At 43.4% G+C, this 288,358-nt stretch overlaps 2 protein-coding genes across 4 annotated transcripts; one reads left to right on the forward strand and one right to left on the reverse strand.

The window, feature by feature from the left end:
• Positions 1-1,317: 1,317 nt before the first annotated feature.
• On the reverse strand, positions 1,318-31,278 carry PAIP1 (poly(A) binding protein interacting protein 1). 2 transcript variants are annotated; one of them, XM_075839662.1, is made up of 11 exons: positions 30,888-31,278; positions 23,091-23,242; positions 19,151-19,348; positions 9,564-9,676; positions 7,851-7,962; positions 6,226-6,351; positions 3,754-3,860; positions 3,517-3,634; positions 2,684-2,738; positions 2,512-2,599; positions 1,318-1,981 (listed from the first exon to the last, which is right to left on the reverse strand). In XM_075839662.1, exons 1-11 carry the CDS (start codon positions 31,126-31,128, stop codon positions 1,885-1,887), a joined length of 1,407 nt encoding a protein of 468 aa, XP_075695777.1. In that variant the 5' UTR covers positions 31,129-31,278; the 3' UTR covers positions 1,318-1,884. The 2 variants fall into 2 exon arrangements, with proteins under 2 accessions (XP_075695777.1, XP_075695768.1); XM_075839653.1 differs by having other exon boundaries at positions 3,733-3,860; positions 30,888-31,277.
• A 70,121-nt stretch (positions 31,279-101,399) lies between these two features.
• NNT (nicotinamide nucleotide transhydrogenase) lies at positions 101,400-224,156 on the forward strand. 2 transcript variants are annotated; one of them, XM_075839676.1, is made up of 22 exons: positions 101,400-101,517; positions 124,552-124,749; positions 129,907-130,136; positions 134,413-134,630; positions 136,085-136,172; positions 138,566-138,654; positions 138,958-139,145; positions 140,017-140,150; positions 140,809-141,000; positions 142,432-142,585; positions 142,684-142,845; positions 153,573-153,683; positions 158,692-158,837; positions 171,790-171,985; positions 176,278-176,511; positions 188,682-188,842; positions 190,835-191,014; positions 197,560-197,719; positions 198,438-198,519; positions 218,239-218,357; positions 218,462-218,577; positions 220,565-224,156. In XM_075839676.1, the coding sequence occupies exons 2-22, from the start codon at positions 124,599-124,601 to the stop codon at positions 220,712-220,714; spliced, it is 3,261 nt and encodes a 1,086-aa protein (XP_075695791.1). In that variant the 5' UTR covers positions 101,400-101,517; positions 124,552-124,598; the 3' UTR covers positions 220,715-224,156. The 2 variants fall into 2 exon arrangements, with proteins under 2 accessions (XP_075695791.1, XP_075695801.1); XM_075839686.1 differs by lacking the exon at positions 101,400-101,517 and adding an exon at positions 102,802-102,821.
• Positions 224,157-288,358: the final 64,202 nt, after the last annotated feature.

A 288,358-nucleotide genomic window follows, 5' to 3' on the forward strand; every position in this document is an offset into this window, starting at 1 on the left:
TGCAGCAGCATCAGCGTTTGCAGGTAAGTAGCTACATCGACTTACCTGCTAACGCCGATGCTGCTGCAGAATCAACTGAAGCCTCTGATGCCGATGTGTCCTCGCTCATCTGACACGATGCAGGACCTGTGAGTGACGTCACAGCGTGATCTGGCAGAAGCTGGGCGTTCTGACGAGAAGTATCATCCACTTCTCTTCAGAACGCCCAGCTAGTAAAAGTAGTAAACACGCCCCGATGTACGCACCTAATACACGCCCACTTGGACTTTTACTTTTAAACACACCCACTTGGACTTTTGCGAGCCTCATTTGCATAACTACAAAAATGGTCATAACTTGGCCAAAAATGCTCGTTTTTTAAAAATAAAAACGTTACTGTAATCTACATTGCAGCGCCTATCTGCTGCAATAGCAGATAGGGGTTGCAAAATCTGGTGACAGAGCCTCTTTAAGAAACGAATTAGCATAAATCTAAAATTGTTCATAACTTGCTCAAAAATGATAGTTTTTCAAATAAAAACCACTGTTATCTACATTACAGCGCCGATCAGATTAGGTAGGAGATAGGGCACTTATAATCTGGTGACAGAGCCTCTTTAAGTCATTTAAGCCACTTTTTAGAATGATAGGTGAAACTAGGCATTGAACTGCAGAGAATAAATAGCACTGACTATAAGGGTAGATTTAGACGTCGGGTTGAGGTCAAAACCGCATGCGTTTTTACTGCGATTTGGTGCGTTTTCAGCCGCACCTCAACGTCTGAATGGACCCTTATTGGCATGTTATTCAATGCCTAAAAAAGCAGTCCTCTATTTTTCTGCATTATGGGAGCTGCAGCAGGCAGATGTACATTGAAGTGAAGAGGATAAAACAAATCCTGCTCACACCATGCAGAACTTATATCAACTACATGGAACTAAATATATGACGTATAGAACTACAGCATGCCCCATCCTCCGTGTTTTGCTGTTAGCCCCGCCCCCTTCCCTATTTGTTTCAATGGAGAACAAACTGCCAGGTAGAAGCCGTGATCGCATGCAGTACTAACATGTGGGTCTGAAAAGAAGCACTCCAGCGCAAAAACTGCGTGTTAGCGGACATTTTGCCTGCTTGTAATTGTAGGTTTCAGTATTGATGGCTCTATATGACGTGGGGAAAAAAATATTTAGATGACATTTTTTTTTCTCTAATAGATTAGATTATTCTGACAATCCTAACGCTTTCTACCATCTCTTTGCTATAAGATCCCCCCTCCCCCAGGTTAACGGTGCACAATACAGAGCACAAGTGGATGAACATCCTGAACATACAGAGTAATTATGGTAAAATAAATTGCTTTTTATTTGTAACGTTTCTATGTCAAGTCCAGAAAAACATAGCTGAAAACCTTCCGGAAATAAGTTATTCAGGCTGAGTTGGGGGTTCTTTGAGAAATACTGGGATTTTTTTTTCCATAGGCTCTTAACCCACAAAAAGCCATGCACATTACCCGGCCAGATTAACTACCAAATCCTTCAGGTTAACAGCAATAAACGCAATTGTAGAATGGGACGATCACGTTAGGAAAGGTTTTCTCAACACAATGTGCCATTGGATTTAAGGTTTTTCTTTTTTTTAATGCAGCCAAAAAAACAAACAAAAAAAACACACACAGTTCCTTTAACTGAACAGAAATGAAACTATAGTATTTACACAAATGTCGATATAACTTACAGGGTATCAGCGTACACTTTTTGGCATTCACTTAAACAAAAAGAGTTTGCATAAATTTCTAGGTCTGAGATAATCTTGAACGTAATATTTTCGGTGCAAGAATGATACGTCTGCCCCGTGTGCTAAACAGCGTACTGAACTTGCCATAGTGGGATTGCTATGTCCTGGTTTTCACTGCTTTCTCTTGTGTTCGGACTCCAGACAGAACTTTTCAAAAGCTTCTTGCATTTCCGGGTCCATCTCATCATCACCTAAATCATCAAGGAACCTAAAAACGGAGAGAGACAAGAATTGTAGTATTGAAATGAAGCATTATTGTAGACACGGCTATTATCTACTGGACAAACTGTCACTGCCTGAAGTCTTCTCAATAGTGTCCCATGTAGGTCTGACGGGTTGCTATGGGCACACATCATAGTGAGGAGTCACTCACAGGTTGTATTGTGAAATATATAAAGCAGCTCTATGATGACAGGTAGTGACAGTCTAAGTCACTTTCCTCACCCCCATCAACAACATGGTGGGACAAATCCTGACTAAATATTAGCTTGTCATTCTTCTGCCTTAAGGTCTCAGTCACACAGTGCAGTTCCTTAGGTGCTCAGCAAATTAGGTAGAATGAGCATCTGAAGTTTTGTACACACGGCTGAAAATCATTCGTGGGTCATAGATAAAAGTAAATGTGGCAGTCAATGAAAAAAAGGAATATCCATTAATATTAACAAACAAGACATAGTAAAAAGGATGGGGCTGGGGGTTCCGAAATAAAAGAATTAAAAAAAAATTAAAATCACATACGCATCTCCAGAAGCAGACAAGTCTGTGCCAGTTTCTTCACAGAAAAAGTCTTCTCTGTCCAGCATTTCCTGGTACTTTTCTTGATACTCTGAAGAGAACAGTAAATGCCTCATGTAAGACTCAGTATTTCTAAGAAAGAATAAATGACTTCATGAATGTCTCCTACAGATACCTGGGTCTGCGGCAGTGAAGGGAATGCCTTCAGACGTGTAAAAGGTGGGCTCATTCTGAAACATAAAGAAAAAAATTACATAAAGTGGCAACAGTGGTCACATCCAAAATAGTATTTGAAGAAGCACAAATCCCGATATCAGGAGCGGCGCCATGCTGTAAGATCAGACAATCCCAGTCTGATATAGTGTAATCCTCAGACAAAGCGCGGTGAACAGCAGCACACGTCTCCCAAATTTCAATCAATATATTATTTTATTGGTCAACCATCCAGTAAAATGGCAACGTTTCGACCCGGGACAAGTGGAGTGTCTTTCTCAATGTCAGCAGAACATCTCCCTTTGTAAACAGGCGATCTGCTGCCGACAAGATACAAATGTATGGAGACGAGCGATCATAGTAACAATTGTTCGTGCCCATACATTCTGATCATTGCTCCAATTGAATGAAGCAAACGGGGCGCTGGTCAACATGCTGTATTGTCAATCGTCACTCATTTAAAAAAAATCTGCCTATGTAAAAAGGACTTAACAGTCAAAGCAAGAGTGGCGTCAAGGGGACAAAGGAGGAGAGAAGCTGCAGGCTAAAAGCATAGATAGAAAGAAGCCATAATGAAACAGATCTCTCATTTATGTACACGACTTCTAGGACTACTCCTTTAAATATCAAGCAAGAATACATATTTGCAATCGTATTTAAGGACTAATCCATACATCTAGATCATTTGGCAGATATGACTGATTCAGAGAATTTATACAATAACAAACAAGTTTTGCCATCGGTCAGTCAATACAAAATGCAGAGAACAGTCATAACTTGCAGGCGTAAACTAACCATGAAGTAATTTGGGTCATTATCAGGAGTAGCTTCCTTGAAAGTCCAAGTAGATTGAACCCTCCCCCAATTACTTGATCGCAGTTCTACTAACTTCAGAAGCATCTGTCTTACATCTCTGAAACAAAAAGACACATACAATTTAGTTTACAAAACTATACACCTTCAAAATTGGTTTTCTTATGTCATAATAGGTAAAGCTGGAGACAAACTGACGAAGTAATTGCCATTTTCAACCTGCTACGGTCCGCATCCAAAACCACATTCTTCATTTTCTGGATCACTTCGTCCATATTAGGGACCCCCTTTTCTTTCCAGGCATCTTCTAGAACCGATCCAGTTAACTACAAAACAAGACATTTATAATGATCACCTGCCTCCTCACCCCTCACCCACACAACTACAGGGGTACTTCCACCCACTGTCTCGACTGGCACAATAACGTATAGGCTTATTCATAAAAGGTCGCTGCAAGTCAACGTAAGATACATTTTGTTAACCCTTTGTAAATAAAGATGAAGTGTAATTGAATAACGTGTGGTTGTGTGGCGGATAGGAGGATCGGGCTATTGGATTTCAACGTGCCCGATCCTTTTGCTTGTAAGAGGAGTGACCGCTGCCAGACACCTCGGCCCTGCGTACATGTGTACAGGAGAGTCGGGAGACATGCTCGTACGGCCAACAGCTACCTAACACGTATGGTCCCATACACGTAGCGGCAGTGTGCCAGTAGTGTGCTGACAAGCCAAGAACGCCACCCAGCTTTACCACGAATTGCTGTGGTTTTGTGATGCAAGGTTTTAAAACATTGAAACCAAGTGCTTTACCTGTACAAGTTGTGTGGCCAAACCCAAATAAAAAAATGCAACAATTCACGTTGAAAATGTGTCAATTAGCGGTGGAAACGCGTGCAGTTTTGTCGCGCAGCATGCCGGCGCTGTTTGTATGGGCAGTTTTGAATTAGACAAAAATAAGTAATCTCTAGACAGGAGCATAACTGGCTTAAAAGAACAAAGCCACGGCCGTGCGGAGTGCTCTCTGTGTGCCAGGTTTTGTTTTGTGGACTACTGATCCTCTTTAAATCTTTAGAGAAGTTCTTGAACAATTAATTTTATATTTTTTGTGAGGGTGGGACTTTATATATATATATATATATATATATATATTAAATTGGATGGGCTGAAGTTATTGTGTATGTTAAAAAGGGAGGAGGATATCCAGTGTCAGCTTTCTTTAGAGAAACTGACAAGTTGTTGTAATTTTCTCCATAAAGGGAGTTGGCAAGTTACTCTAGCGGAAACCTCAGTGAACGTTCTACATAGAACCTACTTAGTACCTGAACGTCTTCATGCCATCTGCCCTGCAACTTCCCCACTCTGTTTTAGGGATTGTGGGTTCCATGTACCATACGTGGTGGGGATGTCCCATTGCTAGTGCATTTTGGGACTCCATTTGTGGGCTCATTTCTGATGTTCTTGGCCATACTTTTCATAAGGTGCCCTCTATTTGTTTGCTAGGTGATAAGCCCGTAGGACTGCGCTATGCTCCTGTTAAGCTAGTCCCATACACATTGCCTCTAAATGGAAAAAAATGATCTCTCTCTTTCCGAGATAAGAAACAGAGTAGATAAAATAGCTAGATATGGAAAAATCTAAGCAGTTCGTACTGATATGATGGAACAATATGATAAGGTGTGGCGGCCCTGGCTGCTCTCCTCCCATTCTTCTAATTTATCATATTACTAGACTTTTTGAGAAACCTCATGAATGTTCTTGTCAATGTTTTGCCATATAATTTTTATTTTTGGTCATGTATTGTATATTTCAGCTTTCTCGAGATGTAAGCTCGTAACTTATTTTGCTTGTTGAGCTTTTACCATGCTTGTATATTTCATATATGGACATGAGAATTTTCCCATTGTATATAGTTCCTTTCCCCACATTATGATTTATCTTATCTTGTATTATTTCTTGCTTTATATACTTCATTTATTTTTGTTTATGTACAAATATGATGTCCTGCCCTCTGCATAGGGTCTTTATAGATTTGTTTTTTAATGCCCTATTTTTCTTGCTCGTTTTCAAACCAATAAAACCTTTTTGAAACTAAATCTTTAGAGAAAACATATACAAGATTTTTTACTAATTGACTGCCTATTGTGTACACCAATATTACACAATAAAAGTTGATTCAGAAGACAAAAAAAAAACAACAAACTAATGGACAACAGAAGTCTTATACATTCAGGATCAAAAACAATATAAAAAAATTATTATAAAGAAAAGAAAACAAAAAAACATAATAATAACGCTGCTGCTGAGCTGCACAAATGGTCGTGCCCCATGAAGTTTACTCTTGCGTACCCAGTTTAGGACAGTAGCTATGAAAAACTTACCACTTTTAGGGTCCAGCCTAATGTGCACTTGCCCTTTAAATTAACACTATAGTGGTACTACAAAAAACTACCAGCAGGACATACATGAGTAAACCTAATAGGAACTAGATTATTGTTCTGCACGGGTTTCTAAACTCACTGCTCTATAAGTTTTGAGTTTTTGACTGAAGGAAGCGAAACAAGAATGAAAATCTAAAACAGTGGTGCCAGTACAGAAAAGAGCGGTCATGTTCGTTCTTGTGTATCGAGGACCCCCAACTTCTCCAATCAGCGCCATTAAATCTAGATGTAAATATACATGAGCTGCTGCATACCTTAAGTAGTTTTACAGCACAGATGAGATTGTCATCTATAGGGTTGGAGAATAAAGCATCCAGCAACTCCTTGAGGCCACTCTGCAGGATCTCTGCTCTGGTCATCTGGCCCTTTGCACCTTTTAACTATTAGACGAACAAGAGGAAAAAACATACACCTCAATACATGGAAGATCTTAAAATTGTTACGATCACCAAGCCAAAGTAACATTGTGCCACATACAAAAGAATGATTCCGGGTGGCAAGTATTGTAACCATGAGAGGAGTATGTCATCTTACCATAAAATTGTCACTATATAGCTTTTATAGTAAAATATTTTAACAAAAGCAAGAAGTACAATAAGTTACTAAAATAAATGAACCCATGACATATCGAACAACTCAACCTCTTGGCGCATAGTGTCATAATAGTACTACATTGGTGGGAATAAGTTCTTGCACCAGGCCATAAAAGAAACTGTGCCCATACAATCAGGAGTGGCAGCCAATTACAGCCGTGCTCCAGCTCTGACAGCAGAGAGCAGAGAAGTCTTACCTTACACGGCTACAACTTCTTTTATTGTTCAGCCACCCAAAAAAATTTTTTTGCCCTTTTTTCCCATAAAGCATGGAGATTTACCTTTGCACAATTTTGTTTTTGTAATACTAGGTGAAAATCTATTAAATAAAAAAAAAAGGCGAAAAAGGGACACTTTTTTCTATTTCATACAGTTGCACAAACGTAAAAGTTTTGAAGTGGCTTCCCCTTTCTATTACGATCATTTTAACATAGGAGATGTATAGTTTAGGGCTAACGTTGTGGTTTGAGCTTGGCCTTCTGTGTTTTATAATTTCTATATTTCTCACAATGACCCCATGAGATCATAAGAAACTTTTGGAAGCATTATACATGACAGTTTTTCTCTGCAACTGTGGCTGACTGACCTCACCTAGTGATTATATCATTTGTCACGTGATCATCAGGACTAATAAAGCATTGAGCGGCATGAACCTAGCGATCAGACAAGTAAAGATGGGAATAAGCCATCTGTGCCTTCCCTATGAGGAGCCGCCTCTTCAGCAGCTGTTATAGATGCAGAGCAGACCAACATTTAATGGGAACCAGTCCCCAGCATTTCACCTATTGAGCTTTACTTATCCCTCACTGGCCGCTGCTATCAAATGTTTATTTCCGTTATCCCCTCTCCTAAACTCCTCCTGCAAACATTTCCTGCCTTTTATCGTAATAATCCGGTGTCCCGTTCTACGCACACACCAGAAGAAGACATCAATGCACAGGCGCGGGATTGTGTGTCCTGGGGGAAGGCGAAAAACTCTCAATTAAAGTAAGGAGGCGGGTAAACTCGGAAAGACTTGAGGAACGAAGATTTGACTTGTGCTCATTAGCATACGGCACGGGAACACTAAAAAACTGAATACTAAAGCTACAGAGCCAACTAAGAAATTATTTTTCACCCACTACCACCAGGTATTGCTGGTTAAATAGGTGAAATGCTGGTGACAGGTTCCCTTTAAAAGTCGTGGGCAGTCCGCAAGCAGTTAGAATATGCAGACTAGGATAGTAGGATATGATTTTCATACCCAGGTTCTCGTTAAGAATCTACATTGGGATTTCTAGTCTTACCTCCAGGTTGAGATAAAGTTCACCCAAGAACAATACAAAGGCATGAAAGCGCTTTCTTGTGGCTTCGTTTCCTTTTGCTGCCTGATGTCTCTTCTCAAATTCCGTCTGACATCTGTAGGACGTGAGAATTGCAAAAACAACAACTTAGGTAGAGAAATGCTAAGTAGAGGTCTGAACATTATGTGGCCACCTTAGGAATAAACCCTTGTTCTGAACTCTTCAGGATATAGGGTATGAGCACATGAAATGCTGAAGCTAGGTCATATATACAGTATATTGTGTCCACAAATGTGTGCTAAGAGACTGTAGACTGAATGGGGAGCAGCAAGCCCGCTACCTAGTACCCAATTATGTGTCAATACAATGTAATATGGTCTCGCTGCTACATTATGTTGCCTACCCATCTAATACAGAACATACATCGATCAGTAGCGTAGCTAGCGGGGAGGGGTACGGGGGGGGGGGGGTTTGTCCTCGCGCCCATTGAGTCCCAGAGCCGATCCACCAGCAGTGGTGTCTGTCCCGGTTTCAACTGTATCTGCGTCCTCAGTATGCAGATACAGTTGAATCCAATGCTGGAGCAAGGAGCCGACGGCTCCTTGCTCCAGCATTCAGTGTGTAATGCAGCTCTAGCTGTGACCGTCTCGACACAGACAAGCGCGCTGTAGTGACATCGTCGCACCTGTCTACGCAAAGCCACACACTGCACAGAGCGGATCTCCTCCACTCGTCGTGAGAACGTGGATGGGTAAATATTTATATTATTTTTTTTATTAGGCATTATGGGGCATTATACTGTGTGGTGGCAGCTTAGGGGGCATTATACTGGGTATAGGGGGGACGCAATAGGGAAGTATACTGTATGGGGTCAGCCTTATACAATATCAGGGCAGCTATGGGAGGCATTATACTGTATGAGGTGCAGCTATGTGTGCATTATACTGTATGGGTCAGCTATGGGGGCAATTAACAATATAAGGGCAGCTATGGGGGCATTATACTGTATGGGCAATATACTGTATGGGGCAGCTATGGGGGCATTATACTGGGTATGGGGGGCCCCAATAGGGAAGTAAACTGTATGGGGGCAGCTTTGGGGGCAATTACTGTATGGGGCAGCTATGGGGGCAAAATACTGTATGGGGCAATTTACTGTATGTGGGCAGCTAGCTATAGCGGCATTATACTGTATGTAAGCATCTATAGCGGCATTATACTGTATGTAAGCATCTATAGCGGCATTATATTGTATGTAGGCATCTATAGGGGCATTATACTGTGTGACGACAGCTATAAGGCCATTATATAGTGTGTAGGGGGCAGCTATAAGTCAATTATACTGTGTGGGGGGCACTAAGGGGTCATTATACTATGTGGGGAGAGCTATGGGAGCATTATCCTTTGTGGTGGCAGCTATAGGGGCATTATACGATGTGCAGCCCACTAAGGAGTCATTATACTGTGGACCCCACTGGGTTGGGACCACTCAGATGTGTTTCGCTCCCCCTGTGCTAAACCACTAGCTACGCCTCTGACGTGGATACAATATATTGCACCCCAAATTCTGGCTTAGAGGCAATATAATGGGTGGCCTTAGCATCTGCCATGTTTATACATTATAAGCATATTGCAGACACTCATGTTTATAGATATATTGAGACTAAAGTTTGCTTACAATGCTCAGAGAGCTAACAAACATGATCATATAATTACCTCTTAAGGAGAAAATGCCTGAAGTTCCAGTTCTGCAGATTTATCTGAAGATTACTTGACAAGTGATTACACAAACGTGCGCCCGTATATGAGAAATTTGAAACTGAAGTTGCCTTAAAAAAAAAAAAAAAAAAAGTAATGCATCAAAATACTTAAAGGGTAACTAAACTTTCAAAGACGTTCGACATGTCACAATGACATGTCAGAAGTTTTCATTGGTGGGGTCCGAGCACTGACCCCCACCGATCACTAAAACAAAGCGGCAGAAGCGCTCGAGAGAGTCCATAGAGCAGTGCATAGTCTCAGACTTTTATTAAGCTCGTATAGCGCACACCCGAGCGTTTCTGCTGCTTTGTTTAGCGATCGGTGGGGGTCTCAGTGCTCAGACCTCCACCGATCAAAACTTCTGACATGTCTAAAGTTTAGTTACCCTTTAATTGTAGTGCAATTACTTTGCCACATGCCATTATACTGTGCCGGGAAAAGCAATAACGTTAACCTTAACACTTTTACGGTCATGACAATTTTTTCTCTCATGACACACATATAAAACCTCAATTACAAAATTCTAAAAAAAATGTATCATACCATACATTGCATGAATGTAGACACCAAACACCTAGTAAAAATGACACCCAGTCTTTATACTCATGGGTGGTGTGTAAAATAAATAACCCCCCTCCCCCCAGGGTCACTAGAAGGCTGTACTGGGAAGAGATGACTGGAACTTGCTTCCTACTGTCACTTGCATTTTCCCCTCCCCCCCCCCCCCCCCCCACACACACACAGAACTAGTAGGTAAAACCTTCCTTCCTGCTCCCAAAATATTGCACTTGATCCTGATATCAATTGAAAGCTATGATTCTCTAATAGGATACCAAGATCTAAGCCTGCCCAGGTCGCTTTGATTGACAGGTCTCTCCCCATACACAAATAAGGAGAAATTAGTCAATCGTGCTGAGCTGGGCAGATAGAAGCCCCCCAGCAGACACTTCTACCCGAGCAGTTATGATTTCTCTAAAATACCGGAATATTTAGGTCTCTTTCATACAGATGCCTCAGAAGCGGTAAGGGCGAAACTTGAGTCATGTTGATACATGTGGACTGACATTATCCTGCTTGATTTTACTATATGCTTTTAAAGGCTGAGGAAACCTTTGAAGACTTTTTTTTTTATTGCACTAAAACAGTGTATATTATAGGGTTTAATGCAACTGTGTTTTTTAAAAAAAAAATATATGTTTACCTTTTGGAGATACAGCTTCTATGTATCCTGGATACATAGAAGCTGTATCTTCGGGTATGTGCACACGGTAGCAGGCTTTTACGTCTAAAAAGACAGACTGTTTTCAGGAGAAAACAGCTGCCTCGTTTCAGACGTAAAAGCTCCTTCTCGCATTTTGCGAGGCTTCTCTGACAGCCGTAAATTTTGAGCTGTGCTTCATTGAGTTCAATGAAGAACGGCTCAAATTACGTCTGAAAGAAGTGCCCTGCACTTCTTTTGACGAGGCTGTATTTTTACGCATCGTCGTTTGACAGCTGTCAAACGACGACGCGTAAATGACAGGTCGTCTGCACAGTACGTCGGCAAACCCATTCAAATGAATAGGCAGATGTTTGCCGACGTATTGGAGCCCTATTTTCAGACGTAAAACGAGGAATAATACGCCTCGTTTACGTCTGAAAATAGGTCGTGTGAACCCAGCCTTACACTGAAACACAAATCCATCAAATCAGAGACATGCAGAACCCACTATCACCAATGCAGTCAGTCCCACTGACCTGACGGATTTGGGCTTCAGTGCAAGACACAGCTTCTATGTATCCAGGATACATAGAAGTTGTATTTCAAAAAGTTAATTATTTTTTTTTAAATAAAAAAACAAAACTAAAAAGTTCCATTAAAAAAAAAATATATATATTTTTTACTATAACAAAATCTTCAAAGGTTAACATAGCCTTTAACATTTAATATCTTGTAAGTATAAAAGTCTTGCGCCAAACTGGAACGCTGTTGTCGCAGTAGTTCACCAAAGCAGTCCCGCATCTCAGGTTTTTCTATTATAGGAAGTCTTGGAGGTAATGCGGATATCCTGGGTGACATTTCCATTAGCAACCTGCGCAGAAGAAGAATAACTTTCTTCCCCAGCACCTGTGAATGGTTATTCTCGTCTCCTGCATTTATGGCTTCTGCGCTAGTGCTTTGTTACGATTTTCCATCGGAGCTTTCTGTGGGAACGGGAGCCCTGACAGACACAAATGGAAAACCATAGGTTTCCGTTTCCATCACCATAGATTTCAATGGTGACTGATTCGGTGCCAATGGTTTCTGTTTGTCTCCGTCGTGCAAGGGTTCCGACGTTTTGACAGAAACAATATACGCTATTCATCCCGTCAAAGCGACGGAACCCTTGCACAACGGAGACAAACGGAAACCATTGGCACCGGATCCGTCACCATTGAAATAAATGGTGATGGAAACCTATGGTTTCTGTTTGTATCTGTCAGGGCTCTGTTCTAACGGAAAGCTCCGACGGAATGTAGGAACAGAGCCCTAGCGTAGATGTCAATGAAGCCTAACACTGTATCGCAAGAAAAGTCATCTCAGACTGCGCCAACCAATTTTTTTTATTGTCGGTTTTAAAAACTTGACCGGTTTCTACGTTTGTGCTGCGTTTGAGATTTTCTAGACAAGGCTGTTCATAGCAGGCGTAAAAAGATTTTAAGACAGTCAAAGATTTCAAAATGTGACCCGTGCACCACTTTATAACTTTGGCAAAACATCTCACCGTCTACACTCTCCAATATGATTAGCATACGTATACCCCATTGTGGATAAATGTGGGCCAATGTATCGCTAATGATTTAATGAAAGGGGCTTTTTTTTTTTGACAATCAATAGCCATAGTTTATTAGGGCATACGGATGGGAGTCCCATGCTCTGGTTCCCCCTCCAATTAGTCAGAGAAAAGTTGCTGCAAAGAGAAGCAATCCCTCTGAAAGATCCAGTTTATTCACCCATTTTAGAAATTTGATATTACACAAGGCCCATTGAAACGAGGACTTGTCTCCCCCCTCCTTGCGATCATCTCCTCGTCCAGGGATCTATTAGAACAAATCGCTCACTTGGCGATATTCGCTTAAAAGGAGTAGAACATTTTAAAACAGCCGATAAGACAAGATAATATAACTTATGTATGTAAAAGTTCTCAGAAATTAAGAGATGTGAGATACAGTAATGAGACGGTAGATTTCCAATCAGTAATCTCATTGAAGGCCACTAGACCCAGTTTCTCTGCACCCTAAAACGGCTGATAACTGGGAACTGTATAGTAAATAAAAATTAAAAAAAAAGATAAGACTTTCGATACAATGATTTAGGGCATCCACTGCACAGGGAAAAACCAGTGCAGGGGACGCAGCGCTAAATCCGTGCTGCAGCCCCTTCATTCTCAAGCGGGGTGGTGGGTCCCAGAAGTCAGACCTCCACCATTTATAATGTGAAGGCATATCCTAACGATCAATTTATAAGATGGGAATGTCCCTTTAAAGCGTAACTAAACGTTCGATCAACTTTTTATTCTCTAGCAGCATGTGTAATATAAATAGATTTTGTAATATACTTTATTAATGAATTTGGGCTCCTTTTTGTCTTATATGTGTTTTAAATGGCCACTCTGACACTTTTCTACCACATTTTATTTCTTGTATTTCTCCTGTTGCTAGCAGAAATCCGTACACCGTTTGAATGTATCAGTGGATTCTGCTGCCTATGAGTACCGGTGGGTGGTGACCCCATCCTGACGTCAGATGTACACACCCCCATCGCGACGTCAGGAAGGTCTCTCTGCCTCTATACACTACCTGCAGCAGCAGAGCACATGGAAGAGACTGTGATGAGCTCTGCTACTGTCCGGAGTAGTGTGTGTGAGAGGCGCTCCAGTAGCAGAAGCACAGGTCAGGCACACACGGATGTGTGCATTAGGGCTAAGGCTACCTCCACAGGTATACACACTGAAATCGGTGCATAAAATCTGCACGGACTATTGCATATTTGGATTTCAGAGCGTGGATATGCGCTTTTTGTGTTAATGTTTGATAGAATTTCACCCTTCGCATTGAAAGAGGTGAAATACACAGGGAACATCTGCACCAAAAATAGGCGTCCTGCAGATTGTAAAATCTGCTCCTTGTCCATTTACACGCGGACAAAACAGCAACGTGTACATGAGATTTTGAATATCTCATTATTTAAAATGCTACTGTATTACGCAGACGATTTTTATAGTGTATATATACTGTATACAGTGCTGTACACTGCTGTCCTTATAGTATATACTGTATAGTGTATACAGAGCTGTCTTTATAGTATATATATATATATATATATATATATATATACATACACACACTGTATACAGTGCTGTACACTGCTGTCATAGTATATACCAGGGGTCTCAAACTCGGCCGGGTAAGTGGGCCGCATATAGAAAAAAATGGGAAGTTGAGGGGCCGCATTACTTTCAAATTTGATACAATACTAAATTATTGTTAATCAATTAGTTATTTGAACTACTATAACACTATATTACTAGAATAATAATACTACATTACTATAATAATAGCGCTAGGTTTAAAATTTGAGATATTTCTCCATGTGCTTATTTCAACAATCCAGTTTTCCAGTTTAAGTGTCGCTAAATGCAGTCCGGCGGCTCAGTTAGCACACATGTCAAGATTGGGCAGCCTCTTTTTAGATGCTGCCGAAGTGCCCTCTGTGGATGCTGCCGCAGTGCCCTCTGTGGATGCTGCCGCAGTGCCCTCTGTGGATGCTGCCGCAGTGCCCTCTGTGGATGCTGCCGCAGTGCCCTCTGTGGATGCTGCCGCAGTGCCCTCTGTGGATAATGCAACACACCCCTAGATAAGGCCACAGTGCCCTCTGTAGATAAGGCCACAGTGCCCTCTGTAGATAAGGCCACAGTGCCCTCTGTAGATAAGGCCACAGTGCCCTCTGTAGATAAGGCCACAGTGCCCTCTGTAGATAAGGCCACAGTGCCCTCTGTAGATAAGGCCACAGTGCCCTCTGTAGATAAGGCCACAGTGCCCTCTGTAGATAAGGCCACAGTGCCCTCTGTAGATAAGGCCACAGTGCCCTCTGTAGATAAGGCCACAGTGCCCTCTGTAGATAATGCAACACACCCCTAGATAATGCCAGTGTCCTCTTTAGATACTGTCACACACCCACTTGTAGATGCTGCCACACGCCCTCTGTAGAGGCTGCCACAGTGCCCTCTGTAGAGGCTGCCACAGTGCCCTCTGTAGAGGCTGCCACAGTGCCCTCTGTAGAGGCTGCCACAGTGCCCTCTGTAGAGGCTGCCACAGTGCCCTCTGTAGAGGCTGCCACAGTGCCCTCTGTAGAGGCTGCCACAGTGCCCTCTGTAGAGGCTGCCACAGAGCCCTCTGTAGAGGCTGCCCCAGAGCCCTCTGTAGAGGCTGCCCCAGAGCCCTCTGTAGAGGCTGCCCCAGAGCCCTCTGTAGAGGCTGCCCCAGAGCCCTCTGTAGAGGCTGCCCCAGAGCCCTCTGTAGAGGCTGCCCCAGAGCCCTCTGTAGAGGCTGCCCCAGAGCCCTCTGTAGAGGCTGCCCCAGAGCCCTCTGTAGAGGCTGCCCCAGAGCCCTCTGTAGAGGCTGCCCCAGAGCCCTCTGTAGAGGCTGCCCCAGAGCCCTCTGTAGAGGCTGCCCCAGAGCCCTCTGTAGAGGCTGCCCCAGAGCCCTCTGTAGAGGCTGCCCCAGAGCCCTCTGTAGAGGCTGCCCCAGTGATGTCAGGGGCTTGCCCAGAGCTGGAGTCCCAGGCAGAGCGCTAGTAGGCTCTTCCTGGGACTCCAGCTGTGCTCCTGACATCACTGGGACTCCTGCTCTGGGGAAGCCCTTGACATCATTGTCGATGTATGGACAGCGATGTCAGAGGCTTCCCCAGAGTCCCGGAGCAGAGCCGATAATAGCGCTCTGCCCGGGACTCCGCTCTGGTGAAGACCCTGACACACTGTACATATATGGACAGCGATGTCAGGGAATTCCACAGAGTCCCGCAGCAGAGCCGACACCAGCGCTCTGCTCGGGACTCCGGCTCTGGGGAAGCCCCAGACATCGCTGTTCATATGTGGACAGCGATGTCAGGGAATTCCACAGAGTCCCGCAGCAGAGCCGACACCAGCGCTCTGCTCGGGACTCCGGCTCTGGGGAAGCCCCAGACATCGCTGTTCATATGTGGACAGCGATGTCAGGGAATTCCACAGAGTCCCGGAGCAGAGCCGACACCAGCGCTCTGCTCGGGACTCCGGCTCTGGGGAAGCCCCAGTTCATATGTGGACTGCGATGTCAGGGAATTCCAGAGTCCCGCAGCAGAGCCGACACCAGCGCTCTGCTCGGGACTCCGGCTCTGGGGAAGCCCCAGACATCGCTGTTCATATCTGGACAGCGATGTCAGGGAATTCCACAGAGTCCAGGAGCAGAGCCGACACCAGCGCTCTGCTCCGCTCTGGGCAAGACCCTGACACACTGTCCATATATGGGCAGCGATGTCAGGGAATTCCACAGAGTCCCGGAGCAGAGCCGACACCAGCGCTCTGCTCGAGACTCTGGCTCTGGGGAAACCCCAGACATCGCTGTTCATATGTGAACAGCGATGTCAGGGAATTCCAGAGTCTCGGAGCAGAGCCGATACTAGCGGCTCTGTGTCACGCGGGCCGCATGCGGCCCGCGTGCTTGAGACCCCTGGTATATACTGTATAGTGTATACAGAGCTGTCTTTATAATATATATATATATATATATATATATATATACACTGTATACAGTGCCGTACACTGCTGTCCTTATAGTATATACTGTACAGTGTATACAGAGCTGTCTTTATAGTATTATATACTGTGTACAGACCATATTGTACCTCATAGTGTATGGCTGAAGTGAGAGCAGGCAGGAAAAAAAATAATGCAGGACTATGGAGGCAGAGGGGGATGCTGGAAGATGTGAGAGCTGGGAGAGGATCTATTTATCCGAGTGCTATCAGATACTTTATAAAACCAACCTTAGATACTTAGTATTGGTAGAGTAGAGAAGATGTGTCGGATATGGTAAATCCAACATGTCAGATGCAAAAGACAACTGTGCTGCAAAAGGACCTTTGGTTTTCCCGATTGGCTGGCTGTTTAGGTGCATGATGGGAACTATGGGCAGACTGAATATTGCATACAGTACTGGCAAACATCACACACAGTAAGACACGCCCCCTAGCAACTGCCAGAATCTGGAAGTGGGAGAAAATAGATGTGGACGGTTTCACAAGAAAAAAAGCTGCAAAAAAGGTACTTTGAAGGGAAAAAAATTGCTAGGAGTAATGTATTCAGGGACATAATAGCAGTTGAAAAATTTTTGGGGGGGGGAAAGTTTAGCCACGCTTTAAGGCTGCATGCACACTTGCGCTTGAGAGTTTTTATAAAAAAAAATAAAAAAAAAATCAGTTCAAGTTTACTCAGTAACAACAGCATTACAGGTCATCATAAAATGCAAGAAAGTTATTACATCAGAAATCCAGCATGTATTTCCAATGCAACAAATACACCCATACCCAACCCCCCCCCCCCCCTCATAGCCATCCATATGTCAAATGCTTTCAGTAGGTTATAACCTGTTACTGGCCATTCCGGGCCATCCCCTCTCCTATTTCTATCATAGGCATTCCGTATTCACACATTTAAAAAAAAAAAATAACCTTGCAAGATTTCCCACTCCATACCCTCTGTTGCCAGTCCCCCACTAGTCCCTGTATACCATCTCCGCCCATGCAGAGAAACTGCATTGCCTAGTACCTGCGTATTACCCTCCTAGTCTTTAGTGCCTACACCGGTCCTTCCCTCCAGTTTACTCTGGAAGAAACCAGCAAGTTGTCAGGAGTTCCGCTGATGCCAATCCAGAGTGGTTAATCCACCTAGCCCATTGTTTCTCATATTTCTTAATAGCCCCCCTCTGAGTATATTTTATACTCCATCAAATCCTTGTCATTTATTGTACCAATAATTTCCTGCATCGAAGGCGGTTCTGCATCTAGCCAATGTTTGGCTATTCCCTTCCTGACTTGGTACAACATTTTAGCAATGACCAAACATTCCAGCCGATCCCCCTCCAAATCTCCAACATATCCCAGAAGCATCACTATTGGGTCTATTGGAATCCGCATCTCATACACACACCCCACTAAATCTGACATCTCCCCCATAGGTTCCCCAGAACCCCGCAAGACCAGAACATGTGAAAAATGGCCGCATTCTCCTCCGGACACCGAGGACACTTGGCATCTGTTCTAACCCCCATGCATTTCAGAACCCAGGGGGTCCTATATACCCTGTGTATCAAAAAGAGTTGAGATCTTCTTTGCGCCACATTAATAGACAAAACACTTGGTGACGCTATTATATCCCCCCAGTGATCTTTGGGAATAGACCCTTGTGTTTCAGAGTTGTGTTCTCAAGTCCATCCTTAAAGAGGCTCTGTCACCAGATTTTGCAGCCCCTATCTGCTATTGCAGCAGATAGGCGCTGCAATGTAGATTACAGTAACGTTTTTATTTTTAAAAAACAAGCATTTTTGGCCAAGTTATGACCATTTTTGTATTTATGCAAATGAGGCTCGCAAAAGTCCAAGTGGGTGTGTTTAAAGTAAAAGTCCAAGTGGGCGTGTATTATGTGCGTACATCGGGGCGTTTTTACTAGCTGGGCGCTCTGATGAGAAGTAACATCCACTTCTCTTCAGAACGCCCAGCTTCTGGCAGTGCAGACACAGCGTGTTCTCGAGAGATCACGCTGTGTCGTCACTCACAGGTCCTGCATCGTGTCGGACGAGCGAGGACACATCGGCACCAGAGGCTACAGTTGATTCTGCAGCAGCATCAGCAGGTAAGTAGCTACATCGACTTACCTGCAAACGCTGATGCTGCTGCAGAATCAACTGTAGCCTCTGGTGCCGGTGTCCTCGCTCGTCTGACACGATGCAGGACCTGTGAGTGACGTCACCGCGTGATCTCTCGAGAACATGGCTGTGTCTGCACTGCCAGAAGCTGGGCGTTCTGAAGAGAAGTGGATGATACTTCTCGTCAGAACGCCCAGCTAGTAAAAGTAGTAAAAACGCCCCGATGTACGCACATAATACACGCCCACTTGGACTTTTACTTTTCAACACACCCAGTTGTACTTTTGCAAGCCTCATTTGCATAAATACAAAAATGGTCATAACTTGGCCAAAAATGCTCGTTTTTTAAAAATAAAAACGTTACTGTAATCTACATTGCAGCGCCGATCTGCTGCAATAGGAGATAGGGGTTGCAAAATCTGGTGACAGAGCCTCTTTAATTACCAAAAATTGGAGTGAAAGACCGCTCAGGGGAGCTGGGAAACATTCCATTCCCTCATTTCACACAGTTGGTTCTTGGACCTACCATCAAATGCCCTTAAAAATGAGGGGATAATGTAACCCTTTATAACTTAGGAGATGCCAAAATACAGTCCGCCTCATTCTTACCACCTGTCACATACCTGTTTGTAGATAAGTTCCACAAGTTCCTGTAGGGATTCTTCAGTAGTGACCCAGCTGTTCACTACATCTATAAATTGCCCAATTTCAGCCTCAAAGCTACCCGGCTCTTCAGTTAAATGGTTCAGTATGTCCTGGACGTACCCTGCCAGCGTTATATCCGGGACAGCCGAAAAGCCTGCATTATCCTCCTCAAAGGACTAGGAGAATCACATACTACAATTTAGAATCATACACATATTTATCACATACAAACACAATAAAACAGACTTAACCCCGTAATGACCAGCCTATTTTAGGCCCTAACCCGTTAGTGACCGCTAATACGCCTTTTCACGGCAGCCACTAACGGGCTTTATTCTGATGCATAAGCCTTTTTACGGCACTGCATCAGGAATAAAGTAAACAGAGCAGGGAGCGTCAAATCTCCCTGCTCTCAGCTACCAGACGTAGCTGAGGGCTGGGGGCGTCCCTGCTCTGCCGGGTGAGATCGATATTAGTATCGATCTCACCCGTTTAACCCCTCAGATGCGGTGCACAATAGCGAGCACCGCATCTGAGTGGTTTTGGAGAGAGGGAGGGAGCTCCCTCTCTCCCCCACCGACACCCGGCCTAATAAAGGCCCCCAGGTCTGCCTGGAGCGAATGCCTGATAGATCATGCCGGAGGCATGACCTAGCAGATGCCTGTCCGTTTTAGACGGACAGGCAGTAATACACTGCAGTACAAAAGTATTGCAGTGTATTATAATAGCGATCGCAGAATCGCATATTATAGTCTCTAGTGGGACTAGTAAAAAAGTAAAAAATAAAGTAAATTTTAAAAAAAAGTTACAAAAAAATGAAAAACCCAGCTTTTCCCCTTACAAAATGCTTTACTATTAAAAAAACCAAAATAAAGTAAAAAAGTTACACATATTTGGTATCGCCGCATCCGTAACGACCCCGACTATAAATCTATTACATTATTTAACCTGCACGGTGAACGCCGTAAAAAAATTAATACAAAACTATGGAAAAATTGCTGTTTTCTGTGAATCCTGACAAACAAAATGTGATAAAAAGTGATCAAAAAGTCGCATCTACTCCAAAATGGTACCAATAAAAACTACAAGTCTTCCCGCAAAAAAAAAAGCCCTCATACAACCGCATCGGCGGAACAATAAAAAAAAAAAAAAAACTTTACGGCTCTTCAAATATGGAGACACAAAAACAAATAATTTTGAAAAAAAAGCGTTTTTACTGTGTAAAAGTAGTAAAACATACAAAAACGATACAAATCTGGTATCGTTGCAATCGTAACAACCCGCTGAATAAAGTTATTGTGTTATTTATATCACACGGTAAACGGCGTAGATTTAAGACGCAAAAAAGAGTGGCGAAATTTCTGTTTTTTTTCTATTCCCCCCCCCCCCCAAAAAGTTAATCAATAAATTATATGTACCTCAAAATGGTGCTATTAAAAAATAAAACTTGTCCCGCAAAAAACAAGACCTTATACAGCTATGTCGACGCAATAAATAAAGTTATAGCTCTTAGAATGCGACGATGGAAAAACTTAAAAAATGGCTTGGTCATTAAGGTCTAAAATAGGCCGGTCATTAAGGGGTTAATGTACAAGATATTTCCATTTTTCCATCGTCTCATTCAAAGAGCTATAACTTTTTCATTTTTGCGTAGACAAAGCTGTATAAGGTCTTGGTTTTTGCGGGACAAGTTGTAATTTTTATTAGCACCATTTTGGGCTACATAGAATTTATTGATGAACTTATGAACTTTTTTTTTGGGGGGGGGGGGGGAATAGAAAAAAAACCAGCAATTTCACCACACTTTTTGGCGTCCTAAATTTTCGCCGTTTACCGTGTGGTATAAATAACACAATAACTTTATTCAGCGGGTTGCTGCGATTGCAACGATACCACATTTACATAAATTTTGTATGTTTTACTTCTTTTAATCAGTAAAAACCCTTTTATTTTTTTTCAAAATGATTTGTTTTTGCGTCTCCATATTGATGAATGAATGAAGAGCCATAACTTTTTTGTTTGTTTGACGATGCGGTTGTATGAGGGTGTTTTTTTTTTGTGGGACGACTTGTAGTTTTATTGGTACCATTTTGGAGTAGATGCGACTTTTTGATCACTTTATCAAATTTTTTTTTAAGGCAGGATTAAAAGAAAACAGCAATTTTTGCATTGTTTTTTATTTTATTTTCTATGGCGTTCACCGTGCGGGTTAAATTATGTAATACGTTTATAGTCGGGGTTGTTACGGACGCAGCAATACTAAATATCTGTAATAATATAATATCTGTTTATTTTTTAATAATAATCAGTTTGTAAGGGGAAAAAGTGGGTTTTTCTCTTTCTTTTACTTTTTATTAAACTTTTTTTTTTTTACTTTTTTACTAGTCCCACTAGGGGACTTCACTATGCGATCCTACAATCACATTTATAATACACTGCAATACTTCTGTATTGCAGTGTATTAGTGCCTGTTCGTGTAAAACGGACAGGCATCTGCTAGGCCGTGCCTCTGGCATGACCAAGCAGGCATACTCTACAGGCAGACCTGGGGGCCTTTATTAGGCCCCTGGCTGCCATTGGAGACACAGACACTCGGCGATCTTATCCCCGGGTGCCGAGGTGATGAGATTTTTTAAATTAACTTTATTAAACTTTTTTTTCACTTTTTTACTAGTCCCACTAGGGGTCTTTAATATGCGATCCACCGATGGCTATTATAATACACTGCAATACTTTTGTATTGCAGTCTATTACTGCCTGTCCGTTTAAAACAAACCGGCATCTGCTAGGTCATGCCTCTGGCATGACCTAGCAGGCATTCTCTACAAGCAGACCTGGGGGCCTTTATTAGGCCCCCGGCTGCCATCGGAGCCACAGACACTTGACGATCTTATCGCCGGGTGTCAGTGGGATAAGAGGGAGCTCCCTCCCTCTCTCCAAAACCACTCAGATGCGGCGCTCGCTATTGAGCACCCCATCTGAGGGGTTAAACGGGTGAGATCGATACTTATATCGATCTCACCCGTTAGAGAAGGGATGCACCCAGCCCTCAGCTACCTCTGGTAGCGGAGAGCAGGGAGATTTAACGGCTACCTGCTCTGTTTATTTATTTTGATGCAGCACCGTAAAAATGCTATTGCATCGGAATAAAGCCCGTTAGTGGCCGCCGTAAAAACACTATGGGGCGGTCACTAAAACAGGCATCGATCGACAATACAGCTTGTCGATCGCCGCTCTATGCCCCCAATAAAACAAAGCAATGATCGTATGGGGATGAACGATCATTACTATGATCTCATCCCCATGCATTTGCATCATGTCGGCAGCACATCGACCTGTTTACACAGGAAAATGTGATGCCAACTAGCGATTATTTTTTTAGCCACATAGACGATGCAATCAGACGATGATCGAGTGTTTTCCCATTCATCTGCTGATCGTTGCCCTGTTTACACAGGGCAATGATCGGGAACAAACGTTCGTATCATTGACCCATGTAAAAGAGCCCCAATACCAAGACTGCTTTACCACAGACTTTAGTAGATCAGCAGATATTTATAGATACAATCCTACCTTAAAATATTGCACCTATCAAACACCCTAATGCAACGACTCCAATTGATGCTGCTGCAATGGTTAAACAGGAGAACATCGCATTAGGGAGGGTCACTATATCTTGGAAATAAGTAAAATTTAGGAGCCAAAAAGGCACAGAAATGTCAGATGACAGCAGATCAGGGAAAAGTCAGATGTTCCACGAGGGATCTGCAACAATTACAATACATTTTTAATGCGGGGCATTCCTCATGGAAGCCATTACTTGTTTTTTTTATAAACCAGATATCCCCCATATAAAAGTAACATATGAAGAATAAATAAATACAAGCAGAAACCACAGACATGTAATATCACACTTACATTGCCATCTGCAAAATATCCGGAAGGATAAAACTCTGCTGCGTTTGCAGACAGTTTGGAGATCACGGTCCTGGAATCTGGAGGTTGACCCTTAGACACCGCCATTGAGCTCGTCTCGATAGATATCTGAGCCTTTTTCTGATTTATTTTGGCTACGAAGAAAACGAGAAGCTCAATTTAAACATTTTATGTAACAGGTACAGAGAAACCTCTTAATAATGGGTTTTATATATTTGTAACAAGACATGAGACATTCTCCTGCCCACTGATCATTAAGGCCATGGCGACTTTTGCCGCGACACCGGTCACACGGGCAGAGACTGTTGTGTCTCACGGTCTGCATCGCAGGTAATAAAAGTGAATTTGATCACTTAGCAACCCACAAGCTGCCACGATACCACAGTCCAGCGAGTATCAATTCCTTGCGACTGTGGAGTTGCGGCAACTTGGGGTTCGCAAAGCAACCACATTCACTATTACCTGCCTTAGGCTGGAGTTAGTCCTAGCCTTTTTCTTTTGTAGTGAGCGATAAATCACTGTGCATAGGAATGCATTAGACGAGGGCTACACACCGAGTATTTACCTCACTACAAACCAAAGAAAACTAGAAACACTGTTGTAAATCACTGTCCATAGGAATGCATTGAGTAGCTTGAAAATCTCTGCACAATCGCTCCAATCAAGAGATTTCAAGCGATTTCTTTTTTTGGCATCGCTACATGCTGGGATTTCAGAGCTACAGACTTGTCTGGAGCGGTTTTAGAGATTTTCAAGTTTATGCATTCCTATAGACCGCTATTTATCGCTCACTACAAAAATCTAGCCCCAATCTTATACAAAAGCACACTGCACAAATTCTATGAAGCAGACAGCCAATGCCCTCTAGCAGTGCCCTGCCATCCAAACAAATTCCTTGCCATAGCACGTTGCCCACCTGCATACCTTGCCGTTCCTTTCTCCATTGCTAACCCGATGCTCTGGCACCTCTCACCTGCTCACCCTGGCATCGCTTTCTTCACTGTCTGGCAACATGCCTGCCATACCTTCCTTCACTGACCATTCACAGCAGATTTATTTGGCTTCAAAGCCCTATAATTGTGTGCCAATTCTGTGAAAATCACAAGTTAGACCTCAAATGCGCATGGCACGCTTTCACTTCAGAGCCCTGCCGTATGTCCAGGCAAATGATAAATGCCTTGAGGGGTGTAGCTTCCAAAATGTGGTCACTTGTCAGAGTTTTCCACTGTTTTGGTCCCTCAGGGGCTTTGCAAATACGACATGGTGCCCGAACACCAATCCAGCAAAATATGCTCTCCAAAAGCCAAATGGCGCACCTTCCCTTCTGAGCCCTGCCTTGTGCCCAAACAGCTGTTTACAGCCACACATGGGGTATTGTCGTACTCGGGCGAGATGGAGTAACAAATTGTGTTGTTTTTTTTCTCTCCTATTACTACCCCTTCTAAAAGTGAAAAATTGGAAGCCAATGCAACATAGTTTCATTGCCTAATAAAATCTATGAAAAACCTGTGGGGTCAAAATGTTCACTAACCCCTAAATGAATGCACTGAGGGGAGTAGTTTCCAAAATGAAGTCACTTTTAAGGGGTTTCCCCTGTACTGGTACCTCAGGCTCTCTGAAAATGCGACATGGCACCCAAAAACTAATCCATAAAAATCTAAAAATGCCTAACAGCGCTCCTGCCATTCTGAGCCCTGCCGTGTGTCCAAAAAGCAGTTTCTGAACACATATGGGGAATTGCCGTACTCGGGAGAAGTTGCTTTACAAATGTTAGGGTTCTTTTTCTCTTTTAACTCCTGTGAAAATGAAACAATTCTACAATAAGTGGAAAAACGTGTAATTTTTTTTTTTTACAGGCAAATTCCAATACATTTTGCAAAAAACCTGTGGTGTTTAAATACTCGCTATGCTCCGAATTAGATTCCTTGAGGGGTGTAGTTTCCCTAGTGGAATCACTTTGGGGGGGGGGGAGGGTCTCCACTGTTTTTGTCCCTCAGGGGCTTTGCAAATGGGACACAGCACCCAAAAACCATTCTAGCAAAATTTGAGCTCTAAAAGCCAAACAACGCTCCTTCCTTCTGAGCCATACTGTGTACCCAAACAGCAGTTTATGGTATTTCCGTACTCAGGAATAATTGCTTTACAAATTTTTCTGTGCTTTTTCTTCTTTATGAAAATGCAAAGATCTAAGCTAAAACGACTTTTTGTGTGAAAAAAACTTAGACTTATTGTTACGGCCTAATTCCAAGAAATTTAAGCAAATAAACTGTGGGGCTAAAATGCTCACTATACCCTAAGAGAATTCCCTTGTGGGTGTAGTCTCTCAAATGGTGTCTTTTTTGGGGGTGTTTTGGCATCACAAGACCTCTTCAAACCTGACATCGTGCCTAAAATATAGTCTAATAAAAAGAAGGCCCCAAAATCCACTAGATGCTCGTTTGCTTCTGAGGCCGGTGCTTCAGTCCATTAGGACACTAGGGCCACATGTGGGATATTTCTATAAACTGCAGAGTTGCGTTTCTCTTGTAAAATCTTCTGTGTTACAGGAAAAATAATGGATCAAAAATGAATTAAAATAATAAATTAAATTTGTAAACTTCAGCTCAACTTTTCTTTAAAGGGAATGTGTCGCTAGAATTTTTTTTTTTTTTCACAAACAGTTAGTATATATGATTACACATTATTTTAATTTTTTCACAAGTCAGGAAATATAAATTAGATTCTAATTTATAACATTTCCATGTGCTGGTCACTAGAGGGAGCAATTCCCAAAATTGCAGCATTGGCAATGTGGTAAAGCAACCTCATTGCTTTATGCTGCAAATTTGGGGTAGACACACTCGCTCTAGTGTGCTCACACAATCCCCCCTCCCTTATTCTGGCTAGTGCCAGGAGGAGGGGTTCGAATCGTCAAACCTCCTACACTGTGTGCCGCCATTTTCTGAGCGAATGCACAGTGTAGGAGGATTAGATACAGTGGTAATCACACAGTATAACACGACCATAATACACACATCACATACACAAACATAACTTACCTGCTCCTGCCGCCTCCGCTCCTATTCCTTGCGCCTTCGCATATGGCCGGAAGCCGCGACCGGAAGTAGTCATCTTACTGTCTGGCCGCGGCTTCCGGTCCACATGAAAATGGCGCCGGATGTCGCTCGACTGAAGACCTTCGTTTTGGTCTGTGTGGGAGCGGCGCATGCTCCGTTCCCACACAGACTGCGTATGCTATAGTGAATGGAACGGCTCACGTTCGCATTCTCTATGGGGATGTATGTGCCGTATTCCATCTCTGTATGTGTCGTTAATGGACAGTTACAGAGATGAAAAAAGAAAATTGCAGCCCCCATAGAGAAGTAAAAGTAAGAAAAAAAAGTACAACACAACAACACAAATAAAATAAATTTATTTTGATAACATACTAAAAGCAATATTATATATAAAAAAAATTTCGTGACACCTTCCCTTTAATTCCTGTGAAATGCCTAAAGGGTTAAGAAACTTTCTAAATGCGGTTTTGAATACTTTGAGGGGCGCAGTTTTTAAAATGGGGTGATTTATGGGGGTTTCTAGTAAAAAGTTCACAAAAAGCCACTTCAGAACTGAACTGGTCCCTAAAAAAAAGGCTTTTTTTAAAAATGGTCTCAAAAATGTCAGAAATTGCTGCTAAAGTTCTAAACCTTGAAACGTCCTAGAAGTAAAATAATTTTTTTTAAAAACCTATGCAAACAAAGTAGACATATGGGATATGTGAACTAGTAACTCTTTTGTGTGGCATTACTATCTATCTTACAAGCAAATACATTTCAATTTAGAAAAATGCTAATTCTTTAAAAATTTCTCTAAATGTAGGTGTTTTTCCACAAATAAACACTGAATATATGTCACAAGAAAACAATCTCAGAATCGTTTTTTTTTTAAAATAAAAGCATTCCAAAGTGATTACCACATAAAGTTAGGGTATGTGCACACACACTAATTACGTCCGTAATTTACGGACGTATTTCGGCCGCAAGTTCCGGACCGAACTCAGTGCAGGGAGCCGGGCTCCTAGCATCATACTTATGTACGATGCTAGGAGTCTCTGCCTCGCTGCAGGACAACTGTCCCTTACTGTAATCATGTTTTCAGTACGGGACAGTTGTCCTGCAGCGAGGCAGGGACTCCTAGCGTCGTACATAAGTATGATGCTTGGAGCCCGGCTCCCTGCACTGTGTTCGGTCCGGTACTTGCGGCCGAAATACGTCCGTAAATTACGGACGTAATTAGTGTGTGTGCACATACCCTGACACGTCAGATTTGAAGAAATTGGCCTGGTCCTGAAGGGGTTAAACCTACTTCCTCCGTCAAAACAGCTTTTTAGCGGACAAGGCGAATCGTATCACTTAATAGATGCAGGTATTAGACAGATACAGCTATACTGTCGCAAGTGTGGTAAAAGTCACATTTTCCTCCAAATATTTTGCACGTTTGCTTTGATAAATCTCAATCTTTGTGTTTCAATTTCCCCCCTCGTTTACGAATAGAAACATTTTTTACATCCGGGGGCTGAAAACTGTATCATACGCGACTGGTGACTTTATGTACAGGCGCTCCGATGCATTTAGAGGGGTCATCTCATTAAGACAGCCCCTTTCAAAGTAAAGCCGGCCTGGTGAGCAGCTAATCGCCGTCATCTGGCTTCACAAACCCCGGGGATTCAGTGGTTATTACGGTGGAAGCTGCTGCGGCTGGACATACACTTTAAAGACTGCGACACGGTGTTGTTGTACCACAGACAGACCTATACGTCATACAGGTGGAGGCGTTTTTGTCATTACAGCAGCAATAGAAGTTATCAAGTCAGTGTTACTGTGTATAGGGTACTAGACCGAGATATTGTCACCGATACTATGTACATCTGATAATGAGAGGAGTGATAGTATAGTGGTACAAGATAGGGGGAGGGATGACGGAGACAGTGGCACTGTGTACAGGATAGGGATGACGGAGGCAGTGGCACTGTGTACGGGATAGGGGGAGGGATGACGGAGGCAGTGGCACTGTGTACGGGATAGGGGGAGGGATGACGGAGACAGTGGCACTGTGTACGGGATAGGGGGAGGGATGACTGAGGCAGTGGCACTGTGTGCGGGATAGGGGGAGGGGTGACGGAGGCAGTGGCACTGTGTGCGGGATAGGGGGAGGGGTGACGGAGGCAGTGGCACTGTGTACCGGATAGGGATGACGGAGGCAGTGGCACTGTGTACGGGATAGGGATGACGGAGGCAGTGGCACTGTGTACGGGATAGGGATGACGGAGGCAGTGGCACTGTGTACGGGATAGGGATGACGGAGGCAGTGGCACTGTGTACGGGATAGGGATGACGGAGGCAGTGGCACTGTGTACGGGATAGGGATGACGGAGGCAGTGGCACTGTGTACGGGATAGGGATGACGGAGGCAGTGGCACTGTGTACGGGATAGGGATGACGGAGGCAGTGGCACGGTGTACGGGATAGGGATGACGGAGGCAGTGGCACTGTGTACGGGATAGGGATGACGGAGGCAGTGGCACTGTGTACGGGATAGGGATGACGGAGGCAGTGGCACGGTGTACGGGATAGGGATGACGGAGGCAGTGGCACGGTGTACGGGATAGGGAAGACGGAGGCAGTGGCACTGTGTACGGGATAGGGAAGACGGAGGCAGTGGCACTGTGTACGGGATAGGGAAGACGGAGGCAGTGGCACTGTGTACGGGATAGGGAAGACGGAGGCAGTGGCACTGTGTACGGGATAGGGAAGACGGAGGCAGTGGCACTGTGTACGGGATAGGGAAGACGGAGGCAGTGGCACTGTGTACGGGATAGGGATGACGAAGGCAGTGGCACTGTGTACGGGATAGGGATGACGAAGGCAGTGGCACTGTGTGCGGGATAGGGAAGACGGAGGCAGTGGCACTGTGTACGGGATAGGGAAGACGGAGGCAGTGGCACTGTATACGGGATAGGGATGACGAAGGCAGTGGCACTGTGTGCGGGATAGGGATGAAGGAGGCAGTGGCACTGTGTACGGGATAGGGATGACGGAGGCAGTGGCACTGTGTACGGGATAGGGGGAGGGATGACGGAGGCACTGGCACTGTGTACGGGATAGGGGAGGGATGACTGAGGCAGTGGTACTGTGTACGGGATAGGGGAGGGATGACGGAGGCAGTGGCACTGTGTACAGGATAGGGGGAGGGATGATGGAGGCAGTGGCACTGTGTACAGGATAGGGGGAGGGATGACGGAGGCAGTGGCACTGTGTACGGGATAGGGGAGGGATGACGGAGACCAGTTGTACGGTGTACGGGATAGGGGAGGGATGACTTAGGCAGTGGTACTGTGTACCGGATAGGGGGAGAGATGACGGAGGCAGTGGCACTGTGTACGGGATAGGGATGACGGAGGCAGTGGCACTGTGTACAGGATAGGGGGAGGGATGACATAGGCAGTGGCACTGTGTACAGGATAGGGGGAGGGATGACGGAGGCAGTGGCACTGTGTACAGGATAGGGGGAGGGATGACAGAGGCAGTGGCACTGTGTACAGGATAGGGGGAGGGATGATGGAGGCAGTGGCACTGTGTACGGGATAGGGGGAGGGATGACGGAGGCAGTGGCACTGTGTACGGGATAGGGGGAGGGATGACGGAGGCAGCAATACTATGTATGCGATAGCAAGAGGGATGACGGAGGCAGCAGTACTGTGTATTGCATAGCAAGAGAGATGACGGAGGCAGCAGTACTGTGTATGGAGTAGGGGGAGGGATGACGGAGGCAGCGGTACTACGTATGGGATAGGGGGAGGGATGACGGAGGCAGCGGTACTACGTATGGGATAGGGGGAGGGATGACGGAGGCAGCGGTACTACGTATGGGATAGGGGGAGGGATGACGGAGGCAGCGGTACTACGTATGGGATAGGGGGAGGGATGACGGAGGCAGCGGTACTACGTATGGGATAGGGGGAGGGATGACGGAGGCAGCGGTACTACGTATGGGATAGGGGGAGGGATGACGGAGGCAGCGGTACTACGTATGGGATAGGGGGAGGGATGACGGAGGCAGCGGTACTACGTATGGGATAGGGGGAGGGATGACGGAGGCAGCGGTACTACGTATGGGATAGGGGGAGGGATGACGGAGGCAGCGGTACTATGTATGGGATAGGGGGAGGGATGACGGAGGCAGCGGTACTATGTATGGGATAGGGATGACGGAGGCAGCGTTACTATGTATGGGATAGCGGCAGGGATGATGGAGGCAGCGGTACTATGTATACGAGTGTGGGATGATCGAGACAGTAGTACTAAAACATATATATATATATATATATATATATATATATATATATATATATACATACATACATACATACACACACACAAACCATAGGAAGACGTAACGGCACCAGGACTTCAAGATTGATGAAAAAGGGTGGATTTATTCACCTCAAGTGAGCAGCGACGTTTCGGTCCGTCAAAGAGCCTTTCTCAAGCTGTCTACAATTGGAGTACATATATATATATATATATATATATATATACACACACACACACACACACACACACGAGTATGGGATGATGGAGGCAGTGGTGCTATGTATAGGAGTGTGGGATGATGGTGGCAGTAGTACTATATATGAGTGTGGGATGATGGAGGCAGTGGTACTACGTATAGGAGCGTGGGATGATGGGGGCAATAGTACTATGTATGTGGGTGGGGGGGGGTATTGTTATGCTCAAGTACCTGCTGATGTGATGTTACTTCCCAGGGGTGGACTGCTGAGAGGCGGCCGTAGAGGTTCTTGTTGCTGGAGTCCTCCCGGCCTCTGCGCTGAGGTGATTTTCCCGGATTCCTCTCCGTTGTTCTGCCCCCGGAAGCTTGATGCGGTGTCAGCTTCTCGTCCGCGTCCTCTACCGGTCCCTGTCCCCAAACCGCGACCTCTGCCTCTACCGCCTCCAGGGGCCCTATCAAAGCCGTCCCACATAGTGTTGTAAACACTGTTCCGCTACGGAGCTCGGTAGTCGAGCAGCCCTCTCCGGGCCCGATCGCAAACCCCTGCTCCGCCCCCTTGTCAACAACCAAAACAGGACGCTAACCAGACAGCACCATCTGCAGGACGGAGGTCCACTGCCAGAATCATTGAACACAGGGGAAGACCGTTTGCATTTACAGCGCCACTTGGTGGTCGGAGGACTGTACAGCATGCTGCATACATATATATGTGACAGAACGTAACGAAGTCCGGGACATCTCTGAAGATATATCAAAACGAATGCAAACGAAATGTGGAGAGTAGTTGCCCATGGCGCCCAATCAGATTCCAACTCTGATTTTTCATATGCCTTTTGGAAAATGAAAACAGCAATCTGATTGGTTGCCATGGGCAACTACGCCACTTTTTCCTTGCACCAGTTTTTGTTATGTCTCCCATGCTGTCTGTTTACAGTGCGGGAGCGTATGAGCCGCAATCACTGTTTATTTATTTAGCGTGTCGTCCCCCCCCCCCCCCCCGATTGAATTCTATGCGGGAGAACGGCACCTCTCCTTAGCATTCCGAGGGTGTATTAACCCATTGCGGTCATATCGCACTAGGATCTGAACGTGTGAACACACACCTATGGACTTTTTTGGGGCGTTTGTTTTAGGTGGTTTCGTGACATGACTGTTTACTGGTATTTATGCATGAATTTTCCCTGCAGTGAAGCAATACCTTACATCTGTGGTGAAATAACGTTTGTTATAAGCAGTGCCAACCGGTGCAGACCCCCTCCCCCAAAACTGTTAAACAGCATCCAAATAATTTTGCCACCCAGTGCTCAAATAACAGATATATAGTGCCAAAATAATCAGAAATGCTCCCATAACACTACCATGCTGTGCCCAAATTATATGGTCACATCTTACACCAAATAATGTAATAAAGTATCTGAAAATAGCCACATAATACCTCAAAAAACATTCCATATAAAACCTCAAACATTACCATACAGTACCCAAAAGTGCTTTACACTTCCTTCAATAGTTTATAAAAAGGGTCTAGAAAAATGGGTGTGGCTAAGAGGCATCATAAAATGCGCCAGATTTATTAATGCCGCAAACGTGCAAAATATTGGTGTAAAGGGCATCAGTAATGAGGTGGCGTAAGGAAGGGAGAAGTGTCTAAGGCCCCATGCACACGAACAATTCCTCTGAAAATCCACGGGAGAATTGCGGCCCCATTCATTCCTATGGGGCCATGCACACGACCGTGGTTTCCACCGTGCATGGCCCAGGAGCCTGGACCGCAGAAAGAACGGACATGTCTTATTACGGCCGTGTTCTGCGGTCCAGGCTCATAGGAAATAATGCACCATGTGCACGGGCGGCTCGCGGGAGTCACTCCGCGGCCGGCCGGCCGACCCGAAAATCACGGCCGTGCACAGGGCTACGGTCGTGTGCATGAGGCCTAAGGGTATGTTCCCACAAATCAAGATACGTCGCAGAAGTTCCGCAACAGAAAATCATAAGCGGAATCTCAAAAAACACAGAAAATTCAGTCACAGAAATCCACAGCAAATAGTGCGTTTTCGCTGTGCAAAAACGTGTTTTTTTTCCGCAGCGGTTTTACGTTCAAGTGAATGGGACAGTGGTGCAATACCTGGCTGCTACAAATGTAACGGCGCATGCAGATACAAACAGAAAGAAGAACCATGTAAACAATGAAAAGGATGCAGCGCTCATGAGAGCTGGACCCTCATTGAGGCTAGGCCATCAATTTCTATAACCAGGATAACCCTTCAAAGTGTCTCCTGTAGTAGATCCAATCCTATTTTTGGCTTAAAAAATGCATGCATACTCTAACACAAATCTGCACTGTGCGAACAGGGCATTAGCGCTGATTTTTATTTGCAGCTCTGGCTGATAACAGAGAGAGTCACAAGTGGAAGCCCCCTCTCTTTGATGTCCATGTGCCCTAAAACAAAACAAAAAAAGAAGACTTTTCAATTATGACTCGGATACACTGCCTGCCTTTGTCTGCTCAGCTGATATTGTGCATTGTGAGCAGGCGGTATACAGCAGGCTAGATTTTTATATTACACTGCACTTTGTAGTCAATAGGGGAATTCTACACAAAGAATGAGGGAAACCTAAGCAGGGAGTTGCTTGCACTTTGCAGCCCGCAGTAGTGCACATACATCCTGAGCTCCGCCATTGTCCTGCAGTACTGACCTTCTCTTTATGCTGCTCATGAACAGCACTACTGCTATGCCAAGTTTCACTTTCTATTTTCCTGCACAACACCCTGGCCTTGGTAATTACAAAAACCTGGAGATTATTTAACCCTTCAAATCGTTTTTAGCATGCATGTTTTTGTTTTGGTTGATGAACTCCCATTGAGAACATGGGAGTTTATAATACCAAAACAAAAAAACATGCTAAAAATGCAACTAAAACGCACAGTGGTGTGTACCCAGCCTAATCCCTAATATGGCACCCAGAGGCCGCAACGTTGCCATTGATGCCTGCAAAGACATCTGATCGATTTAAATCAAGCTCTTGTGTACGCATGAGACAAAATTTTATATATCTATATATATATATATATACATATATATATATATATATATATATATATAAACGAGAAATAGTTTGAGAAGCAGCATTCAAGTAAAAAATGGTCACCAAAGCATCAGACAGCATAGCAACGTTTCACTCTCTTAGGCTAGATTCACACGGGCGTTGCGAATCTTGGACGTGAAAAACTGCAGTCCACTCCCGGGCCGGCATCAACACCAGTCAGAACGCCGCTGCAAGACCTCCTGCCTTTTCCTAACGGTGACTGATGTGAAGGCAGAGCACAGAGTGGCAGCAGTAGGCTACCTCTACCACTCTCCGCTCTGGCGGCATTGTGGCACAAGGTATAAGGGGGAGGGGGGTTGTGTGGCTCTATGGACAAGGGGGAGGGGGGTTGTGTAGAACTATGTACAAGGGGGGACGGGGGTTGTGTGGCACTATGTACAAGGGGGGACGGGGGTTGTGTGGCACTATGTACAAGGGGGGAGGGGGTTGTGTGGCACTATGTACAAGGGGGGAGGGGGTTGTGTGGCACTATGTACAAGGGGGGAGGGGCGTGGTGTGGCACTAAGTACAAGGGGGGAGGGGGTTGTGTGGCGCTATGTACAAAAGGGGGGCTGTGTGTGGCGCTATGTACAAGAGGGGGCTGTGTGTAGCGATATCTACAGGGTGGTGTGTGTGGAGCTATCTACAGCGGGGATGTGTGGCGCTATTTACAGGGGGGTGTGCGTGGCGCTACCTACAGGGGGGTTGTGTGTGGTGATATCTACTGGGGGACTGTGTGTGGTGATATCTACAGGGGGCTGTGTGTGGTGATATCTACAGGGTGACTGTGTGTGGACCTATCTACAGGGGGCGGTGTGTGGCGCTATCTACAGGGGGCTGTGTGTGGCACTATCTTCAGGGGCTGTGTGTGGAGCTATCTACAGGGGGCTGTGTGTGTGTAGCGATCTACAGGGTGTGTGTGCAGCGCTATCTACAGGGGGCTGTGTGGCGTTATCTACAGGGGGCTGTGTGTGGCGCTATCTACAAGGGGGCTGTGTGTGGAGCTAGCTACAGGGGGCTGTCTGTGGCGCTATCTACAGGGGGCTGTGTGTGGCGCTATCTACAGGGGCTGTGTGTGGAGCTATCTACAGGGCGCTGTGTGTGTGGCGCTATCTACAGGGGGGCTGTGTGTGGAGCTATCTACATGGGGGCTGTGTGTGGAGCTATCTACAGGGTGTGTGTGTGCGTCGCTATCTACAGGGGGCTGTGTGTGGCGTTATCTACAGGGGGCTGCGTGTGGCGCTATCTACAGGGGGGCTGTGTGTGGAGCTTTCTACAGGGGGGCTGTGTGTGGAGCTATCTACAGGGGGCTGTGTGTGGAGCTAGCTACAGGGGGCTGTCTGTGGCGCTATCTACAGGTGGCTGTGTGGGGCACTATCTACAGGGGCTGTGTGTGGAGCTACAGTGGAGAAAATAAGTATTTGATCCCTTGCTGATTTTGTACGTTTGCCCACTGTCAAAGACATGAACAGTCTAGAATTTTTAGGCTAGGTTAATTTTACCAGTGAGAGATAGATTATATAAGAAAAAAAAACGAAAATAACATTGTCAAAATTATATATATTTATTTGCATTTTGCACAGAGAAATAAGTATTTGATCCCTTTGGCAAACAAGACTTAACACTCCGTGGCAAAACCCTTGTTGGCAAGTAGAGCAGTCAGACGTTTTTTGTAGTTGATGATGAGGTTTGCACACATGTTAGATGGAATTTTGGCCCACTCCTCTTTGCAGATCATCTGTAAATCATTAAGATTTCGAGGCTGTCGCTTGGCAACTCGGATCTTCAGCTCCCTCCATAAGTTTTCGATGGGATTAAGGTCTGGAGACTGGCTAGGCCACTCCATGACCTTAATGTGCTTCTTTTTGAGCCACTCCTTTGTTGCCTTGGCTGTATGTTTCGGGTCATTGTCGTGCTGGAAGACCCAGCCACGAGCCATTTTTAATGTCCTGGTGGAGGGAAGGAGGTTGTCACTCAGGATTTGACAGTACATGGCTCCATCCATTCTCCCATTGATGCGGTGAAGTAGTCCTGTGCCCTTAGCAGAGAAACACCCCCAAAACATAATGTTTCCACCTCCATGCTTGACAGTGGGGACGGTGTTCTTTGGGTCATAGGCAGCATTTCTCTTCCTCCAAACACGGCAAGTTGAGCTAATGCCAAAAAGCTCAATTTTAGTCTCATCTGACCACAGCACCTTCTCCCAATCACTCTCAGAATCATCCAGATGTTCATTTACAAACTTCAGACGGGCCTGTACATGTGCCTTCTTGAGCAGGGGGACCTTGCGGGCACTGCAGGATTTGAATCCATTACGGCGTAATGTGTTACCAATGGTTTTCTTGGTGACTGTGGTCCCAGCTGCCTTGAGATCATTAACAAGTTCCCCCGTGTAGTTTTCGGCTGAGCTCTCACCTTCCTCAGGATAAAGGATACCCCACGAGGTGAGATTTTGCATGGAGCCCCAGATCGATGTCGATTGACAGTCATTTTGTATGTCTTCCATTTTCTTACTATTGCACCAACAGTTGTCTCCTTCTCACCCAGCGTCTTACTTATGGTTTTGTAGCCCATTCCAGCCTTGTGCAGTTCTATGATCTTGTCCCTGACATCCTTAGAAAGCTCTTTGGTCTTGCCCATGTTGTAGAGGTTAGAGTCGGACTGATTAATTGAGTCTGTGGACAGGAGTCTTTTATACAGGTGACCATGTAAGAGCTGTCTTTAATGCAGGCACCAAGTTGATTTGGAGCGTGTAACTGGTCTGGAGGAGGCTGAACTCTTAATGGTTGGTAGGGGATCAAATACTTATTTCTCTGTGCACAATGCAAATAAATATATATCATTTTGACTATGCGATTTTCTGTTTTTTTTTAAAATATAATCTATCTCTCACTGGTAAAATTAACCTATCCTTAAAATTCTAGACTGTTCATGTCTTTGACAGTGGGCAAACTTACAAAATCAGCAAGGGATCAAATACTTATTTCCTTCACTGTATCTACAAGGCACTGTGTGTGTGGCGCTATCTACAGGGGGGCTGTGTGTGGAGCTATCTACAAAGGGCTGTGTGTGGAGCTATCTACGGGTGGGGGGGGGGGCTGTGTGTGGAGCGATCTACAAGGGGGCTCTGGTGGATGATTTTTCCATTGACCAGTAGCAGAGTTACACAACTGAAAAAAAAAATCCCCATCATGTAACTCTGCTACCTGTCAATTGAAAAGTCATCCACCACAGGGTCTCCCTCTTGACTTTCATTGTTCTCAGCCTTTTGGTTTGTCCTGCCGCTGCTGCTGCCATGATGAGCAAATATTATACCCAAGTTAGGAAAAGTAACATATAGATGATATAACCTGACCCATAATATTGGTGATATCCATAGTTTTTTTTTTTTGTAAGTCTAGAGATCCGCAGTGAGAATATGATCTTGTTATTTGAAGAAGGATCTGGCCGTGATTTGATGTGATTATGCGAGATATTGGGTGTGGCTAGGGGGCGTGGCTTAAAATTTTCCCTCTTTTCCAAATTCAAAAGTTGGGAGGTAGGTATATATACATATATATATATATATATATATACACACATACTGTGTGTATATGTATATATATATATATATATATATATAATTGCCAACAGTCCAAAATATGCCGGGATTGTGCAATACTTGCAGAGACAATCCCGGCAAATTACTGTCCCGGCAAACCCCGCCCCCTCAGATATATCTGAATACTAAGGCGGAGCAGGAAACTATCCGCTTTCTGCTCTGCCATACACTGGGCTACAGGCCACCTTAGGCCTGCAGCCTATAAGACAGGAGCCTTGCGCCTGCCGGCGCGATTATGTCACTGAATCACTCCGGCCTATGCAAGGATCCCATCTCAGCGCCTCATAAGCTGCAGGACTGAGGAGGCTGTGCAGCTCCATTCTTTGTGGGAACGGGGCTAGGTGAGTATACTTTTTTTTATTTGTTTAGAGAGCTCCTGGGCACTTTCTACAGGGGGGTGTGGCACTATCTACAAGTTGGCTGTGTGTCACTATCTACATGGGGGCTGTGTGTGACTATCTAAAAAGGGGAGAGTGTGGCACTATCCAAAGGGGGGGGGGTGTGGCACGATCTACAGACATACCTCCCAACTTTCAAGTATCACGAAGAGGGATAACCGAAGCCACGCCTCTAGTCCCACCGAATACCTGCCCATAAACACCCGATTCAGCCCACACAGTATCAGGATCCCATAGTGCCTCCCACACAGTATAATACCAAATAGCTGCCCCCAAACAGTATAATGCCCTCTAACTGCCACCATACAGTATAATGTCCCCATAGCTGCCACCATACAGTATACTGCCCCGTACATGCACCCATACAGTATAAAGCCAAAACAGATGCCCCCATACAGTATAATGCCCGCACAGATTCTCCCATACAGTATAATGCCCATACAGATGCCCCATGCAGTATAATGCCCAAACAAATTCCCCCATACAGCATAATGCCCCCATAGCTGCCCCCTACCGTATAATGCCCCCTTAGCTGCCCCTAGTGCTAGTGCCCTTGTAGATAGTGACACAGTGCCCATGTAGATAGTGCCCATGAACATAGCACCACAGTGTCCCCTGTAGATAGTGCCCCTATATAGTGCCACGGTGGCCATGTAGAAAGTGCCACACCCCATTTCACGATAGCGCCACCCCCCCATAGATAGCGCCATTGGGAATCCGGGAAGGGGGAGTGTGGCACTATCTACATGGGGCTGTGTGAGGCACTATCTACAGGGGGCTATGTGTGGCACTATCTACAGGGGACTGTGTGTGGCACTTTGGCTGTGTGCATGGGCATAGCTAGGGGGGGGCAGGCGGGGCATGTGCCCCGGGCGCAACTAAGAGAGAAGGTAGGGGGGGGCACCAGGACGGGTGCACAGGGCCGCACCTACCATGAGGCAGGATGAGCTGCTCGTCTCTGGCGACAGCCTTCAGCATTGTGTGGGGGCGGCAAAAGAGAGGCCACCCACAAGCTGTAAGCATTGGACCAGTGTGCTGGTTAAAACCTCAATTGCTGCATCACGCAGGACTTGTTTCTCAGCCCGGCACGTCCTTGTTATGGAATAAATATATGTATAATGTATCTGGGACCTCAATGAGTGCAATGCTGAAGAGAAGAACATGTATTAGAATATATGTTGGGTATGTGATGGTATAGAACAACCTATAATCAATGATATAAGTGTAATGTATGTACTACTTCAAGGTAGAAGGATAAACGAGTCTATATTTTGGGTATTATTGAAAGGTTATGGAATGTAATAATCTGCAGATGTTCTGCAGAAACTGGAAATTGCGAATTCATTATGTTATGAGGGTACTACCAGGAACTAGGGGGTTTGTTTGCAGGATGGTTTGTTTCTGGGCGTACAGCCAAGATAGATATGGGTAGAACACCGGATTAAAAACTAGATGTAAGGAATAAGAATAATGTACGTAGAGATAAGAATAATGAGGAAAGAAACCACAAGAATGTATATGTGTCTGCACGTAATTATATGATATTTTTACTATATAAACTCTGTGTCTCTGCAAATAAAGTCAGAAGTATTTTTGCCTTGAGAAACGTCTCAGTGTGTCTTTGCTTCTCCGAGCTCGCACCCCCCCCACCTGATTTGAACCTGCATGGAGATCAAGGCGTAACGTGACCTCATTGCGATCACAGAAATTGGCGCCCGAAACAGGGACTTGACCAGAAGGACGGCACCCCACCTAGGGGATCTCCCGGGACTAGAGTGGCGACTCTCCAGACTAAGGAACGGGCAGACCACAGCTGCAGCAAGGTAAGAAGACTTAATTCTTACAAACTCTGCTCTGCACCTTCCTGTCTGGTAGGTCACCTTCCCGGTAGTACTCCTGAGGAATAGAGGGGCCACATGAGGGTATTTTTAGTGTAAAAATCTGGTCAAGTCTATATGTAATCCGACCCTCAGGATAAAGTGCCTGATCTCCATGGCAGTATTTGTATGAATGTTGTAGAAACCCAGTTTTGTGTCACAAATGCATTTTAGAATAAGGAAATTGTTTTTGGAAAAAACTTCCGATAATCCGGCAAATTACCAGAAACATGTGTACATGCTTCAGGTGACTACGGGGATTATGATAGGCTAAATTTAAGCCCGGAAATCGAAAATTTTGTGCAATCTGATAATCCGGAAAAATGCCGAAAATGTGTGTACAGCATTGAGGTACTTGCGGGGATTATCATGCACTGATTTTCAGCTCAAAATTCCAGAATTTTCTGCAATCCGATAATCCGGCATGTCAAATGAACAGCTTGATTTTACGTTTGCCTTATTATTTGGATCAGGAATATTTGTCATATTACTGTTATGGTGTGGAGGATATCTCCTTGAGTGGTGTTTAAAGTGAATAAGAAGAAAGTAAGCTAGTTATAAAAGGAATTTAATTCTCTGGCCAGAGTAGAAGAAGGTTTAAAAGGGTTTTGAGGGGATAAGTAACTGTATAAAATAGGTGAGAAAGGTAGTGTGGGACTTTCCCTAACAGCCAATAGCCATAGTGTTTGTTAGTGAAGATAAAAACTGAGAGAGAAGGGTAAGAGTCCCCTCCATCATAGCAGGGCTATGGGAAACAGTCACGGCAAACGAGAGTTTGAGGTATGGCATATGGGTGAGCAAGCACCTGTTAAAAGGGTGTAAGCTTACTAGGGGATCGTAAATCCAGAAATTCACCTATCAGGAAAACTACCCCCTACATAACTTAGGGTCTGCCTATAGGCGACCACTTATAACTAGACAATGGGGAACTGGTGTCCCTATTAAGTACGGAAATTAGAAACTGTCTAAAACAGATGAGAATGGAATTCGTCTGTCAGCTAAAATCTGTAACAAGAGTAAGTACGGAAGCTAGAAACTGTATAAAACAGATGAGAATGGAATTCATCTGTCAGTAGCTAGAATCTGTAACAAGAGTAAGTACGGAGACTAGAAACTGTCTAAAATAGATGAGAATGGAATTCATCTGTCAGTAGCTAGAATCTGTAACAAGAATATGAGATGAGCACCCCAAAGGACAAACCGCCAAACAGGTAGTAGCAGAAAGAGAAGGTAAAAAGGCAACGCAGGGAACGAAGAAAAAATAAATAAAAAAAAATAAATAATGAAAGCATGTGGTCTAGAATCCCATGGACGGTTAGACGCAGAAAAATGGAATGAATGTTGTGACACAAAACGTGGATGGTTGAAAGATAAAAAGTTACAGGGGAAAGCAGAAGCATGGAGAAAAGTGTCAGAAGAAGTAGTAGTTGTTTTAATGTTGCAAGTGACCTTATAGTAAATTCCCATATGGTATAATTTAGAATCAACTAGTGTGACAAGAGAAGGGGGAGGTGAAGAACAGCTGCTGGTGAGATAAGAAATGTAATCTTGTTCTTGAAATAAATGGACACAACATTAAATGCTGATATAGATATTTTGTATGACTTTGTGTCATTTTGTAGATTGAATCAGGAAAAGTGATAAATGTAATAATGTATAAGCAGTCCTTCACAGCCAAACCACCAGACACCTCTGTCTTATATTATGAGACCCTTGATCCTGTCATACATTCTGCACAGAGTGCAGAGTTGCTTGCCCTGATCAAGGCATGAAAACTGGCAGAGGGAAAAAGAGGAGGGCGGCTCCAAGCCGCAGATTGGGCAAAAGGTATTCTGGAGAACAAAGGGAAGTTGGAAGGTAGAAAGTTGATGAAAAGTGCTTTAGAGGGATTTGCAGAAGAGGAAGTTAGGAATAAGAAATGTATTGTATGTATTAGAGAACAGGACCAGCAGACGCCCGGTAATGGCGTCCGTACCTCATGTTGAGTGTGTCCTCATTGTTGGTGGGAAACCCCCTGCGCACTGTTTCCAAGGGGAGAGGCTGCCCCCCCCTGCCCCTGATGTGGCCACGCCCGGCCCAACCAAATCAGTATGAAATAATCACCTTGTTAATTTTGTCATTTGTAGTGTCTTTTCTATTTACAGAAGTTCCAGTTTTAGTTCACTGATGAAACAACACGTCATCATAATATAGAGATGGTGGCCGTCAGATTGTACTGTTAAACATTAACGTAGATAATTCTTATACAATGGTGTGATAAATGATTGCAGATACGTATGTTGTTTTGCCGGCATTGAAAGTGTTAAGATTGTGAGAAGTTGTGAGAAATGAGTTTGTGACCCCCCTCCCTCCCCCCTAAAGTGTGTTGTGTTTGGGAGGAGGAGGAGGGGGGCTGACTGGGTGCAGTCTGCAGGGCTGATGAGACAAAGGGATCTCAATATGCACTGCTGAGATATATATATATATATATCAGTAATGTGTACAAACCGAAATACATTTCTTCTCTTTTGCGCAAGCGCTGTTGGTTATAAAAGTTACGATATTTATGTGTTATGATGTGATCAGATTTCATGTGTTTTGATGTTAATTCAGATGTATTAAACTACAGATACGGTGAGACACGGGGGTTTGAAAATGTATGTGCCCCCACCGTTATACTGTTTATTGGTTTGCAGTAATTAATGTTATCAGAGATAATATTTTCTGTTTTATTGAATAACTAACTACAATTGTTCTATTTTTGATTTCACATAGAAATTATGTCATTGTAAAGATCAAATGTTTGTCAGGAAAAAGTTATTTTTGTTTCAGGCTGTTGTACATTACAAGGGGTTAAATTAGTGTTATGTTGAGATGTAGTTTTGAACTCTGCTACATCACTCTCGCAGAGTCCACAAAGGGGGGAAGGGTGAAGGAACTGATCAGGTACAATTTTGGTTTATGTGTAAGAGACCATCCCCCTCCAGCAAAGTTACACAGGAGGCGATGTGACGTCACTCACACGAGTTTTTATGGATTTAGATGAGGGAGAAGGCAAAACAAAATTTGTCTGGACATTGTTAATTTGATGTAAAGTTTTTGGGAATGTTTTATTTTTATTTGTTTTTGTATTAATCAAGTATTTGCAGAACCTGATAAAAGTGAGATTCTCAAAGTATTCTGCATTATCAGCTGAATGAGGAGGAGTTGTGTTTGGTAGCGGCTTGTGACACCAATCCATGGAGTACCTCTACGCAAGCATATACTTTGTACTGTACTGAACAAAATGGACATGACACTGCGGTTCTCACACAAAGTCATGGACCACAGCAGCGCCCGGTAGCATATTATTCAGCTAGACTAGACCCTGGGGCCCGAGGTTCCCCATCATGTGTGAGAGCTATCATTGCTGTAAATTCAATGTTAAACAAGGCCTCAGATTTGGTCCTGGCATTTCCACCACATGATATTACTGCTATTCTAACTCAAGTACAACCGAAGCATTTGTCCACTGCAAGACATTTGAGATTAACCTGTGCTCTTCTTCTTCCTGAGCAGGTTACTTTACACCGCTGTACTACATTGAACCCAGCTACCTTACTGCCTTTGGAGCAAGGGGGAGAAGACGTAGGTAAAGTATGGTCACAATTTTTGCCTGAAACTGATGAACATGATTGTATGGCCCTTATGGCCCAGGAAACAGTGGGCTTTGCACATATGAAAGATACCCCACTCCAAAACCCAGACCTAAGACTCTTTGTGGATGGTTCAAGGTATTGTGTAGAAGGATCTTTTCTTACAGGATATGCAGTAACCACCGAAGATGTAGTCCTAGAAGCAGCCTCCTTACCAGCGTCCCGCTCAGCACAAGAAGCGGAGCTTAAGGCCCTGGCAGCAGCATGCCAACATGCAGAAGGAAAGACAGCAAATATATACACTGACTCTCGATATGCTTTTGGGATTGCACACGATTATGGCCCCATATGGAAGGCTAGACAGTTTTTGACCTCTGCAGGTACACCTGTAAAGAATGCAGACTTTGTAAAATACTTGATGGCGACCCTGATGTTACCTACAGAAGTAGCAGTAGTAAAAATTAAAGCTCACACTAAGGTGAGTTCACCAGAGACAAAAGGGGAAATGCCCTGGCAGACGAAGCAGCAAAGCAAGCAGCACAGAAGCTACCCGTGTTAGCAGCCGTATGTCAGATAAAAGATCCAGAGGAAACAAGACCAGCTGTAAGCCCGGAACTACTGCAAAAACTTCAAGGACAAGCAACAGAAGAAGAAAAAGACAAGTGGACGGCCCAAGGAGCAACGCTACGAAAAGATGGCCTCTGGCAATGCAAGAATAAACTGTGCCTGCCTAAGACAATGTTCCCAATGATGGCCCAGATAACACATGGAGAGACACACCAGTCAAAAACGGCAATGATGGGCTTGGTAAACAAGGTGTGGTATGCCCCAGGGTTTAGTGTGATGGCCAGCAGTTTTACACAAGGATGCATGATCTGTGCAACACATAATATTGGAAGAACTGTAAAAGTACCACAGAAGCACACACCCAGACCTATATATCCGTTCCAGAGACTGCAGATAGACTATATTCAATTACCAAAAGTCGGTACCTATGAGTATGTGCTTGTTTGTATTGATCTCTTTTCAGGATGGCCAGAAGCTTTTCCAATAACCAAAGCTACAGCCGTAGCCACAGCAAAGAAACTGATCAACGAGGTGGTGTGCAGATATGGAGTTCCAGAGATGATCGAGAGCGACAGAGGAACTCATTTTACGGGTGAAATCATGAACTATGTGTTGTCAGCTCTAGGCATAAGTCAAGCCCTACATACACCATACCATCCACAAAGTAGTGGGAAGGTTGAGAGACTAAATGGGACTCTCAAATTGAAAATCCAAAAAGCAATGGTAGAAACCGGGAAACCATGGACCGAGTGTCTACCATTAGCCTTGTTCTCAGTAAGATATACGCCCACAAAAAGAACAGGTCTCAGCCCATATGAGATCTTATTTGGGTCGGCTCCCAGATTAGGATGTTATTTTCCACAGGTGCTCCAAATGCAGTATGGTAGACTAACAGATTATGTATCAACCCTGAACAAATAATTGACCAAGGTGCATGCACAAGTCTTTGCTTCCATTCCAGGTCCTGATTCAGTTGAAGGGACGTATAAGCTAGAACCAGGAGATTGGGTCGTTGTCAAAAGACACGTGAGGAAGAGCCTTGAGCCACGATTTGATGGTCCTTTTCAAGTCCTACTCGTTACAAGCACCTCAGTGAAGCTCGAAGGAAAGGCAAGCTGGATTCACGCCAGTCATTGTAAAAAGGTTCTTCAGCCAGAAGAATGAAGATCTTTGCGGTTGTTGCGGCGGTTGTTGCGTGTGCTCTTATACAAAAAGGCAGAACTGCTACTCCTGTACACGTAATCAGTACAGAATCACTGGAACAGTTCAGGACAGGGTGGGCGAATGCCACAGTGGATAGAAAGCAGGGTAACTACACCTGTAAGGCCAATGCCCCGTGTTATACTACAAATGTGACTACAACCGAAGGGACTTGGAAAAAAGGACCACATGGAGGGACTGTGTACCTTCACATAGACAAAACAGCCAACATTAGCATACAAGAAGAGACGGCTGTTGTTTTGTTGTTATGAACCAGATTTACAGTATCTACAGAAATATACAACCAGTAAAAATAGAAACAAAATGATAAATAAGATTTATGAAAGATGCAACAAGGAGAGGCTCAACTCTACGATTGTAATAAAAGAAACTGATGGGATGATATTATGTATGAATAATAGCCAAATAAGAAATAGAATATATTTTGTATTCTTGATAACAATTTTAAGAGATAGTTTTAAGCCACATATAAGAGTCATGTTAGGTAATGGACAGACATTCTGCCCATAGGAAAGAGAAATGATACGTGGTTATTGTTCCAGCCTGAGTATACTGAGTGTCCACCTAGATGGTGCGCAGGAAGACTAATAGCATTTCATGTGAAAAATCCTACTCTATTATGCAAATTTATTGTTATGCCAATGGTAATGATTGATCCGGTGACATTATTAGGACAATATTGTATCCTGGAAATGAAAGGAACACACATAGATTCTCAAAATAAGACGAGGAATATAGATTTGTGCCAATTAACAGAGCATGGATATGTATGTAATCGACAGTCAGGGATATATGAACCTTGTCTAATGCAGCACCAGGATAATGTATGCGCACTCACTATAATCCCAGAAGCTAACCTACAGGTTTATATTGAAGTAGGTCCACAGCATGTATGTCTAATAACTAACGACAAGCAGAACCTTAGCCAGTTTAATCTCACAGGACCATTTTCAGGATGTCTATACAATGTGACGCATTTGACTTGGGGGAACCAAACTATAGTGTTCCTGCCTATTTTAGAAGAAATAATGTCCACTGTATGGGTACCTGAACCTTTGCCCTATGGAAATTTTAGTTTGCCACTGGAAGAGTTAAAACAAGTGTTACAAAAGTCTAAAGACGTAAAGAAATTGATAGCAGCCCATAATGTAACTCTAAGTAAAGTGAAAATATTGGCTACAATAGCAGCTAAGGAAGTAATAAATTTATCGTCAGCAATAAAAGATGCCAGTGCCCATCACTGGTATGACATATTTACAGGATTTTCCCCCACTGCCACTAAGATACTGCATGTGTTATTCCAACCCTTGATATGTTTCATAATATTGTTTATATTGCTTACATGTTTCAATTGTTATACATTTTGCAAAATAAGGGAAGCATTCAATCAGAGGCCTATACATTATGATGAAAGAGTGTTGTGAGATTACCCCACCTACATACCTGTGTGAATCAAGTGAAGAAATGGATCGAAGCCTTGCTATCAGGAGATAGAAGTAGCATTGGAATTTAGGTGTTGGTAAAATCACAAAAGGAGGGATTGTTATGGAATAAATATATGTATAATGTATCTGGGACCTCAATGAGTGCAATGCTGAAGAGAAGAACATGTATTAGAATATATGTTGGGTATGTGATGGTATAGAACAACCTATAATCAATGATATAAGTGTAATGTATGTACTACTTCAAGGTAGAAGGATAAACGAGTCTATATTTTGGGTATTATTGAAAGGTTATGGAATGTAATAATCTGCAGATGTTCTGCAGAAACTGGAAATTGCGAATTCATTATGTTATGAGGGTACTACCAGGAACTAGGGGGTTTGTTTGCAGGATGGTTTGTTTCTGGGCGTACAGCCAAGATAGATATGGGTAGAACACCGGATTAAAAACTAGATGTAAGGAATAAGAATAATGTACGTAGAGATAAGAATAATGAGGAAAGAAACCACAAGAATGTATATGTGTCTGCACGTAATTATATGATATTTTTACTATATAAACTCTGTGTCTCTGCAAATAAAGTCAGAAGTATTTTTGCCTTGAGAAACGTCTCAGTGTGTCTTTGCTTCTCCGAGCTCGCACCCCCCCCACCTGATTTGAACCTGCATGGAGATCAAGGCGTAACGTGACCTCATTGCGATCACATCCTCTTCTCTGCACCAGCTGTTCTATCATTAGCTGTCAGCAGTCGGGACGAGCGGAGGGAGGGGGAGGAAGTCTGCAGAGACAGGACAGGCAGAAAGCAGGTATGGGGAGTTCACATCAGGCTCTCCTCCTGTCACATGGGCTGAAGCAGTGATAACAGAGCCTGGTGTGCACTCTGCCCGACCTCCTCTTGGGGCAGCACTGTATCTGCAGGCTCCCTACCCCTCCTCCTCCTCCTCCTGACTGCTGAACTCCAGGCAACAATCACTGCTGACCTATGAAGAGGCTCCAACTACTGGACCAGACTGTCTGCAGGTGAAAAGTCCAGCAAATGGTAAGTGTTTATGTGTGTGTATTCTGTTTGTCTATCTGTGTCTGTCTGTATTCTATCTATCTATCTATCTATCTATCTATCTATCTATCTATCTATCTATCTATCTATCTATCTATCTATCTATCTATCTATCTATCTATCTATCTATCAGCGTGTGGGTGCAAGCTCGAAGGAACAGACCAAGTTCCAAGTACATACAAAACGAAAAAATGAGCAGCAACTCCATGGTTCAAGTGAAAAAATGGGTACTTTATTGCCCGTGCCACGTTTCAGCTCCGTCCACTGGAGCCTTTCTCAAGCAAATGACTAGTGTGAATTCACACAATATAACAGAGTTTCAATCAAAAAGTGCTGTTAACAGTAAGGGTATGTGCACACGATAAGTGTCTTTTACATCTGAAAAGACAGACTGTTTTCAGGAGAAAACAGCTGCTTCGTTTCAGACGTAAAAGCTCCTCCTCGCATTATGCGAGGCGTCTTTGACGCTCGTAAATCTTGAGCTGCTCTTCATTGACTTCAATGAAGAACGGCTCAAATTACGTCTGAAAGAAGTGTCCTGCACTTCTTTGCCGAGGCAGTCATTTTACGCGTCGTCGTTTGACAGCGGTCAAACGACGACGCGTAAATGACAGGTCGTCGGCACAGTACATCGGCAAACCCATTCAAATGAATGGGCAGATGTTTGCCGACGTATTGTAGCCCTATTTTCAGACGTAAAACGAGGCATAATACGCCTCGTTTACGCCTGAAAATAGGTTGTGTGAACCCAGCCTAATCAGTGAAAATGCAGAGGTTTGTACATAGTAAACAGTATACAGTGCAATGCATGTATGTGATTGTTAATACAGAGGCTACATACATACACAGAAAGTTGTATTTATACATACAGACTAGTAAAATATAAAAATTATCACAACAAGGTGATTAGTACAAAGGTGCAGTGAATTAAAATCAATCTCTCACCTCTTGGAATACCGTGGGTGTTAGCCGAAAACGGTGTCCGGGCAGTGCAACTGCGCATGTCCGGAAGTAAAATCTGACTGTGGGTAACAGGACACAAACGGCGCATGTGCCGTGAAGAAATGAGGGCACAGACGCCATTTTGGACTATGGAAAACATGCCTGAGATGCTCGTAAGCGCATGCGTGAAATTGTAGCGCTCGGTCATCCTGATACTAATGTCTAAGTCGACTTAGAGTTATAGTATAATATGGAATATTAATTATTAAAATAAAGGAGACGACATGCAAGGATGTATCCATATTTATGTGCACTAGTGGTACGAGTATATCCATGTGACCTCATACACTTAACCCCTTAACGACCAAGGACGAAAATGTACGTCATGGTCGGCTGCTAGTTCCCGCACCATGACGTACATTTTCGTCCGCATTTCAAACTGTCACTCTGTGTAAACACAGAGTGACAGACCCGCGCTGACAGCTGTCCCCGACAGCTGAGACATCAGTCTTGCCGGACAGCGGACCATCGCCGCTGATTTCGGCAGTTAACCCCTTAAGTGCGGCGACGGATTGCCGTCGCCGCATTTAAGTGGTTTGAAGCACATCAGCAGCCCCCACGAAGTGATCGTGGGGGCTACCGATGCTTGTCACGGCAATCGGAGGTCAGATAATGACCTCCGGGTTGCCATGCACGGAAGCCTCGGAGGAACAGCCTCCAGCCGTTCCTCCTCTGCTTCCTGTCAATGTGACAGTCACGTCACAATGACAGTTAGAGTACATCACACTACGTGTGTAGTGTAATGTACTCTAGCAGCGATCAAAGCTGCAAGACTAAGTGTCCCCTAGTGGGACAAGTTAAAAAAGTAAAAAAAAGTAATAAAAATGTTTTAAAAAAAGTGTAAAAATAAAAGTTATAAGTGATATAAACACTAAATGCTTTTTTTCCTATAATAAGACTTTTATTATAGAAAAAAAATGAACACGTTAAAAAAGTACACATATCTGGTATCACCGCGTTCGTAACGACCCCAACTATAAAACTGTAATGTTATTTTTCCCGCACGATGAACACCCCAAAAAAAATCAATAAAAAACTACGACAGAATCGCAATTTTTTGGGTCACCACCGCTCCCTAAATAAAGAATAAAAAGTGATCAAAAAGTCGCATGTACCCGAAAATAGTACCAATAAAAACTTCTATCCATCCCGCAAAAAACAAGCCCTTACACCGCTTTTTTGACTAAAAAATTAAAAAATTATGGCTCTCAGAATGGTGGTGACACAGAATTTTTTTTTTTTATAAATAAGTCATTTTATTGCGCAAACGCTAAAAAAAAGGACCAAACCTATATACATATGGTATCGCCGTAATCGTACCAACCCGAAGAATAAATTAAAAATGTAATTTATTGCGTACGGTGAGCGCCGCAAAAAAAAAAACCTAAAAAAACGGTGTCAGAATTCCTGTTTTTTGCTCAGGATTGCAAAAAAATTGAATAAAAAGTGATCAAAAAAAATCGCATGTACCCCAAAATGGTACCAATGAAAACTACAGATTGTCCCGCAACAAATAAGCCTTCACACCACTCTATTGATGGAAAAATAAAAAAGTTATGGCTCTTGGAAAGCGGGGAGTGAAAATCTAAAATATGAAAGCAAAAAATGGATCAGTCCTGAAAGGGTTAATTCATTTCTAATGAAAAAAACGTATGACCACATGTGGGGTATTTCCGTACTCGGGAGAAATTGCTTTATAAAAAAATGGTTGTTTTTTTCCTCCTTTATCCCTTGTGAAAATGAGAAAATGCAACATTTTAGTGGAAAAAATTTTTATATTAATTTTCGCGCCCTAATTCTAATAAACTCTGCAAAAGACCCGTGGGGTCTAAATGCTCACTATACCCCTAGAAAAATTCCTTGAAGGTTTTTCCAAAATGGGGTCACTTTTGGTGGGTTTCCACTGTTTTGGTCCCTCCAGTGCATTGCAAATGCGACATGGCACCGAAAACCATTCCAGCAAAATCATGAATCCAAATGGCGCTCCTTCCATTCTGAGCCCTGCTGTGGGTCCAAACAGCAGTTTATTACCACATATGGGGTATTGTCGTAATCGGGAGACATTGCTTTACAAATGTTGGGGTGCATTTTCTTCGTTATTCCTTGTAAATAATAAAAATTTCTATGTTGTTTCAGAAAAAAAGTACATTTTAATTCTTACAGACTAATTTCAATATATTTAGCGAAAAACCTGTGTGGTCAAAATGCTAACTATACCCCTAGATAAATACCTTAAGGGGTCTAGTTTTCTAAATGGGGTCATTTGTGGGGGTTTCCATCACTCTGAGACCTATGAGCCTCTGAAAACCTGGCTTGGTGCCGGAAAACAAAATGTACTTCAAAATGTATAAAATTATTATTCAATTTGTAAGTCCTCTAAATTGCTGAAAATTTATTTTATTTTTTCAAAAGTGCTGCCAAAATGGAGTAAAGAGATAGAAATATATATTTAATTAAAAAAATTGTACAGTATGTGTGTACATATGTGACATATTGCAGTTAAAAATAGGGGAAAATGGTAATTTTTACAAAATTTCTTCAATTTTTCTATTTTTTAATTAATTTCCGCAAATCGTATCAGTCTACTTTTACCACTAAAATAAAGTACAACATGTGACGAAAAAACAATGTCAGAATTACTTGGATATTCAAAACTTTCACAGAGTTGTCAGACATACCAGATTTGACAAATCTGGCTTGGTCATTAAGGTACAAACATGCCCGGTCATTAAGGGGTTAAAGAGGCTCTGTCACCATATCATATTTTGCAACCCCTATCTGCTATTGCAGCAGATAGGCGCTGCAATGTAGATTACAGTAACGTTTTTATTTTTAAAAAACTAGCATTTTTGGCCAAGTTATGGCCATTTTTGTATTTATGCAAATGAGGCTTGCAAAAGTACAACTGGGCGTGTTGAAAAGTAAAAGTACAACTGGGCGTGTATTATGTGCGTACATCGGGGCGTGTTTACTACTTTTACTAGCTGGGCGTTCTGATGAGAAGTATCATCCACTTCTCTTCAGAACGGCCAGCTTCTGGCAGTGCAGACACAGCCGTGTTCTCGAGAGATCACGCTGTGATGTCACTTCCCCAGGTCCTGCATCGTGTCAGACGAGCGAGGACACATCGGCACCAGAGGCTACAGATGATTCTGCAGCAGCATCGGCATTTGCAGGTAAATCGATGTAGCTACTTACCTGCAAACGCTGATGCTGCTGCAGAATCAACTGTAGCCTCTGGTGCCGATGTGGCCGACACGATGCAGGACCTGTGAGTGACGTCACAGATCTGCACTGCCAGAAGCTGGGCGTTCTGAAGAGAAGTGGATGATACTTCTCATCAGAACGCCCAGCTAGTAAAAGTAGTAAACACGCCCCGATGTACGCACATAATACACGCCCAGTTGTACTTTTACTTTTCAACACGCCCAGTTGTACTTTTGCAAGCCTCATTTGCATAAATACAAAAATGGCCATAACTTGGCCAAAAATGCTCGTTTTTTAAAAATAAAAACGTTACTGTAATCTACATTGCAGCGCCTATCTGCTGCAATAGCAGATAGGGGTTGCAAAATCTGGTGACAGAGCCTCTTTAAGAGGACTAGGGAGAGGAGAAAGCCTACAATGGCCATCAAAGATGGTCACGATCCAGACCCCAAAATACGGAGTACCGGCAACCAGAGCGTGCGTTGGCTTGCTCATCAGCTAATGGGACATCCATATAGCTCCCTATGAGAAGTGTGGTGGGGACCACACAAATGTGTATAACAAGGAGACAAGGATGGCATATGACGTTTCAAAGTTGTGACATGTGATGGACATCAAATGCAGGTTCCTATCAGGAGACCAATTATAGGAGCGGTATACATAAGTCAAATATATCAAATTACCCAGAAGTAGATATAAGAGAAATAACATATAGAACACCGATAGGGTATCATAGAGGTGATGGATACGAAGTGTGGATCATCTGCAAAATTAAAGAGAATAGTGTTAGCATATCATAAGTAAAAAATGAAAAAAGTCATAAAAATCATAAAAATGAAGGCGATCTCAAGTATGGAGCACATGGGGACCCCAGGGGAAGTGGAGAGCCTAGACCAATCCACTTAAGGCGAAATCTACATTTAGACCATTTGGTTTAAGGGAGTTGAGTCTTTCTATCCATTGGAGCTCACAAATTTTAAGCAATTTAGACCTGTTACCCTCTCTTCCAAGGGGAGGGATATGGTCAAGTACCCAGAACCTAAGTTGATTCTCATTATGTCCCATGTCAGAAAAGTGCTTGGACACGGGTAAATCTAGCTTCTTTTTCCTAATAGTGTACCTGTGTTTGTTGAGTCTGGTCTTAAGGTCAAGTGTAGTTTCACCGACATAGAGTAGATTACAGGGACACTGCAGAACATAAATAACAAAGTCGCTGTCACAGGTAAGAAAATGTTGAATGTCATAACTCTTATTGGTGGTAGGATGAGTCTACAATTGACACATTTCAGGCAGGGAAAACATCCTAGTTTGGGCTGTTTGAGGAATGTTTGTCTACTCACTCTCTATGGGCCCAGATCAGCCTTTACAAGTTTATCCCTCAGATTTGCAGGCCTGCAATATGAGAATAGTGGAGGATTAGTGAATTCAGGTATATGTTGGAGACAGTTACCTAACATCGGCCAGTGGCGGCGAATGACATCAGCTATTTGTCCACTCTCATCTGAGTATGTGGAGATGAACGGTATACGTTCCTGAAAATATATAACCCCAGCACTCACAGAGGTACGCAAAAGATCCAGATGCAAACAAATTTAAGTTTTATTGCAACAAAAGATGGTAAAGTTGAGGTGGAAAGCGACTTGGTAAAGACGTTTCGGCCGAACCTCGGCCTTTGTCACGGTCGCTGTAAGACGATATCACTGGTATGGGTTGTCCGCCGGATATTCCAGGGAATATCCGGCGGACAACCCATACCAGTGATATCGTCTTACAGCGACCGTGACAAAGGCCGAGGTTCGGCCGAAACGTCTTTACCAAGTCGCTTTCCACCTCAACTTTACCATCTTTTGTTGCAATAAAACTTAAATTTGTTTGCATCTGGATCTTTTGCGTACCTCTGTGAGTGCTGGGGTTATATATTTTCAATATTGTGGGATTCTCGTCCCTACCTTACTAGCACCACGCCAATTGATTGAGGAGTGCATCCCAATATCTATTTTCGGTATACGTTCCTGTCTGCTCTTGGGTGTCTGTTGTGTAAGAATTGTGTCCCTCTCTATATGTTGGATTTTGTGGCAGTGTTCTTTAAGTAAACGTTGGGGATAACCACGTGTTTTAAATTTGTTGACCATGGTGTCAATAGATCGTTGAGATGTCTCGGTGTCATTCACTATTCTTTTAACTCGCATGAGTTGGCTAATAGGTAAACTCCTTACCATTCTTCTAGCGTTGTTGCTGTGAAATTCAAGTAGATTATTGCAATCTGTGGGCTTGGTGTAAAGTTCGGTAGTGAAGTTCTGCCCTTCCAATGTGACCAGTACATCTAGAAATTGTATTTTAGTGTCGGAATGTACCATGGTGAATTTGACTGTCTCATCAATCTCGTTAATGTATGTATGGAATTCCTGCAGTTCTGTTAAGTTACCTGTCCAAAGTAAAAAGACTTTGTCAATATAGTGCCAACATCTAAGGACATGTGAGAAATGTGAAGATGTATAAATCAATGTTTCCTCGATGAAACGCATGTACATGTTGGCGTAAGTTGGTGCCATATTAGACCCCCATTGCGGTCCCCTGTATTTGGTAGAAAGAATTGTCACAAAATAAAAAGTAATTACGTCTTAAAATGACATTTAGTAATTGTAGTAAAAATTTACGACATTCAAAGGTGTAATCAGAGATTTCAAGAAAATTCTCAACTACTGAGCTGCCCTTGGTGTGGTCAATGACTGTGTATAGACTAGTCACATCAAATGATACTAGTGTGACACGAATGTCTGATGGTAGGGTAACATTACGTAATTTGCAAAGGAAGTCGGACGTATCTCTAATGAATGACTCTGCTTCAAGTGTATATATTCTTAGTACTTTATCAAGAAAGATCGAAATATGACAAAAGATGGAATCCGAGCCAGAAACAATAGGTTTGCCCGGTGGATCAGTGAGTGATTTATGGATCTTGGAGAGTACATAAATGACGGGGGTTCTTGGCTGGTCAATCACTAAATATTGAGCTAGATCCTCATCAATAATACCTCCTGAGAGTGCCTCCTCAATGATATTTTTGATTTCACGGGAGATTTCAAATTTGGGGTCATAATTTATCTGTTTGTAGGTGGTGTGGTCACTGAGTTGTCTATTAATTTCTTTGAGATACATGGAGGTATCCATGACTATCACTGCCCCACCCTTGTCAGCGGGCTTAATGGTAATATTTTTGTCACGGGACAGTTCGTCTAGAGCTATCATTTCACTTTTTGTAAGATTAGGATGTGAAAATCCAAAATCACCTGGTGTAGAGTTAAGTACTCCCAGGTCAAGTTTAACAACTGAAATAAAGGCGTCAATAACTGGTATATTGGTAGGGGGCATAAAAGAGCTACCTTTAGAAATTCCATATTTTTTTAGGTTTAGTTCAGTTATGGATTGTGCCTTACTTGTGGATTGTCCAGAAAACCACCACTTCAATTTGATGGACCTGAAAAAACGAAATTCGTGAGCTCCAATGGATAGACAGACTCAACTCCCTTAAACCAAATGGTCTAAATGTAGATTTAGCCTTAGGTGGATTGGTCTAGGCTCCGCACTTCCCCTGGGGTCCCCATGTGCTCCATACTTGAGATCGTCTTCAGTTTTATGTGAAGAATGAAGAGACTCGCCAGACGAGGAGGAGAAGGTAGGCCGGTCAGCGGGATAAAATGTGCCATCTTAGAGAACCGGTCCACCACCACCCAAACAGTGTTGCATCCTGCTGAGGGGGGAAGGTCTGTGACAAAGTCCATCGCAATGTGCTGCCAGGGGGCATTGGGTACAGGCAGAGGTTGAAGAAGGCCGGTAGGCTTGGAGTGAGTAACTTTGTTAGTGGCACACACCGTGCAAAAAGAGACAAAGTCCAGAGCATCTTTAGTTAGCGTGGGCCACCAGAAGTGACGAGCATTCAGGTCTCGGGTTTTACGGACACCAGCATGCCCAGCCAGTTTAGAACTGTGTCCCCAGCGGAGAATTCTTCTCCTGTCTGCCAACCGAACAAACGTCCCCCCCAGAGGGATGTCTCTAACCGGCAGAGGATTAGCAGTGACAATGCAGGACGGATCTATGATAGTCTGAAGGGACTCCACCGTGTCTTCCGTCTCAAACGATCTGGACAGGGCATCGGCCCTCACATTCTTGTCCGCGGGACGATAGTGGAGCACAAACTGGAAACGGGTGAAGAACAGCGATTCAGGCGTTGTGCAGACTGAAGGTAGGTAAGGTTTTTGTGGTCGGTGAAGATCAGGATGAGGTGAGCAGCACTCTCTAGAAGATGTCTCCACTCCTCCAGAGCCAATTTGATGGCCAGTAGCTCCCGATCTTCAATAGAGTAATTGCGCTCAGCAGAAGAAAAAAGTCTTGAGTAGTAGCCACATACTACCGCCTTTCCTTTGGAGCCCCTCTGGAACAGAAGTGCAACTGCACCAACAGAGGAAGCGTCCACTTCCAGTGAGAACTGCCGAGATACGTCAGGATGATGGATGATCGAAGCTGAAGTGAAGGCTTTCTTGAGGCTAGTGAATGCGGACTCTGCCTCTGGAGTCCACACCTTGGCGTTCACACCCTTCTTGGTAAGGGTAGAGATGGGAGCCGTCAGAGAAGAGAAGTTAGGAATAAACTGCTGGTAGAAATTGGCGAATCCCAGGAACCGCTGTATGGCCCTTAAGCCTTGACGATGTGGCCACTCCAGGACAGCTCTCACTTTCTCAGGATCCATATTGAGACCCTGATCCGAGATGATGTAGCCCAGGAAGGGCAGAGAACTCTTCTCAAAGACGCACTTCTCCAGCTTGGCGTATAAATAATTCGCCCTTAATCGCAGTAGAACCTGACGGACATGCCTCCGATGAGTCATCGGAGCTGGGGAGAAAATCAAAATATCATCGAGATAAACAACAATACAGACATAAAAGAGATCTCGGAAGATATCATTAACGAACTCCTGAAACACTGCGGGAGCGTTACACAGTCCGAAGGGCATCACTAGGTATTCGTAGTGCCTGTCCCGGGTGTTAAGTGCCGTCTTCCATTCATCACCCCGGCGAATCCGGACTAGATTATAAGCCCCACGCAGGTCTAGCTTAGAAAATTTTTTGGCTCTTCGTATGCGATCAAACAGCTCAGATATAAGTGGCAACGGGTATTTGTTCTTGACCGTGATCTGGTTGAGAACACGGTAGTCAATGCAGGGTCGAAGGGATCCATCCTTCTTTTTAACTAAGAAGAATCCAGCCCCGGCCAGGGAGGAAGACTTTCGTATGAAACCCCTCTCCAGATTTTCCTTGATATAGGCCGACATGGATAGAGACTCAGGCAAGGAGAGAGGATATACTCGGCCACGGGCGAGAGAGGCATTAGGAACCAGTTCAATGGGGCAGTCATAAGTCCAATGAGGAGGCAGAGTCTCAGCCTCCCTTTTGCTGAAAACATCTGCATGTTGAGCAAACTGTGGAGGCAGTCCCGCCAATGACTGAGGCAGAGGAGGCTTGACAGGATGGATCTGCAACAGACAATGACCATGGCATTTGGAGCCCCATTGGGGAACCTCTCCAAAATTCCAGTCCAGGACTGGGGCATGTAGTCGAAGCCAAGGCAGGCAGAGTAGAACAGGATTGATGGCCTTGGGCAAAACAAGGAAAGAAATTAATTCAAAATATACAAGTGGTTTTATGCTCGAAAAAAAGTGGAAAAACAGAATGCATCTCATTGATTGGTAGAGAAAGCAAATATGGCGAGGGAGAAGAAGAGGCCGGGAAAGTGGTTGGGGGGGGCCCCAAACGGAATCTTTGCCCCAGGTGCTGGAGAACCCAGCTACGCCTCTGCCTGTGTATGCCACTATCTAAGGGGGCTGTGTGAGGTACTATCTATAGAGGGTGTGTTTGGCACTATCTACTTTGGGTATGTATGATACTTTCTACAGGGAGCAGTGCATGGCACTATCTACTGGGGGCACTGTGGCACTATCTCTATGGGCTGTGTCTAGCACTATCTACAGGGGGCAGTGTGGGGCACCATCTACAAGGGTCACTGAGTGTGGCACTATATACGCTGGTTTTTACGCTATAAGTATTGGTCAGCACATATCGTGTAGCCCTTTTATTTTAGAGCTTGCAATATAAAGGGCTCGGCTGGTGGATACGTGCAGACCAATACTCGCAGCATACACCGTGTTCCAAATTATTATGCACATTGGATTTAAGTGTCATAAACATTTAATTATTCGTTTTTCAATTAAACTCATGGATGGTATTGTGTCTAAGGCTGGGTTCACCCGACCTATTTTCAGGCGTAAACGAGGCATATTATGCCTCGTTTTACGTCTGAAAATAAGGCTACAATACGTCGGCAAACATCTGCCCATTCATTTGAATGGGTTTGCCGACAACCTGTCATTTACGCATCGTCGTTTGACAGCTGTCAATTGACGATGCGTAAAAATACAGCCTCGTCAAAAGAAGTGCAGGACACTTCTTTCAGACGTAATTTGAGCCGTTCTTCATTGAACTCAATGAAGCACAGCTCAAAATTTACGGCTGCCAGAGAAGCCTCGCAAAATGCGAGGAGGAGCATTTACGTCTGAAACAAGGCAGCTGTTTTCTCCTGAAAACAGTCTGTCTATTCAGACGTAAATGCCTGCTATCGTGTGCACATACCCTTAGGGCTCTTTGGATCATTGTAATTAATCTCAGACACCTGTGATAATTAGTTTGCCAGGTGTGCCCAATCAAAGGAAAACTACTTAAGAAGGACGTTCCACATTATTAAGCAGGCCACAGGTTTCAAGGAATATGGGAAAGAAAAAGGATCTCTTTGCTGCCGAAAAATACCTTGGACAAGGTATGAAAACATTGGATATTTCAAGAAAACTTAAGCGTGATCATCGTAATGTGATAAGATTTGTGGCTGATTCAGAGCACAGACGGGTTCGTTCAGATAAAGGCATAATGAGGAAGGTTTCTGCCAGACAAATTAATAGAATTAGGAGAGCAGCTACTAAAATACCATTGCAAAGCAGCAAACAGGTATTTGAAGCCGCTGGTGCCTCTGGAGTCCCGCGAACCTCAAGGTGTAGGATCCTCCAGAGGTTTGCAAGTGTGCATAAAGCTATTAGTCGGCCACTACTAAACAATGCTCACAAGCAGAAACGGTTGCAGTGGGCTCAGAAATACATGAAGACTAATTTTCAAACCGTGTTGTTTACTGATGAGTGCCGTGCAACCCTGGATGGTCCAGATGGATGGAGTAGTGGATGGTTGGTGACTGGAGTCATGTTTTGGGCTGGAATCATGGGGAGAGAGCTGGTAGGCCCATTTAGGGTCCCTGACGGTGTGAAAATGACCTCTGCAAAGTACGTAGAGTTTATGACTGACCACTTTCTTCCGTGGTACAAAAAGAAGAACCGTGCCTTCCGTAGCAAAATTATCTTCATGCATGACAATGCACCATCTCATGTTGCAAAGAATACCTCTGTGTCATTGGCTGCTATGGGCATAAAAGGAGAGAAACTCATGGTGTGGCCCCCATGTTCCCCTGACCTCAACCCTATTGAGAACCTTTGGAGCATCCTCAAGAAAAATATCTATGAGGGTGGGAGGCAGATCACATCAAAACAGAAGCTCTGGGAGGCTATTCTGACATCCTGCAAAGATATTCAAGCAGAAACTGTCCAAATACTCACAAATTCAATGGATGCAAGAATTGTGAAGGTGATATCAAAGAAGGGGTCCTATGTTAACATGTAACTTGGCCTGTTAAGTTTTTTTTGATTGAAAGAGCTTTTGATTTCTGTAAATATGACCTCCTGATGCTGCAAATTCAACAAATTACCATTTTAGTTCTCTTTACAACCTTTAAAATGTTTTGATCTCTGTTGTGCATAATAATTTGAAACAGTGTATTTTGAGTTTTTTTACTTCTAAAAAAAAATCTGTTATCATTAGGAGATTTGTTCAATAAAATTTGCATTATACTCCAACGGTTGATGGCTTGAAGATTATACTGACTGTCATTTGCATCGACTATTTAGAAAAATCAGCGAAAAATAACATTTGCATAATAATTTGGAATGTGGTGTAAAACCAGAGAGTAGCGGTAGCATTGCAAAAATAACTTGTTTTTTTTAAATATGCGTTTGTAAAACCCCCCTTTAAAAATCCTGTGTTTGCTCCTGGTTGGAGAACAGTTACTAGGGAAGACTAGAGTGTGAGTCTTTCTGTCTAAGGGTATGTTCACACAGAGTGTTTTCGGCCGTTTTTCGGGCCGTAAACACCCAAAAAACGGCCAAAAAATCGGAAGCAGAACACTTCCAAACATCTAGAACCTAAAGATAAAGGTGCCAATAGACTAGAAATATGAGAAAATAGAAAAATACTTTATTGAATATGACATATAAGTATACAATGATTAAAAAGAATCCACAACCGACAGGTTAAAAAAAGACATACAAGCCATGCAGCTCACAAGATGAACAAGTATTGGAGACAAATGAATGAATAATAAGTGCCGGGTGGCATGAACTATCACTGTATGCGTCTGCAAGCTATGTCCTGCCCGCAAAGTTTTAAACAAAGTTAAGTAGGCATGTGCCATATGAAATAAGAAAGTGAATAACAGATGCATGTAAAGATAGCAGCAGGAAATAGACAATGCTGACAAATAAAGCGATGTTAAGGCAAATTGCAACAGTTAAACATACCCATGATAGGTCCAGAGCTGGGTGCACAGCAAGATGTCTGCCCCAACGCGCGTTTCAGCCTTCGTCTGCCCATTGATTTCAATGGGAAAACCGTCATTCTGTTCCGATGGGCCGTTTTTTTACGCGGCTGTGCAGGACCCTTCTTGGGACATTTTTGGAGCTGTTTTTCATTGACTCTATAGAAAACAGCTCCAAAAACGGCCGTAAAAAAACGCAGCGAAAAACGCCGCAAAAATCGCGAGTGGCTTAAATAACATCTAAAAATCAGGAGCTGTTTTCCCTTGAAAACAGCTCCGTATTTTCAGACGTTTTTTTGCTAAGCGTGTGAACATACCCTAACAGCCGCTCACGGGCAAAACCAAAGTAAAATAGATTGCTGCAGTCACCGACGTACAGTTTGCCGTCTGAAAGGAGATAGCAGCGGATGATATGGAGGTGAGGAAGTCCCTGCCAGTGCCGCATCTACAATGAGGCAATGTGAGCCGACAGCCTCAGGCGGCGCAGCCCAGCTGAAAGTGGGGGGCGGCATTTTGAGCCAGAGACGGACTGGACCAGGGAGGGGGATTATTTTGCTTAGCAGACGTGCACGTCTGTGAGAACACTCCTGCTCCTCTCTGACGCTGTATGAAGCACGCGCCACCAGAGAGGGGCAGGTCTGCAGGAGGAGCGGTCGTCTCCTCAAGCAAGTGACCAGACGAATGAGGTGAGCGGTGGACTGCTGTGCATACAAGCTACGTCCTCTTCCTCTCTCTCCCTTTCCTCTGAAGCAGTCGGTGCAGAGAAGAGGAGGAGGGGAGAGTTCACAGCCTCAGCGTCTGCAGAGAGGAAGCTCTGTGTCTAGTCCTCCCCTGTGTCCCCTGTATCCCCTTCCTCTCCTGTGTCTCCTGTATCCCCCTCCTCTCGTGTGCTGTGTCCCCCTATTTGTCTAACAGACCAGCTACTTCTGCAGCTGGTTATATCTGCTGTCCTGGGATGCCCCTGCTGCTTCAAGAGACTGCATGAGAGATCCTACATAGAAGGTAAGTGTGTGTATGAGTGTGTAAATGTTTGTTTGTGTGTGTGTGTGTGCATATATATATATATATATATATATATATATATGATTCTCGTCTATATATGAGACTGTCTGAATTAGAGATCCTACATAGAAGGGAAGTGTGTGTGTGTATGAGTGTGTAAATGCGTGTGTTTTATATACAGTATATATATATATACAGTGAAGGAAATAAGTATTTGATCCCTTGCTGATTTTGTAAGTTTGCCCACTGTCAAAGACATGAACAGTCTAGAATTTTTAGGCTAGGTTAATTTTACCAGTGAGAGATAGATTATATAAAATAAAAAAAAGAAAATCACATTGTCAAAATTATATATATTTATTTGCATTGTGCACAGAGAAATAAGTATTTGATCCCTTTGGCAAACAAGACTTAATACTTGGTGGCAAAACCCTTGTTGGCAAGCACAGCAGTCAGACATTTTTAGTAGTTGATGATGAGGTTTGCACACATGTTAGATGGAATTTTGGCCCACTCCTCTTTGCAGATCATCTGTAAATCATTAAGATTTCGAGGCTGTCGCTTGGCAACTCGGATCTTCAGCTCCCTCCATAAGTTTTCGATTGGATTAAGGTCTGGAGACTGGCTATGCCACTCCATGACCTTAATGTGCTTCTTTTTGAGCCACTCCTTTGTTGCCTTGGCTGTATGTTTCGGGTAATTGTCGTGCTGGAAGACCCAGCCACGAGCCATTTTTAATGTCCTGGTGGAGGGAAGGAGGTTGTCACTCAGGATTTGACGGTACATGGCTCCATCCATTCTCCCATTGATGCAGTGAAGTAGTCCTGTGCCCTTAGCAGAGAAACACCCCCAAAACATAATGTTTCCACCTCCATGCTTGACAGTGGGGACGGTGTTCTTTGGGTCATAGGCAGCATTTCTCTTCCTCCAAACACGTCGAGTTGAGTTAATGCCAAAGAGCTCAATTTTAGTCTCATCTGACCACAGCACCTTCTCCCAATCACTCTCAGAATCATCCAGATGTTAATTTGCAAACTTCAGACGGGCCTGTACATGTGCCTTCTTGAGCAGGGGGACCTTGCGGGCACTGCAGGATTTTAATCCATTACGGCGTAATGTGTTACCAATGGTTTTCTTGGTGACTGTGGTCCCAGCTGCCTTGAGATCATTAACAAGTTCCCCCCGTGTAGTTTTCGGCTGAGCTCTCACCTTCCTCAGGATCAAGGATACCCCACGAGGTGAGATTTTGCATGGAGCCCCAGATCGATGTCGATTGACAGTCATTTTGTATGTCTTCCATTTTCTTACTACTGCACCAACAGTTGTCTCCTTCTCACCCAGCGTCTTACTTATGGTTTTGTAGCCCATTCCAGCCTTGTGCAGGTCTATGATCTTGTCCCTGACATCCTTAGAAAGCTCTTTGGTCTTGCCCATGTTGTAGAGGTTAGAGTCAGACTGATTAATTGAGTCTGTGGACAGGAGTCTTTTATACAGGTGACCATTTAAGACAGCTGTCTTTAATGCAGGCACCAAGTTGATTTGGAGCGTGTAACTGATCTGGAGGAGGCTGAACTTTTAATGGTTGGTAGGGGATCAAATACTTATTTCTCTGTGCACAATGCAAATAAATATATATAATTTTGACTATGTGATTTTCTTTTTTTTTTTTTATATAATCTATCTCTCACTGGTAAAATTAACCTAGCCTAAAAATTCTAGACTGTTCATGACTTTGACAGTGGGCAAACTTACAAAATCAGCAAGGGATCAAATACTTATTTCCTCCACTGTATATATATATATATATATATATATATATGTGTGTGTGTATATATAATCTGTGTATGTGGATATATATGATTCTCGTGTACATATGATACTGTAAGGACATTCACACATTGTAGTTTTGCAGCAATAATTTAGAAACTGTTTTTGCTGTGCTTTTGTGTAAATAGTGGGAAAATGTGTAGAGTATATAGTGTATATACTGGTATTGTGTGTGTAGACTGTGTAGCAGTATTGTGCGTAGTGTATGTTGCAATATAATAGGCAGTGGCGTAGCTGTAGGGGTCGCAGCGGTCGCAATTGCGACCGGGCCCCGAAGCCAGGGGGGCCCGCAGCCCCCCGCACCACATCAATAAAAAGTTACTATAGTAACTCGGGCCGCGGGCCCCTGTAACTATAGTAACTGACAGTACTTACCCTGCTGGTTCCGGAGCGCAGTGGAGGTCCTGACGTCACAGCGCTGTGCGCAGCGCATGACGTCACACCGCTATGCGCCGCGCACAACATCGTGATCCTGGATAGAGTTAGGACAGAGCTTCCACCGTGGCTGAAGAGGAGGGTAAGATTAATATCCGTCTGCTGAAGCTGATTGGCGGGGTCCGACTCCCGGGACCCGCCAATCAGCTGTTTTGAAGGGGCCGCAGTGTTCGTACGAGAGTTGCTTCCCCTTCATTCCGGTCACACTGTGAATCGGTGTCGGCGATTCACAGTGTGAGCGAGTAAGGGAAATGAAGGGGAAGCAGCACTCGTACGAGCGCTGCGGACCCTTCAAAACAGCTGCTTGGCGGGTCCCGGGAGACGGACCCCGACACATCAGCTATTGATGGCCTATCCTGAGGATAGGCCATCAATGTTTAGTGACTGGACAAGTCCATTAAGCCTACGATGTAGCAGATTTAGAGGGCCCATGAGACAGGATCACAGATTGTGTGATGCTGTCTGCTGGGCCCTGTATCTAAGACAATCACATGGTAGGCTTAGATACATGGCCCATGTGTGATCCTGTCTGATGGGCCCTGTATTACTGTATAAGATTACTGTCTGCCTGACCCTGTATCTAAGCCTACCTTGTGGTACAGGGTCCCACAGACAGTATCACACATGGGCCCTGTATCTAAGCCTAACACGTGTTACTAATCATTTTTTGTGTGTTTTCTTACACAAGATTTTAGATTCCAGGACTACTTCGATGACGACTTTTTTTTATTATCAATAAAATGGTTAATGAGGGTTGTGTGGTTTATTTTTATTTCAATAAAATATTTTTTCTATGTCTTTGAGGTTTTTTTAAACTTTATTACTACCGCCTTAGTAATGGCCGCCGGCTGATTGACAGCGTCCATTGCTAAGGCGGGGCTTAGTGTTAGCCGGTGTAGAGGCAAACACTAACCCCCATTATTACCCCGTTACCCACCGCCACCAGGGGTGCTGGGAAGAGCCGGGTACCATCCAGTACTTGACCATCTGTAGTGATGGTCGGGCAATGGGGCGGCCGCAGACTGTGGAAGGCTTTATACAGTGGCCCTTCCCACCCTGGTAATGCTAGGCTGCTGCTGCTTTATTGTATCTGGCTGGTTATGAAAAATGGGGGGGACCCCACGTCATTTAAAAAAAATAAAATACAAAATAATTGGAAAGAACGATGTGGGGTCCCCCCCAATTTTCATAACCAGCCAGCTACAACACAGCAGCAGCAGGCAGCATTACCAGGGTGGTAGGGGCCACTGTTTTTGGCCTTCCCCAGCCTAATACTACCAGCCTGCGGCCACCCCGGTGTCTGGCCGTCACTGCAGATGGTCGGGTACTGGTTCGTACCCGGCTCTTCCCAGTACCCCTGGTGGCGGTGGGTACCGGGGTAATAATGGGGGTTAGTGTTAGCCTCTGCACCTGCTAACATTAAAGAGGCTCTGTCACCAGATTCTCAAACCCCTATCTCCTATTGCATGTGATCGGCGCTGCAATGTAGATAACAGCAACGTTTTTTTTAAAAAAACGTTCATTTTTGGCCAAGATATGAGCAATTTTATTTTTATGCAAATGAGCTTTGAAATGGACAACTGGGCGTTTTTTTTTCGTTATGTCCAACTGGGCGTGTATTGTGTTTTTAACTGGGCGTGTTTATGTGTATGACGCTGACCAATCAGTGACCAGTCAGCGTCATACACTCCTCAACATCTGCACGCTCATCTCCTGAAATACTCTGTGCTACCTTAAACTCTGTGGACAGGTCAGGATCCTGTTTTTTTTAAATGCTGCTGGGGAACCCGCTCGATCCACTATATAAGGCTGCGCCTCCATCCTCTTCTGCCCCAGTCACTTATTCCCAAGCACTGTAAACTTTTAGATTGGTTGCGCTGTGAATATTCGGAGAACGTGATTGGTTTATGTACAGGGTAATGAGCATAAATATAAAATTGCTCATAACTCGGCCAAAAATGAACGTTTTAAAAAAACAAAACGTTGCTGTTATCTACATTGCAGCGCCGATCACATGCAATAGGAGATAGGGGTTTGAGAATCTAGTGACAGAGCCTCTTTAAGCCCCGCCTTAGTAATGGAGGTTGTCAATCAGCCAGCGGCCATTACTAAGGCGGTAATAATAAAGTTTAAAAAAGTACAAGCACATAGAAAAAATATTTTATTGAAATAAAAAAACACAACCCCCATTAACCATTTTATTGAGAATAAAAAAACGCGGTCATTGAAATTGTCCTCGAATCCGAAGTCCAACAACCGTACCTGTAAAAAAACACAAACACACAAAAATAATTAGAAACACATAAAAAAGCAAAACAATGATTATTCTTACCTTTCCTGGGTCCAGCGCTGGAGCCGCAATGCCAGCGAGCGGAGTCCTTTATCTAATCCTATCATGTGTGATATTGTCTGCTGAGCTGTGTATCTAATCCTATAATGTGTGATACTGTCTGCTGAGCTGTGTATCTAATTCAATCATGTGTGATACTGTCTGCTGAGCTGTGTATCTAATCCTATCATGTGTGATACTGTCTGCTGAGCCACTGTATCTAATCCTATCGTGTGATACTGTCTGCTGATCCACTGTATCTAATCCTATCGTGTGATACTGTCTGCTGAGCCACTGTATCTAATCCTATCATGTGTGATACTGTCTGCTGAGCTGTGTATCTAATCCTATCATGTGTGACACTGTCTGCTGAGCCCTATCTCTAATCCTATCATGTGTAATACTGTCTGCTGAGCTGTGTATCTAATCCCATCATGTGTGAAACTCTGCTGGGCCTTATATCTAATCCTATCATGTGTGATACTGTCTGCTGAGCCATTGTATCTAATCCTATCATGTGTGATACTGTCTGCTGAGCTGTGTATCTAATCCTATCATTTGTGATACTGTCAGCTCAGCCACTGTATCTAATCCTATCTTGTGTGATACTGTCTGCTGAGCTGTATATCTAATCCCATCATGTGTGAAACTCTGCTGGGCCTTATATCTAATCCCATCATGTGTGATACTGTCTGCTGAGCTGTGTATCTAATCCTATCATGTGTGAAACTCTGCTGGGCCTTATATCTAATCCCATCATGTGTGATACTGTCTGCTGAGCTGTGTATCTAATCCTATCATGTGTGATACTGTCTGCTGAACCACTCTATCTAATCCTATCATGTGTGATACTGTCTGCTGGGCCTCTGTATCTAATCCTATCATGTGTGATACTTTCTGCTGAGCCAATGTATCCTATCCATAGTTTATAGGGTCGTAGTGCTATACACACACACACATTTTTTTGGGCAGACACATATGTATTTGGGCTATTTCCCCTGACATTTTAAGTCCTTAGTGACGCCCCTGGCTGCTAGTGCTGGATTGTTGGGTCACTTAGGAGACCCAGCGATGCAACTGAAAGCTGCAGACTGTCGGCCACGAGAAGTTTGTGGGTGGGGGGACCCAATAAGAACTTTTGCATCGGGGCCCATGAGCCTTTACCTATGCCCCTGATTATAGGTGTATGCAGTATATAGCGGTATTATATGTGAGTGTAGTATATAGCAGTATAATAGGTGTGCAGTGAATATAATGGTACTATATGTCTACAGTTATAGCAGTATTTTTTATACAAACAATATGTAGTGGTATTATATGTGTACACACCAATAACACCGCTATATAATGTACAGAGTATAAAATGATTTGATTAATTATACTTACAGCATATGTTGGACCCTATATGTACAATATATGGCAGCATTATATATATATATATATATATATATATATATATATACATATACAGTACATGGGGGTATTATTCAGTCACTATGTGGTTATGGTGTGGGGGTATTATCAGTAACAGTATGAGGCTATTATTCAGTCACTATGTGGTTATGGTGTGGGGGTATTATTCAGTAACAGTATGGGGGTATTATTCAGTAACAGTATGGGGGTATTATTCAGTAACAGTATGGAGGTATTATTCAGTAACAGTATGGGGGTATTATTCAGTAACAGTATGGGGGTATTATTCAGTAACAGTATGGAGGTATTATTCAGTAACAGTATGGAGGTATTATTCAGTAACAGTATGGGGGTATTATTCAGTAACAGTATGGGGGTATTATTCAGTAACAGTATGGGGGTATTATTCAGTAACAGTATGGAGGTATTATTCAGTAACAGTATGGGGGTATTATTCAGTAACAGTATGGGGGTATTATTCAGTAAGAGTATGGAGGTATTATTCAGTAAGAGTACGGGGGTATTATTCAGTAACATTATGGAGGTATTATTCAGTAACAGTATGGGGGTATTATTCAGTAACAGTATGGGGTATTATTCAGTAACAGTATGGAGGTATTATTCAGTAACAGTATGGGGGTATTATTCAGTAACAGTATGGGGGTATTATTCAGTAACGGTATGGAGGTATTATTCAGTAACAGTATGGGGGTATTATTCAGTAACAGTATGGAGGTATTATTCAGTAACAGTATGGCGGTATTATTCAGTAACATTATGGAGGTATTATTCAGTAACAGTATGGCGGTATTATTCAGTAACATTATGGAGGTATTATTCAGTAACAGTATGGGGGTATTATTCAGTAACAGTATGGAGGTATTATTCAGTAACAGTATGGGGGTATTATTCAGTAACAGTATGGAGGTATTATTCAGTAACAGTATGGGGGTATTATTCAGTAACAGTATGGGGTATTATTCAGTAACAGTATGGAGGTATTATTCAGTAACAGTATGGGGGTATTATTCAGTCACTATGTGGTTATGGTGTGGCGGTATTATTCAGTCACTGTGGTTATGGTGTGGCGGTATTATTCAGTAACAGTATGGGGTATTATTCAGTAACAGTATGGGGGTATTATTCAGTCACTATGTGGTTATGGTGTGGCGGTATTATTCAGTAACAGTATGGGGTATTATTCAGTAACAGTATGGGGGTATTATTCAGTAACAGTATGGGGGTATTATTCAGTAACAGTATGGGGGTATTATTCAGTAACAGTATGGGGGTATTATTCAGTAACAGTATGGGGTATTATTGGTAATGTTGGTGTTACAATCTATGTACATTACTGTGGTGGGGGCTGTGAGGAAGTGTGAGTGTGGCAGCAGATGATCAGGGTAAGAGACAGTCTGCAGAGTGGCATGTGATGTACTTTGACATGTAGGTGATACTTACGTGTGGGATGTGGGTCCATAACTTGTGCACAGCCCAGGGCCTAAGATCATATTAATCCACCACTGGCATCGAGCCAGCACAGGCAGACCACAACAATACAGCAGGTAGAGCAAAGAAACCAGCCCAGGACGTGCCGCTTTAAAACAACGCTAAGCGCGATCCGTCTTGGACTGGCCGGAATGTAATTGCAGAGAGTGACGCCGCAAATGAGACTGGCTGCCGAGGAGAGATATGGGGCAGTGCAGACTGTACTATTTGCACTGCACTGATTGGCAGTAAGAATAATTCTTTAAATATTTTCCATACTTCAAACAGCACTTTAAGGCTATGTTCACACTGAGTTTTTTGCAGGAGGAAAATTCTGCCTCAAAATTCAGTTTGAGATTTTGAGGCAGATTTTGTCCCTTCCTGCACGTCGTTTGCCGCGTTTTTCGCTGCGTTTTTCGCTTGCGCCCATTGAGTGCTACGGGCAAATAAACTCAACGAAATACGCTTTCTCTGCCTCCCATTGATGTCAATGGGAAGTCAGAGGCGTAAACGCGTGAAGATAGGGCATGTCCCTTCTTTCTCGGGAGGCATTTTCGGCTGGTTTTTGACGAGTTTTGCGGAGCGGTTTCCGCACCAAAAAACTCGTCAAAATACTCCATGTGAACAGGGCCTAACAAATAAACATCAAATGTTTTCCTATTTAAAATTTTTATATATTGCGTGTTTGTGTAAAGCTAGTAATTGGAAAACTCTGATAGATTTGGGGGGGGGGGGGGGGGCGCCTTTTTATAGTTCGCCTCAGGCAGCAGAGGGGCTAGGTTCACCCCTGGTCCCTGCGATATATAGACTAGTAAATATAACAATATTGACTTATTTACCGCCTCTAAAGCAGTGTTCTTCTTGGTGTGTGGTAATTCTGAGAAATGCTGTGAATTATGTGTCTCCTCACGAATGACAAACAAGGAGAGGTCCTGTTAGACTGAAACATTGCACCTGTAGGTGAATAAATTTCCATTTATTTTGGATGTGCTGCCTTGTTGCTCTCTGTTTTTGGATTCCTCACGAATGAGACCTGTCGTTCTTTGCATATGTGTCATAACTAGTAATTTATATTTCTTCCTTTTTATTACTCCTTTTTATCCTTGGCCGCAGTTTCTCAAACCTGTATCTTCGGCCTACAGTATAGGGCAATTGTAGCAGCCGAGTTGCACGTAAAGATGGGTTATATTACTTCAATTATAAGACCTTGAGATGTCGCCTTCTTTTAAGTTCTTTCCAGCCTTTGCCCAGTTATATTCGTTTCTGGGAAAGCTGATTGACAGCTGATATGACCGCCACTAAGCTTCCATAGATGTTGTCACAAAGTTTTCCCACACCCTAGTGATAATGTGAGACATAACCTGCCTGTGAACAACCAGATAACCAGAGAGAGATACTCGCCACCATAGAAGTTCTAGTGCAGAAATCTTTGTTAATTTTTTTTGTGTGTAGAAATTCTGGCTAGATAGCCACACCCTGATTGGCCACACCCACCTGGTAAGCCAGGCCTCATAAGACATATTCTCCAGATAAGACACACCCACTAATCCACCCCAATCCATCTCCATAACTAAAGTGTATATGCAAGGCTGGCCTTAGAATAGATGGCGCCCTGTGCGAAATTTTCTTTCGGCGCCCCACCCCATCATAAAAATAAAATGCCCCATATAAGAGTATAATGCCCCCACACAGTATAATGCCCCACACACCGTATAATGCCCGTTTAATGCCCCCAACACAGTATAATGTCCTCCAAGTGTCCCAACAAATTATAAATAATGCCTTGGAGGCCCGGGGAGTGAGTGTTGGTTGGTTTTCACTCAACACTGGGCGCTCCTTCTCTGCTTCGACCCCAGCACTGCACTGAGCCTGACAACCTAACGTCACGTGTCAGTTTCAGTGCAGCGCCAGCACCGGAGCAGAGAAGAACCCCCCGTCCCGGAAGGCAGCTGCAGAGTCGCCGGGGCAGTTTTAGACAAAGTGTGGCCCTGGGCAAAGATAAAAGTGGGGCCCCAAATGTTGAATTATTGTATCAATAATGCAATCAATTCAGAAGGCGGTGTGCAGAGAACTGCATCGCTGATTCCTACCACATCTAGGAGTGTTGCAAGCCCCAAAGCATATGTCCCCCCTTTCTCAGAAAATAAATAAATAAATATATATATACTGTTACTGAATAATACCACCACATCATAACCACACAGTGACTGAATATTACCCCCAGACTGTTACTGAATAATACCCCCACACTATAATCACATAGTGACTGAATAATACCCCCATACTGTTACTGAATAATACCACCACACCATGACCACATAGTGACTTAATACCCCCACACTGTTACTGAATAATACTGCCACACAATAACCACATAGTAACCGAATAATACCCCCATACTGTTACTGAATAATACCTCCACACCATAACCACATAGTGACTGATAATACCCTATACTGTTACTGAATAATACTGCCACACCATAACCACATAGTGACTGAATAATACCCCCATACTGTTACTGAATAATACCACCACACCATAACCACATTGTTACGGAATAATACCCCTATACTGTTACTGAATAATACCCCCACACCATAATCACATAGTGACTAAATAATACTGTCATACTGTTACTGAATAATACCCCCATGCTGTTACTGAATACCTCCACGCCATAGCCACATAGTAACTGAATAATATCCCCATACTGCAACTGAATAATACCATCACACCATAACCACGTAGTGACTGAATAATAACCCCATATTGTTACTAATTAATACCCCCACACCATAACCACATAGTGACTGAATAATACCCCCATACTGTTACTTAATAATACCCCCATAGGAGTGTTGCAAGCCCCAAAGCATATGACCCCCCTCTCTCTCAAAAATATATAAATATATATACTGTTAGTAAATAATACCACATCATAACCACACAGTGACTGAATAATACCCCCATAACATTACTGAATAATACCCCCACACCATAACAACATAGTAACTGAATAATACCCCCATACTGTTACTGAATAATACCCCCATACTGTTACTGAATAATACCGCCACACCATAACCACATAGTGACTGAATAATACACCCATACTGTTACTGAATAATACCACCACACCATGACCACATAGTGACTGAATAATACCTCCATACTGTTACTAAATAATACCTCCACACCATAACCCCATAGTGACTGAATAATACCCCCTGTACTGTTACTGAATAATACCTCCACACCATAACCACATAGTGACTGAATAATACCCCATACTGTTACTGAATAATACCTCCACACGATAACCACATACTGACTGAATAATACCCCCATATTGTTACTGAATAATACCGCCACACCATAACCACATTGTGACTGCATAATACCCGTATAGTTGTAACGTCTATGGCTGAGGCCCGTCGTTCTGACTTACCATCTGACAGCTGCGGCCATGGACATGTGAGTTCTCGGCGGCATCTCCCTCCTGGTTCAGTGACTGTCTCCTGCAGGGCGCGCCCGCCCGCACATGCACGGCCTTAAAGGACTAGTGCACGCACTATTGCAGGAGATCTGCAATCAGTCCAGAATGCTGCTGGACTATACAAAGGGTTCTGCCCACTTGATTATTGCCTGAGCGTTGTTGTGTACCTAAAGTTTGTCTTGCAAATAGTTTCCTAGTGTTTTCCAGTTCCCAGTGTTACAGGTTCCTGCTTCCTGTACCCTGTATCCTGTGCTATCATGTGCCTCTGTGCCATCTAGAGTTGAAGTCGAGCTGTATCTTCCACTGCATTTACTGTGTTACACCCACTGGGTGTCTACCTGCTGCCAGAGCCTTATCTTAAGACTGAATCACCGCTACTGTCCACATTGCCACAGGTACCCTTTCTGGACTATAGACATTGTATTGTACCTGGTTGGCCAGCTGCCTTTCCACTACGCTGTATGGCCCAGTGGGTCCACATCCCGCACCGTGACTGTACGCTCAGGCCATGGATCCCGTTGGTCAATTCAAAGGTCTGTCATCCTCCCAAGCCATGCAGGCGGACCTGCACGATCTGCGAGCATGACAAGATCAACTCTTGTGGCAGTAGATTCCATGGCACAGCAGCTTGGGGCGCTAGCTGCTTCCTTCACTGTTCCTGTTCAAGTTCCTGCGATTGAACCTCCTGCTGCACCTCCTGGCACCTTCGGTTCTGATCCTTGGTTCTCACTGCCACCTCATTTCCATAGAGACGCAAGCGCGTGCAGGGGATTTCTTAACCAGTGTCATTCCCACTTCACCCTGCACGCCAGAGCATTTCTTTCAGATGGAGCCAGGATTGCCTTCATTATCTCCTTACTTGCCGGCAAGGCCCTGGCGTGGGAGAACCCAATCTGGGAACGACAGGGGCCCGAGACCCAAGACTTCCAGGTGCTTGTGCAGTTATTTCGTAAGGTGTTCGAGGAGCCTGCACGAGTCTCGTTGGCAGCCACTGCTATGCTGAACCTTCGCCAGGGGGACGCCTCCGTGGGCGAATACACCATCCAGTTCCGGACACTGGCAGGAGAACTGTCATGGAACAATGATGCGTTGGTAGCTTCCTTCTGGCATGGCCTATCACTCGAGATCAAGGACGAACTTGCTGCCCATGATCTACCATCTACCTTGGACAACCTGATTCTACTTGCCACTCGAGTGGACATAAAACTCAAGGAAAGATCTCAAGAGGTTCGACAAGAGAGACGGCTTCCTAGACTGGCGCCCAACTTCCAGCAACCCCTCTTGCCTGCTTCTACTGCTCCACCCGAGGTTCCTATGCAGGTGGACCGGATTAAACTGTCAGTCCAGAAGAAGAAGCGCAGGCGCACCTCTGGACTCTGCCTATATTGCGGCCTCTCTGGCCATGTCATGTGTCTGTGTCCCCAGAAGCCAAAAAACCCAGACGCCTAGGATTGGTTGGAGAGACAACCCTGGGCGATACAGCATTTAATAGAGAACTCTCCTCCAAACTGTTCATTCCTGTAACAATCGTCGTTGGCGAAAGTCTCCAACCGGTCTCTGCCTACCTGGACTCTGGCTCTGCAGCCAATTTCACCTGACAAGACCTTGTGGATCTTCTTCAGTTGCCCACTGTTCTGCTGGAAAGGCCGTTGATCGTTGCCTCGGTAGATGGACTGCCGCTGCCTGACCCAATTTTGTCTGTGACCAAGCCGTTGAGGCTTCAAGTGGGAGCCCTTCACTCTGAGCTTATCTCCCTGTTTGTCCTGCCCAAGGCCGTCAACCCCATGCTGCTGGGTTTGCCTTGGCTCCGTTTACACGCCCCTGTCCTGGATTGGAACTCCGGTGAAGTTCTCCAGTGGGATCCCAAGTGTCTCAACCGCTGTCTGGGGCATATCCATCCGCCTCAGTCTCCTCCGCATCAGTCATTGGCAGGGTTGCCTCCTTGTTACTCTCTGTTCTCAGACGTCTTCGACAAGAAAAAAGCAGAGACATTGCCACCACATTGAGCGTATGATTGTCCTATCGACTTGGTTCCTGATTTGTCCCCTCCTCGCAGTAGAGTATATCCTCTCTCCTTACCTGAAACCCAGTCTATGTCGGCCTACATTAAGGAGAATCTGGAGAGGGGCTTTATACGTAAATCCTCATCCCCGGCCGGAGCCGGGTTTTTCTTTGTCAAGAAAAAAATTGATCCCTCCGACCGTGCATTGACTACCAGGGCCTCAACCAGATCACAGTGAAGAACAGGTACCCATTGCCTTTGATTTCGGAACTGTTTGATCGCATAAGGAGGGCAATTTTTTTTTCTAAACTAGACCTGCGGGGGGCCTACAATCTAATCCAGATTCGTCAGGGTGACGAGTGGAAGACTGCATTTAATACACGTGATGGACACTACGAATACCTGGTCATGCCCTTCGGCCTGTGTAACGCCCCCGCAGTGTTTCAAGAATTTGTCAATGCCATTTTTTGTGATCTCCTCTATGTCTGTGTTGTGGTATATCTCGATAACATTTAGATTTTTTCCCCAGATCCTGTAACTTATCAGAGTCATGTCCTAGATAATGTCCTTTGGGGTTTGGTTCCAAAATTATGTCTTTTTGGGGGTGTTTCCTAAGTTGTAGCACGACTAGACCTCTACGTCCTCTCGACCTCTTGTAGGCCACAGACAGGGCCGGACTGGGACTTAAAATCAGCCATGGAATTTTTAAGCACACAGGCCCGCCGCAGGCCATACGTAGCCACCAGTGTTGGGCTGGAGTACATGCGATGACCTTTCAGCTATACAAGACATGGGGAGATTTATTAAAACAGGTGTAAATGAAAAGAGGAATAGTTCTTGATAGCCCCAACTCCGACGAATCCAATGCTTTTCCACGAGAATAATGTACATGCTCGTTATTCTAGAGGATTTTTTTGTATATAGCTCCCCCCATAGATAATGCCACTCACACTTTTAAGTGGAAAAAAACGACCAAAAAAAACAACTTTACATACTCACCCCAATCCAGTTACCACGTCATCCGATTTCAATGCAGGCCTGCTCTCTTCTGAGCAGGTCTGCTGGGGCTGAACGACGGCGCTGATTGGCATGGCAGAATGACTTGCTCCATCAATCAGCACCTTTCAACAACAGGAGCGGTGCGATGACATCATTGTTGAAAAGCGCTGATTGGCGGGGCAAGTCTTTCTGCCCTGCCAATCAGCGTCAATGTAAGGCAGATACAATTAGTGCATGAGGGGGTGGCGGCAACAGGTTTCAGTGGCGCCGCCGCCTAGGGCCAATTCTAGCTTTTCTGCTGCCTGAGGCGAAAATTGAAATGGCGCTCCCCAGATCTTGATTGGCATCCCCCTGACTGTTCTACATTACTACCACCCTTCTCCTTTGCCTTGTACTCCCCTGGCATGCGCGGTGCTGTGATGAAGCCGGCAGAGTACAACTCGCTGAACGGTGCATGTTCATGGAGTACAAGGCAACGGTGCATCCAAGAAAGTTGGAGGAGACTGGTAGTGATGTATAACAGCCAGGGGGATGTCAACCAAGCATGCAAAGGTGGACTTGCAGTTAGGACTGTGTGACTCTACAGGATAGCGGCACCGACCTATGACCCTTTATAGAGTAATTAGCATATAGCGTGCACTATTTTAAAAGTTGATTTTAAAGATTTTGCTGCATCTGAAACAAACATACAGGGGAATGTTTTGAAATATTGTCAGGTCATGTATTACTGCATGGTGGCGGTTCAAGGGGTTAAAACTACCAGACAGGTTCTGATTAAACATACAATGAATTGCAACAATGCCATCTGCTCTACACCAGAACCAAGCTCAGTACATATATGCAGCTCCAGAACAAAGCTCAATACATATATACAACACCAGAACAAAGCTCAGTACATCTATACAGCACCAAAACCAAGCTCAGTACATCTATACAGCACCAAGACCAACCTCAGAACATATATAAAGCACAAAACCCAAGCTCAGTACATAAATACAGCACCAAAATCAAGCTCAGTACAAATATATTTCAGTACAGAGATAATTTGCAAAGTCAGGTTAGCAGATTCCAGTATGACCTGAATAATGGTAATGATATACTGGGAGTTGCTTATACCCCATATAATAGTACCCTCCATCATCTGTACAGATCATACAGTAATAATTAGGCTTTATTGCCACCTGCGTCGGGGCTCTGTTCATGGGTTCCGTCAGACCTTTCCATCAGGGAAACCACGAACGCAAACCAAACAGAAACCATAGCTTTCCGTTACCATTACCATTGATTTCAATGGTAACGCTTCCGTTTCCGTTTTTTTGCGGAATCAATAGAGTAGTCGACTGTATCCACCTGTAATCTATCACATTTAAGTAACTTAGATGTGATCTATTATAGGTTGAACCTGCGTGTCAGAGACACACCGGAAACGCTAACACTGAACCCGTCAGTCCCACGCACCTGACGTGCTCAAGATTCAGCGCAAGATTTTTTATATATTTTTTATAGAATGTCAGTCAGTGTGTTTTGTGCAACTTTATAATTTGTTTTAATTAAAAAATCTTGTTACTTTTTGAGATACAGCTGCTCTGTATCCTGTATGCAGAGCAGCTGTATCTTGCGCTGAATCTTGAACACGTCAGGTGCGTGGGACTGACGGGTTCAGTGTTAGCGTGTCCGGTGTGTCTCTGACACGCAGGTTCCACTTATAATAGATCACATCTAAGTTACTTAAATGTGATAGATTACAGGTGGATACAGTCGACTACTCTATTGATTCCGCCATAAAACGGAAACCGTGTGAAACGGAGACAAACGGAAACCATTAGCAATGGAAGCGTTACCATTGAAATCAAGGGTAATGGTAACGGAAAGCTATGGTTTCTGTTTGGTTTGCGTTCGTGGTTTCCCTGACGGAAAGGTCTGACGGAACCCATGAACGGAGCCCCGACGCAGGTGGGAATAAAGTCTAATTATTACTGTATGATTTGTACAGATGATGGAGGGTACCATTATATGGGGTATAAGCAACTCCCAGTATATCATTACCATTGTTCAGGTCATACTGGAATCTGCTAACCGGACTTTGCAAATTATCTCTGTACTGAAATATATTTGTACTGAGCTTGGTTTTGGTGCTGTATTTATGTACTGAGCTTGGATTTTGTGCTGTATATATGTACTGGGGTTTGTTCTGGTGCTGTATATATGTACTGAGCTTGGTTTTGGTGCTGTATGGATGTACTGAGCTTTGTTCTGGTGTTGTATATATGTATTGAGCTTTGTTCTGGAGCTGTATATATATACTGAGCTTTGTTCTGGTTCTGTATATATGTACTGAGCTTGGTTCTGGTGCTGTATATATGTACTGAGCTTGGTTCTGCTGTTGTATATACACTACCGTTCAAAAGTTTAGGGTCACTAAGAAATTTCCTTATTTTTGCAAGAAAAGCACAGTTTTTTTCAATGAAGATAACATTAAATTAATCAGAAATACACTCTATACATTGTTAATGTGCTAAATGACTATTCTAGCTGCAAACGTCTGTTTTTTAATGCAATATCTACATAGGTGTATAGAGGCCCATTTCCAGCAACCATCACTCCAGTGTTCTAATGGTACATTGTGTTTGCTAACTGTGTTAGAAGGCTAATGGATGATTAGAAAACACTTGAAAACCCTTGTGCAATTATGTTAGCACCGCTGTAAACAGTTTTGCTGTTTAGAGGAGCTATAAAACTGACCTTCCTTTGAGCTAGTTGAGAATTTGGAGCATTACATCTGTGGGTTTCAAAACTCTCAAAATGGCTAGAAAAAGAAAGCTTTCATGTGAAACTCGACAGTCTATTCTTGTTCTTAGAAATTAAGGCTATTCCATGCGAGAAATTGCCAAGAAACTGAAGATTTCCTACAACGGTGTGTACTACTCCCTTCAGAGGACAGCACAAACAGGCTCTAACCAGAGTAGAAAGAGAAATGGGAGGCCCCGCTGCACAACTGAGCAACAAGACAAGTACATTAGAGTCTCTAGTTTGAGAAATAGACGCCTCACAGGTCCTCAAGTGGCAGCTTCATTAAATAGTACCCGCAAAATGCCAGTGTCAACGTCTACAGTGAAGAGGCGACTCCGGGATGCTGGCCTTCAGGGCAGAGTGGCAAAGAAAAAGCCATATCTGGGACTGGCTAATAAAAGGAAAAGATTAATATGGGCAAAAGCACACAGACATTGGACAGAGGAAGATTGGAAAAAAGTGTTATGGACAGACGAATCGAAGTTTGAGGTGTTTGGATCACACAGAAGAACATTTGTGAGACGCAGAACAACTGAAAAGATGCTGGAAGAATGCCTGACACCATCTGTCAAGCATGGGGGAGGTAATGTGATGGTCTGGGGTTGCTTTGTTGCTGGTAAAGTGGGAGATTTGTACAAGGTAAAAGGGATTTTGAATAAGGAAAGCTATCACTCCATTTTGCAACGCCATGCCATACCCTGTGGACAGCGCTTGATTGGAGCCAATTTCATCCTACAACAGGACAATGACCCAAAGCACACCTCCAAATTATGCAAGAACTATTTAGGGAAGAAGCAGGCAGCTGGTATTCTATCTGTAATGGAGTGGCCAGCGCAGTCACCAGATCTCAACGCCATAGAGCTGTTGTGGGAGCAGCTTGACCGTATGGTACGCAAGAAGTGCCCATCAAGCCAATCCAACTTGTGGGAGGGCCTTCTGGAGGCATGGGGTGAAATTTCTCCCGATTACCTCAGCAAATTAACAGCTAGAATGCCAAAGGTCTGCAATGCTGTAATTGCTGCAAATGGAGCATTCTTTGACGAAAGCAAAGTTTGAAGGAGAAAATTATTATTTGAAATAAAAATCATTATTTCTAACCTTGTCAATGTCTTGACTATATTTTCTAGTCATTTTGCAACTCATTCGATAAATATAAGTGTGAGTTTTCATGGAAAACACAAAATTTTCTGGGTGACCCCAAACTTTTGAATGGTAGTGTATATACTGAGCTTGGTTCTGGTGTAGAGCAGATGGCATTGTTGCAATTCATTGTATGTTTAAAGAGGCTCTGTCACCAGATTCTCAAATCCCTATCTCCTATTGCATGTGATCGGCGCTGCAATGTAGATAACAGTAACGTTTTTTGTTTTTTTTAAAACGTTCATTTTTGGCCAAGTTATGAGCTATTTTATATATATGCAAATGAGGTTTGAAATGGACAACTGGACGTTTTTTTTTCGTTATGTCCAACTGGGCGTGTATTGTGTTTTTAACTGGGCGTGTTTATGTGTATGACGCTGACCAATCAGTGACCAGTCAGCGTCATACACTCCTCAACATCTGCACGCTCCTCTCCTGAAATATTCTGTGCTGCTGTGAACTCTCCTCTTAGGCTGGATTCACTCGACCACATTAACGTCTGTAATGGACGGACGTATTTCGACCGGAAGTCCCGGACCGAACTCCGTGCAGGGAGCGGGCTCGTAGCATCATAGTTATGTACGACGCTAGGAGTCCCTGCCTCTCCGTGGAACTACTGTCCCGTACTGAAAACATGATTACAGTACGGGACAGTTGTCCTGCAGAGAGGCAGGGACTCCTAGCGTCGTACATAACTATGATGCTAGGAGCCCGGCTCCCTGCACTGAGTTTGGTCCGGGACTTCCGGCCGAAATACGTCCGTCCATTACGGACGTTAATGTGGTCGTGTGAACCCAGCCTTACCATTGCGTAGCTCTCAGTCTGTTACCTCTCCTCCACTCCTGTCCTCAATAACACCTTCACATGATTGGCAAGTCACCACCCCGCACAAGATCCTACTGCACGGCTGACAGCCGTCAGCTGTATAGCTAACAGCACGGTTGTGTTGGAAGCGCGCCCTGCTGTGTCTCACTTAGCAGCTGGGTGTGTTCCCCTCATCTAGCTGCTACGTTCTATCCTGACCGCCGGTGAATTCTCTGTGCGGTCTTCGCAGTGCTGCTACCCCGTTTACCTACGGGAGCAGAACGCGGCTCCTGAAATACTCTGTGCTGCCTTAAACTCTGTGGACAGGTCAGGATCCTGTTTTTTTTAAATGCTGCTGGGGAACCCGCTCGATCCACTATATAAGGCTGCGCCTCCATCCTCTTCTGCCCCAGTCACTTATTCCCAAGCACTGTAAACTTTCAGATTGGCTGCGCTGTGAATAGTTGGAGAACATGATTGGTTTATGTGCAGGGTAATGAACATACAGACAAGCAGTAGAAGACTGACTAAGGGCTGAGCATTTCATTGAATTCAAATCATGTAAATTTATGCTGCGTTTTTGTTGATTTTCTGCTGAGGGTTTTCCCCTTTGAATTCAATGGGGATGTAAAACCCGCAACAGAAAGCCAAGTGGTGTGACGTTGGTAGCATAATTGCAGCAGTTACGCCGCAAAAATTGCAACTTTGGAAAAAAAAATTATACTTACCCAGAACTACCCAGAAGGCCGTCCTTCTTCCTGCAGTCCGGCCTCCTGGAATGACGTTGCATCCCATGTGCCCGCTGCAGCGTCACAGGGCCTGCAACGTCATCCAGGGAGGCTGGAGCGGACGTCAGAGGAGGGAGTAAGTATGAGCGCTTTTTTGCGCAGAGGAATTTCCGTCCGAAAAACCGCACCACAATGTGGTCCGATTTTTAGGACAGAATGTCCTGCGGGTTCCAGTTTGGACACGCTGCATGATTTTTATGCAGTGTATTCGACTCGTGGGAACCTGGCCTAACAGCTCAGAGACACGCCGGACCCGCTGACACTGAACCTGTCAGTCCTGCTGACCTGAAGGATTCAGGTTTCAGCGCACTATACAGCTGCTCTGTATACAGGATGTAAAGCAGTTGTATCTCAAAAAGTAAATATTATTTTGAATAAAATGTAATTGCAAAGTTGCTCAAAACACACTGATACACATTTTTATTTAAAAAAAAAAAGAGGGAGGGGTGATTTGACTGTAAATGCCATGTGTGTTGGAACTTATTTAGCATATATTCACAAGTTATGGTCATATTGCGTTTTGTTTTTTTTGCAGAGATATTCGCAAAACCATGGGAAATGACATGGCTATAAAACTATTTTACAAAAACTGTTGCAAAAAACGTGATTTGACCTCGGCGTGTGAAGAGACCCTTGTAGTTCATTTGTGTAGGGTAGGGGGGCTTTGCTGTAGATGTTATGCGAGGGAAAAGTTTAGTTATAGTTTTTGTGCGGGGGAGGGTATATTCACATGTAGCGTTCGAGATTCTGTTAAAAAAAATGCATCAAAACTGCGCAGTCAACTGCGCTATTGATTCCGTCAAAACAACGGAAACCTTATAGAACGGAGACAAACGGAAACCATTTGCAACTGATGAGTTACCATTGAAATCAATCGTAATGCAAATGGAAAGCTATTGTTTCTGTTTGTTTCAGTTTGGTTTCCATTCATGGGTTCCCCTGACGGAAAAGTCAGACGAAACCCATGAACGGAGTCCCGACGCAGATGTGAACGAAGCCTAACATATATGGACATAAGGAACAGCCCCAAAGTCCCTGGGCAGAGCGCTAGTAGAAGATCTGTCCGGGGACTCCAGCCCTGGGAAATCTGCGCTCTCCGGGTGACGTATCCCACTGTATGACATACAGTCGGATTCGTTTTGGCTAAATTGAACAAAATCCAGGGCATTAACTGGTCACTCCATGGTTTTCTTCACTGTAATATACATCATCACCAAAATCGGTTAACGTGTATAATGTACAAACATGAGCGCCACACTTTCCATTGTCGACCCCTGGTAATGGAGGGGGCCCAGACCTCTTGGTTGTATTGGGCCCAGAAATTCCTGATGGCGGCCCTGCCTGGGCATATAGCAGGGCTCAGGAGTGAAATAGCACAATTCGCATTTAAGACATATTTTGGTGATTTTCACAGCATTGGCCCACAATTGCAGGGCTCTGAGGTCAAATTGTGAAAACAAAACCAAGAAGTGACCCCATATTGGAAACTACATCCCTCGAAGCATTTATCAAGGGGTGTAGTGAGCATTTTAATCCCACAGTTGTTTTTTTTATTAGAAATCAATGCGCAGCGGATGGTGCAAAGTAAAAATTTTCATTTTCCACTAAGTAATTTTAGTTTGCAATATGTTGTGCCCAGTTTGTGCCACTGAAGACAAATATCTCATTAACTGTTAAGCAAGTTCTCCCGGATACGGTAATGCCATATATGCAGACAATAACTGCTGTTTGGGCACACTGTAGGGCACAGAAGGGAGGAAGCGCCACTTGGTTTAGGGGGCACATTTAGCTTGGTAGTAGTTCTGTCTGGGGTTTTACTGGTATTTCAGTTGATAATGTGGGGGGCATATGTAAGCTGTGCGGAGAACATCAGGGTATAATAAGAGGGTATAATAATGGGGTAAATAAATAATAATCCACAGATGTGTGGCCAGTGTCGCACTGATAAATGGTGCCCAATCTTATATCCCTTTTGAAACACAATCTTAACCTTTTGTGTCGCCATATTCTGAGAGACAGAACTTTTTTAAGTTTTTGAAGATGGAGCTGAGTGGGGGCTTATTTTCTGCAGGACAGACTGTAGTTTTCATTGGTACCATTTTGGGGTACTTTTTGATCACTTTTTATTAGAATTTTTTTGGTAAGCACGGTAACCAAAAAACAGCAATTCTGATTTTCACCGTGTGCTATAAATGACAAATTAGCTTTATTCAATACAATTACAACGATATCATATGTATATCATTTTTTTAATGTTTTACAGTGTTTGCTCAATATAATCACTTTTTTTTTAAAATCCTTTCTTTTGTGTCGCCATATTCTAAGAGCCATAACTTTGTTATTTTCTCCATATAAAGCTGTGTTAGGCCCCATGCACACGACCATATTTTTTATCCGTAATTACCAACTGTAATTACGGACTGTAAATATGAACTCATTCATTTCTATGGGCTACAGACACCTTTCCGTATTTTTACGGATGGGTGTCCATGCTGTAGAAATTATAGAACATGTAATTTTTATGTCCGTAATTACGGGAGCATTGGTATGCGGTGCCAGGGGATTACCCAAGATTACTCCGCGTTTTGTTGTGGAACTGTAAATACGGATGCATTATGGACCATATTTACGGACACCGTTCCGTATATGCGGATGATTTACAGATGACAAAAAATGACTATGGATTCGTATTTACGGACAGTATTTATGGATGGATGAAATCTATGGATTTGTGCATGAGGCCTTAGGGCTTGATTTTTGTGGTACGGGCAGTAGTTTTTATTGTGACCATTTTTGGGCACATGTGACTTTTTGATCACTTTTTATTTTTATTTTTTAGAGGCGAGGTGACCAAAAAAGAGCAATTCTGGTACTGTTTTTTAGAATATTTTTTTTATGCCGTTCACCGTGCAGGATTAATTACATGATAGTTGTATGGTTTGGTCCGTTATGGACACGTAAAACCAAATATGTAAACTTCTTAAATGTTTTAATTTTTTTACTATAATAAAAGATTTTATATGGGAAAAAAGGCGATTCTTGTTTTTTTAACATGAAACTTTTATTTTGTATTTTTGTACAACATTTTTATTAACTTCTTATAACTTTTTTTTGTCCCACTAGGAGAGTAGAAGGCCTGCACTATTGATCGCTATTCTAATATATTGCACTACCTACGTAGTGCAATGTATTAGAGCTGTCAGTTACACACTGAAAGCAAGACTATTAGGTTCTGCCTCTGGCGGGGACTATAAGGGTTCCATACTTGGCAGACCAAGAGGCCATTGTTGGGCCTCCGGTTGCCATAGCAATCGTCAGCACCACCGCAATCGCATCGCGGGGTGTCGATCGGCTACTAACCACTTAGATGCCAAAGTCGCTTTTGACCGTGGCATCTAAGGAGTTAATCGGTGGCGATTGAAGCTAGCTCCAGTCCCTGCTGTTACAGCAGTGTCAGCTGTAATACATCGCTGACACCCACTGGTGATGGCGCGGGCTCAGCTTCTGAGCCTGCAACATCACTGCAACGTACACTTACGTGCTGCTGCGCTAAGTCTTTAGCTGCAACAAATAACTGTATGTTGTTTTGCACCAAAGGGTTAAAGGTTCACAATATAAAATTACATTTCCATATATAACCAATACCATTTCTTAACTTATTAACCACAGGCTTAGCCATAAACTCAAGCCCACAAAAGGCAACATGTCCACTCAGAAAACTGAGCAACTTACCTCAACCGGCCAGTCAGCCCTGCGGCAGGACTGGTCCCACCCCACCAAGAGCGACCTCTATCATTGCTTGCAAGTTTAAATTAAAGATGTCCATTCCGATGTCGGACAGGTGGACTGCATCACCCTATAAAGACCTGGCCAAATATCTATTAACTAGTCGTATTGGGCAAACTGGGGAATCCTTAACCCTCCCTAAACGTAGCCAAGTACCATTACCCACTTGATCCATCTTAGACCTTGCAATGAAAAGAAACTTATAATTCTTAAAAAATGTAGACATTTTTACATGACAAAAAAAATCACACCGGATACCTGTTTGCTATGCGGCAACAGTTTACCGATACGCAAAGCACCAAAAAACAAGACAGCGAAAGTTGCAGACTATAAGGCTGTGTCAAACTGAGAACAACAACATTAACTCCTTCCCGCTCTTTGACGTACTATTAGGTCATGGTAAGACTATCGTTCGCGCTCCATGACCTAATAGTACGCGACGGGAAGATCGGCCATTTCGGCCATCCTCCCGACACATACAGGAGCTGTGACAGCTGCTGTCTCGTACAGCAGTTGCCGCAGCTCCTTCAGTCGGGACCGATCGCTGTGTCCCCGCTGATTAATCCCTTAGAAGCCACGTTCAATAGCAGTAGCGGCTTCTTAAGGGTTAAACCACCATCGACATCCCGCTACATGATAGCGGGCGGCAATGGTTGCTATGGCAACTGGAGGCCTAACAATGGCCTCCAGTTATGCCACCTACGTAAGCATAGTAGGTCCTGAGAAAGTCAGGACCCACTATGCTTGCTGTCAGCGAGTACCTGACAGCTCTAATACACTGCACTACGCATGTAGTGCAGTGTATTAGAATTGCGATCACGGCCTCCTACATTCAAGTCCCATAGTGGGACAAAATAAAAAAGTAAATTAAAAGTTGTGTAAATATAAAACTTTTAGAGAAATAAAAGTAAAAATCCCCCTAATACCCATAATTGGTATAGCCGTGTCCGTAACGGCCTGAATTTCATAAGTATTTTGTTATTTATCCCGTGCGGGGAGCGCCGTAAAAGAAAATAATAATAAACCATACCAGAATCACAATTTTTTGGTCACTTCACCTTGCAAAAAATTTAATAAAAAGTGATAAAAAATTTGCATGTACCCAAAAATGGTACTGAACGAAACTACAGTTCATTATGCAAAAAACAAGCCCTCACATGGCTTTATTGATGGAGAAATAAAGATGTTTTGGCTCTTAGAATAAGGTAACACAAAAAGTAAATGATTTTTTATAAAAAGTATTTTCTTGTGGGAACGCCACAAGACATAAAAAACCTATAAACATATGGTATCGCCGTAATCGTATCGCCCCGCAGAATAAAGTGAATTTGTCATTTATAGCGCACGGTGAACGCTGTAAAAAAAGGAATAAAAACAATAGTAGAATTGCTGTTTTTTAGTCACCACACCTCTTAAAAATTTGAATAAAAACTGATCAAAAAGTCGCATGCACTCCATAAAAACTAGGCATGAGGGCAATGAAATCCTCACGGGGTCTAGTTTCCAAAATGGGGTCACTTTTAAGGGGTTTCCCCTGTACTGGTACCCCAGAAGCTCTGCAAATGCGACAGAAACCAATCCAGCAAAATCTACATGCCAAATAATGCTCCTACCATTCTGAGCCCTGCCGTTTGTCCAACCAGCAGTTTATGACCACATATGGGGTATTGCCGTTATCTGGAGAAATTGCTTTACATATGTTGCGGTGCTTTTTCTCCTTTATTCCTTGTAAAAAATATTTTATTTTACCTTTTATCATAAAAATTTGATTTTCAATTGCACAGCCTAAATTCACACAAATGCAACAAAAGACTTGTGGGGTTTAAATGCTCACTATACCCCTCGATAAGTTCCTTGAGGGTGTGTAGTTTTTCAAATAGGGTCACTTTTGGGGGGTTTCCACTGTTTTGGCACCACAAGACCTCTTCAAACCAGACATGATGCCTAAAAAAAAAGGAGGCCTCAAAATCCACTAGATGCTCCTTTGCTTCTTAAAGAGGCTCTGTCACCAGATTTTGCAACCCCTATCTGCTATTGCAGCAGATCGGCGCTACAATGTAGATTACAGTAACGTTTTTATTTAAAAAAAACGAGCATTTTTGGCCAAGTTATGACCATTTTTGTAGTTATGCAAATGAGGCTTGCAAAAGTCCAAGTGGGTGTGTTTAAAAGTAAAAGTCCAAGTGGGCGTGTATTATGTGCGTACATCGGGGCGTTTTTAATACTTTTACTAGCTGGGCGCTCTGATGAGAAGTAACATCCTCTTCTCTTCAGAACGCCCAGCTTGTGACAGTGCAGATCTGTGACGTCACTCACAGGTCCTGCATCGTGACGGCCACATCGGCACCAGAGGCTACAGTTGATTCTGCAGCAGCATCAGCGTTTGCAGGTAAGTCGATCTTACCTGCAAACGCTGATGCTGCTGCAGAATCAACTGTAGCCTCTGCTGCCGATGTGGCCGTCACGATGCAGGACCTGTGAGTGACGTCGCAGATCTGCACTGTCAGAAGCTGGGCGTTCTGAAGAGAAGAGGATGTTACTTCTCTTCAGAGCGCCCAGCTAGTAAAAGTATTAAAAACGCCCCGATGTACGCACCTAATACACGCCCACTTGGACTTTTACTTTTAAACACACCCACTTGGACTTTTGCAAGCCTCGTTTGCATAATTACAAAAATGGTCATAACTTGGCCAAAAATGCTCGTTTTTTAAAAATAAAAACGTTACTGTAATCTACATTGCAGCGCCTATCTGCTGCAATAGCAGATAGGGGTTGCAAAATCTGGTGACAGAGCCTCTTTAAGCCTGTGTTTCAGTCCGTTACCACACTAGGGCCACATGTGGGATATTTCTAAAAACGGCACAATCTGGGCAATAAATATTGAGTTGCGTTTTTCTGGTAAAACTTTCTGTTTTACAGAAAAAAATTTAATAAAAAGGATTTTCTGACAAAAAAAAAAGAAATTTGTACATTTGACTTCTACTTTGCTTTAAAGAGGCTATGTCACCACATTATAAGTGCCCTATCTCTTAGGCCCCATGCACACGAATGTGCTTTTGCGGCCGCAATTCCCCCAAAAATCCACGGGAGAATTGCGGCCCTATTCATTGCTATGGGGTCATGCACACGACTGTGCTTTTCACGGTCCGTGCATGGCCCAGGAGCCTGGACCGCAGAGAGAACGGACATGTCTTATTACGGCCGTGTTCTGCGGTCCAGGCTCATAGCAAATAATGGCCATGTGCACAGCCTGCAATTTGCGGGCGGCTTGTGGGTGACACTCCGCCCCTGGCCGACCCGAAAATCACAGTCGTGCACATGGCTACGGTCGTGTGCATGAGGCCTTACATAATGAGATTGGCGCTGTAATGTAGGTAACAGCAGTGTTTTTTATTTAGAAAAACTATCTATTTTCACCAAGTTATGAGCGATTTTAGCTTTATGCTAATGACTTTCTTAATACCCAACTGGGCGTGTTTTTACTTTTGACCAAGTGGGCGTTGGGGAGAGAAGTGTATGACACTGACCAATCAGCGTCATACACTTCTCTCCATTCATTTACTCTGCACATAGTGATCCTGCGTTGTTCACTATGTGCAGTCACATACATACACATTAACATTACTGAAGTGTCTTGACAGTAAATAGACATCGCGTCCAACCAGGATGGGATGTCTATTCACAATCCCGACACTTTGGTAACGTTTGTGTGTGACTTACAGCACAGCACATCGAGATCACGTTGTGCTGTCATTTACAGCGTGATCTCGCGAGATTACGCTTTCTGTGCTGTAAGTTCCACACAAACGTTACCGAAGTGTCAGGATTGTGAATAGACATCCCATCCTGGTTGGACGCGATGTCTATTTACTGTCAAGACGCTTCAGTAATGTTAATGTGGGTGTATGTGCTGCACATAGTGAACAATGCAGGATCACTATGTGCAGAGTAAATTAATGGGGAGAAATGTATGATGCTGATTGGTCACTGATTGGTCAGCGTCATACACTCCTCTGTACAACGCCCACTTGGTCAAAAGTAAAAACACGCCCAGTTGGGCATTAAGAAAGTCATTAGCATAAAGCTAAAATCGCTCATAACTTGGTGAAAATAGATTGTTTTTCAAAATAAAAAACACTGCGGTTACCTACATTACAGTGCCGATCACATTATGTACAAGATAGGGCACTTATAATGTGGTGACAGAGCCTCTTTAAATTCCTGTGAAACGCCTAAAGGGTTAAGAAACGTTCTAAATGCTGTTTTGAATACTTTGAAAGGTCTAGTTTTTAAAATGGGGTGTTTTATGGGGAATTCTAATATAGAAGGCGCTCAAAGCCATGTCAGAACTGAACTGGTACCTAAAAAAAAGAGGCTTTTGACATTTTCTTCAAAACATGAGAAATTGTTGCTTATGTTCTAAGCTTTGTAACATCCTAGAAAAATAAAAGAATGTTCAAAAAATTATGCCAACATAAAGTAGACATATAGGAAATGTGAACTAGTCTTTATTTTGTGTGGTATTGCCAATTGTCTTACAAGCAGATACATTTAAATTCAGAAAAATGCTATTTTTTCAAAAATGTTCTCTAAATTTTGCTATCTTTCACAAATAAACACTGAATATTCTGATCAAATGTTACCCCTAACATAAAGCCCAATGTGTCACGAGAAAACAATCTCAGAATCGCTTGGATAGGTAAAAGCATTCCAGAGTTATTACCACATAAAGTGACACATGTCAGATTTTAAAAATGGGCTCTGAGCCTTGAGGCTAAAACTAGGCTGCGTCGTTAAGAGGTTAAAAACAAACCATACAAAATACCAAAGCGGCTTGCTCAGAACTAGAAATTGCCGGTAAGATGTTGGTGTACATGACATCGCACCATTTCTTCCATGCTGTCACATTCCAAAAAGTCCCAAAACTAGCTGAACCAGAAGCGTCAGTAAATAGTTGTAGCTGTTTAGTGCTAACAAAATCCGCCAGTCAAAATGAATGACCATTAAAATCAGACATAAAATCTAACCGAACAGCAAAATCCTCTCGCATGTCCTTCGATATATTAATATGACATTTTTTTTTTTTTTATACCTGCAATTGACATAGCTGTATGTCTACAAAAAATTCTTCCCATGGGCATAACTCTGGATGCGAAAGCCAACAGGCCCAATACCGACTGAATCTCTCGTCACATTCTTAACACTAAACAATCTAAATAATAACGCTCTAATTTTCCTAATTTTTGCCATAGGTGACCTTAATTCACAAACTGTGGAGTCAATCCCAATAACTAGATATTTAATACAACTAGTGGGGTACATGGTTTTATCATTTGCCAGGGGCACCCCAAAATCCGACTTTAACAAATGTATTTAACAACTGTAGACAAACGGGAGACTCGTAGGGACCAATAAACAAGAAATCATCTAAATCATGGCACGTGTGCCACAGCTGGCACGCTAAGTCCTAAGACCCACAAGTGCTCTCAAACCTAAACCTAGCCCAAACCGCTCCCTTGGCTTGATTAATTGCTCTACTGTGCGTCGTCACTAGTTTCTTTAGGGCCACGGAACACACAGTGCTTGCATGAGATAGGGCCAGGGAACACACAGTGCTTGCATGAGATAGGACCAGGGAACACACAGTGCTTGCATGAGATAGGGCCAGGGAACACACAGTGCTTGCATGAAATAGGGCCAGGGAACACACAGTGCTTGCATGACATAGGGCCAGGGAACACACAGTGCTTGCATGAGATAGGGCCAGGGAACACACAGTGCTTGCATGAGATAGGGCCAGGGAACACACAGTGCTTGCATGAGATAGGACCAGGGAACACACAGTGCTTGCATGAGATAGGGCCAGGGAACACACAGTGCTTGCATGAGATAGGGTCAGGGAACACACAGTGCTTGCATGAGATAGGGCCAGGGAACACACCGTGCTTGCATGAGATAGGGCCAGGGAACACACAGTGCTTGCATGAGATAGGGCCAGGGAACACACAGTGCTTGCATGAGATAGGGCCAGGGAACACACAGTGCTTGCATGAGATAGGGCCAGGGAACACACAGTGCTTGCATGAGATAGGGCCAGGGAACACACAGTGCTTGCATGAGATTTCACTAAAGAAATAAGTTTGTGTTATATGACTTTCATGTACTGCATGGCAAACTGAGTACTTCATCTTTGATTTTTTATTTTTTTTTAATTGGCCCGCTGTACAAAAAAGGTTGCTTACCCCTGGTCTAAATAATAAATAATAGCACCTCTCATAACTTTAACAGCAACAACCCATTCTAAAAAACTAGAGTACATTAAAATAAATACAAGATAGAGAACAGCCCATATGTAAAGACATATCTACATAAAACTGCTTGTTAAAATGAAAACCTAACTAATTAAAATCAGCAAGATGGATGGGTAATAAACAAAAAGCCAACTGTATGTCCTCCTTGGCCTTTAACCCCTTCCCAACATTTGTCGTATGGATGCAAAAAAAGTTGTAAAATAAAGTTTCAAGTCACCCAATCACCCTTTTTTCTTTATCAAGTCCTTTATTATTAAAAAAATAAAATAAACCATGCATAATTGGTATTGCCGTGTCCGTAACGGCCTGAACTATAAAAATATTATGTTATTTATTCCACGTGGTGAACGGTGTAAAAAAAAAAACACTTAAAAAACAATGCCAGAATTTCTGTTTTTTGGTCACTTTGCCCTACAAAAACTGGAATAAAAAGTGATCAAAAAGTCGCTTGTATCAAAAAACAGTACCTATAAAAACTATAGCTCGTCTCGCAAAAAACAAGCCCTCATACAGCTTCGTAAAATGTAATAGTTATTTGTTCTCACAACATGGTGACAGAAAAAATACATTCTTTTTACAAAAGTAATTTTATTGTGCAAAAAGTTGTAAAACATAAAAAAGTGCTAGAAATTTGGTATCACCAGAATCGGACTGACCCGCAGAATAAAGTTAACATGTCTTTTTTAACACATGGTGAACGCTGTATAAAAAAACCTAGAAAACTATGCCAGAATTGCTGTTTTTTGGTCACCTTGTCTCCCAAAGATATAGGATAAAAAGTCACATGTACCCCAAAATGGTAGCAATAATGACATCTCGTTCCACACAAAAACTGCTCTCATACCGCTACATCTATAAAAAAAAATAAAGTTAGTTAAGGCTCCACTAAGTCAGATGCCGAAACGCGCGTCGGGTGCAGACGTCTTATCCACGCATCACAATGTCCATTGGTATGTTGAACAAACATTGTTATTCTCAGAAGCTTGTAAAAAACATTGCTTGTCATTTCTGATCTTATTTAAATTGGTCTTCAGCATTGTCTCACATTTGTAATTGGTGGCGTTGTTCATATGATTCTCCATACTTACATAAAATCGCCACCATCTTATTAAGTACATTTACATTTATATATTTGTGACAGTCTGTTTTGACCCTACTTACCTTCGTGCTGCTTCAATATCATGTTTACCTTTAATACGCTGGCAAAACAACCATATCTGCCTTACGATTGATTCGACGTCTTTTTATTGTGTGACTTATCCTTCATTCCATCTTTTAACTTGTCCAATGTCTTTATTCAATAAAATTTGTGTATTTTTTGTATCTCCATGTGCTTAGTCGATCATTTTTTCTTGGTAGTTTTTTATATACAGGGGGGTCTATATGTGGGGATGTGGGGCACTAGCTACAGGGGTGGTCTGTATGTCAGGATGTGGGGCACAATATACAGGGGGTTCTATATGTGGGCCACTATATACAGGGGGGGTCTATATGTGGGGATGTGGGACACTATATACAGGGGTGTCTATATTTGGGCCACTATATACAGGAGTGGTCTATATGTGGGCCACTATAAAACAGGGGGGGGTCTATATGTGGGGATGTGGGCCACTATATACAGGGGGTCTATATGTGGGCCACTATCTACAGAGGGGTCTATATGTGGGGATGTGGGCCACTATCCACAGGGGGTCTATATGTGGGGATGTGGGCCACTATATACAGGGGGGTTTATATGTGGGCCACTATCTACAGAGGGGTCTATATATGGGTATGTGGGGCACTATCTACAGAGGGGTCTATATGTGAGGCACTATATACAGGGGGATCTATATGTGAGACACTATACAGTGGTGGGCTATATATAGAGCACTATCTATAGGGGAGATTTTTTTTAGGGCACTTTCTATAGGGGTGAGCTATATGTGGGACACTATATACAGGGGTGGGTTACCTGTGGGGCACTAGCTACAGGGTGGCTATATGTAGGGCACTGTCTACAAGGGTGTGCTATATGTGGGACACTATATACAGGGGGAGCTATATGTGAGACTATATACAGAGGTGGGCTATTCGTGGAGCACTAGCTATGAGGGAAGCTATATGTAAGGCAGCACGGTGGCTCAGTGGTTAGCACTATTGCCTTGCAGCTCTGGAGTCCATATGTGGGCACTATCTACAGAGGGCTGTATGTGAGACACTATCTACAGGGGCTTCTATGTAGGTCACTATCTACAGAGGCTCTATGGGGGTCACTATCTATAGGGGGCTATGGGGACACTATCTACAGGGGGCACGGTGTGTGTGTGACAGTGTATGGTACTTGTAATGACGGGGGGTAGGGAAACGGACAAGTGAGCCCTAGTCTACCCGCCACTCTGTCCCTGCCTACTTGCAACGACCCGCCCTAGGCGACGGGGTACAACTGGGCGGCGGTCCCTGCACTCAGTAAGTGCACGACAAACATACAAGGGAATACAAGCAAGGGAAAGGGGCAGTTGCCCACGGAAACACCGTGAGCAACCAGAGTGGTGAACGAGCCGAGTCAAGCCAGGAGTGTGCGAGGTACCAAACGAAGAGCAGAAGAGTAGTCAGTAAGCCAGGGTCTGTATGGAGCAGGATCAAAATAGAAGGAGCTGTAGCTGGGCCAGGAAACCACACGAAAAGAATCGCAAGCACCGAGGGACAGGAAGGGCAGGCTTAAATAGACCGAGGGCGGGAGCTAGCTGAGTCTGGCCAGGTTGCGATAGGCTCTCCCACTCCTAAGCCTGCCAGCCTGAGTAGTGGAAGCTGGAGTCAGTCTCAGGGATGTAGATTCAGGTGCTGACTGATTAATTATGGGAGTTAACCCCGAAGCTGTGCCTGGCAGATCCTTTACAGTACTATTATAATCAGGGACACAGTGTATGGCGCTATTATAGTTAGAGGTGCAGTGTATAACGCTTTATTATATTTAGAGGTGTTGAGAATTTTACTTCGTCTATAGGTGCAGAAATGTTTTAAAAGTGAGAAGCTGAAGACATCTGAGCGGAAAACTGCAGAAATGGGTCATGGCCAGTAGAAATCCATCATAGATGTCTGGACCGGAGGGAGAAGAAAAGAACTAGAATCTGAGACGTCACCGGTGAGTCACTTAATGTAAATGCTTATTCTGCCTCTAATCAGCACTGTAGTCACTGTATGATCTGCAGCGAGATGATGGTGGTATGATTGCTCGGGCCATGCTGGGAGCTGTAGTTTTACGCTGTACAAACCTATACGGCAAGGGTTGCACTAAATTGAACTGTATTTGTTCTGGTGTTGTATGTAAGTACTGAGCTTAGTTCTGGTGCTGTATATACGTATGAGATTGGTTTTGGTGCTGTAGATATGTAATGAGTTTGGTTCTGGGGAAGTATATATGTACTGAGGTTGGTTCTGGTGCTGTATTTATATACGGAGGTTGGTCTTGGTGCTGTATATATGCATGGGCTTGGTTCTAGTGCTGTACATATATGTCTCGGCTTGGTTCTAGTGCTGCATTTATGTATTGATTTAGGTTGTGGTACTGTATGTATGTACTGAGCTTGGTTCTAGTGCTGTATATATGTCAGAGCTTGGTTCTGGATCTGTAATTATATAGGATATATTTATAATAACAAAATTGCAAGGCAGATGAAATTGTTCTCAATTCATTGTATATTTCATGGGAACCTGTCTGGTAGTTTTAACCCCTTGAACCGCCACCATGTGGTAATTCATGACCTGTCAATATTTCCAAACATTCCCTTGTATGTTTTTTTAAGATGCTGCAAAATCCTTAAAATCCACTTTTAAAACGACGCACACTATATGCTAATTACTCATTAGAGGGTCATGGGGCAGTGCCGCTATCCTGAAGAGTCACATAGTCCTGCCTCCAAACACACCTTTCCATGTTTGAGTGACATCTCCCTGACTGATACAACTTTCTTAGATGCACCATTGCCTTGTGGCACTATACACAAGGGGGGGCTGTGTGGCACTATACACAAAGGGGGCTGTGTGGCACTATACGCAAGGGGGAGCTGTGTGGCACTATACACAAGAGGAGCTGTGTGACACTATACACATGGGGAACTGTATGCCAATATTTACAAGGGGAGGGCTTTGACTCTATCTACACGGGGCTGAGTGTGGCGCAATCTACAAGGGACTGTGTGTGGCACTATCTGCTAAGGGGGGGGGGGGCTGTGCTGCACTTTCTACTAAGGTGGGCTGTGTGGCACTATATACAAGGGAGGGGGGCTGTGTGGCACTATACAGTGGGAGCTGTATAGCGCTATATACAGTGGGGGCTTTATTGCGATAACTACATAACTACAGGGGGGCTGTATGGCACTATCTACAAGGGAGAGGTGGGCGTGCTATCTACAAATGGGGAGTGACACTGTCTATAGGCGGGGCTATATAGCACTGTCTACAGGGGGGCTGTATGGCACACTCTACAGGGGGCACTATTTATAAAGGGGGTTGCTTGTGGCATCTGGGGGGGCCCGGTCAAGAGTTTGCTATGGGGCCCAGTCTTTCCTAGTTACGCCCCTAGACTGGACAACCCCTTTAATGCTACAATGTAGCAGGCTTAGAGGGCCCATGAGACAGGATCACAGATTGTGTGATGCTGTCTGCTTGGCCTTTTATCTAAGCCAATCACATGGTAGGCTTAGATACAGGGCCCCAGCAGACAGTAATCTTATACTGTATAAGGTTACTGTCTGCTGGGGCCCTGTATCTAAGCATCTTACATAACCACATGGTAAGATTAGATACAGGGCCCATATGTGATACTGTCTATTGGACCCTGTATCTAGGCCTACCACATGGTAGGCTTAGATACAAGGCTCCATCAGACAGTAATCTTATACTGTATAAGATTACTGTCTGCTGGACCCTGTATATAAGCCTACCTTGTGGTAGGCTTAGATACAGGGTCCAACAGACAGTATCACACATGGGCCCTGTATCTAAGCCTACCACATGTGTTACTAATCGTTTTTTTGTGTTTTTTTACAGGTTTGGTCGGTGGACTACATCGGATTCGAGGACTACTTTGATGACAGCTTTTTTTATTATCAATAAAATGGTTAATGAGGGTTGTGTGTGGGTTTTTTATTTCAATAAAATATTTTTTTATGTTTTTTTTAAACTTTATTACTACCGCCTTAGTAATGGCCGCCGGCTGATTGACAGCATCCATTACTAGGGGCTTAGTGTTAGCTGGTGCAGAGGCTAACACTAACCCCCATTATTACCCTGGTACACACAGCCACCAAGGGTGCCAGGAAGAGCTGGGTACGATCCAGTACTTGACCATCTGTAGTTATGCTCGAATACCGGGGTGGCTGCGGACTGGTTTTATCAGGCTGGGAAAGGCCAGAAACAGAGGCACCCCCCCCCCCCCCCAGTAATGCTAGCCTGCTGCTGCGTTATTGTATCTGGTTGGTTAAGAAAAACCCACGTCATTTTTAAAAAAATATAATAATTTGAAAGAACGATGTGGGGTCCCCCCTCAATTTTCATAACCAGCCAGATACAATATAGCGGCAGCAGACAGCATTACCAGGGTGGGAAGGGGCACTGTTTTTGGCCTTCCCCAGCCTAATACTACCAGCCTGCGGCCGCCCCAGTACCCGACGATCACTACAGATGATCGGGTACTGGTTCTTACCCGGTTCTTCCCAGTACCCTCGGTGGCGGTGGGTACCGGGGTAATAATGGTGGTTAGTGTTTGCCTCTGCATCGGCATAACATTAAGCCCCGCCTTAGTAATGGACGTTGTCAATCAGCCGGCGGCTATTACTAAGGTGGTAATAATAAAGTTTAAAAAAATACAAGGACATCGAAAAATATTTTATTGAAATATAAAAACCCACACAACCCTCATTAACCATTTTATTGAGAATAAAACAAACGCTGTCATTGAAGTAGCCCTCGAATCCGACATAGTCCTACGACCGAACCTGTAAAATAACACAAACACACAAAAATAATTAGTAACACATAAAGAAGCAAAACAATTAGTATTCTTACCTTTCCTGGGTCCAGCGCTGGAGCTGGGCCCTGTATCTAATCCAATCATGTGAGATACTCAGAACATAAGAAATTTGATCCAGCGCTGGTTGATTTTTAAAGGAAACGATTTTCCAAATTTATTCGTACAAATGGTAAAATCCGATGGAAGTAAGAGTGGTTGCATCAGCATTTTACCATTTGTACGAATAAAGTTGGAACATCGTTTCCTTTTAAATCAACCAGCGCTGGATTTAATTTATTCTGTTCTGTTTATCCACATCGTGTGCCTCCACGTAGGATCCGAGCGCAGTCCATACCTGGACCCACATACCGGTGAGCTGGAGGAGTCCTCTTATTTTTTCCCATGTGTGATACTGTCTGCTGAGCTACTATATCTAATCTCATCATGTGTGATACTCTTCTGCTGAGCCACTGTATCTAATTTCATCATGTGTGATACTGTCTGCTGAACCACTGTATCTAATCCTATCCATAGTTTATAGGGTCGTGGTTCTATAGATATGCTGTCTCCTATACACACACATATAGACACACACACACACACACACACATACACACACACACACATTTTCTTGGGGGGACATATGTATTGGGGCTATTTCCCTTGACATTTTAAGACCTTAGTGACACCCCTGGCTGCTAATGCTGCATTGTTGGGTCTCTTAGGAGACCCAGCGATGCAATTGAAAGCTGCGGGCCGTCAGCCATGAGAAGTTTGTGGGTGGGGGAAATGAACTTTTGCATCAGGGCCCATGAGCCTTTAGCTATGCCCCCGGCCAAGACCCTCAATGAGCAGCTGCGCCATCTTGTGGTTTGGGTATTGCTCTAATTAAGGGAACATTTTCCTCAGTTTTAACAGTCAATGCTTTTTCGCCCTAAAAAAGCTTTTGCAGAGGGTTCATCAGACAAATTAGCTTTTTTAAAGCATCGTGACATGGCATGGTTCTCTCCACAAAAGGAACACTCATTTTTATATTTGCAAGTCTGAGGCCACATCGGGACTCGTTAAAGAGGCTCTGTCACCAGATTTTGCAACCCCTATCTCCTATTGCAGCAGATCGGCGCTGCAATGTAGATTACAGTAACGTTTTTATTTTTCAAAAACGAGCATTTTTGGCCAAGTTATGACCATTTTTATATTTATGCAAATGAGCCTTTCTTAAGTACAACTGGGCGTGTTTAAAGTTATGTCCAACTGGGCGTGTTTAAAGTTATGTACAAGTGGGCGTGTATTGTGTATGTACATCTGGGCGTTTTTACTTCTTTTACTAGCTGGGCGTTGTGAATAGAAGTGTATGATGCTGACGAATCAGCATCATCCACTTCTCTTCGTTACCACCCAGGTTCTGGCAGTGCACAGACACACAGCGTGTTCTCGAGAGATCACGCTGTGACATCACTTCCTGCCCCAGGTCCTGCATCGTGTCGGACGAGCGAGGACACATCGGCACCAGAGGCTACATCGACTTACCTGCAAACGCCGATGCTGCTGCAGAATCAACTGTAGCCTCTGTCGCCTGGTGCCGATGTGTCCTCGCTCGTCCGACACGATGCAGGACCTGGGGCAGGAAGTGATGTCACAGCGTGATCTATCGAGAACACGCTGTGTGTCTGTGCACTGCCAGAAGCTGGGTGTTAACAAAGAGAAGTGGATGATGCTGATTCGTCAGCATCATACACTTCTATTCACAACGCCCAGCTAGTAAAACAAGTAAAAACGCCCAGATGTACACACACAATACACGCCCACTTGGACATAACTTTAAACACGCCCAGTTGGACATAACTTTAAACACGCCCAGTTGTACTTAAGAAAGGCTCATTTTCATAAATATAAAAATGGTCATAACTTGGCCAAAAATGCTCGTTTAAAAAAAAAAAACAAAACGTTACTCTTATCTCCATTGCAGCGCCGATCTGCTGCAATAGGAGATAGGGGTTGCAAAATCTGGTGACAGAGCCTCTTTAAATGCAAAACAATTTCCTTTTCGAAAGGTGCCAACTAGTTGGGGTTACGTTAAACCACAGGCTTTTGCGGCAATAGTAAATTGAGCCACAGCCCTACGTCTTTAACCCCCCATTTTCAAGTAGGGCCTCATGCCCACTTCAGTTATTTTCTTCAGGGTGCTATCCGTTTTTTTTAACAGATAGCACCCTGACCCATTAATTTCAATGGTGCCGTGCACACTTCCGTTGTTTTGACAGTTCCGTTGTCCTGTTCTGTCAAAAGTAGAGCATGTCCTACTTTTGTCCGTTGTTCAGTGACCTCGGGGTCCATTGAAGTCTATGGGTCCGCCAAAATAACAGACGGCACACGGAAGGCATGCGTGTGTCGTCCGTTTTTGACGGATCCGTTGCCAAGCAACGGCTGGGCGTGCCCTGTTATGCTCTGAAAGCTAAAGAAAACAGTGCCAAAACGATCATGTGACGTTCCTATGGGTGTTCCCTGTGTCATGTGACAAGTTAATTTTAATACCTTCCGTTTTTAAAAAGGAAGACAAACGGAAGCACAACGTCCGTTTAAAACAGAACAACGGAACGGACACGGAGTAAAAACGGAAAGCACACGGAAGTCAAAACGGACACACGGATTAATTTCAAAAGGAAGTCAAAACTGTGAAGGATGTGTGCACGAGGCCTAAGAGATTCTGACGAAAATTCCTGTCATATAAAAACCAACCAAAACCTACAACATTTTTAAAAGCCTCCAGAGTAATATCTATATGCTGGGAAAGGCCTATACACTGCTCACTTTTCGTCCAGTATGCGAGCAGAAATGCAAAAGCCTTGAAAGAAATACCTGTAAATATAAACATACCCCAATAATACGCGCATCGGTCGCTGCTGAACTTTTTTGAAAAAAGTGAAAAAGGACTTTTATGTCAATCGCTATTCAGCCATATGGTAGAATGACTTAGGCTGGATTTACAGATGGCGTATTATGGCTGCAATACCCAGACCCTGGCGTTTTCACTGAACTCCTTGTACTGAACACTGTAGGGTTCATTACAATAAAACAAGGGCCAATGATCGGGCAAACGAGGGTTCATATGACGGCTCGTTTCCTCATTTCACTCTGGTCAACGACCGGCCGATGAACCAGGAAACGCTTGTTGATCGGCTGATCGTTGTCGGCAGCACATCTGCCTGTAACCGGGAGATGCGCTGCCGACATGATGTAAATGCATGGGGACGAGCAATCAGAGTGACGAGCGCTCGTCCCTATACATATCCAATCATTGCTCCGGGCTGTCTCGTTGACAGGTGCTCGTTTACACGGCCCACATCGTACCCTTGTATACGTTCGTGTGAAGGGCGTTAAAACAACGTCCGTCACACGGACACATGTATTTCAATGGGGCCGTTTACACGGCCGTTGTTTCAATGGACCTTGTGAAGGGTCCGTTGAAAAATTTAACATGTCCTATTTTGTGCCGTTTTCACGGATTCCTCGATAGGCCCAAGTCTAAGGGGAGCCGCACTAGGGCAACTCGGACGTGAAAAACTAGTTTTTCACGTCCAAGTTTTCCCCCATTCGTCTGAAATTAGCCTTAGGGCCTGTTCACATCAGCGTTGGCTTTCCGTTCTGTCGGAGGTGTCCGTCGGGTGAACCCCGCAACGGAAAGTCAAACTGAAACCACAGCTTCCGTTACCATTGATATCAATGGTGAAGGAAACATTGATAATGGTTTCCGTTTTTCCCACGGAATCAATAGCTCAGTCGACTGCGCTATTGATTCCGTCATTAAAATGGAAACCTGCCGGAATGGTGACGAATGGAAACCATTAGCAATGTTTCCGTCACCATTGATATCAATGGTGACGGAAACGGAAGCTGTGGTTTCAGTTTGACTTTCTGTTGCGGGGTTCACCCGACGGAAACCTCCGACGGAACTCCGGAACAGAAAGCCAACGCTGATGTGAACAGGCCTTTAGGTTGCTGCAGCCATAATACAGACTGCCAAACGGATATGAGAAAAAAAGACAGGTAGACAATAGATACAGATATGACAGAAAGATAGATAGTAGACAGACAGATTCTATGAAAAATAGTAAATAAATGACAGAGAGAGAGATATGACATAAAAAGTAGATAGATAGTAGAGAAGGTAGATGAAGAGATAGAATGTAGTCATATAATTGGACAATACAGCGCTGGCCTTCCCCTCCAAGGACACAGCACGACTTCACTGCTAGTCCTGGCAGTCAGTGTTATTGTAGAGGGGGCGGGACCGGGGACGGGTGACGTCAGGCTGCCGCTCTCTGCTCTGTCTCTTCCGGGGGCGCTAGTGATCCAGCCGGCAGCCTGTGCTCGCACTCTCCTGCCTGCAGCAGCGGCCGGAGCGGGAGGTGCAGGCACTGCAGCGCCTTATTACAGGTCAGTGTGTCGGTGTATACGGCGGGCCGGGGAGGAGGGTGCACGGTTAGCGGCTGCTGGAGGCCATGCAGAGTCTCCGTGTGTGCAGCAGCTGCTGCTGGCCGCGGGGCTGTGTGAGGGCACTGGAGGTTCCTATGTGTAATGTATATCTATGTAGTCACATGGTACAGGACAAGCCTTTCCCTGCAGCTTCTGCAAGTGCTGTTCATAGACTGCAGGGTCTGGAGATCGCGGGTGGAAGTGACATATTCTCCCCTTCATTCAGGGTGACCTCCCGAGGACTTCATGCTGTCCATTACTATATGTGGCTCAGGATCTTCCCTATATACAGTATAATTACACACTATATATTATACTACAGTCCATACAGTGTGACCTCCCCCAGGACTGAGTACGAGGGTGCACTATCTGTGTTAGTGGTTGATCTCCAACCTGTAGCTCTCTGGCTGTTGTGAACTACATTTCCACCATTCTAGGGGCTGCACACCATTTATCTCCTGCTCCTGGAGACTGGATACTATATAGCGTGTGGATACTGTACTTGGTGCAGGACTGTCACCCCCTTCATTCAGGCTGACCTCTTCAGCACTGGTCCTCCTCCACAGGCCACATCGGTGCACACAACTTATGAGAGTTGTGTTACTATGGGACTAGTGCGACAAAAGTCTGCGTAGCTGCAACTTTGTTGCATGCATTGCGCTATTGAGTGTCGACGTTCTATGACGCTTTAGTAACATACTCCAGAAGTAGCCAGTCTTTAGCGGTGATCTCCAAACGGTGGTTCTACAGCTGTTATAAAACTACAACTCCCAGCAGGCTATCGGGGCCTACCAGAAGTTGTAGCTTTGCAGCAGCTGGAGAGTTGCAGGTTGGTGACCAATGCTGGTGCAGTAGAGCAGGCACATGTAGTGGGTGCAGTAGAGCAGGCACATGTAGTGGGTGCAGGGCCGCGGTCTCCCCATGTCTCTATTTGGAAGTCACAGCAGCTGCTCACATGTATTGGGATGAATGGACGCTCCGTATTATGATTGACATGTACAACCGTCCAATCAGATACGTGCCGCGTAGACGAGTTTAAAAATAGATTTTTTTTTTGCTTGTAGTCCAGCCAATAGGAAGCATTTCAGCTCGTTATGGGCGGGTCTTACGTAGTGACGTAGCCAAAGGACGCGACGTAACTGGAGAGGCTCCGTCTAGGTGACTCTCGGTTTGCCCTTGAGGGTGTGACGTCACGGCTCGTTGCCTGGCAACCGAGTAGCGGCCTAGGAAGTACTCCACTTCGCTGTCAACCTCTATTTCCTAGCGTAGGTCATCATTCACACACGTTACCTATGCACTTTATTTTGTGCACTGCGATAGGATAGGAATGTTTGGTAATTGCGATCCATACAATTTGGTCGTGCATCATTGTGGGTTTCTTTTTTGTGCCCGTTGTTATTGCATTGTTTGTGGCACAGACCATACACAGTGTAAGGGTGTCCTTGTATGTTGCTAACATGGTTGAATAAATCAGCGATTTTGTGAGTCAATACATGTGCAGCACTGCGCCAAAATAATATACCATGGCAGATATCTTCTAGAATATTTTGTGATATTGCTGTGATCTCCTGTGATAAAAAAAATAAAGTGGTGGCAGCGCTAGTAAAATAATTTTTTTTCCTGCACTGTGCTATTCCTGACAATGCAGCACTGCTACATAGCCACATTAACTTATATTGGAAAGCAGTTTATGTAATTCCTAGCGGCTGCCTCGCCACATCGTGGGACCCCTGTTCAGGAGATAGATGCAGGTCCCCACATCTGCAACCCCCACCTATCAGACATATGTCATACAAGTCTAGGGTATGTTCACGCATAGTTTTTTTTTTTCAGGCGTATTTCTGAGCGTAAACGCATTGATATATGCCTGGAAGAAACACTAGCAAAACGCCTACCAACCGCTCCCCATTGAATTCAAAGTGAAATACACTGTGCTGTTCACATGAGGCGTATTTTTACGCTGCTGAATTAAAAAAACAAAAACAATAAAAAAGCCTCGTAAAAAGAAGTAGCATGTCCGTCACTTCTTGGGGCATTTTTAGAGCTAACTTTTCATTGACAACATTAAAAACGCCTCAAAAGAAGCTACAAATAAAAAACTTCATTTTAAGCTTCAAAAAATGCCTTGAAATCAGATGCAGTGTTCCCTTGAAACGTAGATTTAAATTGTGAAATATTGTTTAACCCCTTCATGCACCTTGACGCACCTGTATGTCATGGTTTGCCCTGCATTATTAAGGCACCATGAAGTACAGTTACGTCATGGTGCTTCTCTGTCACCATGTCAAAACACATGGTGACAGAACAGTGACAGGCTGTCACAGACAGCCGATAGTCACTGTGACTTGTCGGGGGAACAATCGCTCCGAGTAGTGACTGACCAATCACAGTATTTCAGCATGGTTACCGGGCTGAAAGAGCCGGCTAGCCACGCTAGCCGATCGGCTGTTGGCAACAGGAGGCATAACCATGGCCCCCTGTCTGCCAAGTACGACGGCCTGTTAGGCCCCGTCCGGAGGCGGGGCTTAAAAGGCTTCCGGCCGCAGATGAAAGATTGCGGCGGGCTCAGAAGCTGACCCTGCGCCATCAGCCGAAGGATGTCAGCTGTATTTTACAGCTGACATCCTGCTGCAACGACAGGGAGCGGCGCTAGCTCCGCTCAAAAGCGATCGCGGCGTCTTAGTTGTTTCCTGGAGATCGCTGCCATGTGATCGCACGGATGCCGATCGTTACTATGGCAACCGGAGGCCAACAGGTGGCTTCCTGGTCTCCCACGTACGGAAGCCTATTAGGCACCGCCCGGAGGCGGAGCCTAATAGGCTTGCTGTCTGTGAATAGCTGACAGCTCTAATGCATTGCATTACGTGGGTAGTGCAATGTATTAGAATAAAGATGGGAGGTGCTGGTCTTCAAGTCCCCTAGTGGGTCAAAAAAAAGTTATAAAAAAGCTCAAGGTTAAAAAATTAAAAACAGCCTTTTTTCCTATAAGTCTTTATTATAGGGGAAAACATGATACCGTTAAAGTACACATATTTGGTATCACCGCGTTCGTAACAACCCAAACGATAAAACTATAATGTTATTTTTCCCGCACGGTGAACACCGCAAAAAAAACCCCAAAAAACTATGCCGGAATCACTATTTTTTTTTGGTCACCATCCCTTCTAAAGTATGGAATAAAAAGTGGCCAAAAAGTCGTACGTACCCCCAAAATAGTACCAATAAAAACTACATCCCATCCCGCAAAAACAAGTCCTTACACAGCCTTGTCAACGCAAAAATAAAAAAGTGATGGCTCTCAGAATATGGGGACACACAAATTTAGTATTTTTCAAAAAACAGTTTTTTTGTGCAAACGTAAAACTTAAAAAAAACGATATACATATGGTATTGCCATAATCGTACCGACCCGCAGAATAAAGTAAAACTGTAGTTTATTTAGCGCATAGTGAACACTGTAAAAAAACAAAACAAAAAAAACATCAGAATTGCAGATTTTTGGTCACCTTGCTTGCCAAACAAATGGAACAAAAAGTGATAAAAAAAATCGCATTTACCCCAAAATGGTCCTAATGAACTACAGATTGTCCCGCAACAAATAAGCCCTCACACGGCTCCGGTGGAGAAAAAATACAGAATATGGCGATGCAAAATGTGCAGAGTGATCCAAAAGCCGATAAGATTGGGCGCCATTTATCAGTGCGACACTGGCCACATATCTGCGGATTATTATTTATTTACCCCATTATTATACCCTCTTATTATGCCCTGATGTACCCCGCACAGATTACATATGCCCCCACATTATAAACTGAAATACCAGAAAAACCCCAAACAACTACCAAGCAAAATCTGTGCTTCAAAAGCCAAATGTCGCTCCCTCCCTCCCTTCTCAATCCTGCAGCGTGCCCAAACATCAGTTTATGTCCACTTATATGGCATCGCCATACCCGGGAGAACTGGCTTAACAATTTGAGATATTTGTCTTCAGTGGCACGAACTGGGCACAACATATTGTGCACTAAAATGGCATATCAGTGGAAATTTGAAATGTTCACTTTGCACCATCTGCTGGTCACTGATTTCTAATGTAGAATCACCTGTGTGGTCAAAATGCTCACTACACCCCTTAAAGGATATATCAGTTTGATGTTAGTGTTTTATTAAAAACGTTTGTATTAATTTGTGTGTTTTGTGTGTTACTTTTTTTTATTTTTACACTTTTTCTTCCCTATGGGGGCTGCCATTTTTTTTTCCATTTCTGTATGTGTCGATTAACGACACATACAGACATGGAATACGGCAGCTACAGTCCCATAGGAGTCAATGAACGGGACCCGTCCCATTGACTTTGCACTATGGCTCTGTCCTGCGCAGACGCAGGTCAGAGTCAGGCAGAGCAGCTGTTTGCAGGGAGAGAGCAGGCGCCATCTTGAAGACCAGTTGCACTGCAGGTAAGATGTGTGTCTCTGCATGTCAAACTCTCTACCTCACAGACCCCCGCTCTCGTGACCCCCCCTCCCTCCCTTGTGTGAAGGACACACGATGAAACTGTACTGGGAAAGCCCTGAACAGTAAATCTCTCTAGTTGTGCTGAGACTGTTTGGGGATGTGACTAATGAACCTCTCAGTCTCAGCACAATTAGAGAGATTTACCGTTCAGGGGTCTGGGAAAGCTGGGTGACCACCATTACCCCTCCTACTGGAGTGTGATATTCATTAGTCACATCCCCAAACACACTCCACATAGTTGTGTGGTTCTGTCTGCGGTGATGGCGGTGGGTGGCTCTGACACCCGCCTCCCCCGTCGGGTCATCTCAGGACAGAAGGGGTGTCCGGATTGGAGACACAGCGCCGCACCTGTCCTCAGGTTGTGTCTGGTATTGCAGTTCACCTCCATTGAAGTGAATAGGACAGAGCTGTAATACCACACACGACTTGAGGACAGGTGCGGCGCCATGTTTTCCTGGACGACCCCTTTAAGGGCATGCCCCCACGTGGCGGATTTTCTCCGCAAGTGTCCGCATCAATGCCGCACATAATCCGCATTGCGGATTACGCTGCGGATCTGCCCAAAATGTGCAGTAAATTGATGCGGACTAGCTGCTGCGGACTGCGGAAAAAGTGCTTCCCTTCTCTATCAGTGCAGGATAGAGAGAAGGGACAGCACTTTCCCTAGTGAAAGTAAACGTATTTCATACTTACCGGCCGTTGTCTTAGTGACGCGTCCCTCTTTCGGCATCCAGCCCGACCTCCCTGGGTGACGCGGCAGTCCATGTGACCGCTGCAGCCTGTGATTGGCTGCAGCCGTCACTTAGACTGAAGCGTCATCCTGGGAAGCCGGACTGGAGACAGAAGCAGGGAGTTCTCGGTAAGTATGAACTTCTATTTTTTTACAGGTTGCTGTATATTGTGATCGGTAGTCACTGTCCAGGGTGCAGAAACAGTTACTGCCGATCGCTTAACTCTTTCAGCACCCTGGACAGTGACTATTTACTGACGTCTCCTAGCAACGCTCCCGTAATTACAGGTGCACACACCTAGTCACCCGTAATTACGGGAGCCCCATTGACTTCCTCAGTCTGGCTGTAGACCTAGAAATACATGGGTCCAGCCAGAATGAAGAAATGTCATGTCCAAAAAGCAAGACGCATCCGCAGCACACATAACATGTGCATGTCAGCTGCGGACTTCATTGCGGAATTTAGAATCTCCATTGAAGTCAATGGAGAAATTCCGCAACCAGTCCGCCACTGGTCCGCAACAGACAGAGCATGCTGCGGACACCAAATTCCGCTCCGCAGCGGAATTTTACTCAACGTCTAAACGAACACTTCTAAATTAAAGTGGAAGTCAATGGAGAAACTGCTCCGCTGCGGATTAACGCGGACGAGTGTCCGCAGCGGAATTCAAGTGAAATTCCGCCACGTGTGAACCCAGCCTAAGACTTTTCCCGTGTGTGTGTGTGTGTGGCAGAGTGGAGTGTGCACGGGCGCCGCTGATACTTCATAGCCGCTTATCAGCTGTTTTGAAGAATCAGTGGCGAGAACACACACACACATCCACCAAACACACAAAATCAAGTGTAATCAAGCGTTTTTTGTGTTTTTTTTTTTGCACGTAAAATGTGCAAAAAAAAAAACATGTCAAATACACGGCGTGTGAACCGGTCAACTGGAAAGTCATTCACTTCACTTTCATCATTCTAAGGTTGGGTTCACATGACCTATTTTCAGGCGTAAACGATGCGTTTTACGCCTCGATTTACGCCTGAAAAGACGGCTCCAATACGTCGGCAAACATCTGCCCATTCATTTGAATGGGTTTGCCGACGTACTGTGCCGACGACCTGTAATTTTACGCGTCGCTGTCAAAAGACGGCACGTAAAATAACAGCCTCGGCAAAGAAGTGCAGGACACTTATATACATTATATGCAGGACACTTCTTGGGACGTAATTTGAGCCGTTTTTCATTGAATTCAATGAAGAACAGCTCCAAATTACGGCCGTAATTGACGCCTCGCAAAACGCGAGTACGAGCAATTACGTCTGAAATGACGGAGCGGTTTTCTCCTGAAAACAGCTCCGTCATTTCAGACGTAAATGCAGTTAGCGTGTGCACATACCCTAGGGGTATGTTCACACACTATGTTTTCAGCTGAAAAATCGGAAGCAGAACGCCTACAAGCATCTGCCCATTGGTTTCAATGGGAAATACGGCGTTCTGTTCCGACAGGGCGTTTTTTACGTGGTAGTTTTCCAAAAACGGCACGTAAAAAGACGCCCGACCAAAATGAAGTGCACATCCCTTCTTGGGACGTTTTTGGAGCCGTTTTTCATTGACTTTATAGAAAAACAGCTCCAAAAACGGTCGTTAAAAAACGTGAGTTTGATTAAAAAATTGCTGAAAATCAGGATCGGTTTTCCCTTTTGTTTAGTAAGCGTGTGAACATACACTTAGCCTTTTGGTGTGTCCTATAACTTCTTCCAGCTGCAGAATCACACCCAATATGGCTGCCAGACACTGCTTAGCAATTTGAAGACACCTTTACCTGGCTTGTGAGAGGGGGGGGGGGGGGGGGATGAGGTTCCCTCCCACATTTACAGCAGCTGTGAGTCAGGTTGCTTTGCCTTATTCACCTTGCTGTAATTCTGGGAAGTGCTCCCCCTGGTGGCCAACATTGGAAAACATGTCAAATTATTATTCAATTTTTAATACTTTCCACCATACGGAAAAAATAAATAAATACAGCAAAAAACGTAAAAAATATAATAGAAATAAGTAACGACACTTAAAAAAAAAAAAAAAAGGTTTAATTTGCGACACATTCCCTTTTAAAATGCCCTAAGGGTTGTAGTTTCCAATATGAGGGGTCACTACTTGGGGGTTTGTTTTGCTATTTGACCTCGGAGCCCTGCAATTGTAGGCCAATGCTGTGAAAATCCCCAAAATAGACTCAAATGTGCATGGTGCTCTTCACTTCTTGTCCAGGCAAATGATAAATGCCTTGGGGTGCAGTTTCCAAAATGTGGTCACTTCTTTGGGCTTCCACTGTACTCTGGTACCTCAGGGGTTTTGCATATGCGACATGGTGGCCAAAAACCAATACAGCAAAATCTGCATGCCAAATAGCGCTCCTTCCCTTTAGGCCCCATACACACGAACGGATTTTTTCCCTCCCATAAAGACTGGTGTAAATACGGGTCCTTGGTCACACGTATTCGACCCGTATTTATGGACATGTTTTCGCTGCAAAATTGCAGTGCACTAATCGGCAGCCCCTTCTCTCTATCAGTGCAGGATAAAGAGAAGGGGCAGCCCTTTCCGTAGTAAAAATAAAAGAAATTCATACTTACCCGGCCGTTGTCTTGGTGACGCGTCCCTCTTTCGACATCCAGCCCGACCTCCCTGGATGACGCGGCAGTCCATGTGACCGATGCAGCCTGTGATTGGCTGCAGCGGTCACATGGGCTGAAACGTCATCCTGGGAGGCCGGACTGGAGGAAGAAGCATCCAGTTCTGTGTAAGTATGAACTTATATTTTTTTTACACGTTGATCTATAATGTGATCGGAAGTCACTGTCCAGGGTGCTGAAAGAGTTACTGCCGATCGTTTAACTCTTTCAGCACCCTGGACAGTGACTATCCCTTGACGTCGCCTAGCAACGCTCCCGTTATTACGGGTGCAGACACGTAGTCACCCGTAATTACGGGAGCCCCATAGACTTCTATGGGCCTGCCCGTGCCGTAATTACGGCCTGAAATAGGACATGTTCTATATTTTTCAACGGCACGGTCACCTTCCCGTAAGCATACGGGGAGGTACCCGTGGCCAATAGAAGTCTATGGGCCCGTGATTACGGGCGTTTTTACGTTCGTGTGCATGGGGCCTTCGAGCTTTGCTGGGTGTCCAACCAGCAGTTTATGACCACATATGGGGTATTGCCGTAATCGGGAGAAATTGCTTTACAAATGTTTTTGTGCTTTTTTTTTTCTCCAGTATCCCTTGTGAAAATGAAGACGTTCTACAATTTAGTGGAACAAAATGTAGATTTTCATTTTCACGCCCTAATTCCAATAAATTCTGCAAAAAACCTGTGCAGTCTAAATGCTTATTATACCTATAGATAGATTCCTAGAAAGGTGCAGTTTCCCAAATGGGGTCATTTTTAGGGTGTTTCCACTGTTTTGGCCTCTCATGGGCTTTGCACATGAAACATGGCACCCAAAAAACAATCAAGCAAAATTTGAGTTCCAAAAGCCAAATGGCGCTCCTTCCCTTCTGAGCCCTGCCGTGGGTCCAAACAGCAGGTTATTACCACATGTGGGGTACTGCCGTACTCAGAAGAGTTTGCTTTACAAATGTTGGGGTTCTTTTTTTCCTTTATCCATTGTGAAAATGGAAAAATCTGAGCTAAAACTACATTATATTAGAAAAAAATTTAGATTTTCAGAGCATAATTACACTAAATTCAGCAAAATATCTGTGGGGTCAAAATGCCCACTATACCCATTGATAAATTCCTTGAGGGGTATAGTTTGCCAAATGGTGTACTTTTTTGGGGTGTTTTCTTTGTTTTGGCTCCACAAGACCTTCAAACCGGACATGGTGCCTAAAAGATATTCCAATAAAAAGGTCCCAAAATCCTCTAGCTGCTCCTTTACTTCTGAGGCCGGTGCTTCAGTCCATTACCACACTAGGGCAGCGTGTGGGATATTTCTAAAAACTGCAGAATCTGGGCGATAAATATTGAGTTGCGTTTCTCTGGTAAAACCTTCTGTTACAGAACAAAATTGATCAAAACTGATTTTTGTGAAACGCCTAAAGGGTTAAGAAACTTTCTAAATGCTGTTTTGAATACTTTGAGGGGTTCCGTTTTTAAAATGGGTTGATTTTATAGGGGGTTTATAGTATATAAGGACCTCAAAACCAGTTCAGAACGGAACCGGTCCCTAAAATAAGGCTTTTTAACCCCTTCGCGCTCAGGTCAGTACTATTACGTCCTGCTGAGCGCATCATTCTCGCTCAGCTCAGTAATAGTACTGACCTGAGTTAACACGGCGCCATCTTTCCCCGGCGCGTGTTTGAGCTGTGATACCTGCTGTTTCCGACAGCAGGCTATCACAGCTTAGTGTGCAGGGACCGATCGCGGTGGCCCCCGCCGATTAACCCCTTAGAAGCCGCGTTCAATAGCGATCGCGGCTTCTTAGGGGTTAAGATGTAATCGCCAGCCTGCTACACGATAGCGGGCCGCGATGGCTACTATGGCAACCAGAATCCTAACAATGGACTCTGGTTACGCCATCGACGGAAGCCTAGTGGGTCCTGACAAAGTCAGAACCCACTATGCTTGCTGTCAGCGAACAGCTGACAGTTCTAATACACTGCACTACGTATGTAGTGCAGTGTATTAGAATAGCGATCAGAGCCTCCTGCCCTCATGTCCCCTAGTGGGACAAAGTAAAAAAAGTGTAAAAAAGTAAAAAAAAGTTGTGTAAAAATAAGAAAATAAAAGTTTTAAAAGTGCTAAAAGTTAAAACCCCCCTTTTCCCTTATCAGTCCTTTATTATTAATAAAAATATATAAATAAACTATACATAATTGGTATCGCCGCGTCCGTAACGGCCTGAACTACAAAACAATGTCGTTATTTATCCCGCGCGGTGAACGCCGTAACAGAAAATAATAATAAACCGTACCACAATCACAATTGTTTGGTCACTTCACCTCCCAAAAAATGGAATAAAAAGAGATCAAAAAGTCGCATGTACCTAAAAATGGTACTGATCAAAACTACAGTTCGTTACGCAAAAAATAAGTCCTCGCACGACTTTCCTGATGGAAAAATAAAACCGTTCTGGCTCTTAGAATAAGGTAACACAAAAAATAAATTATACTTTTACAAAATGTATTTTATTGTGCAAACGCCATAAGACATAAAATAAAACTATAAACATAGGGTATCGCCATAATCGTATCGCCCCGCAGAATAAAGTGAATGTCATTTATAGCGCACGGTGCATGCTGTAAAAGAAATATAATAGAAAACAATAGTAAAATTCCTGTTTTTTAGTCACCACGCCTCTTAAAAATAGAATAAAAACTGATCAAAAAGTCGCATGCACCCCAAGAAAACTACAATGAATTCCTCAAGGTCTCTAGTTTCCAAAAAGGGGGTCACTTTTGGGGGGTTTCCACTGTTTTAGCACCACAAGACGTCTTCAAACCGGACATGGTGCCTAATACATTAAATTAATTAAATGTCACCTCTACTTTGCTCTAAATTCCCGTGAAACACCTAAAGGGTTAATAAACTTTCTAAATGCTGTGAATACTTTGAGGGGTCTAGTTTCTGAAATGGGGTGTTTGATAAGGGTGTCTAATATATGGGCCCCTCAAAGCAACTTCAGATCGGAGCTGGAAACGAAAAAATAAAATAAAAATGAGGCAATACTTCGCTTCTTACATTATACTCCTAATGAGCCGTGCCCACCCCGAAATGACCCCAGTTTTGACCGTTTGTATAAATGGAGACCCCTATTAGACCGTTTCAGTGCCCGGTTTTCCCAAGCATACAGCCCCGAGAAGTGTATTTCTATTGATGAGTCCTTGGTACATTTTAAAGGGAGGGTTCAATTCCGCCAGTACCTGCCGGGTAGGAGGGCAAGGTATGGCGTGAAGATGTATAAGCTGTGCGAGAGAGCATCAGGGTATACCTACAAATTTAGGATATATGAAGGGAAGGACACCAGTATTCAGCCCCCAGAATGCCCCCCCTTACTGGGAGTTAATACAAAAATTGTGTGGGATTTGGTGCACCCACTGCTGGACCAGGGTTACCACCTCTACCTGGATAATTTTTATACCAGCGTCCCACTCTTCAACTGCCTCGCTTCCAGAAGTCCTGCGGCATGCGGCACTGCTAGAAGAAATCTGTGAGGCCTCCCTAAGACTCTGCTTGGGCAAACAAGAAGGGGTGAGAGCAGGGCACATTCTAGCAGCAACATATTGTGTGTCAAGTACAAGACAAGGGAGATGCCACACCAGTACCCATGTACCAGTACGAGGTACCAGTACAGAGACCCCCAATCCAGACTCCATCCTGGACTACAATAGGTACATGGGAGGGGTGGACTTGTCAGATCAAGTCCTGAAGCCTTACAGTACTTCTGGAAGCGAGGCCACACGCATCGCACCAGGGCAACACTTTCCAGGAGAAGTTCCCCAAACTGGGAAAAAGTCAAGAGGTGCAAAGTCTGCTATAAGAGGGGGATAAGGAGGGACACAATATATCAATGTGACGCGTGCCCCGAAAAACCAGAGCTCTGTATGAAAGAGTGTTTTCAAATTTATCATACATCCCTTTATTTTTAATTTACCCCAGTTTTACTCGCTCTGATCCACTTCGCACAGCTTACCCCTCCTCATCTTTCCCCTCTGAGCCCTGCTGCGTGCCCAGGCAGCTGATAACAGCCACATGTAGGGTATTGCCGTACCCGGGAGAACCCACATTACAGTTTATGAGGTGTATATCTCCGGTGGCGCATGCTGGGCACACTATATCGGACACTGAATTGGCATATATGTATAGAAAATTGCAAATTTCACTCTGCACCATCTGTTGCGCATTATCTTTTACACAATACTTGTGGGGTCAAAATGCTCACTACACCTCTAGATGAATGCCTTAAGGGGTGTAGATTTTAAAACAGGGTCACTTCTCGGGGGTTTCAACTGTACCGGTACCTTAGGGGCTTCTGCGTACAAGACTTAGCACCAGAAAAGCTCCAGTAGGCCAAATGGTGGTCCTTTCCTTCTGAGCCCTGCCGTGTGCCTAGGCAGCTAATAACAGCCACATGTAGGGTATTGCCGTACCCGGGAGAACCCACATTACAGTTTGTTGTGTATGTCTCCGGTGGCACATGCTGGGCACAATATATCGGACACTGACATGGCATATATATAGAAAATTGCAAATCTCACTCTGCACTATCGATTGCGCATTATCTTTTACACAATACCTGTGGGGTCAAAATGCTCACTACACCTCTAGATGAATTCCTTAAGGGGTGTCGTTTTTAAAACGGGGTCACTTCTCGGGGGTTTCAACTGTACTGGTACCTCAGGGGCTTCTGCACACATGACTTCGCACCAGAAAATTCCCAGTAGGCCACATGGTGGTCCTTTCCTTCTGAGCCCTCCCATGGGCCCAAACGGCAGTTTATCACCACAAATAGGGTATTGCCACACTCAGGACAAATTGGGCAACAAAATGGGGTATTTTATTCCTTGTGAAAATAAGAAATTTTGAGTCAAAACTACCTCTTATTGGAAAAAATTAAATTTTTTTTTTTATTCACAGCGCAATTCAAATAAATTCTGTGAAAAAACTGTGTGGTCTAAATGGTCACAACACCCATAAATGAATTCCTTGACGGGTGTAGTTTCCAAAATGGGGTTACTTTTGGTGGGTTTCCATTGCTTTGATACCTCTGAGGCTCTGCAAATGCGACATGGCACCCGAAAACCAATCCAGCAAAATCTGGACTCCAACAAACACATAGCGCTCCTTTCCTTCTGAGTCCTCCCATGCGCCCAAACGGCAGTTTATCACCACAAATGGGGTATTGCTGCACGTAGGACAAATTGGGCAACAAAATGGGGCATTCTGTTCCCTGTGAAAATAAGAAATTCTGATCAAAAATGACATCTTATTGGAAAAATTGTCATTCTTTTAATTTCACAGCCCAATTCAAATACGCGCTGTGAAAAAACTACGGAGTTAAAATGGTAACAACAACCATAAATGAATTCCTTGAGGGGTGCAGTTTCCAAAATGGGGTCAGTTTTGGGGGATTCCTACTATTTTGGCACCTCAACACCTCTCCAAACCTGGCATGATGCCTAAAATATATGCTAATAAAAAAGAAGCACCAAAATGCACTAGGTGCTTCTTTGCTTCTAGGGCTTGTGTTTTAGTCCACGAGCACACTAGAGCCACATGTGGGACATTTCTAAAAACTGCAGAATCTGGACAATACATATTTAGTAGTGTTTCTCTGGTAAAACCTTCTTTGTTACAGAAAAAAAATAGAATAAAATTGAAATCCAGCAAGAAAAAGGAAATTTGCAAATTTCACCTCCACTTTGCTTTAATTCCTGTGAAATGCCTGAAGGGTTAAAAAAACTTTCTAAATGCTATTTTGAAAACTTTGAGGGGTCTAGTTTTTAAAATGGGGTGTTTTATGGGGGTTTCTAATATATAGGCACCTCAAAGCCCCTTCAGAACGGAACAGGTACCTTAAAAAAAAGGCTTTTGAAATTTTCTTAAAAATATGAGAAATTGCAGTTTATGTTCTAAGCCTTGTAACGTCAAAGAAAAATAAAATAATGCTCTAAAAACTATGCAGATCTAAAGTAGACTTATGGGAAATGTGAACTAGTAACTATTTTGGGTGGTATAACCATCTGTTTTACAAGCACATGCATTTAAATTCGGAAAAATGCAATTTTTTCAAATTTTTCTCTAAATTTTGCAATTTTTCACAAATAAACACTGAATATATCGACCAAATTTTACCACTAACATAAAGCCCAATGTCTCACGAGAAAACAGTCTCAGAATCGCTTGGATAGGTTTAAGCATTCCGACGTTATTACCACATAAAGTGAAATATGTCAGATTTAAAAAATGGGCTCTGAGCCTTATGGCCCAAACTAGGCTTGTAACGTCCTAGAAAAAAAAAGGACGTTCAAAAATCAATGCAAACGTAAAGATACATTTAAATTTAAAAAAATGCTAATTTTTGCAATTTTTCAAAAAATTTGGGTGTTTTTCATAAATAAACACAATGTGTCGACTAAATTTTACCACCAACTTAAAGTCCAATGTGTCACGAGAAAACAATCTCAGAATCGCTTGAAAAAATAAAAGCATTTCAAAGTTATTACCACTTCAAGTGATACATGTCCGATTTAAAAAAAAAAAAATAAAAAATGGCCTGGTCCTTTAGGCCAAAACAGGCTTAGTCACTAAGGGGTTAATGGAATTTTAAACAGAAAATTCTGAAAAAAAATAATATAGCAATTCCTCCCTTAAAGGGGGGTGTTCTCAACTTAGTAATTTATGGCATACACACGGTGTATACCATTAATGTTGGGATGGATGTGGGTCCCTGCCTTGGTACCCGCACCGATAACCAGTACAAGGGTCACCCCCACACAACCATCCCAACTGGTGAGGCATCTGCTGCTTCCATGCAGGGAATAAAGGTGGAGAAGTGGTTGTGCATGCGGAAACGTCAGCGCAAGCAATGTAGACCGTTTCACTCTTCTTTGATAATTTCTCTCTAGGTTTAGTTTTCCTAACCATTTTCGAGACCAGAAAACATAGGATGTCTTGTCAGGGAACAGAGCAATGTTATACCTGAGAGAGGTTAGTGGCCTAACCCTGATAATGAAAGGTAAAACCAGAGATGGCATAAACTCAACGAGCAGGGTAATTCATCACTATACTGTAATCGGAAAGTAAAAGAGCGCAAGACCACGAGGTAACGGACTGTTCATAGTCTTTCTGCCCCTGATTATAGTGAGCTGCAATATGCTACAGAGCAATCAAGTCTAATAACTTTTAATTTTGTATCTTTTTATTTTTCATTGACGTGACTGTATGAGGCCTTGTTTAATGCAGCAGAACTTGTATTTTTTCATGTAGTTTGTGGGCATAAAGATTACTGTGTAATTTTTTTTGCAGTGTGAATTTAGAAAAAAATTTCATTGTTTTATTTTTTACTATGTTTTATATCATTCACGTTTAGCGCTAAACGGCCTGTTGAAAAGATTCTTCAGTTTATTACAGTTGTGTGGAGGCCTAATATGTGTAGGTTTTTTGTTTTGAAAAAGGTGGGAGTCTCCTTTGATTATGTCGCGGTCACGTACTGCGCTGATCAAAGGGTTAAACGGACGGGATTGGTGTTTCCTCCGATCCCGGCAGTATTCTGGAGGCGGCGCTGTTGGTAACAGATCCTTCTTAGAACATGTAGCGCTCGTTAGCCTCTTCTACAGTGACGCTGAAAGACGTCGCTGTAGACTAAGCACTGTCAAAAGAGGTGTTATTCCCTAGAAGCGGTTGTGTGTGTGGGGTGCCTATGGTTTCACAATACAGACCTGTGGGTCCCATACAGGGTTCATGCACACGTCATGGCCCTGTACTTGAGGTTTGAGGGACATGATACTAAACTGGCCCAGGGAACGTTATTACTTTGCTTTTATTGCAGGGCTATTTTGGTGACTGCCGGTTTCAGTCAGCCGTATTGGGCCTTTATTTTAGTGTCTATACTGGCCCGCAATACCCAGACCTTCTCTTTTCCCACCGAACTGAATTTAGATCACTATAGACCCATATGATGATCTGAGTTTGGTTCAGTAGAAATGTGGTGTCCTGGTACTGCAGCCGCAATTCGGGCGCTAAAGTTCATTTGCTTTATGACAGACTATACCATTTCAAGGAATACCATGGTCCATGGGGCCGGGTTCTTGGTTTGTTTCTGCAGTATGAGAGCAGTAGTACATGTACTTCAGTGTTTGACTTGTAACGTTCCAACGTACAACCATTGATTGACCTCTCTTAAGGCCTCATGCGCACGACCGTAGCCATGTGCACGGCCGTGATTTTCATCCGCGAGCTGCCCGCAAATCGTGGGCTGTGCACATGGCTGTGTGCATTATTTTCTATGAGCCTGGTCCGCAAAACACGGCCGTAATAAGCCATGTCCGTTCTTTTTGCGGTCCAGGCTCCTGGGCCATGCACGGACCGTGGAAACCGCGGCCGTGTTCAATGGCCCATTGAAATGAATGGGGCCGCAATGCTCCTGTGGATTTTCGGGGGAATTGCGGCCGCGAAAGCACGTTCGTGTGCAGGGGGCCTTAGCTTCGTTCACTTCTACACCACGGTCCCATTCCGACGTTCCGTCAGAGCTCTCCATCTATCCTGTTTACAGAGCAGCTGTATCTAGCACCAAAACCTGTATCTGTCAGGTTAGCGGCAATGACTGGTTCAGTGACAGTGGGGACTGTGTATCTCTGACACCCAGAATCGGGCGTCGTACATAACTATCATGCTAGGAGCCCGGCTCCCTGCAGTGTGTTCGGTCCGGGACTTGCGGCCAAAATACGTTCCGTCCTTTACGGACCGAACATGCTCGTGTGAATCCAGCCTAAGAGGTATTATAAATTATTTATGGTAGGTGGGGTAGTGATAAATTTTGTATTGGGGCCCAGGAGCTTCAAGTTACGCCTCTTCACTCCATAGATGCCTAAGCTGGGGGAGTCGGTCCTTGAGCTGACAACTATTGGATGTCTATAAGGCCCGTTTTTGACAAGTAAGGCCCAGCATCCATAGTGACTCGAGCTGCCTCATGTTATCTATCCATGGATCGGTCTATAATACCACTTGTGCACAGTGCAGGAAAGCCAGCTGTGATATAGGGCCTGTTCACATCACCGTTGCCCTTGCGTTGAGGGGTTCCGTCTGAGGTTTCCATCCGGTTAAAGAGGACCTTTCTCCTGCCCATACGTGTGCAGCATGTAATAGCCGGGCTTCACAAACACTGTCTCACTTGAAATTTTTTTCCTATCTTCCTCCATTATTTACATATCGGTGCCGTTATATTTGGCGTCCGATATGTAAATAAGCCCCTGAACTGTCAATGGCGTATTTCTATCTAAATGGCAAGGGGGCGTGATATCTTCGCTCTGACACTGTCCAATCAGCTACAGTCCATGTCATGGCGGCTTGTGCTGTGTTCCCTCCCGCGAGCACACACAGACTGGTGGTTCTGCAGAGAGCGCTCTCAGTCTGTGTGTGTTCTCACGGGAGGGAACACAGCGCAAGCCGCCCTGACACTGTCTGTAGCTGATTAAACAGTGGAGCGAAGAGATCACGCCCCCTTGCCATTTAGATAGAAATACCCCATTGACCGTTCAGGGGCTTATTTACATATCGGGCGCCAAATATAACGGCACTGATATGTTAATAACGGAGGAAGTTAGAAAAATTAATTTCAAGTGAGACAGTGTTTGTGAAGCCCTGCCTATTACATGCTGAAAGGTTCTCTTTAACCCCTCAACGGAAACCTAAGCTTCCGTTTCCCTCACCATTGATCTCAATGGTGACTGAAACCTAGCTAATGGTTTCCGTCTGTCACCGTTGTGACAGGATTCCGTTGTTCTTGACGGAACCAATAGCGCGGTCGACTGCGCTATTCCGTCCAAACGACGGAACCCTGTCACAACGGTGACAAACGGAAACCATTAGCTAGGTTTCAGTCACCATTGAGTTTAACGGTGAGGGAAACAGAAGCTGAGGTTTCCGTTTGCCTTTCCGCTGAGGGGTTAACCTGATGGAAACCTCTGACGGAACCCCTCAGCAGAAAGCGACCGTGAAGTGAAAACAGCCATAGATATTCAGTTCTACGTTATCATCTTCTCTTTATCTTATCTCATAAATATGCTACTACTCAAGAAGCTGTGGATAGCCGCTTACTAGTTGTATTATCTTGGTAGATAATGGGTCATGTGTGATTATTTTTTACATAGGTAAGATTGAAGGGTAGGGGAGATTTGAACTGAAATACAATGGGGCAGATTTACGAAGCTGTAAAAGATTTACATAGACCAAGCAGTCTGAAGATGCACCACATTTATCATAGTGGTGCACGCTGCATGATTACATTTGGTGCATCTTGCTTGACATGCTAGATACTTTTCTCTCTTCCTTATACTTGATTAACTTAAGATCTGACACGACCTGACCAGGGCAGTGTAAACGAGCGCGGATCCACTAGTTGGCTCGATCGGCGCTCGTTTGCTCCTTTCACAAGGCGCTAGTATGGGGACGAGCGCTCGTTACTCCGATTGCTTGTCCCCATAAATTTGTGTCATGTCGTCAGCTCTTCTCCCTGTTTACATAGAGCGATGTGCTGCCGACAACGATAATAATTTCAGTGTTTAAAGCTATACGGATCAGCTGATGAATGAGCGATTACCCTATAATTGGCCCGTGTAAAAGGACCTTTAGTTTGTTTGGTAGATTTTAAATTACGCCCTTCTCTGCTATGCCACGCCCTCTTTCTAGTCACTTTTTAAACTGTCTTGTGAGGTGCAAACATCTGTTCCTAAAGTAGCCTAAAATGAAATGGGCCAAAGTTTGGTGCATTTTTTGACACCGCAGTAAATCTGCCCCAGTATGTTTGGGGTACCGCTGTAACCTCCCTAAGGCGGAAGCAAAGAACTTTTGTGTTGGGCCGTGTCAGGACAGCCAAATGTCCAAGTACGAATATCGTAGTCCACTTCGAAGGTAAGCAAGCGGCTGTGGCAAGTTCTCTTAACCAGGTTTTAAGTCCAGCAGAGTGGGCTTTGTTACCGCATATTTTTCAATAGTTTACAAATGTTGGAGGTAATTCAGGTAGCATCAAATTTACAGGCATGTGAATGGCCCTTAGGCCCCGTTCACATAACTTTTTTTGCACTACGTTTGGCGTATGTGCCGGGAGTAGCTACTGATGTATATGTTAAACGCAAACTGTGGCGGGTGCCTGAGCAGTGGCAATGGTCACCATAGACTATATTGGCATCCATTAAATGGACACGTCATGAACTAGGGTCATAAGCGTTCATGATCTATTCGTTAAACAGGTGCAAATATAGTCTATGGGTAAAGGATGGCACTATTTGGCATCTATTTAACGTATCCATCACCCTTAAACTATAACTGTAATCATTTAACGTATACGTGCCGAAAATCTATTCTACTTTAAACAGGTACGGTACATTATGCCGTGTTAAAAAAATAAAAATAAAAAATCAACAAAACGTACAGTATATTTTTGTATGCAACAACGTAGTCTTTTATGCTGGGAGCTTTTCTGACGTACACTCTAAAGTTAGTGAATGTACATAATGTAAGGGGGGGGGGGCCTTACCTGTGTTGTAAAATTGGGGTCCCTGACACCTATAAAACTGGAGACCCGTGCTTTTGTTACCGGCAGGATGTGCCCATAGTTCAAGCCAGAGCCATCGTGTGCCTCTTCATGGAGATCATTTAAATCTCTAATGCAGGCAGAGACTTGTATTCTTTATCTAGAAGTATATACAGTTAGGTCCAGAATTATTTGGACAGGGACAAGTTTTGGCATTTTAGCGGTTTATAAAAACATATTGAATATACAGTTATATAATCAATATGGGCTTAAAGTGCAGACTCTCAGCTTTAATATGAGGGTTTTCACATCCTAATTTCAGGAAGGGTTTAGGAATTACAGCTCTTTAATATGTAGCTGTCTCCTTTTCAAGGGACCAAAAGTAATTGGACAATTATCTCAAAAGCTATTTAATGGGCTGCATGAGCTATTTACTCGTTAATCCATCATCAATTAAGCAGGTAAAAGGTCTGGAGTTGATTCCTGGTGTGACATTGCATTTGGAAGCTGTTGCTGTGAACCCACAACATGAGGTCAAAGGAGCTCTCAAGGCAAGTGAAACAGACCATCAATAGGCTGAAAAAAAATGAAGAAATCCATCAGAGAGATAGCACAAATGTTAGGACTGGCCGAATCATCAACTTGGTACAGTCTTGAAAAAAAAAAAAAAGCGCACTGGTGATCTCAGGAACTCCAAAAGGCCTTAACGTCCATGGAAGACAACAGTGGTGGATGATCACAGAATCCTTTCCATGGTGAAGAAAAACCCCTTCACAACATCTACCCAAGTGAAGAGCACTCTCCTGGAAGTAGGTGTATCAGTATCTAAGTCTACCATAAAGAGTAGACTTCATGAGAGCAAATACAGAGGGTTCACCACAAGGTGCAAACCATTAATCAGCCTCAAAAATAGATTATACTTTGTCAAACAACATGTAAAGAAGCCAGCCCAGTTCTGGAACAGCATGAAACTAAAATCAACCTGTACCAGAATGATGGGAGGAAGAAAGTATGGAGAAGGCTTGGAACGGCTCATGATCCAAAGCACACCACATCCTCTGTAAAACATGGTGGAGGCAGTGTGATGACATGGGCATGCATGGCTGCCAAAGGCACTGGGTCACAGGGGTTTATTGATGATGTGACTGGAGACAGAAGCAGCCGGGTGAATTCTGAAGTGTTCAGGGATTTACTTTCTGCTCAGATTCAGACAAATGCAGCAAAGTTGATTGGACGTCGCTTCACAGTACAGATGGACAATACATACTGTGAAAGCAAGCCAGGAGTTTTTTAAAGGAAAAAGAAGTGGAATATTCTGCAATGGCCAAGTCAATCACCAGATAACAACCCGATCGAGCTGCATTTCACTTGCTTAAAGAGGCTCTGTCACCAGATTTTGCAGCCCCTATCTGCTATTGCAGCAGATCGGCGCTGCAATGTAGATTACAGTAACGTTTTTATTTTTAAAAAACGAGCATTTTTGGCCAAGTTATGACCATTTTTGTATTTATGCAAATGAGGCTTGCAAAAGTACAACTGGGCGTGTATTATGTGCGTACATCGGGGCGTTTTTACTTCTTTTACTAGCTGGGCGTTCTGATGAGAAGTATCATCCACTTCTCTTCAGAACGCCCAGCTTCTGTCAGTGCACAGACGCACAGCGTGTTCTCGAGAGATCACGCTGTGACGTCACTTCCCCAGGTCCTGCATCGTGTCAGACGAGCGAGGACACATCGGCACCAGAGGCTACAGATGATTCTGCAGCAGCATCGGCGTTTGCAGGTAAATCGATGTAGCTACTTACCTGCAAACGCTGATGCTGCTGCAGAATCAACTGTAGCCTCTGGTGCCGATGTGGCCGACACGATGCAGGACCTGTGAGTGACGTCACAGATCTGCACTGCCAGAAGCTGGGCGTTCTGAAGAGAAGTGGATGATACTTCTCGTCAGAGCGCCCAGCTAGTAAAAGTAGTAAACACGCCCCGATGTACGCACATAATACACGCCCAGTTGTACTTTTACTTTTCAACACGCCCAGTTGTACTTTTGCAAGCCTCATTTGCATAAATACGAAAATGGTCATAACTTGGCCAAAAATGCTCGTTTTTAAAAAATAAAAACGTTACTGTAATCTACATTGCAGCGCCTATCTGCTGCAATAGCAGATAGGGGTTGCAAAATCTGGTGACAGAGCCTCTTTAAGACAAAACTTAGGGCAGAAAGACCCACAAACAAGCAACAACTGAAGACACTGCAGTAAAGGCCTGGCAAAGCATCACAAAGGAGGAAACCCAGTGTTTGGTGATGTCCATGGGTTCCAGACTTCAGGCAGTCATTGCCTGCAAAGGATTCTCTACAAAGTATTAAAAAAATACTTTTTATTTATGGTAATGTTAATTTGTCCAATTACTTTTGAGCCCCTGAAATGAGGTGTAGAAAAATGGCTGCAATTCCTAAACATTTCACAGGATATTTTTGTTCAACCCCTTGAATTAAACCTGAAAGTCTACACTTCAATTACATCTCAGTTGTTTAATTTCAAATCCAATGTGGTGACCAAATGATGAAGATTGTGTCACTGTCCGAATAATTTTGGACTTAACTGTGTTTTCACTACTTTTTCTCTGTGATTCCAAAGTCATGGGAGCTTATCACAACGGTCACTTCACACTTTATACCACAGCGCCACAAGGTGTTTGTGTTCTTAGATTTTTGGCTCCAATTTTCGGAAGTGTTTTGTATGGCGCGTTTTCTGAGGTTTAAATGCTTCCTTCTATTCGTTCTTAATCTACTTTTTTTCCTCAGTATTTCCAATATTAGGGTGGACTGACCAAAATGACTTAAACACCATCAGATCTTGTTAAAGGCAATGACCTGTCAAGTGCTGTGTTTATATTCGTGAGGGACAGGCTGCATGTGACATAGAATTATATTGGGTTACGTGACAGCTCGAACTCCAGTGGTCAAGTGACGTGGGACGCTCATGTTTGTCATGGAAAACAGGGCAGGATGCAAAAATGTTTACACACTAGGCCTCTGCGGTCATCTGAAATATTTCTGGGACATTTATTCAATCTTCCCAAAATCAATATTGCCTAATTATAAGCAAAGCCTATTACCAAGTAGGGATCGCTAAACATTTTCAGCCATTCGTGTTGCTTAAGATTCTCCTACCCTTCATTTTATCATGTCTTCCACCCCTGCTTTGTGTTATAATATACCTCACTGGGGTATATTGTGATAATATAAAGGGGTCCCTCCATCTGGACCCTCCTCTAGTACCCTGAGTAGAGAACAGCTGCAAGTAACTTCTAGGACTGCAATACCCGCCGAGGATCTGCTCTTTAAAAAGGACAACCACTTTAATACGTTTGTCGGTCAGATATTACTATTGGTAGATGCTGAAACGCCAATATTCAATTACATTTGGAACATATGAATGCTATACTCCGAACTGGAGGAGAAGTAAACTGTAAATGTCATTTTAAATTTTTTTTTTTTCCCCCCTCTCAAGGAGGACGTGTGAGGAACATAGAAAGTGTCGCATAAGATCCAGCCAGCATGGCGAGCATCCTGAGATCAGTAGCTACCAGCTGCACAAGTCCCCTGTTCAATGGCGTAATATCTCTGAAGGTGCCCACTGTGAAGACGCCATGTCTGCGGATGTTTCGCACCCACCAGGTTCTCTGGTGCCAGCAGCCAGTCAAACCAGGTAAGCGCTGTCCTCTTCTGACTGCTCTAAGGCCGGTTTCAGACACGTCAGCCGAAATAGGGGACAGACGCGGCCTATTCATGTTCTAATAGTAGCAAATCGAGTAATTCACAGCACATCATGTTCATACGTTTTTAGTTGTTGACTGGTCAGCAGCAATTACTATAAACTGCAAATGCCTCCTACAGGCTGATTGTTGTACTTGGGCACAACCGTTATTTCTGCCTGGGGTAAAGTTGGTTGGCTATATATTACATGTCATTTGGTGGGGTGACTAGGAAGCAAGATGGTCAATGGATAATGGGAAAGGTCTAAATGAATACTATGTCAGACAACTAATGTGTAAAGATATTTAACACTAAAAGCTATAGTATTATAACGTTGCCTGGAATATTGTGTTGCTGCCCTCTACTGGACAATGAAAGAATAAGTGTAATGGGAATTTAGACCAGACCTGTCCACATTTTCCCTATAAAGTAATCCTAGTAATAAGGACCTGTGTCTCCCCCCCCCCCCCCACGAGTGAATAAAGGTTACAAAACAACTTTGCTTTTAAGTGTCACTTAAAATAAATCTGAATTCCAAGAAATACCACCTAGTGATTTTACGCTGAGCCTCTACTGATGCCCATGGGAAATGCATCAGCATGCCCTTTCAGACCCTGAAGTGTTCATCTGACAGCTAACATGCTAAAATCTGATAGGATGTATCATTCCGTACATCGCATTGTACATGTGCATTTCTCAATACGGAGACGGCCATACACATAAGATAATGATCGTCCACGGTCCTGCCAGCAGCAGAAGTGACAGAACTGCCCCATCAGGGAGGCCGTTTTTGAAAGCAGCTAACTCCCTGGGACTTGCGCAAAGTGGCAAATATTCAACCGAGCATGCCGTACACATGTCGTTTCGACCGACCATCGCAAACAATCATTTGCGTTAATTCTTCAAACAATTTGGCCAAAATCAACTCTTTCGGACGACATCAATCTCCTGTTTTGACCGCTTTATTACCAGTACAGCTCCCTTAAAGCTGATCTGTCCTATGCTGCTCTATGCCTCTTCTAATAGTCTAATAAAGAATACAGCAGAGTCCTAGTTTATGAGTGTTCTGTATTTATGCAGATACAAGGCAGCTGTCAGTCACTGGTGAGTAGGGCAGGGGGAGCGATCCCCTACTGTGGATATGCTATTAGTGTCCGAGATGGAAATACCCCTCTAATTATACCTGATACACGTGTAGGGCGATCATCCTGATCAAGGCCGCTCCGCTCTGATGGTCGATCACTGCGCCCGATTCTATACTCTATGCGTTTTCCTTCATCAGGGAAATATTCCCGCTCTCCAAAAACATACGAATAGGTTAATTGGTTTGCTATGTAATTGGCCAAAATAAATTTAGACAAGGCTGTCACGTCTTTAATTGCATTTGTGTATGATGTTCGGCAATTGGCGTATTTTTTTTTATTTTGGAAGTGAAACTCCATAAATATACGCAAGCTTATTTTTATTTTATTGATTTTTCTTTTTAATGGACCGTATTCTCCCATGCCATCTCCTTTTGACAACTGCAGATAGCAGTGGCCAAAAACAGCTCCCCTCAGTCTGTCCTGTGCAGCTATTGGGGCACGGTCTGTTCTCTCCCATGGCCGTCTGTGTTGTATGTCTTCTGAGAGCTTTGCATACAGGAAATCTTACAGATCACAATATTTTCTTTACCTATAAACCATCATAAGGGAAACATATCCTAGCTGAAACTGAAAAATTTCCAGCCAGAGCCAGATACCCTTGTAGCTTGTGAAGATCACGTGCAAGAAAGTTTATACCAGTCGTGAAGAAAACTTGATAAGCCGGAACGTTAATGATTAATTGTGGATGAACCGACCGGTGTGACCTTCACTGCTGCCACCAAGGTCAAATGGACGGGAGATTTATTCATAGTTATTGTAATCCTTTAAAAAAACAACAAAACTGAATGTAAGTTATTGGGGGGGGGGGGGGGATATATATCCGAACGAGGGCAAAGGACATGTGGAGTAGTTGCCCATGGTAACCGGTTAGGTCCTAAGGGGCTCTGAAAATCGAGAGGTGGAATCTGATTGGTGCCAATTGCAAGGGAAAAGTGAAGTAGTTGCCCAAATTCTGATACAGTACCCCCATGGAGAATACCAGAGATGTTGAAGGGGTTGTCAGGTGACTGTTCTGCCAATAGGATAAAGTGTTTCGGGCAGTGCTTGCTTAGCGCTGCTAACGCTTTGTTCTAGCGGACAGCGGTGGTCACGTTGTTTGGATACCTACTAATTGTATCGTCGTGATATCCCATCAATGTAAATGTATGGGGCTTGCACGTGGGACTTAATGTCCATCGCCTTTGGTCTCCCCACGATTTTACCCTCGGCATTACTCGGAAAAGGGGAAACCTTATGGACGACTGGAAGAGCCAGCAAATCTCCAGAGCCTTCTTTAAATCCTCCTCTCTCCGTTCCTGCAATCCTCCTGGCACCCAGAAGTGGTGGACTGCAGGAACTATGGGAGGTGGGTGTGTGCAGGCATCTGTACTAAAGGGGTGTTTAGCCTGAGGTCTGTATTATTGGGAGTCTGATAAGGGGGTCTGTATTTACTTTTCAATTAAAATACCGTAGGTTGGGGGGGGGGGGTGTCCTATAGAAATAAACAGGGCATAAGGCTTGAGTGCTGATTTCTACGCCAATTTTCAGAATCTCCCCGATAGATTCTGATTTACTCCGAGTAACCTGCAGTGGAATTTTGAATGCTGCTTTGGTTGTGAATAGAGCAGAAGACCTAATTTGAGATCTATGTAGAGTGAGGAAAAAATCCTTGTTGAGTTGCTCAATATGTTATGTCGATTTTAATACGTATATTATAGCTACACTTTAAGGCCATAGGCCCTGTCATTTGACATGTTCTTAAATGTTTCTAAACCGAATATTTACCGACTTGAAGTATCCTCTCCCGCGCCCTTTAGTAAACCAGTGACCACACCTTGCCGCTAGTCCGCTTCCAGCACTTACTGAATAATTGGGCATCTGTTCTGATTTATGTGAGTAGAACGCACAGATAGATGAAAGGACTAAACAAAATTCCATATCCAGTGTTTCTGTAAATAGCGAGAAGGGGAAATCTGTCACTGGCGTAAAACAAGAACATCATTCTTCTAGATTAATAGTATTAGGCAATAGTAGGGTTGTTTTCTGAGTGACTTCAGTCCCGCTGCTGAATGAAATGTGGCAATGATCAGAGCAAATCACGTAATATTCAACTTACTTGGAATTGTGGTATGAGCTGCGGATAGATGGGAGAACCCACTACTCGGTGTCACTGCTTTTCTATACACTCATTTATGGCACATCCAAAGGATCTGCATAAAGTCTCATTCACACATGGCACGTTTTGGATGGGGCGAGTCCTCGTGCGGAATGCCTACTGTCTTGCAGAATTGTTAACGTTTTTTTGCAATGCAAATCCCCAGCAAAATACGCCTCCAATGCATGATTCGCTGCAAAGTCTGCACTTGTTTTTCATGTATTGGATGCGTATTTTGCTGTGGATTTGCATCAGATTTAACCCTTTAATCTTTAACAATTCTGCAAGATAATAGGCATTCTGCACGAGAATTAGCCCCATTCATAATCTGCAACGTGTGAACGAGACCTTATGCATATCCAGAATTGTTCCAAGATAACTTCACCTAGCTATCACCAATCATGATATCCTCAATTTTTCTAAATTCTGTTCTGTCCATGTTTCCATTAACCCAAAAAAAAAAAAAAAAAAATCTAGCAGGAGGAATCATTTGCTGCCTGCAGGATCAGACCACGTAAGATTTTTTGTAATTTGTAAAAATGGGGGCATATAGGTCTTCATAGACTTGTGTATACATGAAATGTTAGGATATTTTTAGTTGGTCTTAAAGTGTAACTAAACGTTTAACAAACTTCTGACATGTCATAGTGACATGTCAGAAGTTTTGATTGGTGGGGGTCCGAGCACTGAGACCCCCCACCGATTGCTAAAACAAAGCAGCTGAAGCGTCACGTGAGTGAATATACGGAAATAAATGTATCGTGTACGGGCTCATAAACTTTCTATTGAGGCCGACTCCGATACATTAATTTCTGGAAAAAGCCGAACAAACTTGAAGCGGCTGAGCGCTCACACAAGCGCTTCAGCTGCTTAGTTTTAGCGAATTGGTGGGGGTCTCCGTGCTCGGACCCCCACCAATCAAAACTTCTGGCATGTCACTATGACATGTCAGAAGTTTGTTAAACGTTTAGTTACACTTTTAAAGTTGATTCCTGTTTTACTTATGCATTGGAGCAACGTAATAGAATTGGTTACAAAAATTTCCTTACCAACTAAGGCTGGCCATATGCTTTAGGACCTGTTCACATCAGTGTTCGCTTTCCGTTGATTTCTGTCTGAGCTTTCCGTCAGAAGAACCCATCAATGAAAAGGCAAACGGAAACCATAGCTTCCGTTTGCATTACTATTCAATGGTTTCTGGTCGTCTCCGTTCCATAAGATTTCCGTTTTTTATTTTTATTTTTTTATTGATTCCGACCAAAGAAACTGAATCCTCACGGAACGGAGACAAACTGAAACCATTTGCAACGGAAGCATTACCATTGAAGACAATGATAATGCAAACGGAAGCTATGGTTTGCATTAGCCTTTTCGTTGATGGGTTCCTCTGACGGAAAGCTCAGGCGGAAACTATCAATGGAAAGTGAACGCTGATGTGAACTCGCCCTAAGCTAGCAGTCGGCCAAAGACCGCTATTCCTAACGACTCCTCCATACGCATGCTTGACCGAGTGTGCATGTCTTTTCAATAGGAAGACGGGAGAGAGCCGCTACCAGACTCCTGCAGAGACTTCTCTCTTTACAAACAAAAGGATCAGGCATGTTGAAGTTCAACTGCCCGATCCTGCTCTACTCCGACTGCCAGCGGGGGGAGTCGGAACGCCGCCATACACGTTAGATGTTCGGTGGGTTCTACTGACATACGTCTAATGTGTATGGCCACCGTAGGCCTGACCCTCTGTGGTGCCTTTATAGTTTTCTCAACATAAAAATAATTGGAGTCTTTCTCATTTCTTTTCTACGCTCCACCATATAATGTGTTTGTCTTTCAGGTATCCCATACAAACAGCTGACTGTGGGAGTCCCAAAAGAGATTTTCCAGAATGAGAAGAGAGTGGCATTGTCCCCTGCCGGGGTGCAGGCTCTGGTTAAGCAAGGGTTCAATGTCATCGTGGAATCTGGAGCCGGCGATGCTTCCAAGTTCTCTGATGACCAGTACAAGGAGGTTGGGGCTGAAATCCAGGGGACCAAGGAAGTTTTGGCTTCAGATCTGGTCTTGAAAGTAAGACATGCTTTCTAAGTGTTATGTTTTCCTTCTCTCACAGAGTGCGTTCATGTTGGAGGAACACCGACTAATATATTGGGGAGTTGCTTTACCTGCTGGCATGGGTAACTGTTGTCAAATCCAAATCCCAGCAAACTATTGAGCATCATTAACCCCTTAGTGACCACTAATACGCCTTTTCACGTGATTCACTAATGGGCTTTAGGCTAGGCTGACGCCTTTTCACGTCAGCCTAGTCTAAGTCCTGCACGGGTCTCCCGTGCAGGCAGGAGCCGGGGCTCTGCTGTCTGATGACAGCTGAGCTCCTGCTCCAACGCCCGCGATCGAAGTTTACTTCGATCGCGGCCGTTTAACCCGTTAAATGCCGCCGTCAATAGCGACCGAGGCATTTAACTTTGTTTACAGAGGGAGTGCGCTCCCTCTGTCACCCATCGGCGGCCCGCGAATGCAATCGCGGGTCTCCGATGGGGTGTCATGGCAGCCGGGGGACTGATAAAAGCCCCCAGGTCTGCCCTGGACATATGCCTGTTAGGAGGCGCCGGAGGCACGTCCTAACAGATTGCCTGTCAGATTTACACTGACAGGCAATAATGCTCTGGTATACGAAGTATACCAGAGCATTATAGCAGCGATCGGAGCATCGCACAGTAAAGTCCCCTAGCGGGACTAATAAAATCAGTCATCAAAGTGAAATAAAGATTATTAATAAAAAGTACAGTAAAAAAATAAATCCATTTTTTTCCATAAAAAGTGGTTTTATTTAGTAAAAGTGTAAAAAAATAAAAAAAAAAGTACACATATGTGGTATCGCCGCGACCGTAATGACTCCATTAATAAAGTTAATATGTCATTTAAACCGCAAGGTGAACGCCGTAAAAAAAAAACGCAAAAAACTATGGCGAAATTGCAATTTTTTTCCATTGCCCCCCAAAAAAGTCATAATAAAAATGAATCAATAAGTCCCATGTACCCCAAAACAGTACCATTCAAAACTACGTCTTGTCCCGCAGAAAACAACCCAAAAATTCACTACATTGATGGAAAAATAAAAAAATGACGGCTCTTGGAAAGCGACGATGCAAAAACAAATAATTTTAGTTCAAAAGTGTTTTTATTGTGCAAAAGTCGTAAAACTTAAAAAAACCTCTACATATGTGGTATCGCCGTAATCGTACCGACCCATAGAATAAAGGTAACATGTTATTTACGTCGCATAGTGAACGGCGTCAATTTAAAAACGCATAGAACAATGGCGGAATTTCAGTTTTTTTTTATAATCCCCCCCCAAAAAGGTTAATAAAAGTTAATATAAAAATTATATGTACCCAAAAATGGTGCTATTAAAAAGCACAACTAATCCCGCAAAAAACAAGTCCTCATACAGCTATGTAGACGAAAAAATAAAAACGTTATAGCTCTTTGAATGCGACTATAGAAAAACGAATAAAATAGCTTGGTCATTAGGGCCTAAAATGGGCTGGTCACTAAGGGGTTAATACTATGCAGTGCGGACTACAGACTGTCTGTTGCTTGTTGATGACTGCCGAGAAAAAAATCAATCCCATTTCCTGCATCTGCTCTGTTGATGAATATGTATTACAAATCTGCAGATGATGTAGTTCTCAAATATATTAGTGAGTTTACCTTTAACTCAATATTTGAGAGAAATGTTTAAATCTCGGACTATCCCATTAACCCCTTCCCGCCGCAGCCCTTTTTCAGATTTTAATTTTCGTTTTTTCCTCCCCACCTTCCAAAAGCCAGAACGTCTTTATTTTTCCGTCGATATAGTCCTATGAGGGCTTGATTTTTGCAGGACGAGTTGTAGTTTTTCGTAGCCCCATTTATTTTGCCATATAATGTACTAGGAAACGGGGAAAAAATATTTGTGGGGTAGAAAATGAAAAAAACAGCCATTCCTCCATGTTTTTTTGCGTGCCGTTTTTACGGAATTCACTGTGCAATTAAAACAACATGTTAACTTTATTCTGTGGGTCAATATGATTACGGCGATACCAAATATGTGTAGGTTTTTCTATATTTTACTACTTTAAGAAGTAAAAACCTAAGTGTAAAAAAGAAAATTCATTTTGTTTCGCCAAATTCCGAGAGCCGTAACTTTTTTATTTTTCCGTCGATAAAGTGGTATCAGGGCTTATTTTTTGCGGGATAAGCTGTAGTTTTTAATAATACCATTTTTTGATGCACATGCGATGTTTTGATCACTTTTTATTTCATTTTTTGTGGGAGATTAGGTGACCAAAAATAGAGATTCTGGTGTTTACTATATATATTTTTTTTTACGACATTCACCGCGCGGGTTAAATAATGATATATTGTAATAGTTCAGACGTTTACGGCTGCGGCGATACCAATTATGTTTATTTTATTTTTTTTACTATGATCTAGGGGGAAAATAGAAAAAGGTGTTGTTTTTTTTTTTTTTTTTAACTATTAATATATTTTTTTTTTCCTCGCGAGATCACGCTGTGACGTCACTCACTTCCTCCCACAGGAACTTCATCACATCGGATGAGCGAGGACACGCTGTGTGTCTCTGCACTGCCAGAAGCTGGGTGGTAACGAACAGAAGTGGATGATGCTGATTCGTCAGCATCATACACTTCCATTCACAACGCCCAGCTAGTAAAACAAGTAAAAACGCCCAGATGTACACACACAATACACGCCCAGTTGGACATAAATTTAAACACGCCCAGTTGTACTTAAGAAAGGCTCATTTGCATAAATATAAAAATGGACATAACTTGGCCAAAAATGCTCGTTTTTGAAAAAAAACAAAACGTCACTGTAATCTACATTGCAGCACCGATCTGCTGCAATAGGAGATAGGGGTTGCAAAATCTGGTGACAGAGCCTCTTTCAACCAGCGATCGTTAGATCGCTTGCACGACATACTGCAATACTAATGTATTGCAGTATATCGTGATTCTGACAGGCAACTATTAAGCCCTGCCGGAGGGTCACAGGGCTAAACCATGATCTGCCCGACTCCACGGCAGAAAGATATTTCCTTCTACATTTTTTTTAACCCATTAGAAAAACCACGACAGGAATGACTGAAATCTCACGTGGATCTCTTCTAATTGTCCGGGTTCTCTCATTACTATGTTAGGCTATGTTCACACAGATACTGATACTTCGCAACGCATGAATTGGTCTATAGACCCGACGGATGGCAAGAGTGCCCTTTTTTTGTTGTTTACCTTACAGGAAAGCATAGTCAGATAAAATCTTTAATGGTATGACTTCCTTTAGCCCGTGCTCTCCTACAGTCAATGTTTCTTAAGGGTGCCTCTGTCCGACAACAAACAAAGGTATATATGTGTTCAGATAGCACTACCTCCCTTGGGTGCTTGAGGTAGGGTCCCAACCCAGTTGATATGCGTGGTAGAAGTATTCGGCACACTCTTAGAAAAGCGAAAAATAGTTTTGATTTTCTCTGTGATGTCAGGAGGTAGTCACGTTTGAAAGAAATGCATGTTACAAGCCGCTATTATACCTCAAGCGCCAGTAAAACTTCTAATCCGTGCCCGGAATGGCTCAAGTAAGAGACAATCTTCTAACTCCTTTTCATTGTATGAAATGCGATGTAATTTTTCCTATTACCTATCATATATGTCCTGGCTTCTTTGGTCATCCATGTTTCCTCTAGACTTATTTCTAGACTATTGTTGCAATCTCGATTTGTTTTACCTCTGGGCGCCTATTTAAAGTACACCAGCACTGCTGGCCTGACTCATCCAATTTTGTATAATTGACCTGGACATTGCAATTACATATACTAGCAATGTCTGTATTCTGTCCTCTAACAAGGATACGCCACTCGCTGCTCCGTCGCTTGTATCATGCGTTTGTTTCAAACGTGACCACCTCCTGGGTGCTGGATGCTCGGTCCTGTTCCTGTTTAAACTGTATATATTTCCATCTATTTTGTGGATACTTCTTGTATATACGTGTATGCAATTGGAATTCTGAACACACTATATCCTGATTATGTATATGGAATTTGTTTATATGTATCTAGATCACCTATATATAATCTCCTCAGTGCCTGATGAAGGTCTCGCGACCGAAACGTTGCACTAAGCTACTGGCATCACAGAGAAAATCAAAAGTATTTTTCACTTTTCCACGAGTGTGCCGAATACTTCTTACAAACAAACCTAGTTCAGTACAAAAAGGGCTTCCTTTATTTTGTGTTTTCTTTGCACATCCTCCAAGTTATGTGTACATTTATCTCTTCCTCCAGGTCCGGGCACCAATGCTCAATCCTGCTCTGGGAGTTCATGAAGTGGACCTCTTGAAGCCGTCCTCCACCCTCATCAGTTTTGTTTACCCGGCACAAAACGCTGAGCTGCTGAACAAACTTTCGGAGAAGAAAGCGACGGTCTTGGCCATGGACCAGGTGCCACGTGTCACCATTGCACAGGGATATGATGCTCTGAGCTCCATGGCAAACATTGCTGGGTGAGGATCCACTGGGTCAGGGTCCACTCTGTACCCTGACATGGTCATTGAGCAATTCACATTATTTTACAAGCACAAAACGTGCTGACTTGATTTACTACATACAATTTCTGGATAATCTTGTATGACCTCTACATAGAATATTATTTTTTTTTTTTCTGTCTGATCATCCAGCACCGCACTAGTCTGGGATATAGCTATAGATTATACTGTGTTTATGTACCTGCAGCCAAGTGGGCTCCTATCTTTTATCCGGTTCCCAGCAGCTGCAGGATTGAAGTTGATGTGCTGACCTGCTGGCACTAAACATAAAATCACTGCCCCCGATTTTGTGTGCCAGTCAGCCTCCGCACTATGAAAACTTACTTTATGGGTGCATGTATTACAGGGGGTTCCCAAACACAATATTTATCAGCAATCCTCAGGATAGATGATAAATGTAAGTTAGGGGTCCGATCACTAGCCCCTCAATTCTGTGGGATGGAACATTTATGACCAGTCCTGTGAATAGGTGATAAATGTTATTGGTGGGAAAAAATCCTTTAACTTTCTACATGCACATCCCGTAACTCCACTCGGCATGCATGCGACTCGCCAATACCCTTTCTCCAAGCTACTTTTTAGAGCAGCTGTATTTAGCGCTGAAACCTGTATCCCTCAGGGCAGCGGCACTGACTGGTTTCCGTGGCAGCGGGTCTTGTATGTCTCTGACACGCAGGATCGAGCGGTTATCAATCACGTCTAACTTCATAACCTAGATGTGATCGATAACAGGTGACACGAAGGACCCGCTTTCACTAAATTTGTCAGTCCCATGGGACTGATGGATTCGGGTCTTAGCGCAAGATACAGCTGCTTAGAATGTTGCACCAAACACACTGATATATATATATATATAGATAGATAGATAGATAGATAGATAGATATTAGGTATGCCTAACTGTATTATAGCCCAGAGCTGCGTTAATAATTCTGATGGTTTAGTTGGAAGCAGTCAATAAACTTGTTGTCCGATACACCACTAATAGCTTAGTTGAGTATATTGGTGTGCGACAGGTTCTTTGTTTTTCCCTACGTCGGATTACTATACAGTGCCTGGTGTAAAGACTTTACATCATAGAATGCAAATCAAGAGGGCAAGGTCTGTTAAGACAATTGAGCCAGCAAGGAATGCTGTGAGATTTCAGCTCTGAAGCCAGCAGAACTGTAAATGGATTATACTAGACTATAACTCCGAATTGGTACAAGATCATAAATGCAATGTATATACAATATCATTTAACTTTTTATATTGATATCTATATTGACTTCCATTTTAATATAAACCTATACTTGCGTTTATTAAAACCGTCTTGCAAACTAATGTCGTCTTATTCAGAAATTATTTTAGATACTTGCAGAAACCGTTATTATTCATGAATAAAGAGTCTGATCTTTTTTTTTTTTTTTTGCAGTTACAAAGCGGTCGTCTTGGCCGCTAACAACTTTGGACGTTTCTTTACTGGTCAGATCACCGCAGCAGGCAAGGTCCCACCAGCCAAGGTATTTGCATTCTGAGCTTGTATCCCCAGTCTCTCCATTTTCTCTTATTTCATGAATAGCCAGCAGATGGCGATATTGTGCCGGTTAACCACACTTCAAGCCTTGGCATTGCAAATAAGTTTATTGTACTTCTTTTATGGTGCGCAGGAGGTTGTGCTGATCCAGATGTAGCACGCAACGCTGCACCTGCTCCTGCGTGTAATGTGAACCGCTTTTATGTGCCAGCTGGGCTTTTATTTTTTTTCCTCCATTTGCTTCTATTTTGAGCTGCTGTGGAAACGCTGTAAGGTCCCTGAAGCAGCCGTAATTCCTGATAAATCTATAGGTCTGATGCTGCCATCCACAGTTCAGCATTTGGAAGGAACATTATTTATTTTCAGGATGTTATTTTAAGAAACAACTTGCCAATAATAGTATAACGTTTTTAAGGTTGTTCAGAAGATGTTATTGGATAGATGGTTGGTCATTGATCTCGGCACAGGGCAGAAAGGGCACATTCACAAACGTCCCCATTCCCTCCTCGTAATCCACTACAGGGATATGTAGTTGCTCGGGGCACAGGACTTTTTAGAACTAAAGCTAGTCATAGACAGATGGATGACGGACCCTTTATGAATTTTTTGCCACTACTATAGCCCACCCTCCGCTTGTAAAGGCAGTAGTTTAGATAATGGACGTAAATTTGGGAACTGCTAGTTATGCATTGTGTCAGATCGACAAGTTTTTCTTCTTAACTTCTTTCTTCTAATGTACATATTTAGTGCATTGCACATATCTAGTTGTTTGTAATGAACACCAAGGATACGTTTAGATTCATATTCACAATACCTATACCAAATCTATGAACCGTGCACCCTCTAGTGGATTATCTGTGCATGACGGGTTTGGGCTAAATTGACATTTTTGCCCAGTATTCCTTGAGACCATTACTGTATGTAAATTCTGCCCAGATATGAGTCACCTGTCCCTGCAATTCTCGGAGGTCGATGCTACACATGTTTTTACCATCTCGTTGTTCTTGCAGCACAGTGAGCGGTCCTATTTATTCAGGAGACATGTCTGCATAGCAATGAAAACCCGTCCCTTTTTTTATTTTTTTTCCTGCCATCTGATCAATGAATTAGAAAAGGAAACTTATTTTAAATAATTTTGTTCTGTGCCTTAAAATAAACCTCCTATTTGACAGTCTGGAAAACCTCAAGAACAGCACCTCGTGTGGCAGCTGTAGTCCTTGAATGACTTCTGTATGTTCCAATTGTACCTGGAGAAAGAGTGAAGAGCTAGCCCTGGTGGGACCCCTAATAAGGAGCCATTGTTCTACTCCGTCTGTTCTATGGAAATGTATACCGTGTGGAAAGTTTATTTTATGAGTGCTTCTGGTAGATATCTAAACAAAATCATCCAGAGATCATTATTTAGTGTATCTGAAAAAATAAAGTTCTATCTCTCTGTTCAATTAGAGTTAGCTCATGTCTGGCTACCTCTCCATTTGTTCTTTGCCTGGTTGTGGTGGCCGGTGCCTGCCTCATCCGTTGAGTCCCTAAAGTTCTGGAGATGTGGATATGCCATAAATGTCTAAGATGGGAATAATCCTTTAAATGTGTAGTATTTCTTCATATGGCACTCGTGCAGCACAGACAAAGTACCCACACAGTACCACGGCCATGGGGGAGGCGCTATCAAAATAATGACACTTCACCTACCTCTCCTCAGTAAATCAATGAGGACCACGTAACCTAAAGCCGTGGCAGATCCTGCTGCTTGGCCCTTTTTTTTTTTTTTTTTTTTTATCACTATATACCATAACCTTACTGGTGATACTGCCTGGTTGCTACTCAAGTCTTCAGCTGACCATACATGTGAGATGGTTAAGTCTGAATCGTTTAGCTATTGACTGAGTGTGCATATTTTTTTTCATTGGGGATAGGGGAATAAGCTGCTGTCAGACTTCTCGGGCAGCGTTTTATCTCTCGTGGAAACAAAGGATTAGGCATGTTGAAATCCAGCCCCCCTCCCCCCCCCCGTACTTATTAGCTAGTCAAACGAACCCACTGAGATTGGAGATTTCGGACGGCTTTTATGTAGTGTATATGGCCAGCTTTACTCCATAAAGCCATGATCTTTTACTGATGAGAGGTAACAAACCTGAAACAGTTGTAGATCTGATAGACTATATGGCTCTCTAGCGATGCTATTACCAGCTGTTCGGGGTCCATACAGCCCCAGAGACATAGGGATATATATGCATGGCGCCACCCTTTTATTTTTTTCCCCAAAGAATTGGGGATAAACTCCCAACTTTGATGTGATGACCTAATACAAATCCAGTTTGAATACAGCAATGTTATAATAAAATCAATGAAGAGGAACTTGTCTCTTTTGTACTTGTATAGGTTCTTATTATTGGCGGTGGTGTAGCTGGTCTGGCTTCTGCAGGAGCTGCTAAATCTATGGGTGCCATCGTTCGTGGATTCGATACCAGGTAGACCATGGAAAAGTGTATTTGAGATCACAGTAAAAGCCTAATATTCCTAAGCCTGATCTAATTTGTAGTAACAATGGACCACTATCCTGGGTGTGTATTACACACTGTCGTTTCAGCAGCTTTCTCATGCCTTCCTCCATTTCTCTATTTTTTTCTTCTGCTTTTTATACTACACAGTAAATCAATAGTTCCCTAAAAATGGATCCTCCCTTCAAAGAATAAGTTCCTGATTTCCCAGATCTCCCCGTGTGCATGTGTTTTCTCTGATACTATGTAACGTATTCCCTCTGTTTGATGCAGGGCTGCCGCTTTAGAGCAGTTTAAGTCTCTCGGGGCTGAACCTTTGGAAGTCGACTTGCAGGAATCGGGAGAGGGACAGGGCGGGTATGCTAAAGAAATGTCCAAGGAGTTTATCGACGCGGAGATGAAGCTTTTCACCAAGCAGTGTCAAGACGTGGACATTATTATTACAACCGCCCTCATTCCAGGTATAAATGTGGACGTTTTTGCTAGCTGACCCAGGCTGCACGGCTTCACACGTCCCGGTGGTTTTATACTGTGGAGCCGCCGGGATTCTGTGTTCCGCTGTATGGTTCATAATCCTAATTGGAAGGAACATGCCACTTTTTCTGTTTGCTTCATATAGAGTCCAACAGGAAAAGCCTCTATATGATCCTGGAAGCATATGAGGACACATTAGAGCCCTATAGGGTCTATCTGAAGTAAATACACTAGGTGTATAGGGATCAGGCTACACCGTAACCTAGTCGCGCACGCAACATAATTTGGGATTTGCACATCGCTTCATTTTGCAATGTAGCCTGAGCCTTACAGGCATTGACCGACGATAGCCCCTTTTTACTTTTAGAACCCGCTAATCGTGCGGGTTATAAAAGTAGCGAGGAGCTTCAAATTCCCGGTCTCGGCTGGCAATCGGGACAAGCGTGTGCTGCATTTCTCTATAGAGATGAATGGGGTTGTTAGAAATGAACAAATGTTTACATTGGTGTGGGTGGGATCAATAGAAATAGGCAAGATGGAGGGCGCTTGCTGTTTTTCCAGTACTCCCATTCATCTCTATGGATAGCACATGCTTGCCCGAACATCCAGCAGACAACAGGATTTTGGGTTCTTGGCTACAGTGGTCGCAGAGGACGAAACCCTCTTAACTTTTATTACTTGTCTGCTTGACTGGGGCAACTTCAAATGGCCTTATGTAGGGTTATAGTTTTGGAGTAGATTCGAGCCATGAACATTATGATATGGGTATGTTGCTTTGTACTGGGCATGTGTTATTTCTTGTGGACACCTCTATGTATTTGTTGCTCTATCTACAAATAACATATTTTATGTGTGCAGGTAAAAGAGCTCCTACCTTGTTCCGGAAAGACATGATTGAATTAATGAAGGAGGGTTCGGTTGTGGTTGACCTTGCGTCAGAGGCAGGGGGAAACATTGAGACTACCAAACCTGGGGAACTGTATGTTCATAAGGTATCTATTATTACTATTATATTATTATCATTATCAGATTATTATTCCTTGTTGCGTTTTTTTTCACGTGCAAAAACATCCTAAAAGCCATGGTACAAAACATCCCTTTAAATGTAATGTCACCTTGACCTTCAGCTTTTTATTTTACTTTATTTGTGGTCTCAAAACGAATGACAAATAGGGCATACAGCCAGAACTTTATAACTCTATGGTGGGAAGCAGGGGATTCAAAGCTACGCATTAGGACCATATATCTTCAAAGGGGTATACGTTTTCTGAGCGAAGTTTCTGGATGGCGACCGCTCTAATGCGCTGAGCTGTCTGTACGGCAAGAGCACATTAGTCAGTGCGTCCCTGATTTGGTCCCCTCTACATAAGTGTTTTTTTTGGGGGTTTTTTTTCTAGAAATTCCACTTGGGGTATATTCACATAGTCCCTTCATATCTCGGTTTTACAGCTATATATATAACGGACTTGTGAGTACACCCTTGAACTATGGTAGACACCTGTAGGGAGGCTTTTTGTTGTATGGTCACCCTGGAGGCCACGTAAGGCCTTTACCTATAGTGATAGGGTTTGAACAAATGACGTCATGGTCTGTTAGGTTCGATGGCAGAGATGTGTATACCAAGCTTTCCCTCTCCTCCTTTCTCTCTAGGGAGTGACTCACATTGGCTATACCGATTTTCCAAGCCGGATGGCCACACAGGCTAGCACACTGTACTCAAACAATATTACAAAGCTGTTGAAGGCGATCAGTCCAGACAAGGACAACTTCCACTATGAGATCAAGGATCAGTTTGATTATGGAACCATGGATCATGTGATCAGAGGGACCGTGGTCATGAAGGTAAGTGCCTGGTGTCTTCTGCCTTATCTTTCTGCTGACACAAAAATTGCTGTTTGTAAAATCTTTGCAGTTCATCAGTAAATGTTTTGTTTCTTGTGTAATAAGGGAACTGCACTACTACTAGAAAGCCTACCACCGTTAATGCGAGATAAAAACAATCTACTTTTGCAACGAATTTTATTTTACGGAGCCGAAATAAAAAGTTTGCAAATGGGCTTGACTTAAAAATGTCCTATAGGTTTAGGTCTTCTGTTCCTATACAGACATATGTGTCTTCGTGGTAATAAATGACAAACTGTATAATCTGATTCTGCAGTCATACTCCCTTCCATCTGTCCTTATATCTCACTAACCTATACCGTAGAATAGCACGAACTTGGGAAATATGGAATGTAACATGACTGCATGATCACACGACACAGGTCTTGTTTGTAGTCTGTTACCATGGAGACAAATAGACCTACTTATGAAGTGATGTTTTTATTTTTTTATGTAGACCATTTGCAAAGCTGCTTTGGGTCTTATTTCAGATGGATCAGGTCATCACGGCAAGGCTGTGTGATATTAATGGGTGAAACTATAGGGCCTGACGGGAGGCTTTAAGTAGGGTGACCCTCCCCTTCTGTAATGTTTATAAGTCTAATCGAGTACCTTAGGTTATTGCACGTATTCTTGCATTGTTCGACTTTGCAGTGACCTATATTATAGGTTTTTGTTCTGATCCTTGGCAGCAGGGTATTTTTTCTGTAATGTGGTCTTCTGCAGTTGATTTTCACCTCTCCTTTGTGCAGCTTAGACCTCATAATCTTCCAACAGTGAATACATTTTAATACAGAGTTGAAAGTACATAACATCTTATTAAATGTCTCATTGTAAACCCATGCACACACTACTTACTGGCTGCCATTATGGCTGCCAATGCCAAGTCTCAGAATAGGCAGCCTTCTGTTCAGTCTAAGCCCAAGTAGCGCAGGCCTTCGTTTGCTATCTGCTTTGTGTTTGCGCACAGCTTAATTATATATATATCCCATGCCAATTCTGTTTTAATAAACTATTTTTGGTTGAAGAGAGAACCGTTCCAAAACAATTGTTTGCTCTTTTGTTTGAAAAGCAGCGGCACATAACAATAACACCGCAACAAGCAAGTGTGAGGCCGTAAATTATAAGAGGCAAATATTTCACTGTTATTTTAATGTGGCGCTGGAAACGCAGATTGTGCTCTGGTATTCAAAATTATTATTAAAAACAGGGGAGCGGACAGCGCTCTGAATATCTATTACATTTTACTGGGAATTATACTTTATGGACTTTTTTTTTTTTTTTGGAGTTCAATAATCGGGTAAAAATCATCAATGTGTGTGTATATAGTAACCTTACCATAAATTTGGAAATGCTAAAATTTCTGGGACATATTTTTCCCTTTTGTTGTAGAACGGGAAAACGGTCTTCCCAGCGCCGCAGCCAAATAACATCCCAACAGCTGCACCTATAAAATTGAAGTCTGTGGCTGAATTGGAAGCTCAGAGGACAGCCGCCATTTCCCCTTTTAGGAAGACCATGACCAATGCCACCGCATACACTGCTGGTATGGAGATGCTGTGCCTGACATTTATCATCTAAAAACGGAGGGAGTTTTTCATGTATTGAAACGTAACTTTATTTTTTTTTCTCCGTTCCTCCTAGGCCTTAGCACCCTCTTAGGTCTAGGTATCGCCTCTCCTCATTCTGCGTTTACTCAGATGGTGACAACATTTGGCCTGGCTGGAATTGTGGGTTACCACACTGTCTGGGGTGTCCGCCCTGCCCTGCACTCCCCTCTTATGTCCGTAACTAATGCTATCTCAGGTAAGTGTCTGTCTGTGTTAATTACGACCCGCAGTAACGGGTTTTTTTACGGTCGTGTGCATGAGGCCTAAGAGACTCCCTTTGTTCACTGATTGGAACTGCTAACCTGAGCAGCTCTGGCCAAACCGAGAACAGTGAGTGTCTCAGATTCGTAGTCTAAGAAAAGATTGGGAAAAAAAAGAAACCTCATTACTACTTATTTTGGGGTGGGGGTACTGAATAGCCTAGCAGGCCCATCTTTCCAGAACAAAACGTGTGTGCGTGCGTGTTTGCGTGTGTGTGTGTGTGTGTGTGTGTGTGTGTGGCCTTGCTAAACATTTTCCTACTGTTTTTTGTGTTTACAGCCCTTATGCAGATCTATGCATCTCCATGGTAAGACTACTTACTAACAGACCCTGTATAGTCTAATCTTGCAGTCATATACTTTTATCTATCCCTTACTTCTTGCTAACCTACCAAATGTGCAATAGCTATAAGTAGAAGACGATGGGAGTAGGACTGCAAGATCAGACTCTACAGGTTTTGATTGTATTCTGGTACCATGGAGAGACACAGATCTTCAGAAGAGCTGATACAAAACGATGACTTTTTTTAATCGAGACCATTTACAGATTTGCTTTAATTTAGATACATTTGAGCAATAAAAATAACGTGACTCCAAGGGGTGATATACCCATATACTAATAGAGACCTCCTGATTTAAACCACACAACCCCTTTTAAAAAGTTTTTTTTTTCTTTAGTCCATAATGTAGATGGATTGTTCAGTCTATTACGACCTAGTCCCAATATTGTACCTCTTCCTGTTCTTAATACTCCATCTATTCAGACTGCTGTTCATGGCAGCAGACAATCCGTATGTCTCAGTTCAGCCCCCCCCCCCCCCATCATTTTTGTAGATTCCCATTGTATGCGGGCCAGTTACACTGCAGGGTCCATGCTGTGAAGTTTCAATACTCCTAGTTTCAATGCATGTTCATTAAAAATGATTTTATTAGCCAGTGCTACACGGTGTAGTAATATACATCCTGCTGGGGTGATCATTCCTCCTGCAGTATATGAAACAGAGCTGCTTATAAACTGCACTTACAGACTCTATTATTTCTGTTTCCCAATAAAAATCCATTCAGAGAGAGAGGAAAAAAAACAAACATACAATGAGTTATGGCAATTTTTGTTGAACATCTAACAGACGTTAAAATTTACACTGCCTCACGGGCAGACTGGCAGCTTATCGACTGCGGATGGTTTTCCGTCCCTGTAGTCTAGGTCAAGGACTGATTTACTGACATTCATGAAGTTATTAGATCGAACAAAAAACACACACAAGGCTATGTATATGGCAAAATAGGTCTATAGACGATGAATATATCACAAAACGTATACATTTATTGAAAACAAATACACCACATGGACATAATAAAATCACTTAAAAAAGCAAATACACGCTAAAGCTGGTCTTTCTGGGGAATGCCAACCAGATAAGCGGCCCAACACATGCGACCCCAGCAATAGACCTACCTAAAGACTCCTCAAATAACAAGTTTAATGGTATGGACACAGATAGATAGAATATTGCATCAAACCATGTGAGTATACAATCCTGAAGAATCCAATAAGAGGAGAAAAAAGGTCAGAGTGACCCATGTGTATTGCCACAACGTGGCTTCCTCAGGGGCAATTACACTCCATGATTCTACAGTGTGTAATACAGCCATTGCCCCGCTCCTGACAATAAGTGCGAGCGCGGTCAGCAAGAGCTGATGCGGCAGGCGCGGCACTAATGAGCGGTGGCGCAGACACTGAAGACAGAACATGGGGTTGTTTTGCGGTGCGCCCACCATGTTCTCGGTCTTCAGTGCCAGTGCTCATTAGTGCAGCGCTGATCGCATCACCTCATGCTGACCGCGTGCGCTTTTCTCAGGACTCAGGAGCGGGGTAATGGCTGTATGACCCAGCCGCAGCCCCGCTCTAACAACATTTATGTATTACTATAATAAGATGTGCGGCCGGACAGCTAAGGGCCTGTTCATATTAGCGTTGGCTTTCCGTTCCGGGGTTCCGTCTGAGGTTTCGGTCGGATGAACCCCGCAATGGAATGTCAAACTGAAACCACAGCTTCCGTTTCAGTCACCATTGATATCCATGGTGACGGAAACATGCTAATGGATTCCGTCGGGAAAAACGGAAATTTGACGGAATGGTGACGAACGGAAACCATTAGCAATGTTTCCGTCACCATTGATATCAATGGAGACTGAAACGTAAGCTGTGGTTTCAGTTTGACTTACCGTTGCGGGGTTCACCCGACTGAAACCTCTGACGGAACCCCGGAACGGAAAGCCAACGCTGATGTGAACAGGCCCTTAGTATTGAAATACATGAAATAACGGTATTGAACCGTTTCAGGGTGCACAGTATCGAAGTTTTGATGCATTGTGCATCCCTAGTTTACATGACTAATAAAATATTTTATAATTTTTTTCTCATTTGCTGTAGTGTTGGGTGTATGCCTTGTTATAAGCTGGGAAAATGAAAAGTGGTAATTATGTTAATAGAGGAAAGTCTTCTATTCAGGACCCTCCTCTATTAACCAGAGTACAGAGCAGCTACAAAAAGTCTCTCGCTCTGGAGGACCTGATACTGTAATACATGGGTAGACCATTGACTTAAAGGGACTCTGTCACCAGTTTATCCTATCTCTTAACTAATCTAATAGGTGCTATGATGCTGATAACTACAGTGCGATTTGTTTTAAAAAAACTTGTATTATTTGTAAAGTTATGCAAAGTCAATTCTGACAGACCAATCACATCACTTTACAAGAAACATTTTAATAAACGGTCACTTGAAGTGACAGAAAAGGTACTAAACCGTGATGGCAACAGTCAGACAGCTGACCATCGCTGTGATTGTTCTGTCAGTTCTGACAGACTAATTACAATATTATTTAGTAAAAAGAAACTTGCTAGACATGGTCACAAACACTGATCTCCTTAGTGTGAGACAGAAATCTGAGCGGATCAGAGCTGTATTGCCTGCGAAGAGAAGAAAAACATAGTTTTGCCTACTCTATCCCATCCATCACCCTTTGTACCCTCCCCCCACTGTGATCCTTCCTTTTTTATTTATTTTTTATCTCTTTTTTTTATTTTTATTTTTTTATTTATTAGCTTTGTTTTAGGGTGAGGTTTTTTGTTTTTAATTGTCTCGGCGCCTATGTTCCGCAGTGGAGGCGTATTCTATTGTCTGTCCACACACAGACCGTGACTCACTCTCACTCTTTAGATTTGAAGATCAATCTTCTGCCGAACTGGCAAGGGGGTGTGTCACTGCTACGGACAGTGTAAAGAGCTGTGGAGAGGAGAGAGCGCATGTGCGCTCTCTTCTCTTCAGCACTTCTGAGCGATCAGTCTTGTACTTAATCTGCCGAACTGACAAGGGGGCGTGTCACTGCTACGGACAGTGTTAAAAAATCTGGGGAGCGCTTACACTATCCGTAGCAGAGACACGCCCCCTTGCCAATTCGGCAGAAGACTGATCTTCAAAGCTGAATAGTGAGAGAGCGTGCGCGCGGGCGGTCACACTCTCTCTTCGCTTTTGACGTAACACTGTCCATATCTGATCAGTGTCACAGCCATAGTAACACGCCCCGTTGACCGTACACGCCCCGTTGTCTGTTCAGGGGGTTATTTAAATATCAGGCGCCAAATGTAATGGCACCGATATCTAAATAATGGAGGGAGGTAGAATTTTTTTTTTTTAAAGTGCCCCAGAGTTTGTGCAGCCCTCCCCATTACATGCTGCACATGTATGGGCAGGTGGAAGGTTCTCTTTAAGAGCCGATGACTGCATTGTGCAGTGTCCAGATCCTGCTCATAAAGTCTAGTGACAAAAAAGATGTCCTGATGCTGAACTCTATTCATGGCGATGACACCAGCCCTGTCCCAATTGGTGGGGAAGGCGCCACAACCTCTGTACATACAGGATTATAATGCAAAAAAATTGGTGGAGTTGACCTCACCCATCACTAGATGTAGCCATATACTGCCATGACAAACAAGATCATGGTGCAAAAAAATGAACTGTCCATCTAGAACAAATAAAAAGTACAAAAGCATTGTACATGGTCAAGCATGCCGGCAATCCGGACACTTATCTTGGTTACCAAGTAGAAGTCCTTATTTTATATTATAAGAACCTTCTTTTTGGAGATCAGGAGGAAGCGGGGGCAAGTAGGGCTACTAGTGAGGCCATCAGGATCGTACCGGGGCAGCATTTCCCCAGTGAAGTGCCTATATGGACAGTGACGTTGGCAGAAGTGCTGGAGTCACCAGACAGCGCATCAGCTGATGTACTGCAGTTCCTGAGCAGAGCTGCTGCTGACGTCCTAGTCCATATATTGACAGTGACGTTGGCAGAAGTGCTGGAGAAGTCAGGCAGCGCATCCGCTGATGCTCTGCTCGAGATCTCCAGCGACCGGAAGCTTCTGAATATCAAATCAAATATGGACGTCGGGAGCAGTGCTGGAGTCCCGGGCAAATCGCTAGCTGATGCTCTGCTCGGGACTCAAGCAATAGGCAATGTGACAGCCCCTTGCGTTCATGTTCACCAACAGCACATGAAGCAAGTTTTCAATCACGTGGGGCCGTGTCGGAGCGTCGTCATTATTAGAAGGCCTGCCGGAACAATTCACGAGGTTTGTACTGCACCATTTAGTACAGAATTTTAAATTAAAGTATATTAGTATGTTACTTCGTTTCACATAAATATACTATTGCAATGCAATTTTTGTTCCCCAGATAACCCCTTTTAATATGTGTAGGTTTTTTGCTTTTATTTAATGTAGAGGCAATAAAATATCTTTTATGCAAAATAATGACACATTTTGAGGACTTTTTTATTTTATTTTTTAAATCCCATTAAGGGATAACTTTTATTTACAACTCTATCTTTTACTTATAATGTATTAGCACTATGACGTTAAGTCAGTACTGGGGTCCTTTCTAGGTCCCCAGTGCTGACTGCATAGGGATTCCCTGGTCTTTGATCACATCACCGGGTTTCTGGTGACTCAATCAAAGGGGGAGTTCCCTTTGATCTTGATGCGGTCACGCACCGCCGGCGATCAAAGGGTCAAACAGCTGGGGTCTGAATGTTAATCGACCCCAGCTGTATTCAGCAGGCTGCTCTAAGATCAGGAGCTGTAAGTTACAGCGACTGCTTAGAGGATGAGCACTCACAGGAGCGCTCATCAGCCTCTTCTACACCGATGCCAAAAGATGTCACTGTAGAACAAGTACCTGTACTGCCTGCCGTCAAGATGGTGGTCGTTAAGGAGTTAAGAAATGTAAAAACTTTATTTTTAATCTTATTTCTATTATTAAAATGGCCACAGATAAATTGACGTTCCACCAAAATATCAAACAAAACAAAAAATTCTCACTATACCCCTAAACTAATACTTCGAGCATCTAGTTCTCTAATCGGCATAGTTTCTTTTGAATGCTTCTATGTTCTGGCACTTAAGTACCCCTTTAAAAAAAAAAAAAAAATCAAAATTTTCTTGCTCCTTGCTACAAAAAAACGGTGGGGTCAGATTGATCGTTACACCCCTTGATAAATTCTTTGTGGAGTGTAGTTTACAAAAAGGGACTACTCAGGGTTGTTTTTTTTTAAAATCTTGCAACAATGCCTCTGCAATTGTGTGACAATGCTGTACAAATTACAATATTACACCGAACAATGCTCATGGTGCTCTTTCACTCCTGAGTCCTGTCATATATTCAAGCAAAAGAAGATAAGTTGTATGTCCAGGCACCTCAAAGACACTACACATACGACATGGTGCCCAGAAACCATTTCGTTTAAATCTGTGCTTCAAAAGCCAAATGGTGGTCCTTCCCTTCTGAGCCCTGCCATGTGCCCAAATAGCCGTTTATGACCACATATAGGGTATTGCCATACTCTGGAGAAATCTTGTAACAAATTGTGGGGTGCTATTTCTCATATTACCCCCGTGAAAAATAAAAATATTCAACTAAAGCTACATATCTTAAGAAAAAAATGGAATTTGTCATTTTCACAGTCCAATTCTATTCTATGGAACACCTGTGGGGGTCATTTGTCACCTAGTGAATTCTTTGAGGGGTATAGTTTCCCAAATGGGGTCACTTTTGGGGTGTGTTCACGGTTTTGGTTCCTCAGGGACTGCAAATTTGACACTGCGTCCGAAACCACTCCAGCAAAATTTGAGCTCCATAAGTAAAATGCCGCTCCTTCCCTTCGAATACCACTAAGAGAAAAATAAGAGCCTTTAATGCCAATGTATATAATATAAAAAGTTAAATCTTTATTATACAGACAATGTACATACTAAAATAGCACAAAGAGAACTCTAGTATAAAAGCGGAGACCGCACCGAGTGTTATAGCCACCAATTAACCAAGGGTAGCTGCATACATGTTAGACTGAGTACCAGATTCACAATTAAGTATACAATCAATACACCATTTAGCTCAAGAGTAAGGAAAGGAGAACAATGTCTCCATAAATAACTAGTTTGAGTGGAAGAGGGGTGCAGTGTATATCGTACTGGATGGTAGTTGAATCAAACAAAAAATGACTAAGATGCAGACTTACCCATAGATGGGATGAAGTGGTATGAAGTGAGAGGTGTCCGCTCCGTAACATAGACCCCGACGCGCGTTTCGCCACGTAGTGCTTCCTCAGGGGGATGTGAGTTAATGTGTGCTGTATTGTTTAATCCCATTTATACTAACCATGCCATGGGATCGTGATGCCATTCAGCGGCGCATCCCAGCTGGGACCGCCGGAAGCGAGGCAATCCCCACATCCGGCTTCCGGCACTGCAGCACATGTCCGGGCTCCCGACGCGTAACGAGAGTTCCGGACATGCGCAATGAGCCATGGGAAGCGAAGGGGGAGAGCGTCGCCGTCAGCCGCCACAGCGGGCATGCGCACAACGGCGCCACAGTCCGGGCATAGAAGTATCCAATGTAGCCGTGACCCTGATGTATCACACCAGCGGATCATCTCGTCCCCATATTATCTATACTAAGCCCCGTAGAATAAAGCCGAATGCACCTGTCATACCCATGTCATTGGTAAGGAGCCACCTATTTGTCTGTACACATGTATCTATGCATATAAAAAGATCTGTATGTATTTACAGTAGAGAGGTCATATAGTGTATATGGAGCAATGTGTGCGTGTGGTGATATAAAAACGGGGTATATAAAATTACGGCCACCAAACATTTGTGTGTGTGGAGGCGACTAGATGACATATGTTATAAATTATACAAAAAGTGAAGAAAAAGGGGAACAAAAAAGAAGAGTTTCAAGTAATAATGTCATCTAGTCGCCTCCACACACACAAATGTTTGGTGGCCGTAATTTTATATACCCCGTTTTTACATCACCACACGCACACATTGCTCCATATACACTATATGACCTCTCTACTGTAAATACATACAGATCTTTTTATATGCATAGATACATGTGTACAGACAAATAGGTGGCTCCTTACCAATGACATGGGTATGACAGGTGCATTCGGCTTTATTCTACGGGGCTTAGTATAGATAATATGGGGACGAGATGATCCGCTGGTGTGATACATCAGGGTCACGGCTACATTGGATACTTCTATGCCCGGACTGTGGCGCCGTTGTGCGCATGCCCGCTGTGGCGGCTGACGGCGACGCTCTCCCCCTTCGCTTCCCATGGCTCATTGCGCATGTCCGGAACTCTCGTTACGCGTCGGGAGCCCGGACATGTGCTGCAGTGCCGGAAGCCGGATGTGGGGATTGCCTCGCTTCCGGCGGTCCCAGCTGGGATGCGCCGCTGAATGGCATCACGATCCCATGGCATGGTTAGTATAAATGGGATTAAACAATACAGCACACATTAACTCACATCCCCCTGAGGAAGCACTACGTGGCGAAACGCGCGTCGGGGTCTATGTTACGGAGCGGACACCTCTCACTTCATACCACTTCATCCCATCTATGGGTAAGTCTGCATCTTAGTCATTTTTTGTTTGATTCAACTACCATCCAGTACGATATACACTGCACCCCTCTTCCACTCAAACTAGTTATTTATGGAGACATTGTTCTCCTTTCCTTACTCTTGAGCTAAATGGTGTATTGATTGTATACTTAATTGTGAATCTGGTACTCAGTCTAACATGTATGCAGCTACCCTTGGTTAATTGGTGGCTATAACACTCGGTGCGGTCTCCGCTTTTATACTAGAGTTCTCTTTGTGCTATTTTAGTATGTACATTGTCTGTATAATAAAGATTTAACTTTTTATATTATATACATTGGCATTAAAGGCTCTTATTTTTCTCTTAGTGGTATATGTATTATCATGGAGCTGCCTAGATGATATGGGGGGACAGTTGTGGCTTAAACAGTTCTCAGCCCTTGTTACAAATTTGTTTGGAGTCTATATATTGATTCCTTCCCTTCGAAGCCTAGCCGTGTGTCCAAACAGCAGCTTATGACCAGATATGGGGTATTCTCGTGCTCAGGAGAATTTGATTTACAAATGTTGGGGTGCTTTTTCTCTTTTGTCCATTGTGAGAATGAGAGAATCTGAGCTAAAACGACATTTTATTGGAAAAATTTAGATTCCAATAAATTCAGCAAAAAACCTGAGCGATAAAAATGTTCACTATGCCCCTATATAAAGTCTTTGAAGGGTATAGATTACCAAATAGGGTTTCCAGTGTTTTGGCACCACAAGACCTCTTCAAACCGGATATGGTGCCTAAAATGTATTCTAATAAAAAAGAGGGACCCAAAGATCAGTAAGTGCGCCTTCAATTTTGAGGCCTGTGTATCTGTCCATTAACAGTCCAGCTGGGCAATAAATATTAAGGGTTAAGAAACTTTCTTAATGCAGTTTTGAATACATTGAGGGGTCTAGATTTTTAAAAAAGGTGATTTATGGGGAGTTTTTAATACAGAAGGCCCTTAAAGCCACTTCAGAATTGAACTGCTCCCTAAAAAAAATAGGCTTTTGAAATTTTCTTGAATGTGAGAAATTGCTTCTAAAGTTCTAAACCTTGTAATGTCCTAGAAAAATAAAAGGACGTTCAAAAAATGCTATAAACATAAGGTAGAGATAAATGGAGAAAAAAAGGAGGATAAAATTCTCCAGCGCTGTCCAAATGTTGTGGAATTGAAGAATTCAATCCAAGGCAAGAAGTTTAAATGAGATATGTTTATATGATATCCATTAAACACATATCTCGTTTAAACTTCTTGCCTTGGATTGAATCCTTCAATTCCACAACATTTGGACAGCGCTGGAGAATTTTATCCTCCTGTTTTTCTCCATTTATCTCGATCTACTGAGGGAGCCCTGATAGTCCCTGCACGGATTTACCATCTGCAGTCCTTTGAGACCATACAGGCACTTCTGGGTGTTGTGCTCCTAGCACAACACCACAAGTTAAGCACAACCGCGTACCCCCCAACCCTTTGTCACTTTAAGCAAGAGATGATGCACGATGTGCGCCGGGTGTTTTTCGTTTTTCTCTCGTCTATAGATAAATATAAGGTAGACATATGGGAAATGTTTATTAGTAGCTATTTTGTGTGGTATTACGATCTGTCTTACAAGCAGATACATTTCAATTTAGAAAAACAAAGTATCGACAAAATTTTACCACTAACGTAAAGTACAATGTGACACGAAAAAACAAGTATCTCCGAATCGCTTGGAAAAATAAACGTATTCCAAAGATATTACTACAAAAAGTAACACGTCAGACTTGAAAAAATCGGCTGCATCCACACAGGCTGTGTCCTTAAAGAGGCTCTGTCACCAGATTAATTTTTGGCCAAGTTATGAGCTATTTTATATATATGCAAATGAGGTTTGAAATGGACAACTGGGCGTTTTTTTTCCGTTATGTCCAACTGGGCGTGTATTGTGTTTTTAACTGGGCGTGTTTACGTGTATGACGCTGACCAATCAGTGACCAGTCAGCGTCATACACTCCTCTCCATTCATTTACACAGCAGCGATGTGCAGCCACATAAACAGAGATTAACGTTAATCGAGTGTCCTGATAATGAATACACCTGAAATCCAGCCTGGACGTCATGTGTATTCAGAATCCTGACAGTAAAGAAGGGAGGAAACCTTCAGCTCACCAGTTTGATGCGTCTCCAGACTCTCCTCTCGGATCCCCGCTACGGCTTGCGGTATGTAAATAGAAGAAAAGAAGAAATGATCCAGCGCTGAGTCGTACTTTGGATTTAAAAAGGAAGCAGTATTCCCACCTTTATTGGGGTATTGAAATAAAATTGAAGGGAGACGCAGTCCCAAGACGTGTGTGAATAGTAGGCGGTTTGCCCTGGGCTACGCGTTTCAAGCACGAGCTGTGCTCTTACTCATGGCAAAAAGAATATGAAAGCACTTCCTACCTTGCCTGCTAGATATACAAAGATAATGAATATGATATATATATATATATATTTTTTTTAAATGCCACTTTTAAATGATCAGATGTATAAATTCAGTCTGAATTAGCACTGTACAGTGGAGGATTGCCGGTACCAGTACGTCAAATATTAACATATCTGAGGGGAATGTTGAATGGGAGTTCTCAAATACATTCTTTATTATTTTTGCGTGGTGTGTGGAGCTATTAACAACGTTGACTCTTATAATTTTTGTGCAGGTCTGACAGCTGTCGGTGGGCTTGCACTGATGGGTGGTAGTTACCTCCCCTCCAACACGCCACAACTCCTTGCTGTACTCGCAGCGTTCGTGTCTTCCATCAACATTGCAGGTAACGTGATGCAAGAAATATTCCAAGGTTTTACATTGTCATAGAAGAATGGGTTTCCCGGTCTCAAAAAACCTGACCATCAGCTTTTCGCGTACCTAAACGTTCCACAAGGCTGTACTATTTTGGCGCTGCGATCATTTAGGCATAGTGGTTTAGTGGTTGTGATCACCTGCAAGGCTGGATTTCAGAAAACACTGATCTTGACATTTTAACTCTTGAGGTGTTGCAATCAGTAGTGATGGTACCATTGAATGGAGGGGGCTTCCTTTGTTACCCCCACATCAACCCTGATGATATTGATCACCGTAGCTGACTGTTTTATGGTGACAGCCTTGGCCTAACAGAGGCCATCTGGTCAGTCCTGAGATAATGGATGTTAGGACATTCCTTTTATGTTCAAAAACTAAAATGCTTTGGAATACATTTGCATTATAATAGTTTGTTAAACTTTTTTCTTTTCAAAGTAAACGTTAAAACAAACCGCAAAAAACCAAAACCCTAAAATTAATTTCCTTACTTTATGCAACTATGGACCGCACTCTCTATATATACGGTGGTGGCTTAAGCTTCCTAACCGAGCGATTGGGCAGCTTAATGTTGGACATCTGGCAGACAGACTGCCGAGGACCGTGGAGAGAAGATAAAAAGGGTGAAAACCACTTCTGTCTTCTCTGTACTGCCATACGCAGTGCTCAATGAACACTGTATATAGAATAGAGGCAGCGGTAGCGCAACTTATTCTGTTGGTTCCGGTGGTCATGTGACTGGTCACATGATCGCCGGTAATAGGAGTCTGCTGCTGGTTCTAACCCATCACATCCCCAATGCCGGGTTCCCAAGGGATGGATACGCTGCGTAAAAACTACCCAGTGTATCCGACCTGGAACCCGCAGTACATTCTGTCCGAATATCGCACCACATGTGCGTTTTTTCGGACAGAATTTACGCTGTGGAAAGCAGCGGTAAAACCGCTCATTGCGTAAGCCGTTGTTATGGTGACGTGTCCGGTCCATCCTCTCTGGACGACGCTGCAGCAGTCACGTGGGATGCAACGTCCTCCAAGGAGGCCGGACTGCAGAAAGGAGGGCGTTCTGGGTAAGTGTAATTTGATGATTTATTTTTTCCGTAGTTGCGATTTTTGCAGCATAGTCGCTGCAAATACGCTGCAAAGTTGCAACACTTGGCTTTATGCTGCAGGTTTTCCATCCCCTTTGAATTAAAGGGGTTTTCCCAAGAAGGACGTTTATGACGTATCCAGGCTATGTCCTAAATGTCAGATGCGGGTCCCACATATCTCTAGAACGGGGCCCCCTAAACCCAGATCTAGCTTTTGGTGCTAATGCGGTCTCCCGGCCACTTCCTGATTTATTTTTTTTGTTCGGGAGTAGCTCGCTGAGCTACGCTGTTTCCGTAAGTCCCATAGAACTGAATAGTAATTACAGAAACAGCGTAGCTCGCATGCGAAGCTGCTTCCGGAACTGCCTGCAACTAGTATAGGAGTTACAAAAACGGCGTAGTTCAGCGAGCTACACTGTTTCCGTAACTCCCGACCATAAAGTCAGTAAGTGGCCGGGAGACCGCCTTAGCACCCAAAGCTAGAACAGGGTTTAGGGGGCCCTGTTCTAGAGATAGGTGCAAGTCCTAGAGGTGGGACCCGCTTCTATCTGACATTTGACATCCTGTGGAGATGTCAAATGGCCTTCATGGGGAAAACCCCTTTAAATGGTGAAAACCCGCATTGGAAAATCAACGTAAAAGCAGCATAAATTGACATTCTGTGGAATTCAATTATTTTCCGCAGGTCAATTTATTAACTTTTACGCTGCATTTTTTTTGGGGGTTTTTGTTTTCGCAGCATTGGTATGAGATTTTCTGATTCTCATCCACTTTGCTGCTACTTTAAATGCTGCGACATTTCCACACGGAATTCCTTTGCAAAAATTCTGCAGCGTTTACACTACGTAGAAACCTGGCCTAACCGTGACAATAGTCACTATAACGTGGCTGATTTCCTGTATAAAACAGAAAAAAGAATAGTGGAAAAACAAAGTCCACAAATCACAAATAAAGTTTAAGGCCTCATGCACATGACCATAATTTGTATCCGTAATTGAAAATAAAATACTGAGCGTTCATTTCTGTCGTCCATGGACACGTTTCCCTTTATATTTATGGCCGTAGAAATGACCCGTAAAAATAGGGCATGTGCCATTTTTTTGCATGTACGTGCTGTGCTCCTATACTTATTACTGTGAACATGGTCCTTAAGTTAGGGTGACCCTCGGTGGCACATCCATGGAGTATTTACTGACAGGTTTTTTTTTTACCAGCTTTTTTTCAAACTATAGGCCTAAAAATGCCATTAAAGCAAAAAATTTGTAGAAAAATTAAAAAAGAAACCTGCATCAATGACAAAAAAACATTGCAAAGATCTTGGCGCCAGCCCAACGAAAAAAATTTTATAACCGTTTAACGCATGCTAAAAATAGCTGGACGTTGCCTGGTCTTGAACCAGTTAAATATACATTTTAAAGCTAAGCTATATGTACTACAAAATGATATCATTTGAAAATGCAATGAAAACCACAAGAAAAACCTCACGCAGCAACAATTCTTGAAAATACATTTGGGCCATGTAACTAGGAGTGCGCAAGACCAGCGCTGCATTAGTTCTTGACCAGTGTCAAAAATATACGATGGGTGCTGCCATGTTATATACACTAAGGCTGGATTCACACGAGCATGTTTGGTCCGTAAAGGACGGAACGTATTTCGGCTGCAAGTCCCGGATCGAACACACTGCAGGGAGTTGGGCTACTAGCATCATACTTATGTACGATGCTTAGGAGTCCCTGCCTCTCCGTGGAACTACTGTCCCAACCTGAAAACATGATTACAGTACGGGACAGTTGTCCTGCAGCGAGGCAGGGACTCCTAGTGTCGTACATAACTATAATGCTAGGAGCCCGGCTCCCTGCAGTGTGTTCGATCTGGGACTTGCGGCCGAAATACGTTCCGTCCTTTACGGACCGAACATGCTCGTGTGAATCCAGCCTAACGGGCACCAAGAATACTCAAAGTGAATATTATTAAGTAAATGTAATAGCTTTAGAAACTTGATTTGAATGAAATATGGTACTTTTGGGTAGAAGCAATACGTTATACGTGGGGATCATTTTGAGTTGACATGCTCATCTGGACCGTTTGTTTCGCAGAACTTTCCCTGTGGACGCTGGTTGGGGAGGTCCCAGTTTAACAGGGAAAGTGATTTTATTGGCATCTGCATCGACATTCTTCAATAATCAATTCAATACGGAAAAATTATATGCAGCTAATTGAGCCAAATTGTCTCCCTGCCAGGCTATTGCTTTTCCCTTACTCACTGTCTTTGTGTAAGTAATTCTTTAAATGGTTGTCACAAATAGAGCCAAGACGATCTATTCCCAAAATCTAAAGCAGCAGTGTGTAATATGCTAAAGCTTGGCTGGATTATTCCTCCTAGCATTACTGTGCTGTAGGTAAAAATACAGAGAGCCAAAAACCTGGAAAGTTATCGGCATCAAAGGGACTGCAATAACAAGGTGTTTACAGAGCTCGAGATGATCGTGCGACCCCTCACGCAGACCGCGGGGACATAGTAGGCCCAGAGCAGCGAATACCATTTGTCCCTATGCTGATATTACAGCATTGTTTATTGGGCTATGTGTAGCCAGATTAATTAGGAGACACCTATGAACACCCTGCCCCTGATGTGCGGGTTGTGGGTCACCGCCAGAGTTACTAGGCTTAATCTTCCCAAAAGTGTCTGTTTATGTAGATCAATAAACATGCACTATAAATTAATGTCTAATAAAAATATATAAATCTTTGTAATGCACAATTCTAGTTAGATAGGACATTTTAGTACATATGCTTGTGAGACTCTTGGACACATGTAGTGAATAAAGCGTCACCGTCATGAGTTTGTCTGTAAATAGGGCATGTATTGTGAAAAGGTGTGGGTACTCTAAGACAAGGGCAGCATAATAAACCTAGCCGAGAACTTGGAATAATGCATTCGAAAATGGAATATTTATTTTTCCTCTTTCATAGTCTACCAAATAATGTTTTATATTTTTGCTGGACATATTTAAAGGGGTTATCCTTTATCGGACACCGGTGTATACGATCCGACCCCACACAGATCAGCAGCTCCGGCACCGGATGTCATTGCACAGTGTACGGAGCCGGAAGCAGGCGGCTCCGTACATATCATAGTGGCTGTGCTGCAGAACTGCATGTCTGCTCCTGTTCACTTGATTAGGAGCAGAGCTGCAGTACTGCAGCTTGGCCGCTATTCTGTGACCGGAGCAGTCTGCTTCCGGCATGGATGTCCGGTGCCCATAGGCAGTTGATCGGTGCGGGGTCCGGGTGTCGGACTCCCACCGATCGTATATTGATCACCTATCCGGTGGATCGGTCATCAGTTGGGCTGTAGTGGACAACCCATTTAAGAGCAGATAGGGACAGGGAAGCAAGTGGAAAAATGGAGGGCAAGCATTTTTTTTTTGTTGGTTTGGGACAACTTTTTTCTGCATGATGTTGGGCATGCAACTGCATGATACAATGGCACTTTGTATAGGGCATCTATTTTATGAAGGATTCATAAGTGTCCCTGCATAAGAAGGTAGCTTTGTTCTGTCTTTGGTGACATAGCTCTTACAGTCGCAATATTTGTATTGTTTTAGTGACAAGGACATCATTATTTCCATTCTGTCACATTGGTAAGATCAAGTTGTCACAATGACCACCTCGTCTGTGGAATCGCAGTGTGAGATTTAAAGCAATCAGCCATTAAATTGCTGACTTAAACCTACGGATGTAGACTCCATGGGGTTAAAACGATCCAAACTAGCTGAGTGGGTTGCAAAAAAAAATCAGCCCAATTCCTCAGAAAACCGGATTGTATATTCAGTGACAGAACCGTTCTGTTAGTTACACTTCTGATTCTTCAACCTTCTCTCTGCAGGAGGTTTCTTGGTGACACAGAGAATGCTGGACATGTTCAAACGTCCGACTGACCCTCCTGAGTACAACTACCTGTACCTGCTCCCTGCCGGTACATTTGTTGGGGGCTACGCCGCTGCACTCAACAGTGGATACACCATTGAGCAGGTGAGAAGATTTCACTATGAATAGTTTCACTTTGTTGTAACTGAAAAGGCGACCATGGTCTCTGCCCATAAACCATGATGGCTTCTCTGTGAGGTGGCTTCTCTGTGTTCTTACTGAGAACAAACCCAGTTACATTACTTTAAGGTTTGTTTACAGAAACTGCGGCACTCCATGGGCCGTGTCTGGTATTGCATCTTCGCCCCATTCAATTGACTATTGCAATGCCAGACACAGCCTGTGTGCAAGAGTGGTGTTGTATCTAAAAAAAAAAAAGCTGACCGCCTAAACTTATACAACCCCTTTTTAAAGTTCCCTTTCGAGCAAATTGTTTTGTTTTTTTAATATAGGGAACACAAAGTGGATACCCCATTTCTCAGATTTTCATGCTGTATAATATTTCAACATGTTTAAAAGGAAGTTTCCTTTTCAAAATGACACTTGAAGGCAAAATGCTAGATTCAGACCACTCCTAGCCTGGACACTCCATCTACCTTTTTTGGAACTTTTCTTTCCCAAAGACGCCTATGTGGGGCGAAATTGGAAGACCACTTCCTTTTGTGGTGGCCATCAGCCAAAATGTTATCTTAATTGAATTGCTCTTTACTAAATTTCCTTTACCCTTAAAACAGACATTTGGCATTTATGTGTTCGGTAATTCCGCTATACGGTTCATTAATGTAGTATGCGGTGTTCATGAGGTATAGCCCTTGTCCGCCTGCCTGCTCACCCTGTCAAATATTCATTAGACTTTTTCCCGGTTTTCTGAATTGAGATCCTTGTGACAAGCAACCTATTGACTGCAATCTATATACAGAATTATAGGATACAGGCGTGTGTCTACAAAGAGTGCAGACAAGGAATATTCCTTACAAGGGTGATATCTCCTAATTCGTGAATGTGGCAGATGGCAGGAAATAACAATTTGACTTTCTGCAATATCGAAGTCCTGCCTGTTTTAAAGGGGGTTTTTCCCACAAATGACGTATCCCCCTATGTACAGGATATGTATTAAATGTATGATCACTGGGGGCCCTACTGCTGGGACCTCCAACAATTATTATAATGGGGGTGCCGAGTACCATATTCCTCCCCACCGCATGTCTGCAATGAGGAGTAGCTTGAATGGAGCATACCGCTCCATTTAAAGTCGGAGGCTGACTGAAACAGCCGATTGCTGTGTCCCGGAGGCTGTACCCCCACCATAACATATATAACATATATGCCATAACCTTAAATGGTGGCAATACGCCTTTAAAGGATGTTGTCAGATATGAAAAAATGGTCTGCTTCGTCACTAGAAAAGGCACCACTGTAATCCATTGGCTTTGTCTGGTATTGCAGCTCAGTCGGATTCAAATAAATGAGGTGGCTCTTTTTTATTTATTTTTTCTTCTATCCTTTCACAACCCCTTTCCAGATTTTAACATTGGGGCCATCATTGAGGTAATGTTACCCGTGGGGCTCAACTCCTGATATTCCTATCATCAGGACGGAGAGATATAGGCCCTTTTACACCGGCCAATTATCGGACAAACAAGCATTCACAGAACGCTCGTTCCAGATAATTGCCCTGTGTAAACGGCAACGATATGCCAACGAAAGAGCAAACGCTCAATCATGAGCCAAAATGGCAAAACTATTATTGATGTCAAATAAATAGACTCCTAACATATATTTATCGCAGGCTAGGTAAAGTTTAGCGAACCAACTTCCCCCCATAATTAATCAGATTGACTGTTCCACAGTAATAATACCATACCGAAGAAAAGATAGAGCTGGTAGTCATATTATATAAGAATAAATCAATTTTATTATACAAAATAACATACAATTAAAAACACATAGTTATGAAGACTCTAGTACTAACACTGTGGTACAAAATGAAGCACGAAAAAAAAAAAAAAAAAAAGACAAAATGAACAGGTATAGTGGTATTAAGTGCAAAATGTATACATTACCCACATAGATACTAAAATGTAACATACCAAAATGGATTGTATAATAGTGACCCGCGGTGTCCTCTTAATCGCATAAATTCAAGGGCTAATGCCAAGTCAACAGAGAATCACAGAGGGAAACAGGTGGTATCTTAATGGTGAGCGGTATAACAATGCAGTCTTACCCATTAAGAAAGAATGAAGGATGTCTAAATGCGTCCGTGCTTGATCGGCCACAGGGAACCCCAACGCGCGTTTCGCAGTAATGGTTGCTTCCTCAGGACGTACCCCCTGAGGAAGCAACCATTACTGCGAAACGCGCGTTGGGGTTCCCTGTGGCCGATCAAGCACGGACGCATTTAGACATCCTTCATCCTTTCTTAATGGGTCAGGATACACTCAAATATCTGTGAGATGCTTGATGCTACCAACCTGTATTAGACTCCTGGGTGTATTTGTGGCATATGCTTCCCTATTATCCATCTATCTCTCTATGTAGTCAAGCAAACTTATAACCAAAATGTATTGTACTCAATATTGTATTTTGTAAGGTGGCAGGAGGCTCTGTTAGCATACGTACACCGTTCAGCTATAGCATTAAAACCACTGACCGGTAAAGTGAATAACATTGATCATCTGGTTACAATGCTGCCTGGTGGAATATATGAGGCAGCAAGTGAACAGTCCGTTCTTGAAGTTGATGTGTTGGAAGAAGGAAAAATGGGCAAGTGTAAGGATCTAAGCGACTTTGACAAGGGCCAAATTGTGATGGCTAGAAGACGGGGTCGGAGCATCTCCAAAATGGCTGGTCTTGTAGGAGGTTTTTCAAAAAGTGGTCCAAGGAAGGACAACCGGTGAACCTACGACAGGGTCGTGGGTGCCGAAGGCTCATTGATGCGTGTTGGGTGCAAAGGCTAGCTCGACTGATCTGATGCCAAGGAAGAGGTACTATAGCACAAATTGCTGAAAAAGTTACTGCTGGCTATAATAGAAAAGTGTCAGAACACACAGGGCAAAAAAGTGACCGCATCTAGTTAGGTGTAGAATAATTCAAGGACTTTATTCCTCCAGCACCAATATCTTTCAAAATGTTAAAGGCTGTGCACACCTTTTGAGGGCATTTTTTTTTTTTTTTTAAGTCCTTGAATTATTCTACACCTAACTAGATGCTGTCACTCATTTTTACACTTTGTGTTCTGACACTTTTCTATCATAGTCCGAAATAACTAACATTTTGAACAGTATTTGTGCAGGAGAAATAAAGTTGCTGCTGAATGATAGAAAAGTGTCACAACACCGTGATTCACAGCTTTCTGTGTAGGTCTGAGTGCCCATGCTGGCCTCTGTCCACGGATGAAAGCCCCTACACATGGCATGTGAACATCAGAACTGGAGCATGAAGTAATGGAATAAGGTGGCCTGGTCTGATGGGTCATGTTTTCTTTTACATCATGTAGATGGCCGGTGCGTGTGCGTCGCTTACCTGTGGACGCGATGGCACCAGGATGCATTAGAAGAAGACAACCATGGGGAGGCAGTGTGATGCTCTAGGCAATGTTGTGCTGGGATACATTTGGGTCCTGGCATTCATGTGGATGTTGTTGACCTGTACCTCCTACATAAACATTGTAGCAGACCAAGCACACCCCTTCATGGCAATTGTATTCCCTAATGGTCATGGCCTCTTTCACCACTATGTGTCCTGTCACGCTGCAAAAAAGGTTTCAGGAATTGTTTGAGGAACATTCTCCAGATCTCAATTTGATCGAGCATCTGTAGGACGTGCTGGAAAAATAATTCTGGCCCATAGAGGCCCTTCATTACAACTTACAGGACGTAACGGATCTGCGGTTATCGCCTCTGTGCCAGATTCCACAGACCTTTTCAGAGATAGTGAGGAGTTTATTATGCTGTTTTGACAGCGACCTACACATACAGTATTCAGTGCCGATGTGTAAAAAACACAGAGTGCTTCCTTTTTCTACCCCCCCCCCCCCAACCAAAAAGTGGAATGCTTGTCAGTATTCTCATTTCCAATATGGACACTGGCCCAAGTTAACTAGGGTTGAAATATGTTCTAGAACGCTAAATTCCAAAAGCAGCGTAAAGTCAGCTTTAAGTAAATTGATATTCCCAACCCCCCTTTCAATCAGTATGGATGTATTATGTTAACTTAAAATAATTACCCCCCCCTTAGAAAAACAATCCCCAAATTTTCGTAAGCAGGGCGCATTTCAACAGGGTCCTGTAGACATGTGAAACAAGATATTGAGTGATGTTTATTACGTACAGTATTACTTAGTCTGCTGAGGATTTGATAAAAACTGTTCCAAGGGAAGAAGCCAGCGGCTCTTGTAGTAGTTTTTTGTTTTTTCCATTCTAGATCTATACGAGGCAGTTTACATATTTAGTAATGTAATAGTCAAGTTAAATGTCTAATACATGACCTATGCGGCATCTGCTCAATATTGTGTACAAACAACAATTCCTTAGACAGTGTTTTTACAGATGTTGCAATCCATCACTTTTAATACTATTACTGTGTTTATGTAACAAGCTGATATTTAATAGCTGGTTGTGCTAGAGTGTGTGGGTATATGTATGAAAATGTATATGTGTGTGTATAATTGTTATATATTTTTTTATATATTGTTAAATAAAATATGGCTTTAACCCCTTAACGCTCAGCGACGTACTATTCCGTCGTGCTGACCGCCCCGTTCGCGCTCAGTGACGGAATAGTGCGTTGCGGGAGTAACGACCATTTCGGCCGTCTTCCCGACACATACAGGAGCTGTGACAGCTGCTGTCTTGTACAGCGGTTGCCGCAGCTCCTATAGCGGGGACCGATCGCTGTGTACCCGCTAATTAACCCCTTAAAAGCCGCGTTCAATACCGATCACGGCTTTTTAGGGGTTAAGCTACCATCGCCGGCCTGCTACATGATAGCGGCCATCGATGGTGACTATGGCAACCGGACACCTAACAATGGCGTCCAACTATGCCATCTACGGAATCCTAGTGGGTCCTGACAAAGTCAGGACCCACTATGCTTGCTGTCAGTGAGTAGCGGACCGCTCTAATACACTGCACTACGCATGTAGTGCAGTGTATTAGAATTGTGATCAGGGCCTCCTAGTGGGACAAAGTAATAAAGTGAAAAAAAAGATGTGTAAAAATAAGAAAATAAAAGTAAAAATCCCCCTTTTTACCTTATGGCTATGTTCACACGGAGTATTTTGGGGGAGGAATATCTGGCTCAAAATTCCGTTTGGAACTTTGAGGCAGATTTTCCTCTCCCTGATTTTCGCGCCGTTTTTCGCCCACGGCCATTGAGCGCCGCGGGCATAAAACAGCGCGAAATACGCTTTCTCTGCCTCCCATTGAAGTCAATGGGAGGTCAGAGGCGGAAGCGCCCGAAGATAGGGCATGTCGCTTCTTTTTCCCGCGAGGCAGTTTTACTGCTCGCGGGAAAAAGACGCCAACGCCTCCCATTGAAATCAATGGGAGGCGTTCTCGGGCCGTTTTTGACGAGTTTTGCGACGCGGTTTCCGCGTCAAAAAACTCGGCAAAATACCCCGTGTGAACATAGCCTATCAGTCCTTTATTATTAATAAAAATATATAAACAAATAAACTATACATAATTGGTATCGCCGCATCCGTAACGGCCTGAACTACAAAATTATTTTGTTATTAATCCCACGCGGTGAACGCCATAAAAGAAAATAATAATAAACCGTACCAGAATCACAATTGTTTGGTCACTTCACCACCCAAAAAATGGAATAAAAAGAGATCAAAAAGTCGCATGTACCGAAAAATGGTGCTGATCGAAACCTACACTTCGTTACGCAAAAAATAAGTCCTCGCACGGCTTTCTTCATGGAAAAATAAAAAAAGTTCTGGCTCTTAGAATAAGGTAACACAAAAAGTAAATGATTTTTTACAAAAAGTATTTTATTGTGCAAACGCCATAAGACATAAAAAAACTATAAACATCTGGTATCGCCGTAATCGTATCGCCCCGCAGAATAAAGTGAATGTCATTTATAGCGCACGGTGAACGCTGTGAAAAAAAAAGAATAAAAAAACAATAGTAGAATTGCTGTTTATTAGTCACCACGCCACCTAAAAATAGAATAAAAACAGATCAAAAAGTCGCAGGCACCCCATGAAAACTGCAATGAATTCCTCAAGGGGTCTAGTTTCCAAATTGGGGTCACTTTTGGGGGGTTTCCACTGTTTTGGCACCACAAGACCTCTTCAAACCGGACATGGTGCCTAATAAAAAGGAGGCCTCAAAATCCACTAGGTGCTCCTTTGCTTCGGAGGCCGGTGCTTCAGTCCATTACCGCACTAGGGCCACATGTGGGATATTTCTCAAAACTGCAGAATCTGGGCAATAAGTATTAAGTTGCGTTTCTCTGATAAATCCTTTTGTGTTATAAAAAAAATGGTATAAAGAGGATTTTCTGACAAAAAAATAAAAATATGTAAATGTCACCTCTACTTTGCTCTATATTCCCGTGAAACACCTAAAGCGTTCATAAACTTTCTAAATGCTGTTGTGAATACTTTGAGGGGTCTAGTTTCTAAAATGGGGTGTTTGATAGGGGTTTCTAATATATAGGTCCCTCAAAGCAACTTCAGAACTGAACTGGAACCTAAAAAAATAAATAAATGAGGCAATACTTCGCTTCTTACATTATACTGATAATGAGCCGTGCCCACCCCGAGATGACCCCAGTTTTGACCGTTTGTATAAACGGAGACCCCTATTAGACCGTTCCAGTGCCCGGTTTTCCCCAGTATACACCCCCGAGAATTGTATTTCTATTGAGTCCTTGGTAGGTTTTAAAGGGAGGGTTCAATTCCGCCAGCACCTGCCGGGTAAGGTATGGCGTGAAGATGTATAAGCTGTGCGAGGGTGCGTTTGGGTATACCTACAAATTTAGGATATATGAAGGGAAGGACGCAAGTATTCAGCCCCCAGAAAGCCCCCCCCCCCTTACTGGGAGTTAATGCAAAAATTGTGTAGGATTTGGTGCACCCACTGCTGGACCAGGGTATTTTTATACCAGCTTCCCACTCTTCAAGTGCCTGGCTTCCAGAAGTGCATTTGACGCTGCTAGAAGAAATCTGAGAGGCCTCCCTAAGACTCTGCTTGGGCAAACAAAAAGGGGTGAGAGTAGGGCACATTCTAGCAGCAATATATTGTGTGTCAAGTACAAGGACAAGAGAGATGTCCTTGTATTGACAACAATACATGGCCACACCAGTACCCATGTACCTGTACGAGGTACCAGTACAGAGAACCCCAAACCAGACTGCATCCTGGACTACAATAGGTACATGGGAGGAGTGGACTTGTCAGATCAAGTCTTGAAGCCCTACAGTGCCATGCGGTGTGGTATAAGAAGCTGGGCGGGCACCTCATACCGATGGCATTGTACAATGCATACGTGCTACGTCGATGTACAGGCCAGAGGGGAACTTTCCTGGAATTTCATGAGGTGGTTATCAAGAAACGTAATTTTTAGGGACCAAGAAGGGGGGCACCTAGTACTAATGGAAGCGAGGCCACACGCATCGTACCAGGGCAACACTTTCCAGGAGAAGTTCCCCAAACTGGCAAGAAGGGAAAAAGTCAAAAGAAGTCCAAAGTCTGCTATAAGAGGGGGATAAGGAAGGACACAATATATCAATGTGACACGTGTCCCGAAAAACCAGAGCTCTGTATGAAAGTGTTTTAAAATTGATCATACATCCCTTGATTTTTAATCTACCCCAGTTTTACTTACCCTGATGTACTCCGCACAGCTTATCCCCCTCGTCTTTCCCTTCTGAGCCCTGCTGCGTGCCCAGGCAGCTGTTAACAGCCACGTGTAGGGTATTTCCATACCTGTGAGAACCCACATTATGGTTTATGGAGTGTATGTCTCCGGTCAAAATGCTCACTACACCTCTAGATGAATGCCTTCAGGGGTGTAGTTTTAAAACGGGGTCACTTCTCGGGGGTTTCAACTTTACTGGTACCTCAGGGGCTTCTGCATACATGACTTCGCACCAGAAAATCACCAGTAGGCCAAATGGTGGTCCTTTCCTTCTGAGCCCATGGGCCCAAACGGCAGTTTATCACCACAAATGGGGTATTGCGGCACTCAGAACAAATTGAGCAACAAAATGGGGTATTGCGGCACTCAGAACAAAATGGGCAACAAAATGGGGTATTTTGTTCCCTGTGAAAATAAGACATTTTAATGAAAAATTACATTTTATTGGAAAAAATGACTTTTTTAAAATTTCACAGCCCAATTCAAATACGTGCCATGTAAAAACTGTGGGGTCAAAATGGTACCAAAAACCATAAATTAATTCCTTGAGGGGTGTAGTTTCTGAAATGGGGTCATTATTGGGGGATTCCTACTGTTTTGGCACCTGAACACCTCTTCAAACCTGGCATGCTGCCTAAAATATTTTCTAATTAAAAAGAGGCCTCAAAATGCACTAGGTGGTGCTTTGCTTCTGGGGCTTGTGTTTTAGTCCACGAGCGCACTAGAGACACATGTGGTACATTTCTAAAAACTGCAGAATCTGGACAATACATATTTGGTAGTGTTTCTCTGGTAAAACCTTCTTTGTTACAGAAAAAAATTTAATACAATTGAAATTCAGCAAGAAAAATGAAATGTGCAAATTTCACCTCCACTTTGCTTTAATTTCTGTGAAATGCCTAAAGGGTTAAATAAACTTTCTAAATGCTGTTTTGAATACTTTGAGGGGTTTAGTTTTCAAATGGGGTGTTTTATGAGGGTTTCTAATACATAGGCCCCTCAAAGCCACTTCGGAACTGAACAGGTACCTTAAAAAAAAGGCTTTTGAAATTTTCTTAAAAATGAGAAATTGCTGTTTATGTTCTAAGCCGTGTAACGTCCAAGAAAAATAAAAGAATGTTCAAAAAACGATGCCAATCTAAAGTAGACTTATGGGAAATGTGAACTAGTAACTATTTTGGGTGGTATAACCGTCTGTTTTACAAGCAGATGCATTTAAATTCTGAAAAATTCTATTTTTTTCAAAATTTTCTCTACATTTTGTAATTTTTCACCAATAAACACTGAATATATCGACCAAATTTTACCACGAACATGAAGCCCAATGTGTCACGAGAAAACAATCTCAGAATCGCTTGGATAGGTTTAAGCATTCCGACGTTATTACCACATAAAGTGAAATATGTCAGATTTGAAAAATGGGCTCTGAGCCTTAAGGCCAAACAGGGCTGCGTCCCTAAGGGGTTAAAGTAGCAACTTTTAGGGTGGAGCTTGGTGGTGACTTTGGCTGCATGGCTCTAGCAACAACGTGACCCATAGGATTAAATGATACTGCCGAATTAAAGGGTTATTCCAGCCATTTCACGTATGCCATATTTCTAGGATATAACTTGCTGATCAATGGGAGTCTGACCACTAGGACCCCCACCGCTTTGCTAGAATAAAGGGACTCTGGTTCTGTGCTGGTATTACAAGTCATATTCTCTTGAATGAGCCTGGATTCCAGTTCTCTGCACAATGCCTGGAAGGGAGCAGCATAGAAAATGGTAAAAGGTGCCTTGAGTATGGAATACATATTTTTTTTTTAAAGGGATTGTCTGGTTTAGGCAAATTTAATGTTTTATTTTTTTTGTATAATTAAGGGTGCGATCACATTTATCAGTTGTATCAGCATTTTTTGTCTCAAGTGGTTACAACTGATGCAAAAATGTATCAGTTGCCATCAGGCTTTTTCCCGATTTTTACAAAACCATCAGTTGTCATCACTTGTCGTTCGTTGTCATCGGTTTTTACCATCCCTTTTTAACATCAGTTTTTACCACAATGGTCCACAAAATGGTAGTCTAGGCTCTGGTAATGTGCCCCTGTAAATAGTGTCACATGCCCCATGTAGATAATACCGCAGTGCCCTCTGTAGATGGTGCCACACCTCCCCCGTATATAGTGCCACACATGCCCTCTGTATATAATGCTGCAGTGCCCTCTGTATATAATGCCGCAGTGCCCTCTGTGTATAATGCCGCAGTGCCCTCTGTGTATAATGCCGCAGTGCCCTCTGTGTATAATGCCGCAGTGCCCTCTGTGTATAATGCCGCAGTACCCCCTGTGTATAATGCCGCAGTACCCCCTGTGTATAATGCCGCAGTACCCCCTGTGTATAATGCCGCAGTACCCCCTGTGCAGTTCGGTTTTTACCATCCATTTTTAACATCAGTTTTTACCACAATGGTCCACAAAATGGTAGTCTAGGCTCTGGTAATGTGTCCCTGTAAATAGTGTCACATGCCCCATTTAGATAATGCCGCAGTACCCCCCCCCCCCGCACAGCGCCCCCCCTGTAGCTGGCGCCACACACACTGTATATAGTGCTACCCCCTTCCCCTGTAGATAGCACCACTGAAGGTCCCCCTAGCAGAGGAATCCCCGGCCAAAGCATTGCGGACGCTGTGGCCGGGGATTCCCTCTCAGAGAACCCCCTGACGCCACTGTCCATATATGGACAGTGATGTCAAGGGCTTCTCCGAGCACAGCGCGTAAAGTAGCGCTGTGCCTAGGGAATTATCGGCGAGTGGAGGAGCTCCCTCTTGCTCCTCCGCTCAGAACTCATTATGAAGCAGGGACCTGATCGTTCCCTGCTTCAGTATTAAGTTCAACTGTGTCGGCGTCCTGAGGACGCAAACACAGTTGATAGCGGGGCATACCCCCGGTCGCACGGAGCAGCGGGACACTGCCTGGATTCCGGGACTATGCCGCTGAATCCGGGACGGGTGCGAGGGTAGTTGTCATTGTCTCTGCCTGGAGCGGAATTCCCGGCGATGCTATGACCGGGTGCTGCCGGAAGGTGGATGCGGCAGCACCCGGCGTTCATACGGCCACAATTAAAATAGATAGGATAAGGCGCCGGACCTCCCTGGGAGCCGGAACCAAAAACGCTGCAGGTAAAGTTTTTGGATCCGGCACCTAGGGAGGTACGGCGCCACAACTGATGTCCCCTGTGCCAGAACAGATCCCATAGAAAGCTATGGGATCCGTTCTAGCATCAGTTTGCTGATGTAAACTAAAGCAGACGCTGGACATATGTGAACGGCCCCTAAAAGATGCACATTTTTTTTAAATATACTTTCTGTACACATTTCTCACGATTTTCAAGATCTGTGCTTGTGGTTATTTAGTAGTTTACTATTCATTGTTAACTTCAGTGGATACCATTCTGTCCATGGTCATGTGATCGACACATTGGGCGTTGACCAATCAGCGTTATACACTTCTCTCCATTCATGTACTCAGCACATAGTGATCTTGTGCGCATAAATCTAAAATAGGTCATAACTTGGTCAAAATGTATCGTTTTTCTAAATAAAAAACACTGCTGTTATCTACATTACAGCGCCGATCACATTATGTAAGAGATCGGGCACTTATAATGTGGTGACAGAGCCTCTTTAAGATTGTAATTATATATTTTTATGGCTCTGCTAAAAACCAAAACTATTGTTATACAGTGCCCACCAAAAGTCCCGGAACACCCTCAACTTTTGAACGGCTTGAGGTAGAGGGTTGAAATTTGGTGGGATTTAATGGGTTCTTAAAATCCACCAATTAACGGCAAAAAACAAACACACCTCCACCCCTTTGGAGGTGGAGGGGTGGGTGGGGACAGCAAAATCATAAATGGCATGGAGGGGTTGAGTGGGGGCCCATTTGAAAGCTCTTTCCAATACAAAAACAAAGCTGCAAACGATTTTGAGATAGGATTTTTTTTTTACTGAGATATTTAAAGTTAAAGTTATCATCTTCATTATCGGCTACCGCCGGTGTTAGCATTACCCAAAATGTACCGCACGGAGGCCGCACGGTCAGATTTACCTCTCATCGGGGTGCTAGAGTAATGTGAGTCCCCTTGCCTCTCACTTTTGTGTGTGTGTACACAGCCCGAAGTAAGGACCCCGGGGTTCGTCATTCCCCCGGTATTTAACGACTCCAAACGTGTGTGTGTGTGTGTGTGTGTGTGTGTGTGTGTGTTTGTTGGTTGTCCGGCCAACAATAAAAACAGTCCTGTTACAATTATACACACACACACACACACACACACACACACACACACACACACACACACACACACACACACACCCACCAAAATTTTACCCGCGCAGTACATTTTGGGTAATGCCAACACCGGCGGTAGCCGATAATGAAGATAACTTTAAAGTTAAATATCTCCTATCTCAAAATCAATTGCGGCATTGTTTTCGTATTTAAAAAAGCTTTCAAATGAGCCCGTACCATTTAAGATTTTTATTGTCCCCGCCCACTCCACCGTCCCCAAGGGTGGGGTTTTTTTTTTTTTTTTTTTGACAACTGGTAGATTTTATGACCCCATTAAATCCCACCAAATTTCAACCCTCTACCTCCAGCCGTTCACAAGTTGAGGCTGTTCCGGAACTTTTGGTGGGCACTGTATACAGTAATGCATCGAAAACACACAACCAACGCACAGTGATTTCAAGCTACTACGGTTCTGCTTTGTCCCTGTAAAACAGTTAAAGCACATAAATTACAAAAATAGGATTTACCCGGAGCTCCTATTCGTATCAAATAAGAGCTCCTGGACAATTTTACTTTTGTCCATTGTTATCTACAAACTAACGTTTCTTTGCCCACTACATCAAGATGTATTCTATACAGTATATATTTCTTCAAACAATTGACTGAAGTGTTTATATAATTGTCAACATTTTTTTTTTTTCTTCAAGCAATTATTTGTCTAGAGAGCACCTGAGATTAAACAGGGACGTCTACAAGACCCAATATAGGAGGGCCCTTCTCTGGGCATAACATAGTGTTCCTTTTATCAGAAGATGGCAACATTAGAGATAATGACCAAGATAAAAGACTTATGTTAATGAGAGATGGTAGTTCAAAGTCAATAATAATTCATTTGCTCGTTGCTTTGTTTCAGATGATGTACCTGGGTTCTGGTTTGTGCTGCGTTGGTGCCCTAGCTGGCCTTTCCACCCAAGGCACTGCCCGGCTTGGTAACACACTGGGTATGATAGGAGTTGCTGGAGGAATTGCTGCAACTTTTGGGGCGCTAAAGCCAAACCCTGAATTGTTAGCTCAGATGTCAGGAGCAATGGCACTTGGTGGCACTATTGGTGAGTACAGTAATTAAGATTTAATTTTTTTGCTTTTAACCTGCTTTTACAATTTAAATAATATTTAAGGAGCCAACCCTGCTCAAAAATGCTGCATGTTGGGAATGTGACTTACAAATTCCAAGTGCACCATCTCCTCTATCCCTTCAGACTTTACACAAGGGACCAATGTTAAAGTGACATCCTTAGTCATAACCTTCTTATGGGCACCCAAAGGGGGTTGTTTTTTACCTTCCTCCACACAGGACTGAAAGAGAAACCGTTCTCCTATTGTCCTTTTGTGACCCATTGCTCTACAATGAATTTTTTTTAAATTGTCTCTAAAGTCACATTTATACTTTAAATGCTTATTGCATGTGTGTAGTTAGAACATTAGAAGGGCGGCATGGGGGCTCAGTGCTTAGCACTATTGCCTTGCATCACTGGGGTCATGAGTCCCAATCCGATCACGGACAATATCTGCATGGAGTTTGTATTTCCTCCCTGGGCTTCCTTTTGGGTACTCTGGTTTACTCCACCTCCCAACAAAATTTACTGATCAACTAGCTTCCTATGGAATTGGCCATAGTGCATGTGTGTTGTAGGCTCACTACAAAAAAATATACATACATGAAAAAAAAAAAAGAGCGGTGGGATTTCGGTTTCTCCCACCCATAAATAAATAAAAAATAGAGATAAAAGCAAATGAATGAGTTATAGGTATCTCAAAATCCTATTTGAAAAATCTAACTAGTCCCACAAAAAAAAAAGCCCTCATTTGGCTGTCAACGAAAAAAAATTAGTTATGGCTCTTGGAATGTGACGTTTTGAGGGCCAATAGTTTGGGTCTTCAATTTTTATACTTAGGAGCCAAAGGCACCCAAGTCTTCAGCCGGAGCCCTTATTTGTATAGATTTTAGTTCTGGTGGCCAGTTTTGCAAGTTTGTAATCAGGAAGTTCACCATATTGGTTGCCTTTTTTAATCAACTTCTCAAAAATGGTCAATCTATTTGCAGTATGTTCAATCAAGAAGAAAGTGAGTGTTTTTGCCATCTGTTTCTGAGGAGCTATTCTGTATGGCTGCCATTGCTGTTAACACTCTTGCAAAGATGGCCGCTACAACAAAACAGAAAAATGACTATCTTTTTATAAAACCAAGATAATTACTAAAACTTCAGCTATCGCTACAACTTCTGACTTACCAGTATATGGTCTTGTTCACACCGTGCAGATTTGCTGCAGATTTTGAATGTGTTTTTTTTAATGCCAAAACCAGGAACGGTACCGACACAGAAGAAATATATAAAGGAAAGGGCCTTATAGATCCAATTCTGGTTTTGCCTTTAAAAAATGCATGCAAAATCTGCAGCAAATTTGCTCTGTGTGAACAATTCCTTCGGCTATTTTTGCATTTTGGATTGGACACCTCTTTGATGGTCAGGCCGTATTATTTTCTTGAATATTGATTAGTAATGACCATGCCATTCTACGTGGAGGGGACGTGCACATTTAAAGGTTTCTTAATCAGCCTGTAAAGTAACTTTCAATAGAAATATGAATTCATCAGGACCGCTTTACATAAAGGACCCACAATACTGTCAGGATTTGTGCTGCCACACGCAATAAAACCCCCTCCTCCATTATCCATATTTTATTGTCTGTCTTGTCTGGGTTGCTTCTTTGAAGTAATGGAGAGTTATTTTAGAAGGAACAATCTTTTCCAAACGATTGCAGCACGCCTCCCTTCCTCCAAGGCATGTTGCTGACTTGTTGTTGGGTAGAGAGCTGGAATGTCGTGCCTTTTGATGGCATGATCCCTGAACAGGCCTTTTATCTTCAAACGGCAAATAATCCAGAATGCTGAGCACGTTGTCAGGTTGTGCAGCTGTGTGGTTTCTGCATTGAAAGCCGTGGGCAGGGACTGCGCATATTATACAAACCTCGCCATCAAGTATAATATCTGTAGAGTTTGTTAAAAAGCATTAAAGGGATTGTCCAGGTTGGGGGCTGTTTTTTTATATTGATGACGTATAAGGTCAGCAATATATGATCATTGGGGGTCCGACACCCAGCCTCCGGACCAATCGGCTGCCTCCAGAACCTATGCAAGGGTTGGTATCGGAAGCAGATCACTCCAGTCACTGTACAGCGGCCGTACTCATTTCTGCAGTTCTGCTCCTATTTAAGTGAATAGTAACCCAGCACAGCCTTCTGGCACTGACCCCTGCATAGCTTCCGGAATAGCTGATCGGTGTGGGGTCCTGGTATAGGACCCCCACCAATCATAGACTGATGACCTATCCTGTGGATAGGTCCTCAGTATAAATAACAGCCCCCAACCTGGACAACCCCTTTTAACTCTGTCACCGTTTTAATGCCAGCCACACCCCATCAGCCCAGATACAATACTCCCCGGTTTCCCAATATTGTGGATAAATAGTGGTGCGCACTACAGACAAATTTGCTTTGCTTTGTCATGCCCCTCGTCTATCCCTTTTTAAATATGTAAATCACATCAACATGAGAAGGAAAAAAATAGTGGAACATAGACCCACCTAAGCATACATGACATTCTCCAGACAACTGAAACGTCTTTAAAGTTTCTGCAGCCGTTCCTGGACTCTTTAGTAATACAAATAAATTTAGGCCCCAGACCAGACCCCTAAATAAGTTATATAAAATAGTGCATCACACAGTAAAAGTGCCATATTTTGTACCCCACACATTTAATAGTGCCCCATTTAGGCCCCAAAACGTAATAGTGCTACTCTTAGTGCCCCCTTTGTGCTGCCACACACAATAATGACCCTTATGTGCTCCCAATAAAGTAATAATTCCCCCCTTATGCCCTATAGAAAACATGAATGCCCCCTTTCTGCCCCACAAAGCTCATATCAAATCCTAGAAGTCATATGTGCCTACAAAGGTCATATCAGTGGCTGATCTGACCTTTTGTAAGTGCGTATGACCTCTGTAGGGGCTAATATGGTCAGGGCTGATGCAGCTTTTGTAGGGTCTGATTTATATCCCCACCTACAGAAGTCCCATCAGCCCTGGTCATATCAGACCATGTCTGTATGGTAGAAAATTACTTTGCCACACAGTATATCAGCACCTAGTGGGGCGCTCTACATCCGTTTCCATGCCCGACGGGCAAATCTTGGCTTACTCGTCAGTGCCTGGAATAGCACCCATGTCACAGCCTGCCGGAGCTGGTTTCTTGTAGAGGAGAGGCAGGAGAAGGTAACCACATACACTGTCACTGTCCTTGACTGAAGGAGGCAAAGAACAAGGCAGGATCTTTAGTGTGCTGCGTCCATCGCACGCAATGTGAATGTCCCTGATGCGGGTTCGGGCCAGTTCAAGAGCTATGTGGGGGACTTAATAACAGGAGCTACCGGCTCCCAAGTCACCAGTAGAGCGGCCCACCTAGAATTTGCCCGTTCGGGCAGATTGTCCGTTCGGGCCTATTATTTACACATTTGGCTTAGAGCTATGTTTGTCATGCTGTGAGTTGTTGTTTTACTACAGGTAGTGACTGTTGGGAAACACTGGCTTAGAGAGAGTATATTCTCACACTGTAAATTTTTTGCAGAAAATTCTGCGACTAAGAATTTTGCTCCATTCATCTGAATGGGGATGTTTTGGCGGCAAGCACATGGATTGCATGCCACAATCAGATGAACGGCACAGTTGCAGAATTTTCTGCAACAAATCTGCTATATGTGAATTCACCCCAACAATGATCTGTAGTTCTTGCTGGCCATTTTATGGGACTTCTGAGATCCCCACTAAATAAACGTGCAAAATGATCAGCTGATCTGATATATTTGACTCAAAATGTTGTTCTATTTCATTCATCTGTTCAATATTAGTTATCTGTCCTCTAAAATTGTTTTTTTTTCATTATTAAACAATCTAAAATGATTGCCAGGGCCAGTCTGATATGTTATAGAGGGGCATGCACATTTGTATGCAAATGTAGATTTTATTTTTTAAGTTTATTTATTCCTCTCTTGCATAATCTTCATTTGTTTCCAGTTTTATATAAATGTAATTTACACGTTCATGTCACCTTTTCAGTTTACTGTGCTGGGGCTGTCGATCGTTTTAAGGCTTTGTTCTCACTGGCATTTTTACTTCAATTTATAACGGAAGCCATGACACATAATGGGTCCGTTGAGGTTTCCTCCATCTTAACGACCAGAATAGCGCTGCTTGCTGTGCTTTTCATTCTGTCAAAAGCCGCGATGGCAGTATGAATATAGCCATACAGTTGTGTAATAATGTTGTCCTTTTTCTTTCATAACCAGGTCTGACTATCGCCAAACGCATTCAGATCTCCGACCTACCCCAGCTGGTGGCTGCCTTCCACAGTCTGGTAGGTTTGGCTGCTGTCCTTACCTGTGTAGCAGAGTACATGATTGAGTACCCACACTTTGCAACAGATCCAGCAGCTAATCTCACTAAGATTGTGGCTTACCTGGGCACATACATCGGTGGTGTCACTTTCAGTGGTTCCCTTGTCGCCTATGGAAAACTTCAAGGTGAGTGTGCGCCATCCCCTTTTCCAACGCATATTCACACTGCACTTGTGATCTCTTAACGTCTTTTTCCATAATTTATTAATTTTTATTTTTACTATTTAAACAAAGATAGAACTTGATTCCTGGTAACAATGAGTGGTTCTCCAGGTGTTGTATGTGAGGGGATCTGGGAGCAATTTTCTTGTACATGTGTTTTACTTTTGTGTTGGTTTCTGAGCGTGCGTTCTTTGTATGCACAATGTAGATTTTGCGTTCTGGTGCCATATAAAGCTCTGTCTTCACTCCTCTTGCCACCCAGATTTTAACTTCTCCAGCAACCTTAATGGCAGACGTGCAAGTTCTATAAATAATCCTTAAATTGTGTATAGTGGTCCCCAAAATGCTGCCATCTGTTTCTTTTAAAACAAGCCTTTTATTCTCGTTTTTTTTTGCCCATGACAGCAAAGGCATTTTGCTGGGTCAAGTTTGCTACGGGATTTGACCGAATACCACTACACAGAATTGGGCCTGTATGGAAGGATTTGGATTGAGCATGGTCACATAATAAGGTTGACTTGTGTCCTTTTTCAATCTAGTTGAACCTGTTATAAAGTAGTGTTGATCGAGAGGAAGTAAAAAATAAATCTCTCTGATCTAGCTGCCATTTATCCTCATGTGAGGGGATGCTTTCTGCATCCAAATAGGGTAACCGGATTTAACTCTCTTTGTATAATGCTGCTTAAGGTGGGTGACTGGTCAGATATCTTGCAAATTAGTCAGGAAAGACTTCCAAAACCACTTAGGTTCCCTATTGTTTTTCCATGGCTTGGGAGTTCACTGGCAAAGGGACAACTAAACTGCTGGCTACATAACAGTGGAACTGCTAGACCTTTCAGATGTTTAGGTTTCGTCATTATAGTTACACCCATTCTGGCTCAGCAGTTGTGCCAGATCAAAACAAAATGAATCTTTTGGTTTCTTAAAACTCTCCAGGTAAAACAGAACATCTAAAGTCCTTTTCTGCCACCTCAAGCCATGCACTAGTCATAACACAGTGTACCCATTTACCGGTGGTGTTCCTTTAACAGTTGACAGAATTTTCACTACTAATCTGTTACCTGCCTTTTATGTAGGTCTGTTTTTTTTTTTTTTTTTCAGTCAAGCATATGCCAAAAAGACTCTTTCGGTATATGTTTCGCTCTATCAAAAACGACAGCGTATATGTCGGGAAGTTCTCCCAACCTATACGGCAAGTGTGCATCGCAGACATGGTGTGAATAGAGACCAAAAGTAGCTCAAGTTCTGCCTGTGACGCAACTTTCTGGCTTTGGTCACTACTACATACTTGTGGAACTCTTCTTACAGGGCGGTTACTTCCTTGCAAGGCACTCCGTTGCCTCTCTGGAAAAGAGCAATGTTCTTAAATGCTTTGTACACCTTCTAAGCAACTTTTAAAGTGTAGCTAAACGTTTGACAAACTTCTGACCTGTCAGTGACATGTGAGAAGTTTGGATTGGTGGGGGTCCCAACACGGAGACCCCCACCAATCGCTAGAACCAAGCAGCTGAAGCGCTTGTGTGAGCGCTCAGCCGCTTCGTGTCCGGCTTTTTCCAGAAAGCCGAAGTATCGGTGTACGGGCTCATAGACTTTCTATTGAGTAAGTAATCCAATACTTCGGCTTTCCGGAAAAAGCCGAACGAACACGAAGCAGCACATGAGCGCTTCGTTCTAGTGATTGGCGGGGGGGGGGGGGGGTCTCAGTGCTCGGACCCCCACCAATCCAAACTTCTGGCATGTCAGAAGTTTGTCAAACGTTTAGCTACACTTTGAATGGACTTTTATTACTTTTACTTTTTAAGATACAGCTTCTATGAATCCTGTATACATAGAATCTGTATACTTCTATCATAGCCCATTCTGTCAAGTCAGCTGGACTGACTGCTTGGCTGAGAGCTCGTCCTACATGTCACTGACACACAGGATCCAGCTAATAAGGTTTACATCTAAATTATGAACTTAGAGGTGATCGTTATTAGCTGGATCCTGTGTGTCAGTGACATGCAGGACCAGCTCTCAGCCAAGCCGTCAGTTCAGCTGTACTGACAGCCGCAGCTTTGACAAAACGATACAGCTTCTATGTTTGTTTGTTTTTTAAACTCGTTTTATTGAACTTCAAGCTTGCAATAAAGAATTTACAATGTTTTGTCATATCATACATCCATGAATTTAGAATGATTACATGTTAGTCAGGTCATTTTCGAACAACACAAAATACATTTCAGGCAGTATATCCGACCCACACGTCGGCAAATTATTCAGATGACATCCGTCAATTCAAATCCATATATACATACACTTATAAGAAATATGCAAAAAGAGTATAACACAGTATTCAAGTACATTTATTCAAACCTATCTCACTCCCTTCTCTCCCCTGACAGTTTGTGTGAGAGAGAGTTCATATTATTTCCCGGGTCCAATGTCACAGGTGAGGACAGCCACCCATCCCAAATCTTCCCAAACTTATGGTCACATTTCCTATTTCTATAAACCACTCTCTCAAACGGGATGACTTGATTAACCAGAGATTTCCATTGTGTAAGCGTGGGGGGCCTGTCCGCCATCCATCTCAAGGCTATAGCTTTCCTAGCCAGGAACAAAGTTTCCCTAATGAATACACGATTGTGAAATGGCCAACTCTCCTCCCTCAACAGTCCCAACAAACTAATTTCCGGTGTCTTGGGTATAGGCACCGATACAATACTATTCAAGACCTCGAGTACCCTATCCCAGAAGGAACTAATACACTGGCAGCCCCAGATAAGATGTATGAAGTTTGCCCCTGAAGAGTGACATCTATGACATTCTGTATGAGGCATCCTACCCATACGGTGCAGGCTAGTTGGTGTAATATAACACTGGTGTATTATATACAGTTGGGTCAGTCTATTATTGACGGAAGGAGATACCAATAAATGAGATTCCAGGGCCTCTGACCAATCTTCTGCGGACAAATCTGGGATAACTGTCTGCCATGCCGACTGCACAGGGAGTGTACTTGACTCAGTTTTTGCATTCAGGAGGTGAGTGTATATTGCCGAAATAATACCCTTGGGTCCCTGTGTCTTCAGAACTCCAATCAATGGGAACTTCGAAAGAGACGGGGGCTGCGTCTTAAATTGCGAGGTCAACGCATGTCGTAGTTGTAAGTACCTGAAGAACTGGGTACGATGTAAATTATAGCCCTTCATCATCTGAATGAATGATAACAACACATTGTCTTTATAAATGTCCCCAAAACACAGAACTCCCGTGGACTTCCAAAACTCGGACCCCTCCAACATGTGTAAGTGGGGGAACATGCGGTTTCCCCACAACGGTATCCCCTCCTCCAGATCCCCAAAACCACACATCAGCTTAGCTGCCTTCCACACCTGATGTGCTAGTCTGTGAAATAGAAGCAGTTTCCCTCTGAACAGAGTGGGGTTCTCCAGCACAGGCCACAGGACAGATACTCCCAGCACCTGACCCAAAGCATCATCGGGGAAGGATTCCGTGCCCTGATCAATCCATTCCTTCAAATAACGCAGTTGACCACTCAAAAAGTAAATGTAGAAATCAGGCAGTGCCAGTCCTCCCTTGACCTTCGGACGCTGTCGTTTGGCCAGAGCAAGTTTCCTACGAGATTTCCCCCAAACAAAACTAGCCATCAAAGAGTGCAGCCTATCAAAAAAGGATCTCGGGATAGGACCATTTGCGTGTTCCAGTAAATATAGTCCCTTTGGTAAAAGGATCATCTTCACCAAGTTTACCCGTCCCGCCACTGACAACGGCAAAGTTTTCCATGCTCTAAATTTCTCAACGAAAAAACTCTCCAAGGGGTATATATTCTTATCATGAGACTCCGCAGGAAGTTTTGTGATATATATGCCTAGATATTTAAAGCTAGTAACCACAGGCATATTATAATACACATCTGGCCAGTCTGCCTCCCACAAAGGCATCAGAGCCGACTTAGTCCAGTTGATCAGAAGACCAGAATATCGGCCAAAACGGTCCACAATATCAATAGCCCGTGGCAGAATTTCATGAACCTCGGACATGTATATAACTAAGTCATCCGCATACAGGCCTATTCTGCGTTCTCTATTACCAATTCGCACTCCTTGAAATATATGATCCTGACGGATGTGAATGGCAAGGGGTTCTATGGCTAGAGAAAAGGGGATAACGGACAACCCTGTCTAGTGCCCCGACTTAGATCAAAAAAGGCAGTACCCATACCATTAACCAATAGATTTGCCCTTGGGTGCTTATATCCATTTGGAAAATCCAATTTCAAATTTAGACAATACTGCTTGCAGATATCTCCACTCCACGGAGTCAAAGGCCTTGGCCGCAACAAGAGACGCCAACGCCCATTGTTTATTTAAATTTACCCCTACCTGTGAAACCGCCTGGACCCTGCGAATATTCCCCTAAGTGGATCTCCCAGGAATAAAGCCAGATTGATCCTCCTGTATTAACGAGGTGATAATAGGATTAAGTCGATTTGCCAATATTTTAGTCAGAATCTTATAGTCTAAATTGAGTAAAGAGATAGGTCTATATGATCCACACTCCATGGGATTTTTGTCAGGTTTCAACAAAATTATTATAATAGCCTCGTACAAGGAAGTGGGCAAGACTCCCAATTCAAAGGCTGCCGCATACATCTGAAGCAATTCGGGACCAATGATCTCCAAATATCTGGAATATACCTACAAAGGAATCCCATCAGGCCCAGGCGATTTCCCACTAGCTAAATCCTTCACAGCCGTCTGTAATTCCTCCAGAGTAACAGCCTCATCCAAGCGATCTCTATGTTCCACCGATAACTGCGGGAAGGGTAAGCCCTTCCAAATATTCAATCAATGACTCATCGGAGTACTCACACTGGGCTGTATATAAATCAATATAAAATCGGCGGAACCGATCACCAATTTGCTCAGCATCACTAAGTTTTTGACGTCCCTCATCCAGAATTTGCAGAATGGCAAGAGATGACTGATTAGAATGCACTATATGCGACAATAATCTACCAGACTGGTTACCCAATTCAAAGGCATTTTGCCTGAGAAAAAACAACTTCCTATCCCCCTTCTCCTTAAGATGTAGCAGATATAATCTACCCCCCTGTTGCCAGTGTAATCTATTCTCCTCAGAAGGCTCATCAATAAACGCCCTATCCAGGTCTTTGCAAGTCATTGCCAATCTATCTTCCTCTGCCCGTGGCGTTTTTTTAATGAAAAAATAGTGGATCTCAGACACCCCCTCAAATATGCCTTGAATGTATCCCACTTGAGCAAAGCGTCAGTCTCCTCACCATGAATGTCAAAAAATTGGGTTAACTGGTCAGGAATGCGGTCATTGGGCTCAATCAGGGACAGCCAAAATGGATGAACTCTCCAGTTCAGTTTACTAGCCTGTCGATCACATAAACGAAATGTCGCCCGCAGGGGCGCATGATCCGAAACGCTTGGAGGAGCATAGGCAATGTCAGACACCCTAGGGCCTAAAGAGATTGAGCCAAACATATAATCAATTCTGGATAATGCCCCCCTAGCAGGAGTAAAGCATGAGAACTCTAAAGATTGGGGATGTCTTAGTCTCCACAACTCCACCCATCCCATTTCATCTGCCAATCGTTGCAAGTTCGAAGATTAATTCAGCTCCACAGTACCGTTCTGGGATATAAATTTATCAAGAGTCGGGTTCAGTAAAATATTAAAATCTCCCATACACAGTACCTTAGCTTCAGGGTAGTTAGAAACAAAATTAATTGCTAACTGTAGGATTGACAGGTTTGCCGGAGGCGGGTTATATATCCCCATGATCACAAAGGACACACAATTAATATATGCATGGACAAAGACATATCTACCCTCCGTGTCCTTCATCGTCTTGGTCGCACTCCATCTCACTGACCGGTGAACTAGTATAGAAACCCCTCGAGAATGACGTATGCCAAGAATGCTCCACCCATTGAACCCATGGTTTGTTTAAACGAGTAACCGTATCGGCCGTTAGATGGGTCTCCTGAAGACACAAGATGTGTGGACCAAATTCCCTCATGTCTGCAAATACCGTAATTCTCTTACGAGGGGTACCCATGCCTCTAATGTTCCATGACGTCACTTTCAGATCAGCCATGAAAGCACACCCACATATGTATTACTGGGGTTTCCCCCACATAGCCTCTGCATGGAGTACAAGGCATCAATTAATAACGTATAACTTTGACAGTTATTGAGTATATAGCAAGCATTTTAACTCTTATCCAACAGAACATAACTTCCCCCTGCGAGGGCTTCCATGAGAGGGGTCCCCTCCCATGGGCAATCTTATCAGTAACCCTTAAAGGTATAGGTGTAACTGGTATACCATGGCTGATTGTTACGGGGTATCTGTGCATACAAGTAAAGATGGTAAATGTAAGCTACACAGAAATAAACAGCAACCCAAATTTCCCCCGCTATCACACATCAGACCTCTTCACAAGTTCGACAGGAGACTCCGGACAGTCCATAGGATGAAAAGATGCATCGACCTCCCGGTGACCTGGACATGAGGCACCTCAACAAATTCTACAGATTACAGATGGCCATTATCGATCACGTGGGTCTCCTGGTCGCATAGACAGCCATTCCTCAGCTTCCCTTGGATCTCCAAAGAAAACCGCCTTCCCTCCAGTTATGCGTAGACTAGCCGGATAAGCCATCGAGTAGGATATGTTCAGGTCCCGCATCTTCCTCTTAACCGCAATAAATGTAGCACGTTTTTTCTGCAGTTCAGCTGAAAAATCTGGAAACAATAGCACTCGAGAATTCTCATACTGGATATTGGGGTGCTTACGAGCCATTTGCAATATCTGATCCCGATCCTTCCAATTGAGTAAACGTGCCAATAAAGGCCTTGGCGGCATGCCGGGCTGAGGTGTTCGCACCGGCACTCTGTGTGCTCGTTCCACCGCAAATGCTGCTGAAAAATGTGCCTCTGGGAAGGTGGTCCGGAACCACTGCTCAATAAATGTGCCAGGCACAGCTCCTTCTACTCGTTCCGGCAAGCCAATAATTCTGACATTGTTCCTACGCGAATGATTCTCCAAATCGTCAAATTTCTGCTGCCATATTTCCACTTTGGCCTTCACAGCCGATAATCTCGCAGGAATGTGTAAGTTATCATCTTCAATGGCGGAAATTCTATGTTCCGTTTCCTTCACCCTCTCCCTGAGCTTCTGTACATCATGGCGTAGCAGGCCGAGATCCACTCTCACCTCTTCTATCTTCCCTGTCAGCGAAGTAGTAGACAGATTTATAGCCTGCAACAGTTGTTCGTATACCTGTTGCAGAGTCCGTTCTGGGCCCGGCTCCGTCTCCTCAGGCTGAGTCGTGCTTGCACTCTGACCACGTGGTGGCCTGGAGCGCTGTGCCGGAGATGCTGCGGCGCCATTTTGAGAGTTGTCCCTGGCGAAATCCTTCAATTTCTCCGCCGCTGAAGTTCCTCTCGTGGGACCCATCGGTGCCATGACTCGGTGCCACTCCGGTAAGCCGTCAAGAGGTCTGGTAGTTGCAGGATAACCTGTATAGCGGGTTACCCGACGGAGCTCTCACTCAGCACGTCCTCTCATGTTGCCTGCTGGCCACGCCCCCCACAGCTTCTATGTTTACAGGATACATAGAAGTTGTATCTAAAAAAATAAATAAATAATTCTTATTTTTAATAAGTCAAATTAAAAGTTGCTTAAAATCATTGATTTATTAAAAAAGAAAAAAAAACTCGTCAAAGGTGTACATAGCCTGCATAGATGGTCAGAAGGGTTAGTTAGTTGACCATAACTTACCTGCTATGCCACCTAAGTGATGCCTGGAATTGCAAAAGAAGGAGACGTCCTTCAGAAACCATGCCATTTTACAGCTTCGTTCCATTTAAATATATATGACTGAGCTGCAATACCAGACACCGCCTACGGCACTATTTTTATGCAAAACAAAACCATAAAAACATCAATTTTTGTAATCCCAGGCAATCTTTCTTACCATTGGAAATTATTTTTGCGCTTGGACTGACAGGCCAGTGAACTTTGAGTCTGCATAAATAGCCCTGAATGTTATGTAATCTGTACAATAATCGATAATAGCCCTTCTAAACTGTTCCAGGATATTTTTGGCCCAACTACATTTTCTTGGCAGAAGGAGAGCTGCTCTGTTAGCATAAACCTTTGATAGCGGCTTGTATTAGACTCCTCAATTAAGCAAAAGATACACATCTTGCAGATCAGGGGCCTCGGACGGCTTACTCCGCTCGTATATATATCTCTGTCCAGATTTTGTCGTACTATATTGCCAAATCATATTAAATAACCTTTTCCCTAAAGACTGCATCTAACATGCTGAGCGGGGTTATTACCTCTTGGCTTAAGCTGTACATTTTGTGTTTTATATGCTGTGAGCTGTTTTTTTTTGTTTTTTTTTGTTGTTTTTTTTAAAAGTTGAGTCCATTTTTTGTCCATGATTTTTTTTTTTTAACATAGTAAAAAAAACAATAAAAAAAAAGTATGGCAGCAGTATGTATATTCTATATACAGACTGTTTGTTTATATGGTATAGAACAGGGGTAGACAACTTTTTTTTTTTGTACGGTCTCCCAATAAAAAAATAAATAAATATAGAATGATGAAATACTCAGTGTGCCATGCTAACATGGAACTCATAGCACACACTGTTACCACGACTGTTACCACGACTGTTACCACGACTGTTACCACGACTGTTACCACGACTGTTACCACGACTGTTACCACGACTGTTACCACGACTGTTACCACTGTGTGACAGTCAATTAATCAGTTAGTTCAACTTAAAATTTCAGTGTGAACCTTGTCCCTGACTTTCCTTGCAAAGATGATCCATCTGTGATGCATACGAGACTACTGAACCCCCAGCTTGGGTTGGTGCACATAGCTTAGACCGTGGCACTGAGCATCAGCTTGACGGGGGGTGCACATATTAGAGAGAGCTGCTAACTTTACTGAACTACGTCCATGCACCATGAGGGAGAAGCTCTTCATTATTCGCTTGGCAACGCTGAACACACAGAGAGAGAGAGCATTGCCGCATTGTATGCTTGCCAAGTGTTCGGCAGCGACAATGAAGCACTGCTCTCTCTCCTGGTGATCAGCACCGCCAAGAAGATAATGAAGCGCCGCTCGCTCTTCCTGCGCTCCGCACCGCCTAGCACACAACGGAGCTGGACAATGGGAGAGGAAAGTGCCAGCAAACCATGCCCCATGTGACGGATGTTGCACCGGTGCCATAGGTTGCCCTCCCCTGGTATAGAATATCGAATCAGTGCAGCCGTTTCTATATACTACTAGTATATACTAGTACTTCAGCACTGAAATATATATACTCTACTTTAACTGAGTAATATGAACCAAACTGTCAGTAGTATGAATATAAAATGTACTTTTATTGTGAAGAATTAAAAAAACAAAGGACACAATGAAAATAAGCTGATGCAAGTGCAGTAATATAAGACTCTATACACCGGTATGCCAGATGTAAAAATATGTAAGATGTAACCTGTAATAGCCTGGACCGAACCCCTAAAATATTGTATAAATATGTGATAAAAGTGCTGTACCGCAATAATTTATAAATATAAATGTGTATTCCAATAAAAGTTTAATTAATTTACAAAAAGTGATGTGACGCTTTTAGAAGAACGGAATAAATGAAGCACAAATTTAAAACAGAGATACAGGGTTATAGGGGTACACCTGGTTACAGAGACCTGGTTAAAGAGAACCAGCCGCCTCGACGTACGTTTCACAAGGTATTCCGAAATTTTATATTCATATTACGGACTGTTTGGTTCATATTACTCCGTTAAAGTAGAGTGTTAGTTTGGAATATGCATATTAAGTTTTGAACCATGTTGAAATGTTTTTTGGATCATATATAAAAGTACTGAAACTATATAGTACAGGTCAGCATTATCCAAGTCTGTAGAGCAGGGCCTGATATTCACAGCGGCCACAAGACTGGGTCAGGTGTGCCAGGATTTATCTTTAGGACGGCAGCAAAGTGCAGGCTGCCTGCCAGCAGGCAGAGGGAGGAGATATCCGCTAGGTTGGCAGGATGGTTTTGGGCAAGATTGCACGGTGTCTTGCCTATTATTTTTATTTTTTTCCCGCTGACCACATGAGGTGGTGCCTAAGGGTAAGGACACCAAGTCAAATTCTTAATATTGAAATATTGTGGCGTTGCATGATGGCAAGTGGGCAAATTATAGCTGATATTTTATAAGTGCAATGAAAACAGTAGGGCTGGATTCACACGAGCATGATCGGTCTGTAAAGGACGGAACGTATTTCGGCCGCAAGTCCCGGACCGAACACACTGCAGGGAGCCGGGCTCCTAGCATCATAGTTATGTACGGAGTCCCTGCCTCTCCGTGGAACTAGTGTCCCGTACTGAAAACATGATTACAATACCGGACAGTTGTCCCGCAGCGAGGCAGGGACTCCTAAGCGTCGTACATAACTATGATGCTAGGAGCCCGGCTCCCTGCAGTGTGTTCGTCCGGGACTTGCGGTCGAAATACGTTCCGTCCTTTACGGACCGAACATTCTCGTGTGAATCCAGCCTAATTGTTCCCTGGGCAAATTTTTTTTTCTTCTCTCCATTAAACTGATTTGCTGTGGACAGCCGAGTAAGCACCATCTGAAACTATGCCCAACCTACTAGGCAGTGGTCAGATTCAGCTCGGAGATTGTTCATTAGGGTCTCCTAGAAGCTTCCCAATGTATAACCACATTTTAGTATCATTACTCTTTTTGGGACTATAAAAGCTTCATGCACACGTTTTTAAGCTTTGCCATCCGCTTTGTTAGGTAACGCACCTAAAGTTGTCTTTTTGCCATCTTCACTGGCTAATTCTCCCACTAGGTACATCTACAGTCTTGTGCTTCAAGCCTAGTATTAGTATAATTGTGAGTCTCTAAACTATTGATCTAATGAATGTTCAAGGAACCAGAACTTGTAGCCATGAACAAATTACTTATTCAGCTATGTGGGATTTGGAGAAATTACATTATTGTGATGGTTCGGTACAGATGTAATTTAAGAATCAAATTATACCTCAAATAAAGCTTTGGAAACGCTAACTTTTACATCTTTGCTTTTCATGCCTCCGGAGCCCGCCTGTTCTTGCATTGTCTCTGCAAGCTTTTCCGAGCGCTGGTTAATTTACCACATGGTCCTTTCCATTATGCGTGTGTCAGTATTAGTTGGTTCATCTGCATTTATTAGACGGCCTTCTGAAAAATTGGAGTTTATTCTACCTTCATATGCTATGATTATAGCGTACTGGTCAAAGCTGTCTGGAATATTCGAACCGGTCAGCACCATTGTTCTAATATACAAGTCATGTCATCTGAGTAAAGGGTGAAAACAGGTCCCCTTGTTTGACTACCATATGTCCTGGCCTGGATGAAGTGCGAAAACTGCCATCGCCTTTTTGCTATTCTTTGTTTTCCACGCTGATGTCTTAAAGGCATAAAGGTTTATTTTAACGGATTGGTGAATGCCCCGAGTTTTCCTACTTCAGTTATATGGACTATTGCCATTGCACCACCGTTCTATTTCCTGGACTGTATACATATATAGCCAGAGAGTGCTGTTGAATCTCGCTATATACTCATTTGTAAAGGGGTTTATCTTAGTGGGATAAAAACCTGTAAAGAATCTGTAAGAAACACTTAAAACAAACACTGAGGTTTGCAGCCTTAGTATCTTCGCTCTTCTTACCGGGACTAAATTGCTGAAGAAACTGTATTGTGAGAAATTTATGTACTTCTTCCGTTAACTTTATACAAACTTAGAGTACCTTTTTTAAATGCTCCTACTGTAATGAGTGCCGAGACCTTCCATCTTACACGTAAGGTAAGCTGTTATGGAAAGGATTCCCTCTTTTAGAAATGTCTGCAAGATACCATATTTTTAATTTCTTATTTATATTGCATTTTTTTTTCCATTCTTTTGCTGCATTGTGTAGCGTTCGATAATTTGATAGAAATATGTATACATATTCAACATTATTGCAAACTGGATTTATCGGGTAACACGGCTTCTTCGTTTCTTAACCAGGTGTCCTGAACTCTGCTCCACTGCTGCTGCCAGGAAGACATGCTTTGAATGCTGGTTTACTCACTGCCAGTGTTGGCACTATGATCCCATATATGATGGACCCAAGTTACACAACTGGCCTGACATGCCTCGGCTCTGTGTCTGCGCTCTCCGCTGTTATGGTAGGTCAGAACTGATTGCTCTTCTTCCAGGCGCCAGCATGTGAAGATTGTAGCTGTCATCACATTTCTTGGAAAAATAGTTTTATTGCAAGAGGTTCCTGACTTACGTTTTATGTTTAGAAAAGTCTGATTAGTACCACAGCCTAAGATGGGGATATTCATGGCTCACTGCTGCCAAAATGCTATTCCTGTTCTCTGCTGTTAACACTCTGCCAATGCACGTCAAGACTCATGTTTGACAGTCTGTTTTCTAGCAATACTCTGCTAACGACTACAATTTATTTAATGGAGTTCTCAAGCAACTCATCCTTAGGCCCCATGCACACGACCGTAAAAAAAACTCAGTTTTTGCGGACCGCAACTGCGGTCCGCAAAATAGGACCCATTCACTTTCATTGAACGCGGACACCTTTCCGTAGCACTACGGAAGGGTGTCCGTGCCGTGGAAATGTTCCGGGAATTATGGAACATGTCCGTTCTTTTGCATTTTGCGGGCTGTGCTCCCATACTTTGTATGGGAGCACGGCCCGAAAATGCGGCTGTCAGTCGGCGGCCAGCCGTGCCCGCAATCGCGGGCCGTGATTGCGGGCACGGTTGTGTGCATGAGGCATTAGTAACAAGTCTGTGTCCAATACCTTTGGACTTCACATAAAGGCAGAATTGCCAATGAAGTGAAGGTAGAACAGGGCAAGGATGCTTGGCACGTCCTTTTTGTGGAAAGAGTTAGAAAAAGGCAGGCATGGTTTAACCAACTAACCGTTTATCCCGGCTGCAGGAAAAGGACCTTACCGTTTTTAGTCCAAGCACAGCTCGAGAAATGTGAGTGCAGAGGGAGCTGCAACTCTAAAGGCTCTAGATTTTGGTCTTGTTCAAAGCCCGGATTTGAGCTCTAGATGTGATCCATCTGAGATAGAGCAAGTGAAATTGGTAGCTGCTTATACTGTATTTGTAGCTCTTTATTCTGTATGAACAGCAGAGGGGGACTTGCTGGCAGGGAGAGGAGGGGGGGGGGGGGGGGGATCTGTGATCCTTCTTCTGTCGCTGTATGGATTCAGATGGCACATGTCCCAGCTGTTTAAACCCTAAGGCACCTAAGTAATTTTACAGGAAAAAAAAGCAAAAACCTCTTACCCGCCTACACATTTTGTTTTATTATGGCAAAAAAAATATAAGAGGGATAAAATAAATACGTTATTTATACCGCACAGTAAACCCCATAAACACTCACAATTTTTTTTACAAAATAGGGGGTCCTTAAGGCTAAAATTGGTTGTCTCACGAAGGGGTTAAAATGCATTTAAAGCACCTGAGTTATGCGCCAACTAGATTTACTTGAGACCCATAAATCCAAAATCTATAAAGTGACATTTTCAAAAAGGTTTTTCCAATTTTAATGCGACTGTTAGGAGGTTAAGGCAAACTGTAATCAAATTGGAACAGCTAGGCCTAGAGATTTAGGGCTAAGCTACACAGAATATTTTTTATCATTTTAGCAACCGTACTTTTCAAAAAAATACAAATCAATGACTTTCTTTTGAGGACCTGACTGCACATGCCAGTGTGGAACGTTCTGCATCTTTCTACAGTACAGAGGATGCTTATTCCTAATAGTTATAGTTGCAGTAGGCAGAATCAATAGTGAGCTCTCCCGAGTGGTGACTGCAAGCAGCCAGGAATTTATTTATTTTAAATTGTTGTCTATGCCGGAGAAAAAAAAAAATGAAATTAAGAATGCCATCAGCACAAAATGTAGGACCTAGAAATTACATGGAGTTAAAATGTGTAGATTGACCTTCGTATACAAAGCAGGTCTTGGTTGACCTTTTAGTCACTGGATGGCTACTGAAACCTTGATTACCTGTTTAGAAATAGCATTTTAAGATTGTATTGTGTGAAAGGGTCTCCACATAAGTGGTGGTTTGTTACCATCACCATTTCATAGTTTCTTGTCATGGCGTCCGTTTAATGTGTTTTTTGTCATGTTTGCTGCAGGGTGTCACACTCACAGCTGCCATTGGGGGTGCTGACATGCCTGTCGTCATTACAGTACTGAACAGTTACTCTGGATGGGCTCTGTGTGCTGAAGGATTCCTGCTGAACAACAACTTGCTGACTATCGTTGGTGCTCTCATTGGTTCCTCTGGAGCGATCCTGTCTTACATCATGTGTGTGGTAAGTGCAAGAACAATCCATTGGGGTATGTATGGCCTTTCACGTTCGTTTAACACACGATCCGCCCTGTGCAGTGTTTATTTCCCATCCCTTGTCAGCATATTCTGCAGCACTTTACATAATGTCTCCAATCACATCAATCCTTGTCCCTAGTAGCGTTTAAAGTTTAGGTAAAATGTCGAATAGGTCCTAAAGTAGTTTGATTTTCCGAATGCCAAGTAGTGAGAATCCTGCTGCGGTCACTATGTGTGGAACATTTACTAAAAAGCTGTTGAATGACCGTCATAGCCGCAGCGTGAAACGTGGTTCAATTGGTTTTTTTTTATTGAAAGATGTGAAAATTACACATCGATACAAATATATCTAATCTTTATGTATATAATAGTGTAACTGCCACAACAATGAAAAATGTTGAGATAACAAATAAAAAAATTTTTTTTATGAAAACCACATATATACCGTATTTTTCGGACTATAAGACGCACCCAGGTTTTAGACAACAGAAAATAGGAAAAATAATTCCTAATTTACTACTTTTACAAAGAAAAAACGATTGGTTAAAATAAATAATTTGTTCGGATTTCACCACATTCTGAGAGCCATAACTTTTATATTTTTCCATCGTTTGAGCGGTGTGAGGGTTTTTTGTTTTTTTTGGTGGTCGAGCTGTAGTTTTTATTAGCACCATTTTTTGGTACATACAAACTTTTTTTAATCACTTTTTATTTCATTCTTTTTAGTGCTATGGTGACCAAAAAACAAGGATTCTGGGGTTTTAAATTGGTTTTTTTTTTGGTTTTTTTTCACAGTGCAAGTCAAATAATGCTATATTGTAATAGTTTCGGACTTTTACGGATGCAGCGATATTATTTTTTTAAATTTTTACATTGTGCTTGTTGAAAAATGGGAAAAGGGCCACTGCTGTTCCTGGCCGTGTGAGCAGCGTGTCAGCTGTAAAACACAGCTGACAGCTGCAGTCTATGGAGCGGGCTCAGCTCCAAACATCATCCCGCACCATGATGTGGAAGGGGTTAAGTAAGAAGCGGTTGTGGCCCGGCGCTGCCAGATTCCATGACTGACGACTATAAGACGCAGGGAGCTTTATAGCAAGATTTATTCTTGCTAAAAACTGCATCTTCTAGTCCGAAAAATACGGTGTATAAAAAAAAAAGAACCATCATAACCATGTGGTGGGTGAAATCCGCACTTCATCAATGCACAATACATTTGACAAGATAAATCAGTAAGCAAATAGTTGAAACACGCATATGAGATAAATGCATGGCTTCATGTTAAGTTGATTTGATTCTTTGTGGAGAAGGCGGACATGCGACACATCAGTCCAATTGGTCCATAAGTGGACAAGTTGTTCTGCTCCTGGTAGAGGTAGCACAGTGCAGTTCATACTGAAACTGTAAAGATATTCTATTGAGGACTTTTGATAACTTTAATCCCGTTTTTTAAGCTTTGGCTATTATACCTGCTGGAAATAAATATACGGCGTATTTGTCACCTAAACTCACGAGGGATCTCCTTTAAACGCAAATCCAACAAAGCCAATGATGGAGTAAGTTCCAAAACAATGCCCATCATGTCAGATATATGTCGAAAGATTCTCTTCCAAAATGGATCAACAGCTTTACACATCCATAAATGAAATCATGTACCCCTATGTCCGCATTCCCTCCAGCATGTTCGTGAGTAGCCCGGTCAGATATGTTGCAGTCTAACCAGGGTTAAGTACCAGCAACATTGGATCATTGTAACTGCTTCCATATGGTTCACACGTAGATATTCTAGTAGAAAATGGCAAACGCATCCATAGTGTCCTCTGTAGTAAACCATTGGCCTACATCACTTTCCCATTGAGACATGTATCCCCGTTTCACAGGGAAGTAGGTCAGTACTAGAGATCTATATGCCGAACATAGGCCACTGCAGCTTTAAATGGGTCAAGTACAAAAAGATATTAGTGATGCTTAGGCTGGAATCGGTACAGGGGAAAATCTTCTAATGCGCCTACCATGGCCATACTGCTTCAGTGCAGAGAATGTGGAGCTTTAAAGGAAAGGAGGGTTTTATTGGACCCTTTTAAGGGGTGCTCAATTTCTGCAAACTAAGCTTATTGTATAATTCTCTAATATACTTTGTATTCTTGAAGGTTTTTAAGATCTATGCTTGCTGTCCTTGTATGGGAACCTTCAGTTCAGGGGATAAAAATCTGTCCTGGTCATGTGATCATGCACGGCTTGTTAATCCCGTCATGTCTAGTTCCCGCTCTGTGACTGGTATATACATCATAATGATCTGTGGGTACTGCCACTGTACCCACAATCAGCGGCTGGAGCATGGCTGTTATACACAGCTGGGTTCCTGCCACAACTGGCAGGATCCGAGAGAACTTCGATCCTGGCAGTTTAACCTCTCAGATGTTGCTGTTTAATAGCGACTTTGCCCATATTTGCAATGTACACCTGGTAAAAGCTAGGGAAAGTAATCCTCTTACCATGTACTTTATTGCCGAACAATCTTCTCCACCCCGGGCTGCCTTTAGATCATGTGACTGAGTTTTTCAGTGTCTGCTGGGTGAACTGAAAGGTAGTTTCTCTATTCATTCCTATGAGACGCTCCATGTGAGTCTCATAGTAATGCATAGAGATTGTGACTTCTGGTCCGCACAGCAGATGCTGTTGGACTCATACGGCACAGTGTTCATCACGTGACATAACGCCAGCCCGTATCAGGAGTGACGGAGGTTGTAGCTTATGTTCCGCGGCGTCTAAGCGGTTTAACTTCCGTCATCCGAATAATCTCCGACCCAGCTGTTAGTGCAAGGTGTCCGCTGTAATATACGGGTGACACGTGTGTTCCATACAACCCCCCCCCCCCGCCCGAGTGCGATGTACACATTCGTCAAATGTTGGGAAGGGGTTAAAGTCCCTTAGCTCCTCAGCATTACCTATACTACTACTACTAATGTTTGTCTATGGAGATTGCATGGCGGTGTGCTTTATTTTATGCACCGGTTTGCAATTTGTGTGGCAACACCTGAACTCAAATTACTTTTGGGTCATATTACCAATCCATCTGTCAATCATTGAAATTGGTGATGAGCAGTGGAAGGTAAGTGAGAATACCTCTTGCTTTCTTCAGCAGGATACACATCCTAGTTCATGGCCGTGTGTGTTTTGCCTATGGTGTAGCTGGCGTCTGCTGTCCTAAGACTATCCGTGTCTGCGGATGGGTCCTTGGAATAACGATAGAATTTCTAAGAAGTAGTTTTGCTATATGCTTTATTTATTTTTTTATGGAACGGTCAATCTAGCAATTGCCTTATGTAATTCTAAGTATTTTTCTCTTCACAGATGAACCTATATGTAAAGTGATCTTTATTTGATCAATGCTGTCATAAATGTATTCAGTTGTGATCACTATTTTGTTTTTAGGGCCCAAAGCATTCTAATGATAGGGTCACCACCACAGCCTGTGAAGCGGTGAGGTTGCTAGATGGGGCCCGAGGCAGCCAGGACTTCAGAACTTAAAGTAAAAATCAGCTCTTCCTGTTCGTAAACCACACAAAGTAGAAAAACTGCTCTGCTCCTAAAGAAATTATTATTTCAAAGAAGCGACTTGATGCAAGCTTTAATGGCTTAGAGAATCCAGTAAATCTGCAGCCTTTAATGATTCCCCCAGCCGAGGGCTAAGGGGTTAAATGCAGCGGCGGGCTTTGATGTCAGAAGTGGTTTGATGGGCAGGGGAAGCATGGAAATTAGGAAATTGAGGGGATCTGCATCAAATTTGGGGCTGTCTTCTATATTGTGTGCTTTTAATCAGTGTCATCTTTAATTGGTTTACTTTAAAGCGTACAGATAACACATTTGTTTACCTCCGAGTCATGTAATGGTTATGCAGTTATTTCTAATTTTTCTAAACCGTTTGATTTGTGCGGAGAAGTTGCTAGGTCTTGTAAAAATCAAAATAATTAAGGCGTGTATTTCGGTTTGCTCGGCTTATGTACATTTACAAAATCAGATGGTTCTTGAGAAAATATTATTATAGGCTGTTCAGCAGCAATGTCCTCTGTTTCCCGTCACCGCGCCAAAGTGCAGTACCCCCGTGCTATGATTACACGCTATTTACGGCCCCTCCCTCGTATCCCGTAAGACCCTGGACCACCACAACAAACATGTCATAGATACTAATTCACCGTAAAGAATGATGTCATAACTGCTAATGGTGGCCAAAAAGATCTTTCCGTGAGACCATCGCAGTGATTTAGGCCTCCTGCACGTGGCCGTGCCCGCAATCACGGTCCGTGATGGATAAGCTATCACATTGATTGGTGGGGGTACGACCTCTGGGACCCCCACCAATCATAGTTCTCCTAGCAATATGTCATTACTTTAATTCAACATAGGAATAACCCGTTAAAAGAATAAATACAAATAAATGGCATGTACTGTTAATTTGGCCCTCACTTGATTTCTTGTGTCACTTTCTGTAAGTCTTTGCTTCTCCATTCTGTGCTATCTTGTCCCACCACAGTGGGGCAGCGTTCAGACATTACATAACCATCTCCCTCGGCGAGCGGCCCCAGCGTACAGGATTATCTGCTGGAGATAATCTATTGCAGATGAGGAGGTGACAGTCGAAATATTTTGATTGCTCCAGCATTCTTCTTTGGAGAACATTTCTTATGGCAGGCTGGATGCATATTTGTTGTATTAGCCCTTGCTGTGCGTGTCTGGGGAGACCTTCCTCTGGGGACTCCAGTGCTGTTTGGCACTTTTGTGTCTGATGGTGCAGACATGGTGATTAGATGTGTATAAGCAGATAATCTGCCAGGTCAGTCTGAGGCCACAGTCAGTGTGTGTCTGTGCAGAGCTAGAATTGCCTGGCACGTATTTACTCGCGTCTCCTGCCGCGCACGCGATACCTTTTTTCTTTTATTATGTTTGCACATGATGTCATTTAGAGTAATTTGGTATCGTGACATGGATGTCAGTTTATTAACTATTCATATCCGCAAATATCTTGTGGTGCGGTGCCGCTTATAAGGATTTGCGCCTATGCATAGAAAAGTGCACTATTGGGTTATTATGGATGTCTAGCCTTTTTATCGGGGTGTGGGGGACCTTCATGTTTGGGCAGTCCTATAGCAGTAGCGGTCACACGTGCAACTGGGTCATCCAGGGATCGAATGGTAGAGTGTTAAAGAGAAACAAAGGGATCCCAAAAAAATAAAGAAAAATTGTTTAGTTAGACCAGCAGTTCTTTTCAGGCCAGGGAGACCCCACAGAGGAACCCGAACGTGTTGTCCATAGGGATGACACGTCCTCATGCTGCAGTGGCTGTGTCCATAGTGATGTCACTGTGATTGGCCCATATAAAGGAGACAGCTGGCGGCATGGACGGGAAGCACTGCTACATAGTGTGCCAGATTTACAAATACTAGCATACCGTTGAATATTAGTGAGCTGAATCCTCCGTGTGGCCATGAACGGCTGCCATTACCAGGAACTCCCACCGTGCAACCCGCTTTAGGAATTTCTGAGTTGGAAAAAGACTATTCTTTTTAGTGGGTTAATATTACTGTCCCAATATGGTAACATTTGATTAAACTTGCATGAGTATGCTGGATTCCAATGTCCTGGACTATCAAACCGTTGTAAAGTAGAAAGTGACCCATAATAGATCCCTTAAGTTAGGGCATACGGTACCACCCCCCCTGAGTGTGACCAAGATTTTCCCTGTAGTGGCTACACATTCCCCTGCAAAATTGTGTGACAGTGGTCTGGGTGGCTCTCCTAGTTAAGGGGTTGTCATTGAGGAGAACCCCTTTTAGAAGGATACTAGTTGTCATTGAGACCTTATGTGGTCTGCCGGACCTGTTGAACTGCATTGCTCTGTATGTGATATCTGTGACCGCTGCAATGGTGACTCTGAGCTGCATTCTTGTGACGTGTACTTTTCTGCCAAGTACACTGCAATGCTCAGGGGTCCTATTTATTGAGTTTTAGTTTTGAAATAACCTATTTCATGTAGAAAGGTTTAGTTGTGAAACATCCCTTTGTAGTAGTGCAGGACATTTTTGAGTATAATTTTTCGGGAGATTAGTGTCTGCAATGTTTTGTCTACTCTCACCCCTTTTGAACTGTATCAAAGTAAAATCACGTTAATACCCATTTATGCCACTGGAGACTTATTTTTTTCGCTCTCTAGTGTCAGAGAATCGTCTTCTACATACCTTACATACCAATTCTGACTGCCAGTCACAGACTAAACACAATCCTTGTGTTCCTCAGTTTTCATGGATCGAGCTTGTGAATCCGCGTATTGTTACATTAGCATTTGTGCAACCTGTGTATCAGTGATCGCTTCATTCTAGGCACCACAATGGTCATGGGTAATAATTTGTGTATATATACAGTTAAGTCTTAAACCACACACACACACACACACACACACACACACACACACACACACACACACACACACACACACACACACACACTTTAAACCTCTTCTGTATCTTATTTCACTAGGCCATGAACCGATCCCTTGCTAATGTGATCCTCGGGGGCTTTGGAACCTCGTCTACTGCTGGGGGTAAGCCAATGGAGATCACTGGTACCCATACAGAAATCAACCTAGAGAACGCAGTTGACTTGATAAAAGAGGCAAGCAACATCATCATTACACCAGGTGAGGAGATCTAGCTGTGTGAAGTTTTCGTTCAGTAGGATCCGACGTTGTCAACCTTGGCGATGGGTTGCAATCTACTGAATGGTGTCCTTTAATTTATGTAGGAAATTGTGATCTCCATATAACCAATTTGTACCCCACCAAGGCTAGATGTATAAGGCCGGGTTCACACTGAGTTTTTTGCAGAAGGAAATTCTGCCTCAAAATTCAGTTTTGGAATTTTGAAGCAGGTTTTCCTCTGCCTGCACGCCGATTTTCGCGTAGTTTTTCGCCCGCGGCGCTCAATGGCCACGGGCAAAAAACGCTGCGAAATACGCTTTCTCTGCCTCCCATTGATGTCAATGGGAGGTCAGAGGCGTAACCGCGCGAAGATAGGGCATGCCCCTTCTTTCTCCTGCAAGCCGGTTTTACTGCTCGCGGGAGAAAACCGCCTCCCATTGAAATCAATGGGAGGCATTTTCGGCCGTTTTTTGCCGAGTTTTGCGGCGCAATTTCCGTATATGGTGGAAGGATTAAACTGGGGCAGAGTGCTCATTGGTAACACGCCCGCCCTTCGGCTCTCCAGAAAAAACGGGCCGGGTAAATGATCTATATCATGAGGTTGCCAAATACATGGTTTAAAGGTCCTCCAACCTTTCTTGAAGGCCAATAAGAGGCATCACAGGTTCCTATGTTCTAAAACACCATGGCTTATTCACCTGTTCATTGTTGTTTGCAGGTTACGGTCTTTGTGCTGCTAAAGCTCAATATCCCATTGCAGACTTGGTGAAGATGCTGAGAGACCAGGGTAAAAACGTCAGGTAGGTGTATAATTCCCAGCAGTCCAGACTCACCATGTTGCTTTTATTTTTGAGGACTTCTCAGCTCTCTTGTTCTGGCACATCTTTTCTTAGAACTCTGTGTTATGCAGTTCCTCTATTATTCCTCCTTGAAATGTATCCATAAATTAATCACTGGATGTTACCATTCTCTTTGGTAATGGGATGTCTACACACTACTGGGCAATAAGTGATGACAGTATCCGATTATGTGGGCACACACCCTATTAAGTAGAGTAATTGTAACGCCACATTGTCAGTTTGTTTATACATTTCCAGGAGGAGTAACAGAAGAACAGCACACCACAGAGTTAGAAAAAAAGACGCTATTGTTTCTTGGGGGGCTCAAGTATTTATTAAAACAGGCACGTCAGAAGAGCTTACAGCTCCTCTTTTAGCAATAAGATAGTTTTGGTGATTTTCTGTTGCGGGTGTATTTCTGTGTAAACCAGTCAAACGTAAAAAATCCAAAAGTTCTGGGATTGTTGGCTCCTTGTGAAGGTGTTTTTGCCTCCTACAATCTGGAATAACGACTTAATATAAATATTGTTCACATTGAGTTCTGACTTCTATTTTATGGCCAGTCTTAAAATAGTCTCCCTCCTTTTGAGAGGAGAAAGTCACAGCTGCAATGTAAACTGCTTACTTGGTCCTGAAGTCTTCTTGGAATCCCAAAATAAATATTCTTGTAATTGCTCACAACTTGTATCTCCTCCTATCCCTCTGAGCTGAGCTTTTAGCAGGAAATCTGTTCTTATGTAATTGAACTTGTCTCATTCATTGTGAAGGTTACCTACAGGAATAATGTTTTTATGAATCGATGTCCTTATTTTAACTTCATGTCTTCAAGAATCTGTGGGCTAGAAGTCTAAAATATACGTCAAGTTCCAGATAATCTTTACGTTTACCTACCTATATCTGCCATGCACTTTATTAATCTTCTGTGCCCCTGTGTTTAAGACCCCAATTTCAGACTGAAAAGTGGGTCTACACACTCCATAATAATGGATGGCACTTAGCTGATCATTTGATCGCCCAACCCAAAAAAAGATTTCAGATAGCATTGGCTGTTTCTTTTGCAATGTGTATGCCAGCTTGAAAGGGTACCACAGAAAATCAAGCATAAAAGGGGTTGTCTTATTACAGACATCTCTAGGAAATGCCACCTAAGTCGGAATGGCGGGTTTGTGACCACTGATTGCTAGAAAGAAAAAAAAAGGGGGCTGCAGTGCTAGTAGAAGCAATGTGACACTTCGTCTTCAATCGGCTCTGCTTTTTCCAGTTAGCGTTGGTTGTGGCCTTTACTATGAGCAGAGAAAAATAATTTTTTCTTGTGGTAAGTTATTTGTGTGTGCCCTTTTCCCCACGTGCAGCCCTAAATACTCGTCCAGACGGAAGTGAACCTTCACGCATATAGCCAGCATTGCACCTTTTGGAAGTAATAGGTTGCCTGTTGAGAGTATAGTTCACATTGAATACAGAAAAAGAGGGCTCGCACTGTGAAGATTTACACAACATGCAGCAGGGGGACAGGAGGATCTGCCAAAAGTAACCAAACAAGAAGGTTAATGAGTCACAGGGCAGATTTACAGCTGTAAGTTTGTGGTAGGGTTCGAAGTGTTTTCCACGTGAAACCAAGTAAAAGAATGAAGTTTCTCATATGGTCTGTCTTCGATACAACTTTCCATGTTCGCCACAATTACATTTTTGTCATTTAGTGGAAACAGTAAAACATGTGCCGGGCTAAATCTGACTTTCTGAATGTGCTGCTGTCGAGGAACTTGTCAGCAATGTTCTGTGCCACACATTTCATGTTTCCTGGCAGTCATCCTGTTTCACTCTCACTTCCCAATGATATCCCTTCGGGACCATCCTTGACCAGCTGCTTATCTAATGTTAACTGTTGGTGAAAGGAAACATTTGTACGACTGGCAGTGTCCGCTTAATGTACACGTCTCCAGACACGGGCTCTCTGCTGTAGTTCATACATTTAGTACCCGCTCTCTTATCTGTTTAGGAGTCGGTTATTTACAGAAATGTAACCCATTCAGGGCAAACTGCTCTGTTCTCCTTCACGGTCATCCGTCTTTTCTGCCTGTGGATTAATTCTATATCCTTTAATTACTCGTCTAAAAAGTACAAATCGGCTAAAATTGAATTTCTAGAGCGTCACTTTACAGTGCCCTGATTCACAATATTGCAGCATGTTAATGTAATGATAATGAAGAAGCGACTTACGCTGTCACTTGTTAATTATCTTCATTTTTATTTTATTATTTTTCTTCAAGGCATATTCTACAACATTGGGACATCCACTAGTGCTTGCTATTTGTAGCTTAGAGGTGTAGGGTATGCCATAAATGATTAATGCGTGTGGGGTCACACCTCTGGTTGTTTGACCTCCATTAGCAGTTTGATTTAGGGGATAAACCCCTTTAAAATAATGTTTAGAAATATAAGATTGGTGGGGATCGGACTGCTGGGACCCCCACTGATCTCGAGAATGGGCTTACTTTGCTGTCCTTGTGTACCCCATATGAATGGAGCAGTACTGCGCATTCTCGACCACCACTTTATTCATTTTCCATGACGCTTCAAAAGGCAGCCCCATAGAACGTGAATGGAGCAGTGGTCGAGCATGTTCAGTACTGCTCCATTCATATGGGGTACACAAGGACAGCAAAGTAAGCCCATTCTCGAGATCAGTGGGGGTCCTGTGATTAGATGATAAATATCGGTTATGGGAAAACCCCTTTTAAGGTTTAATTCCATTTGAGGGCTAAAAAAAATGTATGTTCAAGCCACTACGTGGGTGTTGCTCACCTTTTGGTTACTGTGTTTAGTGTTGGCTGCTTTAAGCTCTGCCCAATTAAGGCACCGCTATTATGAGAGATTTAGCTACATAGTAGTCTAAGAGGAGGTCTGAGGTAGTGACATAAGCCTCCTTGAAGAAATTGCTTTTCAAAGCAAGCTTAAAATTGGGGATGTAGGGAGCCAGTCTAAGGCCTGATTCACACGAATGTGTTAAACGTCCGTGGGACGGGCGTTGAAACAGCGGCCGTCCCACAGACCTATGTAATTCAATGTGGCCGGTCACACGGCCGTTGTTTCAACGGACCGTGTGAAGGGTCCGTGCGAAAATAAGACATGTCCTATCTTTTCACGCATCACGAATCCCTCCATAGACTCAACTATGGTGGATGCGTGACATCGCGTCCCGCAGCACTGAGCACGGATGCACCTCCGACGTGAAAAACTGCAGTTTTTCACGTCCGAGATGCGCAACGCTCGTGTGAATCAGGCCTAATAGCCTGCGGCCATGAGTTCCTTAGAATAGGTGCAGCACCAAGAATGGGAGTTAGAGAATATAAAAAGGGAAGATGAGAGTTGTAGGTCATTGGCTGAGCGAAGAGCATGATTAGGTTGGTAGAGACAAGATGAGAACATCAACCTGACTGCTACATTCATGATGGATTGAGCCAGTTTGCCGATTTAGTGATTTACAGTGATCGAGGTGAGAAATGATTAGGGCCTGGACTAGGGTTTAGCTGCATCAGTGGGGAGGTAGGGACAGGTGTAGATACTATATGAATGTTTTTAAAAATGATCAAAATATAGATTAATTTAGCAAACCTATTCTGGTACACGAACCGGACAAAATGTCTATATAAGCTTGTTGGACATATTTTTGCAAAGCCATGGGCGTTAATATGGAGTTTGACTCACTTGTGGCTGTAACGGCCTTCTTTCTTTTAGGAAGGCTTTCCACAAAATTTGGAGTGTCTGTGGGAATTTGTCCCCAATCAGCCAAAAAAGCATTTTTGAGATCAGGCACTGAATGCAGGTCAGATCTTCTTATGTAACATCAACCCCATTGTACACCTTTGGGATCATTTGAAACGCTGAAGTCCGGGCTCTGTGCAGCTGCTCGAGTTCCTCCATACCAAACTCCTCACGCCATGTCTTTATGGACCTCGCCTTGTGCACAGGGGCACGAAATGTCTAAATTGTCTTTTGTATACCGTAGCATTAATATTCTTTTCTATAAATAAAGGGCCCCTGAAAAACAGCCACAGACCCTTATCTCTCCACCAAACGTTATGGTAGGGACTATGCATTCTGGTAAATAGCGTTCTCCTGGCATCCACAAAACAGAGATTCTTCCATCAGGCTGCCAGATTGCTCCAGACATCACATTTCCGTTGCTCTAAAGTCAAGTGGCGGCGTGCTTGCTTTACACCACCCCAGCCGGCGCTTGGCGATGTAAGGCTTATGTGCGGCCGCTTGGCCATGGAAACCCATGTCATGAAGCTCTGGGGACAAACTTTTTGTACTGTTGTCAATTCCAGAGGTAGTTTGTTACATCACTCACTACAGAGGATAGAAGATTTTTACATGCCACGTGATTAAACATTCGGTGACTCCACTCTAAGTTTGTGTGGTTTACCATTTAAGGCTGAACTGTTGCGCCTAGACGCTTCCACTTCACCATAATAGTACTGACAGGGGCAGATCAAAGTTTCACCAACGTTTAACGGATGTACGCATAATTATGGCCGTAAGATAGAGATATACATATATATACATATATTTACACAGAGCAGAATGGTAATCAGAATTGCTTTTATTTTCACAAGTAGTTCAATCAAATACTTCCTCATCCCCGAACCATTCCTATGAGCTTTTTTTGTTTTCGGTTGCTATTTACAAGTGTGCTGAAGTTGTCATCCACATCACCTAATATTTTGCCTTCACTGCACATAATTCCTAACCATTTCCATCCATGATATGCCTGATACGTTTGTATGGATGCATAATTTATTCTACTTGGATGAACATTTGTTTTGAAGCGAACGGAAGACCTATTTGTTAAACTGATAACAGTCCAGATTCCCCTTGACTCGCTTGACACTTGAGCAGCACAGCCCTAAGTGGCAATGAATAGCCAATGAAACATTGAATGCAAACAACGTCTGGCGTGCCCTTTGATCTGCGGAGAGTGGAAACCTGATCAAAGATTTCCTATGTCACTCTGGCAGCTAGATGTGTCTAAACTCTACCTAATCATTGTAAATGACTTCTAACTGCCCTGTCTGTTTACCGCAAACTGTAAATACAGATTTATTTCATACAATTACTATGTAACCGCGACAGGAACCTCTTGTTTAATCTAGGTCTTTCATCATGTTGTGGTGCTCCCACGGTGTTCATTGACTGCAGCTGCCCCTTTTTTGGTTTCACTAGATCTGCACTGCCTCAGGACCAGGTCTTGTTCAGTTTCCAGACGCTGTGACACACACTTGCACACACCCACCCCATATGGCACCATGCCAACCCAGACATACGGCTGTCATCAATTAGTCATGCCCTTGCTTAGCCAAGAAACCGTTCCCATCTGTCAATCGGACTTTCTGTGACTTATGACGGATTCCGACACGCAAATGCTTAGTTTTTATGTTTGACTATGGTCATAATATGCTATGCAGTTCTAGGCTGCTGTTGTGTGTGTGTGTATGATATCTACGTGCCCCACCGGCTGGGTCTCAATGATTTAAGGTACAGGTGTAATGGTTGCAAAGTTAAATCTTTGAAATACTCAGAGCACTAAAATAGCAGCGGTAATATTATTACTACAAGTAAATAGAATTTTTGTTAGCCTGTATATATCAGCCAAGTAATAATGTTATAGCTTATGATGCGCTATATGGACCTACAGTGTATCAATTAGCCAGAACAGAGGACAGCTGTAAGGAATGATTCTCACTTTGATATCCATGCCTTAAGGACAGCCCATTGATATCAATAAGATCTTGACTCTAATAACTTGCTGCAGCGTGATATATCGCATCGCAAAAGTCATCGAGAAAGTTAAGTTAACGTTTCTAGCCACTGTGTATTTAAGGCGTTAAGAATCAAGTTTAAGATGGCTACAGCTGAATGTAATTCTTGATTTTACCTGTGGTAGCGCTGCAGGGAAATCGAACACTTCATCTGCAATCTGTGGTAGAACCCAGCATGATCACTTGGGGTCCCAGCATGCAAGACGCCCAATGATCAGCTTCTTTTCCATGGAGGGAATTGTCAAAAGAGAACAAACCTGTTAAATAAGTCCCTGAATATAATTGGATTATTGAACGTTTTCTTTTTTGCTGCAGGGGCAATCCCCATCAACTGCTGGCGTACCAGGGAAATTCAGATTCCCTACAGCTTGCCTGCTGTCCGTCAGAAGGCTAAAAAAAACTTTCCTAGTAAAACGTATAGACTATGTCTAGTACAGGTCCTGAGGGTGCGGAGCATGACACAGAAAGAAACTGCCCTTTAAGGCCCTGCACTAGGTGTAAGGGTATGTTCACATGATTAACAAAATACGTTTGAAAATACGGAGCGGTTTTCAAGGGAAAACAGCACCTGATTTTCAGAAGTTTTTTGTGCAACTCGCGTTTTTCGCGGCTTTTTTTTACGGCTGTTATTGGAGCTGTTTTCAATAGTCTATGAGAAAACTGCTCCAAAAACGTCCCAAGAAGTGTCCTGCACTTCTTTTGACGAGCTGTCATTTTACGCGCCGTATTTTGACAGCGACGCGTAAAATGACAACTCGTCTGCACAGAACATCGTAAGACCCATTGCAGGCAATGGGCATATGTTTGCAGACATATTGGAGCCGTCTTTTCAGGCGTAAAACGCCTCCATTACGACTGAAAAGAGGTAGTGTGCACATACCCTTAGAGCAGGGGTCTCAAACTCGGCCGGGTAAGTGGGCCGCATATAGAAAAAATGGGAAGTTGACGGGCCGCATTACTTTCAAATTTGATACAATACAAAATTATTGTTAATCAATTAGTTATTTGAACTACTATAACACTATATTACTAGAATAATAATACTACATTACTATAATAATAGCGCTAGGTTTAAAATTTGAGATATTTCTCCACGTGCTTATTTCAACAATCCAGCTTTCCAGTTTAAGTGTCGCTAAATGCAGTCCGGCGGCTCAGTTAGCACACATGTCAAGATTGGGCAGCCCCTCTGTGGATGCTGCCGCAGTGCCCTCTGTGGATGCTGCCGCAGTGCCCTCTGTGGATGCTGCCGCAGTGCCCTCTGTGGATGCTGCCGCAGTGCCCTCTGTGGATGCTGCCGCAGTGCCCTCTGTGGATGCTGCCGCAGTGCCCTCTGTGGATGCTGCCGCAGTGCCCTCTGTGGATGCTGCCGCAGTGCCCCCTGTGGATGCTGCCGCAGTGCCCCCTGTGGATGCTGCCGCAGTGCCCCCTGTGGATGCTGCCGCAGTGCCCCCTGTGGATGCTGCCGCAGTGCCCCCTGTGGATGCTGCCGCAGTGCCCCCTGTGGATGCTGCCGCAGTGCCCCCTGTGGATGCTGCCGCAGTGCCCCCTGTGGATGCTGCCGCAGTGCCCCCTGTGGATGCTGCCGCAGTGCCCCCTGTGGATGCTGCCGCAGTGCCCCCTGTGGATGCTGCCGCAGTGCCCCCTGTGGATGCTGCCGCAGTGCCCCCTGTGGATGCTGCCGCAGTGCCCCCTGTGGATGCTGCCGCAGTGCCCCCTGTGGATAATGCAACACACCGCTAGATAAGGCCACAGTGCCCTCTGTAGATAAGGCCACAGTGCCCTCTGTAGATAAGGCCACAGTGCCCTCTGTAGATAAGGCCACAGTGCCCTCTGTAGATAAGGCCACAGTGCCCTCTGTAGATAAGGCCACAGTGCCCTCTGTAGATAAGGCCACAGTGCCCTCTGTAGATAAGGCCACAGTGCCCTCTGTAGATAAGGCCACAGTGCCCTCTGTAGATAAGGCCACAGTGCCCTCTGTAGATAAGGCCACAGTGCCCTCTGTAGATAATGCAACACACCCCTAGATAATGCCAGTGTCCTCTTCAGATACTGTCACACACCCACTTGTAGATAACACCACAGTGCCCTCTGTGGAGGCTGCCGCAGTGCCCTCTGTGGAGGCTGCCGCAGTGCCCTCTGTGGAGGCTGCCGCAGTGCCCTCTGTGGAGGCTGCCGCAGTGCCCTCTGTGGAGGCTGCCGCAGTGCCCTCTGTGGAGGCTGCCGCAGTGCCCTCTGTGGAGGCTGCCGCAGTGCCCTCTGTGGATAATGCAACACACCGCTAGATAAGGCCACAGTGCCCTCTGTAGATAAGGCAACACACCGCTAGATAAGGCCACAGTGCCCTCTGTAGATAAGGCCACAGTGCCCTCTGTAGATAAGGCCACAGTGCCCTCTGTAGATAAGGCCACAGTGCCCTCTGTAGATAAGGCCACAGTGCCCTCTGTAGATAAGGCCACAGTGCCCTCTGTAGATAAGGCCACAGTGCCCTCTGTAGATAAGGCCACAGTGCCCTCTGTAGATAAGGCCACAGTGCCCTCTGTAGATAATGCAACACACCCCTAGATAATGCCAGTGTCCTCTTCAGATACTGTCACACACCCACTTGTAGATAACGCCACAGTGCCCTCTGTAGAGGCTGCCCCAGTGCCCTCTGTAGAGGCTGCCCCAGTGCCCTCTGTAGAGGCTGCCCCAGTGCCCTCTGTAGAGGCTGCCCCAGAGCTGGAGTCCCAGGCAGAGCGCTAGTAGGCTCTTCCTGGGACTCCAGCTGTGCTCCTGACATCACTGGGACTCCTGCTCTGGGGAAGCCCCTGACATCATTGTCGATGTATGGACAGCGATGTCAGAGGCTTCCCCAGAGTCCCAGAGCAGAGCCGATAATAGCGCTCTGCCCGGGACTCCCCTCTGGGGGAAGACCCTGAGACACTGTCCATATATGGGCAGCGATGTCAGGGAATTCTACAGAGTCCCGGAGCAGAGCCGACACCAGCGCTCTGCTCGGGACTCCGGCTCTGGGGAAGCCCCAGACATCGCTGTTCATATGTGGACAGCGATGTCAGGGAATTCCAGAGTCTCGCAGCAGAGCCGATACTAGCAGCTCTGTGTCCCGCGGGCCGCAGATGACAGCCCCAGGGGCCGCATGCGGCCCGCGGGCCGCGTGCTTGAGACCCCTGCCTTAGAGTATATCTGTTGGGTGTTTCTTTTAATTTTGAAGGCGTCTATAGTCTGGATCTCATTCGCAAACTGCTGTTCAGGGAAGCCATTGAGAACTCAGTTTTACCATGAAAATCCTTTCCATCATCATCACAATGCTCCCACGTTCATGTAAATAATACTGTATTATGGAATTAGAGTTAAAGCAATTCTTCAATATTTCAAGGTGGAATTTTTAAACAACTGTGTTGTGACCCTCGATGTCCTGGAATTACGACCATCAACCAGGGGTTAAATCTAACGGGCTCTGTATGATCATCACTTTAAAACTGGCAGACTTTATTCTGCACAAATGGTGTTCTTTACAAATCTCCTAGAATCGTGTGTTACTTAATCATCTGAACTTCAGAAAGCTGACACCAGAGATCTGTGGTGTGTTTGCAAATCTAGGAAGGTTTTAGTTACATAAACTTGTTATGTTCCTAGCACAGTGGATTTCACAGTAAAATCCAGGGACTTAACTTTCAGGAAATCACTTGAATATTAAAAGCATACAAGGCACAGAAAGAACCAGGGAGCCCAGAAACAGTCCTTTTATTCAACAAAGCGTTTTGTAAGGATCTACAACTTTTTAGACTGTCATTTTTGCCTTGAGGTTTGAAAAAAGTTTATGGTAATTTCTCTTTTTTTTATCGCTTTGAAAATTGGGGATATTTCCTGTGTAAGTTATCTACAGATGTGTCCTCCCTTAACTTCTCTCTAAACCCCACCATTCCGAGATGTAGCTTTTTTTTTTTTTTAGACTTGCGGGTTACATTTTTTTATAAGTTAACCTAATGATTTTTTTATTTTTTTAACTGCGTGGCGCAATATTGTATTGAATTGGTATCACAACATTGTATATCTTAACACAATTCCCAAAAAAGTTTCGGGAGGACATATCTGTTGCTTGTGCTATAAAAATGTTGTGCTCGGAAGGAAGACGAATTCAGCCTTTATGGACACAAAACTGGCTATTCAGTGACATATTATTGTAACCAGAGTGCTTTGGCAAACTGCACAGCAGGGGCTTAAAGGCTATGTCCACCTTTGCAGCCAACTAAAAGAAAAAATGCAGAAACTTTCAATAGTTATTAATTTAATACATTTTCTATGGTTTTGTATGTACAGCTCCTATGCATCTCCATGGTAACAGACAACAAACAGACGTTGTGTAGTCTGATCCTGCAGTCATGCTTCTATCCATCTCCTACTTAAAGGGAAGGTGTCACGAATTTATTTTTATTTTTTTATAATATTGCTTTTAGTATGATATTAAAAGAAATTTTATTTATTTGTGTTCTACTTATTTTTTTTCTTCTTACTTTTACTTCTCTATGGGGGCTGCCATTTTTTTTTCATCTCTAGATGTGTCGATTAACGACACATACAGAGATGGAATACGGCACATACATCCCCATAGAGAATGCGAACGGGAGCCGTTCCATTCACTGCAGCGTACGCCGCCTCTGTGGGAGCGGCGCATGCGCTGCTCCCACACAGACCAAAACAAAGCTCGTTAGCAGAGCAAAATCCGGCGCCATTTTCATGTGGACCAGAAGCTGCTGCCGGACAGTCAAATGACGACTTCCGGCCATATGTTCAAGGAAGCGAAGCCGCAAGAAATAGGAGCAGGTAAGTTATGTTTGTGTATGTGATGTGTGTATTATGTTCGTGTTATACTGTCTGATTAGCACTGTATCTAATCCTCCTACACTGCATTCGCTCAGAAAATGGCGGCACACAGTGTAGGAGGTTTGAAGATTCAGCCCCCTCCTTCTCCTGGCACTAGCCAGAATAATGGAGGGGGGATTGTGTGAGGACACTAGAGCGAGTGTGTCTACCCCAAATTTGCAGCATAAAGCAATGAGGTTGCTGTACCACATTGACCATTCTACAATTTTGGGAACTGCTCCCTCTAGTGACCAGCACATGGAAATGTTCTAATTTAGAATCTAATTTCTAATATTTCCTGACTTGTGAAAAAATTAAAACAATGTGTCATCACTTAAATAATTGTTTAACTAAAAAAAAAAAAAAAAAAATTCTAGCGACACATTCCCTTTAAGGGTATGTTCACACGGCAGCGTCCGTTACGGCTGAAATTACGGGGCTGTTTTCAGGAGAAAACGGCTCCGTATTTTCAGCCGTAATGGCATGTTGAGGCTCTTTTCGCTGCGTCCATTACGGACGTAAATGGAGCTGTTTTTCCATGGAGTCAATGGAAAACGGCTCCATTTTACGTCTGAAGAAAACGCCCGAATTACGTCCGTAAATAGGGTGTGTGAACCCAGCCTAATGCTCACGTATGTTTGATAAGCAACAAGTGTGGTACAGATGGAAGGGAGTGTGACTGCAGGATCAGACTTAGAGTAAGTTTGATGTCTGTTACAATAGAGACACATAGGCCATATTTAATCAACCTCTTGCAAGGTTGTTTCATTATAAATGTTGAAGACTATAAAATACGTATATTATATAAATATAGAACTTGTGGGAAATTTCCCTCTTAACACCTTAATGACAAGGCCGAAATGGCCTTAATCACCAGCTAAATTTTTCTATTTTTTTGCCTCTCTGCCTTTCAGCAGCCATAACTCTCTTTTTTTTTTTTTTTTTTTTTTTCATTGGCGTGGCTGTATGAGGCCTTGTTTTAAACGGGCGAAATTGTATTTTGTCTCTGTGATTTGGGGGTAGGAAAATAATCACTGTGTAAGTTTTATATGATTTATTTTTACAGCGTGAATATAGGAAAAAGGGATTTTTGACGTGGTTTTTTCTTTTCTTTTTGTTCATGTTTCGCGCTAAATAACCTGTTAATTTTTCAGGTTATTACGGTCGTGTAGATACCTAATATGTGTAGGTTTTTTGTTTTTATGTAATGTATGGACAATACAATTTATTTAATGCAAAATAATGACTTTGTTAAATTATTATTTTTTTTTTTATCCCATTAAGGGATAATTAAGTTTTATTTTTTACTTCTGTGTTCACATGCTCTTGTATGCAAATACATTACACTGTATCACTATGACACAGGCTGCTGTTGCTATGCTATGCTACACATAGTCACGGATTTCCAGTGACGCGATGCAAGAGGGAGTTCCCTTTGATCATGCCACGGACCACGGCGATCAAAGGGTTAAGCAGCTGGGGTCTGAATGTTTTCTGATCCCAGCTGTATTTAGCAGGGTGCTCTAAGTTCAGGAGCAGTAAGTTACAAGAGTGCTCATCAACCGCTTCTACAGCGACGCCAAAAGACGTCGCTGTAGACTAAGCAACTGCACCACCTGCTTTCAAAAGACGGTGGTCAGTCTTAAAGGGGTTGTCTCATCACACACAAACTTTTTGTGTTTGGAACCAATAAATCGATACGCTGAGCCAGCGCCTGGCAATGCATGGATGCCAGTTGGTCGGAATGTCAATTATGCACTACTACGCAGCTTCCACTGGCAAAATAAGCAAACATCTGAGTTTGCCAGTGGAAGCTGCAGTTGCCATTCCAAAAAATAGGGTCCATGTAATACAAGGACACAGGGGCTCTTTGCTCTCACAGAGTGGCTCTCTCTGGCTAACCGCTCTTGCACACGACTGAGATCGGGCCGTGAAAAACGGTCTGTGTGTCAGCCGGATTTCTCGGCCTGACCACGGTACAGGTGAACGGGACACCTGGCATCAGACATTTGGTTCTAGGAGTCTCTGCCTCCCCATGGAACTACTGTTCCGTACTGTGTAACTTCGTTCTGTATGCACCGTACTGTATAACTTTGTTCTGTATGCAACAGCAGTTCCGTGGGGAGGCAAAGACTCCTAGCATCATAAATGTCTATGATGCCAGGAGTCCCGTTCACCTGTACCGTGGTCGGCTGGGAAATCCGGCCGACACACTGACCATTTTTCACAGCCCGATCTTGGTCGTGTGTAAGAGCTCTACTAGAGGAGGGTTCTGAGCGTTGAAACTCCCTCTGACATTCATATGCCCTATTAAAGGAGGTTAGCAGTTCCTTATTTCATGTTCCCTTCTTTCTGCGGTACTCCTGTCTTTATCAATACTCATGTACACATCTAGATGACGTTTTGTTCTTTCTATTTTTGAACTACTTCCTTCCTGCTCAAAATTATCCTCCATATGCTTAAAATAAAGCTCATCTCTTTATACGTCTAGAACTTTTTGAAAGATGACATTTCTCCAAACACATCCAGAACATCCTTCTAAAGCTTTGGTCGTCTGAGAGAGCCCAAAAAGCAGACGAGCCTCTGAGCATTAGCCATGATCACAACATATGCCAAATGATTTATGTCATCCACAAATGCCTTTTTCAGAGTTCATTAAGAAAGTACAAAGTCTTAATAAGATCCAGATTTCGGAAACAAAGCCAGACGCCAAGCTGTACCAACCTCACACATTGCCAGTAATATCTATTTATATGGATGTCTGTCTACATCTTGCTCGCCATTTGAATGGAGAGATGTCCTCTTGATCATAAGTAAAATTGGACTTCGACTAGACTGCCGATTTGGCCTACACTGTGAAGGATTCTTTGTGCTATACACAAACTGCTTTTGTTCTGCTTGATAAGCCATGAGCAATAAATAAAAAGCACATCCTGGCACACCGTGTCTTAGTTAGAACCCTTCTGATATTCGTTCCTACTGCGCTGCTGTATCACAGTACTCTTCAAAGTTCATAAAGAAAAGTTTCTGTGCAACGAGATTCGGCTAATGTAGACAATTTTATTTATTGAAATACTTAAGCACATAAAAATAACTGTTTTGTCTCTTCTCCATTCGCTGTGCATAGAGGCTCTCTGGCTTTGAGGCTGAAGGTAAAATTACAGTATAGGACTTCTCTCGAGCTGCCCAAGTCTTTCTCATTAGACCCTTAAGCCAGAATCACACTGTTTAGCAAAAAAAAAACGGAGCCAAAAACTGAGTGGACAGAAAAAAAGGAGACGCATCAGTCTTTTCGATATACCCTGCCTTCCTTTTGGATCCACTTCTGGGTTTGACTCAAAAACCTGAGCCAAAAACGCCATCGAAACTGTGATCCTGGCCTTAAGCGGTTTAAACGATCAATGGGAAAAAAAAAATACCCCCTTCTTTAAAATCGGCTAATAACCTTTTATTTCCATGTCAATTAACAGACTACAGTTGGCCTATACAACTTCTAGCCTTGTGCCTTAGGTTCTTTCTTCAGTTCTGTATTTGACTTTTTCTTCAACTTGTTTTTGTACATGTGCTTTTTTACGCTATTATTCTATAGTTCTGCATTATATAATATCACTAGTTAAGGGATGATCATAATATAGGTACACCTTTAACAGGAAACTTGCAGGGACAAGTTTTATGTGGTCCTTCACATTAAAATCAAAGTGTTTGCTCAAAGTGGAGCAGTGTAGCGCAGCACTTTCCCATGCAGACCAGCAGCACCACTAGAGAGAAGGGGCTTCTACCCATCGCTTCACTCCATCATATACTTCAGCAGGAAATAGTCTCATGGGGTCACATAATTTCACACACCTCTCTATGTGACCACCCCTAGGACGTGTGTAGGATCTGGTGTCGTTGGATATATTTGGGCACGGTGCGGCTGACGTGTCTCCGTATTTCAGTGTCAGTGAGAAGTGCAGTCTGGACTAATTTAGTTTAGACCTCATGCGGAGCGGTTAGGAGTGTGAGGCCTTGTGTTGCTGTTATATGGCATTGTGTTGTAATTACAGGCACATTTTAACAATTACTTGCTAGAATTCTCTTGTGATTCATGAACATTGTTTACATGTTTCTTTCATTTGGATTATTCCCTCTTCTTCCATTCCTTGCATCAATTGCAGGACGGCAGGGTTATGAAAATGATGTGTACATTATACATGACGTCTGTACACGAAATACTTTTTATGCTATTTCTCTGAGATAATGGAAAAATTCAAATTATTTAACAATATGGGCAGAAGGTTTGGCATCTCTCATTGGCTTTTTTTCTCAATATGAGTTGAGGGGGAATAAATGGAATACAAAATAAGGGCAAAAAACACTTGTAATGAAATGGCGTATCCATAAGTGACTTTGGTATGTTGCCGTACATTTTTTTTTTTTTGTTCTAAGTGAACCCCATGGTGCACTGTGAGCAAAATGTGTACATTATAACACCTTCCTGTACTAATTTGGGCAAAAAATGTATCAAGTTCAGTTAGTGAAACACAAGAACATGTTCACACGTTTGGAATTTTGAAGCAGATTTTGATCTGCCTGCATGCCGTTTGCTGCGTTTTTCGCTCGCGCCAGTTTTGCGCCGCGGGCAAAACCGCTGCGAAATACGCTTTCTCTGCCTCCCATTGATGTCAATGGGAGGTCAGAGACGTAAACGGCCGAAGATAGGGCATGTCGCTTCTCTTTTCTGCGAGATGTTTTTTTCCGCTCACGGGGAAAAATACTGAAATGAATGGGAGGCATTTTCAGACCTTTTTTGGCACGTTTTCTGACGCAGTTTCCGCGTCAAAGTTGTCGAAACTGTGTGAACTGACCCGAAATTCCTTCAGAAATTTTGAACTGCCTGCGCATTTTATTTATTTTCATTTTTTTTTGTGGTTTTGTGTCCAAATAATACACACCAATTCATAATTACATGAGTCCAGGAAGCTGAGATCTGTGCTGCTGCTTGGCAAGGTCCCCACACTGGACGGGAAAGCTTCTATATCTGTGCCTATTCTTGAAGAACTGACACAGATTGAACACGGTGGTCAATGGGGAATTTCTTTCCATGATTTAACAAAATATTGGGTCTTCAGAACCAAATCAAATATAGCCCTGAAAGGGGTTATACAGAATTAGGCCTCATTTACACGAACGTATTATACGCGCGTGCGACGCACGCATGTCGTACGCACCTATATTAGTCAATGGGGCAGTTTAGACGATGCGTGAATTGCGCTCAGCGCGTGTGCGCAGAAAAAAACTCACGACATGTTCTATAATCGTGCGTTTTTCGCGCACTCACGCACCCATTGAAGTCAATGGGTGCGTGAAAACCACGCATGCCGCACGGAAGCACTTCCGTGCGAACTGCGTGATTCGCGCAAGAGCTGTCAAACTCCTGAATGTAAACAGAAAAGCACCACGTGCTTTTCTGTTTACAAACATCCAAACGGAGTGTCAAATTCGAGATGAGCGCACCGAACTTCACCGGGTTCGGCCAAACTCGTTTTGACCGAAACCGGTAAAAAATGTTCGGGTACGCGACGTCAGGAGACAGTCACTGTCCACGGTGCTGAAAGCGTTAAACTGGTTCAGCACCATGGACAGTGACTTCCGCTCCGAAAATCCATGAACCTGTAAAAAAAAAAAGACGTTCTGACTTACCGATAACTCCGGTCCGACCTCCCGGGATGACAGTTCAGTCAAAGTGACAGCTGCAGCCAATCACAGGCCAAGCACAGGCTGCAGCCAATCACAGGCTGCAGCGGTCTCATGGACTGCGGCGTCATCCTGGGAGGTGGGGCCGGATGACAAGAGAGGGACGCGTCACCAAGGCAACGGCCGAGAGCCCGGACTGGGGGAAGCAGGAAGTTCTTGGTAAGTATGAAAGTCTTTTTTTATTCACAGGTTGGTGTATATTGTGTTCGGCATTCACTGTCGAGGGTGCTGAAAGAGTTACTGCCGATCAGTTAGCTCTTTCAGCACCTTGGACAGTGACGGGCGTCGACTAGCCTCATCTCTATGATGGCGGCTGCGCGAAAATCACGCAGCCGCGCATCATACACGGATGACACACGGAGCTGTCAATTGCCTTTTGCGCACGCAAAACGCAGCGTTTTTTTGCGCGCGCAAAACGCACACGCTCGTGTAAATGAGGCCTTAGAAATACATAGCTGCTGCTTCCAGAAACAGCACCACACCTGTCCTTAGGTTCTGTCTGGTATTGCAGCTCCTATCCATACAAGTGAATCTTGCTGAGCTGCAAAACCACACACAATCTGTGGATAGGCACAGAACTGCTTTTGGACAAATGTTTTTTCTAATCCTGTACAACCCCTTTAGGCTGGATTCACACTGTTTTGCTATGTTTTTGTGCGGGTTTTTTTAGTGTGTATAGATGTTACATTAAAGTCTATAGCAAAATATCAAGTTCACTACACAAAACTGCGTTTTGGTTTGTGATCTGGGAAAATGTTGTGGTCAGTAGTTTGTTTTGTTTCCTCCAAATGCAGCATGTTCTGGGTATGGCGTTTTTTTTTTTTCTTTTTTATGGTGTTTTCCCATAGGCTTCTTTATAGGACGTTAAAAACCCTACAAAAAAATGCATGTACAAAATTGACACTAGATGAAAAATGCAACTAAAAATGCCTTAAAAACGCAAGTGGCATTTTAATAACTCTAGTATTTTCATGCCGTTTAGGTTTCCTGAAAAATTCTGAGGCCTCGAAGGGGTTATCCAGGTTATTAAAATTGATGGTCTGGCCTTCAGAAATTTTCATGTCAATTTTTTTTTCTGCACCAAAATTGTTTCTAAAAAAAAAAAAAGTTAATTCTATGGAAAAGCCTATGGGGGAAACGCCTTACCCAGAGCATGCTGCCTTTTTTTTTTTTTTTTTTTTTTTAGTCCATTTTCTGATCATTGGCGTTTTTTTTTTTCACAAACGTCACAAATCGAACCACAGTTGTGTAGTGCATTATATATTACCATAGACATTCATCTGCCACTAAAAAAAATGCATCAAACACTCCATTTAATGCCACGAACGATGCAGATCGTGCCGCTCAGACCCCCCCCTTGTAGGTAGTGCCGCACAGCCACCCCCCGTAGGTAGTGTCGCACAGCCACCCCCCGTAGGTAGTGTCGCACAGCCCCCCTCCCGTAGGTAGTGTCGCGCAGTCCCCCTCCCGTAGGTAGTGTCGCGCAGCCCCCCTCCCGTAGGTAGTGTCGCACAGCCCCCCTCCCGTAGGTAGTGTCGCACAGCCCCCCTCCCGTAGGTAGTGTCGCACAGCCCCCCTCCCGTAGGTAGTGTCGCGCAGCCCCCTCCCGTAGGTAGTGTCGCGCAGCCCCCCTCCCGTAGGTAGTGTCGCGCAGCCCCCCTCCCCCGTAGGTAGTGTCGCACAGCCCCCCTCCCCCCGTAGGTAGTGTCGCACAGCCCCCCTCCCCCGTAGGTAGTGTCGCACAGCACCCCCCCACCCCCGTAGGTAGTGTCGCACAGCCCCCCCCGTAGGTAGTGTCGCACAGCCCCCCCCCCCGGTAAGTAGTGTCGCACAGCCCCCCCCCCCCGGTAAGTAGTGTCGCACAGCCCCCCGTGGGTCGGGCCGCGCAGAAGCCCCCTCCGGTGCAAGCGACGCCACTGCATCTGCCCACCACCCGTGCAGTGCACGGGCTTTAAACGTTAGTGAGTGGTTTCCGCTTCCTGAACCCCTGGGATTACACAATGTATATTTGGCCAGAACTACAGGAAGAATGTGTGGTGTACTTTTTTTTTTTTTTCATATGCATTTTAAAAGGCCCCTCCTGGTATTGATGGCATCTCCAGTCTGCCCATCAGCTCAAGTATCAGCTGTAGACTAGGTAGAGCTTCTCGCAAATGCCATGGTGTTTGCAATCCTTTGTGGATATTCTCTCATTTACAAGCGATCTGCGCGGCTAGGGCCTTCACTTATTATTTACTGTTACACCTAATGTTAAGATGTATGTTCACAATCATGTGTGATGAACCAGAGAGAGAAATATTTGCCGAACGTTATAATATCAGTTTGGAGGGAAGAGCGTGGAGTAAGTAAGTGATTTCTTTAGCTGGTGGATAATGTATGTGTATTTTTGGAAATGTTTTATACATTTGTTTAAGGAGCTGATTGTAACATGTATAATTCCTAAACAGAACGTGTTGGATTTTTGGCTGATGAGAAAAGCAGATGATGTGGTCAATGAAAGTAGCACGATCGGTTTTAATTTTGTATATCCAATAACTACTTTTCACCTTGTCTTGTATATATGATCTAATCCTTCCTCAAGCTTTCTTTACATCCATATTTCTGATCTTGTCAAGGCTTAATATATTCCATCCTCCTGTTTTCTGTGTAATGTGTATATTTTATGCCTGACATGGGGTTTGTGGTTGCAGCTTTGTACCCAGTAAGACTTATTTTAGCAGTGATGCTTTGGGTTATGTTTCCGGTGTGCATATGAAAGTTGTCAAAATTGTCCTATATTACTATAAAAGTAATTCTTGAGATTTAAAAAAAAATAAAAATTTTAAAAATTTGTGGCTGTGTGAAATGGGGAGAGACTAAATAATCTAACTCCTTTTCCAGTACCAGCCAGTATAAATGTAAGGTCTCATGTGTAACTATTGGTTATACAGAGCAAGAAGTCTATGGGGCCCTACTGTATCTCCTGTGTGTCTTAATTTCATAGAGAGGTCGGATTCCATATGAATGTAAAATTCTATCAGATCCTATATTGTGGAGAGTCTCCCTATAACCTCAATAAGACGGTGCCATAGAATGCCTAGAACTCCCATATTAAGGAGCCAAAGTGACTCTGTGTGCCTCTCTACGGGGCCCCGTGTGCGTACGGTCTGGGTTTTTTTTAGCAATGATTTCTATTTCCCATTTTTTATTTCATGTATGTTTTATGCTGTGTCTCTGCCATGGACATCTTGGTCCTGATGATAATCGTGCTGTTTTGTAGGTTTGGTATCCACCCAGTGGCAGGACGTATGCCTGGCCAATTGAATGTACTTCTAGCTGAAGCTGGTGTGCCCTATGATATTGTACTGGAGATGGATGAGATCAATGAAGACTTTCGTGGTAAGAAGGCTGAGCCCATACACTTTGATTGCCCCTAGCCAGTTATGACGTACGACATGATCACTGCTGTGGATTGGATATATTCCCTTTTTTTTTCTTTCTAGAAACTGATCTGGTCCTTGTGATTGGTGCCAATGACACAGTTAACTCTGCAGCTCAAGAGGACCCCAACTCTATCATCGCTGGTATGCCCGTCCTGGAAGTGTGGAAATCTAAGCAGGTATGGACCATAGTCACAAACTAGTTTCGTGTTCGCTTTATCGTGAGAAATTAGTATCTTAAGGACTTTAGTCTTTCTGGCCATGTGCAAGTCCTTTTGCCCTTGTAGTTTTGATTTATTTATGTGAGCCTATCAGCTATGTGTTATAAGTTATGATGCTCGTTTCCTCCCTAGGGTTTCATTTAAAGAGGCTCTGTCACCAGATTTTGCAACCCCTATCTGCTATTGCAGCAGATCGGCGCTGCAATGTAGATGAGTAACGTTTTTATTTTTAAAAAACGAGCATTTTTGGCCAAGTTATGACCATTTTTGTATTTATGCAAATGAGGCTTTCTAAAGTCCAGCTGGGCGTGTATTGTGTTCGTTACATCGGGGCGTTTTTACTTCTTTTACTAGCTGGGCGTTCTGACGAGAAGTATCATCCACTTCTCTTCAGAACGCCCAGCTTCTGGCAGTGCACAGACACAGCGTGTTCTCGAGAGATCACGCTGTGACGTCACTCACTTCCTGCCCCAGGTCCTGCATCGTGTCGGACGAGCAAGGACACATCGGCACCAGAGGCTACAGTTGATTCTGCAGCAGCATTGGCGTTTGCAGGTAAGTCGATGTAGCTACTTACCTGCAAACACTGATGCTGCTGCAGAATCAACTGTTGCCTCTGGTGCCGATGTGGCCGACACGATGCAGGACCTGGGGCAGGAAGTGAGTGACGTCACAGCGTGATCTCTCGAGAACACGCTGTGTGTCTGCACTGCCAGAAGCTGGGCGTTCTGAAGAGAAGTGGATGATACTTCTCGTCAGAACACCCAGCTAGTAAAAGAAGTAAAAACGCCCCGATGTACACACAATACACGCCCAGTTGGACTTTTACTGTAAACACGCCCAGTTGTACTTTTGCAAGCCTCATTTGCATAAATACAAAAATGGTCATAACTTGTCCAAAAATGCTCGTTGTTTTAAAATAAAAACGTTACTGTAATCTCCATTGCAGCGCCGATCTGCTGCAATAGCAGATAGGGTTTGCAAAATCTGGTGACAGAGCCTCTTTAAATGTGACACGAGTTGTGCGGCCAAAGGTCGCTGGTAATGAAAGTCAATCGGGTGACCTGTGGGTTGCCACAACCTGACAGTCGCAAGAAACCGCTGGGTTGTTTCCGTCTGTCTGGTCGATGCAACCTGTGAGTCACAAAGCATCCACAATGACTTTAATTTCCTGCGATGCACGCAGAGTAACACAGCGTTCTTTGTTTGTGAGACCTGTGTCGCGGGCAAAGTCTACATCTAGCCTTAGTCTGGATGACACATAATTTCACAACTACATGGCTATCCGTGTGTGGCTACAGTCCAAATTCAAGTTGGGCCATACAAAGGTGCACTCTAATTTGATCCAAAAATTCCATAGGGAGGATAAAAAAATATTTTTTTATACTGTAACATAATTGTTCTGTAGAAATATAGTGAAACCAAGCAATGTTTCACCATTTAAAATGTCTACTTGCCCACCTGCTGCCTTGATGGCAAAGGAAATTTGAAGTTGGATTTGGCATTCTTCAAGTTAATGGGGTTGTACGTTTTGGACAGTCCCTTCTTTGTTAGAAGGAACCTCTGACAATAAGTTGATGAACTAATGTTCTGCTGTTGGGACCCCCAGCGATCAGGTTTGGCTGTGGGGAAACAGACCGCAAGCGTTCACTTCCCCTGCAGCCCCACCGCAAAAGAAATGTAGCGTTACACAGTTTCCTTAGAACTCCATGGGCTTTCTGTGTTATTCATTGACCGCATGCCAGATCCAACAAAGGGAACAGTGGAGAGCAGCTACAGAAAGCACTCTGGTTAATCGATGAGGGTCCTAAATGGGTGACACCCTCCCTCTCTTGACCTAAAAATGATCAAGTAAAAAAAAAAACATTTTCAAATGGTTTTCTGACCTCCGACAAATCCTTTTAACTTTTGCGTCTTTTTTTTTTTTTTTTTTTCCGTTGTCTAGGTCATTGTCATGAAGAGGTCACTGGGTGTTGGTTATGCTGCTGTTGACAATCCCATCTTCTACAAGCCCAATACTGCCATGTTGTTGGGTGATGCCAAGAAGACCTGTGATGCTCTGCAGTCCAAAGTGCGAGAGTCGTTGCAGAAATAGGAGCTCCTCATGATCTTTCGTTGTTTTTATCAAAAGCTCTACCGGCCAGTGTTATCTGATTTGAGAACCACCTATTTTTTCTTTTTGTAATAGAACTTGGTAGCTATAGGCTGAGACCGGTAATTTTATGGCTAAAACAGAAAATTGGATTTGGTATTTTTAGTCCTTTATACCAGTTTTTGCATGAGCCAAGGGAAAGAAACCTTTCACTATTGTACATGAAAGCAATCAATGTTTTATAGATTTCTAATTGTAGCATACGACCTTTCTTAACAATAATGCATTGTACTTTGATAATGTGAAGATTGGAGCCCAATCACAAGGATTTCTTCATTTTGGTTAACTGTATTGGTCCCTTTAAATAAAATCTTAAGTGGCACAAGATGATGATGTTGAATGTGGTCGGATGTTAGAGACATCGATGTGAATTAATACAATATTACTTAAACTATTTTACTGGTAACTAAATCAAAAAGTAGGTTGTCTTGTATTTTAAAATTTCAGTCTCTACGTGTCTATATTGTTTGCAATCCTAAATTATACTATTAGATTATGAAAGGTGCTTCATTAGTACTACAAGTTTTACAAAGGTCTCATAGAACCCTGATGTATTCATTTTAGCCCCCTGCACAAACATACTTGCCAAACTGACATTATCCGCCATTGGTAACATTGGATTATGAGTGAGGTTGAATAGCTGAATATTTATTTGTGTTCCAATATTCACTAGGATTAATAAAATGTACATATGCCCTTCACAGGTTCCCGACCATGATGATATTACTCATCTGTTCACATGACTACCATGTAGGTAATTTTGTACAGCCTACCAGGCAGATTGTGGGTTACATCACAGAGTAAATTCTGCAGCAGTGTTCATACGGTGGTATGTGAACCTTACTATAGCTATATTTAAAGAGACTGGCTGGGGTTATTAAAGCGGGTTTACTAGATACTACGGCACTGCTGTCCTTAGGTTGTGTCTTGTATCGCAGTTAACGCATCATTTTGTAATTAGGTCTGAGTTGAAATACCAAAAACTACCTCTGAACAAGAGTGGGTCGGTATCTGGAAAGAAGGCAAATCCTGTTTTTCTAACCCTCGACATCCCCGGTAAAGCAAATCCAACCCGACCTTTTGGGAACCCTTCTCTAGCTATCCTGCACATGTAAAGACCCGGCTGTAGGTAGTAGGAGCATTGTTATATTTCTGTGCCTTTACACAGAAGCCGATCTCCACTACTGTACCTGCATACACATAGTTTTGTCCTGCATACCTTTGTTTGAGTCTGTTGGGCCTTATTTAGATGACCATGTGTCGGCCGTATTTCCCGAACAGACCACAGTTCAGGGAGCTGGGCGTCGTAGTTCTCTATAATGCTAGAAGTCCCTGCCTCTCCGTGGGAACACTGCCCCATACTGTAATCCTGTTTTTAGTACAGGACACAGTCTACACAGACTTGTTCTAGACCCATTTCATTAAACATCAGAAAGCATGAGAAGATTGCACAAGAATTCTTGGAAATTTTGACAAAAAAACTAGCCAGACAAAGGTGTGAAGGTTCAGGAGCCAGAAAAATATTGTAATGAATGTTTTTGTGAATTGAGATAAAGGCCTAGACAATCATATGACCAGTTATTTAGGGCTACATGACATGTCTGCAGCCAATTGGAGCAGTAGAATATTCACCTTCCTAGAATTTTTTTTTATAGTCAAATATAATATTACAACTTCACAAATTTAATGTCACATCAAAACTGCGCATGATCCGCTCATCAAGTAAGCACTAATGGTAGGATATTGAAAGTTACTGGTTTGTTGCGTTCTTTAGAAAGGAAGGGCTGGAGTGGAGGATTCTACAGTTCACATATTAAGAATCATTATTGATTTAATTTTTATTACTTTCATAGAAGTCTGAACTTTAAAAAAAAAACTTGACATGTCTGTGATGTCAGAAGTTTTGATTTGTGGGGGTCTGAGCACTGAGACCCCCACTGATTGCTAAAGCAAAGTGGCAGAAGCGTTTGGGTAAGTGATGTGCTGCTTTGTTTCTGATCGGCTTTCCTCGTAGTGGTGTGTGGGCTCAATAGAAAGTCTATGAATTCGTACACCGCTCGCTCGGCTTTCCAAGGATAGCCAATCCGAAACTAAGCAGCGCAGCTCTCACCCAGGCACCTCTGCTGCTTTGTTTTAGTGATCGATGGGAGTCTCTGTGCTTGGACCCCACCATTCAAAACTTCGGACATATCACTATGACATGTCCAAAAGTGTTTTTTAAAAGTTTTTAGTTGCCCTGTAATGGCTGGTTTCATGCAAGGGAATGAGTGCAGGCGTATGTAATGATTAGCAAATGGTTGAGGGAAGACCACATTATAGGGACGAGATTGTTCCATAATGGTAAAATATTATTTCAAATAGCAAATGACAGCAGTCGTGTATTGTGCGTCACTTTTAGCATTAGACTCTTCGGTTTTGGTTATTTTGCTGCATTTAGATGTAATCGAACAAACCCTGATCTGAAAGTATGGTTTTGATAAAGATCCACATGAACAAAATCATGTGAAGAAGCACCGATGGAGTAGGCTTTCACTGATAACACTACCTCAATGACTGCCTTAGTAATAGGAGTCGGGTGCAGTACAGTCGCAGGCAAATGTTTCCAGTTTCTGGCAAGCCTGGAAACCCCACTGTGTAGTTGTCCACTCCAGGAAACAGTTTACAGGAGTTTTCATCAGGACGTCTATACGCCGTTGTAGAAGCTTTTGGAAAGCACTTTATATATGACTGTTATTTTACAATTCTAATGCATATTTCTAGAAACTCAGGTGGTTTTTCTTACAGGGAGCATGGAATAAAGCATTTTCTCTATAATAATGGTGAAACATTACTAATGTGGCAAGTATTCTTCTGCACATAGTATAGGCAGAAATGTTGAAGATTAAAAAAGCCTTCAGTCAAGCGCATTTAATAAAGGCAAACCAGGATACCCAATTTGGCATGGATTTTGGAGGGTAGTAGCACCATATTTTCTAAAGAAATTACAAAATGTTCTCTCTGAAATGAGAAGTTGATGAGACAACAGGTTGTGTGCTTACAGGCTTCAGCTCTGCACACCTGAAAGTAGTGACCTCATTGCAAGACCGAGCACGATACAGCTGGCGCCTAGTTTCTAGTGACTTGACTAATCGCTGCTTCCACAACATATTTTTTTCATAGTCATTAAATTATATTTTATAGTTTGTTTCAGAGCTCACACTGGTTTTGGTATTCAGAGTTTTAAGTGAATTCAGGTTTAACGTGCCAGATCAGAATGAATAACTGACGTGATGGTGACCCCTAAACGCCTGTTTTGTTTTTTTTGTACCAGCAATAAAAATTATAATTTAACATCTGTTTAATAAATGTATCCTCATTATGAGATTCAATAAAGAAGCAAAATTAATTTGCTGCTGCTTTAATTTTCATAGCTTTCTATGTATGAAGAGTGGAAGAGCGTTTGTTCTTGAATGATGACAAATCAAAAACGCCTGTGGATTACAGATTTTTACATTCTGATATGATGCTCCTTGTATCAGCCAAAAAAGGTTTAATGTGTAACCCACGTTTCTTCTGTGCTGGTTTGGCTGGCCATTGGATGGGCTTTAATTGATGCTGTATGAGCTATTTAACCATTTAGTATTTGTGCCCACTGTCTTATAAAATGGAATGTGGACAGTTAACGATTAGGAGAATTTAGTGAGAATTTATTGGACAAGAGATCAAAGCAAAGCGTTTGGAGACCATGGCCCATGTTCCTAACTTCTGTGCAATTTTTGGAGGTGTTTTCAAAGAATGCTATATAAAGCTGTGAAGGTAAAAAATGAATCTAATTTTAATGCAGAGCGTCCTAAAGTATAGGTGCAGCACGAGAGAAGTATTGGATTGAAGAGTTGTAATTGAGCGGCGATAGCAATTAGTTAATGACTGATCATAAACCTTTGGGGTAGGGGAGATTAAGATGAGATGATGGGAATACAGCATGATCAATGATCCAAGTGTAATTCAGAAGGTGCTTCCGTGTATCATGATAAACTGAATGTATTCAGACTAAGCTGGATGTTCAGGAAGAAAAGTACTTCTGGAATGGCTACGCTTGGGCGATAAATGAGGAACATAAAATAATCATTGTTGATTAAACTCCACTTCTTTCCATGCAAAAATATATATTTTTAAAATGTTGTAAATGCTGATAAAGTCTTGAGTAGCTTTACATCTGAATTTCGTCACACTCTATACCACCCGATACCTGTAGTGTCCATGGCCGCGTTCCGTCGGGTTTACTCACTACCCGACGCCCGCTACCATGGATCAGTGAGCACTGGCTCGCATCTACTTCCTAGGAGACTCCAGCGCACACTTACGCTCCGGTCCGCTTAGTCCCGTAGGGTGTGCACGCATGCTCGTGCCCGGTCTGAAAGGGCCAGGGATTTCTCATCGGCTGCTTGCTCCAACCACAGTCCTCAACGCACACATTTCCTCCTGCTACACTTCCTGTCCGTACCAGTGCCGATCCTCTGTGCTTCTTGCCGCTACCACCTCGTAATGACAGAGACACGAGGAACTGCAGGGGATTTCTGAATCCGTGCCAGATCCACTTCAGACTACATGCCAGGGCCTTCTTTTCTGATGACGTCAGGATCGCCTTCATCATCTCTCTCCTTACTGGCAAAGCCCTGGCATGGGCTAATCCTCTGTGGGAACATCAGAGACCCGTGACTTGCAGTGCTTCTTATGGACTTTCCGCTTGATTTTTGAGGAACCTGGGAGAGTTTCTTTGGCTGCTGCATCCCTGCTGACCCTAAAACCAGGGAGACAAATATATGGGCGAGTATGCCATCCAGTTGCGTACCCTGGCTGCTGAATTAACTTGGAACGACGAGGCTTTGGTGGCCATATTCTGGCAGGGACTGCCTTCTGGGATTAAAGACGAGCTCACGATTTGCCATCTACCCTGGACGATCTCATCCTACTTGCCACCTGGGTTGACATGAGGATACGGGATTATTCCCAAGAGGTTCTCCGGGAGAGCGAACTTCCTAGGCTGGATTCTACTTTCCAGCCTTACTATCCTCAGTCGTCTCACCAGAGGATCCTATGCAGATGATCTGAGTCAAATTGTCTACCCAGGATCTCAACGCAGACGCACTTCTGGACTTTCTGTATTGCGGCCTCGGTGGCCATATTGTGTGTTTTTGTGTCCCCAGGGTCCAGAGAGAACCCAGTGCCTAGGCTTGGTTGGAGAGACCACCCTAGGTGGAATAGTACCATATAAAGCATTCTGTTCCAGGTTGACTATTCCTGTGACCATAGTATCCGGCGAGAGGACACATCGGGTTTCTGCTTATCTAGACTCCGAGTCTGCAGGCAAACATCATCCAAAAGCAGCTAGTGGATCATCTCCAGTTGCCCACAGTTCCCCTGGAGACACCTTTGGCTGTTGCCTCGGTGAATGGACTTCCTCTGCCTGATCCGATTGTATTTAATACCAAGCCATTGAAGCTCCAAGTTGGAGCCCTTCATTCTGAACTAATTTTATTTCTTGTTTTTCCCAAGGCCATCAATACTATTATGCTGGGCCTGCCTTGGCTTCGACTGCATGCCCCAGTCCTGGACTGGAATTCTTGAGAGGTTCTCTAATGTGACTCCAAGTGCCTCAGTCGTTGTCTGTTACAGATCCATCCCGTCCAGCCTCCTCTGCCTCAGTCATTGGCGGGACAACCCCCCCCCCCCATTTCGCTCAGTTTGCATAGGTCTTCAGCAAGACGGAGGCTGATACGCTGCCTCCACATCGGACTTATGACTGCCCCATTGAACTAGTTCCTAATGCCTCTCTCCCCCGAAGATGGGTATATCCTCTCTCCTTGCCAGAGTCTCTATCCATGTCGGCCTATATCAAGGAGAATTTGGAGAGGGGTTTCATACGAAAGTCTTCCTCCCTGGCTGGGGCTGGGTTCTTTTTCGTTAAAAAGAAAGACGGATCACTTCGACCCTGCATAGACTACCGTGGTCTCAACCAAATCATGGTCAAGAACAAATACCCATTGCCACTTATATCCGAACTATTTGACCGTATACGAGGAGCCAATTTTTTTTTCGAAACTAGACTATTAATAATTATATATAATATATATAATTTGTTCCGAATCCGTTAAGGGGACGTGTGGAAGACGGCTCAACATTTCGAGACAGGCACTACAATTACCTGGTGATGCTATTCGGACTGTGTAACGCTCCCGCTGTCTTCCAGGAATTCGTCAATGATCTCTTTCGATCTCCTCTATGTCTGTGTTGTAGTTTATCTCGATGATATTTCAATTTTCTCCCTAGATCCGACGACTTATCGGAGGCATGTCCGTCAAGTTCTACTGCCATTAAGGGAGAATCGTTTATATGCCAAGCTGGAGAAGTGCGTCTTTGAAAATAATTATCTGCCCTTCCTGGGCTATATCATCTCGGATCATGGTCTCAAGATAGATCCTGAGAAAGTAAGAGCTGTCCTGGAATGGCCAAGTTCTCAAGGCCTGAGGTCCATACAGCGCTTCCTGGGATTTGCCAATTTCTACTGGCAGTTTATCCCAAACTTCTCTTCACTGACAGCTCCCATCTCTTCCCTTAAAGAAGGGTGTGAACACCAAGGTGTGGACTCGAGGCAGAATCCGCATTTATTAGCCTCAAGAAAGCCTCCATCATCCTGACGTATCTCATCAGTTTTCATTGGATGTGGACGCTTCTTCTGTTGGTGAAGGTGCACTTCTGTTCCAGAGGAGCTCCAAGGGAAAGGCAGTTGTATGTGACTATTACTCTAGACTTTTTTTTTCTACTGCAGAGCGCAATTACTCTATTGGGGATCGGGAGCTACTGGCTATCAAATTGGCTCTAGAGGAATGGAGACCTCTTCTAGAGTGCACAGCCTACCCCATCCTGATCTACACTGACCACAAGAACCTCACTTATCTTCAGTCCGCTCAACGACTAAATCCCCATCAAGCCAGGTGGTCACTGTTCTTCACCCATTTCCAATTTGTGCTCCACTACCCTCCCGCTAACAAGAATGTGAGGGCCGATGCCCTGTCCAGGTCATTTGAGACGGATGACACGGTGGAGTCCCTTCAAAGTATCATAGACCCGTCCTGCATTGTCACTGCCAATCCTTTGCAGGTTAGAGACATCCCTCCAGGGAGGACTTTTGTTCGATTGGCAGACAGGAGAAGAATTCTCTGCTGGGGACACCGCTATAAACTGGCTGGGCACGCTGGTGTTCGTAAGACCCGAGACCTGATTGCTCGTCACTTTTGGTGGCCCACTCTACCCAAAGATGTTGTGGACTTTGTCTCTTCCTGCACGGTGTGTGTTTCTAACAAGGTTACTCACTCCAAGCCTCCTGGCATGCTTCAACCTCTGCCTGTACCCTATGCCCCCTGGCAGCACATTGCGATGGACTTTGTCACAGACCTTCCCCCCTCAGCAGGATGCAACACTGTCTGGGTGGTGGTGGACCGGTTCTCGAAGATGGCCCATTTTATTTTGCTGACCGGCCTACCTTCTGTTCCCCGACTGGTGTCTCTTCATTCAGCATATCTTCCGCTTGCATGGCCTTCCCCTTCACATTGTGTCCGATCGGGGGGTTCAATTTACCTCAAAATTTTGGAGAGCCCTCTGTAGACTCCTGGAGCTGAGGTTGGACTTTCCCTCAGCCTATCACCCCCAGTCCAATGGGCAAGTGGAGAGGATCAACCAGATCATGGACAATTATCGCCGTCACTTCATCTCCTTGCAGCATGATAACTGGGTACAGCTGCTTCCATGGGCCGAGTTCTCGTATAACAACCACACAAGTGAGTTCACCACTTCTGCACCTTTTTACATTGTGTACAGTCAACATCCTAGAGTCCCTCTTCCTGTGTCGACTACATCTCAGGTACACGCTGCTGACTCTGCATTTGGGGATTTTCTGCAAATCTGGCAACAGACCCGGTCCTCTATTTTGCTGGCAGTCGATCGCATGAAGCGAAGAGCGGATACAAAAAGAAGAGAGCCGACTCAGTATCTGCCAGGTACCAAAGTCTGGCTGTCCTCACGGAACATCCATTTAAAGGTGCCTTCATACAAGTTTGCTCCCAGGTTCCTCGGTCCTTTTGAGTTTTTGCAACAGATAAACCCTGTCTCCTATAAGCTGCGGCTGCCTCCTACCCTCAGAATCCCCAACTCCTTTCCTGAACAGCTACAGTAAGACTTCCAGTTCTACAGTCCCAGCGGTTCTTCTGATGTATTTGAGGTGAGGGATATCCTGGACTACAAAAGGGTAGGAGGAAGGACTTTCTATTTGGTGGACTGGAGAGCGTTTGGTCCTGAGGAGAGGTCCTGGGAGCTGGAAGAGAACCTTGGTGCCCCTGCTCTCATTAAGAAATTCCTCTCGCTCTGGTACAAAGAAGGGGGGGGCGTAAGAGGGGGGATACTGTAGCGTCCATGGCCGCAGGCCATCGGGTTTACTAATCTCCCGACGCCCGCAGCCGTGGATCAGTGAGCGCTTTCTCGCATCTCCTTCCTAGGAGATACCAGCGCCTACTTCCTCTCCGCTGTGTCCCGTAGGGTTTGTGCGTGCATGCTCATGCCTGGTCTTAAAGGGCCAGCGTGGGCACATGTGAACAATTTCATCATCATCAACTCACTATGTTCTACCTGTATGAATAACTTTGGCTCTTAATGACAATCTTGAACTATGTTTGTTAAAAAAGGGAACGTAGTCCCATTGAAATTTATATTTGGGGTCAAAATGACATACAAATATCTGGATTACAAATTCAAGTTATATATGTGAAATTATTATTTCATTGCTCAGCCGTATAAATATTTTGTGAATATTTAGATCTCAAACTTGTCTACCTGGAAAACCACAAGATCTCAAAATGGATGTCAGAAGAAAAGCATGTAAATCGTTATGTATCTAGTGATCCTGCAATTGTTTGGAAATCCCAGAACGGTTGTTATTATTCACCCCCCCCCCACTCCTTTTTACATTCACAGAAGGTGCATTACTCAGCAGGTGGCGATATTAGAAACATGGGAAAATATTTCTCATATGAAAACAGACATGATCTGCAGACCATCCTGAAGTTAAGTTGCTGCAGTTTGTCTTTATAGGACACTTCTAAAAACCTTTATATCTAACCAGAACACCATTATAAAACCTGATAGCCTATTGTTTACATTGGTAAGATCGAAGTCTAGTGAAAGCAGCCTACAGTCTTATAGACAAACGAAACCAGTTTGGAAATTTTGCATGATAGTACTGAAACACGAGTGCACCCCTCATACAAAATAATTTTAATCTCTGATCCACATGGTTTGCAGACTATAAATAAAGAATTTCTAGAGAAGTACACTGAATGGCCAGAAGTATGGGGAGGTCTCTCATTTTTGAGTTCAGGTGTTTCAGACAAAGCCATTGCAAACCGGTACATAAAGTACACAGCTGTGCAATCTCCATAGACAATCATTGGTAGGTCCTACTGAAGTCCTTTAACGTTGGAATTTTATAAGATGCCACCTTTACCACAAGTCAGTTGGTGAAATTTCTCATATGTCCTGGTCAACTTTAAATACTATTATTGTGAATTGGAAGCATCTAGAATTAATAATAACTCAGATCGGGGCTGCCGAGTACTGAAGCACGTGGGGTGTAAAAATCTCCTAACCTCTGTTACATCACTCACTACAGAGTTTCACGCTGTCCCTGAAAGTGACATCAGCATAAGAACTGTGAGCCTGGAGCTTCATGAAATTGGTTTCCATTGTTGAGCAGCTGCACACAAGCCTAAGATCACTCTGCGCAATTGCAAGCACCGACTAGGTTGGTGTAAAGCATAACGCCACTGGATTTTAGAGCAGTGGAAACATGTTCTTTGGATGCCAGGTGAACATTACTTACCAGTATGCATGGTATTTGATGGAGGAGGGATAATGGGCTAGAGCTGTTTCAGGGTTTGGGCTCGGACCATTATTTCCAATGAAGGGTAATGATAATTTTACAGAATACAAAGACATTTTGGAAAATTGTATGCTTCCTACTTTGTGGCAGCAGTTGTGGAAAGGCCCTTTCCTATTCCTGCGTGACTGTGCCCCAGTACACAAAGTGAGGTCCATAAGGACATGGTCTGATGAGTTTGGTGTAGAAGAACTTGAGCGACTGTAAAGAGCCCCGACCTCTACCCCATCCAACACCTTTGGGATTCATTGGAACGCTGATTGCAAAACAGAGTTTCTCGTCCAAGATCAGTGCCTGATCTCCCAAATGTTATTTTGGCTAAATGGGCACAAATTTCCAAAGACACATTCTAAAATCTCCTAGAAGAGTGGAGTTCGTTAAAGCTGCAAAAGGGAGCCCAACTCCATATAAGCTCCCATGGCATTGGAATAGGGTGTCCAACAAGCTTGTATAGGTGTGATGCTCAGGTTTCCACATACTTTTAGCCACATAGTATATGTCCAATGATGCCTCGCCCAGGCATCACATACAGATGTGTCCACCTTTAACTTTTCTAGAATTGCATGAGGTTTTACAATTTGTCCTGATACCAATTCAATAAAATCTCGCACCATCCAAAAAAAAAACGTATGGTAAACATATACAGGTTTTTAGCATGGGAGTCTATGGCCAACGGATGAGAGGTCGGAGCTAGTGAGAGTGAAATGTGCATTGAGGTGTCTTTTCCTCCTTATACGCCATGTCCAGGGGTAAGTTACTTGGACCTTTTGATCCACACTCAGAATTATATTGTTTGGGGTTTGGAGATCTTGGTCACTTATCAAAGCGTCTTCATAATGGAAGTATGCATATTCATTAATATTTTTATTTTAAATGTCTGACCAACTACTATCAGAATATTATTGTATTTGTTGCCTAGGTTTCAATAAATAATATTGGCTTGTACTGGGACTGGATAATTATGCATACGATTTGACATTTAGTGGATCAGATATGTGTTTGTTCATTGTTAATTTCATTATTGCTCTAAACCAGGGGTACTGAACTACTTTTAGTAAATGTCCGCTTACCAGAGTCTGTCATCAGGTGAAGGTTTGTGCTGAACACTAGTAGTAAAGATGTTGTCTTGTAAACTTTGTTGAACTATTTACATCCAGATATATTGTTTATTAGTGGAAAAACTGGCATCTTTTCTCTTTCACCAACCCATTGAAATTAGGAACAAAGGGGGTGACTGCCATTCAAACAGACTGATGGAAATGCTCATCTGTGATCCAAATGCAATATCTGTTCTATAACAGATTCATATTGGAGAATGCAGATTCACAAGTACAGTTAGGTCCAGAATTATTTGGACAGTGACACAAGTTTTGGCATTTAGAGTTATATAATCAATATGGGCTTAAAGTGCAGACTCTCCGTTTTAATTTGAGGGAATCACATCCTAATTTGAATCTGTGCGAATTTAAAATAAATAAATAAAAAAATAAAAAATATATATACAGTGAAGGAAATAAGTATTTGATCCCTTGCTGATTTTGTAAGTTTGCCCACTGTCAAAGTCATGAACAGTCTAGAATTTTTAGGCTAGGTTAATTTTACCAGTGAGAGATAGATTATATATATATATATATATATAAAAACACATAGTCAAAATTATATATATTTATTTGCATTGTGCACAGAGAAATAAGTATTTGATCCCCAACCAACCATTAAGAGTTCAGCCTCCTCCAGCCCAGTTACACGCTCCAAATCAACTTGGTGCCTGCATTAAAGACAGCTGTCTTAAATGGTCACCTGTATAAAAGACTCCTGTCCACAGACTCAATTAATCAGTCTGACTCTAACCTCTACAACATGGGCAAGACCAAAGGGCTTTCTAAGGATGTCAGGGACAAGATCATAGACCTGCACAAGGCTGGAATGGGCTACAAAACCATAAGTAAGACGCTGGGTGAGAAGGAGACAACTGTTGGTGCAATAGTAAGAAAATGGAAGACATACAAAATGACTGTCAATCGACATCGATCTGGGGCTCCATGCAAAATTTCACCTCGTGGGGTATCCTTGATCCTGAGGAACGTGAGAGCTCAGCCGAAAACTACACGTGGGGAACTTGTTAATGATCTCAAGGCAGCTGGGACCCCAGTCACCAAGAAAACCATTGGTAACACATTACGCCGTAATGGATTAAAATCCTGCAGTACCCGCAAGGTCCCCCTGCTCAAGAAGGCACATGTACAGGCCCGTCTGAAGTTTGCAAATGAACATCTGGATGATTCTGAGAGTGATTGGGAGAAGGTGCTGTGGTCAGATGAGACTAAAATTGAGCTCTTTGGCATTAACTCAACTCGCCGTGTTTGGAGGAAGAGAAATGCTGCCTATGACCCAAAGAACACCGTCCCCACTGTCAAGCACGGAGGTGGAAACATTATGTTTTGGGGGTGTTTCTCTGCTAAGGGCACAGGACTACTTCACCGCATCAATGGGAGAATGTATGGAGCCATGTACCGTCAAATCCTGAGTGACAACCTCCTTCCCTCCACCAGGACATTAAAAATGGCTCGTGGCTGGGTCTTCCAGCACGACAATGACCCGAAACATACAGCCAAGGCAACAAAGGAGTGGCTCAAAAAGAAGCACATTAAGGTCATGGAGTGGCCTAGCCAGTCTCCAGACCTTAATCCCATCGAAAACTTAGGGAGATGAAGATCCGAGTTGCCAAGCGACAGCCTCCAAATCTTAATGATTTACAGATGATCTGCAAAGAGGAGTGGGCCAAAATTCCATCTATCATGTGTGCAAACATCATCATCAACTACAAAAAACGTCTGGCTGCTGTGCTTGCCAACAAGGGTTTTGCCACCAAGTATTAAGTCTTGTTTGCCAAAGGGATAAAATACTTATTTCTCTGTGCAAAATGCAAATAAATATATATAATTTTGACAATGTGATTTTCTGTTTTTTTTTTTCTATAATCTATCTCTCACTGGTAAAATTAACCTAGCCTAAAAATTCTAGACTGTTCATGTCTTTGACAGTGGGCAAACTTACAAAATCAGCAAGGAATCAAATACTTATTTCCTTCACTGTATATATGTGTATATATATGTATATATATATATGTGTATATATATATATATATATATATATATGTGTGTGTGTGTATATATATATATATATATATATATATATATATGTGTATATGCATATATATATGAAATACATATATTACGGGAAGTCAATATGCGCTACTCAATCTGGAGGTGGAAATAAATTGAGTTAATTTAAGGAGGCATTAGGTCTGATGAAGGCGCCAGTCCGGCGTTGAAACGCGTTACCTTGATAAATACTCCTTAAATACTTAACTCAATTTCTTTCCACCTCCGGATGGAGTAGCGCTTCTTGACTTCCTCTAATATATGTATTTCATATATATATATATATTATTTTTTATTTTTTCCGCACTGATCCATTGCCACGCGGTGGAACTTTTTTGGTCTCATTGGCTAGGAAGCAGCAGCAACTTCATCCATTGTATGCCTTTCAATAGTGGCTGGACACTGCACAACTTTCCCAGGTGAGGATAATTCTTACACCTGCATTTCTGTTCAGTATTGTTTTGGTGTCCTGCACCATTAGGGTATGTTCACACGAGGTCATTATGTCCGTAATTGACGGACGTATTTCGGCCGCAAGTACCGGACCGAACACAGTGCAGGGAGCCGGGCTCCTAGCATCATACTTATGTACGACGCTAGGAGTCCCTGCCTCGCTGCCGGACAACTGTCTCGTACTGAAAACATGATTACAGTACGGGACAGTTGTCTGGCAGCGAGGCAGGGACTCCTAGCATCGTACATAACTATGATGCTAGGAGCCCAAATCCCTGCACTGTGTTCGGTCCGGTACTTGCGGCCGAAATACGTCCGTCAATTACGGACGTAATGACCTAGTGTGAACATACCCTTAGGCACTTCCTTTGATTTATTTCAGATATAATTTGAGGAAGGGTTTAGGAATTACAGCTCTTTAATATGTAGCTGCCTCATCTCAAAAGCTATTTAAAGGGCTTCATGGGCTATTCCCACGTTAATCCATCATCAATTAATCAGGTAAAAGGTCTGGAGTTGTTTCCAGGTGTGGCATCTGCATTTGGAAGCTGTTGCTGTGAACCCACAACATGAGGTCAAAGGAGCTCTCAATGAAAGTGAAACAGACCATCGTTAGGCTGAAAAAAAAATGAAGAAATCCATCAGAGAGATAGCACAAATGTTAGGAGTGGCCAAATCAACAGTTTGGTACATTCTTAAAAAAAAAAAGCGCACTGGTGATCTCGTGAACTCCAAAAGGCCTGGACGTCCACGGAAGACAACAGTGGTGGATGATCGCAGAATCCTTTCCTGGTGAAGAAAAACCCCTTCACAACATCTACCCAAGTGAAGAACACTCTCCTGGAAGTAGGTGTATCAGTAGCTACGTCTACCATAAAGAGAAGACTTCATGAGAGCAAATACAGAGGGTTCACCACAAGGTGCAAACCATTAATCAGCCTCAAAAATAGAAAGGCCAGACAACATGTAAGGAAGCCAGCCCAGTTCTGGAACAGCATGAAACTGAGATCAACCTGTACCAGAATGATGGGAGGAAGAAAGTATGGAGAAGGCTTGGAACGGCTCATGATCCAAAGCACACCACATCCTCTGTAAAACATGGTGGAGGCAGTGTGATGGCATGGTCATGCATGGCCGCCAAAAGCACTGGGTCACTAGTGTTTATTGATTATGTGAATGAAGACAGAAGCAGCCGGGTGAACTCTGAAGTGTTTAGGGATATACTTTCTGCTCAGATTCAACCAAAGGCAGCAAGGTTGATTGGACGTCGCTTCACATTACAGATAGACAATGACCCAAAACATACTGCGAAAGCAACCCAGGAGTTTATTAAGGCAAATAAGTGCATTATTCTGCAATGGCCAAGTCAATCACCAGATCTCAACCCGATCGAGCTGCATTTCACTTGCTTAACCCCTTAATGACCAAGCCAGATTTGTCAAATCTGCTATGTCTGACTATCAGAGAATAACTCTGTGAAAGTTTTGAATATCCAAGTAATTCTGACATTGTTTTTTCGTCACATGTTGTACTTTATTTTAGTGGTAAAAGTAGACTGATACAATTTGCGGAAATTAATAAAAAAATAGAAAAATTGAAGAAATTTTGTTAAAATTACCATTTTTCCCTATTTTCAACTGCAATATGTCACATATGTACACACATACTGTACAATTTTTTTTAAATTAAATATATATTTCCATCTCTTTACTCTATTTTGGCAGCACTTTTGAAAAAATAAAATAAATTTTCAGCAATTTAGAGGACTTACAAATTGAATAATAATTTTATAAATTTTGAAGTACATTTTGTTTTCCTGCACCAAGCCAGGTTTTCAGAGGCTCATAGGTCTCAGAGTGATGGAAACCCCAACAAATGACTCCATTCAGAAAACTAGACCCCTTAAGGTATTTATCTAGGGGTATAGTAAGTATTTTGACCCCACAATCTTTTGCTAAATTTAATGCATAACAGGTGAAAAAAATAATAATTTCACTTTTTTCATAAAAGCATTAGTTTGAAGACCGATTTCTTTGTAAAGCTAACATGAAAATGAAGAAACACACCCCAAAATCTATCACCCTCTTTCTCCTGTTTTCAAAAATACCCACATTGTGGCCCTAATGCGTTGTTTGGACACACGGCAGGGCCCCAAAGGAAGGGAGCACCCGGAGGCATTCAGGACTCATATTTTGCTTGAAAATGTTTTAGGCCCCATTGTACATTTGGAGAAGCTTTGAGCTGCGAGAATGATAGAAACTCCCCATAAACGACCCCATTTCGAAAACTAGACCCCTTAAGGTATTTATCTAGGGGTATAGTTAGCATTTTGACCACACAGGTTTTTCGCTAAATATATTGGAATTAGTCTGTAAAAATTAAAATGTACTTTTTTTCTGAAACAACATAGAAATCTTTAATATTTACAAGGAATAACGAAGAAAATGCACCCCAACATTTGTAAAGCAATGTCTCCCGTTTACGACAATACCCCATATGTGGTAATAAACTGCTGTTTGGACCCACAGCAGGGCTCAGAAGGGAAGGAGCGCCATTTGGATTTCTGATTTTGCTGGAATGGTTTTTGGTGCCATGTTGCATTTGCAATGCACTGGACGGACCAAAACAGTGGAAACCCACCAAAAGTGACCCCATTTTGGAAAAACCTTCAAGGAATTTTTCTAGGGGTATAGTGAGCATTTAGACCCCACGGGTCTTTTGCAGAGTTTATTAGAATTAGGGCGCAAAAAATAATATCAACATTTTTTCCACTCAAATTTAGAATTTTCTCATTTTCACAAGGGATAAAGGAGGAAAAAAACAACCATTTTTTATAAAGCAATTTCTCCCGAGTACGGAAATACCCCACATGTGGTCATACGTTTTTTCATTAGAAATGAATTAACCCTTTCAGGACTAATCCATTTTTTGCTTTCTTATTTTAGATTTTCACTCCCCGCTGTAATGACCGGGGGGTAGGGAAACGGACAAGTGAGCCCTAATCTACCCGCCACTCTGTCCCTGCCTACTTGCAACGACCCGCCCTAGGCGACGGGGTACAACTGGGCGGCGGTCCCTGCACTCCGTAAGTGCACGACAAACACGACAAACACGACAAACATACAAGGGAATACAAGCAAGGGAAAGGGGCAGTTGCCCACGGCAACACCGTGAGCAACCAGAGTGGTGAACGAGCCGAGTCAAGCCAGGAGTGTGCGAGGTACCAAACGAAGAGCAGAAGAGTAGTCAGTAAGCCAGGGTCAGTATGGAGCAGGAACAAAATCGAAGGAGCTGTAGCTGGGCCAGGAAACCACACGAAAAAGAATAACAAGCAAGGAGGAACAGGAAATGCAGGTATAAATAGACAGAGGGCGGGAGCTAGCTGAGTCTGGCCAGGCTGCGATAGGCTCTCCCACTCCTAAGCCTGCCAGCCTGAGTGGTGGAAGCTGGAGTCAGTCTCAGGGATGTAGATTCAGGTGCTGACTGATTAATTAAGGGAGTTAACCCCGAAGCTGTGCCTGGCAGATCCTTTACAGTACCCCCCCTTTTATGAGGGGCAACCGGACCCTTTCTAAGTGGACCTGGCTTACTGGGGAAACGCAGGTGGAACCTCCTGACCAATACCCCAGCGTGAACATCCCGGGCGGGTACCCAAGTCCTCTCCTCGGGCCCGTAACCTCTCCAATGGACCAGGTACTGGAGGGAGCCTTGGACCATCTTGCTGTCCACAATCCTGGCCACCTCGAATTCCACCCCCTCAGGGGTGAGGACGGGAACAGGAGGTCTCCTCGAGGGAGCCAAGGACGGGGAGCAGCGTTTAAGGAGGGAGGCATGAAACACGTCGTGTATACGAAAAGACGGGGGTAACTCCAACCGGAAGGAGACAGGATTGAGGACCTCAATGACCTTATACGGCCCAATAAACCGGGGAGCAAACTTCTTGGACGGAACCTTGAGACGCAAGTTCCTAGACGACAACCACACCAGATCCCCGACCATAAACAGGGGGTTAGCAGAACGTTTTCTATCAGCCTGAGTTTTTTGTACGCTCTGGGACGCCTCTAGGTTCTTCTGAACCTGGGCCCAGACTGTGCACAGTTCCCGATGAACGACCTCTACCTCGGGATTGTTGGAACTACCAGGTGAAACGGAGGAGAACCGTGGATTAAACCCAAAATTACAGAAAAAGGGAGAGACCCCTGACGAGTTACTGACCCGGTTATTAAGGGAAAATTCGGCAAGGGGAATGAATGAGACCCAATCATATTGACAGTCAGAGACAAAACACCTTAAGTATTGTTCTAGAGATTGATTAGTCCTCTCCGTTTGACCATTGGTTTCAGGATGGAAGGCAGAGGAGAAGGACAGATCAATCCCCAACTTCATACAGAAGGCTCTCCAAAACAATGAAACAAATTGTACCCCTCTGTCCGAAACAATATTGACAGGGACCCCATGGAGACGCAGGATGTGTTTGACAAACAAGGTAGCCAACGTTTTGGCGTTGGGTAGTTTCTTGAGGGGCACAAAGTGGCACATCTTACTGAAGCGGTCTACCACCACCCACACCACCGACTTGCCTTGGGATGGAGGCAAATCGGTGATAAAATCCATGGAGATATGTGTCCAAGGTCTCTGGGGAATGGGCAACGAACGCAGTAAGCCCGCTGGTCGGGACCTGGGAGTCTTGGAACTAGCACAAACCTCACAAGCGGCGACGTAGGCCTTAACATCTTTAGGCAACCCAGGCCACCAATAATTTCTGGTAATGAGGTGTTTGGTACCCAGGATGCCTGGATGACCAGATAGTGCGGAGTCATGATTTTCCCTAAGTACCCTTAGCCGGAATTGCAGGGGAACAAACAGCTTGTTCTCAGGAAGGTTCCCAGGAGCTGAACCTTGATCAGCAGCAATTTCAGAGACTAAATCAGAATCGATCGAGGAAATGATTATACCTGGAGGCAAAATACAAGCAGGATCTTCCTCCGAAGGAGGGCTGGCCATGAAGCTACGCGACAGTGCATCAGCCTTAATATTTTTAGACCCAGCCCTATAGGTAACTAAAAAATTGAATCTGGTAAAAAATAACGCCCATCGAGCTTGTCTCGGGTTTAGCCTCCGGGCAGATTCTAGGAAAACCAGATTCTTGTGGTCGGTAAGGACCGTTACCTGGTGTCTAGCCCCCTCCAGGAAGTGGCGCCACTCTTCAAATGCCCATTTAATGGCTAAGAGTTCGCGGTTGCCAATATCATAGTTACTCTCAGTTGGCGAAAACTTCCTGGAGAAGTAGGCACAGGGGCGGAGATGGGTGAGGGACCTGGTACCCTGGGACAAGACAGCCCCCACTCCCACCTCAGATGCGTCAACTTCCACGATAAATGGCTCCATTTGGTTGGGCTGAACCAGCACCGGGGCTGAGATAAAGCACTTCTTAAGGACCTCAAAAGCCTGGACAGCCTCAGGAGGCCAGTGGAGGAGATCAGCACCTTTGCGAGTGAGGTCCGTAAGAGGCTTAGCGATGACCGAGAAGTTAGCAATAAATCTCCTGTAATAATTAGCGAACCCCAAAAAACACTGTAACGCCTTCAGGGAGGCAGGTTAGACCCATTCCGCCACAGCCTGAACCTTGGCGGGTTCCATGCGGAATTCATGAGGAGTGAGGATTTGACCCAGAAATGGTATCTCCTGTACCCCAAACACACATTTTTCAGTTTTGGCAAACAGTTTGTTTTCCCGAAGGACCTGGAGCACCTTCCTGACATGCACAATGTGGGAGGACCAGTCCTTGGAAAACACCAGTATGTCATCAAGGTACACTACAAGAAATATCCCCAGGTAATTTCTCAAAATCTCATTTATGAAATTCTGGAAGACCGCAGGGGCATTACACAACCCAAAGGGCATGACGAGGTATTCGAAATGGCCTTCGGGCGTGTTAAACGCAGTCTTCCACTCATCCCCCTCTTTGATGCGAATAAGGTTATACGCCCCCCGTAGATCCAATTTAGAGAACCATTGGGCCCCCTGAACCTGATTAAAGAGATCAGGAATCAAAGGAAGGGGATACTGGTTCCTTACCGTGACCTTATTCAGGCTACGGTAGTCAATGCATGGCCTAAGACCACCATCCTTCTTCCCCACGAAGAAGAAGCCAGCACCTACCGGAGAAGAAGAGGGACGAATGTAACCCTTGGCCAGGGATTCCTGGATATACTCTCTCATGGCTTCACGTTCGGGACAAGAAAGATTAAATATCCTACCCTTAGGAAGCTTAGCTCCTGGTACCAATTCGATAGCGCAATCGTATTCTCTATGAGGAGGTAACACTTCGGAGGCCTCCCTAGAGAAAACATCAGCGAAGTCCTGAACAAACTCGGGTAGCGTATTCGCCTCCTCAGGGGGAGAAATAGAATTAACAGAAAAACATGACGTACAACATTCATTACCCCATTTGGTTAGCTCCCCGGTATTCCAGTCAAACGTGGGATTATGCAACTGCAACCAGGGAAGGCCTAGAACCAAATCGTACGATAATCCCTGCATCAACAGTACAGAGCATTGCTCCAAATGCATGGAGCCAACAAGGAGTTCAAAAACAGGGGTATGCTGTGTAAAATAACCATTAGCAAGAGGAGTGGAGTCGATACCCACTACCGGGACAAGTTTAGGCAAATCAATCAGAGGCATAGCAAGAGACATAGCAAATTCCACAGACATAATATTAGTAGAGGACCCTGAATCCACGAAGGCACTGCCGGTAGCAGACCTACCACCAAAAGAGACCTGAAAGGGAAGCAAGATCTTAGTACGTTTCCTATTTACTGGAAATACCTGTGCGCCCAAGTGACCTCCCCGATGATCACTTAGGCGCGGAAGTTCTCTGGCTGCATTCTTACGCTTAGGACAGTTGTTCACTTGATGCTTGTCATCCCCACAGTAGAAGCAGAGACCATTCTTCCTGCGGAATTCTCTACGTTGTTGGGGGGACACGGAGGCCCCGAGTTGCATAGGTATCTCTGTGTCTTTCGGGGAGGAACGAAGCAACGGAACTTCGGGAGGCATCATGGGGGAGTCGGAGGAGAAAACACATAAACGTTCATGTTGTCGTTCCCTGAGACGTCGGTCAAGTCGTACCGCTAAAGCCATAGCCTGGTCTAGGGAGTCAGAAGAGGGATAGCTAACTAGCAGGTCTTTCAGGGCATTCGACAGACCCAACCTAAACTGGCACCTTAAGGCAGGGTCATTCCACCGAGAAGCTACGCACCACTTCCTAAAGTCAGAGCAATACTCCTCAACAGGTCTCTTACCCTGACGTAAGGTCACCAGCTGACTCTCGGCAAAGGCAGTCCTGTCAGTCTCGTCATAAATAAGTCAGAGAGCAGAAAAGAAACAATCAACGGAGGAAAGTTCAGGGGCGTCAGGAGAAGGCCCACTCTTGGGGCCCTTCCTGGAGCCGGGACATAATTATACCCACCCGCTGGCTCTCAGAACCTGAGGAATGAGGCTTTAAACGAAAGTAAAGCCTACAACTCTCCCGAAAGGAGAGAAAAGCCCTCCGGTCCCCTGAGAACCGGTCGGGCAACTTGAGGTGGGGTTCAAGAGGTGCGGTGAGGGGAACTACCAAGGTAGCATCAGGCTGGTTGACCCTCTGAGCCAGGGCCTGGACCTGTAGGGAGAGACCCTGCATTTGCTGAGCCAGGGTCTCACGGGGGTCCATAGTGGTGTCAGGGACCAGGGTAGACTAGGTATGGGCTTGTTATTATGTAATGACCGGGGGGTAGGGAAACGGACAAGTGAGCCCTAATCTACCCGCCACTCTGTCCCTGCCTACTTGCAACGACCCGCCCTAGGCGACGGGGTACAACTGGGCGGCGGTCCCTGCACTCCGTAAGTGCACGACAAACACGACAAACATACAAGGGAATACAAGCAAGGGAAAGGGGCAGTTGCCCACGGCAACACCGTGAGCAACCAGAGTGGTGAACGAGCCGAGTCAAGCCAGGAGTGTGCGAGGTACCAAACGAAGAGCAGAAGAGTAGTCAGTAAGCCAGGGTCAGTATGGAGCAGGAACAAAATCGAAGGAGCTGTAGCTGGGCCAGGAAACCACACGAAAAAGAATAACAAGCAAGGAGGAACAGGAAATGCAGGTATAAATAGACAGAGGGCGGGAGCTAGCTGAGTCTGGCCAGGCTGCGATAGGCTCTCCCACTCCTAAGCCTGCCAGCCTGAGTGGTGGAAGCTGGAGTCAGTCTCAGGGATGTAGATTCAGGTGCTGACTGATTAATTAAGGGAGTTAACCCCGAAGCTGTGCCTGGCAGATCCTTTACACCCGCTTTCCAAGAGCCATAACTTTTTTATTTTTCCATCAATAGAGTAGTGTGAGGGCTTATTTCTTGCGGGAGGAGCTGCAGTTTTTATTGGTACCATTTTTTGGTACATAAAAAGTGATTAAAAAGTTGTATTACATTTTTTTTTTCAAGCTAAGGTGACAAAAAAAAAAAAAACTGCGATTTTGGCGGTTTCAATTATTACATTTTTTTAAGGTGTTCACTGTGCAAATTAAATAATGGTATATTGCAATAGTTCTGAATTTTGCGGACGTAGCGATAACAATTTTGTTCATTTTTTTTACATTACTTTAGAAGAAAAATGGGAAAAGGTGTTTGTTTTTTTTAACTTTAAAAAAAATAAATTCTCACTACTAATAACTAGAATTCTTCTACACATTTTATTAATCAATCCCCTTAGGGGACTTGATCCAGCGATCATTGGGTCACTGGTACAATACACTGCAATACTAATGTATTGCAGTATATTGTTATTCTTACAGGCTTCTGTAACAGAGCGATCGCTGTACCTGTCCGTTAGTCCCGGGTGTCAGCTGTAATACACAGCTGACACCCGCAGCGTATGGAGCAGGCACAGCACGTGAGCCCGCTGCATACATTACCCCCGTACTATGACGGGCAATTAAGTCATAGTGCGCAAAGGGATTAGTGCACAGCGGATGGTTCAAAGTGAAAATTGCAATTTTCCACTGATATGCCATTTTAGTGCATAATATGTTGTGCCCAGTTTTTGCCACAGAAGACAAATACCTCATAAAACGTTAAGAGGGTTCTCTCGGGTATGGCGATGCCATATGTGTGGGCGCAAACTGCTGCTTGGGCACGCTGCAGGGCTCCGAATGGAGGGAGCGCCAGTTGGCTTTTGGAGCGCAGATTTTGCTTGGTAGTAGTTTTGTTTGGGGTTTTACTAGTATTTCAGTTTATGATGTGGGGGTATGTGTAATCTGTGCGGAGTACATCATGGCATAATAAGAGGGTATAATAATGCGGTAAATAAATAATAATTCATAGATGTGTGGCCGGTGTCGCACTGATAAATGGCGCCCGATCTTATCCGCTTTTGGAACACTCTGCACATTTTGCATCGCCATATTCTGAGAGCCAGAACTTTTTTATTTTTTCACCACCGGAGCCATGTGAGGGCTTATTTGTTGCGGAACAATCTGTAGTTTTTATTGGTACCATTTTGGGGTACATGCGATTTTTTTTGATCACTTTTTGTTCAATTTTTTTGCAATCCTGACCAAAAAACAGGAATTCTGACACCGTTTTTTAGGTTTTCTTTTTGCAGCGCTCACCGTACGCTATAAATGACATTTTTTATTTATTCTGTGGGTTGGTACGATTACGGCGATACCATATGTATATAGGTTTGGTCCTTTTTTTTAGCGTTTGCGCAATAAAATCACTTATTTATAAAAAAAAATATTTTCTTTGTCACCATATTCTGAGAGCCATAATTTTTTTATTTTTTAGTCAAAAAAGCTGTGTAAGGGCTTGTTTTTTGCGGACGGATTGAAGTTTTTATTGGTACTATTTTTGGGTACATGCGACTTTTTGATCACTTTTTATTCTTTATTTAGGGAGCTGTGGTGACCAAAAAAATTGTGATTCTGTCATAGTTTTTTATTGATTTTTTTGGGGTGTTCATCGTGCGGGAAAAATAACATTACAGTTTTATAGTTGGGGTCGTTACGAATGCGGTGATAACAAATATGTGTACTTTTTTAACGTGTTCATTTTTTTTCTATAATAAAAGTCTTATTATAGGAAAAAAAAGCATTTTGTGTTTATATAACTTATAACTTTTATTTTTACACTTTTTTTAAAACATTTTTATTACTTTTTTTACTTGTCCCACTAGGGGACATTTAGACTTGCAGCATTGATCGCTGCTAGAGTACATTACACTACACACGTAGTGTAATGTACTCTGTCATTGTGACGTAACTGTCACTCTGACAGGAAGCCGAGGAGGACCGGCCGGAGGCTGTTCCTCCGAGGCTTCCGTACATGGTAACCCGGAGGTCATTGTCTGACCTCCGATTGCCACGACAAACATCGGTAGCCCCCACGATCACTTCGTGGGGGCTGCCGACGTGCTTCAAACCACTTAAATGCGGCGACGGCAATCCGTCGCCGCACTTAAGGGGTTAATTGCCAAAATCAGCGGCGATGGTCCGCTGTCCGGCGAGACTGATGTGACAGCTGTCTAGGACAGCTGTCAGCACGGGCCTGTCACTCTGTGTTTATACAGAGTGACAGTTTGAAATACTGACGAAAATTAACGTCATGGTGCGGGAACTAGCAGCCGACCATGACGTTCATTTTCGTCATCGGTCGTGAAAGGGTTAAGGCAGAAGTACCCACAAATAAGCAACAACTGAAGACAGCTGCAGTAAAGGCCTGGCAAAGCATCACAAAGGAGGAAAACCAGCGTTTGGTGATGACCATGGGTTCGTTCTAGACTTCAGGCAGTCATTGCCTGCAAAGGATTCTCTACAAAGTATTAAAAAAAACATATTTTATTTATGGTAATGTTAATTTGTCCAATTACTTTTGAGCACCTGAAATGAGGAGGCTGTGTAGAAAAATGGTTGCAATTCCTAAATGTTTCACAGGATATTTTTGTTCAACCCCTTGAATTAAACCTGAAAGTCTACACTTCAATTGCATCTCAGTTGTTTTATTTCAAATCCAATGTGGTGGCATGCGGAGCCCAAATCTAAGCCTCTAAGCCTACCAGACTTCTATGTTCCTGAGACCCCAGACCAGACCACTAACTTTCTCAGGCCCCAGACCAAGCCCCTAATTCCTTAGACCCCAGAATAGATTCTTAATTCCTCAGACCCCAGACCAAACCCATAATTCATCAGACCCCAGATAAGATCCCTAATTCCTCAGACCCCAAATTCCTCAGAACCCCTAAATTTTTGAGACTACAGACTAGACCCCTAATTCCTCAGACCAGACCCCTAATTACTCAGACCAGACCCCTAATTCCTCAGACCAGATCCCTTATTTCTGAGATGCCCAGTCCAGATGCCTAATTCCTCAGACCCCAGACCAAACACCTAAACTTCTCTTAATTTCTATCGGGCCATGCACACTTCTGTTGTTTTAACGGAAAAGTATGGCCGTTCCAACAAAAATAGGACAGGTCCTACTCCTGTCTGTTTTTGATGGTACAGTCTCGGCCGTTTCATTCATTTGGACCGTTGAAACAACGGACTGCACACGGAAGCCATCCAAGTGCGGGTGGTGTTTCATGAATCCGTCATTAGCGGCCGAACGATGGCCAATGGAAGTGTGCGTGAGACCTTAGACCCTGACCAGGCACCTAATTCCACAGACCAGACAAAAAAAAAAAAATAATGTCGAAACTCCGAGAGGGTCCAATATACTTACCCTATTGTGTCCTCTTCAATTTTGCATGCCTCCCGCCCCACACAACTTTCTGACACTGGCTAGCTTCAGGACCTTGTTTGCACTGCGCCGTTAAACACACATGAAGACCTTGTGTGCCGGACGGCCCAGGACTCCTTTAGAGGATATGACTGGTCACTGCAGACCCCCACGTAACCGGGCCAGTTATACTGGATTTATTAGGAGTGGAATGGGTGGCCCCCTGTGTGACCTACAAGAGCAGACCACCAGGAATTGGTCAGATTGACAGTCCGGGCCTGCCCTTTTCGACTGCTTCACATAAAAATATCCGCCAAATAGCAGTGTGCTAGTCTGCAGAGCTGCAGTTTATTTACAGTCCCCCTTCTCCCAATGATCGCAGCATTTCTGCTGCATTGAGTGTCCAGATTTGGCTGTAAGGGTGCAGTCACATGTGGCCTACTTGCTTTGTATTTAACTTTGTATAAAACATTACAATCAGTGGGGTAACTACCGCTGTAGTAGCCATAGCGCTGCTACGGGGCCTGCGGCATCAGGTGGCCCATGCTGCCCGCCATTACGGGCCCCCCCATGCCTGGTGTCTCCGCTAGCAGTCACTATATACAGGGGGTGTATATGACACTATATACGGGGAGTATGTGGCACTATACATACAGGGGTAGTATGTGGCACTATCTACAGGGAGGTGTGTGGCATTATCCACAGGGGCGCTGTGTGTGGCATTATCTACAGGGGGTGGCATCATCTGCAGGGGCTTGTGCGCATGCATGGCCGGCGCTCCATTAATTTCTATGGAGCATCTGGACACACAAGCCGAACACAGACCCTGGAAGTCCCATGCTCCTCATGGAGCACTTCTGGGGACTTTCAGATCCCCATTCTCTTTATCGCTGGGGGTCCCAGTGGTCGACCCCCAGCGATCACACATGTATCCCCTATCCTGTGGATAGGGGATACATGTGTTTTGTAGGACAACCCCTTTAAAGAGGCTCTGTCACCAGATTATAAGTGCCCCATCTCCTACATAATGTGATCGGCGCTGTAATGTAGATAACGGCTGTGGTTTTTATTTTGAAAAACGATCATTTTTTAGCAAGTTATGAGCTAGTTTAGATTTATGCTAATGAGTTTCTCAATGGACAACTGGGCGTGTTTTTACTTTTTACCAAACTGGGTGTTGTACAGAGGAGTCTATGAGGTTGACCAATCAGTGACTAATCAGTGTCCTACACTTCTCATTGTTCCAGCCCAGCATGATCCACAGCACAGTGTGATTGTGCAGTGAAAGAAGTAAACACGCCCAGTTGCTAAAAACACAATACACGCCCAGTTGGAAATAAGAGGAAACACGCCCAGTTGTCCATTAGAAAGGCTAATTTGCATAAATATAAAATTGCTCATAACTTAGCCAAAAATGATCGTTTTAAAAAAAAACAAAAAACTTTACTTTTATCTACATCGCAGAGCCGATCACATGCAATAGGAGATAGGGATTTGATAATCTGGTGACAGAACCTCTTTAACTAGGATACAGGCCGTATCGTATCTTGTCCCAATGACAGCACCCGGACAAGAGGCTCTTAGTTGCTGTCAGACCTCAACACAGCCATTCTGCAGGAACACTGTGATCGCCGGGTCCCAGGAGCACAACAGTGTCCAGTTCTGACAGTGACTTACTTTCTCTGGACTGGATGCCCCTGCTGTAGTATTGCTTCGATCGCCGGGTTCCAGCATCATAAGACTAGGTTTACACTGTATTTAGGTGAGGCTGAAAATATAGTTATTGAATCTGCCTCCAAAATCAGTCTGTTTTTCCAGGCTGATTTTGGATGCAGTCTTTAAATGCAGTCTTTAAATGCACAAAGAGCAGCGCTCAAGGCATTCAACGCTGTTTTTCAGCTTCCCATTGTTTGACTGGGAATTTTTAGCGCTAATTCTGAGCAAAAGTAGGTCAGCTGTTGGTTTTTTTTCAGCCTCGCTGATTTAATTTCAGCAAGCTGAAAAATCAGCTTTGCACTCTAGTAGGCTGATTCGCATTGAGAGCAATTGGAGCCAAAAAACGCAGTGTGAACTTAGCCTCAGGCTGGGTTCACACGACCTATTTTCAGACGTAAACGAGGCGTATTATGCCTCGTTTTAGGTCTGAAAATAGGGCTACAATACGTCGGCAAACATCTGCCCATTCATTTGAATGGGTTTGCCGACGTACTGTGCAGACAACCTGTAATTTACGCGTCGTCGTTTGACAGCTGTCAAACGACGACGTGTAAATGGACTACCTCGGCAAAGAAGTGTAGGACACTTCTTTGCCACGTAATTTGAGCTGTTGTTCATTGAAGTCAATGAAGCACAGCTCAAGATTTACGAGCGTCTCAGACGCCTCGCAAAATGCGAGGAGGAGCATTTACGTGTGAAACGAGGCAGCTGTTTTCTCTTGAAAACAGTCTGTCTTTTCACACGTAAATGACAGCTAGCGTGTGCACATACCCTCAGGGTGTTCAGGCCTGACAGTAACTAACATTCTCTGGTCTATATGCCATCATCGGGACAATAAAAAAATAAATTTAAATAGTGTATGTAAATAAATGAATTGTTCATAAATATAGTCAAATGTAAAAAGATAATAATAAAAATAATGAAAACAATGAATTTTTTTTAAGAAAAGCCCCCCTCCCCCAAAAAAGTAGATACATATATGAATCCACATGCACAAAATTAGATATCCTGTGTGACATAAATGTATTTTGCATGGGAATCGGGTGCTAAGGCATTCAGACAAATATAAAAATTACCTCCCAGTCCCCAATTTTTTTAATTTTTGTCTGTTCTACCCCAGTCATATCTGGTTTTGCACCTTCATTAAAAAAAATTCTGTACTTTAGTTGATTTTCATCCATGTACAGAGGCTGTGTCTAAAGTTAAGGGGGAGATACATGTAAAACTGAAATAATGTCCTTGTTCTTAGAGCTCCAGCGATGTCATATGTTACAAAATGTACACATATTTGGTATCGCTATGCACGGGAGAACTAGACATTTATTTTTTGGGTGAAATATTATTGATTGAACAAATTGCCTTAAAAAATAGAACATGAAAAAATGTGGAAGAAACCTTAATTTTTAATTTTCAATTTGAAATAATAAGAAACCCTTATGTGACCAACAAAAAAAAATAAAAAATGGGGGTAAATTAGGAAATGTAAAAATAAAAGATACCAACATTGCCTCATTCCATCCTCATTCAACAAAATAAGAGCCGAGGAGCAGAGGAGGAAGCGGTGTGTGTGTGTGTGTGTGTGTCTCTGTGTGTATACAGTATGTCTCTGTGTATACAGTATGTCTCTGAGTATACAGTGTGTCTGTGTGTATACAGTATGTCTCTGTGTATACAGTGTGTGTCTGTGTTTGTATGTGTATGTTACAGTGTGTGTGTGTGTATATGTATATGTGTGTGTACAGTATGTGTCTCTGTGTGTGTGTGTGTGTGTGTGTGTGTGTGTGTCTCTGTGTGTATACAGTACGTGTCTCTGTGTTTGTATGTGTATATGTTACAGTGTATGTGTGTCTCTGTATACAGTATTGCAAATAGGGAAGAAAAAGCTGCTCCTCTGGACGGGCGCTCAGGTGTGAATTGTACTAGTATCCTCACAAAATCGTCAGGGTTTGTTTCAACGATTTTATTCGATATACTATTAAAACAATATAAAATTCAATTGCTGCAACGCGTTTTAACCACGCACTGTGGTCTTCATCAGGCTATGCCTGATGAAGACCACAGTGCGTGGTTGAAACGCGTTGCAGCAATTGAATTTTATATTGTTTTAATAGTATATCGAATAAAATCGTTGAAACAAACCCTGACGATTTTGTGAGGATACTAGTGCAATTCACACCTGAGCGCCCGTCCAGAGGAGCAGCTTTTTCTTCCCTATTTGCATTACTTCAAAACCGTGGAGAGAGGAGTTCCTGATACGAATTCACCCCATGCGGTTATGGCTCCAGAGGCAAGCACAGTGTGACCGAGCGTGTACAAGCTACAAAGTCAAGTTGTGCTGGCGACATTGCACAACTCACCAAGGTGAGCTCTATTTATAAAGCTACTTTCATTCCCAAAAAACATCAGAACGATATCACCTTAGAGGAGCGCCGTTTTCTCTCTTTTTTATCCCCCTTTTTTTCCTCAAGAATCTGTATACAGTATGTGTCTCTGATTGTATGTGTATATGTTACTGTGTGTGTGTGTGTCTCTGTGTATACAGTATGTGTCTGATTGTATGTGTATATGTTACAGTGTGTGTGTGTGTGTGTGTGTGTGTGTGTGTGTGTGTGTGTGTCTCTGTGTATACAGTATGTGTAAAGGATTTACCAGACACATCTTCTGTGTCGATGCACGTGATTAATCAGTCTGCATCTGCTCCTAGGTCTGATAGAGTGACTCGATCTGCTACCAATCAGGCTGGTAGGCTGAGGAGTGCGAGAACCTATCACAGCCTTGCCAGACGGAGCTAGCTCCCGCCCTCGGTCTATTTATACCTTCATTTCCTGCTTTTCCTTTGCCTGTGATTCTGTCCTGTTTCCTGGCTCTGCTGTTCCTGCTTGTACTATAGACCTCTGCTTCAATTTGACCCTGGCTTTACTGACTACTCTCCTGCTCTGCGTTTGGTACCTCGTACAGTCCTGATTTGACTCGGCACGTTAACTACTCTTGTTGCTCACGGTGTTGCCCTGGGCAACTGCCCCCCCATTTCTGTTTGTCTGTCGTGCACCTATTGAGCGTAGTGACCGTCACCCAGTTGTACGCCGTCGCCTAGGACGGGCCGTGCAAGTAGGCAGGGACTAAGTGGCGGGTAGATTAGGGCTCACCTGTCTGTCTCCCTACCCCGACATTACATAATCACAGGCCAATATACCTTTTCTACCCTGGTTCCTATTACTATGGACCCCCTTGGGACCCTGGCTCAGCAAATGCAGGGTCTCTCCCTACAGCTCCAAGCCCTGGCTCAGAGGTGCAACCAGCGTGATGCTAACCAGCTAGTGCCCTCCACCTCACCTCTTGAACCCCACCTCAAGTTGCCTGACCTGTTCTCAGGGGACCGGAATACTTTTTTCTCCTTTCATGAGAGTTGTAGGCTCTATTTCCGTCTAAGGCCCCACTCCTCAGGTTCTGAGCCAGCGAGTGGGTATAATTATGTCCTGGCTCCAGGACGCCCCCCAAGAATGGGCCTTCTCCTTGGCTCCTGACGCCCCTGAACTTTCCTCTGTTGGCCTTTTTTTTCTGCTCTCGGGCTCATCTATAACGAGACTGACAAGACTGCCTTTGCCGAGAGTCAGCTGGTGACCTTACGTCAGGGTAAGAGACCTGTTGAGGAGTACTGTTCTGACTTTAGGAAGTGGTGTGTAGCTTCTCGGTGGAATGACCCTGCCTTGAGGTGCCAGTTTAGATTGGGTCTGTCGAACGCCCTGAAAGACCTGTTAGTTAGCTATCCCTCTTCTGACTCTCTAGATCAGGTTATGACTTTAGCGGTACGTCTGGAACAACGTCTCAGGGAACGACGACTTGAACGTTTTTGTGCCTTCTACTCTGGCTCCCCTATGATGGCTCCCGAGGTTCCGTTGCTTCGTTCTTCCACGAAAAACTTGGATGAACCAATGCAACTCGGGGCCTCCGTGTCTCCCCAACAACGTAGAGAACTCCGCAGGAAGAATGGTCTCTGCTTCTACTGTGGGGATGACAAGCATCAAGTGAACGACTGTCCTAGGCGTAAGAATACTCCAGCCGGAAAACTTCCGCGACTAAGTGACCATCGGGGAGGTCGCTTGGGCGCACAGGTATTTCCCGTAAATATGAAACCTAATAGAATCTTGCTTCACTTTCAGGTCTCTATTGAGGGTAGGTCTGCCACCGGTAGTGCCTTCGTGGATTCAGGGTCTTCTGCTAATATTATGTCTGTGGAATTTGCTATGTCTCTAGCTATGCCATTGATTGATTTGCCTAAACCTGTACCGGTAGTGGGTATCAACTCCACTCCACTTGCTAATGGTTTAATGGTTATTTTACACAGCATACTCCTGTTTTTGAACTCGTTGTTGGCTCCATTAATTTGGAGCAGTGCTGTGTACTGGTGATGCAGGGATTATCGTCCGATTTCATTTTAGGCCTTCCCTGGTTGCAGATGCATAATCCCACGTTTAACTGGAATACTGGGGATCTTACCAAATGGGGTAATGAATGCATGACGTCCTGTTTTTCTGTTAATTTTATTTCTCTCCCTGAGGAGGTGAACACTCTACCTGAGTTTATTCAGGACTTCGCTAATGTTTTTTCTAAAAAGGCCTCCGAAGTGTTACCTCCTCATAGAGAATACGATTGCGCAATCGATTTGGTACCAGGAGCTAAGCTCCCTAAGGGTAAGATTTTTAATCTCTCTTGTCCCGAACATGAGGCCATGAGAGAATATATCCAGGAAAGCCTGGCCAAGGGTTACATTCGCCCCTCTACTTCTCCGGTAGGTGCTGGCTTCTTCTTCGTAGGGAAGATGGATGGTGGTCTTAGGCCGTGCATCGATTACCGAAACTTGAAAAAGGTCACTGTAAGGAACCAGTATCCCCTTCCTTTGATTCCTGATCTCTTCAATCAGGTTCAGGGGGCCCAATGGTTCTCTAAGTTTGATCTTCGGGGACTTATAACCTTATTCGAATCAGAGAAGGGGATGAGTGGAAGACTGCGTTTAACACGCCCGAAGGTTATTTCGAATACCTCGTCATGCCCTTTGGATTGTGTAATGCTCCCGCGGTCTTCCAGAATTTCATAAATGAGATTTTAAGAGACTACCTGGGGGTATTTCTTGTAGTGTACCTTGATGACATACTTGTGTTTTCCAAGGACTGTTCCTCCCACATTGAGCATGTCAGGAAGGTGCTCCAGGTCCTTCGGGTAAACAAACTCTTTGCTAAATCCAAAAAATGTGTGTTTGGGGTGCAGGAGATACCATTTTTGGGTCAAATCCTCACTCCTAATGAATTCCGCATGGACCCTGCCAAGGTTCAGGCTGTGGCTGAATGGGTCCAACCTGCCTCCCTGAAGGCATTACAGTGCTTCCTGGGGTTTGCTAATTATTACAGGAGATTTATTGCTAACTTCTCGGTCATCGCTAAGCCTCTTACGGATCTTACTCGCAAGGGTGCTGATCTCCTCCACTGGCGGTCCAGGCTTTTGAGGTCCTTAAGAGGTGCTTTATCTCTGCCCCAGTGCTGATTCAGCCTACCCAAATGGAGCCATTCATCCTGGAGGTTGACGCCTCCGAGGTGGGAGTGGGAGCTGTCTTGTCCCAGGGTACCAGGTCCCTCACCCATCTCCGTCCCTGTGCCTATTTCTCCAGGAAGTTCTCGCCCACTGAGAGTAACTATGACGTGGGCAACCGCGTACTCTTGGCCATCAAATGGGCATTTGAAGAGTGGTGCCACTTCTTGGAGGGGGCTAGGCACCAGGTAACTGTCCTTACCGACCACAAGAATCTGGTTTTCCTAGAATCTGTCCGGAGGCTAAACCCGAGACAAGCTCGATGGGCGTTGTTTTTTTACTAGATTCAACTTTGTGGTCACCTATAGGGCTGGGTCTAAAAATATTAAAGCTGATGCACTGTCGCGTAGCTTCATGGCCAGCCCTCATTTGGAGGAAGATCCTTCTTGTGTTTTGCCCCCAGGTATAATCATATCCTCTGTTGATTCTGACTTAGTCTCCGAAATTGCGGCTGATCAAGGTTCAGCTCCCGGGAAACTTCCTGAGAACAAACTGTTTGTTCCCCTGCAATTCCGGCTAAGGGTACTCAGGGAAAATCATGACTCTGCACTATTTGGCCACCCAGGCATCCTGGGTACCAAGCACCTCATTGCTAGAAACTATTGGTGGCCTGGGTTGCCTAAAGACGTTAAGGCCTACGTCGCCGCTTGTGAAATTTGTGCTAGGTCCAAGATTCCCAGGTCCCGACCAGCGGGCTTACTATGTTCTTTGTCCATTCCCCAGAGTCCTTGTACCCATATCTCCATGGATTTTATCACCGATCTGCCTCCATCTCAAGGCAAGTCGGTCGTGTGGGTTGTAGTAGACCGCTTCAGTAAGATGTGCAACTTTGTGCCCCTCAAGAAACTACCCAATGCCAAGATGTTTGCTACCTTGTTTGTCAAACACATCCTGCGTCTCCATGGGGTTCCTGTGAATATTGTTTCTGACAGAGGGGTACAATTTGTTTCATTGTTTTGGAGAGCTTTCTGTAAAAAGTTGGAGATTGATCTGTCCTTCTCCTCGGCCTTCCATCCTGAAACTAATGGCCAAACTGAGAGGACTAATCAGTCTCTAGAACAATATTTAAGGTGTTTTATCTCCGACTGTCAATATGATTGGGTCTCCTTCATTCCCCTCGCCGAATTTTCCCCTAATAACCGGGTCAGTAACTCGTCGGGGGTCTCCCCCTTTTTCTGTAATTTTGGGTTTAATCCACGGTTCTCCTCCGTTTCACCTGGTGGTTCCAACAATCCAGAGGTAGATGTAGTTCATCGGGAACTGTGTACAGTCTGGGCCCAGGTTCAGAAGAACCTAGAGGCGTCCCAGAGCATACAAAAGACTCAGGCAGATAGAAGACGTTCTGCCAACCCCTTGTTTGTGGTCGGGGATCTGGTGTGGCTATCTTCAAAAAATTTGCGTCTTAAAGTTCCGTCCAAAAAATTTGCTCCCGGGTATATAGGGCCGTACAAGGTCATTGAAGTCCTTATCCCTGTCTCCTTCCGTCTTTTCAAATACACGACATGTTTCATGCCTCCTTCCTCAAACGCTGCTCCCCGTCCTTGGCTACCTCGAGGAAACCTCCGGTCCTTGTTCTCACCCCTGAAGGGGTAGAATTCGAGGTGGCCAAGATTGTGGATAGCAAGATGGTCTAAGGCTCCCTCCAGTACCTGGTCCATTGGAGAGGATACGGGCCTGAGGAGAGGACTTGGGTACCCGCCCGGGATGTTCACGCTGAGGTATTGCTCAGGAGGTCCCATCTTCGGTTCCCCAATAGGCCAGGTCCACCTAGGAAGGGTCCAGTGGCCCCTCATAAAAGGGGGGGTACTGTAAAGGATTTACAAGACACAGCTTCTGTGTCGACACCTGTGATTAATCAGTCGGCATCTGCTCCTAGGTCTGATAGAGTGACTCGATCTGCTACCAATCAGGCTGGTAGGCTGAGGAGTGGGAGAACCTATCACAGCCTGGCCAGACAGAGCTAGCTCCCGCCCACGGTCTATTTATACCTTAATTTCCTGCTTTTCCTTTGCCTGTGATTCTGTCCTACTTCCTGGCTCTGCTGTTCCTGCTTGTACTATTGACCTCTGCTTCAATTTGACCCTGGCTTTACTGAATACTCTCCTGCTCTGCGTTTGGTACCTCGTACACTCCTGGTTTGACTCGACTCGTTCACTACTCTTGTTGCTCACGGTGTTGCCGTGGGCAACTGCCCCATTTCCCTTAGCTTCTGTGTACCCTCGTCTTTTTGTCTGTCGTGCACTTACTGAGCGTAGTGACTGTCGCTCAGGGTTACGCCGTCGCCTAGGACCGGCCGTGCAAGTAGGCAGGGACGGAGTGGCGGGTAGCTTTGGGCTCACCTGTCTGTCTCCCTACTCCGACATTACAGTATGTGTCTGTGATTGTATGTGGTTATGTTACAGTGTATGTGTATGTGTATACAGTATGTCTCTCTTTGTATACAGTATGTGTCTCTGTGATTGTATGTGTATATGTTACAGTGTGTGTGTGTGTGTGTCTCTATGTGTATACAATATGTTTCTCTGTATTTGTATGTGTATATGTTACAGTGTGTGTGTGTGTGTGTGTGTCTACATGTGTTTATGTCTCTGTAAAAGTGTGTGTTCAATATTAAAGTAGAACAGATAAAACAAAGATATCTGTGCTGCCCCCTATATACCATGCTGCCCCTATATATTCTGCTGCCCCTTATATAACCTACTGCCCCTTATATAGCCTTCTCCCTCCTATATACCCTGCTGCCCCTTATATATCCTGCCATCCCTTATATATCTGGCTGCCCCTTATATACTCTGCTGCCTCCTATATACCCTTCTGCCCCCTATATACCCTGCTGGCCCTATATATCCTTCTGCCTCCTATATACCCTGCTGCCCCTATAAACCCTGCTGCCCCTTATATACCCTGCTATCCCTATATATACTGCTGACCCTTATATACTCTCCTGCCTCCTATATATCCTGCTGCCTTCTATATACCCTTCCGCCCCTATATACCCTGCTGCCCCTATATACCCTGCTACCCCTATATACCCTGCTGCCCCTTATAAACCCTGCTGCTCCTTATATACACTGCTGATCTTCAGGACTGCAGGTGACATTTACTGCGTTATCTGTATTCAGAGAGTTATCGCTGTGTTATATGTGGGGTTACATAGGACTGCAGGTAACATCTACGACATTATCTGTACTCAGAGTTATCATTCTGTGTTATCTGTGGTGTTACATAGGACTGTAGGTAACGTCTACTACGTTATCTGTACTTAGAAAGTTATCACTGCTTTATCTGTGGTGTTACATAGGACTGTAGGCAACATCTACTACATTAACAGTACTCAGTATTTACTGTTTGTTATCTGTGGTGTTACATAGGGCTGCACATGAAATCTACAACATTATCTGTACTGGGTATATATGTGCCTGTGTGGGTATATATGGGTCTGTTTGTGAATGTGCCTTTTATGTATTTGTATATGTCCCTGTCTGTGTATTTATCTGCCGGTGTGTGTGTGTGTACATATGTGTCTGTTCGTCTATATATTTACCTGTATGTATATATTCCAGATGTGTGTATGTGTTTTTGCCTGTATGTCTAAATATCTGTCTTTATGTATGTACAGTATATATGTTCCAGCGTCTATATATGTGGTTAATTTTGGTTTGTGTAGGGGCGGCAATAGAGGGTCCCACACAGGGCACCATCCAACCTAAGGCCGGCCCTGATGACAGTGATGACAAAACACCAGACAATGATTATGGGGATTCCTCCTCTGGATACCTTAGGAACCTAGAGCATTACAATTCCATAGAAAATAAATGAAGGTTCATTAAAAGAGTTACATTCATATCAGCATTGTCTTTCTGTTCATTTGTTCCTTTCAACCTTTCTGTCAGAGGAACAGATGAACGGAAAGCCAGACGGAAACTATCGTTTCCGTTTGCATTACCATTGACTTCAATGGTGGTTGTTTTTCTTTAAGTTGGTTTCAGTTTGCCTCCATTCCCCTATGTTTCTGTTCTTTTTACGGAAACAATACTGTAGTCGGCTACGCTATTGTTTCCTTGAATAAACGGAAGCATAGCGTAACTGGGGCAAACTGAAACCAACTGAAAGAAAAAACAACCACCATTGAAGTCTGTGGTAATGCAAACGGAAGCCATAGTTTCCGTCTGGCTTTCCGTTCATCTGTTCCTCTGACAGAAAGGTTGAAAGGAAAAAATGGACCGAAAGACCACGCTGATGTGAGAGCGCTTACTAGCAGAAAAAGATTCTTAAACAAAATTATTTCATTTAAACGTAAAAGCCCAAATAAATATATTTCCAGTGATAGTCTTGTCTCAGCATGCCCTTGAAGAAGGCGTTAGGAACACATTGTGAAATTAATGAAAGACATTCATGTCACATCAGAATTAAGGCAAAGTAAAACAACGCAGAGTCCTGCGCTGAGCAATACCACAACATAACAAAAAAATCTAGAAATCCTAGAAGCATGAATTGATTCTTTAAATACACAATTCTTCTATGCCATACATATTAATTAGTTGTTCTAATGCCGTACTACAGAAGTACTGGTAATTCTCAGAAAGCTGAATTACAATTTGGAGCGAAAATAAAACTTCTGCCTATTAAATAAGACGATATGTTTTGATTTAGTGGCGTGCCTAATAGTCAATATATCCAATTATTTATTTATTCTAGGCATGCAGAAGTAAGGCCCTGTTCACATCTGTGTTAGAGGCTCCGTTAGGTTGCCTCAGTGAATTTTCCAGTAAATCCACGGACACCCCGACGGAAACCCAACAGAACCCATTAAAGTCAATGGGTTCTGTCGGGCGCCGGTTGACTCCGTTGTTCAACAGAGCCTGCGCTTCTGGCATTATTTGTTGTTCTGCTCCTCTGACGGAGTAGAACAACGAAATGCAGAAAGTAGATGTGAACAGGCCTTAAAAGTTGACAGAAATAAAAAAAACAAAAATCAATGAGTAGGCTCGCTCTACAAATATGTACTGGATGCATCTGCTAACATTCTGGACTTCTCTCCACCACTCCCCCGTGTGCTGCCAGAGGTAAACAGTGAAATTTCACCCCCACCAACACCATAGGGTGGTCATAGGGTGTACAGGACATCCACAGAGAGCAAATTAAAAAAATGATATAACCTATGTATTACGTCTACACGTTGTGGAAATTCAAGTGTACAGGATTTATAAAAAGCCTGGTAACATGCTGTGTACATTCTGCAAATGTATTAGTTATATTTCCTACCTGAAGATAACTTGCATACCTCCCTACCCGCACTCACTATATTACACTCATCCATTATATACCTACCCGCACTCACTATATTACACTCATGCATTATATACCTACCCGCACTCACTATATTACACTCATCCATTATACACCTCCCTACTCGCACTCACTATATTACACTCATCCATTATATACCTACCCACACTCACTATATTATACTCATCTATTATATACCTACCCGCACTTACTTAATTACACTCATCCATTATATACCTACCCAAACTCACTATATTACACGTATCCATTATATACCTACCCGCACTCACTATATTACACTTATCCATTATATTCCTACCCACACTCACTATATTACACTCATCCATTATATACCTACCCAAACTCACTAAATTACACGTATCCATTATATACCTACCCGCACTCACTATATTACACTCATCCATTATATTCCTACCCACACTCACTATATAACACCCATCCATTATATACCTACCCGAACAAACTATATTACACTCATCCATTATATACCTCCCTACCCTCACTCAGTATGTTACACTCATCCATTATATACCTACCCGCATTTACTACAATAGACTCACCCATTATTTACCTACTGGAACTCACTATAGTACACATCCATTATATAACTACCTGCACTCACTATATTAGTCATCCATTATTGACCCACCTACGCACTCCCTATATTACACTCATCCATTATATACCTACCCCAACTCACTATATTACACTCATCCATTATATACCTACCTGAACTCACTATATTATACTCATCCATTATATACCTACCCGCACTCACTATATTACACTCATCTATTCTATACCTACCCACACTCACTATATTATACTCATCCATTATATACCTACCTACCGACACGCATTTACTACAATACACTCACTCATTATTTTCTTACTTGAACTCACTATAGTACACTCATCCATTATATACCTACCTGTACTCACTATATTACACTCATCCATTATATACCTACATACCCGCACCCACTATTTTACACTCATCCATTATATACCTACCTGCACTCACTATATTACACTCATCCATTATATACCTACCCACACTCACTATATTACACTCATCCATCATATACCTACCCGAACTCACTATATTACACTCATCCATTATATACATACCCGCACTCACTATGGTACACTCATCCAGGGCCAGACTGGCAGTTCTGGCAATTGCCGGTTGGGCTGGTGCACAGTGGACTGGTTGGCCACCCCCACACAGTTCTTCGTAAGGGGCTTATTTAAAATCAAGAAGAAACAGTCCACATTGGGGAAAATGGCATACATTAAAATATGCATTGCTTAACTTTTAAATCCAGCGCCACCGCTACAGTGATACACTCAGTTCTTTACTGAGCTGTGTCAACACACATGACCGCTGCAGCCAATCAATGGCATCAGCAGAGGCCATGTATGTCGACGTGACGTCATTATTGCAGCTCATTGACCAGTGGCATAAAGGAAGCAGGGGCGCTCGATTTAAAAGGTAAGTAATGCTTCTTTTAATATTTTATTCTATGCCCCCCCACCTAACCTGTTTTTTCTTGAGCCCAGACAACTCCTTTAATTATAGCTATGGACCTATTCACTCTTGGTGTCTAGTCAAACTTATCTGAACGTGACCGCTGATCAGACACTCAGAGAGAAGGCAAGGGGAGAAGAGGGCTGTGTAATCGAGCAACAAGTGCTTCCTCTCTAGCCTATAGCCCAGCAATTATTAGTTCACTGTTTGGTCCGCAATGGTGGACAAAGTTTGGTCCCTGCACCAACTGATTTCAAAGACATCATTACATGAGAGAAATGGAGACGGGCACTGCTGAGCCAATAAGTTGCCACTGGACCTGGCATACAACAGATGCTCAGCAGTGCCACTCTCTCTATCACTGTCTACACTAAACGAACAACTCCCAGGAGCTGCAGGGAAATTTGGCTCTGTTCACATCTGCATCGGAGTCTCTGTCGCAGTTTCCCTCAAATTTTACATTAAAAATAGCGCTACATCCTGCGTTATTTTTTCTGTCACATCGACGGACGCCAAACTAATGAACCTCATTGTAAGTCAAGGTCCTAGGTTGAGTAATAGGTGTGCGGCATGTGTCCTAGGTGTAAGGTTATACATGTGTTCAGTATATATGGCGCCATTATTCGTGTATACAGTATATATGGAGGCATTACTCATGTCTATAGTATATAGTGGCGATATTGATGCAGTGTATATGGTGGCATTAGTAATGTGTACAGTATATATGGTTACATTATTCTCGTGTCCAGTATATATGGTTACATTATTTTTGTGTATAGTATATATATATATATATATATATATATATATATATCTCAGGATTATTCATGTGTACAGTATATATGCTGGATTTATTATTGTGTACAGTATATAGAAGTGTTATTCATGTATACAGTATACCTGCCAGCATTATTATTGTGTACAATATATAGAACGATATTCATGTGTACTGTATATAGAAGTGTTATTTATGTGTACAGTATATATGGAGTCATTATTCATGTGTATATAGCATTATTCTTGTATACAGAATATATGGTGCATTATTCATGTGTACAGTATATATTGTTATTTATGTGTACATTATATAGATGCATTATTCATGTGTATAGTATATATGGTGGCAATATTAATGTCTACAATATATAGTGGCATTATTCGTGTGTACAGTATATAGTGTCACGTCAGTGACATGAGGTCAGATGACTCAGGTCAGGGGACAGGTCCACTCCCGTGCTGCAGCCTCCCTGCATCTGCCTCTACTCTGTGCTCTGTGCTCTGCCGAGAAGCAGAGAGGAAGCTCCGCCCACAGCCCGTCCTGACCTGTCAGCAAGGAGACATGGTGAGTATCTGTGTGTATATATATATATATATATATATATAAAAAAAAATAAAAAAATATATATATATATATATATATATATATATATATATATATATATATATGTAATATAGTGTGTGTGTGTGTGTCTCTGTCTGTGTCTGTCTATGTCTCTGCATGTGTTTGTCTCTTACATCTACTACATTATCTGTACTCAGAGAGTTATCACTGTGTTATCTGTGTTGTTACATAGGACTGCAGGTAACATTACTACATTATCTGTACTCAGAGAGATATCACTGTGTAATCTGTGGTGTTACATAGGACTGCAGGTAACACTACTACATTATCTGTACTGTGTGCTAAATTACAATCTCAGCTCTGCTACACAGTACAGATAATGTAGTAGATGTTAACTGCAGTCCTATATAACACCACAGATAACACAGTGATAACTCTGATTACAGATAATGTAGTAGCTGTTGCCTGCAGTCCTATGTAACACCACAGATAACACATTGTACTGAATTACAATCTCAGCTCTGCTACAATGTGTTATCTGTGGTGTTACATAGGACTGCAGGCAACAGCTACTACATTATCTGTACTCAGAGAGTTATCACTGTGTTATCTGTGGTGTTACATAGGACTGCAGGTAACACTACTATCTGTATTTAGAGAGTTATCACTGTGTTATCTGTGGTGTTACATAGGACTGCAGGTAACATCTACATTATCTGTGCTGTGTACATATGTGCCTGTGTGCGTATATATGGGTCTGTTTTTGAATGTGTCTTTGTGCTTGTATATATGTGTCTTTTATGTATTTGTTTATGTTCCTGTCTGTGTATTTATATGCCGGTGTGTGTGCGTATATGTGTCTGTACGTCTATATATATATATACCTGTATGTATGTATTCCAGAATGTGTGTATGTATATTTGCCTGTATGTCTAAATATCTGTCTTTATGTACAGTGAAGGAAATAAGTATTTGATCCCTTGCTGATTTTGTAAGTTTGCCCACTGTCAAAGTCATGAACAGTCTAGAATTTTTAGGCTAAGTTAATTTTACCAGTGAGAGATAGATTATATATATATATAAAAAAAAAAAAGAAAATCACATAGTCAAAATTATATATATTTATTTGCATTGTGCACAGAGAAATAAGTATTTGATCCCCTACCAACCATTAAGAGTTCAGCCTCCTCCAGACCAGTTACACGCTCAAAATCAACTTGGTGCCTGCATTAAAGACAGCTGTCTTAAATGGTCACCTGTATAAAAGACTCTTGTCCACAGACTCAATTAATCAGTCTGACTCTAACCTCTACAACATGGGCAAGACCAAAGAGCTTTCTAAGGATGTCAGGGACAAGATCATAGACCTGCACAAGGCTGGAATGGGCTACAAAACCATAAGTAAGACGCTGGGTGAGAAGGAGACAACTGTTGGTGCAATAGTAAGAAAATGGAAGACATATAAAATGATTGTCAATCGACATCGATCTGGGGCTCCATGCAAAATCTCACCTCGTGGGGTATCCTTGATCCTGAGGAAGGTGAGAGCTCAGCCGAAAACTACACGGGGGGAACTTGTTAATGATCTCAAGGTAGCTGAGACCACAGTCACCAAGAAAATCCTGCAGTGCCCGCAAGGTCCCCTGCTCAAGAAGGCACATGTACAGGCTCGTCTGAAGTTTGCAAATGAACATCTGGATGATTCTGAGAGTGATTGGGAGAAGGTGCTGTGGTCAGATGAGACAAAAATTGAGCTCTTTGGCATTAACTCAACTCGCCGTGTTTGGAGGAAGAGAAATGCTGCCTATGACCCAAAGAACACCGTCCCCACTGTCAAGCATGGAGGTGGAAACATTATGTTTTGGGGGTGTTTCTCTGCTAAGGGCAGAGGACTACTTCACCGCATCAATGGGAGAATGGATGGAGCCATGTACCGTCAAATCCTGAGTGACAACCTCCTTCCCTCCACCAGGACATTAAAAATGACTCGTGGCTGGGTCTTCCAGCACGACAATGACCCGAAACATACAGCCAAGGCAGCAAAGGAGTGGCTCAAAAAGAAGCACATTAAGGTCATGGAGTGGCCTAGCCAGTCTCCAGACCTTAATCCCATCGAAAACTTATGGAGGGAGCTTAAGATCCGAGTTTCCAAGCGACAGCCTCGAAATCTTAATGATTTACAGATGATCTGCAAAGAGGAGTGGGCCAAAATTCCATCTAACATGTGTGCAAACCTCATCATCAACTACAAAAAATGTCTGACTGCTGTGCTTGCCAACAAGGGTTTTGCCACCAAGTATTAAGTCTTGTTTGCCAAAGGGATCAAATACTTATTTCTCTGTGCACAATGCAAATAAATATATATAATTTTGACAATGTGATTTTCTGTTTTTTTTTAAATATAATCTATCTCTCACTGGTAAAATTAACCTAGCCTAAAAATTCTAGACCGTTCATGTCTTTGACAGTGGGCAAACTTACAAAATCAGCAAGGGATCAAATACTTATTTCCTTCACTGTATGTACAGAATATATGTTCCAGCGTGTCCATATATGTGGTTCATTTCTGGTTTGTGTAGGGGGCGGCAATAGAGAGTCCCGCACAGGGCACCATCCAAGCTAAGGCCAGCCCTGGCTGTCACCAACCCTAGTCAGAAGGAACTCTGCCGCTGCCTGCGCCGAATGACCTCCTCGGCTCCTCCGGTAAGTCACACCAGGCATAGTGGAGAGTGGTTAGCGGTAGGCTACTGCTCACCGGTCTGTTCACAGTGTGGCGCTAAGTACAAGGGGTGGGTGTTTTGCACTATCTACAAGGGGGGCTGTGTGGCACTATTTACAAGGGGGGCTGTGTGTGGCGCTATCTACAGGGGGCTGTGTGTGGCCTCTTTAATTAATTTTCTTTTAATTAATTTTTATGTTAATTACATTATAGAACTATATCGCTTGTAAAATGTAGAAATGCTTTTATACTCGAGTTACATTAAAAAAATTGTGAACAAAAAATTAAATCTAATTGATTGGTAGAAAACACGGCGAGGGGGAAGGAGATGTCGGGAAATAAGTTGGGTGGGGGGGCGCCAATCTGAATCTTTGCCCCGGGTGCAGGAGAACCTAGCTACGCCTCTGCCCTACCTGCACATCCCCATATCCCCTGGACAACGAGCGACCTCCCCAGTAACCCTTTCCTGCAGCCCCCACATTACCTGTACCCCAACCTGCACTTTCCCATACCCCTGGTCCCCCACACCTTTCCTTGATACACCCTCATTCACATACCCATACCCCCATAACCCTTGCAGTCCCTGTTAACCCTTGCAGTCCATGGAAACCCTTGCTGCACTAAGTACCCTGCAGTTACCCTTAACCTGCACATCCCCAGGTACACAGAAACCCATTCCCCTTGTTTCTCCTTATCCCGTATTAACCCTTAGTTTATAGGGAAAGTTATATTAGGAGGGAGTGGGTCAGAAATAGTGAGTGTGTATTGTATTGTATTGTAACGTAACTGTATTCATATGTATGTTTAGGTATGTGGGTGGAGGTATAACGTAGGTTTGTGACACCGTGGTTATACTGTACTACATATAGTGTGAGTATACTCAGTATATATTAACTTGTTATATGTATTGGGGTATACTGATACTATACGGTGATCGGTTACTGTGTTCTGTGCTTGGTGTATTTTATATGTAAGTGTGATTATTGTTAGTAATAAATATTACCCTTTATTTACTATACAATTGTATTTATTGTACGGTCTTATTCCCTTGAGTAGCAGCAAAGCAAGTAGTTTAACGTTAGTATAAGGAAAAGGTAGGGGAACTAGGCATACCCTAGTGACCCTGAATATAAAGGAGGTAGTAATGGTGGGTGACGCAAGTAGGTGAAACACGCTATTATGCAAGCCCTTTTACATATGGCGAGCCGAGGCCCAAACTGTTTTCAATTTATTTTTGTACAATAAAATTGTGTTAAAACGTGACCTAAGATAGGCGGAGAGGCGTGGACTGATAACATACGTACACGGTGAAGTGTTGTGTTATACTGTGCGTCCAGACCTTCAAGTTTGGACGAGTAACACAGTTTTATTTAAGGCTTAATACAGGATACAATTGAGAACAGCGAACCTATTGTTTTTTGTTTTCTTTTCTGAGGTATTAACGTTTTTATTTTGCTTTGCGGCGTGCTGCTCTACGGCGACAAATCGTCGGGCGATCGAGCAACACATTAGAGTCTTCAGCAGTATTGACTTCGGTGTCCTTCGTGTGAAATCCAGCTGGTTGGGAAAAAGCGTTCCGGCGTAATAGGACCTTTTTCATCCAGCAAGGAACAAGGAGTACAACACCTTGCCAAACATAGTTCATTCAATCCAGTAATACCCACTACATATGAGTCAGCATGTGGTCCACACTGCTGGATGAGGCTTATGCGCATGATAAGATGTGCATCAGCAAGAGGAGTGTTTTTAACAAAACCTCCAAAAGGCTCCACATGCTGGCTAAACTGATATGTGTTTATGAAGAGACGTGGAAACCTGAGAACTCAGAAATTAAGAGTGATTCCCCAAATCTTCACTGCCAGTGTTGTGTCAACAATGTGAAGCAGGTTTGTGCTTTGCAGACACAACTGGCAGAGAATGCCCAATGTAAAATTGATAGAGATTAGCAAATTTACATGCTGGAATCGCAGGTGATAGTTTTGAAAAATCGTGGTGATGATATTGATGCACAGCTGACTGGGTCTTATGCTGTGATCAATTAATTTAAGGATAAGGCGGCATCTACGGATGCCATCATTGCCAAGTTGAATGATGAGCTTGCTACTAGGTCACAATTGGTTGCCAGTATGCAAAACATCATAAAAGATTTCTCAAAAATGTTACCGGCCTTGTCTTTTTCAAGGCCTGATTCTGCTGTAAGTTTGCTCTCTACAGTGAAAAAAGGGGGGAGTAGAAAGAGTGATGGATCAGATGTCCCGAATCCCATCCAGAAACCTGAAGGTAACATTGTTACGAAAGTGTTACGCAAATGTAATCATACGATAATCTGAAGTGTGTCCCTAGCCATGCAGAACTTTAAGAGAACATGCACTGGTAACTGCCCTAAGTCCAGCAGAGCATGTACTGTTAAATGTTTTGCATGTGCCGGCTCAGGCCATATTGCGAAGTACTGCAAGTGTTTGGGTACTAAGCAATGTGGTCCTGTTAAATGTTTTAAATGTGGTCAGATGGGACATATTGCTAGAAACTGCCATGGCATAAGCAACCGTGGAAAGCCTAGTAATGAAACAATAGAAAATGGTCACATTACAACAAATGGTGGATTTCGGATAGGACAAAATGGCTACATGAGAATCTCCTCCACACATTTGCTAAACTATGTGTTGAAAGATCTGAATAACGAACCCCAACTGGTTTGGAATTCAGCTGTGAATTTTAAATAGGCCATAATTTACATGTTCACAGTTAGGTGTTATCTCTTTGATATCTGTACTGTGTGTTTATGGTCTGTTGTTTGTTCCCAGTTCTTTTGTTGTCATTGTGTTTTCTTTTGTGGCTCCTTCACAGATTCTATTGTGGTGTATTCCTGGTTATCAGTAGTTATGTAGTTATACTATATGGGTGTTGCCTGTATAATGCATAATCAGAAAGCCACTCCAGAAAAACAACTGGAGAATCAGCCAATGAATAGTGATGTATTTGCTTGTTCTGTGAACTTATATTAGGTATAGAGGTACAGACAGGTAACATAAGTTCACTTATAGTGTTATGTTATACTGCGCACCTAGACCTTGAAATTCAAGATGGTAATGCATTTACATCTATAATCGCAAAATGTTTTAATTGCTCCCTATTAGGATAACGTTGAAGTTGTTATTATACTGTGAACTCAGGTTGAGCAGTGCGAACAGGTAACATAAGTTCACGGTGTAGTGTTTTATGTTATTCTGTGCACCTAGACCTGGGGGGGGTTCAGACAGGTAACACAACTTCATCTGAGGCCTAATGCGAGTGCAATTAAATACAGCGAATTACAGTATGGCTGATTCTTTTGTGTTTAACTGGAGTGGTCCTTTTGGAAAGGTTGACTGGGGGAGTTTACCCTGGCATTACACCCATATCTTGATTTTAAGATAATGGGTTTGGTAAGATGGGGATATAGTTCCACAAACATGAGAATTATGTTGTACACAAGATGGTACTTCATCTACAGCTCCCCTCAGATATCCTAACCTATAAGGGCAGCAATCCATATCTGTCCGTACAGATGGATGTTGAAAGGAGGAGGATGCAATCCTCTGCCAAGGTAGTTAGGACCGGGTGGTTAGACACCAGTGTTGAGATACCGTGGGGACCTGTGAGATGAAGGTCAACCCAATACCTTCTTCAAGTTTAGATACATGGGTCAAGGGTATTGAAGTTGGTACAGAGTGCAATATGTTTACTACACCATCTGTGCGACTAATTGCACCGGAAAATAAATACTCCTCCAAGGAGCATTTTTACCTTTTTGTATTATCACAGGTATCGATGTAGCAGAATGGAAGAACTCCAGTCACCCCTGAGTAGAGGCTCGATATCCGCTCAGATGCTCCTGTAAGACTCCAGATGATCCTGAGTTCAGTGAAGAAGAGGATAGCGTGGAGAAGCTTAAAGAGTCTGAGAATCTAGCCTCCCTCCCATTCCCTTAAAAGAGACTCAGAGGTTTCCTAATGGGAGAGCGTGTTTGGGTACAACCCCAAAGCTATTTTCTTCTTCAATCTGCTCATCCACTCTGTAATAGTACTGATGGGTGAAAGGACTTGCCGACCAAGTAAACTAGGTCAGGCATAAAAGAATGAACTTGGACTAAGGACATAATACCAGTACTGTCCTGTGACCCGTAATCGTCGAGTTTATGATATATATATAAAAAAAAAAATATATATATATATTTGTGTAGTGTAATATGAATCAATATGTCGTACAAAAACTCTCAAGGTGTACATACAGACATTCTAGGTGTAGATATGTGTCCGCAACATAGGCATACTCAGTGAGGACGTGCCCGTCCCACAGTGAGTGAGTATGTACGTGTAGGCGGACATATATTTACAGCCTGTAGTCACCCCATTTGCATGTGGACCTGTCACGTGTTTATGGAGGAGTAGTGAGAGATGCTGGTTTAGCATGAATCTCTATATGTACATAGACCTATGGTTTGGGGGGAATATTTTTGTATGTTTGATTATTTTACATTTTGTATGTGTGATTGGGTAGTGTGTAGGAACCCTTAGGGGCAAGTAAGGTTCACACACACACACACACACACACACACACACACACACACACACCCTTGTAGGTAATTGCCACCTCAACCGTAGAACTGGTATGTTTGATAAGATGATGGATTGAATGTTAGGTAGAGGGGAAATGGAAGGATGTTCCGCCCCACAATTAGATATCTAGGTACCAAGACATCACCTCCTCCTCAGGGATGTTAACCTGCCGTGATAGAGACATGGACCCCACAAAGATTGTTTAGTCTTCAGTCAAGATACTGAAAAGATTTGGAAAGATAACGGATTGCATACAAAGGTTGTCGAAAGGCGGGCTAAGCCATTCCAAGGCTGACCGTTTGAGGGCACAGGTAGCATTACACGGGTCGGCATGCTAAAATCGGATCGGCTGACGCACCTAAAGAGGAAAAGATTCATAAGAAAGATCAAGATCCAAGAAAGAAGATCAATTATAGACTTTGAGTTTCTATGGACTTTCAGCTTCGTTCTATAGACTTTGAATGATAGACTTTGAGTTTCTATGGACTTTCAGCTTCGATTTATGGACTTTGAGGTTCTGTCTATGGACATTGAGGTTAGTTCAATGGGCTTTGCGTTTATATGGACTTTTGAGTTTGAGGACTGGCAGGAAGGTGTCCTTGAGGCGATAAGTGATGTCCGGAGTACCTATATCCAAAATTACACTTTATTCCATTTACGACCATTACCAGTAACAAGGTTGAGGGGGTAATACAGAACAAACACTTCCACAAATTTCGTTGTCGGGAACAATGGGGGGTTGTAAAGGGAAGTATTTTATGTCAGGTATTCCAGGAAGCAGGAAGTTCCAACTGCTTCCATCCCCCCTCACCAGGTAATAAGATTCCATGAGGTAGCCATAAGCCCATGCCCTCCCCCCTTGCACATGCATAAGCATGTGATGTAACACAGATGTGCACGGGAGGGTTTAAAGGACAAACGGTCCCAAGTTCTTTTTCTTATTTTCCTGCTCCCCGGCTCCACTAAGGGACTCCTCTTCCCTCCTGGTTTCCTCTTCCCTCGTGGTCTCCTGCTCATCGCTCCACGACATCCTCCACTCCACCAACGATCCCCTGGACAACGAGCGCTAAGTATCTGCTCCCCCTATATAACGAGCTAATACCTCCCCAGTAACTCTTTTCTGCAACCCCCACATTACCTGTACCCCTACCTGCACATTCCCATATCCCCTGGACAACGAGCGACCTCTCTAGTAACCCTTTCCTGCAGCCCCCACATTACCTGTACCCCTACCTGCACATTCCCATACCCCTGGTCCCCACACCCTTCCTTGATACCCCCTTATTCACATACCCAAACCCCCATAACCCTTGCAGTCCCTGTTAACCCTTGCAGTCCATGTTAACCCTTGCTGCACTAAGTACCCTGCAGTAATCCTTGACCTGCACATCCCCAGGTACACAGAAACCCATTCCCCTTGTTTCTCCTCATCCCGTATTAACCCTTAGAGTATAGGGAATGTTATATTAGGAGGGAGTGGGAGAGAAATAGTGAGCAAGTATTGTATTGTAACGTAACTGTATTCGTATGTATGTTTAGGTATGTGGGTGGAGGCATAACGTAGGTTTGTGATACCGTGGTTATACTGTACTACATATAGTGTGAGTATAATCCGTATATAATAACTTGTTATATGTATTGTGGTATACTGATACTATACGGTGATCGGTTACTGTGTTCTGTGTATTTTATATGTAAGTGTGATTATTGTTAGTAATAAATATTACCCTTTATTTACTATACAATTTTTATTGTACGGTCTTATTCCCTTGAGTAGCAGCAAAGCAAGTAGTTTAACATTAGTATAAGGAAAAGACAGGGGAACTAGGCATACCCTAGTGACCCTGAATATGAAGGAGGTAGTAATGGTGCGTGACGCAACTAGGTGAAACCCGCTATTATACAAGCCCTTTTACATGTACAATATATATTGGTGTTATTTATGTTTACAGCATTTAGTGTTATTCATGTGTACTGTATATATGGCAGCATTATTTATGTGTATATAGCCGCATTAATCAGGTGTATAGTGTATAAAGCGGCATTATTTATGCGTATATATGATTGCATTCATATGTACAGTATATACAGATGTAGCAAGCTTTGCCTTGATTATTAAGGCATTAAATACACTGTGGCAAGAAACTTTAACTTGACTTTTTCAATGGCTTTAGTTGTGCGATATCACGCTGCAGCAAGTTATCAGAGCCAGGATGAGGATGGCTACAACTGTATTGGTGTTATACATGTGTACTGGATATATATGGCATTATAAAGAATATGATGAATTTGCGTAGCAAGGATTGCTAAAGTATTAACATCATCCATCCAATAATTAAAATAATCTCTCATTTATCCTTACTGCCCATAAACAAATTAGAAACTCATGTTATATATCCTAGTGGTGTATGATGTAGTATATTTGTTGCGCACCTATTTTAATATTTCTGTAATATTTTATTACTAGAAATTGAAATTCTTACTGGGGAGAGTCTATTTCCGGGTATCGTCGCCATCTCCATCAGGTCCTCATTCCCGCTGCCTTGCTTCTGTGCTGCTCAAAAATGTTATAATGAACAATCAGACACCTTTCCTTTAAGAGAGTATTGACCGGTGTATACATTCAGCCCATCACATGCTACTCCCATTTAGCTTTTTTTCTGGGATTTACTGATTTATGATTTACTGAGTAGCACAACAGTGAGGCAAAATTTAAGAAACGTGCAAACATATGTAATGGACAGCAGGTGGGCATGTGTGCTTCAAAATGCCCGGGCTTATTTTATGTCCCAGTCCGGCCCTGCACTCATCCATTACATAGCTACCTACCCGCACTTACTATATTACATTCATCTATTATGTACCTACCTACCCGCACTCACTATATTACACTCATCCATTATATACCTCCCTACCCGCACTTATTATATTACTCTCATCCATTAAATACCTGCCCGCACTCACTATATTACACTCATCCATTATATACCTCTCTACCCGCACTCACTATATTACACTCATCCATTATAAACCTCCCTACCCGCACTCACTATATTATACTCATCCATTATATACCTACCCGCACTCATTATATTTGTAATGGTCGGGGTAAGGAGACAGACAGGTGAGCCCTAATCTTCCCGCCACTCAGTCCCTTGCACGACCCGTCCTAGGCGACGGCGTACAACTGGGCGATGGTCCCTACGCTCAATACATGCACAACAGACAAAGAGACAAGGGTACACAGAAGCTAAGGAAAATGGGGCAGTTTCCCACGGCAACACCATGAGCAACAAGAGTAGTGAACGAGCCGAGTCAAACCAGGAGTGTACGAGGTACCAAACGCAGAGCAGGAGCGTAGTCAGTAAAGCCAAGGTCAATCTAAAGCAGTCAATAGTACTAGCAGAACAGCAGAGCCAGGAGACAAGACAGAATCACAGGCAAAGGAGGAGCAGGAAAAGAATGTATAAATAGACCGAGGGCGGGAGCTAGCTCCGTCTGGCCAGGCTGCGATAGGTTCTCCCACTCCTCAGCCTACCAGCCTGAGTGGTAGAAGATTGAGTCACTCTATCAGACCTAGGAGCAGATGCAGACTGATTAACCAGGGGCGTCGACACAGAAGCTGTGTCTAGCAAATCCTTAACAGTACCCCCCCCTTTTATAAGGGGCCACTGGACCCTTCCTAGGTGGACCTGGCTTATTGGGGAACCGAAGATGGAACCTCCTGAGCAATACCCCAGCGTGAACATCCCGGGCGGGTACCCAAGTCCTCTCCTCAGGCTCGTATCCTCTCCAATGGACCGGGTACTGGAGGGAGCCTTGGACCATCCTGCAGTCCACAATCTTGGCCAGCTCGAATTCTACCCCTTCAGGAGTGAGAACAGGGACCGGAGGTTTCCTCGAGGTAGCCAAGAATGGGGAGCAGCGTTTCAGGAGGGAGGCATGAAACACGTTGTGTATTTTCAAAGACGGGGGTAACTCCATCCGGAAGGAGACAGGGTTAAGGACCTCAATGACCTTGTACGGCCCTATATACCGGGGAGCACATTTTTTGGACGGAGCTTTAAGACGCAAATTTTTTGAAGACAGCCACACCAGATCCCCGACCACAAACAAGGGCTTAGCAGAACGTCTTCTATCTGCCTGAGTCTTTTGTATGCTCTGGGATGCCTCTAGGTTCTTCTGAACCTGGGCCCAGACTGTGCACAGTTCCCGATGAACTACATCTACCTCGGGATTGTTGCTGCACACGGATGAGACCGAAGTGACAACTTCGGAATGATGATGATAAATCAATGATAGAATGATGATAATTGAATAAAATTTATTGGTAATATGACTACGCGTTTCAATGCCGTACCGGCATCTTCATCAGATGACCTGATGAAGATGCCGGTACGGCATTGAAACGCGTAGTCATATTACCAATAAATTTTATTCAATTATCATCATTCTATCATTGATTTATCATCATCATTCCGAAGTTGTCACTTCGGTCTCATCCGTGTGCAGCAGCGCCCTTGCAGACTCTTTTTTCCAGCTCACCCAGCATAGCATTTGCGGTCGTTCATCTTGAATCACCGGCCTCGAGTCCCGGCAGCAGCAGCACCTTATCTTTCCATCGCTTATTTTTCATTGCTTCAAGGTGAGCATCACTCTTCTTATTTATCCATTCTCATTTGGGTAACCTGCACTATGTGGCGCCGTGTTTCGTTTTCTCTCACCTCGGGATTGTTGGAACCACCAGGTGAAATGGAGGAGAACCGTGGATCAAAACCAAAATTACAGAAGAAGGGGGAGACCCCCGACGAGTTACTGACCTGGTTATTAAGGGAGAATTCGGCGAGGGGAATGAAGGACACCCAATCATCTTGACAGTCCGAGATAAAACACCTTAAATATTGTTCTAGAGATTGATTAGTCCTCTCCGTTTGACCATTGGTTTCAGGATGGAAGGCAGAGGAGAAGGACAGATCAATCCCCAACTTCATACAGAAGGCTCTCCAAAACAATGAAACAAATTGTACCCCTCTGTCCGAAACAATATTGACAGGGACCCCATGGAGACGCAGGATGTGTTTGACAAACAAGGTAGCCAACGTTTTGGCGTTGGGTAGTTTCTTGAGGGGCACAAAGTGGCACATCTTACTGAAGCGGTCTACCACCACCCACACCACCGACTTGCCTTGGGATGGAGGCAAATCGGTGATAAAATCCATGGAGATATGGGTTCAAGGTCTCTGGGGAATGGGCAAAGAACATAGTAAGCCCGCTGGTCGGGACCTGGGAGTCTTGGACCTAGCACAAGTTTCATAATCGGCGACGTAGGGCTTAACGTCTTTAAGCAACCCAGGCCACCAATAGGTTCTAGAAATGAGGTGCTTGGTACCCAGGATGCCTGGGTGGCCAGATAGTGCAGAGTCATGATTCTCCCTGAGTACCCTTAGCCGGAATTACAGGGGAACAAACAGCTTGTTCTCAGGAAGGTTCCCGGGAGCTGAACCTTGATCAGCCGCAATTTCGGAGGCTAAGTCAGAATCAACAGAGGATATGATTATACCTGGGGGCAAAACACAAGCAGGATCCTCCTCAGGAGGAGGGCTGGCCATGAAGCTACGTGAGAGTACATCAGCTTTAATATTCTTAGACCCAGCCCTATAGGTGACCACAAAGTTGAATCTAGTAAAAAACAACGCCTATCGAGCTTGTCTCGGGTTTAGCCTCCGGGCAGATTCTAGGAAAACCAGATTCTTGTGGTCGGTAAGGACAGTTACCTGGTGCCTAGTCCCCTCCAGGAAGTGGCGCCACTCTTCAAATGCCCATTTAATGGCTAAGAGTTTGCGGTTGCCAACGTCATATTTACTCAAGGTGGGGGAGAACTTCCTGGAGAAGTAGGCACAGGGACGGAGATGGGTGAGAGACCTAGTACCCTGGGACAAGACAGCACCCACTTCCACCTCGAAGGCGTCAACCTCCACGATGAATGGCTCCATTTGGTTAGGCTGAATCAGCACTGGGGCAGAGACAAAGCACCTCTTAAGGACCTCAAAAGCCTGAACCGCCTCTGGAGGCCAGTGGAGGAGATCAGCACCTTTGCGATTAAGGTCCGTAAGAGGCTTAGCGATGACCGAGAAGTTAGCAATAAATCTCCTGTAATAATTAGCGAACCCCAGGAAACACTGTAAAGCCTTCAGGAAAGCAGTTTGGACCCATTCCGCCACAGCCTGAACCTTAGTAGGGTCCATGCGGAATTCATTAGGAGTGAGGATTTGACCCAAAAATGGTATCTCCTGCACCCCAAACACACATTTTTGGGATTTAGCAAAGAGTTTGTTTTCCCGAAGGGCCTGGAGCACCTTTCTGACATGCTCAATGTGGGAGGACCAGTCCTTGGAAAACACAAGTATGTCATCAAGGTACACTACAAGAAATACCCCCAGGTAGTCTCTTAAAATCTCATTTATGAAATTCTGGAAGACCACGGGAGCATTACACAACCCAAAGGGCATGACGAGGTATTCAAAATAACCTTCGGGCGTGTTAAACGCAGTCTTCCACTCATCCCCTTCTCTGACTCGGATAAGGTTATAAGCCCCCCGAAGATCAAATTTAGAGAATCATTGGGCCCCCTGAACCTGATTGAAGAGATCAGAAATCAAAGGAAGGGGATACTGGTTCCTTACAGTGACCTTATTCAAGTTTCGGTAATCGATGCACGGCCTAAGACCACCATCCTTCTTCCCTACGAAGAAGAAGCCAGCACCTACCGGAGAAGTAGAGGGGCGAATGTAACCCTTGGCCAGGCTTTCCTGGATATATTCTATCATGGCCTCACGTTCGGGACAAGAGAGACTAAATATCCTACCCTTAGGGAGCTTAGCTCTTGGTACCAAATCGATTGCGCAATCGTATTCTCTATGAGGAGGTAACACTTCGGAGGCTTTTTTAGAAAAAAAGTCAGCGTAGTCCTGAATAAAGTCAGTTAGAGTGTTCATCTCCTCAGGGAGAGAAATAAAATTAACAGAAAAACAGGACGTCATGCATTCATTACCCCAATTAGTAAGATCCCCAGTACTCCAGTTAAATGTGGGATTATGCATCTGCAACCAGGGAAGGCCTAAAACCAAATCGGACGATAATCCCTGCATCACCAGCACAGAACACTGCTCCAAATTAATGGAGCCGATATCCACTACCTGGACAGGTTTAGGCAATTCAATCAATGGCATAGCTCGAGACATAGCAAATTCCACAGACATAATATTAGCAGAAGAACCTGAATCCACGAAGGCACTGCCATTGGCAGACCTACCCTCAAAAGAGACCTGAAAGGGAAACAAGATCTTGTTAGGTTTCATATTTACGGGAAATACCTGTGCGCCCAAGCCACCTCCCCGATGGTCACTTAGGTGCGGAATTTTTCCGGCTGGAGTAATCTTACGCCTAAGACAGTCATTCACTTAATGCTTGTCATCCCCACAGTAGAAGCAGAGACCATTCTTCCTGCGGAGCTCTCTACGTTGTTGGGGAGACACGTAGGGCCCTGAGTTGCATTGGTTCATCCGAGTTTTCCGTGGAAGAACGAAGCAACGGAACCTCGGGAGCCATCATGGGGGAGCCAGAGGAGAAGGCACAAAAACGTTCAAGTCGTCGTTCCCTGAGGCGTCGGTCAAGACGTACCGCTAAAGCCATAACCTGATCTAGAGAGTCAGAAGAGGGATAGCTAACTAACAGGTCTTTCAGGGCGTTCGACAGACCTAATCTAAACTGGCACCTCAGGGCAGGGTCATTCCAGCGAGAAGCTACACACCACTTCCTAATGTCAGAACAGTACTCTTCAACGGGTCTCTTACCATGACGTAAGGTCACCAGCTGACTCTCGGCAAAGGCAGTCTTGTCAGTCTCGTCATAGATCAGCCCGAGAGTGGAAAAAAAAAGGTCAACAGAGGAAAGTTCAGGGGCATCAGGAGCCAAGGAGAAGGCCCATTCTTGGGGCCTGTCCTGGAGCCGGGAGACAATAATACCCACTTGCTGGCTCTCAGAACCTGAGGAGTGGGGCCTTAGACGGAAATAGAGTCTACAACTCTCCCGAAAGGAGAAAAAAGTATTCCGGTCCCCTGAGAACCGGTCAGGCAACTTGAGATGGGGTTCAAGAGGTGAGGTGGAGGGCACTAGCTGGTTAGCATCACACTGGTTGCACCTCTGAGCCAGGGCTTGGAGCTGTAGGGAGAGACCCTGCATTTGCTGAGCCAGGGTCCCTAGGGGGTCCATAGTAATAGGAACCAGGGTAGAAAAGGTATATTGGCCTGTGATTATGTAATGGCCGGGGTAGGGAGGCAGACAGGTGAGCCCTAATCTACCCGCCACTCAGTCCCTGCCTACTTGCACGACCCGTCCTAGGTGACGGCGTACAACTGGGCGACGGTCCCTACGCTCAATACGTGCACAACAGACAAAGAGTCAAGGGTACACAGAAGCTAAGGGAAATGGGGCAGTTGCCCACGGCAATACCGTGAGCAACAAGAGTAGTGAACGAGCCGAGTCAAGCCAGGAGTGTACGAGGTACCAAACGCAGAGCAGGAGCGTAGTCAGTAAAGCCAGGGTCAATCTAAAGCAGAGGTCAATAGTACTAGCAGAACAGCAGAGCCAGGAAACAAGACAGAATCACAAGCAAAGGAGGAGCAGGAAAAGAAGGTATAAATAGACCGAGGGCCGGAGCTAGCTCCGTCTGGCCAGGCTGCGATAGGTTCTCTCACTCCTCAGCCTACCAGCCTGAGTGGTAGAAGATAGAGTCACTCTGTCAGACCTAGGAGCAGATGCAGACTGATTAACCAGGGGCGTCGAACAGAAGCTGTGTCTGGCAAATCCTTTACAATATTACACTCATCCATTATATACCTACCCGCACTTACTATATTACACTCATCCATTATATACCTCCCTACCCGCACTCGCTATATTACACTCAGCCATTATCTACCTACCCACACTCACTATATTACACTCATCCATTATATACCTACTTGCGCTCACTATATTACATTCATCTAGTGGATGTGCGGTCCATTTCTAGTCTCATACTGATATCACTATTTAATACTCATCCGTTTTTTACCTACCTACACGCACTCACTATAATACTTCCATCCATTATATACCTACCTACACACACTCACTATAGTCCACTCATCCATTATATACCTCTTCCTTCACGCACTCACTGTTTTACACAAATCCATCTATATTACACTCATCCATTATATACCTACCTACCTAAACTCACTATATTACACTTATTTATTATATACGTCCTTACCTGCACTCACTATATTACACTCATCCATTATTTACCTCCCTACCTGCACTCACTATATTACACTCCTCTATTATATACCTACCCACACTCACTATATTATACTCCTCCATTATATGCCTACCCACACTCACTATATTACACTCATCTATTATATACCTTCCTACCCACACTCACAATATTATACTCATCTATTATATACCTAACTACCCGTACTCACTATATTCCACTAATCCATCATATACCTACCGTTACTATAGTTCACTCACCCATTATATACCTACCTACACGTCAACTATATTCCACTCATCAATTATATACCCACCTACCCGCACTGACTATATATTACACTCTTTCATTAAATACCTAATTATTTGCACTCACTATATTACACTCATCCATTTTAGACCTATATATACACATTTAGCATCATAGGTGTGCACAGTCCAATAGAGTGTGCAGCAGAGAAAGGGGTGAGGGGGTTGGCAAAAGTTAATGTTTTCTTCCACAAGAACTTTCAGTTCATAATTACAGTACCAAAAAAAGCTCAATTCATAAATAAGGTACCAGAAATAAGCACAGCAAATAAATACGGTGTCAGAACTAAGTTTATTACATAAATGAGCTTAGAACTAAGCGTATTTCATAAATACAGTGCAAGAACTAAGCATATTAATTAAATATGGCACCAGAACTTATATAAGCAAATACATACTGTTACATAGTTACATAGTTACATAGTTAGTACGGCTGAAAAAAGACACATGTCCATCAAGTTCAACCAAGGGAAGGGAAAAGGAAGGAAAAATTTCTACACATAGGAGCTAATATTTTTTTGTTCTAGGAAATTATCTAACCCTTTTTTAAAGCCATCTACTGTCCCTGCTGTGACCAGCTCCTGCGGTAGGCTATTCCATAAATTCACAGTTCTCACTGTAAAGAAGCCTTGTCGCCTCTGCAGCTTGAACCTTTTTTTCTCCAGACGGAGGGAGTGCCCCCTTGTTTTTTGAGGGGGTTTTACAAGGAACAGGATTTCACCATATTTTTTGTATGTGCCATTAATATATTTATATAAGTTAATCATGTCCCCCCTTAGTCTTCTTTTTTCAAGGCTAAATAGGTTTAATTCTTTCAATCTTTCCTCATAACTTAAATTCTCCATGCCCCTTATTAGCTTCGTTGCTCTTCTTTGTATTTTTTCCAACTCCAGGGCATCCTTTCTATGAACTGGAGCCCAGAACTGAACTGCATATTCTAGATGAGGCCTCACTAATGCTTTGTAAAGTGGCATTATTACATCCCTGTCCCGCGAGTCCATGCCTCTTTTAATACACGACAATATCCTGCTGGCCTTTGAAGCAGCTGATTGACACTGCATGCTGTTATTGAGTTTATGATTTACAAGTACACCCAGATCCTTCTCAACAAGTGAATCCGCCAGTGTAGCGCCCCCTAGGACATATGATGCATGCAGGTTGTTGGTACCAAGATGCATAACTTTACATTTATCTACATTAAACTTCATTTGCCAAGTGGACGCCCAAACACTTAGTTTGTTTAAATCTGCCTGTAATTCATGAACATCTTCCATAGTCTGAACTATATTACATAGCTTGGTGTCATCTGCAAAAATAGAAATAGTGCTATTAATCCCATCCTCTATATCATTAATAAATAAGTTGAATAATAGTGGTCCCAGCACTGAACCCTGGGGTACACCACTTATAACCGGGGACCATTCAGAGAAGGAATCATTGACCACAACCCTCTGGATACGGTCCTTGAGCCAATTCTCAATCCAATTACAAACTATATTTTCTAAACCTATAGTCCTTAATTTACCCATTAGGCGTCTATGGGGGACAGTGTCAAATGCCTTTGCAAAGTCCAAAAACACTAAATCCACAGCGGCCCCTCTGTCTAGACTTCTGCTCACCTCTTCATAAAAACAGATTAGGTTAGTTTGACAACTTCTGTCCTTAGTAAAACCGTGCTGGCTGTCACTTATAATGCTATTTATTGTCACATAATCCTGTATATAGTCCCTCAATAGCCCCTCAAACATTTTCCCCACGATGGATGTTAAGCTTACTGGTCTATAATTACCCGGGGAAGACCTAGAGCCCTTTTTGAAAATAGGCACCACATTTGCCCTGCGCCAGTCCCTTGGCACTATACCAGTCACTAGAGATTCTCTGAATATTATGAAAAGGGGGACAGAAATAACTGAACTAAGCTCTTTAAGAATTCTAGGGTGTAACCCATCTGGTCCCGGAGCCTTGTGCACATTTATTTTATTTAATTTAGCTTGGACCATCTCTACATTCATCCAATTCAGTATATCAACTGATATATTAACAGCACTGGCACCGGCTACATTAGCTGCTCTTTCTTCTGTTGTATATACAGAGCTAAAGAACCCATTTAGTAACTCTGCCTTCTCTTGATCCCCTGTGATCAACTCCCCATTACCATTATCTAGGGGTCCTACATGTTCAGACCTTGGCTTTTTTGCATTTATATGCTTGAAGAATTTTTTAGGATTTGTTTTACTATCCTTGGCCACCTGCCTTTCATTTTGTATTTTTGCTAATTTTATTACATTTTTACAGATTTTATTAAGCTCTTTATATTTTACAAAGGCTACAGCTGTACCCTCAGATTTGTATTTTTTAAATGCCCTTTTTTTGTCATGTATTGCCCCTTTCACAGAAGGTGTAAGCCATGTGGGGTTTAATTTGAGTCGTTTATACTTATTACCTGTAGGAATAAATTTTGCACTATAATAACTCAAAGTAGATTTGAAAATCTCCCATTTATCATTTGTTCCATTATTTGACATTAGTTCTTCCCAGTCTATATCCTGAATTGCAGCCCTCATCCTGGGGAAATTGGCTTTCTTAAAATTAAATGTTTTTGCCCTCCCAGCCTGCGTTTGTTTTTTACAGTATAGGTAAAATGTAACTATATTATGATCACTGTTACCGAGGTTTTCACGAACATTGACATTCCCAACAAGATCTGCATTATTAGAAATGACCAGATCCAACAGAGCTTCACCTCTAGTCGGGTCTTCCACAAACTGGCCCATAAAATTTTCCTGCAACAGGTTGAGGAAATGTCTCCCCTTTGCAGTTGAAGCCGAACCATGACACCAATTAATATCCCGGAAATTAAAATCTCCCATTATCACTACAGTACCTGCCTGTGCAGCCCGCTCCATCTGTTTATATATCTGACCTTCCATCTCCTCAGTTATATTGGGGGGTCTATAGATTACACCAAAAGTAATTTTTTCAGTGTTTACCTCCCTTTCTAGTTCCACCCACAAGGTTTCAACCTCCTCACAGTCTTCACCCACTATTGTCTCTTTCACACTCGCCTTCATATCACTTCTCACATACAGACATACACCACCACCTTTCCTATTTGTCCTGTCTTTACGAAAAAGTGTAAAACCCTGTAGATTTACAGCCCAGTCATGTGAAGAGTCCAGCCATGTTTCAGCAACACCAACTATATCTATATTTTCTTCCAGTATCAAGGCCTCCAGCTCCCCCATTTTGCTTGCTAGACTTCTGGCATTTGTGAACATACACTTTAACTTGCCTGTCAGTTTTTCACTTTTATTATCAGAAATGTGATTTGACATTAATCGGTCCTTTTTATTTACACTGATGTTTTGTAACGAAAGGATCTCCTTATCTTGTTGTCTAGTCCTCTCCCCACATTCTGTTTCTCCCCCCACCAATATAGTCTGACCCCTCTCTAACCTGGCTACCCCTTTTTTTTCTACATTTACCTCCCTCCTCAGCCCTAGTTTAAATACTCCGCCACCCCAGCTAGAATTCTCTCCCCCAGCACAGCGGACCCCCTTCCATTTAGGTGCAAATCATCTGCAGAATACAGTTTGTACCCCAATGAAAAGTCAGCCCAGTGCTCTAGGAACCCAAATCCTTCTCCTCTACACCAAGACTTCAGCCATGCATTTAACTCCCTAAGCTCCCGCTGTCTTTCCTGTGATGCGCATGGCACAGGCAGTATTCCTGAGAATACAACCTTGGAGGTCCTTCCCTTCAGCTTGTAGCCTAGTTCTTTAAAATTATTCTTAAGGCTCCTCCACCTACCATTTATTCTGTCGTTGGTACCGACATGGACCACGACAGCTGGATCATCACCAGCCCCTCCCAGCAATTTGTCCACCCGTTCCACCACATGCCGAACCCTGGCACCAGGGAGACAGCAAACCATTCGGTTGAGGCGGTCTTGGCGACAAATTATTCTATCCGTCTTCCTGATTATAGAATCCCCTACAACTATCAATTGTCTTGGCTTGCCTGCATTACCATCCCGCCGACTACTAGCTGGGCTGTTCTCCCGGCTGTTAGGGAGATCAGTATCCACTAGGGCTGCCTTTTCTGAGACTGACACCCTCGCATCATCACCCAACCTGGCAATTTTGCTTGGAATGCCAGAAACCGGATCGGCCTTCCTTGTCTTTGACCCCTTTCTACTGCCCCTAACTACATTAACCCAGCTACTTACCTGATCCTGCTCACCCATGTCTTCACCCTCCAGTTCTAACCCACTAACTGCATGCTCTGTGAGCAGCAAGCTCCGCTCAAAATTGTCTATCCTCCTCAGTGTTGCATTCTGCTCCTCCAGATCTCTAATACGAGCTTCCAGGTGAACAACATGCTCACATCTGCCACAGAGATATTCACCCTGGAACTCCGGCTCCAGTCGTGTATACATATGACAAACTGTGCACTGAAGAAAACCTCCAATCTTGCTATCCATTATCCAAGTTACACCAAAACAGCGAACAATTGTCAAAGAAAAAGAAGTAAAAGAGTACTTACTGGGGCTTCAACTCCTCTTTACAACTCCGGTTTTAGAACTCCACTTAGTTCACAAGCCACTTAAACCACCAAGCTCAGAAAGAGCAAGCTCAAAATGAGGTCTGATGACTAATTTATACCACCTGTGTCCAGTTAACCCCTTCCCCCTCGTCAACTGCTCAGCTGGAACGAATCTGCAAGGGAAAAAAAAAAAAAAAAAAAATTTACAAATTTTTTTTTTAAATTGTGTGAGTTTTTGCTATCTTCTATTTGCTAGCAATCAAAACAGATTCACAAACACAGAAATACAGCAACACAATACAGAAGTACAGCAACACAATCCGGTTTTAGAACTCCACTTAGTTCACAAGCCACTTAAACCACCAAGCTCAGAAAGAGCAAGCTCAAAATGAGGTCTGATGACTAATTTATACCACCTGTGTCCAGTTAACCCCTTCCCCCTCGTCAACTGCTCAGCTGGAACGAATCTGCAAGGGAAAAAAAAAAAAAAAAAAAATTTACAAATTTTTTTTTTAAATTGTGTGAGTTTTTGCTATCTTCTATTTGCTAGCAATCAAAACAGATTCACAAACACAGAAATACAGCAACACAATACAGAAGTACAGCAACACAATCCGGTTTTAGAACTCCACTTAGTTCACAAGCCACTTAAACCACCAAGCTCAGAAAGAGCAAGCTCAAAATGAGGTCTGATGACTAATTTATACCACCTGTGTCCAGTTAACCCCTTCCCCCTCGTCAACTGCTCAGCTGGAACGAATCTGCAAGGGAAAAAAAAAAAAATAAAAAAAAAATTTACAAATTTTTTTTTTTTAAATTGTGTGAGTTTTTGCTATCTTCTATTTGCTAGCAATCAAAACAGATTCACAAACACAGAAATACAGCAACACAATACAGAAGTACAGCAACACAATCCGGTTTTAGAACTCCACTTAGTTCACAAGCCACTTAAACCACCAAGCTCAGTATATAAGAATGGTGCAAGAACTAAGCTCAGTTCACATATACGGTACAAGAACTAAGCTCAGTTCACTTATACGGTACAAGAACTAAGCTCAGTTTACAGATACGGTACCAGAACTAAGCTCAGTTTACAGATATAGTACCAGTACTAAGCTCAGTTTACAGATACGGTACCAAAACTAAGCTCAGTTTACAGATACGGTACCAGAACTAAGCTCAGTTTACAGATATAGTACCAGTACTATGCTCAGTTTACAGATATGATACCAGAACTAAGCAAGTTAATAAATATGGCACCAGAACCAATCTCATTACACAGTACCAAGCTCAGTAAATAAATATTATAGCAGAACTAAAATCAGTAGAGAGATAAATTATGAAGTCAGTGTAACACCTGCAGTATAACCCTTATAGATTTTATCATGTGAAGCTACAGCTCCCTGTAAGGCCTGAACAATGGTAAGGATATGCTGGGAGTTGTAGTCTCACAAACCAGAATGGTGCCATCTTGCCTCATGGACAACGTAAAGCTGCCTTTAGGTGATATCTAGGATTATATAGCTTTCCGCCACATAATGCGGCACTGCTGACCTCCTTATACCTTGCTTTTTAGCTGTCAAGATGCCTTTGCCTGGAAGCTTTGACACTCCTATGGAACTGCCCACGGATCTTCATCAACCATCCGGTACTGTTTGACATTTGTGACTTCACCCCTCGCCCTTCCTCCTGATAGCTGTCCCTCATATGTTCTTTTGGATTTATTTTATTATTTGATAATTAGTAAAACTTGAATTCTAGGAAATATGGGACTCCTCTTCTCCCGCTAGGATGTAGGATGGAAGAAAAAAAATGAATTAGTTGAACATAATTAATAAATTATTAGCTCCCATATAAGAACCAACAATAAGCCATTCACTTTATTGTACAGCAATAGAGATGTATTTAATGGCGCTGCTTGTTCTGTCTTTGGTCTCAATGACACAACAATTTTGAGAGATTTTTGCGTCCGTTAACGTTATATGACAGCACATCATGGGATTTAAACAGTAATACTAAGGAACGGTATTAGACAGCTGATGTCTTCTACAACATTGTTTTGCCGAAGAGGTAGAAATATCCACAATGTAATGTCTAATGAAATTACCCAGGGAAGGGCAAGTGACTGCTTTGCAGTTTGAATAAAAAGGAAGCCTGGCTATGCGCTGTCCAAAAGCCTGCTACCGATTCCATAGATTGTGCCTGATAAGATTAATTTACTGTGGTACAGCATCAAGTTTCTGCAGGTTTAAGATACATGGGCAAACAGTCTGTATACAGCGATGACATACATAAGAAATACTTAACCTAAAAAAACACTTAACTGAAAATATAGACCTTCTGTTACTGTAAGATTGTTTCGATTCTTACCAGAGAAGTGGATCCTTGTACCACAATTGCTTTCTTCCTGGCAAAACTGGGGTGCGAAGTCTAAGAAATCTCCCCGCTTTTCAGACTAGCACCACCACAAGGATGGTCTTTTTCAAGCTGGATTCCCAAGCTCTGGTTCCCAGAATAGTCACCAATTGACGACGGGTGCACTGTTAGAAATGTTAGGAACGAATCCAGAGTTCGATACTGGGAGAGCACACAATGGTGTGGCAAACCAGAGAAGACGGAGACATAACCAAGGGACAAGCCAGGGATCAATAACCAGGAGGAGGGTCAACAAGTACCAGGCGACTGAACCAATGGGAGAAAGACGGTGGCATAAATCCAAAGGTGAAGCGAGGGTCAAGATGAGGGTCAAAAATGCAGAACAGACATGGGCTAGTAGTAAGTAAATGTTCCTTAACAGACAGGCAGTTGGTTGATAGCAGTTACATAGTTACATAAGTTAGTACGGTTGAAAAAGACACATGTCCATCAAGTTCAACCAAGGGATGGGGAAAGGGATGGGAAAAATTTCCACACATTGACATAGGAGCTAATATTTTTTCGTTCTAGGAAATAATCTAAGCCTTTTTTAAAGTCATCTACTGTTCCTGCTGTGACCAGCTCCTGCGGTAGACTATTCCATATATTTACAGTTTCCAAAGTAAAGTAGGCTTGTCGCCTCTGCATATTGAACCTTTTTTTCTCTCCAGACGGAGGAAGTGCCCCCTTGTTTTTTGAGGGGGTTTTACATGGCACTGGATTTCACCATATTTTTTGTATGTGCCAGTAATATATTTATATAAGTTAACCATGTCCCCCTTAGTCATCTCCTTTCAAGACTAAATATGTTTAATTCTGTTAATCTTTCCTCATAAATTAGCTTCGTTGCTCTTCTTTGTATTTTTGCCAACTCCAGGGCATCCTTTCTATGAACTGGAGCCCAGAACTGAACTGCATATTCTAGATGAGGCCTCACTAGTGCTTTGTAAAGTGGTAATATTATATCCCTGTCCCGCGAGTCCATGCCTCTTTTAATACACGACAATATCTTACTGACCTTTGAAGCAGCTCATTGACATTGCATGCTGTTATTTAGTTTGTGATGTACAAGTGCACCCAGATCCTTCTCAACAAGTGACTCTCCCAGTGTAGCTCCCCCTAGGACATATGATGCATGCAGATTGTTGGTACCCAGATGCATAACTTTACATTTATTTACATGAAACCTCATTTGCCAAGTGGATGCCCAAACACTCAGTGCATCCAAATCAGCTTGCAATTTACTAACCTCTTCTATAGACTGAACAATACTACACAGCTTGGTGTCATCTGCAAAAATAGAAAAAGTGCTATTAATCCCATCCTCTATATCATTAATAAATAAATTGAATAATAGTGGTCCTAGCACGGAACCCTGGGGTACACCACTTATAACCGGGGACCATTCAGAGTAGGAATCATTGACCACAACTCTCTGGATACGGTCCTCAAGCCAATTTTCAATCCAATTACAAACTATACCTTCTAAACCTATAGTCCTTAATTTACCCATTAGACGTTTATGAGGGACCGTGTCAAAGGCCTTTGCAAAGTCCAAAAACACTATATCCACAGCGGCCCCTCTGTCTAGGCTTCTGCTTACCTCTTCATAAAAACAAATCAGGTTAGTTTGACAACGTCTATCCTTAGTAAAACCGTGCTGGCTGTCACTTATAATACTATTTTTTGTCACATAATCCTGTATGTAGTCCCGCAATAGCCCCTTAAACAGTTTTCCCACGATTGATGTTAAGCTAACTGGTCTATAATTACCTGGGGAAGACCTAGAGCCCTTTTTGAAAATATGCACCACATTTGCCCTGTGCCAGTCCCTTGGCATTGTACCAGTCACTAGAGAAACTCTAAATATTATGGAGAGGGGCACAGAAATAATTGAACTAATCTCTTTAAGCACTCTAGTGTGTAACAGTACTTCATCTTAAATCTCCCACCACACATGATGTCATCAAGGCGGGCCTGTTGCCATGGAAAGCCGGCATTAGCTGTGCTGGATCGGGCAGAGGCAGGTAACAAAGATGCTAGGACCCACTGATGTTTTACAATGTATACATCTCTTCACCATGGTGGGTGTTCAGGTTCATTCTAAAGCTGTTCAATGGGGTTGAGATCAGAGCACTTTACCGGCCAGTCAAGATCTTAGACACCTACATTGACACAAAGTAGGATGCAAACTATTCTGTAAAATGTTATTGTACACTGCACCATTAAATTTGTATATTTTCATATGAATGGAATGAACGTCCCCCGATTTACTGATCACATGGGAACTTGTCACTGGGAGCCACCTGCAATGAGCTTTTATCATTGGAGGAAGTGTTGTCCTACATTAGAAGAAATTAAACATAACATGGCTCCCATTAAAATGAATAATACACAGACAAGATGGGGTGTCCAGAGTAAGAGACGTACGTTGTAGTTCTAATAGAGGTGGTTCAGCGCAAAATACCCCCCTCTATTACATTCACATTCCCTAACCAGTCTAAGGCAAATTGTATCTAGAGTTTTATTTTAATAAAAGCTACAGTGAAGGAAATAAGTATTTGATCCCTTGCTGATTTTGTAAGTTTGCCCACTGTAAAAGACATGAACAGTCTAGAATTTTTAGGCTAGGTTAATTTTACCAGTGAGAGATAGATTATATAAAAAAGAAAAAAGAAAATCACATTGTCAAAATTATATATATTTATTTGCATTGTGCACAGAGAAATAAGTATTTGATCCCTTTGGCAAACAAGACTTAATACTTGGTGGCAAAACCCTTGTTGGCAAGCACAGCAGTCAGACGTTTTTGGTAGTTGATGATGAGGTTTGCACACATGTTAGATGGAATTTTGACCCAC

The sequence above is a fragment of the Rhinoderma darwinii genome, chromosome 1, assembly GCF_050947455.1.
Source record: "Rhinoderma darwinii isolate aRhiDar2 chromosome 1, aRhiDar2.hap1, whole genome shotgun sequence".
NCBI classification, from domain to species: domain Eukaryota; kingdom Metazoa; phylum Chordata; class Amphibia; order Anura; family Rhinodermatidae; genus Rhinoderma; species Rhinoderma darwinii.

Coding starts and splice junctions, on each gene's coding strand:
- PAIP1 (XM_075839653.1), bottom strand. CDS start 31,128: ATGTGGGACGGCTTTGATAGGGCCCCTGGAGGCGGTAGAGGCAGAGGT. Junction 19,349..23,090: donor GATATTTTGCAGATGGCAAT/GTAAGTGTGATA, acceptor TGATTCTCCTAG/TCCTTTGAGGAGGATAATGC. Junction 2,739..3,516: donor ATGACCCAAATTACTTCATG/GTTAGTTTACGC, acceptor TTTATGTTTCAG/AATGAGCCCACCTTTTACAC.
- NNT (XM_075839676.1), top strand. CDS start 124,599: ATGGCGAGCATCCTGAGATCAGTAGCTACCAGCTGCACAAGTCCCCTG. Junction 158,838..171,789: donor GTGGATACACCATTGAGCAG/GTGAGAAGATTT, acceptor GCTTTGTTTCAG/ATGATGTACCTGGGTTCTGG. Junction 188,843..190,834: donor CTGCGCTCTCCGCTGTTATG/GTAGGTCAGAAC, acceptor TGTTTGCTGCAG/GGTGTCACACTCACAGCTGC.